The following is a 217,819-nucleotide window of genomic DNA, read 5'->3' on the forward strand; positions in this document are numbered from 1 at the left end:
CGTCTCTCAAAGGTAGTCCATGGACCAGCAGCTTCTCCCGGGAGCTTGTTAGAAATGCAGACCCCGACCGAGTTCTACTGAGTCAGTCTGTAGTTTACGGAACACCCAGGTAAGGCTATGCTCCTTCAATGTGAGGGGCATTGGCCTAAGTCTCTGTGCCCTCTGGTTTATCTATGTGGGCTGGGGGGTGGGGTAGGGTGGGGGTGATGCCCCCTGGAATGCAAGCTGGAGAGGGCAGGGGCTTTGTCTGATTTTGTTCTGGGGCAGATCTGCCGGCATCAGCCTACCCTGGCCAGGCAGTGTTTGGCTGTAGGAGCCCTGACTTGCTGCCATTTGAGTGTCGGTCCCCGAGGGCCCCCTCTTTCCTTTCTCTTCGTGGTCTCCAGAGGTGGCAGGTAGATACCACCCCCCCTGGGCCCCCTCCCAGAGGGATAGTGGCTTGAAGCTTCTTGGTGCCCTGGGGGTGCCCACTTTGAGCTTCTCCTGGAAATGAATTAGTTAGAGGCCATTTCAGCCCTCACTTACCCAATCCATGCTGTCTGGAGTGAGAGGCGGGGAAGGGCCTGGAAGGGTGGAGGAGGTGAGGGAGGGCCGCTGCCTGCCCCCAGCCCACCCCAACTGCCTGGGAAGGGGCCGGAGTTTCTCCCTCAGCCCGTGTCCCAGGCCGGCTCAGGCAGGGGAGATGTCTGGGATGGTGGGAGAATGCCCCAGAGAAATCACTGGGGCCAAGGAGAGAACTGCCCTGTGAGGAGGGGCGCTCCCCATCCCGAGGACGGCACCCTGTTCAGACGCTCAGGGCTCCTCCCACCCCTCTGTTTTCTCCAGGTGAGGTCTCCCTTGGTTCTTCAGCTGACCAGGTCCCCCCACCCCACCCCATTGTCACCAGCACCTCTTTCTCCAATTCTCAAGCCCCCCAGCATCCTCCCCAGTCCTTTTCTCTCATCAGGGAAGACACCTGTTCCGGGAGCCAGGGGTAAACATTATTCCAATTCCTACCTTCCCTGTGAGACGGATCAGTTCGAGCCTTGACACTCAGCTCAGGGCCTCTCTCCACCAGGCATTGGGACTGCAGCCAGCTCTGAGGCTGGGCTGAGAGTGCCATGTGTGTGGGTCTAGGACCCCCTGTCCTGAGGTCAAAGATAGCTAGGGTGACTGTGTCCTCCAGGGAAAAGCCCTCTGTTCTGGGCATCATGTGTCCCCCTGAATCCTCCAGGGGCCCCACTGCTCAGCTGTTATCCCATTTTACAGATGAAGCCACTGAGGCTCAGAGTTACGCGACCACTCAAGATCATACTGATGATCAGTGAGGGTTTATCTGAGCCCAAAGTCCTGCTCATTGTACCACTAAGCCAAGCTAGTAAAGGGGGACTGATGGGGTCTCGATTTCTAGATTGGAACTGGGTTCTGAGGCACAACCACCATCCTGCCGTGCTGGTGACCCAGTTCTAGCGTGTGGCTCGGTGAAGGCTGAACAGCCAGAAGAGGCCCTCTCTGCGGAGCCCACCTGAGTCATGGCCTCCATCAGGTAAAACCCGCAGGTGGAGGTGCCCCATCCGACATCTGGATGCTGGCACTGAGCAGCCCTCTGGCCCCTCTCCTGCTTGGTACCATGTGGCAGGAACACTTGTGGATTCATCTGCTGGGTTTGGGATCAGAAACCAGTCAACCTGGAAAGGGCTCAGGTGGTCTCCTTAGGCCCTGCACCCTGGAGCTGGGCCATCTGTGGGCCGGTCAGGGGTGGTAAGTGTGCAGGCAGCTTTGTGTGGGGCCGAACCATCCACCTGAGAAAGGTTACTGCAAAGACTGAAGCAGCAGGTCCTGGAGTCTTGGGGGCAGCTGTCATCTGCAGAAGGAACAGAACAGCTCAGCAGAAGGAAAGAAATGCAGCCGTATTTTCATTAAGGAATTTATTTCTCTTTAAAAAAACAACAGTGGTTCGATCTAGATACAGCAGCACTGTGACATATTTGACAAAATATACAAAGATTCAGAGCAGCAGGGAAACAAAAGCCGTTATCTTCAGGAATGCCCTCCAAAGTGGAGCTATGTTTATTCATCAATGTTAAAATCTCCCTGAAAAACAAATGGAAACCTTTGGATACTAGAAGGATCATTATTTCAACACTACCAACAGCCACTAAGCTCTTCTAATTGAGAACAATCGCTTTTGATCTATTACGAAAATGACTTATTGATGGACTGGCAAAAGACATCTAGATTCTTCTTTTGGAAAATGTCTTTCCCTCTGGAGGAAAGCTAGCCTCTCAAATGTTTTAACCGCTGTCCACAACACAAGCCTTTAAAGTTAGATCAGACGAGGTGCTCGTGCCTGAGCAGGGTCTGACCCGCACACACTGGATCTTCAGAAGCTGGGCTGGTTGGTTGATTAAGCAGGTACAGGAGGTGCCTCGGTGGATGAGGTGTCACCATCGTTGTCTGTTGTGATCAGAAAGAAGGGAGCTCTCTGCCATTCATGACTCTGTCACTTGGAAATGCACAAGGATTCAAACACTTTCGATACAAAGGCTAAAAAGTTAGGAGATCCTGTCTCAGAGAGTGGAGCTATGAGACAGGAGACAATCAGAGGGGTTGCTCCGGGATGTGCGAGCACACAGCAGCCCAAGAGGAGAGCCGGGCATCACCTCAGTTGGCGTTTACTCTTCATCTCGGTAGACTTCCGGTGGTCCATGAGGCCGCTGCTCCCTCTGGCAAGGCCTGGGATGCCAGGATCAAGGAGGCTGCAGTGCCCTCTCTGTACTGAGGTCTGGGTCAGCAGCTCACATGAGAAAGTTGGTGGGAGACCTTTGGGGAAAGGACAGGGGTGTGGAAGAATAAGGGGGTACTTCCATGGTGGGCTGCGCTCCTCCGAGCCGCATGGAGACCCCCAGCTTCTCGGAGGGCAGGGCCTCAGCACCATCAGGGCTTGTGAGGGTCAAGGGCAGGTGGCCTCATCTTACTTGTGCTTTCAATGCCAAGGCCACGTCCAAATAATGTGTCTCCAGAACTTGCTGCCATCTCCCCAGCAGGCTGCCTGAGAAGCGTGCCTCCACCAGGCCACACTGCTTCCACGCAGCACGGCCTCTGAGACCGAGTGCTCCACTTGGCTAAGAGCAGTGTATCTCGGGAAACAAGCCCTCCAGGGGCTGCTCAAGACAGAGCAACACTTGGCTACCGTGCAAGTGAGTCGCTTTCACAAGAAGCCTCATGGTTTAAAAAGTGATGTTCCTGGCCTAGAAAGATAAGAGGTTGAGTTGATGTGGGAGGTGGTGTCATCCTCCAGGAAGGTGGGGTTGGGTCTTTGTGATCTTATGGATGATATCATGGGGGCCCCCACCGGGGACAGCGGCTTGTCTCCAGAAAAGTGGAAGCAGAGATACTGCTGCAAGACCCTGCATCTCACCTCAAAGGCACAAAGTCGGCGAAGGTCCAGCGAGAAAAAACATCACACTTGGAGGAAGAAAGCTCTTCTGCCAAGAGCTCAAATGCAGTAAAAAAAAATATTTAAATCCACTCACTGTCCAAACACACCTCATCCTGACAAGTGGATGGTGGGAAGGTGTTTTTTTTTTCAATTAAAAAATCTTTTTAAAAATGCAGCTATAGAAAACAGGCTGGAGTAGACGTGGAGGGGAGGGGTGGTCCAGGGACAGGAACTGTGGTGACCGGGGACCTGATGGGGAGGGGGCTGACTTTGAGACACTCCTAAATGAAGATGTCCCTCTGTACAAAGCAACGGGCCAAAAGGAAGAGGACCGCAAAGGCCAGTGACTCGACTTCGCGTCCTCTGGGCAATCATGGGGCAGGTGGCGAATGCGAAGGAAGATCGCCGTTATTCTAAGGGCCACGCAGAGCTCTGTGCCTTAGCGTCTGTGGTCTCATGACGCAGAAACACTGAGCAGATGCGTGTTTTTTTCTTGCTCCTTGAGGATTCTCTGCTGCAAGTGGACAGTGTGTTGGCTTTGAGGAGCCAAGAGACAGGCTTCTTCGTACCAGTGCACCTGGACAGGGTTGGGTGGCCGTGAGCTGGGCAAAATGAATGAAACTTCTGGACCAGAGGGTGGGACGGTCCCAGGAAGATGATTGTCCTTCTTTTCCTTAAGAAAGGAGGGTCAGTAAGAGTTGGGGATCTTAAAATACTGGCCAAAGAGCTTTCTACTTCCTCAACAAAAGTTGAATATGGCTGTTTGTATTCGTCTTGTATTCAGCCCAAGAAGGGTCGGGGAAGCAGCCCCAGAGATAAGAGCTGGTCTCCAAGAAAATAACACTGCATATTAAAGGGGTCTGAGGGAGGCCCAGCTGTTTCTTTTCTCCCCTTTGTTTGTCAAATGACCTCAAGACAGTCAGTTGCAAAGGTCAGGCCCCTTTCTCGCAGTGTGCCCCGGGGCCCAACGGCACACTCTGCGGAAGGAGCATGGAAATCGGGACACAAGGCTGACCTACTGGCTTCTCTCCTCCCTAGAAGCTCAGGCTCCACAGCTGCCCGGTCACCTGGAGAAATAAGCATGGGAGGGTCGCATCTGAAGCCCCACCAACGGCCTGAAGTAGTGATTCGCACACTCCAGGGTGCAGCAGAATGACCTGGCGAGGTTTTTACGGATACAGATCCCTGGGCCCTACTCCCAGAGAATCCCAGTCTGTAGGTTTGGGGGGAAGCCCAGAATTTGTATTTAAGTTGGAGATGCTGCTGCAGGAAGTGCAGCGCCCACAGCGGGAGAACCCAGGTCTGACTGAGGTGGACTCAGCAGGCAGGGAAGCTCGGGGAGGCAACCACTCACCCCGCCCCGGAGAGGAGGCAAAGGAGGGTTTGCTCCTTGTCGCCTTGTAGAGGCAGCAGGGAGAGGCCGGCGGCTCCCTGGGGCTGGACAGCCATGCTCAGAGGGCCCCGGGACTGCCTTCCGAGGCCCTGGTCTGGCAATGCTGAGTCCTCCTGGGGCTACTTGTGCCTGGAGCTTTGAGATGCCTGATTAGCACTCACCTCTGCCCCCACTGCTCCCACAAGTGACAGTGAGTTTGTCTTGAGCTTCTGTGGTGGCCTGGCCTCTCCTTGGGCATCTCATTTGCTTGTAGGGCCAACTCCACCCATCCATGCCACCCGGGCCAGTGAATCTGTGGGGCTCTGTGAAGCTCTCAAGACCCCATGACCCCGTAAACACTCAGGGGACGTGCCCAGAAATCCTGGGTGAGCCTCTCCCCTCTCATTTAGGATGACCCCATGAGCCCTGCTCCCTGGTGCTTCTGTGGGCTGGAAGGGTCTGGGACTCCTGGGCCCCTAGCTGCTCCTTATCATTGCTATGCCTCTCTTAACAATAGAATAAAACAATCCCCAAATGCAAACCTCTTGGAGACATACTGGCTTTAGCAGTCAGAACCTGTTCAGAAAGAAAGAGGCACAGACACCACTGTGCTGAAGACCCTCAGCTCCGTGTACCGGCTGCCTTCCAGAAGGAAGAGGAGGCTGAGGCCAAAGGAACAATGGCGCTGTGCACCCCAAATGGAAAAGTGCACATCTTGGCAGAGCTGGCCCCAGGCAACTCCGTGGACCCCAACGGAAGACATTCTGGCTGGGGGTGAAGTCCCAATGTGTCTTTGAGCATTTAATTCAGATCGTTACAAGCCAACAGAAAGGTGATACCAAAGCAAGGGAAGGGTTATAGAGATGGATACAACCAATCCTTTAAAAGTGAAATGTGAATTCTTTTCTACATTTAATAAAAACATTTTCTCATTTGAGGCTCTGGAAGTCTTGAGTCACATTTTTTCTTTCATTTTTTTTTTTTTTTTTTGGTAAATCCCCACTCCCACCCCTCAAATGTCTTAAAACACATGGCTTAACAGTGGCTACACAGAAAATATACAACCTCAAAGTCTGACTTTCATTTAAATACAAATATACAAAATGTAAACTGAGACAACAGAGAAATTTACAAAACTTTTCTTTAAAAATAACGAAGACAAAATTCAGTTCTAGTTATGACGCTATTAAAATACGTGCAAGTTGTCGTATCCAATTGGATTTCTATTGCAATGTTCGACCGAGACACATCTGATCCACCTCGGCCTGCGGGCCGCCTTCGAACACAGACCTGAGTGGAAATCTCTTTGAGGAACCTGAAGGCTCCACATCGAGGAGGTGGATGGCCTCCTTCCCTGGCTCCGGGAGGGCTCCCCTGTCTGTCCCGCCAGTGCGGAAGCTCCACTGGGCACAAGTCCACTTCCAAGGAGAAGAAGGGTCTAGGCTGGTCCCACCATGGACTTCAAGGCCAGAGCAGCAACTAGCTGCTTCCGGTGGAGTTTGAGCTGACATGGTTTGAATTTATGTGGTGGTTAAAACTGGTCTTGGAATTGGGCGAACTCTTGGAATTGTTCTGATGCTGGGAGGGAGTTGAACAGGGAGGAGAGAGAGATGGAGAGAAGTTAGTCATGGTAGAGTCGAGCCCTGGGCCCCTCACATCACAGGTACCTCTAGATCTGAAAACGAAGACGGGGCTCGGGACCCCCGACCAGCTCCTCTCTTGCTTCCTGCTGCCTCCTGTTCTCCCCCTGCAGACCCTGTCCAGAGGCCACGCCTAGGGGCAGAGGGCGTTATCCGGTGCCTGGGAAGAGCTATGCAATTAATAACCCAAGGCAGGCAGGAGGTGGCCTCTCTGACAATGTTTAGGTGGTTAGGCCTGCAGGCCCAGAGTCAGGCTGTCAGTTCGAATTCGAAATCTACCCCTTCTTAGCTGAGGGACTTTGGGCAAGTTACTGACTCCCTCCATTGTCTTGCCTGCAACGTGGGTTAGGAGCCGCTTCTGCCCAGAGCTGGAGAAGGAAACAAGACCGTGTGTGCCCTGGGCTCTATCTAGCAGGTGCACGGCCTGGGAACCACAAGCTGCTTGTCCTCAGTACTCTGGGCACCCTCTGGGCACCCCCATGGGTGCGAGCGCCTCACGTCACAGGAGAAGAGAGACTGGAGAGTCCCACTGGTGGTTGTGCTGGGCACCATGCGAGGCCACCGTCCTCCACCTCACTCAGTCCTCTTCCTAACCCTGGGCAGCGAGCATTTCCATCCTGATTTTTCAGGTGGGCAAATGGAGGCTGGGGGAGGTTCAATAAGCTGCCACTCAACCAAGAAGGGTCAGGGCCTCCACAGAGAGTGCTTATCCCAGGACCTGGGGCCGTCCTGGGGGGCTTGGCCACATTGGGGGATGAGACAGGTCATTCCTTTCTGGAACTTCAGTTTCACTTGGAAGCATTTGGAAATTGTATTTTTAAAGTAGATGGATATGAGTGTATTATGGAATAGGATGTGAGACTCACATGATATTCTTAGAGAAAACCGCAAACTTGGGCCTCAGTCTGCATTTTCTCTCCGTGTGCCTAATCTGGGGTCCCGGCTCCGTTATCCTAGATCGTCCCCAGGGGCTCACCAGCTGAGTGACCTTGGACAAGGTCCTTATCTCAGTTTCCTCATCTGTGAAATGGGGTAATGGTAGCGCATCCTGGGCTCACACTTCACTTCAAGATGTGCCAAAGGAGGAATGTGATTTTGCTTGCTGATGTATCTCAAGTCCTCAGGGAACAGCCTAGCACACAGTAGATACTCACTACGTATTGGTGGAATGAATAGACAGTTGAATGAAGGCCTGGGGTTTTGGGGAGATTATATAAGAGACGCCTTCAAAAAACACCCAGCACACGGCCTGGTCCATGGTGGAGCTCCACAAACAGCCACCTCTTCCCTGTTATCTAAATGGGAGGGAGCCGGGAGTCCCGGGACCAGGGGACAGAGCTGCACCTCCCCCCACCTTTTCATCCTCCTGGGGTGAGGGGCTGCTCCCTTGCAGGGAGGAGGACAGTAAGGAACCAGGGGCCTCCAGGCTCCGGGATGGGAACACTGGGGCCAAGCCTTCTCGTAGGGCCAGGCCAGGAGGGGGCGCTATTGTGGCCATTTCTTGGTGGCAGGGCTGAGGTCTGCCGGTCCTCTCCCACACTAGAAGGCCTGCCGGGTCCTTCCTGGGACATTTCTTCCATTTGTCTCACACCAACCCTTGATCCAGGGACAGGTTCTGAGGGAAGACACCTTTTCCTAAGGGACATTCACCTCTGACTGCCGGCTGGAGGGCACAGCATCAAACTAGGAGGGACCCTCCTCAGGAGCCATGGGCTTCTGAGGTCTCACCTCTCCAACATCTGTACCCCCTGTTCTTTGTTATGTCAAATCTTGATCTACATAACCTGTGTCTGCCTTTACAATGGCTCTCAGCCAGGAGCGTTTTGTACCCCGGACATTGGACAAGGTCTGGAGAGTTTTGATGGACACACGGGAGTGGGTGCTACTGCCATCTGCTGGGTGGAGGCCAGGGATGCTGCTAAATACCTTCCAATGCACAGGATGGTCCCCACGACAAAGAATTAACCCAAAGCATCGATGGGGCTGAGGAACCCTGAGGAAGGGTTAACTTTGGGCTGGTCCTGCCCCTTCTGCTCTGGGGACCCCATTGCTAGTGGGTTTCAGGGCACTTCAGACAGGCTGCCTGTCCTTTCCAGGCGGCTGCTGCCCCCAGTCTCCCGAGCCCCACAAGTTGCTCTCAACGGCATGGAAGGGCCAGGCCCGGGGCAGGGGTCTCACCTGACGCTTGAAGAGCCTCTGGAGCAGCCCTTTCTTCGGCGGTTCCGGAGGGCGGCTTCTGTTCAGGTCTGGTGAGAGGGTACCATTGGGTCCAAACACATTCAGCTCCTTAAAGCACTCTGTTTCTATCATCTGGAGAAGCAGTCAGAACATGGGCGGCGAGAAGGGCTGCATCAGTCATCTCGGGTGGAAAGGAATCCCAGCAGCCCAGCCTGGGGCGACACCACCCGAGCCTGGTCCTGCCAGGTCCTCCACCTGCCTTCTGTCTCACCGGGTTGAGACCCAGACAGCTCCCCGCCTGCCCACTGCCTCTCCCCTGACAGCCGGCCACAGGGGAAGTGGAAGGGGGCAGTATTCATCTTCCAGCCCGTCAACCGCCCCCCCCCCGCTCCCCCTCCACCCCAATGCTCCAGTCCCCCCTATTTTCAAGGCTGCAGGACCCCTGCCCCATCTTTTCCATCCCCTCAGGCCTCCCAATGCTGCCCCATTTCTCATCCCTCCCAGTCAGACTCCTAAAGAGAGTTATCCAGCCAGGCCGTGTCTGCCTCGCCTCCTATTCCCATCCAGCCAGCTTCTGAGCCAGCACCACAACACGCCCTGGTCCGGCCACAGGGATGCCCACCCAGCCGTCCCTCTTCTGCCCTCGTTGCACCTCCACCCTGGGCGAAGCCGGCAACCCTGCCGTACTCACCTCGCTTTGCCACGGGATGGGCACAGAGCCCGTGGAGAACTTGGAGTAGAAATCATCGTCCGTGTGGTCCAGGTTGACGCCCTTCACGGTGGAGAACTGCTCGATGTCCAGCACATCCTTGCAGTACACGGCCCGGGGCTAGGAGGGGCAGAGCGTCGTCACCTGGAGCTCTGTTCATGGCTCTGGCGCCCCCCAGCCAAACCTGGGGGTTCTGATAGGGAGTCACCCCCACCCTGGGAACCTGGGCTGCCCTCGCTCAGAGACATCAAGGGTCTCCCAGCTGGGGTGATGAGAACTCAGGGCCCCTTCCTGCCACCACTGCCTCACACAGGCTGCTGATGGGGGTGTCCCAGGAGGACCACCTGGCCCTTCTCACATCAGAGGCCAGTGAGGGGAGCTGGATCAGCACGCAGGCTCTGCAGCCACACAGACCTGGGCTGGGGTCCCGCTGTGGTGCTTAGACACTGTGGGAAAGTCACATGTCCCCTGTAGGCCTCAGTTTCCTTGCTGGCAAAGTGGGAATAACAGCAGCATCTGGCCACGGGGCTGTCCTAAGGACTGCTATGGGCCTGGTATCCTAACCATGATGATGTTTTATATCTTACTTGCCCACCAAACATACTCTTGAGCTGTTGTGGGGGGATTCACAGAGACAAACCCAGGCCCAGCCCTCTGGGAGTTCAAGGTCAGTTGAGGAGGCCTCTCACAGCACCTGGGAGTCTGGGATTCTGGAGATGAGGACCTCATAGCGGTGACGGCTCCAGGTTGGGTGGAGAGAGACCCCCTAGACTGGGCGATGTCTTGCTACTGGAGGACGAGGGCTGCCCGCTGCCCAAGGGGCTCATCCCCAGCACGAATGTTTAGCTAAGTCAAAGGTCGTAAATCAGCGCACAGACTCAGTCCAGGCTGGGGAGGCTACTCACATCTGGAATAAAGGGAGGGTCCAACATCCCAGCTTCTAAGCGCTTGAAATTCATGTTCCTGAAGAAGGGGTGTCTCTTGACCTCCGCGGCCCCTTCCTCCTGGCAGCCCAGCCTCTGTTTTGCATCTTTAGTAAGCAGCTGCGACAAGAGAGCCCCATGAGGACGTGCCTGGGGGCCTTTCCTCCTGCCTAGAGTTCTGAGGGGCAGAGGGGCTCCGGAGAACCTGTGGTCACCTCCTTTTCACATGTGTGTCCCTGAGCCCTCCTGGATGTCCCTCCTCTTGCTTGCACAGAGCCCGCCCCACCCCAGGTACCCAGTAGACAGCACCCAGCTCAGGGTGGCTGCCTGAGCCATGGCGTGCTTTGTGGCCCCCCATTCCCAGTGTGCTTAGATGCCTGGAGCCCCCAGGAGAGCAGGAATCCTCTTTCTCCCCACGACTGTCTGCCCAGTCCCTGGCACACACCTGGCACCCACTAATGTTTGTTGAATTGGTGTTACCTCTTCTGCTCCAGATAAACTACACAGGGCAAGCGCTGGTCTGGAGGTTCTCTCGCTCATTTACTGAACTGACAAGTCCATCGTAGACTTGTACCCAGTAGGTGCCCGGGACAGAGGACCCTCAGCAAAATCACTTTCTGAGGGCCCATCAAGGCAATAGAGATATGGCACCATGGTGGCAGAGGTGCAAGAACTGGCTGCCAGCTAGAGCGTCGGGAGGCCTCCTGGGGAAGGGGCGTTTGAGACAGGCTTTCAAAGGTGGGAGAAGGCATCGGTGGGGGGACCCATGTCACCACAAGCAGGTTAGTAGGGACACACAGGGTGTGTTTGGGGGACACCCATCGTTGAGTTTGAGTGAAGGATAAGGTGAGGGGGATGGGTCAGGGTGGAAATGGTTAGGGAAAGTGATGGAGGGTTCTGAAGGCCAGATCCAGAGGTGAGATTTTCATCTGGAGGTAGTAGGGAGCCAAGGATGGTTAGAGTAGAGGAGTGTCCTCAACTGAACCAAAAGGCAGGACGGTTAACAGGAGAGGAAGGCAGCCAAGCCAGATGGGAGGAAGGTGTGATGGGGTGGGGGTTGGGGGAAGCAGGCCTCCCCTGACGATGGGGCAGGGCCACCAGATGACTACAGGGCATCAGCCCCTCCCCGCAGTCCCAGTGTCCCTGCCCTGTGCTTCTCTCTCCTCCCTGTTCCACTGAGCACACCATGTATGCAGTTGGAATCTACTCAGTGTCTGCTTTGAGACTAAAATCAAAGCCTGCACCTCGGAGGGAGTCTTGTTTCATCAATACCCTGGCGCCCTCTGCACGTGCTCATGCCTGAGAGCCAGCAGGCAGGGGGCCTCCTGGGGCTCACGGTCTGGAGGGGAGCCTTGCTGGCGCTGTCCTCCCACAAACTAAGGAATGAAAGGTGGCAGCGAGCAAGCACCAGGTCACAGCCTTGAAGGGACTAAGCCATGACGTAGCCGCTCACAGTGTCACCCTTTGGTCCATTGACCACCCAGGCATGTTTTGCACATGGGGCCAGGGCCTCAGATGCTCTTCTTCAGGGCTTTGTTCAGAGAAATCCCAAGAGGCTGCAGACCTGAGAGTCTGCAGGGGCTGGTCAGATGACACAAAGGAGGGCAACAGAGGTGAGGGGTGGGCCGGGTGGGCTGTGCCAGGCTGCCCATCAGCTCCAGCCCAGCATAAATGTTGGCCTGTGTCCAGGGCTTCTGCTTTTTACAAGAGAAGCCAGAAAATCCAGGTTTTTATGTGCACTCACCCCATTTAAAAATCTTGATCTACCAGTCACCTCTTTCTAAGACACTGCAGTCTGAAATAAATACTCACCTATATGCTGCAACCCTGGACATCAGGTAAAAAGTTCGCAAATACAGTATCGGGTATAAACCAGAAGAAGCAAGAGGAAGAGATTGTGGGAGCTGGGGTTGGTGGGGCAGGCAAATGGGCCTTCCTGGAAGAGGAGGACTAGAGATGGGCTGGGGGATGGGTGAGACTCAGATGGCTACAGAGCCAGTGGCAAAGGACTCAGTAGGGGCCTAAGGAAGGTGGGCTGAGGTCTGGGTCTAGGAACTGGACCCATGGGACAGTGCAGTGAGATGCATTTCTGGACACACCAGGGGCAGTGGAGGAGGTATTGTGGCTGCTAAGATGTTATGGGCAATAGAATCCGGAGGCCAGGGACTAGCTTCCTTGCCATCTGCCTTCTTCAGCAGGTGGGGCTGGAGCTATCTGGGGCCCCCATGGTCTCAGAGTCAGGCCCTGCTGTGTCCCAAGTGGGCATCCCACGGTGGTGACAGAGCAAGCCTGGCTGCCAGACCAGACGGGCTGTGGTTAAGGGCGCAGAAGCCCAAGACCCCAGGGTCATTTTTTAGAAGATGGAGCAAGGCCAGAGGCCTTTAAAGGTTCTTCCAGCTGAGAAAGACGAGGGGACCTTGGTTTGGGACTTCCACCTTCAGGCCCGGGTCCACCTGGAAACCCAGGCTCAGCCACTGCCTTTCCTTCAGTGGCCACCAGGAGGCAGCAGAGGACCAGCAGTGCCCCTGGTCCTGGCCCCAAAGCTGATGACTGTGGGCAGGGAGGGGGCCCTCTGTGCCTCTTTGTCCTCTCAGCATGCCCCCTGCCCCTGTTGGGGTCTCTCAAGACCTGCTTCCCTGAATCCTCGACCCTGACCTTGGACATTTGGTGGTGCTCTGACCTCCCTCTTCCATCCCTCGCCCAGTTAGGTCCCACTGGATGGACACCTTGTTACAACATAACTAAGTATTGTTGGCATGTCCCCCCAGCCTGTGGTTTTCAAACATCCTTAGGACCCCCTATTTCCATGTACCTGCCTTTTTCTGCCTCGCTCCTCTGGCCCTGCCACCCCAGCTCTGGCTGCTGTGACCGCCTGTTTTCTTAGAGGCCCCAGACACACAGGCAAGCGCCCAGCTGTCGGCTGGCCCCCAGGCCATGTGGTCGGGGCAGGTGTTTGTCTGTGTACACGCCACCCCTCCCTCAGTGTCTCTCACACATGCAAATGACAGATCTATGGTTCCTCTTCCTTTGGAAGTGGGCAGATGGCAGACCTAGCCCAAACCCTACTTTCCGTGCCTCTGTGACGTCAGACTGAGGCTGGTAAGAGGAAGTGGTCAGATGGCTCCAGGGGGGTGGCTTCTGGGGGCAGGAGCTATGCCAGGTGGGTCCTGGGCCCCTGGCAGTGCAGCCCAGGGTTTTCTACAAGCAGAAACTTCGCTCCTTTTAATCAGCTCCCCAGGCCTGCCCTTCCCTGCACTCCAGCCTGGTTGTTTACACACAGGATTTGGACAGGTGGGAGGGAGGGCAGCCCCACCCTGAGGGCCAGCTGGCCTGTCTGGAGCCAGATGCTCAGGCCCTTTCCATCCCCATGTGGCTGGCACTAGAGGGCAACTGCCTGCAGTGGGGCTGCCAGCACAGCTGGACAGGCACCAGAAGGAGGAGGGCCCCAGGGGCACAGGGGGACTTGGGAGTCTGGGAGCCAGGCGGAGAAGGAAGTGGGTCCACCTGGGCCCGGGGGGACGGGCCGCAGTCCAGGGGCGGGCTCTCCCAGCTCCACTTTTGATGGCTCCCATCATTCCTTCCTCCGTCTGGCTTCCAGCCCCCCACCCCCAACCCCATCTTGGCTCCACCCACCCAGCTGTCTAGTGGTCACTCTCCGAATGAGCCTGGCCTGTGGCCAGGTCAAATTTCACTATCCAGAGATGCTGACACACAGGACCCCAGCAAGTGTGACCAATGTTCCATTGAGTGGATGGAAAATTTGATAATAAGATGCTCAAAGACTGAAATTATCATCATCTACTCCTGCAGACCCCGGCCTCAAGCCAGCGCCCAGGGACCCAGAGCGGGAGGAGCAGGCCTAAGGTCAAGGGTCAGGGCTTCCCCAAGATTCCTTTGTATCTTGGAGACCAGCTGGGATCATCCCTTTCCCCCCCAGAGCTGGAAGTCAGGGTGTCTCATTTCAGCCCACCTCCCCTGTCACAGGGCTGCCCCGCCTCCACCCCAGGCTCCTGCCTGGAAGCCTTGGCTACCCACCCCAGGTCACAGCCAGGAGTGCCCGCTCCTCGGGCCTGGTGGCTTCATGGCCCCACCCAAGTGTGCCCCGATCCTTTGACCTTCAGCCTGTTTGCTGTTCTGTGCTGGCGGCGGGGAGGGCAGCCAGCACCAGACCCCCAGTCCAAGGAGAGTGTCTGGCTCACTGGGAGCTCACCATTTTGCAGATGGACTTGGCCTCCTCAGAGAACTTGTGCGAGTACACCTCCTCGGTCTCCAGGACCCGGCGGTCCACCTCCTCCCTCTTCACCTTCTCCTTGCGGCCACGGAAGGGCGACTGGCCCTCAATCATCTCGTAGATGAGGCAGCCCAGACCCCAGTAGTCGGGGCTCAGGCTGTACCTCTGGTTGTTCAGGACCTCCGGAGCTGGGAGCAGAGCAGGGGAGCGAGAAGAGGTGAGAGGCAGCTGGTGGCAGGACAGAGCCTGGGCACACGTGACTCATGCCAACTGGGCCTCAGGGCATCCTGCACCCAGGAGTGACGGTGCTGCTCACAGAAGGCTGGAGCTTCATGGCTGGGACCTCCTCCCCCTGCTGACTCCTACCCACCAACTGCTACAAATACCACCTCTTCCAGGGAGCCTGTCCTGGTTGCTTTCCTCTGTGCTCCCAAAAGACTCTGACTGTGGCTTCAGAAGCCTGACCACACTGGATGAAAGCAATCTATTCCCTTGATGTCTCCCCCATTAGAATGTCAGCCACCTTATTCCCTGCTGTGCCCCGTAGCAGGTATGACACCTGGCACACAGAAGGTGCTGCACACATTTTCAATGAACGAAGGTGTATCTACCCAAAGTAAAGATGATTTTAAATTTATCTGGAGTTCAAACAGCTTCGCACTATGGCTTCTCTAACATTTTGATAAAATGAATGATAGATTCAACAGAGACATGCAAAAAAGATAGTTTCAGGTCATCAGGCAGGCCACATACATCCAGGGAGGCAAATGCATCCACACAAATGCAGACAGGAGAGGCTGTGCAGATGGACACCTGCAACACTCTGTGCAGGAGGACATAATGCACACATGCAGCAGATACTCACAAAGGTGCACGGATGAATCTATCAGCCGTCATCTATCCATCATCCAGCTACCCAGCCAGCCATCTATCCACCCATTTGTCCATCCATCCATCCATCCATCTATCCACCTATTTATTAATCCATCCATTCATCTGTCTGTCATCTATTATCTGTCCATCTATCAGCATTCACATGGATACACACACCTCTGACATACACACAGAAACACACCCCCCCACAGGTTCCTAAGTGTCGTGCAATCTGAAAAGGAGCCTCCAGCACCAGAGACAAAGTCCAGAACCCTGAGCATGTGCTGCTGGCACAAGCCTGGTAGAGGACAACAATGTCGCCAGCACCCAGAGCTTTCTGGAGTCCCCTACTTCCTGCGGTACGTGGGCATGTGTGTGTGAGGTGTGCAGGAGGAGGCCCAGGGAATGTCCCTAATTGGAAGGAGCATTCCAGGGGACTGGCGTTGCTCCAGGGTTCTTGCCTGCAGCCCCCAGGATGATAGTCTTGGAGAAGGCTTGAGAATGCAGGGCAGGGAGGCCGAGGCTGGTATCGACTTAGACTTGTACTTTGTGACACTTTCTGGGCTCCTCCTAATGACTCCCTTTCTTCTCAGGGTTTCCCTGAAAGGCTGTCTGCCAACTCACCGGATCCCTACTCCACCTCCCCCAAGGCAGCGCCGCCTGCCAGCTCTGCCCCTGCCCCTGGCAGTGGCTTGGCTTTGAGACAGAGGTGGGGCTGGCGGTGGGGGCTGCAAAGAGCTCAGTGTAGTCCAGTCGCACCTTGGGGCCCCAGCGCTCCCCCAACCCAGGCTAAGACCTCCCACTCCCCACCGTGACCGCTTCCGCTGCAAGTTGCACAAAGAGCCCAGCGGCTCCGAGGGGTGGGCTCTGGGAGGGGCCGCACCCACACTCACCCATGTAGCCGACGGTGCCCACCCGGCCACGGATCAGGTCTCCCTCAGGGATCTTCACGGCCAGGCCCAGGTCCGAGATCCTAATGTGGCCTGAGGGGACACAGCAGAGTCAGCGGGTCCCTGGGACGGTTGTGTGGGAATCTGGTCCATGCTGGGCAGAGCCCCAGACTTGCCACTGGCCCCTGGCATTTCATCTGTCCCAGGAAGAGTGGTACCCAATCTGCCATTTCAGGGTGACTACAGACCCTTGGGAGAGTAGGTGTCAGAGGTCAGGGGTAAATTATTACTTTTTAGGAGAAAAACATAAAGATGCAAAAGGACGCCTGGACACGCGTGGCCAATGGCCAGCCTGCCTCATAAAATGACCTAATGGGCTTCTTGGAAGGCTGAAGTCACAAAGTTTAAAATGCCTTGGCCCGATTCTGGGATTGCTTCATGGGAAAATGTGAGATTCTTCTGACATCTTGCAACAACTTGCTTAAGGGGAAAAATCGTAAGGCAGTTTGGGAAGCAACTCCCTATTCTGCCTTGTTGGTCTTTGGAGGTGGTTTGTTTTCTCCCTTTGGGGAAACAAGAAGGGAAGATGCCCGGGCCCAGCAGAGACGGGGAGGTGGCTCTGGAGCTCCAGGTCCAGGACTGACTTCCAAAGGCCGAGACGACGTGACACTGAGAGCCCACTCTGGCACTGTCTCTCCCAGCCGCCCACCCACCAGGGTCATGGCCTTATCTGTTCCTGCAGGAAGGAACACTGCCCTGCATCCCAGCCTGGACTTCAGCAAGGCCCAATGCCAGGCACCACCACCAAGCAGGAGCTGCGTGGATTCTCCCAGCTCAGCAGCCCCTGACAAAGGCAGGGATCGGGGAGAGAGCACGCAGGTTCCAGCCATCGGGTGACAGACCAGTGGTGGGCACCAGCAGGGAACAAGAACCCCTTGGGCCCTGAGCCCTCTGCCTGCTCTTGCACACGGAGCATCATACTCAAACCTCTCTCCAGGTCACCAGCGACCTGCCTCCCTTCCTCCCCTCTGCCTGGGGCTTCCTGGTGTCCGGGGCATGCTAGGCGGGAGACCTGGTTTCTGGTCTCCCTACTGATATTGCTGCATGACCTTGGTGGGTTGGCTCCTCTGAGTCTCAGTCTTGTCATCTGTAAAATGGGCACAGAGATGCCGGCCCTGCCTCCTCTGTAGAGACGGGAAGATCTAGTCAGATGTGCAGGGCTAAACTGTTGTGAGGGGTCACTGTCGTTGCTCCTGTATCCATGTGTGCACACACTCGCAAACACACACACAAGAAAATAACAACTGTGAGGTATAAGTCATGATGCCTGACACTTAGAGCTGGCTAGAGTGATAAAACAATTTCTCCTCTTATCAGAACCTCACCACCACCCTCCACCCTCACAAGAAGGCAGGGCAGGACCCACTGTTCCCATTTCACAGACAGGGAAGACGAGGTGCAGGGAAGCTCGTGGGAGTTAAGAGTCTCTGGAATTCTGGGCCCCTCCTTCAGTGCTCTCTGTCTCTGTCTCCCTGTCCCCGTCTCCGTGCGGAGTCACACTGCTTCTTCACCAAGTAGCAGCTTTTCCCGTGCCCTCTGCCCTCCCGTGGGCCCAGGGTCAGTGTCCCCGAGTCTCTGCTGGGAGGGCCTCTGCTCCCTATGGGTTGCGACGCTCACCTCTGCTCCAGAGCAGGGAGAGGCCCCATGGGTGGCCGCCCAACTTACCGTAATCGTCTAACAGGATATTTTCCGGTTTCAAATCTCTGAAAGGGAAAGATCACCAGCATGTGAATGTGGGGGTTCCGGGCAGCAGGGGCGCACCAGCGTCTGGGTGGACCCCTCGGGCAAGCCAGGCCTGAGGGTTTCCTCCCCACCTCTGGGCTCAGGAGGTCTGGCCTCTCTCTGGGTCAAGACAATGTGGGGCTAACTTCTCTCCCTCCAGCAATTTAAAACAAATGCTGCTGTTTGATACAGGTATCTCTCCAGCCCCGGAGGGTGACGGAAAAGGAGGTGGGGCAGAGGCCAGTCTTGGCACCTGTCCACACTGAAAGCCCCGGGGCGGAGAATCCTGGCTGATGTGGTGACAGATGTCCCCCACCCACCCCAGGGCTGGGAACGTCCAGGACGCCCTGAAGGCAGAGCAGGGCCTGGGAATGAAGGAAGAGAAGTTATTGAGGACAAAGCACCAGCTGCAGAATTGGGGCAGAGGATTCTAAGGGAGAGAATGACAGACCCCAAGACAAAGACCCCCTTTAGGGTGGGGCCCCCAGCAGCCTGGCACATTTCCCAACTCCAGCTGAGCTCCAGCCTGGGAGAAAGCACAGCCAGAGGCGCAGCTGTAGCCGCACCCGCCTCCTCCTGTCACTAATGTCTCTCTTTTCTCTGACCACAGGCTTATGCTCAGGAGAAAGGGAGCCTCTCCACCCCCAGGAGCGGGGAGAGGCAGCAGAAGTGTCCCGTTTTACTAGTAAACGGGCTTCTCCATGGGTTCAAGGACAACCAGTGGAATCACGTATGCAGCTCAGTTCAGCCATTGTGCAGATGATACATGGCATCTGGATGGAGAAGCCGGGTCTCAACCAACCAGCTTTGTTCATTAAACTGAGGGCAGCTGTCATCGTGGGGAGTGGTTCACGTGCCCAAAGCCAGTGGTGCAACCTCACCAAGTAATACCTGGTGTTTGCATGTAGTTACTTATTACAAAATACTTCTGTTGCTGTTGTTACTCATTTGCATGCTTCTGATGTGTTAACCATTCCAAATAAGACCAAAAGCCATCATTTCAATTAACCGGACACCACCGGGTGGGAAAGACAGCTGGCTGGTGGGCACAGAACCCAAACCCACAGAGAGGCCACGGCAAGTGGTCAGGGCCAGGGAGGCACCGTGGTCCTCTTCTTCCTTAAAAGGGCCAGAACTTGGAGGGATGCCTTTTTTTTTGCTTTTTCTTTTTAAAGAGATAAGCAATCAAGCAGAGGATTCTTATTTCAACCCGTAGGGAGATTTTTCTGACTCTCTTCTCACTTGAATGAAAACAAAACAAAGGCATAAATTCGGAGACGGTGTGGCGAGAAGGGCATTTCATCAAGACCACTCCTTCTTGTTTTCAAATCCTTCTTGGGCTCCCAAGATAATCGTTGCCGAGAGCTCCATGACCAAGCTCTTCCAACTGGCATGTGTGTGCTTGGGGGTCCCCATGTAAATATGCATTTCTAGGTCCTCAACTTCATAATGCCATGTCCTGTCATCCTTTATGGTCTCCCCTCCACATGCCCTTCCTCAGTAGCTCTTCCCTCGATTGACACAAGAAGAACAGGTTCCTCCTCACTCCTAAAGGTTACTCTGGTGCCCGGCTCCAGGGGGTAAAACCTCCAGGGTCCCGATTAGAAGCAGGATCTACTAATAATTTTTCTAAGGGCAACTCAACCGAAGAAATTACTTTAACACTTAGAGCCTTATGGTCAAAATAAATTAAAAAAAAAATCTTACACATATCCATGTATTTCAGAGTGGAATGCTCATCAATGACTTTTATGCAAAAAAATATATTATATTACAATAACATTCTGTAGGGGCAGGGGGGAGTGAAGAAGAAAATGATAGAAAATGCCTCACCATTAAAGTTTTCATGCATTTTTTTAGATGGATGATGGTGGAAATCAATTTTCTACTGCAATTAGATTCCACTAGATATCTTTAGAAATGTGATGTCACTTTAGTTCAATTTCAAAATATCCAACAGTAGCCATTATTTTAACATCTGATAGTCTATCTCAGATGTCTACTTAAAAACTATGAGGGCACACAGATTTTCAAAATTCTCCGAGGAGGGTTGGGAGCAGAATTTGAAGACCACTGCTCACAGAATCTGGACGCCTGGTCCTATAAAGCTGGGCAGTGTGGGAGGGACGGGGGTCTGTTCTGATGCCTGCTTGTGGTGGTGATTCTACGAAAGTCCTTCTTTTGGTTGACTTTGGTTGGTCCCAGATCAGGTCACCAGGCTTCCCTGAGCTTCCCCGGGTGCTGGTGGGAAGGGACTGGTGGCCCAATCTCATCAACTCTGAGGGAACATCACTTCACACACCTGGGACCCCTAGGGGGCCCCACTCCCTTACTTGCTTCCAGGCTGGGAGTCTCTGCCTCAAGGGGCAATGACAGAGCCTCGACTCCGGGGAAGGCGGGGAGGGCACGGAAGGGTGCTCCCCCAGCCCCAGACCCAGACTGGGACCCAGCCAAGCCCACTCACCTGTAGACGATGTTCTCTCGGTGGAGATCTTCCAAGCCGCACAGGATCTCAGCTGCGTAGAACAGGGCGCGCTCCTCTTCAAAGCCAGGGTTCCCCATGTTGTAGATGTGGAACTTGAGGTCCCCCCCGTTCATGATGGTCAGGACCAAGCACAGCGCGTCCTTGGTCTCATAGGCGTAGGCCAGGTTGACCTAGAGCACAAGACAGCCCTGCAGTGAGGACCCGGGGACCATCCCCAACCACGTCCGCTCCTCCTCCTCCTCCTTGGGGTCCTGATGCTGGGGCGAGGGTTAAGGTGGGGGAGCTGCAACAACTTCACGTCACCCCCTGCGCCTCGGTGGCCTCAGGGTGCCCCTGCTGCTGCCCCCACACCTTCCATCCGATACGGTGGGTCACGGCGAGGCGGCAAAGCCGGGAGGGGCAGGCCAGCACCTGCCCTTTCAGGGGTTCTACAGGACGGCGTCTGCGCTTTTATGTCACAACAGCATGTGCATGCGTCAGGTGGTTAAAACTTCTGCCCCCTCTGAGTGTCACCTTATAAAACCCGCCTGGCTCCAGGGAATGACCCAGCACCAGGTCGAGGGCATCGCTCACCCTCATGCGCGGCTAGTGGGAGTGTAACTGGGGAAAAGTCACACACCCTCTGACGCAGCAATTCCTCTGCCAGGAACCCAACCTGCAGATACCGTCCTAGAAATACGCCAAAGGGATGTTCAAGGATGGACACGGCAGCCTTGTTTGTTGTGGTGGCTTAAAAACCAGAGATGATTTCTATCCGTGGGGACTGGCCGCACAGGTGATGGCCTGTCTCTTCCCTGGGCATCAGGGGAGCGGTGCACAGCTTTAAAAAAGATGCACAGCTGTAGGTCTGGTTACAGAAAAAGATCTACAAGTTAAAGGGAAAAACATTGCAGCCTAAGATTTGTAATAAGATCCCACTGGCTGCAAATAATGAAGCCTGTACATGAATCAATCATGTCAGGAATGGTTACTCAAACGGAGGCTTTTATGTTTATTCCGCACCTGTCTGTGCTGTTTGACTTTTTACCTGTGCATACATTATTTATCATCATAACAAGTGGTGGAGACATGGATGGCTGACCAAATACCCACATCCTCCTCCACGTTTCCCAGCCTCCCCTACAGTTGGCTGGTCGCCAGCCGAGAACTGTGGGTGGAAGTGAGGGGTGTCACTGCGGCCGAGGCAGTGCAAATCCCCCAACACTCACTGCCCACATCCCGGGGGATGGGTAGCTGGAAGATGGAGGAGGGTGGTCTGATCAGATGGGCTTTTGTTTGAGAGACAGAACAGCCTCTGTTGTCTGGGTTAATTTGTTACTGCAGCAGAGCCTAGCCTGGACGGAGTGACACATGAATATAAACAGATGGGACCCTGACACTGAGGTCTCCACTGTGATGAAACCAGCCTACAGGGGTCTGTGGAAACAAAGCTCCTTGGCTGGGCCCACGTGGGCTTCTTTTGTCCACTGAGGAGTTAACAGAAGCCTCAGTCTCACGCCCAGAGGGACGCCAGGCTAGCTCCAGGGACAGGGCAGTCAGACAGCTGACCCCCGGGTGCCTAGTGATGGAGGAAGCGGTGGGCAGCACCTTTCTGCAGCACCTCCTCTCACTGCATCCCTCGCCCCGGGGGATGAGGACCTGTCACCCTGGAGGACCACTTCCTTCCCAAGGGATGGAAGTCCCGGTCACCAGGAGGGGGCGACCCTGGGCCCTGGACACTCACCACAAACTGACTGTTGACCTTCTCCAGGATCTGCTTCTCGTTCAGAGCCATGGACTCCCCTTTCCTCTTTTTGATCCTCTTCTTCTCCAAGCGCTTGCAGGCGTACATTTTACCCGTGGCCCGAACCTGGCAGGCACAGACCTGAGGCGCAAGAAAGAAGCCAAGGGATGGGGCACATGAAATGAGGCCAGCCTGAAGAGCCCTCAAGGCCAGCGTGCTGTGTCTCAGGGGCTGGGAATTGATGGGGCCAGAGCGGGCCATGCCCCGGCCTGTGGGGGCTCCCAGCCCCAGCACCCGATGATGCCCGGGGGTGCACTCACTGCTCCCAGGGCCCTGCCCTTCAGACCTGGCTTCGGTGCTGCCTTATCAAATCCTAGCCCTTGAAGGTGCAGAATCAGCCATGTACACCAATGTTTAGATGGCTGGCCGAGGCCTAAAGGATTGTCCCTCTCTCAGAGACAACTAGGTTTTCTCTGTCCCAAGCTTCCAACCAGATGTCGCCACTGATAACTGGGGACTTCCAAGCACCAGCTGCTGGCTTGGGGGGCAGTGATGGGAGGCCCCTGGGAACCCTGACAGGAATGGGAACAAGGGCATTTGAGTCTGGTCTTAGTTCTGCCCTATTTACCTGTGTGATCTTGCCTGGGTCACCTAACCGTTCCGAACGTCAGCTTTCCCCATCTCTAAAATGGGAATGACAAGGCTTGCCTCACGTATTGGGAAGATGAGATTAAGTACAACAGTGCATATTAACAGCTGGGTCGGGCCAGGTTGCTTAAGCCCCTCATGCCCTCTTTCCTCCCTCCAGACACAACCAGCAGTGCCCATTTCTCCTCTCCAGACTTGAACCCTGCCTGAGGCTGGCTCCAAGACCACCTCCTTCTAATATCCACCTTGCCAGGACACCCTTCTTTCCCACATAATACACGTGGGACCTTCCCAAAGGCCCTGAACCTCCCCCTCCCTCTCCACCAGGGGGCGCATGCCTGACCCATTTGCTTGGAAGCCCTGCTTAGAACACTTTAGGCCAATCCAGAAGGGACAGAAAAGGTGACAAGAGCACAGGAACTTTCCATGAATATGTGAATGTTCACTCACCTCCCCAAAACCCCCTTTTCCTAGTACTCGGTATTGCCTGAAAGTGTTTTTGGTTATCGGTTGCCTGCAAAAAAGCAAAAATCCAACATGGGTCTCATAGTAGAATCCAGAAGAAATAAACAGTATTGAGAGCAGCCAGGGTGAGGCACAATTCCATGTCTTCCAAACCAGGCCCTGGGGAACCCCTGCAATCATCGCTGCAGACAGGACCCTCAAGGACTTGCTTTGAGACTGGGGGTTCAAATCGCAGGCCACCGCCCCTGGGCCTTGCACTGGGAGGTGAGCAGTCCTTGCTTGCTGGGAGGCAAGGGCAGGAGGCTCAACAAATGTGGAATGTGAGCCGAGGCCGCTGCACCGCACTTTCCCTGTGGTTCCCCTCTCTCTCCCAAATGCAAATCATGTGGGTAAACTCAGAAGGAAGCTGTGTCCTCTGTGCAGGGGGAGGGAAGGGGCCAGGAGCCAGAGAGGTTCGGTGTCCCACGGAGGCCATGAAGGAGACCGCAGCCCTCCCACACCTGCCCAGCAGGATGGCTGCACCTCCTGTCCCCAGGAGCCTGGGGCTAGTCCTTCCTGCAGATGTGCTCCCATAGCACCAGGCTGATCCCCGGGAAGACCTGGCCTCCTCAGGGCAGAGGCTGCTGGTTTCCACGTCTAGTCTGGGTACTTCTTCACCATCAGTTCCCAGCCTTTCCATCACCAAGGGGGCCATATTATATTCTCCCTTTAGCCCCAAGAACACTAGAAGATCTTGTCTGCCAAAAGCAGTATTCACGGCTAATCACTTTGTCTCCCGACTCCCCATTTTAATTAGCTAAAATCATTTACAGCGTCAAATGAGACAGAACCTCTGATCATCAGGCTGGGATGGGACTCTTGGAATAAATAAATAAATGGAATTTAGTTGCAGCCAAGGACCCAGTGTTGCAGATAGCTTGTGCTTTTTCATCGCTGGCCTGTTTGGCTAAGAAAAATCAGGTTTCCCCCCCTTTCATTCAGCTTTAGTGAGGTGTAATTGACAAAGAGTGTACAACTTCATGTTTTTATATATGTAGACATTGTGAAATGATCCCCCAATCAAGCTAATTAACATTTTAACCTACAATGAAAAAGAGTATGGAAAGGAATACATGTATGTGTATATATGACTGAAACATTATGCTGTACACCAGAAATTGACACAACATTGTAAACTGACTATACTTCAGTAAAAATATATACACACAAAAAAGTTCTACCACCTCACAAAATTACCATTCCCTCCTTCCTTTCCTTTTTTCCTTTCTTCCTTTCTTTCAAGAACACTTAAGATCTACCTTCTTAGCAAAGCTCAAGAAAATAATACAGTAAACTGTAGTCACCATACTGTACTTTAGATCCCCAAAATTTATTCTTCCTGCATAACTGAAACATTGTACCCATGACCAACATCTCCCATTTCTTCATTCCCCCCCTCTACCCTAGCAACCACCACTCTGCTCTCTGCTTCTGAGTCTGACTATTTTAGATTCCATATTTAAGTGAGGTCATTCAGTATTTGTCTTTCTGTGTCTGGCTTATTTCACTTAGCATAATTTCCCTCCAGGTTCATCCACATTGTCAAAAATGGAAGAATTGCCTTATTTTTGAAGGCCGAGTAATATTCCACTGTATAAACACTATCATATTTTCACTGCCATGTTCTTTGCAGCCAAGATATGGAAACAACCTAAATGCCCATCAGTCAATTAATAAGTAAGAACAAGCAGCTTTGACGATGTTAAAACTGGCTCTTGGATCTCTAGGACTATTTTTGAGCATCCCCCAACCCCACCCCAAGAGTCTTGACGAGGGAGGGGACTGGAGCAAGACTGAAGTGGGCCAAAGAACTGGGTCAGCTCGAGAGAGAACCTTTGGTCACCCAGCCACTCTTGAATGAATCTCCCGTGGAAACTCTCTCGCTGCTGGGTCATTTAGAAGGTTTGGGTTTCACCGGAAATCACAGCTTTGGCAACACACTGTTCTCCTAGGACAGCCCTGAAAACTCCTGGGCACTCCCTGGCACACCTGTCTTGGATTCATGCGCTGTGACTCACTCTCTCTTCTCTGGTGTTTCTTCGGGAAGCGGGGCCCCGGCTGCCCCTCTGCAGGACTCCCCCTTACTCCATATCTCAATACCAGCAGCCCGGCCGAGAGCAGACCTGCCATGCGCCTGCCTCCACCATGCGGCCCTGGGAAGCGTTTCCTCCAGCTGCCCTCGAAACCACATGAAGGCGTCAGGGCCTAATAGTTTACGATACATGGAGAACAAACAGTCGGTCGACATTACCGCAAAGCTCCTCTGCTGGGGGAAATGAGTGTAATACAATTTCCGAGGAATTTCTTGGTTAACCTTGGGAGGGAAAAAAATCCCTTTAATATTTCAACAGTACAGCACCAACAGGCCATGATCTTGTTAGCAAGGAAAGAAGGAAGAGGGGGGCAGGCGGGGTGCTGTCAGTCATTTACGGCATTTCTAGGCCAGGGTTCTGTCCTACTGGCTGCCACAGCTTAATGCTCCCAAAAGGGCTTAACTCTGCAGTCAGCACACAGATTTGAAAAGTCCACTTCTCCATTTCATGCGTTTGGTACTGACAAGCCAAGTGAAAGCCAGTGGCCACAGCTGAAGGATTCCATTGGAACAGGAGTATTGGGTGGACTAAGGGTGAAGGATTTGAGTGAGGATCTGGGGTTCAGGTTCCAGTCTGGCCAGGCCCTTGCTGTGTGACCCAGGGCTAACCCATCAACCTCTCTGAGCCTTACATCTTCAGGAAAATGGAGATATTGAAAAGGTATATGTATTCAAAGACTCCTTGCAAGCTGCCGAGTGTCACCTGTCATTATAAGAACTCTGGGATACAGGGTGGGGAAGGTATAGTTCAATGGTAGAGTGGATGTTTAGCATGCATGAGGTCCTGGGTTCAACCCCCAGTACCTCTATTTAAATAAATAAGTAAATAAATAATAAACAAATAAATAAACGTAATTACCTCCCCACTAAGAAAAACCCAGAAAAATAATAGAACTCTAGGGATAAAGGACCCGGCCCCTGCTGGGGGGTCTCTGTGGTAACAATCCTCACTGCTCAAAGCAACTTGCACACGGACTCGTGTAATCCTCACACCAGCCTCCGGACGTGAGACTATGACTGTCCTCATTCTGCGGATGAGAATGCTTAGGCTTCAGGAGGTGAAACGAGATGCCCGAGGTCACGGCCGGTCAGTAGTCCAGGCCGCCTGCTGCAGAGCCCACGACCAGCGTCCTGAGCCCACGCTGCCACCCTGGGAAGGGGGGTGCGTTACACGGCCCAGGGCCCCAGGGTGGCAGGTGGGGCAGGATGAATCCCTCCCCAGCAGGCTGTCGGCCACCCCCTTCAGCACCAGCCGTGGAGCTCATCACAGGCTGCGGTGATGCCGACGAGCTCGGTGACGACTCGTCACGTCCACTGCACTCAGCAGTTCACCTTCCAGGGCCTAAAGGCTGACTTCATTCAGGTGTGTGCAGGGCTACCTCATCTCATCCCCACCCCACGACACAGATGGGGAAACCACGGTGTGGAGAGGGGAGCCCCCTCCCCAGGCCCCCCAGGAAAAGGGAGAGCCAGGACTCGGGCCCAGGCGGTGGGCTCCATGTGGCTGATGCTTGGCTTCTCTGTCTCCTGGGGCCATGATGTGCCCAGGCAAGGTGGCCAGTGGCAGGCATGTGCCAAAAGAGAAGGCCACCCACTGCTTGCTCTGTCACCCCTGTCGGTCAGAGTAGAAAGGAAAGTCCCCCATTGGCTGCAGGGCAGGGTGTGTTCTCAGGGAGGGGCCATGAAGTTCGCGTCCTGCAGGTTCATTTCCTAAGCGTCTGCAGGGGACTCGCCAACACAGGTGCAGATACACGTGCGGGAGCAGGAAGGCTCCTGGCTGTCTGACCACGGCGTGCCCAGGTGGCTGTGAGTGCCAGGCCTCCGGGGCACAGGAACCCTGGGCGGCAGGAGGGGATGTGCCCACCTCACCAGCTTAGCAAGCATAGATTTAATGCAGGCATTGCCCTGTCCTGCAAATCCTGGGATGCTGTGGTGGGCAGAACACTGCTCTGGGCCCGGGGCCAGGGTCCCTCCTTGGCTGCACTAATGCCTGCGGGGTGACCCGGCAATCCATGTGCTCTCTGTCTCTCCTCATCAGTCACAGGGAGGCCACCTCTGCCCCGCCACGTCCCCGCCATGCGCGTGAGAGCACTTTGCAGAGAATAAGGTGGCAAATAAAACAAATGAAAAGACACCCGGTCTCACTTATGATGAGAGATGAAAAGATAAACAAGAAGGAAACCTGGCTCTCACACACCAAGAACAGTGTTGATGAAGCTGAGGAGAAGCAGGCGCGCTGGCGCTGGCAGGACTGGGAATGCGGGCAGCTGTTTGGGAGGGCAATCTGGCAGTCCCTGCCAGTTTAGAACCCGTGCCCCTGACATTCCTCTGCTAGGAATTTCTATGTTTGTATCTGCAAAAGTACATAAAGGTATGTGTACAGAGTTGTTCATTACTTAGGGAAGGTTGCACACAAAATTGAGAGCAACCTCCATGTCCATCATTAGGGGCTGGGTTACACGGGAGATGCGCAAATCTTTCTAAGAACGTGGCCATTCCTTATTTGCTGGCAGAGAAAGAATTTCCAAAGACAGTGAGCCAGAAAAGTAAGAACCAGATGCTGAGTGTGTGTGTGCATGAGTGTGTGTGTGTGTGTGTGTGTGTGTGTGCATGAGTGTGTGTGTGTGTGTGAGCGTTAATAAGCATACAGCATTTCTAAAGAAGAATAAGAACTTAATTAAAAGAGGGAGAATGCTTAATTTTATTTGAACCATGGCCCATGGGAGGCGACTGATTTCTATATGACTTCTCAGGTGAAAAACTTACACCCGCCCCGCCAACACACATTGGCACACACTTGTGAGTGGGGTGTGCTGGGGAGCACTCACCTTTCCAACCACTTCCACTGCAGAAAGCGATCAAAATACATGCTGTCCAGGTACTTGTGGAAGGGTTCTCCCCTCAGGTAGTCGTGGACAGATCTGGCTCAGAGGGAACAAACACACGAACATTTTACAGTCCTGATCTTGAAGCAGACGGGCAGAACCATATTCAGCAGGTTACAGCCCGGCCTCATCCATTTCCAGTCTTTGGAAATGCAAACACACAGGGGCCTCCAATGGAAGCAGCAGGGGTGGCCAGAGGTCACATCATTCTACAAAGGCTGTTTGAGATTGACTGATCCGGCAAAGATTTAGTGAGCACCTGCCATGGGCATTGCTCTAGGCTCTGGGATACAGCGGGGAGCATGTTGGCGCTGGGATGGGGGACACGGAAGGTAAATAACAACCAAACAAACGACCCCAGGAACATGTTATCACGAATTAGGGGTAAGTGAGGTCCCAGGGTTGGGGGTCAGGGAGATCTCTCCAAAGAAGGAACAGGAGCTGAGATGAAAACAGAGGAATATTTAATTATGTGCAGGGAGGATTGGGACTCTGAGAGGGTAGTGTCTTGAGAAGGGGCAGAGGGGTGCAGGCTCCAGATCTGATCAGAGACCAGTGAGGTTTTCATCCCTGCGGCAGAATTCATTGGCCACCTGCTGCGGGCCAGGCCCTGGAGGGTTCTGAAATTGGCTGTAGGCAGGGATGGACTTCTCCCCTTTAAAGAGTGGACATGCTGACCCATCTAGCCCTGGCATTTGGGACCTGGGGAAGGGACGGGACACACAGAGTGGAGGCATGTCCTGCCAAACCTGAGAACAGGGGCTGGCGTGGGGGCCAGGAGGGCCCCTCCCTCAGGGTCAGGGGGACAGCCCAGGGACCTCACCCACTGTCAGAGGTGACCCTCGGCCACCTCCAAGAGGGCAGCAACCAGGTTTGTTTCTGCTCACAGTGGTCTCTCTTCTGCACCTGTCATAGGGCTGGGCCCCAAGTTGGCCATCCCTGAACGTCCCAGCTATTCTCACCATGCACGGGAGGTGGCGCTAAGCCATGAAAGCAGGACTGGGTTCTTGCTCACAAGGCATCCCCCACACAGCAGAGTGTCAAGCACTCAGCAGGCGCTCAATTAATGTCTATGGTGCAAAGTTGGAACAAGGGTGCACAAAGAGCCCCCAGACTCAAGCCAGCTGCCATCTCGGTGCGTATGGATGTGTGTGCGCGCGCATGGCAGCTCACGAGGAGGGTACAAGTGGGTGCAGGAGCGTGTGTGAGCCTAGTTACGCCTTTGTGGCGTGTGCATGCGGGGTGACGGGGCTTCGTTGGTGCTTGGCTGGCACCGCCCCCATGAACTGGTCTCTCGTCCCATTAGGGTCTCTGTACAGCCCGCAGTGAGGTGGTGGGAGGTGATGGGTGTGGTGGGAGGTGGTGGGGTGTGACCCAGGAGGGATTTTTGCACATTCCTCTGTCTCAACAGCCTGGAAAGGCACTGGCTTTCAACACCATCTGAAGCAGATGCTCTCTCTGGACACGGCACCCTGGCAGCTTGTCTCTTCATAAGTAGACAAGCAGCAGGGTGCCTTGGCTGGAGCCCCCAGGCACTGAAGACATGCCCCAGGTGCCCAGATCTCCAGTGGCGGCGAGAGGCAGCCCCTTTTCAGGTGACTGAGTGGCGGCCTGAGAGGAGGCTGAGGGGCCTGACACCCCGGAGAGGGAAGGACAGTGGGGAGGCCGGGCGGCCGGAGCACTTACTGCACACAGGCAGCGAAGAGTTCTTTGCAGGGCTTCTGAAGGAGCTTCTCCTCTGTCTGGGAGACCAGGTCCTGACCAACTTGGGCGATGAAAACCGGGGACTGGAGGGAGGAAGAGAAGAGGAGGCGTCAGTGACGGAGGGGCAGGCGGCTGGGTGGACGCGGGTGTCCCGCCCGTCCACACCTGGTCCTGGGCCCGGGCACCGTGGTGGGTGGTGCAGGCAGGGGGCCGGGCTGGAAGGTGGTGAACCAGCCTGGACTTAGGATCAGATTTCTGGCTCTGCCACTGACAGCGTGTGTGACCTCATCAGGTCACATGGCTCCTCTGAGCCCTGCTGTCCTCATCTGCAGAACACGGATCACGACATCAGATCCGAGTGAGGTGTGTGAGTGCTCACCGTGTAAGGAGCCCCTCTGGGCGGCCGCAGTCCCTTAGCCACGGCGGCGGGGAGGGGGGCGGATGTGAGATGGACCCCGCCCTGCTGCGAGGTCATGAGTGAAAGGATCTGGATGGTTAAAGGGGCAGCTTGGGGAGGGCACAGCAGCGAGGGGAGGGTTGCGAGGTGGGCAGAACCTCGGCAGATCTGGGTTCCAATCCCACATCTGCAGCTTGGAGCTGGGGGGCCCCGGTTGTGGCACAGCCTCACGGCTGTCAGGAGGATGATCTTGAATCAGTTTCTCCGGGAACGAACCAAAGAAAACTTCAGGTCAAGCGTTCAGCCCAGATCCTGGCACGTGGCAGAAAGTGTACAGTAAATGTCACCACGATCACTTTGTCCTCCTTCCAGTTAAGCAGCCTGGCCTGAGAACTTCAAGTCTGAAGGGACAATTCCAAGAGTGTCTGGTCCTACCCAGGAGCAGCAGTCCCCTCTGGGAAGCCAGAGGAGCCCTCCCACCCATTCCCCTCCCCTTCCACATTCGCCCTCCGCCAGCTGTTTACTCACCAGCTGGGCTTTGAGGTGGGTTTCTAATAAATTACAGGGATAATTGAGAAAATTGCTGGGAGTGGGCTCTGAAAGACGGGATGTAGACACATCTTTTCCCCCCAAAGATGCTGAAATCTGAAAGGCTGGCTTTCTCCAGCTACTGAAACATGACAATGGGTTCTCTGCTAAGACCACTGGGTAGTGTCTGTGGGGGTTCAGTTCTGGGGGTGGAGGGGGCGCCCACAGCAACCTGGCATGGCCCTGGTGAATGAAATCTCCCCACCGTTCTGAATGTCCACATCCCTGAGTTCCTTCCTTCTTTGTTTCTCTTCCAGGCCCGCTCCTGTCCTCTCTGCAGGCTTTCCTCTGCCCTCAGGGCCTCCCTCCCGAGTAGGGCCTGATGAGCCCCTTGACCCTGTGTGGGGGAGCCCTCAGGTGTGTGTTGGGGCAGGGGCAGCTGCTGTACCAGCAAATGCCGCCCGCTCCCCCAAGTGCAGGCAAAGCCCATTACACGACACCGCAGACTCAGAGCATGTCCCCCCAGGTCTGCTGTTGCCAGTCCTGGGTGGCAGCAGCTCCATCCCACCTTCCATCCTACACTGCCCTGGACTGTCCCTCCCTCTCCACACTACAGACTTGAGAAATGAGACAGCAGAAGTGCAACCAGCAGACCGTAGGCTTCTGGAGCAACGGTTGCTCCTTTTGCAGAAAAGATGCTCACTGTTGTGGAAGAGGCCCCAAGCTCCAGTCCGACCTCTGCCTTGGGCCATTTCTTGGGAATCAGAGTGTGTTGATCCTTCCCCTCCAGTTCAGAGAAGTTGATTCCAAAAGAGACCCATGGAGAAGGCTCTCCCCAGCCCACATGCAAGGTCCGACGTGTCACGTAAGAAAAAGGGCCCTCAGACACTTGGAAAGCGCTGGGGTCCCAGTAACCACAGTCCATCCTCTGCGGCTTGAAGGCAGGAAGATTCCACACAGTCTCAGATCTCTTTCCAGGAAGTTAATCCCTCTGGTCCCAGGAGGCCTGTGAGGCAGGCTGGGCAAGGGAGGGGTGTACCCCACAGGCCAGGTGGGCTCTGGACAGGAATGCCACCCTCAATGCACCGCAGGCTCAGGAATGCCAGGGAGCTATGGCTGGCAGTGCCCTGGCCCTTTCCAACAGGGACTGTCCTTCTGGGATGAAGCTGAGGGTCAGGATGGGGAGGAAGGACTGGGGTCATTTTCCTCCACATCAAAGACTTCGTCCTAATTTCTGACCAAACAGAAAAGAGCTCAAGGCCCTGAGATATTTACAGGGCTGAAAGCAGCCAGGAGAAGGGGTGTTGGTGGGGGTCACTGGTAAAATTCCCCTTGGGGCCTGGGACGCCCTCAAGCCAGCTGTGGTTTGAAGAGATGCTTGATTTCTTTGGTCACCAGATGGTCTCAAGTAGCTCTAGCCCGCAGGCCCTAACTTTAACACAACAACATGGATTTAGGCACCAAGGTTCCTTGGAAATGTGTGGTGGGCAGTGTGGATTTGGAGGACTGGAGGAAGGACTGCAGACACGGTGTCTCTGCTGGAGGCCCCGCAATGAATGCTTGGCCTCCTGATGGTCTTCGGCAGCTGAAACCAGCGGGCTGGCCAACTCGATGTGACCAGTCTCCCGGGCCCTGCCAGGAAGTTCACTCTGATGACAGTCAGGATGAGCCTCAGCTGCCCTTAAGGAGGGCCCCATGGCCAACTCCAGGACAGCTTAAAACAGCAAGACATGCCTCGGGGACACAGCCTGAGCACAGGGCTCACTCCCCTCTGGCCTGATGAGAAAGGACTTGGATCCCTGAGGAGCTGTAGGCCTCAAGGCCACCTGTCCTGCCCTGAAGTCCCAAGTGGAGCAAGAGAATGCACTTCCCTCTCCTCTTTGGCTAAGACTCCTCCCCATTTCTTCCCCCTCGAGGTTGGCGGGGGCGAGGCAGGTGGACAGAGGTGGAATTAAAAGCTCGGGGTGCTTTATCCACTCTCTGTGGGTCTGTGCCTCTGGATAAAAGCCCCCTCCACCTCTTCCTATGGAACGTGAAACTGACCTTGAATCTGGTACCAGAAGACCTTGGGGCTGCACTTGGATGGGGCCAGGCAGCCAGCAAGCCCAGAGAGGGTGGGCGCAGCATGGGCACACTGGGCTGGACCCCCTCGGCATCCCTCTCAGAGTACTTGCTCCTTTGTACCTCCAACCCCGCTAAGGCCAGACTCTCTCTCCGCTGTCCCCGATGCTTACGCCACAGGTTCTGGGCATCCTGCTGTGTGTTAACCAGAATGTACCTCTCAGGCAGCAAGATGTGAAGGCTGCTTGGGTGTTTTTCTGGGCACCACAGTGCACTGAGAAGAGCCCTTCATGTTGCTTTGGACGTGAGTGGGGCAGGCCAGTGAAATGGATGTAGGGACCCAGTGGGCTTCATAATTTCACACCTCTGAGCCCCTCTCCTCCCTTTTGTCCCCGTCTGCCTGTGAAGTTCTCAGTGCCCTCGTGCTGCCCCACTGCCTGTGACCCTAAACTTCAACGTGCTGCCTAGCCTGGACCATCCTCTGCTCCGTCAACGTGGAAACCTGCAACAGTCGGGCATGGAAGGCACTGATGACCAGTACTGACTCAGTGCACTGGCGGTTGTGGGATTTCCAAAGAAAAGGCAGCTGGGGGTTGGCAGGGGTCATGGGTGGGTCTGGTTGGTTAGAAGAGCTAGGGACTTGTCCTGAAGCTGCATTTGTAGAGCAATGAATTAAGAGGGAGCGTGTGCTGGGTTTGGAGTGATTTGTGGGCTAACAGAAATTGCCTGGGGCATTCCAGGCTAGAGAGGGAGGGACGTCGGTGGGGGCAGGCATGGGCTTGGCCTGGGCTTGCCACCTCCCCTCCCCGTAGGTGCTTAACTGAGCACTCAATCCAGGAAGCCAGTGCTGACTGATCACCCACCACACCCAAGGCTCTGCCTCCCTCAGGGACTTCCAGTGGGAGGGTGGAAGCCCCAACCCCAGCTCCGCCTCTGTGGGCCAGGTCGCTCAGCCTCCGCCAGGCCAGCCCCCAGTCCACAAGGTGGCACTATTGAGCCCCTTGCTGCGGGGCTTTGCTTGCAGACACCCTAAGGAGACCAGCCGCTGGGACTCAAGAGTAGGGAAGCCAGGTGGCACACCTGAAATAATTACCTAGTGATTCATCCCAGACCTGAGGAGGGCGACCTCTGCAATAACAGTCGAGGGGGAAAAAATGAGAGATCGGTTTGGGAGGGAGCCTGGGAGAGGAAAGACAGGAGCTGGACCTTGAAAGAGGGGGGGAGGGGGACCGCGCAGGCAAAGGCCTGGAGGCTGGAGCAGGCCGGGAGCAGGTGGGGGTGCTGCTCAGAGTGAGGAGGGCTCGCCCAGATAATGTTAAATAAGTGGGGACAGCTGACACGATCCTGTCTCGTGAGGCTGGTTCTCACTGACTGCTGTTCATCCTCCCTGAGAGTGGCATCACGGGGACCGCTGGCGTCAGTTGCCCCGGGCACCGCTCCTGCTCCCCTGGGCACTGCTGCCTCCCTCTGCACCATGGTGACCAGCAGGAGGAAGGAACTTCATTTCCCGCATCAGAGAGAAACTCTGCATGTCTGAGGACCATGTTCCCGGAGCATCTCCTGGCTTCCAAGTCCCTTGTGTCCAGATGTCAGAGTAGAGATGGGACCCACTGTATGTGTCTGGTGTCCTTTTAAGTGCCCGGGGATGGAAGCACGGTTGGGACATGAAAGGCTCTCGGAATCACCTCCCACACCTCCTCATAGCTGCCAACACTCCTGAAGTGAGCGCCTCTGCTGTCACCCTCAGAGCCTCCTGGAAACATGCCCTATGATTGTTCAGAGAGTCGAGACCTGAGAAGGAGCATGAGGAGGAAAAGAAGACAGGAGGCTCCCATGGGAAGACCCTCAGAACCAACCGATTCCACCCACTTGTGGCACAGATGGGGAGCAGAGAGAAGAGACGCCAGAGTTTGGGGCATGGATCTAAGCTGCACAGGCTCTGAACCAGGTGTCCTAAGCCAGATCTGGGGGAAGGACATGGCCTTGGCCTCATCGGCCCCACTCCAAACCAGCTTGTCAGATGGGAACAGGCGCCCACAACAGGCACAACCTCAGCCCTGGTATCTCACCCACCCAAGCCCTCCTCTCCATCCCTGCTGCCCTGGTCTGGAGAATTCTCCTCTCTCACCTGAACTAACCAGTAGGCCCCTCACAGCTACCACTTGTTCTTAAGTTGACATGATGGCCCCCTGGGGAGTTTTTCCACACCACACAGCTCTACTGCAAAAGGACCGAGTCCGGTGCCTTCTCGGCCCTGGCCCCAAATGTCCTTCTCAACCTGCTTCCGCAACATGCCGTCCGCTCACTGGTGCTCTGGCCTCACACTGGCTGCGTCCCGGCTGAGCTCCGGCTTTCCAGCTGCTGGGCCTTTGCTATCCCCTTGGAAGGAGCTCCTCCTGCCCTCTCATGGTACGTCCAAATCCTACCTAGTCTTCAGGGCCTGTTTCCAATACAACTGCATCCAAGATGAGCAGGCAGGACCTTCCACCCCATGCGACGTCCCAGGGACAATTGTCATCACCATTGCTTCTTGAGCACCTAATACATATTAAGTCCTAGGAACTTTACATGGGGCTTTTTCAATCCTCTCAAAGTAGGTGTTATTACTATTATCTCCATCTTACAGATGCCGAAATTGGCTCAGAGAAGTTAAGTAACTTGCCTAAGATCACACAGCTAGCATGGGAGCAGGGACAGGATTCAAATCCAGGCAATCCGGTCAGAGTCTTATCCCTAAGCAGTATCAGATCCTCCAAGGATGCCACAGTCTCTCTCGAATAGTGTGAGGAGGATGTGACTTTGGCCTTGAAGAGCAAGCCCTCTGTGGAGGCCTGTGGGGACTGGACAACGAGGTGCAGTGGACTCTGCACATTTTGGCAAGGGCCACTTGCATAGCCCTGTCGTACGCACCACACACACACACCCCCCCGCACACACAGGCTAATGGCCAACATATGCTTCGCTTCAATATATGAAAACATCCCTCCAAGGAGCTCCGCACTCATTAGCAGCAGTTTCATCAGTGAACAAAAGGTCAGCCCAGGAGACTGTCCGCTCTATCTCCAGACGCAAGCACTTAGGGCTTAATGATGTGTATATTTTCATATGTGGGCAGCTGACATTCCCCATGTAAACCATTTGCAATTTCTCAATGTGGACAGACTCGGCTTTCAGGAAAAGCTGAGCAGGAAAGAGGCAAGAGACTCTAGAAGAAAGGGGTTCCAGGGGGTCCCCTTCCTTCCAAACAAGGGGCTACCTGCAGGGTTGCCGGTCCTGCCCATAGGGTGGAGGCAGCTGTTTCCTGGGGGTCCACCCCATTTCTCCTCCAGGACAGGAATGGGGAGGGGCACTCCCACAGCCGTACCCTGGCTGCCCCTTGACACTTCCCAAGGGGATCTGCGTCAGCTGTGGGAAGCTCTGCACCCTGAGCCACCAGGCCTGGCTGTGGGCAGGGGCAGGGGTGGGAACCAGGCCTCCAGTAGGAGCCAGGGCCAGAGGCATTGCGGGCGCTTGGGAGGGGACCAGCTGACAATCACTGGTCCCTTGACTAGTTTTCCCACCAATTCACACTTCTGTTGCTCCCCAGAACGATGCCATACGTGGGGCACAGATATGGACACTGAGCCCTGGGGAGCTCTTTGAGGGGCAGGAATGTTGTTCATTCCTGTCTCATGGGAATCCAGCACAGTGCTTGGTGAGCAGCTGGTACTCTGTGCATGCTCGTAGACAGAATAGTGAGTAAACAGATTCAAACCCAGGCCTGCCTGGCTCCAAAACCTGTAATCTCTCTACTCCGCTTTGCTAAAGTGAACTGGCGATGTTCCAGGCACACAGTAGGTGCTCAACATATTTGTTGAACAAATGTATGTGCACAAGCGCTTTCACAGCAGGGGAAAGGGTGGTGGAGAAAGGGGGAGGGTCTTCCCATCAGAAGTACCTTCGTGAGGTCTTCAGGACAGCTGGGCCGATCAGCGTTCTTTGGGATCTTCTTAGTTACAACAAGTTGGAGTGCCCGTCTCAGGCAGAAGCTGTGGGCTGGAGGCTTGGGGTAGAATCTGGAGCTGCCTTGGGAGAAGCATCCTGGTGCCAGGGGTTCCTCAGCCCATGAACAGCCGTGTCTCTCTCACGGTTTCATTCCATCATTTCCCCCACCCTTCCGATAAATTCCTCCTTTGTTTGGGCAACTGGGAATTAAGTACCTGCCACTTGCCGCCAAGAATCCAGACGAATTCGCCATCTGTAAAATCAGGAGTTGGGCCAGGGAGGGAGGAGGACCCTCCACAGGCTTCCCCGCCCCTTGCTTTCCTCTCCCTGAACTCAAGTTGGCTGATTCCGAGTTCTGTAAACTAACTCAGCCCAGCCCGCCTGACCCTGGGGGCAGGAACTGGGTGAAGAAAGCAGGATGGGCAAGAGGAGGGCAACGGGGGGCTCATTCCAACCCCAAATCCTGACTGGAAATTAAGCCTGCTTGTTCAGTCACAGCCAGCAGACAAAGGAGAGCGTTTACTGAACGGCAGCCTTGGACAGCGCTTCCTCACTCCGAGGTTGATTTAAGGTCTGGCTGACAGGAAGGAAAAGCACCACTCTTCCACCTTTTTAATCAAAACCTTCAGTGCCATGTGGAAAAGCCACAACCACGCAGTTTGGGTCCATCTGGAGTGGCTCCTCTTCCAGGCAGCAGGCACAATCCACGAGCCCCAGACAAGGACAGAACCAAAAGGAAAAGCGGGGTTTTGTTATCTTGGTCATTGGGGAAAAGTGAATCACTCCAGCCAAGCGCTCGTGAGCAAAGGGCGGTGAGGCCATGGCTCCTTCTACTCTGGGCCTGATGGCTACATCCTGTGGCTCTTGGCCAAAACACCAAGTCCTCTCTGAGGGTCCACGTGGCCAGCATGGGACCATGTGCCCTGAGCACCATGCCAGATGCAGCCCCACTGGGCAGAGACCCATGCTGGACAGGCAGCTGGTGGCAAGAGGTCCTTGGGGGTAGAAGCTGGGAAAATGACAATTCTCATGGTGCCTCTCAAGTTCTGGGGGAAGGGGTGCCCACCTTTCCCATCAGGGCCTCCAGTCAGAAGCATTTCACCCTGAAGCAGAGGAAGCCCAAGTTTTGGGGCCCTTTACTTGCAGTCTCGGGAGCTACAGAGTGTTCTAGGTGGGAGAGGAAGCACTCACACATAAGCACCTCTGGTAGATGGAGAACTCAGATGAACAGGACCGAATCTCCAAGGCTCCAGGGATGGGTTGTGATTTCTTTTCATTCTCAGGAAGCAGTCACTCTTGTACCTCATGTTCTGTTCTTTCCCATGTTATTTAAGCTGCAGCCCACACAGAACCTGGATCTCCCCTTGTCTCTGACAGACGGCACTCAGTCTGGAAGGGGCCTTCTCCAGAGGGACTCCCAGCACTCCACCTCCTGCCTGACTGCCACCAAGCCCCCAGGAAGATGGCCTGAGCTGCACCTTTATCTCTCTGCAATGAACAGCAAAGACCCTGAGTCCAAGGGGCTCACCAGGCTCTCTGGGGCTTCCCGTGGTTGGAGAAGGCGAGGAAGGCCAACTCCCTGACACCGTGCTGGGAAGCAGCCCGGCAACCTGTGTACGGCCCCCAGTTCCATACGACACAGACCCACACAACCACCCCGGCAATCTCCTTAGGCGTTTGGGCAACCATCTCTTACACCAATTTGGGGGCAACCCTGGGGATAGCTGGTTACTCCGTCAGGCCAGGATGGCATGGCAGGGGATGGGAGTGGTCTTTGCAAGCCAAGCTAGAGATGGTGCTATTGCTGAGACCAGTCAGAAAGCAAGGAGCCCTCTGCTTCTTAGCTGGGGTCCAAGCTGATGCAGCCCATCAGCTCCAGCAGGCTCCTTGAGTGTCCGTTCTGTGCCAGGTGTTGAGCTCCACCTCAAGGACCTCATAAACTGATTCACTTGGCCAACGGCAGGAGTTCGAGACAGGTGGGGACTGAGGGTGGACGAGTGCAGTGCAGCCTCTCAGCCCCTAGGAGGGAAAGTTCAAAGAGGTGGCCTCATGGCTGAGGTCAGGTCTGATCAAGGCACAAAGGATGAAGGAGGTCTGGCCAGGCAATGAGGAGCACTCTTCCTCCCTTCCTCTCCTGGTATCTGTACCAGGGGAAGTATTCTGAGAAGACCAGGGCTTGAAAAGCATCATTTTTTCCCTGTGGCTAAATTGACGCTTTTCTGGGTAAATTTAAGATGGTGGGACTGCCTCTGAGGACTCTAAACAGACAGCAGGCTTATGAAGACCACCAGCTGGGAGAGGGGCCTTGTGGCCAGGAAGTGCTCTGGGCAAGCCTGCCACTGCAGCAGGATTCAGCCCCTTCCAACAGTGCCCCTGCTGACCTGGCCACCCCAGGTCACAAAGTGCCACATTCCCTGGGTCGGCAAAGTGAAGAAACACAGCCCTTGAGAAACAGCCACAAACCTCCAAGAAGGGAAAAGCAGATTGGGACTTAAAAGGTCTTGTCCCTTATTTCCTTTGCTGTTCAAGTGGCTTCGCAGAAATCAGGATGAAGGATTTTTAGGGGTCAGGAAGTGAGAGAGGACATTTTTAAACACAGGCAGAATTTAGCCAGAGGCCCTGAGAGCTGGGCAACTCTAATGAGAAAGAAAGGAACATACACAAGTGGCCCTGACCCAGACCTTGACTTTTTACGTCAAAAGCGAAAAAGGGTAATTAACAAAACGAAACGTGCCTGGATGTGGAGTGAGAGGCCAGCCGGGCTCTGTCAATTCGATAATCCCCGGTCAAGACCTGTGGGCCCAGAGTGTGAGATGGGAGATGACTCGCCGTTTACACAGGCTGAGATCTGCTCTCAGGATCCAGAGAAGTGGGATTTTTTCCTGGTGAGTGGTTTGAATCTGGCCAGCTCTGCTCTGGGTCAGGGCCAAGTGAAGGTAACTCACAAGTAGAGCTCCAGTCCAAAGGGGCTGGGGTGCAGGACGCTCACACCCGGGAACATCTCACTCCTTGTGTGTGAGAGGCGAGGGCAAGGAAAGCCAACTTTCCATCTTCCAGAACACCCTCCCTCCAGACCGGCTTCAGTTTGCAACTGTGTTAGAAATATCTTGGCCCTGAAAGCTTTTTCTCCAGTGAAGATTTCATTCCATGTGGCTCGGGAGTAAAGGAAGGGCAGAAATTTCCTAAGATCGAGGGAATTCAATTGAAATTCCCCACACGATGTCATTTCTCTGCCCAAGGCCCATGGACAGGGAGGGCCTGTCAGGCCACATGGAGAGCAGCGTCACTGCCCATCCAGGGCAATGCTGGGGGCAGGGCAGATTGTCCTCAGGAAGCCTGTGGCTGATTTCTGTGTCTCCAGCCACTCTAAAAAGAGGAATTCTGGGCAGGAAATACGATACACCACAAAGGATTAAGGGTCCAAGGCAAAGCAGGCTCCAGTGGTATCAAGGGAACATCCAACTTTCTGACCTGGAAGGTCACAAGAAAGGAAGAGGGACCAGGCAGGCATGCTCTGGCCTGCTGGGAGGAGCCCCGGCTGGCACACCAGCCGCAAGGAGTCAAGAGGAACCCAAAGGCATCAGGCTGCAGGCAAAGAGGATGTGTTTTGCAGGTAAGGTTGGGGGAGAGAAATAAATGTGTCTACCTGAAGGACAATCACACACCCATTAAAAATGCTGTGCGGGAAGACTGTGACATGAGAAAATGTTAACACCGTGTAAAGTGGAAGGAGGTGCCCAGATTCAGGGCCAGCAGCTGCAGCTGGACAGGGCTTGGGAGGGACCAGCCAGGGTGCACAGCCTACAGCCCACCTGCCCTCCCAGACTCGCTTGTTTGTGCAGCAGCTGGGAAGCTGATGCAGGAGGAGTTTTGTCTTTGGTCAACTTTTGAGACGACAACACAGCGGAAGAGAAAGATCACAGTTACAGAGTCAGACAGACTGGGGTTATATCTCACCATCACCCTTTTTTGTTGTCCTTTCTCTTTGTTTTATTGTGGTAAAAACAGACCACGAACAGGAAAACTGCCATTTTAACCATTTGCCAGTGGACAGCTCAGCAGCATTAATTGCATTCATAATCTCAACTATCACATCTTTTTCCAAAATTTTTTCATCATCCCAAATAGAAACTCTATACCCATTAAGCAATAACTCCCCATCACTCCCTCCCACGGGGCCCTGGTAAGCTCTAATTTACTTTCTGTAGTGATGAATTTGCCTGCTCTAGACATTTCATGTAAGAATCACACAGTATGTGGCTTCTTATGCCTGGCTTCTTTCGCTTAGCATAAACTTCTCAAGCTGTAGCATGTATCAGAACGTCATTTTTATTTATGGCTGAATAATATTTCATTGTGTGGATATGCCACAATTTTATTCATCCATTGAGGGACACTTGGGTTGTTCCCCCTTTTTGGCTATTGTGAATAATGCTGCTGTGGATATTTGTATCCAAGTAACTGTGTCAGTCCCTGCTTTCAGTTCTCCCAGCTTTCCCTCTTACCCAAGATAAAACGGGACAATTGTGTCTACTACACAGGACTGTCATGGAGACACAAGGAGAGAAAGGTGTAAAGCACACAGCACGCTGAAACAGTGTCGCTGGCCCCGCCTCCCCCAGTAACACTCACCCTTAATAAAGGAGTATCAGAGGGTCAGCAAGTCAATGGTGCCCCTGGCAAGGACCTCTCCGTTTAAAAAGCATGGATACTTGAATGGCCGCACCAGTGGCCTCCTCTGCTTCGTTCGCACACTACAAACGTTTCAGCATTTAGACAACTGGCCCCAAGAATAAGAGCCTCAGAGGAGTTCAATCTCAGCTCGAGGCCGACCACGGTGGGAGGAGGAAAACAAAGTTAGGAAGCAACGCTTTACAGGCCTTTGCTCTCCACTTCTAGCACAGGGTTGAGGGAAGCCCGGTGCGGAATGTTCCAGTCTCCTCTTCCAGACGTATGACCCTCAGGGGTCCAGCCCCTCCTTGGGCCTCCGTTCCCTCATCTAGGAAATGAGGAGTTTGGCTTAGCCCAGTAGTTTAATTTAATTTTTTTTTTAGAAGAGAAGGGGAATTCTTAGAATATGGACAGCATTTTAAGAAGTTTTGGAGAAGTGAGAAAAAAATATGGGAAAAAGTGACGTCCAGGGTTTTAAGGGGGTAAGGAAAAGAGCGGCAGCACAGCACCTCGGTTGTCTCTGTGGTGAACCAGGCAGCTGCAAAAAGTGTGAAGAGACAGAGGGCACCTGCTTCCGGAGGCCGGTCCTTCTGCCAAGCTACAGACCACCTTCACTTTCCAGCTGTAAGTCTAGCGATGGAAGGCAGACACTTGGAAGGCGAGTTTAAGAAGAAACAGGATCACTTACACCCTATTTCTTAAACTTCAGCTTTATTCCTGGAGGGGGCACACGTGCCTGGCGGTCCTGCAACACCAGGTTGATGTGTGGAGCGGATGGAGCAAGCCCCTATTCCAAATCCCTGCTCCAAAAATCCATTTAATATATTGTCATTGGATACAGGACAGGATACATCAAATACTAAACTGAGAAGAGCAGATACTACCCTCGATCTTAGCCAAAAGGCTGAGAAGCAATTAGCCCAGCAGTTTTACAACTGGGTTCCAAGGAGCCATCCGTGTTCTTCTCAAAGCCAGGGCCCAGCACGGGGAAGGGAGCAACAGGGGTCTAGCCCCAGGCTGGTCAACCACCGCAGATCTGGAAATCTGTCTTCGCATCGGGAAATCTACAGCTAAAACTGCAGGCAAGGCCCTGGACTGGGAGGCCCCAGAGATCTCCTGGGTGCTGCAGCCCCCACCCCCCAGGTGGTGTCCTCTCTCCCCTAGGGAGGGAACTGGACGAATGGTCCCTGAGGATGAGGGTCATCTCCCAGCGTACCAGGATTGCTGGAGGCCCAGACATCCATTCAGAGCGTGGCTCAAGCAGCAGGGGCCTTCCATGGGGAGCAATGTATCGCTGGGTCCTGGGGCAACCTGGAAATGACCCAGGAGCCCTGCTGCTCTCCAAACAGTACCCTAGCTCTCTAGTCATTAACAGTCCTTCAGTCAAGAAGAGATGTGAATGGGGGGAGGGTATAGCTCAAGTGGTGGAACACATGCTTAGCATGCACGAGGTCCCGGGTTCAATCTCCAGTACCTCCTCCAAATATAGACAAATAAATAAACCGAATTACCTCCTCCCTCATAAAACAAACAACCAAACAAAAAAGAAAGAAAGAAAAAAAAAGAGATGTGCTTGGAGTCCAAGGCAGGGAGCCAGGCTGGGTTCTATTAGGACAGCAGGATGGGGAAGGGTCAAGAGCAGAGACTCTGAAGTCTCTGCTTCCTCCATTCCAGCTGTGTGGCCTTGAGCAAGTTACTTAACCTCTCTGTGTCTTCAACACCTCATCTTTAAAGTGGAGATGATCTATGTGGTAGATGTGAGGATTAAGTAAGTTGTTTAAAGCCCTAAGGACAGTGTTGGGCACACAGTTAAGAGCTGTTCCCAGGAAGTTCCTTTCTTAAGTTTTCAATCTACTTCTACCCTTGGGACTTTTTTGCAGTGCTGTGGCAGGAAGTGGGAAAAGCAAGGGTACATGCTCCATTGACCCAGCTGCCCTTCCAATCCAGCTGGCCACCCAGCCAGACCCTGCCCAGGAGGGGCTCAAGCAAAGGTGGACTTTGAGTTCATCAGATTCATTGACAACAGGATGGAGATGCTATTCTGGGCACTGGGAGACAGAGGAGGGCCAAGGGATCTTAGCAGAGATGAAAAGCTGGCTCCAGGGCCAATGACAGGGAGCTCAAATCCCTGGAGGATGGGCAGGCACTTAGAAGCGAGGCACTGGCCCAAGCCACCCATATTCCATGTCCTTGGTTGCCCTGGAGATCGAAGGTTGCCTAGATGGCTAGGCAGATTCTAAGCCAGCTCCCCAAGGCTCCAGACCCCAGGGAGGGGGATCCAGCAGTCAGCCTCACTCCTAGTCCAGTGCCCTTTGCTCTAGGTCACTCTGTCTCTTTCAACAACAAGCCAGCATTTATAAAATGCATCATAGCTGGGAAATAGACAGTTAGCTTAGCAGTTTCCAAAGATGACGAAGTGGTCTTAGCCTCAAGGCACAAGGACACAATTAAATAATATTGAATCACTCAATGAAAAAAGAATTCCTTTTCCAATTTTCCTTCAAGACTCGCATCATCAAGAAGAAAGTCTCAGTGTGGCGTGACCGTCTTGCTAACATGTCTCTAATACTTGCGAATCTCACCTCAAAACAAAGAGAAAGGAGGCTCTGAGCCTTAAGTAAGCAAAAGAGTGTCCAGCTAGGATTTAATGCCAACTTCTCCAGTTATCCTTATGTACATGAAATCAATACCAGTTTCCCAGGCATTTCCTGATACAAAGTTTCCTTTTGAAACTCATTTAAGTTAAAAGATGAGTTGATTTGAAGAAAAATGTTACATTAATCATCATAAGGGTGGTATGCAGATACAGGAAAACCTGTGAAGGTGATCTGAGATTGACTGATGTCTGTGAGTCCATTTGAGCACCACTGTTATCATCCCCATATTCAGATGGTGAAACTGAGGCTCCAGGGATGCCCAGATGAAAAATGGCAGAACTGAGTTTCATGTGTTCTTGGGGACAAAGATTGAAGCCTCTGACTGCTCCAGAGGCTGAGGAGCTGTCCCCTGCCAGGAAGCCAGCATGTTTGGGCCAGCTCAGATCCTAGGCTGCTGCTCAGATCCTAAGGTGTGGTTGGGGGAGGTGCCAGTGAAGTGTGGCTGTGAGCTGGGCTGGGGGCGCTACAGAAAGAGGAACTTGGAATCATTATTATTTCCTCTCATTCAAGCTCCTTACTTTTTAAAAGGTGCATGTTTTCCGGAGAGCCAAACAAGCACTAGGAATAGATTTCTTTTGTGCAGAAACTCAAGCTGATGGGTCATTTCCCCCTTAACAAGAACAAACTTCCTGGCCTCAGCCTATTATTGTTTATGGAAACAAAGAGGCATGCATCTACGCAGGGCCCAGAGAACCATATCCTGCCAGCGGACCTCCTGCAAGCAATGGCCTCCAGGAGCTATCTGCCCTGGGGCACTTCCAGCATCCCACAGATGATGCCAAGCTGATCCATGTCAGAAGCCTGCCCCAACCCACCTGTTCCCATCATTGTCGTTAGAAATCCATGCAGGCCCTTTCAACAGGACCCTCCTCCAGGTCTGAGTTTTCCCTGGAATCCACTGATACTTCCTTGCAAAAACCACATTGAAACTGAGTGCCACCTGGCGGGGGAGGGTATAGCTCAAGTGGTAGAGCCCATGCTTAGCATGTATGAGGTCCTGGGTTCAATCTCCAGTAACTCCTCCAAGAATAAATAAATAAACCTAATTACCTCCCCCTAGCAAAAAACAAAACAAAACTGACTGCCACCTGCCGGGCCTTAGTGACAGGGGTTCGGGGGGCAGGTGGAGACCTGGCACAGTTGCTCATGGGCCCAACTGAAATGAACTCCAGCAAGATATCCTACAAATGACACTGCTGGATACTAATGGGCTCCTTTATAGCCCTGTCTCCACTATTCTAAATCAGCCTCTTCCCTTCCCAAATCTTAGGTGCCTGATCTGTAAAATGGATACACTAATAATAGCCACTTAGGGAGTTTCTAGAAAGATCCAGGAGCAAGTCATTGCAGAGCTGGACCCAGAGGGCCTAAAGAATATCATCATGTCAACCAGGAGAAGGGCTGGAATATTCGTGAAGGAACAGGCCTGGCCCCACTCTTCTAATAGGCAATGGGGCTCTGGTTCTCCAGAGGAAGAGAAATTCATGGGCCTAATGTGTCTCCATATACACCCAGTTCCTCAAACAACTAAGGCCTTCTTACAAGGGCAGACAAGACAAAGTGAAAAGAAGGCATTGAAAAACAAGTAACAAAAATGAATCCAAATGTCATCAAAATGAAAAATCTTTGTGCTTCAAAGGACACCCTCAAAAAAGTAAAAAAACAATCCACAGAATGGGAGAAAATATTTGCAAATACACATATCTGATAAAGGACATGTATCTAGAACATAAAAAGAACTCTTAGGATTCAACATCAGTAAGATAAGCAACCCAATTTAAAAATGGACAAAGGACTTGAATAGAATTTTCTCCAAAGAAGATATACAAATGGCCAATAAGCACATGAAAAGGTGATCAGCAGCATTAGTCATTAGGGAAATGCAAGTCAAAACCACCATGAGATACCACTTCACGCCTACCAGGATGAATAAAATAAAAGACAGAAAGTGCCAAGTGTCCGAGAAGATGTGGCGAGATGGGAACCTTCACCCGCCGCTAGTGGGAATGTCAAATAGTGCGACCATTTTGACATTCCTCAACTGATTAAACATCAAGTTACCACACGACCCAGTAATTCCACTCCTAAATATATACCCAAGAGAAATGAAAACATATGTCTGTGCAAAGACTTGTACGTGGATGTTCACAGTGGCATTATTCACAACAGTCCAACAGTGGAAACAACCCAAGTGTCTATCAGTTGATGAGAAGATAGATAAAATGTGGTTTATCCATTAAATGGCATATTATCCAACCCTAAAAAGGAATGAAATACTCATACAAGCTACAACATGGAAGAACCTTGAAAACATGCTAAGTGAAAAAAATCAGGCACAAAAGTCCACATATTGTACGATTCTATTCACAGTAAATGTCCAGAATAGGTAAATCCATAGAGACAGAAAGCAGATTAGTGGTTGCCTGGGGCGGGAAGAAAGGGAATAGGGAGTATGGGGTTTCTATTTGGGGTGATAAAATGCCCTGGAACCAGACAGTGGTAAGAGTTGCACAATTCTGAATATTTTAAAAACCATTGAACTGTGCAATTGAAAAGGGTGAATTTCATGGTATATGTGAATTATATCTCCATAAAGCTAGTGTTTTAAAAATGAAGTCTGTAGTGGTGAATGGTATATAATACTGTTAGCAGGATCATCTAGTATTATTATTATTATAATTCCTGGCCCACCCAGTTCAGAGCAACCTTGCCCCCCAAACACCTGCCACCTGTATCACTTTTGATCTGGAGGCACCTGGAAGGTGAGCTGCCCAGATCTCTACAGAGCCTGGCACACATGTGTGACTCCAGTTTCCGGGCAGCTTCTTCAAGCTGACAAGCCTAAGAACATGCCATAGGCTGTCTCACCAGCACTAGAGATTAGCCAGCCATACAGACAATGTTTCCAGCCTGGGGGCTGGGGCAACGTAGGGAGGAAACAATATTCCATATGCTCCCCTGAATCCCCTAGCCTTCTTTGCTGGCCAATGGACTGGGAGAGAAAGTCATGTGTCACATCAGGGCCAAGGCAGTTACAGCTCGTCTGCCTCCTTCACTCCTCTCTTCCCTTTGGTGGTGGAGACACAAAAGCAGCCAGAACCCCTGGTCTTTACGCAGAAGAGACCCAGTCAGATGGTGCATGAGAAAGACAGAAACGTCTGGTGTGTGAAGCCCCTGAGACTTGGGGTTTGTTTGTTGTGGCAGCTAGCATTAATCATCCTGACTAATGCATTGCCTTTTAATGAGTCCAGCCTCTCTGGCCAGCCCTCTGAGGCTGGGGGCCCTCCTGACCCTCCTTGGCCTCTCACAACTCCACAGCTGGAGTTCATGTCTGGATGATTTCCTCATTCAATGGCCTGATTTTGGAAGCACAGACACAGGACGGGAAAGTCAGATGAGAGCCACTGCCAGGGGACTGTCTCATGTGTACCAGCTCCTGGGCTCTGTTCTTGTGGTATTTATGACTCTCACCACTACCCAACCCACTTGACAGAAGAGCAGCCGGAGGTACTGGGAGTACTTAAGTCACTTTCCTAAGGCCACTCAGCTAAAAGAGGCCAAGTCTGGCTTCCAATCCAGGTCTACCTGGTTCTAAAACTCACCTTCTCACAGCTGCCTTTGTATTAGATCTCTGCAGCTTTCAGCCCATTCCAAAGCTCACCCTGGGCTGGGGTCCTCTCACCACCCCCAGAGCAAAGCTGGCCGTGTATGGGCAACTGACACAGGATTCTGGGCAGCATCCAATACGCGGACTCTGCCTCTTGAGATGGATGCCTTCAAGTCAGGGTTTGAAGAGCATCTTCCTACAGGAAGTGAGAATTTGGCTCCGGGCATAAGCTTTGACTTTGAGCAGGGACTTTTCAGCCAGACTCCCAGCAAACACACTCTGTCAGACATCAGGGGACACAAGCCAACCCAGTATCAGCTCCCCAGAAAGAGACCTGAGGTGACAGATGGGAGAGGCCCACACAGGGAAGATTCCCGGAGCTCCCTCACTGTCAAGCCAAACTCGCAATGAATGAGAGCCACGTGTCCAGCACTGCGCGGGGGCAGGGGACACAGAGAGAGGTCAGATGCCATCATCTCTGCCCAGTGAGCTGATAACCCAGCCACCCACAGCCACGGCCCTCATCCTATGCACTGCCTTCCTTGGGGACACCTGCACCCACTCAGTAACTCAAGATAGACACAGGGAGTCACTTGGGTTCCCCTTGCCCCCTCTCTCCACACCCCACACTTGCCACTCCCTGAAAGCAACTTCCTCCTAACCTTTCCCAAGGCCCGAGGGCCTCCCCAGCCCCACGGCTGCTGCTGAGCCCCACGGATGGTCTTCTGCCTCCAGCCCACCCCTCTCCCCTTTCTCCTCTACGTGGCAGGAAAGACCATCCTAACCTGGGAATGGCATTCAGAGGCCTAGGGGGGCCCCCTGCCCTTAGGACGGTGTCAAACTCCCCACCATGGTTTTCCAGGCCCTGATGCTCAGAGAGCCCCTGTCCCCCTACCTTTTCACTCCTGTTGACACTGACCTCCCTCCCCATCCCCTTTCCCACCTCTGCACCAAAGTCTCTCACCCTCAGCACTATTAGCACTTCAGGACAGATAATTCTTTGCTGTGGGGGCCGTCCTGTGCATTGTAGGTGGATCCACAGCATCCCTGCTCCATATCCATTAGATGCCAATAACACATCCCCCCAGTTCTGACAACCAAAGATATTTCAAGACATTACCAAATGTTCCCTGGTGGTGCAAAATGTCCCCAGGTGAGAACCACTGCCCTATGCCTTTGCACACGAAAGGCCTTTCTCCTTTCCTTTCATTGGTACCTGGCTTCTCCATCACCATCATGTTAAAATTTGATTCAGCTGCATCCACTCCCAGAAGTCTCCCTGGCTCAGCCAGGCTGGATTGAGACAGCTTCTCTGGACCCCTCTCACCTCCCTGTGCACAGTCCCCCACTGCTCCTGTCACACTGCCCTCGACCCATCTGTTGACGTGCTGTCACCCACCTCTGTAAGGCGGGCTCCTCAGAACACCCCATGGGGCATGGAAGCACTGACCCCGTGGACCTGCAGAGGATAACAGAGCAGCGTGCTCAGAGACCACCCAGGTAGGAGTGATGGCTTCTGACCAGAGGCAGAAGAGGCTCTATGCAGCTGGAACAGAGACATAGAGGGAGAAAGACAGAGTAGGGGCAGCGCCTTCCAGGTGAGAGGCCTTGCAGGGAACAGCCTGGACAAAGGTGATGAGGTGTGGACGTCAAGATGAGACTGGGAAATGGCGTGGCTGGAGCCCAGAGAGGGCTGTGGGGAAAGGATGTTGGAGCAGAACGAGGCCAGGTCGTGAAGACACTTGGATGTGTTCTGCAGACCAAGATGTATTCAGCAGGAGGTGAAATTTAAAAAAAAAAAGTTTGGGAAATGCCTTGTTAGCAATTAAACAGGTTTCCTTTTTTTTTTTTTTAAATACCTTTATTGTGGTACAATTCCTGTACAGTAAACTACACATATTTCAGGTGCATAATTTGATGAATTTTGATAGATGCATACACCAATGAAACCACCACCACAAGGTAAACAGGTTTCTTTATTGCAGGACTTCTCAGAGCCTTTAATATGCTCACAAAGTGGGTGAATCTTTATAAAGGAGAGATGTGGCGAGCAGTGTTGCCCACAAGTAATTGGCTACAGACGGGTTGTTCTCACAGAGATTGTCAAATGATCAGTGTCCCACAGTCCACCGTTCGGGAAATGCTGCTTGGAACCAAGACACATGAGCTGGACTTTGAGGAGGGGTGCGAGGTAAAGACTATCTGGCTTTGGGGACAGTCGCTCTGAGTTGTCCAAAGGCTTCAGAGCCAGTGCTGGGGCCTCGGCCACTCGGCGCCGCTCCCAGCCCCTCACTCCCCAGCACCTGCGGCATCTGCAGCACTGAGAAGTCAAACCAGCTCCTGAGAGAGTGACTGCAGGAAGGACTGGGGAGGCAGCACAGAATTTATTGTAGGAAAACAGTCGGCCCACGGGACCACTTCGGCCACCTCCCCCAGGCCCCTGGGCCATAACATATGGTGTGGTTTAGATTTTAAAAATTGAGGAGTACTTAAGGAAAAAATGTTGGCAGGCTGTGAGGCACTTGTAAAACCATCTGAGCTGATGGGGAGGCTGGGCCCCATCCCTCCAGGAGATGGAGGCAGAGCTGAGCAGGGGTGGGGAGGTCTGGAGGGCCCAGACTGGGGTCTGCGAACAGAGGCTTCTGGTCGAGGTTGGCTAGTAGGGGAGAGAGGGAAGCAGCCCCCTTCAGCAGCCCTCGGATAGGCCGAAAGAGCCAGCAAGGCCGGGCAAAGAAGCCACCTCGTCCTCACACTGCAGAAGCCAGGCCAGCGCCAAGGCCAGGGCAGCAGGAGGGCAGTCGGGGGACGGGCGGGGTGGGAAACAGTGCACCACATGGGAGAGGCCAAGGGCTCCGGGATCACCCCGACCTAGGCTCAACTCCCGCCTGTGTGACCTGGGACAGCGACAGCCCCTCCTGAGCCTCCCCGTCCTCATATGTAAGTTGGAGCCAATAGAATCACATCACACAGTGACAGCAAGACTAAGTGAGATGGTGCCTGGACACAGTGGGTCCTCAGCACGTGTTAGCCGCCATTGTTTGAAGGGAACCCAAGCAGGTGGGCAGCCGGAAAGGGGGCACGAATGAGCGCTACACGGACAAAGCCGAGCCACTGCAGGAACCGCCCTCGCCAAGGGCAGCGGAATCGTCTCTTAGCTGCGTGGCCGTGGCAGGTCACTCCCTGCTCTGGGTCCCAGCAGCTGCCCGTAAACAGGCTGGGACCCCACATCTCACAGAGGCTGGGACCATCACAGATAACGTCTAGCTGGTGTCTGGCTGGCTGCAGGCACTCAGCGGTGAGCTGCTCTCATCCCCCAGAGGATTTACACCCTCAGGCCTGCTATGCCCAGGGAGCTTGCCCTGTGTCAAGAGGTGGCCAAGAGACCAAAAATATCCACTTGCAGCCTCATCGTTGCATCAGGGGCTGCGTCTGTGGGTGATCAGGGACCCTGCTCAGACATGTCTCCTCCTTGACCATTTTCAGCCTTTCACCGACGCCAACAAGCCCACATCTGGAACAAAGCGAGGCCATGCTGCCTGGCGACCCTGCAGACGGAGCGAGCAGCTGGGTCCACACCTCATACAGAGCCCTGTCCAGCGTCTGGAGGCATTTATCGACATGAATCCTCTCGCTTCTGAAAAGTGCAAAGGCACTGGGAGCGCGAGCCACTCCATTAAGAGACAGGTATGACTACCAGGGAAGCGGAAGGAGAGGAAACAGCAACGAGAGTGAGAGAATGACAGCTGGGGTGGGGCTCAGCAGGAGAAGGAGGAAGTGACGCAGGAGGCACCTCTGGGGTGAGGCTGGGCTGGTCCCCATGGAGATGGCCACTGGCCGCCCGCAGGTGCTGGAGGCGAGCACACCTGCTCCAGGCAAGGACTCAGTGTGGCCCGAGCCGCCCTCCTCACGTGCTCAGGCCCCTGGGACCTCCCAACCATCCAAGGGGGCAGCGAGGGTGTGAGGTGGGACCAGAGCTGCCAAGGACCCCCGCAACCCTTGCTGAGAAGGATGAGAAGGTGCGGCTTACCCGTTTCAAGGGACTTCCATGTCGTGGGAATAAAATGTATAAAACTACAAAGAGACTGTCCATACGTGCAGGGGAGAGGAGGAGGCCTGGTTGTAAACTTAGAAGGAGCTACTGTGGGTTTGAGGTCCTCAGGTCACCCCGGATGCCTTCACCGGAGGGTGGCAGGCTGTCAGCAGCCCACCTGCTGCTGGAGGAGCTGCTGTAAGGGCCCTGGATTCCTTCTGTCCATAGTCCTACCTCATCTCTTGAGTGGAAGTCAATCTATAGCATCCACGTTTACCTGCGTTAGGCGTCAGTACTGTCATGCGTGGACACAGCCACGGGGGTGCCCCTGAGGTGGGCTCAGGGTAGCCCTTGCCCTTCAGCACACTCAGAACACCTCAGAATACTCTGCATTCTGTTCTATGCCCAACTCACATGGCCTCTGCCAACACAGCTTCAGCCAGCCCCATCCCTTCCTGATTCCCCGGACCCTCCCCTCACAGCAGCCTCTCCGACCCACCCCTGCTGTGCTCTTCTGGGCACCCCGACCCCTGCCACTGCAGGGCCTCCAGCTATCCTGTCGCCAATGCTTGGGTGTGAGCAGGGGGCAGCACAGGGCCCTTGGAGGGGCTGCATCCCTAAGAAGCAGGCCTCCCACCCTTGGCCTGGCCTTGGCCTGGCCCACCTGCCTCAGCCCTGCCAGGCTTGGGTGCCCTCTGGGGGAGGAGGAGAATTCTGGATCTGGTGACCAATGGCAGCCGTCGGCCAGGTGCTCCCCACACGGCCTGGCACAGATCTGGGTCCATATTCCTGGGTAAGTCCTCCCATTCCTCCTGCTGTGGGGTTTGGGGGCCTCTTACCTTTGGGGTGAGGTACTTGGTCATAATTTCCTTCCCTTTTTTCCCCAGCTTTTCATCTGGAGTAACTTCATATTCTGCCTAAAACAGAAGGAAAAGAACAATAATAGGTTTGCTGACGAGCTTCTTATAGTCAGAGAACCTTAGAGGCCCCTGGAGAGGACTCCCTGGAGGTCACCTGACCAATGCCCTCCTTCTGCAGGGCAGGAAGCTGAGGCCCAGAGAGGGGAGGAGACCTGATGCCCAGTCCAGCCTGCCCTGCCCCATCCTGGACTCTGGCTTAGAACAGCACGTCTTCTCTTGGGCAGTGCGTTGGAATCACTGGGGAGAAAATGCTGTGCTCTGGCCCCACCCTACACCAGCGGGGTCAGACCCTCTGGCGATGGGGGCTGAGCACCCAGGCAGCTGGGGTTGAGAATCACCAACTTAGATAAAGCAAAGGACTCCACTGGAAAACAGAGCCACCAAACGAGAAGGCCCCGGAGAGGCTGCCTGAGGTCACTCAGACCTTACAAACTGCGGGACCTTGGACAGTTTCCACTGTCCATATACAATGCAGATGGAAAAAGCACCTACATGGAAGGCAACTGTGCAGTGAGAATGTGATAAAGCCAGGCACATGGTAACTACTCAATTAACAGTGGCCATAATTATCACCATTGTTACTACTGCGCTGTCCAAGAGAAGACAATTATACGGATGCTGTATCTTTTACAGCTTTTCAGCTTATAAAGTGAACATATGGAGATTTTTCAGATGCTCATCTGAACCTCAAAAAGAGCCCAGGTAGTGATGTGAGAGAGCAGGAGCTGCTGGCATAACCCTTCATCACATATGGAGAGTGGGAGGTTCAGTAAGTTGCCCAGGGTCATTCAGGGGGAGGTGGCAGGGCTGGGACTTGGACCTCTAAGCCTGAAGCTCTTTCTCAACAACACCAAGGAATTTAGGATCCAGATCGCTGGCCAAGCCAGTGGGATCCAGGGGCTAAAGAAGTGAAACCTTGTAAGACAAGACCGTTGTATTTTCCTTGAGCCAAGAGGGGCTCCCTCACTCACATCTGATCCACTTGCCAAGTGGATAAAAGGCCTCAAGGTAAGGAAAAGCCTGGGTGAGCCTGCCTTTCTCATTTAAACAAGGGAACTAATTGCAAATTGTTTATAACCATTTCAAAATCCACCACCCAAGGATTTGTCAGCCTCGGTCCAAAAGTACAGCTATTTCAAAAGAGGAAATGACATCAGCACAAACGGACTGGAACTCCCTCCCAAGCCCTCTCACTGTGGAGTCAGACCCCCCAGCCCTCCTGGTCTGGCTCAAGGCAACCTCTCAACCCAGAGTCTAGGGTCCAATTTCTCCCCAGATCAGCCCGGAAGACCCTCCCAGGCTGGGGCTGCATCACTAAAGGGCCTGGGGGTTCTAGGACACAACTGCCCACCCGTTTTCCAGGGTGAGGAGAGAAGCTCCCGGTGTCCAGCTGCCCTGGAAACCCCGCCTGGTGATCTGGCACCACGGGAAGGTACCCAGACTGTTTTGCAGGGCCCAGGCCACAGGCAAATGGCCGACCACCTTTTGGGGTAACTCAGTCCCATGCAGAACCCTGGATTCGCACTGTCCCAAAATACATCTGTAAAGGCGGCTCTATTTAACCAACTGGAGGCCTGAGGCTCACTGATCAGCCTCAGTAACCAGCTGAAAATATTATTGCTCTGGGTACTAAAACCCACGTTAAAAAAAAATAACATCACTTTCAGGTCAGCTGCCTCCCAGCAGAGGCCGGGCTGGGCAGCTGGGCGCCACAGTTCCACAGGGAGGCAGCCGGGAGCACGCGGGGACAGGCATCCCCAGCCCGGGATCAAAAGGCCTTTCTTTGAGAGTCCATGTCAGGTCACCACCACTTGAAGAGCATTTGTGTTGGGAGGCAGAAAACCAACAGAAGGCTTCCAGCTGGGCTTTCCACACTGATTAAGTCACCTGGAGTGACAGGCCATGTCTCCACGGTGACCCCCGCGAGGGGCTCATGGGGTACCCGTCCTGAGAGGCCACCTACAGAGAGAAGGCACAAGGGTGGCTCGGCTGTGCGGGCAGAGCTCAGGCAGATCACACGACCCAAGGCGGGGGGACCACCCGGGAACCCACTGCTATGGGAACACCCTTGCCCAGGTAGCGGGCAAAAGCTGCTGAAATCAGCTTAAACCAGAAAACATAAGCAGCAAATAAGAGGTTGCATTGGGCCAACAGCCGAGAATTTTACAATTAGGGTTGGCTCTGGAAATGGCAGCTAGACAACGATTTCAATGAACAGAGAGGTAAACCACATGCAGGGGTGCCCCCACGATCTACCCCCCATAAGAGCTCCCCACAACCAGAGAGGGTGGTGGGCTTGGCCCCTCCGCCAACAGAGGGGCACACACTGCCCTCCCTGCTGTACTGCCCATTTGAAACCTCCTCGTGCCCAGAGCTCAACCCCAATAGCCAGCGCCAACGAGCTCCTATGCCAATCCACTCAGAGGGTATTTCTCTTCCCCAGATAGATCCACAGTGCCACCCGGGGGAGGCATTTAACGAGCCTTCTCTTTACACTGTGACTTATGCCAAACACAGGAAAGGCCTCTGGGGAGGAGATGCTGTAACACAAAGAGCAAAACACTACATTGGGTTTAAGGGAAAAAGAATGATTTCTGTATCTGTGCCTGCCGATGAGTATAAGCATCTGTGTACATCCTAGTTTATAAACCTACTATTTCATTCTCTTGGCCTGATCTGATTGCATCATCCATCTCAGAAAATGCTAATGAAAATATGTCCCTGCTATTAAAACATACTTGCCTCAGATGATTTTTTAAAATGTGAAGATTGGAAACCAGCGCAAGGGGACTTGCCACGTTTTCAAAGAAGCCGGCACTGGTTCAAAGAGCAGAGTCTGAGCTGAATTCCTCTCGGCCTCTGACTAACTTTAGATGTCACCTCCTCCTCCCGGGAGCCCTTCTCCTGCCCCAACAGGAAGATGAAGTCAGAGTGGCTCTGAGGTCTTGCCACCTCCGGCTTCTGTAATTACCCATGTGGTCAGCTTTTCCAGAGTCCTCGTGGCGGGGACAAGTGACGCGCCTGGCTGGCAGCTGCTCACCGCGGCCCTTTCTGGAGGAACACCCAGCTCCACCCACGTTGGCCTCGGCATCTTGCTTGTGCCAACCATGAGGACGGGGGTCTCCGTCTGCCCCTCCGGAGCCACTCTCCTTCTGCAGGGCAGGCGAGTGACGGTGGGGAGTTACCTGCTGGCTCCCTCCCTGCCTGGGCACCGTGGGTTCCTGGACACCCCTCCTGCAGGCTCCCACCCATTCCTATATCAGTCCCCTTCCTTGTCCCTGCAGAGCTAGAGGTGGTGAAGGTTCAGACGTAGCACATGGGCCAGTACTGATTTCCCTCCCTTGCCCGGCTCTCTGTCACCAGCCCTTCATATGTGAGTGAGCCATCCTTCTCTGGCCAGGACCCTCACTGATACCCTGAACAATCCCTCAGAGGGCTGGCACTGCCTGCCCTCTCCCAAACCCCCAGCTAGAATGAAGCAGCACTGCAGATGGGTGCATCCCCAGGACCCCCAGGGTCAGCCCCACAGCCTGTGCCCACCTGGACAGGCGGAGTGTTCTCTCATCTCTGTTTGCCATATGAGGAGCCCTCTTGGGCCTGGGTCAGGAAGGGATTCCATGGCCCAGATTCAATGGAGAGAAAGAAGGGAGGGAGGAGAGGACCCCTGGCCACGTGGAGTACACACTGAGAGTGGCAGGAGTGACCCCAAGGCGGTGGCACCACAGCTACCAGCTTGAGAGACACATCCTGGGGTGGGTGAATTCAGAAAAGAAGTTAGGAGGGGAGGGTGCTGACCCTCTCCCCAGGGTGGGAGGTGACAGATTTACCAGCTGCTGCCAGAGTCCCACGGTGGGGGAGCTGTGCTCTCCCCTCCTGTCCACTAATCATTCTTCTCCCCAGAGCCTCAGCCCTGGGTGGTTCTCCACCCCCGCCCCCCCACCCCGGACCTGCTCCTCCTCCTCTCCCAGCTTCCAGAATACTTCTCTGTCCTCACTCCCCACCAGGGCTTATAAGGTCACATGCAGAGGCCTTTGTCTCTTCCTGTTATTCTTTTGGTTCTAAGTGAAAAGAATCCCAGCCTAGCCTGATTCAGTCAAAACTGCCATCTCTGGGCTCCTGGAATCCAAGGATGGGTTGAACAACCAAACTGTAGGGAAAGGGGAAATGCAGCCTGGCCCAGAGCACCAGGAACCAGGGACATGAGCACTTCTGGAACCCACTCTCGTCTCTGTGTGTGCAGCATGTGTGTTGGCCTCATTTTCCTTCAGTGCTGCCTGGCTTGCTCCAGTGGTAGGAAACATTCAGTCAACGGCCATGTTTTATTCTAAAGCCTCCTCTACCGGAGAATGACTTCCCTTTAAGTCTATAAATCCCAGAGAAAGAATTCATTGGCCTGCATTGGCTGACAGGCTCATCCCTGCTCCAATCAGCTGTGGTTTGCAGGTCAATCATGAAGAACATGGCAGCTTCTAGGAGAGTCAAGTTGTTTGGGAGTATAGATGGGGCACCCAGGAGCCTGGACAATCCCATAGATGTCCACTATATGAACTTATATTAAGTGGTACTTTTTCAAGATAACCCTGCTCCCAGGGTCTGGCTCTACTAACTCTACTGCAGGTCTCTATGTCCATGTAAAGAATGATTACCCTCTACCCTCCTTCTTTTGGGAGATCACAGCAGTGACAGAAAGACAAAAACAGATACTAGGCATGATTCAAAAATACGAGAAACAGAATACTTAGTTCCCCTGGTGAGGCACCTCAAATCATTTTACAATAAAATTTCAGGATAACCAGGCATGTCTAAACCAGGTGATAGCCCACTAGTTTCAAGTGATTTTCCATAGTCTGGGCTAGTGAATGGCTTGGAGTGCTTTTCAGTATTTCCTGATATGAAATTCCATTTGTTGTAACCTCGTATGTGTAGTCACCAGTCTCCAAGATGGACCCCTTAATAATCCTCGCCTTCTGGTACTCATGCTCTTGAGAACGCTCCTTCCATACCGAACAGAGCTAACCTATGTAACCACTGCAATATTAGGGATATGGCAGGATGGAGCCTCCGAGACCAGGTTATAAAAGACACTGCAGCTTCTACCATGCTTCTTGATCACTCACTCTGGGGAAACCCAGCCATGTTCTGAGGACACTCAAGCAATCCATGGAGAGGCTCACATGGAAGACAACTGAGTCCTCCAGCCAATAGCCAACACCATCCTGCCAGCCGTGTGCATAAGCTTGGAAACAGATCAAGCCTTCAGATGATTGCAGCCCCAGCCAACATCTTTTTTTCCCCCTCATTTTATTTTATTTTTATTGAGGTACAGTCAGTTATAATGTGTCAATTTCTGGTGTACAGCACAATGTCCCAGTCATGCATATATGTACATATATTCGGTTTCATATTCCCAGCCAACATCTTGATATAACTTTTAGAGAGACCTTGAGCCAGTAGCACCCCGGTTAACCATTCCCAAAACCTTGACCCACAGAAACTGTGAGATAATATTTATTATTGTTCCAAGCTGCTACGTTTTAAGGGAATTTCTTACCCAGCAATAGATAATGAATACTTGACAGCTACCTGAAGTCATAGCTAATGTCGCATGTCATTAAAAAATGTTCTTTCTTTTGTTTTTGACATTTTGTTTAATCAGAAAGTAAGTTCCATGAGGGCAGAAACTTCTCTTGCTCACTCTGTAGTTTCCAACTGCTAGAACAGTGTGACATACTGGAGACAGCTCATAGATGTGTGCTGAGTAAATCTGGTTGAGTATCTGCCAACCTGCCAAACTTTCCCCAAAGAGAAGAGACCTGAAGACTTTAAGTTACACCCAAGCTTGGGGACGGCAGGGTTTCAAATGAGCTGGAATGCCATCAAGGCTCCCAGAAAACGATTTAGAGAAGAAGTACGTCACTCTTTAAGAGGTCCATGGCAAAACCCTATTGGCCTGTGGAGGCTGACCTGAGCCTGGAACCCCTTCTGATCCTCTGACCAGCTGGGCAAGTCTTCTTTACCCTCCAGAAGCCAAATCTACCTGAAGTCTTGACTCAGGTCACTGACTCCATTTCTCTGTGGGAGGGCAATGGGGGGGTCTTTCTTGGGCTCCCAGAAGCAGCTCGACCATCACGACTAAGGGCCGAATTACCCCTGCAGTCTGATGAATGGTGCACAAACGGTTCTGCTGCGCCCGAAATCACTGAGGCCCCATCTTAAAGCAGCCAGCGTCTCCTGTTTGACTTGAGAATCTCAGACGTTAGGTCTGTGCAGCGGAGCAGCCTTCCCTGGGGGCTACGTCAGAGCCCGACAAGGACAGGCTATTTTTTAAATAAACTCCACTTGGTAGAAATTCAACACAGAGGTGGGAACAGTGTGGACGGCACTGGCTGAGCCAGAGGGCACTGGAGCGTGGGCACCAAGGGCACCGCCAGCTCCCCCTCCTCAGAGTTCCAGTCAGGACAGAAGAAAAAAACGTATTTCAGACGAGCATCGCGCCAGCTCTGGAAAACTTAATAAAGTCTTCGTGCGTAAAAGAGGTGTTCCAAAGGCTGGTCATTTGACGTCAGGATGGGCGGTGAAAGGCCTTGCTAATTCCCAAAGATGCAGACAAAAAACGCGAGGGGGCGGGGGGGGGGGGCCTCTCGTGAGTGGCGGCTTCGTTAAGGCGTGTGTAAAGAGCGTTCGTCGCGGTAACACAGGCAGCCAGACTCCCTTTTCCTTTCCAAAAGAAAGCTCTTGGTGCAGGCCCAGCAAAAGAGAACGTCTGCACAACCAGAATGAAAATAGGCATCCATTGGATTTTTTTCTTCTTCTTCTCAAACCGACTGTAAGTGTCTAAAAAGACACGTGGCTGGAAAATTCCACTGGCTCCTGGGTTTAGCCTTGCCCTGCTCTGCCTCATCCACTCTCCAGACAGGTCCTAGAGCTGCCGATGCCTCATCTCTTCCAGATGGGGAGGAGCCTAGGTCGAGGGCTCAGACTCTGGTCCTCACCTCCTTCCTCCATCAGGTTCATCGCCTTGGTGAGCTCATCCAGCCCGTGGCTCTAAATACCAGCTCTATGTTGACAACTCCCAATTTGCTATTTCCAGCCCAGACCTTTTTCACAAACTCCAGATTTCAACACCCACCTCCCCTCGAACATCTCCACCGGGATGCCAGTTAGACATCTGAAGCTGCGTGTGCCCAAAATGAAGTTCCAGACCTTCCCCTAAATGAGCCTCCTACAGCCTCACCCTCACTCCATCCTCCCACTTGTGCGGGTCAACACTCTGAAGTCATCCCCAATTCTTCTTTCTCACCCCCAGGGCATCAGAAAACACTGTTAACTCTGCCTTCAGAACAGGCCCCAAATCCTACCACCTGTCACTGTGGCTGGCTGCTTCCATGCTGGCTTGAGTGACCACCAGCTCAAGCTCGCCACTCCCCACCTTGCCCCCCATACCCTGCTCCCAACACAGGAGCCAGAGGGAGCCTTTAAAAACCTAAATCCGGGGGGAGGTATAGCTCAGTGGTAGAGTGCACGCCTAGCACGCACAAGGTCCTGGGTTCAAGCCCCAGTAACTCTATTAAAGATAAATAAATAAAAACCTAATTACCTCTTCCCTCCACAAAAAAAAAATTTTAAAAATAAAATAAAATAAAAATAAAAACCTAAATCAGACCATGCCACTGCTCTGCTCTGAACCCTCTAGTGGCTCCCCTACCTCACTCAACATCAAAGTTCTTTAATGGTACAAGGTCTTGCATGGTCAACTCCTAGATCCCCTCTGCCCTGGCTCCCTTCGCTCCCTTCTGGCCATGGACACCCTGCCTGCGGGCCTTTGCACTGTTCCCCAGCCCACGTGCTCCGCCACCATATCCTCACCTGCCAACTTCCTCAACACCTTCTCACCTTCTGTCAAGTGTCACCTTTCCAAAGGTCTTTCTGCTGACCACCCTGCTTAACACTACAAGCAGTCCCCCATTTGCCCACTTGCACCCCTTAACCTGCCCTAGTTCTTCCTTTTCCTGTCCCATGCATCACCTCCTAACATTCCACATCATTGACGCATTTTGCTTGTTGTTGGTGACCCACCTCTCCCTGAATAGAATGTAAACACCACGAGGACAGAGATCTTGGTCCATTTTATTCACCGATTTATTCCAGGGGCCTAGAACAGTGCCTGGCAGACAGTACTTTTGTTAAATGAAGGAAAGACCAAAAGAATGGTTGGGAACATGAGACTGGGGCTTCTCTTCCTGCCCCAAGTGACAGCCTTGCCAGGGTCATAGTTCTGTGACCCCATGGAGAAAGGAAACGAAGACCCAGGGCCTGCTAAGGGCTCCTCAAGCCACCTGGCATTGTGAACCCTCCAGGAGCCTGTGAGGTGGGCTTTGGAGGCATTCTTGGCAAGTAGCCCCCAAGTCTGATGGCCACAAAGACCCTTATAAAGGTGGGTCCCCCAGGGTGTGTAATGGGCCTAAACCTGCCTGTTCACACACAAAACAGACACCCTAACCCTCCAGCCTGGCTACTGAAGTGGGATTGAGACAGAATCATGGAGGCTTGGCTTTCCATACTTCTGGGTCTTGCTTTGAGAAAATCCAATCTGGGAGAAATAGCGTGTCACTGCACAGGTTCCTGGGGAGACTGATGGGTCACTTTGCAGAAGGATTCATGGTAGGTCTGCTTCAAACAACGAGCCTACCCCACCGCAGATGCTGGGAAGCCGGGCCCAATTTGTCACCGCAGAGGCAGCACGACGTGAAGCAAAGAGATAGGACTAGGGGCTGGGAGAGCTGGTTCAGGCCACACTCTGCCACTCACTCTCAGTGTGACTCTGGGCACGTCACCAGCCCCCAGTGGCCCCGAGTCCTGAGCATCAACCACCTGTCAGGTGCAGCATTGTGAGGACTCAGAGGTGATGAGCTACGTCTGTCCTGCCAAGAGACTTCCAGTTAGTGGAAGAGGCAGGCACACAAACGAAGCTGTGCTGGCGACATCTGGACCGTGCGGGACACTGCCCTGAGCAGTGTGAGCTCCGTCTCCCCTCAACACCTCCACCACTACCGGGTACAACTATGTCCCCGCTTAGAGGTGAAGGCGTGCGGCACAGAGGCTGAGCGCCTGCCCACGGTTTCAGTGGCAGCTGGGATGGCGCCAGCACTGCCCCGCGGTCTGTCTCGGGAGCCTGCACTTTCCCAACCCACCATTCTGCCGGCATCGTGCAGTAACGAGGCTCAGGTGCGTTCACCACGAGCACCTGGAGCACGGAGCACAGGGGGAGAGAGGGCGGACCAGGAAGGCTTCTGAGAGCAGAGTGCGGGGGTGACGAGCAGGCAGGCGCTCACCAGGCAGAGGGGGCCTGGGAAGCATTTCAGGCAGCGAGAGGTGGGGAGTAAGGGCCGAGAGGTTTTAATCAGCCTGGCAAGTCAGAGCCACCACAAGCAGGTGGGGGGCCAGGAATGCAGGGCTCAAGAAAGACCTGGAGAAGGCCAGGGATGAAAGGGCGGGCAGGGGCCCGTGGGTGGAAGGTCTGGTAAGTCAGCCGCAGAACTTGGACTTCATCCTGAATGTCAGTGTTTCCGAACCCTGGACACACACACAGTACAGTCCTGGGAGATTTAAAAACTGCCAATGCCAGCCCCCAACAATGGCCAATCCAGCGGTAATGAGCACCCCTAGTGCTAAACTGTAGTCTCCACGTACAATTTCCCAGGAAAAGGAAGCAGAGATCCTTGGAGCAATGATGAACTCTAAGTGCCGGGCAGGAAACATACAAGACGAGCCCAAAACATCACATCACACCAGATAGCAAGGAGGCTGCCAGTGTCTACTGGGGTCCTCCCAAGGGTTCAGAAGCCAACCTGAAGGGCTCCCACAGGCCAAAGATGAGACCACGGGGCACCAATGCATCCAAATGCCCCCATGTTAATATCCACGCACTTAAAACTCCAACTGGTTACTAGCATTGGAAGATGCCGGCGAGCCAATTTGGTCCTTTGAAAACATAAACATAGGGAAAGAATCAAGCATCTCCTGTATGAACTTTACCACTGGGTAACCAAACAGTAATTGAAAGGAAGTGTTTCCCAGTTAGCAAATGAAGGAGGAATGACAGACTTTAGAATGCCCCTTGTTACGACCTCTAATTAATCAACACATTTAGGTCCTGAATATCAACAGTTGCTGCTGTCGCAGAAAGACAGACAACCAGATACTGCAAGTCCCCGAGCAAGAGAGCATGAAATGACTTATGAAGTCAGTCCCACCACTGCCAAGGTGAAACCGAATCTGACCAAGTTTCTAGATTCAAAGAGCAATTTACAAGAAATACAGAGGAACCTATTAAATGACACATGGGGGGTGAGAACACAACATTCACACTCTGGGACGCCCTTGGAAATAGTTATAAACCGTGAAAACATGCATTCACAAAAAGTATGAGAAAATCAGAAATCTGAACACTGACTAATTTGATGATGATAAAGAATTATTATTATTATTATCATTATTATTATTATTATTATTATTATTATAGCTGTGATAATGGTATTATGGGGTTTTTTGGTTAAAGAGACCTCATCGCTTAGCAATACATCCTGAAATGTTCACAGATGAAATGACGTAAGTGAGATCAGCTGCAAAATGCTACAGAGGAGAGGATGTGGGCGAAAAAAGATTGGCCTGGAGTTCGTAGCTGTTGAGGCGGGGTGAAGGGTGCATGGGGGTTCATTATGCTATTCCGTAGACTTTCACTTTTTATAGTTCGAAATTTTCCATAATAAAAAGTTATGAAAATACTAGGCTCCATCCCCAGAGATTCAAATTAATGGGTCTGGGCTTCAGCTCAGGCATTGGTGTTTTTTAAGACTCCCAGGTGTTTCTACTGCTCAGCCCAGGCTGAGAACTGTCGTCATCCCTTGTACGAGACCCGCGAGAGCCTATTTACACGGAGACTAAGACGGAGGCCAGAGGGGATGGAACAGGGTCGGGTGAGGTCAAGGATCCAGGCACATGGTCCTAGATCGGGTTAGGTAAGGAATGACGGAAAGGGAGGGGTCAAGGATAACACAAAGCTTTCAGGCTTGGGTGACGGTGGGGTGTTGGTCACTGGGACAGGGGCCTTGTCAGGGCTGGTAGCTGTGGTGGCCTGGGCGGGGGAAGGTGCTGAGTTTGCTTAGGATGTGTTGACTTTGAGGGGCCCATGTGACGTCCAGTGGAGACATTCAGTGGACAGTTTGGCCAGTGGGTCTAGAGATCCACATTGAGACCCTGAAGCAGACACAGAAACTGGGGCTCCACAGGGCTATCCCCCAAACCAAGACAGAGGTCAGGATGGCTGCAGCCAATGATGGCATTAGGGCCTCTAGGAAGCAACAGCATCATGACCCCCTGCCTTGGAAAGGGGGGCCTGGATGCTCCCAATCCTTTCATGATTGACCCCATCCTTCACTTTCCCACTTCCTTGGATAGACACCCAAAAAGGAAGCATGCCAGGCTGAGGCGCCCTGCCCTCCTGACCAAGTGCTGAAGAACTCAGGCATGTTTCTACGTCCTGTTCTAAAAGCCCACGCAGATCAATCAGCATGTGTTAAACAAATGAATGACCAGTACATCTGGAGGAAGTCAGCCTGGAGTCAGTCATGGCCACGTGGGCCAGCAGCAAATGCAGCCAGCAGCTGTCAGATTGGCTCGAAATGACCGACATGTATTCCTCCTGCAAACATTTACTGGATGCCTGTATGTGCTGGGCAAATGCTAGGCAGGAAGCCCAGGGTCCTGGCCTCAGGGAGCTTGCATTCTCATGGGTAAGCAGACGGTAAACAAGTTTACAAACAAACACAAGCTTTGGAACTTTAGAAAACGGGTTCCTAGTTGGAAGAAGGGACCATGGATTCCAAGAGCTACTTTGGGGTGTTGGGAAAATCACCCAACTTCCTAGACACTATCGCATAATAACCCAGGCTCCCCAAATCAGAGGACAGACAGAACCTCATGTAAAAGCAGCAGCAGCCGAGGCCCAGAGCAGGAGGTGGCCCCCCACGGCCACACAGCAGGTGATGACCTGGAGACAAGTCTGCATTCTCAAAGTATGCACTGGCAATGTTTTAAGCAACAAGTTTATTCTTCATCCATCTAAGCCATGTGGTCTATTTTCCTTTGGACAAAGTTGATTACTGATCGAAGGTCAAAGTGCTCCCCACTTTCCCCCACCCTCAGGAGCAGGGACTTACCACTGAGTCCAGGAACTGAATGTAAGATTCCAGCCCAGGTCTGGTTTCACAGAACTGCCGGAAAAGCAGCCTCCCAATTGGCTGCTTGTCACATAAACTGCAGTAATCTCTGTCTGGAGACAAGAAAAGAAGAATGTGGTGAGACCCGGAGAGGGCCAGGCAGGGCCATCCACCCACACCTGGATCCTCGCCCCAGATGGACGGAGCAAGGTGACCGGCAAACTCTCAGGACCCCTTATCTATCTCCAGGCTCTGTAGACTCAAAAGGGTCATGGTTAGCATAGAAAAAGGCACCAGTTATGACCTAGCCTCTACGCCCCAGCCCACTCCCTTTCTGACGCCCTGAATTTGGTATGGGGATGCCAACAGTTCTACGGACTATGACTCTGCCCCTGGCTGGCTGATCAGCACATCACATTCCACTGGCTAAGGGTGGCGGGCGTGTAACCCAAGCCAGTAAAATGAGAGTGAACCACAGACTTTGTCTGGGCATGCTAAGCCAAGGTGCTTTCTTTTCTTCTGGTGCTGGGGTGCATGGGTGTGAGGCCAGAGTCTGTTGCAGTGTTCTTGATACTGCAAAAAAAAAAAAAAAAAAAAAATGCTGCTGTGATGATGAGGCTGACATACAGAGGAGGTCAGAGCTGGGAAAATTATGAGTAGTTGCTCTGGTGAAGACATGAATCTCTGGATCAAACCACGCCTGCAGCCCAAACCACATCTGAAAATCTTATTTATGAACAGTATTTAGGGCAATTTGAAAAAATTTAAAAAGGACTTGTAATTCAAAACATCCTAATAAATACAGTAAAAGAAAATTCATATTTTCCCAATTGGAGCAAAGCCCAGTCTTAAAATGCTTCAAATGATGAAAACCCTGCATTTTCCAGCTGAGGATAGAGGCACAGGGACAGGAAGTGACCGGTCTCAGTCACTTGGTAGCCAAGAGAGTTCTGAAGACGAAATACAATGCAAGACTCGAAGCCCAGGGGCCTAGAGACCAGAGTTCTGGCCAATGACTTCCTGTGTGACTTCAAGCAACTCATTTGCTTCCTCTGGGCCTCAGTCTTCCTCTGAAAAATGAAGGGGCATGTTGGAGGTAAGATGGGAGGGTCCCCTGTGGCTCTTCCTGCGATGACTCTGCAAGAGGCTTTCTCTGGCTAGAAAGATGCTCAAAGATCTGGCTGAGACACGTTGCCTTGGACCCTCTCAAGCACTGAAAATTAGCCCCTTGATTCTGCAGCTGCACTGGGAACAGTTAGGTGACTTTGTGGGGAAACCAGGAAGAGGGTGAGGTAGACCTCAGTTCAGAGAGCTACCTGGAGGTAAGGAAGGACTACATCCTTGCCTGGTGTAGAGGAGGAGCCAGGACAATCAATCATCCCCTTAGAGGGCGGTTCCTTGGAGACCCAGAACACAACAAGGAGATAGGGACAGAACCATCACGCCCTCTCACTTTCACACCCAAACAGTTTATCCACGGGAGGTGCAGCCATCACTCATATGGAAATCCCAGCCTCAGCATTCAGTGCCTGTGTGCCTCAGGGCAACTGACCTGACATTTTATCCTTCAGTTTCCTCATCTGCAAACTGAGAATGTACCTATGTCCCAGGATCAGCATGAGGATTCAATAAGACAATGCAGAGAAAGGCCTCAGACCAGAGCTTGGTACATAGCAATTGCTTAATAAACACCGGGTATTGTCATTGTGGAAGTGGGGTTTTTGGTCTGTTTCATCTCCCCTCCTTTGGGGAACCTCCTCTCCCTGAGTCTGTAAAATTCCAACCTACAGTTCTAAGGGAGCAAGCCCTCCTAAGCCTCAGGGATGGGCACGTGACTCAGTCCTGGCCAATCAGACCTGTCTCACGGCCACAATGGTAGGCTGAAGGCACGCGATGGGGGGCCTTGGAGTCCTTCCAGGGTTTTTGCTAGAACTCCCAGAAAAAAGACACTTGTTCCCCTCTGGGATGACAAGGCCTTAGGATTGGTGAGCCAAGAGCTGACATAACTGTCTTTCCCACCAGACAGTGAGAGCCCACAGAGAATGACGGCAGCACAGGGGAGAGACAGCTGAGTGGGGAAGACAGAAGCCTGATGCTGCGAATATCCAGTATCACCGGAGCCCCAGCAGGCAGCCAGCTGCGGCCCTCCCGGCTCCTGCACGTTTGTCCACCTGTCTCTGCTTAAGCCAGTGGTGTTGGGGTTTTGTCTTTTTTTTTTTTTAATGGAGGTACTGGGGATTGAACCCAGGACCTCGTGCATGCTAGGCACGTGCTCTAGTGCTGAGCAATATCCACCCCCAGGCTTTTTGTCTCTTGCAACTGAAAGAGCAAGTGACTAGGGCTGCAGAGTTTTACAGCCCACTTCCTTCGGGTAAACTGCCTGAGGGCAAGGCCTGTTTTTGCAGGAATCTGTCAGTTCTAAGTACACTGTGTATCAGAAGGCACTCACAAACTTCTCATTCTGTCTTGATCGGATACTTGGATGAGAGTGGATGAGCCATCTTGCAAGTCTCCCCTTGGCCCCCTACTCAAGGGGTCTGGGGGCTGAAACTAGCCTTGAACCGTTGTCTTAACTCAGCCTACCTTTCCATGCACAGATGGTTCGGGAATAGCCACTCCAGCAAACATTTAACCCACCTGACTTGTGCCAGGATCAGTGGCGGTCGGGGGTTGGGGGGGAATGGAATGTGGTCCTAGCCCTCAGGGATCTTGGATTCTGTTGGAAAGGGGGTGGGTGTGTGAGTGAGCAGACAAGATCCCAAGTGACAGTGACAGAATGTCAAGTGAGATGAGTGTTATCATCACCCACTGTAGGGAGTCTGGGGAGGAGGGAGCCCGGAGGGTGACAGGTCTGTAGCCCGCACCTGTTAGCACAGACACCGCCTGCGTTCTCGCTGCACCCACTCAACCTGACCCCCCAAGGTGAGGAAAACAAACTTCCCCGTCCTCTCCCAATCAGCTGAGCCTCCCCAGCACAAACACAGAACAAAGTCAATTACCTCGTGTCAAACCCCAGTTTTATTCAATTACGGCAGAGAGCGCCACACTGCTGATGTGATTTGAACAAGGGGCCCTCCCCAACTTCCAAAAGCAATTATGAGATTTCACGTCCCATACTGTGATTCCTCAAGGGTTCATCTGATGGTATTTTTTCTCTCCATATGGCGTGTGCTGTCAGTATGGAAACAAGGCCGTTATAAACTCACAGCACAGTAAACACCATGTGATTCCAACACAAGCTGTCAGCACCTCAGTTCCATGCCTCTCCCAGCTGTACAGAAAATCCCAGGCAAGAAAGCCACACACTGGAAGCCCAGGATGAAATAAAAGGACCAGTAATCATGTATTCGGATTCTTTTCTCAGCTTTAAATAAAGATAAATGGGCCTCTCTTCTGAGGAAGCACCACCACCAGAATCCAAGCGCAAAGCCTGCAGTTCCTTTAGAAATGGAGAATGAGGCCACAGAAAGACAAATACTAACTTGGGGATTGATCAAACTGACAGGAGAAGGTGCAGGTCAAAGATCCTGACGCGTCAAGTCCTAGGGGCAGGTCGCTTCTGGAAAGTTAGACGACACTGAAATTGGAAGCATAAGAACTCTGTAACATCTTCAGAGTGGACCCTTTCTGACCAGTGTCTACAGAAGCCAGCCACGTGGTTGAAATCCAGCTCAGAGGGGCCCTGCCCGCAGCCCTTCTCCCAAAGGTGTCCTCTTGGGGCTGGTGGGAAGGAGGACCCAGGACAGAGGGGCAGAGTCCTTTCTCTCTGCTCTGAATCTCTCTCTCTCAGGGTAGGAGGACCCCGGGATGCCGTGCACACCTGCACAGTCCACACACACATACACACCAGCTCTTCTGAACATGAAAATCCTGCTTTTGGCCACATGCCTCATTGGTCTTTCCCTCCAAGCCAGGAAGAGCCTGTCACTATGTAAGGTATTAGAGCATCAGGCTCCCTGCTCCCAAAGTATTCACCAATCATCTAATCATTCCAGCCTCATTCCTTTGGGTCCTTCATTCATTCATTCAACAAACTCTCTTCCAAGGTCTTCTGCTTTTTGATACTAGAAATTTCCTTCAATTTTCAGATTCTCGTATTGAATTCAACACCTGAAGAGGGTGCGGATGAGTGGGCGGGCGGAGACATACCTATACCCACTGGCAAGGTAAGGATCCAGGAACAGGCTTGGAGTGAATAGCTGGCCGTCAGCTGAGACCAAGAATAGGGTGTGGTCTTTGTGATGTGACATCTAACCTCGGCCACAGTAATATCGGTCTGGTGGACAGGGCAAACTACAGCATATCCTGAGGAAGGTGATGGAAAAGGGGGTCCAGAAAGCTCATTACAAGCTCTGAACTTATAGTGCCCTTGATCAAAGGGCAGACTGCCCCAGGAGAGTGGGGGGAGATGTGCTGGAAAGGCAGGCTGGGCTCAGACAGGAAAGGGCTGGACTCTAAGGCCAAGGAGACTGGAATGGACTCACCGTCCCACCCGGGCATCAATGATGTCGGAGCACAAGTGATTTGAGTGCAGCCCGTGGACAGGTGGACAAAAACGGGGTAGGAACAGGGTGCCCGAGGCATTTATGGAGGAGGTCACTGGTGTGGGAGCCATTCCTGCCCTGTGGTTCAAGCCCCAGCCTTTGGGCAGAGAGGGCACAGCCCCTGCGGTTGCGATCCTGCTTTGGTGGGAAGCCAAACTGAATCGGCCTTAAGAAAACCACATGTGTTGTTTGTTTCTTCAAGGGCTTGACACCTCCCAAACATGTCCACAGCTGGCCCAGGAAGACAGGACTGCCACTCCTTCCTGCAGCACACCGAACTCCAGTCGTGCCTCAGACAGAGCCGCCTCTCCCCACAGCAAGTTCACAGACACTGGCTGAGCCCTTTCTGGGCACTGTATTCCGAACCCTGTTGGGTGCAACCCTTACAGAAGACAGGTTCCACAGGCTTCGTCTTTTTCTTCGTCAGAGCAGTTTACTTACTAGCCCAGGCAGGAGGGAGGCACATTCACAGACAGGGCTGGGCAGGGCAGCATCGAACAAAGCTGAATATGCAAGACGCCTGGGAATGTCTAGGGAGGTGTCTGGGCTGAGGGCACACACACTGCTCTCGTGAGGTTGGGTTAGTTTCAGGGCTGTTGCCCTTGGGAGGGCTCACTGGAGCGTGGGAACAGGAGTGACAGGGTCCCCCAAGGCAATGCCAACTGCCGGCAGGGGAGAGGCTGAGTGCTGGGGAAGAAGAAGGTCAAAGCCAGAGAAACAGGGCCAGAGGCTGAAGAGAGGGGCTGGGAGAAGTCACAGTGGGGATTAATCCCCAGGTGAGAAACCAAGAGGGCTTAGCGAAGCAGGGACAAGTGTGTTAGGGCGAGGATTCAGGGCTAGGTCTGTGGCCACTACAGGGAGACTTTAAGAACAGCTTAAAGTGTATGGAGGTTCCTCAAAAAATTACTACGATCCAGCCATCCCACTGCTGGGTATTTATCCAAAACAATTATAATCAGTATTTCACAGAGGAACTTGCACTCCCATGTTCATTGCTGCACTATTCATAACAGATGTGGAAACCACCTAAATGTTCATCGACCGATGAATGGATTTTTTAAATGTGGTATATACATACAGTGGAATATTATTCAGTCTTAAAAAGGAAGGGAATCCTGCCACATGTGACAACACGGATGAGTCTTGATGACATTATGCTAAGTGAAATGAGCCCGTCACAAAAGGACAAATACCACATAACGCCACTTGTATGCGGTATCTAAAATAGTCAAACTCATAGAAACAGACAGTAAAATGGTTGCCAGGGACTGGGGGAGGGGGCAATGGGGAGCCGCTGCTTCATGGGTACAGAGTTTCAGTTGCGCAAGATGATTAAGTTCTACAGAGCTGCTGTCCAGCACTGTGCCTAAAGTTCACAATACCGTGTTGTGCACCCAAAGTTTTATTAAGAGGGTAGATCTCATGTTAAATGTTCCTACCATAATAATTTTCTAAAAAGAGAATGGCTTCTTAAAAAAAAGATGGAAACATTGCTATTTGCAGCAACATGGATGGACCTAGAGATTATTATACTTAGTAAAGTAAATCAAAGCCAAATACTATGTGATATCACTTATATGTGGAATCTAAAATATACAAATGGATGTCTATACAAAACTGAAACAGACTCACAGACAAACTTATGGTTACTAAAGAGGAGAGGGAGGGAAGGACAGACAAATTAGGAGGATGGGATTAACAGATGCAAACTACTATACATAAAATAGATAAGCAGGGGGAAGGCGTATTATAGCTCAGTGGTAGAGCACATGCTTAGCACGCACGAGGTCCTAAGTGCAGTCCCCAGCACCTCCACTGAAAAAAATTAAATAAATAAATAAACTGAATTAAACCCCACCCCGCCCCAAAATAGACAAGCAACAAGGATTTACTATATAGCACAGGGAGGTATATTCAATATCTTATAATAACCTATAATGGAATATAATCTGAAAAAATATATATAACTGAATCACTTTGCTGTACACCTGAAACTTACACAATATTGTAAACAAATACACTTCAATTTAAAAAAGAGCTAATGGCTGAAATAAAACAGATGGAAAGTGATAGGTTGCTTGTGGGTGGGAGGTGAGGCACAAAGGGACAGGAATCGGAGCAGAGGGTTAACTGAGGGGGTCAGCAAGTAAATTTACTTGGTAATGAAGGTAACTTCCTGAGAGTACCCGTGCAAGCATGCTGGCACACACACACAAGTATGCAACATGCATGTTCTGAAGTCTCTATGCAAAGCCAAGTCTACCTCAAAAGTCGAACATGACACCAAGTTGTTGAGCAACAGAGAGTGCACTAAGACAAGGGGCCCCTTGTGATGTCTGGGTGTTGGCTGAGCGCCTCCTCTGTCTCCCAGCCTGTTTTCATAATACGCCATTGACAGTACCCATACCACAGGCCCACTGGGAAGGCCCCTGCTATAGATTAAACGTCTGTGTCCTCCCCTCCAAATTCATATGTAGAAAGCTAATGCCCAATGTGACAGTACTAGGAGATGAGGCCTGTGAGGTGGTTAAGTCATGAGGGTGGGGCCTCTAAAAATGGGATTAGTGCCCTTATAACAAACATCCCCTGAAAGCTCCCTCACCCTTGCTGCCAGGGAGAAGACGGTCGTTTATGAACCAGTACCTGGACTTCCCAGCCTCCAGAACTGAGAAATAAATTTCTATTGTTTATAATCCACCCCGTCTGTGGCATTCTGTTGTAGCTCAAATGGACTAACATGCTACCTAGCCTTGGGCATATCCCTTAACCTGAGGCCCAGCTCCTCACGCATCACACAGATCAGAGTGAGCCGGTGGCCGCAAGGATCTGCAACCACCTGAGCGCCCAGCCCAGGCTTAGCCCAGAGCAGGTCCTACGCAAACAGTAGCCATTCAGACATCATACCTCCCCTGCAAGGTTCAAGAAATGGTGATTTTTACTTCTCTGAAGACTCAGAAAGGAACTGGGAAGTAGCCAGTGAAAGGGAGTCAGCTCCTCATCAGCACCAAAGACAGCAAAGCAAAAGCCGCCTCTCCCGGCATGAGCCATTGACTCCAAGCTCCGGGAGGGCAGGGGCCAGGGCTCTGCGGCCCTTCTCTCCCTGGCTCCGAGCCTCCCTCTCGGAGAGAAGCCACGTGTGTCCCCACAGCACATGGCCAGGGTTAAAATCTCACAACCCACAGTCAATTCCTTCAAGACTCATAACTCCCAGTGGACTTAGAAACAGGAACGATATTGATATTGAAGATAAATAAATGCTGTCACTGTTTTCATTCTTTTCGAGTGACATGAAATGGGAACATACTTTCTTAATTAAGAGTCTGTGGTATGTGGAGGCTTTGGAGGGTAACCAGATTTTCCCAACTGAAGGCCAGAACCCAAGCAGCAAGGACAGCACGGCTCCCCTCAGATGGCTACAAACCCAAGCAAGGGAGGCTGCCACCCCACCCGATTTGGCAATTTGGCGATTTGGCGTCAATCCCCAGTGGAAGAGGAGCAAGGAGAAGTCACTGCTGGCAGGGAGGGGGTGTCGGCGACCAGAACCTGCTTGGGACTATTTTCATTGTTGCCCCAGGCACTCCTTGAACTTGGGCCAATGAAAATGCACGTTCCATTTCAGAAGTAAGAGCAAGAAAGGCAGCTTCCTGAGGAAATGAAAACGCTCACACCGGAGCGCTTGGAAATGAAACCACATGTTTATTGTGCAGGAGGGGGTGGGAGGTGCCCCAAAGTGATTCCTGATTCCTGGAGCCATCTCTCTACCAACTAAAGGTTTCTTTTGTTCTGTTTGTTTCATTTTATTTTATTTAACATCATTTTACCAAAGTACCAGGTTTTGGTTTTTTGTTTTTTCTTGGCGTGTAGGGGGATGGGGGGGGGAGGTCCTGATAGGTCCTGAAGCAATTTAGGGAAACTGATTCCACTCGAGGAGACTGGATTAGACAGAGGCCATGAGCCGCTCACTTTGCCACACTCCAGGTCTAAAACTATAAACCGAAAAGTGACTTGAGCACAGCTTTCTCTTAAAAATTCCTGCCAAAGCTGGAAAAAACAATCAGGCATTTGCTCTGAGGAAAAGGCTCTCTGACGTTTGAAAGGCAAGATAGCATCACGGGTAACAGCAATTCTTCACAGCCCGCCTCTTGGAAGGAGCAGGAGAGGAAAACGGAAACATTTGGTATTTGGTTAGCAACAGCTGAGTGGGTTCATATTGCTTCAAGAAAGATGTTTTCATGTGAATAAAAATGACATATGGCAATTACACAAACACACCCAAACCAAGCCCCATCTTCCTGTGCCTTTTGTCGCCCTCATTCTGGTCTCGAGTTTTACTGAATGTCTTGTACTTGTCACATGTCTTTGTAGGCTCAAAACTATTAAGTCCGGGTCTTACAAAGGGTGGAGATACCTAGACAAGTCACATGTGAAAACCACTAAGTTGTAGGGCGTTTGGGCCTGGGCTGCCAGGTCAGGGAAGGGAGGGAAGATGGGGTGCAGAGTGGGGAGGGAGGGTCTGGTCTGTGAATTTGTGAGAGGAAGCAGGGAGGTGGGTTGAAGTGTGCTTGTTGGGGGCCCAGTGCAGCAGCCCCTTCCAGCCCACCTGTTTGCAAGGGTTCAGTTCTCTGACCTGAATTTACTGGGTGCAGTCAAAGCCCAGGAGGGACCTGGAGTCTGGGAAAGGGCGGAGGGCTGAGCTGGGCTGGATGCCAAGCCTATGCTGTCACCACGGGGCCCTCTGGACAATGATGCCCAGAGTCAGGTTTGACTTCTCCCTTAACCTCATGGCCAAGAATAGCTACAAATTTTGATACTCCCTTGCAGGGAGAATGGCATGAGGATTGAGTGGGTAAATGCAGGGGTGGGCCCGGGGAACGGCCAGGGAGACACGGACACTGTGCCTCAGTGGCTGGCCTGGCATGTTGGAGTGCTGGGGACAGAACTGGGCCCTGGATTCCAGGCCTGGCTCTTTTACTGGTCATCTCTAAATGAGAGGTCTGAACCACCGGGCTCTAACCACCAGCACCCTCTCCTGTGCTGAAAGCCGGTCACTCTGACGACATGCCGGCCTTCCGTGCTAACACAGAGAGAGCGTGACAACCACGAGGCGCCAGCAGGAAAGACACCTGCCTCATCAGCAGTGGAGGCTCTTGAAGATGTCCGGCAAAAAGGAGACAACTGATGTATGTGAGCTGTGGCTGGGTCTACTTCCTCTAGATTTTCAGTATTTTCGCAAATGAGGGGGAAACAACTATTTTAAACTTGCACCTACAAAATCACTGAGATTAGGAAGGCCCTGGTAAGCAAAAGAGCTCTGACCACCAGACATGTCCCCCTTGGGGTGCAGGGCCCGGGTAACATGCAGTCACTAAGAACCCAGTGTTTCACCTGCCGGGCCTGCAGCGGAAACTTCTGGGAGCTGCGACCAGGCCCGCTGTGGTGCTGGCACCTGGGACAGCCCAGTGACACTGAATGCTGCTCCCTTCCTGCTGACCTGGGGCCTTCCCTCACTCGTACTCTCTCACCCCCAGCCTCTCAGAGCCACATCCTTTCTACGAGCTTTTCTCTTTCCTAGAAAAGAAGTTTCCATATAGATACAGGCAACTTTAGAAGCTAAAATACACAGGCCACACCCAGGCCAACCGTATCAAGTCCCTGGGATGGCATCAGTAGTTTTTAAAGCTCCCCATGAGATTCCAAGGTCTAGTTCACCCATGTTATCCCCAGGACCTGGAGTGGTGGTGCCTGGCCGGAGCAAGAGAGCAGGTGTATATGCAAAACGAACAGAAAACAAAACAAATGAACAAACCAATGTGAAGTGGAAGCCATAAGCTTCCCCGCTGGGGAGTAGAAATCTCAGGCCCACACTCCCTCGACACCATCCCCCTTCGGTGGCTAATCTGTCAGAAATGAAGTTGCCTCTGCCTGAAACAACTGGATAAGAAAGAGTTGTTCCCAGCAAGGCTTCCATCTGAGGTTAACAAAAGAACCCGTGAGGCTCTGGGTGCCTGGGCTGAGGCAAGGCTGTCTGCTGCACTCAGAGCTGCTGCTGTGGTGGGCCCAGAGACCCCAGAAGCAAGGCGGGCCTGAACGCGGGCCCTGCCTGACTTAACCGCCATCTGGATTGCTCAGCCAGGGCCCCTGAGCTGGGGCGAGGGGGCTGGACTTGGCCCCCTGCTTCTCCTCCGACTCCCGTGTGACCTCAGACCTGTCATCCTCCTCTCAGGACCTTGGTTTTCCCTTTTACAAAATGAAGCTAATGAATTAGGGGAGCGTCAATGTCCTTGCCTCCCAGTTTGGTAAGTCCGTAGGCAGGAGCCTGGTGGGGATGGAGACAGCAGAGAGCACAGCCTTTCTCCAGCATCAGATCCCCAAGTGGAGTTCACGATCCGGTGAGGTTTTTTTAAACCCACCCAGCTGCCTCCCCTCCCGCACCTGCACTGGGGCCAGAATGAGCATGAACTTAAGGACAGCATTTCCTGGAGGCCGGGACCGGCTGCCGTCGCAGCCCTGCTGGTTTGCTGCCGGGATCATGACGCCGCCTCTCCATGCCCCAGTCTTTTCTCGAGTGCTTTTCCGGTTTAACCTTGGCGACAGTGCCTGACGCACCCTGACTGCGGGCTGCCCTGGCCTACTGGGGAGAAGAGCAGGGAGGCTCTAAAGCCTCGGAGGCCTGGCCCACCTTGCCGTCCAGGGCCCCGAGGGCTGGCTTCACCTGGAGCTATGAGCTAATGAAGCAAAAGCCACAGGAGGGCAGGGCCAGGAAGTGGCTGAGCCAGCAGGGGCCAAGGCAAACAGCAGCCTCCATGCAGACGCGGCCCCGCTTCTCCCTGGGCTGGCGGCCAGGGCCTAGCGAGGCTCACAGCTGTGCTGGCCGAAAGCAGTTTGAGAAGTGCATGCTTGGGAAGGCGGAGGCAATTGATGGTGTCCCCAAAGTCCTGATGTCTCAGGGTCCAAAGACCCCACCACCACCCTCCCATCCTCTCGACATGATCCCCATCAGGGGCTTAGCCAACCTGGGGACACGAAGCACTTCACCTACAAAGTGTCCAGTAGTCTTTACCAACCAACACTGTGTGAAAAGGCATTCTAATTTGGAGACCAAGCCTGTCTTTCTGTAATACCTGCCCCTTAATCCCTATCCTTGGGATAGCGAGGGCAAATTCTGTGCTCCTGGAGTCCTCTCTGATAAACATCAAGTTCCCCCAGCTGCCCCATCACGGCTCCTACAAAATGGGCCACGTGGCACACTGCAACTCTGCCTCCTCGAGGAACAGGGCTTGGCCCACTGGCACAGGCTCTAGGTCTTTGTAATTTAATGTGATTCAACTCCTACCTTCAAGCCACATTTGCTTAGCTCAGCCCCACACCCAAGGGGGCTACACTTGGGAAGAGATGTCATAGTCACAGGCACACAGGGTTCCCCCAGTGCCCACGTTTCAGATGAGAAATGGGAGAGGCATGTTGCTTCCGCAGAAACTAACGGAGAAAGGTGGAGTCTCCATTCAGACTTCGCTGAGCTGAGTTACAGCCTAGGGGTGGTGGGATTTTAGACATGAATCTTCAGAGCTCAGCAAAGCTAGTTTTCAGAAAGAGATGACTTTGGGGCCAGTGACCTTCCCACTTTGCCACCTGATGTGCCATAATAATAACTGAATGACAGCAGCTGACACGAAGGGGGCACCTGCTGTATACCAGGCCCCACGCAGGGCACTGCACTTGCTTGTCTCTTGTGATCCTAACAGCCCTACCAAAGAGGTGCTATGATCAGCCTCTTTTTCAGGTGCCAAAAAAATGAGGCATTGAGAAGGCATTAGCACAAGGGCCCAGAGCTAGCAAGAGGTAGACATGGGATTGGAACTCAGCCCTTCCTGAAAACAGAACAACCATTTGCATCGTTTAGCTTCTTGGGATCCACAGCAGGCAAGGACCCGGAACCCTGAGGGGTGGATGGAGTCCCACCAGTGGCACCATTCAGCAGGCTCCAGGGCCCACAGGGGAGCGGGGCACCCTGGTAACCCGGCGTACCCATGACCTATTGGTCCCTTTCCATGGAGGGGCCCAGGGCTGCTCTGCATACCGAGTCTGGAGCTCCAGCCTCTAGAAACTAAGGCCTGGGAAAGCCGTGGCAGCTCAGGAGCTGGCCATCAGCTGGGTGGCCACACTCCTCGGGCCAGGCCAGCACAGAGTGCTGCGGAGAACCCCCTCCCCAGAGCACCTTCAGCCCCTCAGCCTGCACCACACCTGTGACCCAGTAACACATGTGCTCTCATTCCCTCCGCTGCTGCCCTCAGAGTCGGCCTTCGCACCCTCCCCTCCTCCATCCCCAGCCGAGCTGTAAATTCTGTGTGTCCCCGGCAGAGCCTGGGACAGTCTGGACACTTATGAGATCACTGATAAATATACAAGTGATTAAAGCAGGAGCAGCCATGAGAAATATTATTCACCAGGATCCTGTTTACACTTCCTTTGTCAAAACAAATCCCTTGCTCCTTGAAGGCAGAAATCTTAAAGTCCTGGGTGTCCAGAAGTAAATGCTTGGCTTTTCATAGGCTGTTGGAATTGAACTTCACAGTACATTCCTATGCTTGGATCTACACGGAGGCAAGTCCTTAAGCCAACAGGACGGGAGTCCAAACAGGGCTGGGCCCATCCTGGAGCAGGCAGGGCCCAGCTGCCTTGCCCCCTGCACGCCCCAGCACCCTGCACAGAGCCTGGCGCACAGTCCTACTTGATGAGCAAATGCATGAACGAGGGGATGGATGACCTGTCTCATCAATCTGCTAGCTGTTGGCTATATTCTAATTTCTCCTTGTGCTGGGTCAGGTTAACACATGGATCTGCCACACAGGGAGGAGCCCCTTCCTAACACTGACACCCTCATTCTTCACGAGCAATCACGTCAGAACAGAAGGGCCTGTTGGAAATAGCAGGGAGGCAGATCCCGCAGAAAACCAGAAGGAAAGCCAGGGTGATGCCCTCATCTCTCAGATGGGGAAACTGAGGCCCAGGTAGGGGAGGGTCTGGTCTTATTCATCACGGCAGGGCTTCCTTAGCCACTCAGCTGCTCTAAAGCCCTGGCTCAGTGTGAACAGGGAGGGGAAGGCCTTTATTAAAATTCAAAGACCCTCACCCTAGGGTCCCGTTGAGGTCTGGCACAGAGACTCCCAGCCAAGCCTTTCACACTTTCCTCGCAGGACCTGGCATTTTGAACACCGTGTAGTGTAGCGGCTTCTGTCAGCCTGGAGGCCAGTGATCGATGTCATACAGGTGTCTCATATAAATCTTCAAGGGCTGTCTCTGCATGGAGCCAAGTAGATGCTTTTAATCATCAAGAGAGGAGAAAAGCAAAATGCCTCATGCATTTTCATTTTTATCGGAGTGGACGAGCACAATCAATTTGTCAGCATGCAGCACCACTTCTTGCCAAATACCACTTACTTTAAACTAAAGCTTTTTCAGCTACACAAATACAGAATAGAAGCGCACAGAACCCAAAACACATGTTTTTCTTTCTTCCCTTCTTTCTTTTTTAAGAGTCTCACATATCTCATAACTGTCTAGACCTCGTAAGCTCTGTCTCAGCCTGGAGCGCTGCTCTCTGTGAACAGTCTTTCCCTTCCCTCTGACAGCCAGGCTCAAAACAGACATTTTGACAGGTAATTAACTGATGCCGAGCCTAACAGGTATCCTCCTCAGTTGCTCAGCACAAGATAGATAACTGGGAAAAAGACCAAAAAGCGACTCAGATGGATGATCAAAGAATACCACGATGGTGAAACCTCTGTTTCTAACTGGTCTAAAAACGTAACCCATAATGGCTGTTTGTTTTCAGTTATTCCTTGCCAAGAACAATGTTCAGATGATTAAAAAATTCCACACTGGAACCTCCAATGCTTACTTATTTTCCCTCCTGAGCACCTGCCCAGGAAGAAGCTCCGCTCAGAAAATGCAACGATTAACAGGGACCAGCGAACTCCCCGCTCCTCACAGTCAGCATGTTGCCTCGGAAAGCCCTCCGAGGACTTCTTAACGGGGTATGGTTCTGAAAGGGCAGCCTGTGACTGCACGTGGTTCTAGATGAGTCAGGGCCAGTTCAACTAGGCGGCTGGAGCACGGGGTGGGAGGCTGAGACCCTTCCTCGCAGATCAGGGCCAGCAGCAGACAAACCCGAATCTACGTGGAGCTGGAACTGAACTGGGAATGGCCACGGCACAGCCCAAGAGACTGCTACCAGGAAAGAAGACGCTCAGAGCAGCCAGTTCCTCCCAGAGGGGGCATGGAATCGAATTTCCATTCTGGAAACACGACTCATAGATGTCTTCAGAGTTGGGGCTAAGCCAGGGAAGCCAACAGGATACCCTGAACCTCTGATTCCAACCAAAGCAGCTGGGGGCTCCACCCTGCAGGGGAATCTTTCTAGACCTGGCAACTTTCTGGCAGTTGGTCACATTTCCAGCCCTCTTATAATTTATCACATCCAGATCTGCTCAACATACTTGGCTAGGATTGGATCTGGTAGGTTAAGTGCTTCTCTACTGCCCTCCCTTTAATTTTTTTAAATTAATTAATTTTTTTTTTGTGGTGGGAGGTAATTAGGTCTATTTATTTATTTATTTTTAGAGGAGGTACCAGGGATTGAACCCAGGACCTCTACCAGTAGAGCTATCCCTTCCCACTACTGCCTCCCCTTTAAGATTGATTTACTGAGCATCTGCTTATTGCCCTGTGCTGTGCTGACCCAGAGGACCAAGTGATCAGCAGAAACACCCACCACCGTAAGCACCCAAGGAGCTTACAGTCCAGGTCTGAGCGTTTTTCCTTGGAACTGACCTAGAACTCCTCAGAGATGAGACGTGGTGGACGGGTAGGGGGCGTGAACTTCGTACACCATCTAGACTCATCCCAGTCACTCAGTGTTTATTCATCATGTTTCCTGATCTCCCACTTTGAGCTGGGCACATGGCCACCCAAAAGAAAGACTAGCTCCCAACCACCTTTGCAGCTAGGTGTAGCTATGTGACCAAGTTTTAGCCAATAGAATGTGAGCAGAAATAATGGGTTCAATTGATCTGAGTTATGCCCTGAAGGGGAAGGGCATGTTCCACTTCCTTCCCCATCCCCTTTCCCAGAGACTAGAATGCAGGCACGTGGGGCACCATCTTGGACCATGTAGTTGAAGGCAATATCCTAAGGACAGAGGAGACTGGGAACTAAATGGCCACATAGACAGAACTTCCACAGCACTGTTCCATGAGAGAACAATAAGCTTCTACCTTGCTTAAACCAGTGTTGATCCGAGTTTTTGTTACAGCAGCTGAACTCACACTCTGCTTAATCCAACTACATATTAGCTGTATGAGCTCTTCTGAAATTCACTTTCTTGGACCTAAAACAGAGACAATAATAATATGACCTGCCTCATCGGTACGGATCCATTGAGGTGCTTATCGGAGCAGGGCCTGGCATGTGGTAGACCCTCAGCAAGTACTATCTACCCATCATTATGAGGAGCAGCCACTGGATATTTCTGCCCAATTCCTCAAACCCATCCATTTCACTACCCAAGCAGGGGAGAGCGTGAGCACACACAGCCATGAGGGGTCACTTGTGGAATTGATATTCACCCACCTGAACCTCATCTACTAAATCAGGCAGAGTTTCAGATGCTCCTTTGCCATGGAGAGGGAGGCCGAGGTGTTGCTTCAAACACAGCGTAACCACCTGACCTCCCTTGGCAAGGCCTACGGTGCTGTAAGAAGGCTTCAAGGGTCCCATGGTCCTCCAGCAGCCCTTGGATGTAAGCAAATACAGGAATGTCTCCCTGGTAGAATGAAGATACCTAAATCTTAAAAAAGCATGTGTTCAGTTCTAAAACTGGTGACCTGAAATGGAGAACATTTTCCCTCCCTGTCAAACACAATTTAGCTTTCCTTTCCTGAGATACCCCGGGTAATCCACATTTTATCCACTGGATAAAAAACCCAGTCTTTTTATAAGTTACAGTTTGGAAGCTGGAAGTATCTGAAGTCAATAGAACTGTTTTTGCTGTATATTACATAAAATAAACACTCTGGTTCCAGGAACTCAAGGCAGCACACTGAGAACCACATTTGTTTTCCCAAGATGCAGGAGTTGTGCAAACTGCCTCATCCTGGCCACACCAGACTCGAGTGTCTTTGGGGTTCCTGAAGGGTATGGGCAAGGAGCAATCCCCAGGTGGCCACGCCAGCACCTGGGATGGCACTGCCTCACAAGGGCTGGGAAGGTGGGCGATGTGCGTGCACTCAAGGGGCGCAGACATCCAGCTGGTCTCTGACCCCGGGCTCTGGGTAAGTGGTTAAACACAAGATTGTATACAGGGCTACTAAGGTCTTCCTAAGAACTGATGTTTCTTTTTTTAAATATTGACTTCCACCTTGCAGTATCATTGCCTCTGGTGGTCACAGAGCCCAGAGTAAGGACAGCCTGCAGCTGGTGCTCACACTTCTTAAAGGCAAGGGCTGCCTTTCAATTCTGAATCCCCTCGGGCCTCACCCAGTGCTGGGCCACTGGTACGGACACCTATCACCTCTCCTCCGAGGCACTCAACACAGGTGACCTTTAAAATCTACTTCGGTGATTGCTTGGCTTATGTCCTTCCCCACCTTCAGCCTGGAAGCAGAGTGCCAGTCCTGGTCTGTCTTTCTCCTGGCCGTGTTCACCAGTGCCCAGAGCTAGGCCTGGGACAGGGCAGGTCTCAGAAATGGGAGAATGAACAAATGAATGAATGGTGAATGAAGGGGGGCTGGGGCTTGCTGAATAGGGGGATGGTTTTAATCATGACAACGAAGATGAGGCCTCCCCACCCAGGCAGTGAGAGAGCAGCCAAAGCCAGAGTAATAAACGTGTGGACATCTGTGCACGCTTACCTGTCCGGGCACCGGAACACGCGCACACCTGTAATTCAGCACCTCCAAGGAGCCCCGTGATTTAAGCCTCCACCCCCATGCTCTGTGGGATGGAGGGTTCTATCCCCGCTGCTGAACAGAACCACAGCCTAAGGGACTTGCCAAGGTTTCCAGTGGCAGTGGAGACACTGGGGTCTGAGTCCAGGTCTTTTTGGTTCCAAAGCCCCTGGTGCTCCCAGCAAGCACTGGGAAGGAGGCTTCCCAGGAGGCCTCTCTGCTGTCCCAGAGAGACTTGCCCTTGGCAACCTGAGGATGGGACGACAGCAACTTGCTCCTCCCCCAAGAGGAAGCTACCATTTCCCACCAGAGAAGCAACGGGGCTGCAGGCTCAGAAACACACAAGGGCCTCCCTCAGGGAGGAAGGGAGCCACAGGGCCTGGGAAGAGAGCGTGACCCAGAGCAAAGGGCCCTGGGCCAGGTGCAGAGGAAGGGGACAGAGGATGGGAGCTGGGGCGGGGTGGGGAGCACACACTCCATCTCCTCTTAATCAAAGGGGTTGCAAGAGCTTCAAGCACTTTAACATGGAGCTGCGAGAGGGGTGTCTTCCCTCTCAGACAGGCTGTGTCCTAAACTCTGAGAAGCAACTGACGAACACCTTCCGAGTCCAGAAGGGGCCCAGGTGGGCTAAGCCGAGGGATAGACATAAGAGAAAACAAAGACAACCAAACACGGACAGGCTTCAGGCAGGGCTGGCACTGTGGTCTTTACAGAGAAAATGTCAGAAACAGGAAGTTCCCCTGAAAGAGCAGGCTCCCTCAGCCTCCCCCAGCCTCCCTCAGCCTCCCCAGTCTCCCTCAGCCTCCCTCAGCCTCCCCCAGCCTCCCCCAGCCTCTCTCAGCCTCCCTCAGCCTCCCCCAGCCTCCCCCAGCCTCCTCAGTCTCCTCCAGCCTCCCCAGCCTCCCCAGTCTCCCCCAGCCTCCCTCAGCCTCCCCCAGCCTCCCCAGTCTCCCTCAGACTCCCTCAGCCTCCCCCAGCCTCCCCCAGCCTCCCCAGTCTCTCTCAGCCTCCCTCAGACTCCCCCAGCCTCCCCAGTCTCTCTCAGCCTCCCTCAGCCTCCCCAGTCTCTCTCAGCCTCCCTCAGCCTCCCCAGTCTCTCTCAGCCTCCCTCAGCCTCCCCAGTCTCTCTCAGCCTCCCTCAGCCTCCCCCAGCCTCCCTCAGCCTCCCCAGTCTCTCTCAGCCTCCCTCAGCCTCCCCCAGCCTCCCCAGTCTCCCCCAGCCTCCCTCAGCCTCCCCCAGCCTCCCCAGTCTCTCTCAGCCTCCCTCAGCCTCCCCCAGCCTCCCCAGTCTCTCTCAGCCTCCCTCAGCCTCCCCAGTCTCTCTCAGCCTCCCTCAGCCTCCCCCAGCCTCCCCAGTCTCCCCCAGCCTCCCTCAGCCTCCCCCAGCCTCCCCAGTCTCTCTCAGCCTCCCTCAGACTCCCCCAGCCTCCCCAGTCTCTCTCACCCTCCCTCAGCCTCCCTCAGCCTCCCCAGTCTCTCTCAGCCTCCCTCAGCCTCCCCAGTCTCTCTCAGCCTCCCTCAGCCTCCCCCAGCCTCCCCAGTCTCCCTCAGCCTCCCCAGTCTCCCTCAGCCTCCCCCAGCCTCCCCAGTCTCTCTCAGCCTCCCTCAGCCTCCCCCAGCCTCCCCAGTCTCCCTCAGCCTCCCTCAGCCTCCCCCAGCCTCCCCAGTCTCTCTCAGCCTCCCTCAGCCTCCCCCAGCCTCCCCAGTCTCTCTCAGCCTCCCTCAGCCTCCCCCAGCCTCCCCAGTCTCTCTCAGCCTCCCTCAGACTCCCCAGGCTCCCTCAGCACACTTTCCAGCCTCCTGGCTGGGTACCTACTACAACCCCACACAGAACCTGTATCTGCTCCGGGCTCCACACAGGAGTTGGTGCATGAACCCAAACCTCTGCCCTGGGAATGTCGCCCTCATTCCAGAAACACAGGCACTGCAGAAATTTAAAGTTTCTAAACCTGGCAGTGAGGATTCCCTTCACCAGCCACATCTGGTGTGTGAGTCTAAGAAAAGGGGGGACAGACACTGGGTGAGGAAGGCAAGAGAATTTATAGCAGGGGCTCCCGCATGTGATGATGTCCTAACTCAGCTCCTCTTTACAGAAAGATCACACTCTAGCAGCAGGGGCCGCACAGCGGGGCTGGCTGCCACATGCGCAGCCCTCTGCAGATGTCACTGTCTGCTGAAGGAGGATGCCCTGGGTTCTTAGCTCAACTTCTGCCCTCCTTTGTCCATCTCTGCTCACCTGGAATTCCATTCCCTTTCACATGAAAGACCTGGAAATGCTACCTGATGGGCTACATCAAGCTACAGCTGCCTTGCCGGGCCAAGCAAGGACCAGACAGTCCAGTCCCCTCTTGCCACACTCATGGAGAGAAAGTGGCTCCTGGAAAAGAGCCACAGCTCATCTGAATCACTAGGGGGACTACATGTGGGGTTGCCCTGAATTGAGCCAGACTGCCAAATGGGCCAGCTACCCAAGCCCAATGTACATGCACACAAATATACCGCCAGGGACACATACACCTCCTCCAGGAAGCTTTCTTAGATTGCCCCAGTCCTGTCCCTGGGCTCCTGCACAACAACCCCAAGTGATTCGTTTGATGTGCATTAGTAGCCGTTTCCTGGTGTGATCTGGGGGCTTCCAAAGAGTGGAAGGGGCTAAGGGTATGTTACAGATTGAATTGTGCCCACTCACCACCCCCGAATTCATATGCTGGAGCCCTAACCTTCAGTGTGACCTAATTGGAAATAGGGCCTTTAGGGAGATAATTAAGGTTAAATGCAATCATAAGGGTGTGGCCTTCATCCAAGGACTGGTGTCCTTAGAAGAATATGAAGAGACACCAGAGGTTGCACGTTCTCTCTATGCAGAAAGGAAAGGCCACGTGAGGACACAGGGAGAAGGCAGCTGTCTACAAGCCAGCAAGAGAGCCCTCGCCGGAAATGAACCCCGTCAGTACCCTGACCTTGGACTTCTAGCCTCCAGAACTGTGGAAAATTACACTTCTGTCGTTTAAGCCACTCAGCCTTACTTTGTTACAGCACTCAGCGGTATTTTGTCAGGGCAGCCCGAGCAGACTTATACAGGGGGTATTGTCCAAAGAGCAAGGTCCGAATCTTAGTTCTGCCCATTCCAAGCTCAGTGATCTCTGATGAGTTACTTGGCCTCAGTTTCCTGGTCTGTAAAACAGGGTGCTGCCTCTCTGCCCTGCCTGCCTCACAGGAGAAGATGGCCAGGCGACAGGGGAGGAGGGCCTGGGCTGGGGCGGGAGACGGACATGAGTTCAATCTTGGCCCCACCCCTCACCACCTGCGTGACCCCAGACAAATCACGTGATCACAGCAGCTACTGTTAGCAGGGCAGCTGCTGCAGGCCAGGCACCATTCATGTTTTTCAGCTGAGCAGCGGGGACAAGAATCCTGCTGCTTGTGGGAGTGACAGCCAGAGGCTAACGTGGGCGCAGTGTCTGAGCCAGGGCCAGCCATGCCGCCGGGCAGCAACCCCAGAATGCTGCCTTCTAGCCCTCACCACACCCCTGGCCCAGTGACACTCACTGGTGCTCCAGGAACGGGGACAAGTTGGCTCCATCCTCCTCCTCTGCACGATGGGGAAGTCAGCTGGGGCCTTGGAAAGAAGAGGCCAAGCCATTCCAGGCCATCTGTGGCATCGTCCAAGGCTTACATACTTTCCACGCTGAGGCCTCTCCCCTTAGGGTGTGATGGATGCAGCCATGACTAGAGGACCGGAATCTGCTCAGCAGACAATGCCCACCCCGCTTGGGGCGGGTTGGGGGGGAGCTGCCTCAACACCTCGTCCAAAACCCAGTCCCTGTGGTCCCAAGGTGGCCGAGTTAAGAAGTATGCCCCCCCCCACCCATCACCCTCCTGATGGTATGGTTACTAACCACGGAGAGGGCCTGCTACACAAAGCAGTGCAAGGGTCACCACAGGGCCCTGGGGGCAGCAGCAAGGTGGGAGGTGGGGAGAGAATATGGAAAGAAACGCACGCAGAGCAGTGGATGGTGGCGGCCGGCAGGGGGTGCTGAGTCCACACTGGGCTTGCTATCGTCGAAGGAACATTGGTCAAAATTTCTCTGGCACATGGGGACACAGGTCTCTGGAGCATAGCCAAGCCAACATCAATCCATGCTCTGACACTCTCCCCTAAGGGGCAGGCATCAGGAGGTGCCAGTCAAGGTGTGCACCAGAGTGGACCATTGCCCGTTTGCAGCCATGGTCTTTCCAAACATCTCTCTGACCCCAGCACCAACTGGCAGGCTTCCGCGTGGCGCCGCAGCCTCTGTCTCCCAAGGGATGGATCTGCAGACTGAATGCAGGTCCCCCGGAAGGCACCTCTTTGTTGTGCTGAGATGCCCTCAGGCTGGGCTCCAGGGAATCTGCCCACAGGAAGCAGAAGGCCACAGCCCACCCTGTCTCCCATTTGTTGCTTTATCTTTGGCCCATCAACAACCACCACCTGCATTTATTGTCACAATGGTCAAATCACTATTCCCTACCCAGCCGCCCTCTGTCATTTAAAAGGAAAGAAAAATCACTATGGATCACTTTCTATCCCTTACAATGGTCAAGGCATCGCACATCACTCGGCTCCGCCAGGGCTCCGGGCTTTGTCAGGCCCCCTTCACACCTCATTGGTAATTAAGAATGTTTCCTCCCCTGCTGGCCTCACCCACACACTGTTCCTCATGGGATGCTTTGTTGCTCGTTTTTTTATGTTTGATAAATTTCTCTATTCTTGGCTCTTCTCTCTTGATAGTCCTGGAAATAAGCCTGGGGTCAAAGAAGAAAGAAGGAGCTCAAAGAGTCCAAAGGCTGTCTGGGGTTGGATAGAGGCAATGCTGGAAGCAGGAATCCAGGCCTGGATAAGGGGCTGATCTGCAGGGCACAAGGAAGGTAGGCAAACAGGACTCAAGCTAGCCAAACCTCAGAAATCAGACAGGGCCCCAGAAATCAAGAAGGCATGAGCCATGGACATGGTCTGAAATCCAGGGCTCAGAGCCTCAAACCTGGGGACTGACAGCAGTGGAAGGAAGAGGGCAGCAACCAGTGGAAGAGCTGGGGGTGGGCACCGGCATAGGCGGGATCCGAAGCTCTGCCTCCTGCCCTAATGTGGTTCCTGGAGGGCAGAAATCATCCTTCTCAGAGCCATTCTGGACCAGATATTGTCTAATTTGACAATGTTCCCTGGAGAACTTTTCTAAGAAACAAAAAATTCTGGGCCCAGAGACCCTGATTCTGTAAAGCCTTATAACTATTTCTTAAAAGCTCCAAGGTGATTCTGAGGTTAGTCTCTGTTCTAGGCTCCCCGATGACCGCTGATTGTCCATCTAATGGAGGAATAGAGTATGTAGGCAAAGGAATTGTCATTATGCCCTTTCTGAGTTGCCCTCTGCATCCTGAGAATTTCTGTTTTGTCTAAGACTATTATCATGTCATACCTTGCCTGATAGAATTTGCTCTTTTCTGTGTCCGGTTTAGTCTAAATAAATACAGCATTTACTCTTAGAGCTGGGATGGGATGTCCCCATTGTTCAGTAGGTGTCGCTGTAACACAGGATGAGCATGTCCCAGTTTTGAAATTCTTCCAGATCAAGGTTCTCAGGCCTCCAGAATATATTAGTACCTTACTTTATCAGTTCTCTAGATTTAAAAGTTTCTATCTTGAGTTATCTTAGAATGCAGGAAAACTATATAGCACCAATTGTTTTCAGGGCTGAGGAGATGCATTTCTCAAGGACTGTCTTTTAAGTCTCACTGTTTCTCTCAGCCTTTTTCTCCCCCTCTACTACAGTGGCTCTCAAACATAATAGACTCAGAACATTGTTACACCTCTAAAAATGACTGAGGACCCCAAACAGCTTTTGTTTATGTGGGGTATATCCATTAGTAGTTTCCACATTAGAAAATAAAACTGAGAAAAGTTTAAAACACAAGAATATACAAGCAGGGTAGGGAGGGTATAGCTCAAGTGGTAGAGCACTTAGCTTAGCATACGTAGGGTCCTGGATTCAATCCCCAGGACCTCCTTTAAAAAATAAATAAATAAATCTAATCCCCTACCCACCCCCCCAAAAAACCTACAAAAAATATAAATTTTTTTTTTAAAATATGCAAGCATACATTTCATTAACAGTCAGAGTCATGATAGGCTCTAGAAAATTCTACTGTACATTCCTGAGAGAATAAGAGTGAAAGGGAAACCAGTATTATCATGGATTATGCATCATTATGAAAACAGGTTTGACCCTGCTGAAAGGGTCTCATGGACTCCTAAAGGTCCCAGTCCACGTTTACAAACTGCTGCTTTACTGGTTTGGAAGTTGTACTGTCTGTTCTGAACAAATCTGAAGTTAATGAACAGCTAACTTTCCTTCTGAAAAAGATATGAGAGGCTTTGAAGGCCTCAGTTCTGATTATCCCCTCCTCGCTTACATGCTCTGGTTGTCCAGGATTTCAGTTCTACTTTTTTTCTTTAATCTCTCAATTGACATATTATTTTATTCAACCAACATTTGTTTGGCAAATAATATATAAATATAGCCAAATATTTGCCAGAATTTTTGCACATAATTCCATCTTGCACCTCAGACCTTCTATCTGGTATATTCTTTCGCCTGAAGTACATTTTTCAGAGTGTCCTATTATGACGTAAATTTGTAGGAAATTGTCCAAGCCTTGTTCTTCTGTCTCTGTCTTTTATCTCTATTTTTTGCTCTTATTCTTGAAAGAAACTTTCACTGCATATAGAATTAGAGGCTAACAGTTACTTTCCCTCAGCACATCGAAGATACTGTACCATTTTCTGGCTTCCATGACTGTTGCTGAGAAGTCATTGGGCAAACTCATCACTGTTCCTAGATGGGAGATCTTGCTCTTCTCTCGGCTGCTTTTAAAATCATCGCCTTGTCGTAGGTGAACCACAGGGTTACACGGATGTGTCGCAGAGGACATATTTCTATTTACCGTGCTTTATGTCTCCTGCTTGGGGTTCACTGAACTTCCTAGATCTGAGGTTTCGTATCTGTCAAAGACTGTGTAAAAGCCTTGGTCATTATCTCTTAAAATACCACCTCTTTCCCGTTTCCAGTATTATCCCCCTTAGGAAACCCAGCTGGCAGGTACTAGATCTCCACACCATCCTACGTACCTCTTAACCTCTCGTTTATTATTTCCGTCTCTGCATGTCTCTGGGCTGCATTCTAGTTTATTTATTTGAATATCTCTTTCACTTTTCTAATCTTTTTTTATCCACTAAGTCTAATCTGCTGTTTAACATGTCCCTTGAATTTTAACTTTCATTTATTAAATTTTCACTTTTAAAAGCTGTCTTTCTTTTTGTTTGGCCTTTGTTTTATAGCCTCTTCTTCCTCGCCCACATTTTCAAATCTCTCTTATACTTACTGAAATATACATTCATCCCATATGCTCTTCAGGCAATGTGACAGATGCCCCTCCCACAAACAGGTGGGGTCTATGTTCCTTCCTTTTAAATCCACATATGGGTTTGTTATTACCACAACCAATAGGACGTGGTGAAGCTGATGCTTTGTGACTTCAGGCGCTAGGTCACAAAGGGATGTGGCTTCTGCTCAGCTCTCCATCTCTGGGACGCTCACCCTTGGAATCAGCCTTGGAATCATGCTGTGAGGAAGCCCAGGCCACATGGCGAAGCCACATGGAAGGAACTGAGAATGCTTCAACAGCCAGCATGAACTGCCAGATGTGTGAGTAGGTTAGTCATCTGAACTCCAAGTCTTGCACTGAGGCCTCGAACAATCTGGAGCATCCCTGCTTTACCCTCTTTAAATCCCGGACCCACAGGATCTATAAGCGGAGTAAATAGTTGTTCTGTGTCACTACATCACTCAGCTGCGGTAAGTGGAACATTCCCCAGTGTATTTCCTGGTTTAGATCTGGCACACAGTGGGTGCTTAAATATTTGTTAGGTTTATAACCCACTATCTAAAATCTTCTTCTTCTAGAATCTACAGCCTACTCTTCAGAGAAGTCCCACGCCCCTCATTGGATATCTTTTGATCCCTGATTGGAACAAAGGCTCACTCTCCTGCTTGTCAGCTCCTGCCCTACCCAGTTCCTCAGAAAGCTAAGGGGTGTGGATCCCTGGCTCCACCCTCAAAGCAAAAAAGGCACTTATCCTCCCGTTTCCCAAATAAATATTTCTATTGCCCTTGGCTAAGTGGCTGCCATTTTGTTTTCCTCATCAACCAGGTACTTCCAGGACAAAAGCAAAGTGGGGAGAAAAAGACCTTTACAAACAGCACCTGCATCAACCAATCTAAAAATAAAAGCAGTAGAACTGGTTTCTGGAGTGAGAGATGCCCCTGCTAAAAACGCTTAGATGTATAATGACATTAGCAGGTAACTAGTCTAGGACCTGCAGGGCCCCAACCTCCACTGACTTGACATCTCTGAGGAGCTGCCTGCTTTCCGAAGTGCGTCAATTCCTCCAGCAACTCAACCCCACCCAGCCTTTATTTCGGGAAGCCAGGGCTGGACCTACTAAATCCAAGGAAAAGGGCTGGCTGAACCTAGGGAAAGCCTGGATTTAGAGCTTTCATTAAAAAGTAATATGGACTTTCTATTTCGAGAACAGAATGTCTAACAGTGTTGCCAAGGAGAAGCTCTCCAGGACTTGCTTAAACGGTAAATACAAAACTGTTGTAATTAGCATATTAATAGCGGTTTGATTTCTAACGCCCTGTGAAAGCATCTCTCCAGCCTCTTTACAATACTATTTGCTTGGCGGTAATTACAGAGCAAAGATGGAGCACCGGAGTGCAGAAGCTTGCTCTCCCCAGTTCTACCTCGCACCAGCTGCCGCAGTCTCCTGATCACGAAAATGGAAGCATGAGGGCTCATCTCACCTCTTGCGCTCAGGTTAGCGCTAACATTCTTGCCACTGTCCAACAAATAGCGACAACTTCCCCAAAAGTAAAAGGGAAGAATTTTGGACCTAAAAGAACCCAAATACCAGAAGAGGGGATTTCACCCGAACAAGGACTGACCTTCAGTGAATGAGTCCCCAGAGCAACTTCTGCAACTCAGAATAGCATCACTAATACTGAAGAACTCTCCAAATGTGACGTTCCCGGCAACCAGCCAGCATGCACCCCCACGAGCTGAGAAGAGTAAAGCAAACTCACACCCCCAAGACCCGGAGGCAGGGGAAGAAGGAGGATGGGGACCAGGCAGTGTGCCATTTTCCCGTGAGCTGTACAGAATCCTACACTCACCTTGGGGCTTGTGCACATCACACGGGGCTCTAAATGACAGCCCAGGGTTTGGTTCTGGGCTGCAGTGAAAAGCTGGCTCTGCGGCTCCTGCTTTGCACTGAAGGGTGGAAGGCTGGGAAGCCGTTTTGTTTTGCACTCAAGAGTACCTCTTGTCTTTTCAGAGAGGCTGATGGGATGGCGAGCAGGGGCTGCCTGGGGCAGCCTAATTGCTGCAACTCTACACTCCAATTAAACACCAAATAAATGTGCTGAACAATCCAAAACAGACTAAGCTTACTGGGGCCACTTCAGAAGCAGGTCCCAGTTCCGAGGAGGCTTTTTGAGGAAAAAGGTAACTGCTGCCCCCTCCACAGCCTCAACCAGAAGCAGCTCACTCCACTGGAAGCACCTTGAGGACAGGACTATTGTCCTCCGTGCAGACATGTCTAGCACACAGTAGGCAGCCTCTCCTATAACCAGGGCTGGTCAATGAGATCAGGATAAGTAGATTAGGCTCAGATTCCAGAAGAGTTCTTTAAAGGTGATGACTCATTGAGAGGAATGTACATTTACCCTTTTCCTTCCTTTCTTTTTCCTTCCACTTAGGACAAGAATGTGATGGCTGGAGCTGCATCAGCCATCTTGGACCATGAGCTATCTGGTTGAGCAGAGAGAAGGACCCTGGGTCCCTGATGGCACAGAAGAGCCAAACCATAGCCTAACCTTGAGACTTCATTTATACATGGAAAATATATGTTGTTCAAACCATCCAGCCAATAATCACGGGTAACTGCTCCATGGGATACTCTGCCTTACCACCCGAACCTCCCTTGTAAATCCTACCCCTCGGTCAAGGCCTCCTCCTCTAGGAAACTTTCTTGGATTATCCCCTAGGAAGGAAATAGCCACTTCTTTATTTGACCAACTGCAGTACTTTGTCATATAGCATAGTGGCTAAGAGTTCACGATCAGGAATCAGACAGACCAGGGTTCAAATTCAAGGTCTTACACTTACTAGTCATGTGACTGTGGGCAAATCATTTCCCCTTCTTTGAGCCTCTGTTTCATCAGCTGTCAGTTGGGATGGTAACACTGCCATCTCCTAGAGCTTCCTGATGTTTGGACGATAATACAAGTAGGGCCCCTGGCATTCCATCAGCAAGCATCAAACCTTCATGCACTTCACTTTTCCGGACATCAGCCCTTCACGAGCCACTGTCATGATATTTTTTTTTTTTACAATAATCTGTACCATAATCTACTGACTGTAATAGTTACCACTACTACAATATTTACTTTATAGTTTTCTTTAACTTGGGTTTTAATTGATGCTACCTCCTACCTTTTTTCAACCCTTTTTTTACCTAAGCAATAACATCTGGAAAATTACTGCTATAGTTACTGGGTTTTTTTTTAATGACATATGTTAGAATAAATGCATAAACACAGTTCATCTGTGTGTCATCTGAAATCATCTCACTAAGAGATTTGCCTGTTGCCCTTCCTAACGTGGTTCTGAAGTACTGAGGAATGGAATGCACCTGCATCTTGTAGTCCCTACCAACGAGGCGAGGCGCCTTGGGGATGGGGCCCAGGTGGCACTTATGTTTGATCAGCCCAGAATCTGGGACATAGAAGGAGCCCATTGAATATTTGCTTGATGAGCAGGCGAACATTCTCTCACAGCCATATCAGAGACCTGGACACAGAGCACAGCCAAATTCCATTCCAGCACATTCCAAGGGCCGGCCAAATTCTTCTGCTATGCTGGGGGCATGTTCTATCAAAAATTACACAAAAGGAGCGGGCTGTCAGCAGAGTCTGCAATTGTTTCCACAAACATTTCCATGAACCTTAAACAGCTTTGGCTGTAATAGGACTCGATCCATTGCATGGCGCTCTGGCCAGACCCATCCTGGCCGGTGAAACGTGGCAGGGACTCTACGGGAAGGGTGTTCTTCCCTGAGACAGACAAAGAAAACCTTCTGAAGGAGTTCTGTGCCACCTTGACAGTTAAAAACATTCTTGCAAAATATTTCCATGGGGGAGTTCGGTCCTTACGCAAAGCAAGAGGTGGTGACATCCTGAAAACACTGGATCCCAAATAAAATGTGAGCCGTGACAAGGACACAGCAGGACCCAGCTTCTGTGTCAGAGACACTTTTTGAACGATGGAAATGTTTTGATGGAAAATAGTACACTTGGCCTGTTAAGAAGTAACCAAGAAAAATTTTTTTTGGCATACATCAATGTTTTAGTTGGCAAATGTATGCCAGCTCAGACTGGAAGGTAACACTTCTCCCACCACCTCACCCTCCTGTGGCCAAATGGCATATTGAACAAACGAGACAGGTGTAGGAGGCGGGCTGCTTGGGACCAGAGAGCCAAGGCCCTAGATGTGCCAAAGGCGCTGGAGCTGGCGGGTCCCCATCAAAGAGGCAGCTGCTGCTGGACGGGAAGCTTACCTGGCAGCAATGGGCTTGACCCTCCAGCCCCCTCCACATGGTGTCCCACCCCATCCTGGGGCAGGCTCTGTGGCAGAACCGTGATGAAGCCCCAGAAGCAGCAGTGAGCAGCCATGGGCCAGGTCTCCCTGGGCCACGTAGCAACTTCTAGGAGCCTGGCCTGTAAAAGGAGAATGACAATAGCACTTGCCCGCAGGATTGCTGGGGGATGACATGAGCTCAGAGAGCGTGAAAAGCGCTTTGCAAGCTGCTTGGCGGCCCACAGCCTCCATGGGAGTGAGGACAGGAGCAACACCAACGGCCCGTGGCCTGAGTAACCCCAACGGTGGCAGTTTTGAGGATCGTAGGCATCCCTGGAACTCGGAGGGGCAGGAGGTGGTGGCAGCCGAATTGGTGCTGGACAGGAGAGCTGGCTTCCACCATTCAAGCCTAACTGGGGAAAGAACTTGGCTGCTGGCCAACGATCCCGGAAAGGCTGTCAGCAGGGCTTCAGAGAGACAGACCCACTGCCTACTCTCGATGACCATCTCAGGTCTTGGCGAGGATTATTCCACACCAGCACGTGCCAGGCCTGAGTGCGGGGGCCTCCCGTTTGTGTCTTGGTTGATGCTTGTGGAGATCCTGGGAGGCATTCTGTACTTAACCCACGGTCTGGGTGAGAGACTTGCACAAAGCCATCCAGTGAGTAAACAGAAGAGCAAAGAACTAACCCCTGTCTGGCTTTGAAGACACTGCTTTCCTTCCAGAACCAACGGAAATATAGTCTGACGTAGCATCACCTCGGCTCACCTTCCAAAAGCACGTGCTGCCTTGAGCTGCTGCATCCCTTCTGTCTGCATCTTTGTAACACCGGAGCCCAGTAAAGACCTGGATTGGCCCGCTGCTCCAGCCCCATCAGCTCCCTCCCTGCCTCCTTCCAGCACAGACACCATCACCCTCCATCCTCCCCTCTCCCCTCCCTCTGGTCCCAAGCCATCAGCTCTTCTCTGAACACGGCAAATGGACCATTTTTAACCTCTCCACCTAGAGCTCATTCTCCCCAGTTCTCCCTTACAATGGCCGGGGTACGGAGAGGAAGGAGGGCACAAGATGATGGTAGATTACTCAACTCTCATCTCTTGCCAACATCTCAAAATATGTCTCCCACTGGTGGTCAGGACCTCAAGAGCAGCCCTCCTGCAGTGGTTGAGGGAGTGAGCAGAGCAGTCTGCCATCTGCCCCCCACCCTAGCACTCCTATTTATAACCTCTCGATTGAGCTATCTCCTTTTTTGGACAATGTCACCGTCTTGGCTCACTGCAGCTGCCCCATCATCGTACCTCTTCACCAGGGACAGAGGAGTAAAGCAAAGCAACACACGTAGTTGGCCTGCCGCCGGTGCTATTACTCGGATGTCTAATTCTCCTCCGGGGCACTTTCTGATGGCCTGTCTAGCCAGGCTCTCAGTCAGTTTCTCCGAAATAGGAAGCTGGCCAGCTGCGCCCAGCCGGGCAAGCTCTAGCCCCCTCCAGACTGGTTGTTCCACTGCCAATCCCGCGGAGGTGCATGGCATCTTCCTGCCTGAGTGGCCCCATCTTCAAGAGCCCCAGGGCAGGCAGTGGCCTGGCACTGCCCAGCGCCTCGGCCTGTCAAAATACATTCTGCTCATATGTTCCTGGAAGTCAGCAGGTCAGGTGCGAATCGACCCTCTGTCCAGAGGAGGAACAGAGCTCAGACGCACCTGCTCCCCAGGTGGACAGGGGACCTTTCTCCTTTTCATTTTGAATGGACCGAGGTGTTTATTGCTTGCTTACTCCCAGAAAGGATCCACAGCACTTTCCAATAAAAGCACATGCTCAATTGTTCAATGAAAGACGAAGAACAGGAAATCATCGGCAAAGAGGGAGGGGAAAATAAAACAAGCTCCTTCCAGGCCCTCTGACAAAGGAGAGCTATGCTTTTGACACAGAACTTGGCTATGGGCTTCCCAGCAGTTTGAACAAAGAGGGACGCAGGTGAGTGTGTAGCGGCAGAGCAGAAACTAAAACCAGGTCTCAGGACTCCTTGTTAATCAGACACACAAGCACTACCGTGTGCAGGCACTGATCCACGCTGCGGGCACAGGGAACCAAGACACAGCCCCTGTCCGGGGCGGCAGGCAGACAGGGCTGGGTGCATGAGAGAAGAGCTCACCCGTGGGGTATCTCTCTGGCTCCTTTATGAAGAAGGGAAGAGTGGACACTGGAACAGAATGGGACAGGGATGGTGCCACCCGGCATTGCCTAACTATACCCATGGTTACAGGTGAGTCTGCCCTCTCTGCTTACCAAGCTGTCCCTGTCCTAGGGGAGGCTCAGGATCCTAGGAGAAAGCCTTTCCCTAATCTGGAGGCTGCTCTTGGGCGTGGCAGCCACCCTACCTGCCCGGCAAGTGGTGACTCAGCTCTAAGGCAAGATGCGAGGAAGCCAGGAACCAAAAACGGGTCCTGTGTTGCCACAGGCCCAGAACTACTCCTCCTTGGCTCCTACCTAACCCACCACACACAAGAGACCACTGCTGGGGACTTCTAAGCTCCTCAACTAAGGCACCTCCTGGGCCCACGGTGCCTGGCCACCAAGCCAGCAGACCCAGATCCCTTCTCGTTTCCTGCCATCCTTAGCCTCCAGCCTACCCTGCCTGTCCCCTGGTGGGGCCTCAGTTTCCCCACTTGCAGAGTGAGGGCTGGGTGGGGCTCACACGGTACTGATGCCTCCCAGCTCTGACCTTCCATGGGTATCTTGTGAGTGCAAAAACTGGACTAGAACTCTGACCTCCAGCTCCTGGCGCTGGCATCACACCTGGTCATCATTCAAAGCCTCACTGACCAAATAAAGGAGCCCCAGGATGGGCCGGTGAGTTTGGTGGCCTCTGGGAGGGACTGAGCTTTCCACCCTGCTGCAAATCAAGGTGGTGTAGATCAGAGATGCTCCTGGAGAGACTCTCCACCCTGCAAAGAGGGACTGACAACCAAGGAGTCCCCCTCAGCAGGGGGCAGAAGCAGTGGCACCTCATCCACCCCACCCCACCGCTCGTTCCTCCTTGGATCCCCACAGTTAAGTTTTCACACTCTGCAGCCAATGGCCCTGAGCAGGACCCTTGTCTCTGAGCCTCAGCGATGTCACCCATAAGATGGGGGTGAAGGGGACGCACCCAGCGCAGTAAGAACAAGGTGGGTGTCTATCCCCATTTGACAGGTGAGAAAACTGAGGCTTGGAGAGGGGCTCTCTGGGAACTCTCTGAACTTTGTGCTCAATTTTCCCACAAGATTGAAACTGCTCTAAAAAATAAAGTCCGTTCCTTGAAAACAAAACAAAGACTGAGAACTGGAGAGGTGGATGACTGGCTCAAGGCACAGAGCTGGTGAGTGGGAATCGAGCAGAATTTAGAACATCTAGCTCCTGGCCCAGAACACTCTCCACTGCCTTCCCTTGCTGGTGCTGTCTCCAGGTCAGAGTCACGTCACCTGAGATCTGTGGAGGGAGGAGGGACACACGACAGCCAGCAGCCTGCCTCCAGGGCACACAGTCTGGTGATGGACACACACACACTTGGGCACACGTGCCCAAGTGCCAGGCTGAGGACAATTCCCCCAACAGGAGGGACCCCCTGCAGACTCTTCTGGAAAGCTGGAGGGCAGCAGATAGCACAAGCCTGGTCTCCCTTCACATGAGCCAGGTGCCAGCTGTACCTCAGCCCTCAGGACTGAGCTGCCAACCAAAATGAAAAGGTTCCTGGTCACCATAACCGCACCTTGTGGCTCAGGTTGGGGAACGCGTCCAGCAGACAGCAAATCAGTCCAGTCTCCACGAGACTGCCTCCCTTCCATTCCCGGGAGAAAGATTCTAGCCAGTGCCCCCTGCTCAACCCTGAGAGGAGGCCCGGCCAGCGCTGTCCTCAAAGGAGACTGTTCTCGGGAGGGAAAAACAAGAAAGGCCGATGCATTCAGTTGAGCTTTCTGGTCAACTGGTTTCTCCAGTGCCTCAGCCAGGGCTTGGGGGTCAGGGGAGCAGGGAGGACCCCCAGTCCCTGTGAGGTTTCCCAGCAGGGCCCAGGAGCCAGCCAGCCCTCTCTGACGGCAGGCTGATGGTCAGCCAGGCAGCCTGTCAGTGGGTGGAGATGCCCCAGCCTTGTGGCTCCAGCCTGCACGTCCCAGAGAGACCTTAGGCCATTCCCAGGACAGAGGAGCTGGCACTGCCAGGACCCACAGACAGGCCTGAGGCTTGTCTGCAGTGTCCACAGGGGGGGAGCCAGCGCCAGGAGGACCGTGCTCATCCTCCGTAAACCTGGCCTCATGAGTCTCTTTCCTTCCTGTCCCAGGAAATGATAAATCTGACCCAGGAAATAACTGAAGCTAGTGCCAAAACCTTACAGACCACGGAGGGGTGAAAACGGGGCGGCCAGGTTGGTGGGTAACAACCCCAGGTCCAGGGAGGAACTGCCCGCAGCTGCACAGCATCTCCAGAGGACCTCTCCTTGGGTCCCTGGGCAACCACGCCCTCTCGCCATTCTCTCCTCCCTTGTTGATCCCCTTGCTAGCTCGCTGGTTTTGTGGACACCTTCTCAGCTCCCACAGGGACCCAGGCCCTGGAGAAGCGGCCAGACTTGCGAAGGCGCCGAAGGCATCATGCATCATCTAGGAAAACAGTCAGACACCCGAAGCCTAGTTCTGATCCTCCAGGGTGGAGGGGGAGGGTGGTTATTTTGGGCAGGGGTCCGCTGACATTGCAGGAAGCACCTGGCCAGGCAGAGAGGAGGACAGAGGATGTGGCCTGAGTAAAGGCCTAGAAACAGGAAAAAAACCCTGTTTACCGAGTTCCCCTGGGTGCTCAGCACCGGGCGGACTTCCAAATGTGCAGCCACATTAAATCCCCTGGCAACCCTCAAAAGTGTATGGTGTGGTCGCCACGTCTGTGGGTGAAGACCACCTCTCAGACAGGACTTGAGTCTAGCTCTGCCCCTTTCTGGTGTGTGATCTTGGGCAAGGGACTTCACTGCCACAAACCCCAGTTTCCTCATTCATCAAATGAGCTTGAAAATAATGCCTCCCTCATAGGGTTATGGGGTGTATGTAAAGCGGTAATGCAAAGTGTCAGGCACAGGACCTGGCACATAACAACCACCTGGTCAGTGAGACCTATCAGTATCATTATGATTTTTGTTCTGTCTCTGCAGCTCAGAGAGGTTAAGCAAATTGCTCAAAGACACACAGATCCTCAATAGAAGAGCAGGAATTTGACTTAAAAGGCCAAGTTGTTAACCATCAACCTGGTAGAGGTTTATCCAAGGGTATGAGAAGTCTGAAGGCTTCCAGGGATGGGGAGTTATGGTGAGAGGACCACGCTGGGTGGCTTCATATAGCAAATCAGAGACCAATTTTGGAGGCGCAGAAGACAGGCCAGAGGTAAGAGCCTCTGGGCTGTGTGGTTTGGACTTTGTCCCACAAGCAGCAGAAAACCCATTCACATCTGCTGGAAGTCTCAATTTTGATGTCTTCAGAAAAGTCACGAAGCTTCTGAGTGCTAAGAACAGCAAACAAGAAGGTCAGATTGGATGGGCAGGAAAAAGAAATGAGCCAGAAATAGAGGTCCACTGAAAAGGTGACTCACACTGGTCCAAGCAGGGTGATGCATGTCAAGGCAATGAGATGGAGAAGGGGGGCAGATCCAACCACCTGCGGACAGGAACTGGGAAGTTTCTCCCTGGCGAGGCTGGTAAAGCCCTTGCAGGAAACAGGAACCCGAGAGGCTGGGGGAAGGTTGGGAAGTTAACACAGCAGCAAGCAAGCCCAGCTGAGAACTATCCCTTTCATGTTAAAGCCAGCCAAGGACAGAAGGTGGCAAAAGACCCAAAAGAATGAGTCTCATGGCTGGCTGGAGGAGGTCAGGGGACTGTCGGAGTGGAGAGCTTCCTCTGCTTTCCACATCCACATTCTGACCCCCAGGCAGCTCTGGTCTGCGAACCCCACCTGGGACGTGCCTGAGGTCATGTCCCAGCCGGACCCTAGGCACATCACCGGCAAAGAGACGCCTACTGTGACATTCATGGCCATCTGCTGCCTTCTAAAAGGCCCTGCAGGTGATGAGGGAGGGAGGACAGACAGCAGGGGAGCGAGAAATCACCCCTGAAAAGAGGAGGGAGAGACAGGTGGGCAGCGGGAACAGCTGTTGGCTTGGAGACCTCACAGGTGATGTGACAGGCATCCCGTGACGCAGCGTCACAAAGAGAAACCAGCTCCCAGCCTGACACGGCAGGTGAGAGAAATTCGAGCCACTCCTGCCTCCTGTGGCGTTACCTGAGCCAGGGCATACCATCATCAGAAGTGGAGGCCATTTCTGACACATTCCAGGTCCTGGGCTGGGTACTTGAGAAACATTGTCTCATTTCTCCCTGGCACACAGTAGGTAAAGGATAAATATCTGGATGAATGAATCTCATATCGCCCAGAAAGCCCCGCCTGCTCCATCCACAGCCTCTCTTTGCTCCCCGCTCTCACCCTGAGAACGGCTGCAGGGCCTATCAGAGATGAACATTCAATGGCTCCTTACTTTCTGCAGGACAAAGACCTAACCTTTCAGGCTGGAGGCCTGGATGGTGTCTCTGGCCTGACTCAGCCTCTCTTAGACATTCTCCCTCATGATTTCTCTGCACAAACTCACCAAAGCAATGTCCCATGTTGTCCTACCTCCATGGGGAAACCACGTCCAACATGGTGGAAACCACAGCTGGTACGGCCTTGACTCAGGCCCAGTTTTGAAGCCAGGCTCTGCTTCTGTTCCAGAGCTCTGTAACTGAGCAATTTACTAATCTTTCTGAATCTCTGCATCTGCATCCATAAAGTAGAGGTGGGGAAAACGGCACCGGGACCACTGGGTTTTGTCATGCTTCGATGAGCGCGTATCTGTAAGGTAAGCAGCCTGGCCTGGTGCCTGGCCACGGTAAGTGCCCAGGAAATGCTTGCTGATTGGATATTGCTGATGATGCCAAACCTGTTGACCCCAAAAGTCTTCCTTTTCTTCTACCAACTCGGCTGGAAACTTCCCGTCCCACATAGATGTCTCTGCCCACCCCCCACCACCTCTGGGCACTTGGTACTGTGGGCATTGGACAGCTGTCCGCATTCACATGGCTGTTACCCAGCATCGTGTGTGTGCTTTCTGTCCCGACTCCCCAACTAGGGACAGATCCTTAAGGGACAGAGCGGACCTCACATCCCCCTGGGGACCCTCTGCTGAGCCTTGCCCAGAATGAAAGCTGGACACAGATTCATGGGTGGGATTGGCTATCACTCCATGTGTCTGAGTTGGTTGGGGCCCCTCCTGCCTGGAGGCAGAGGGATGGACGAGATGGCCTTTAAGGAGGGGCGTATTGGTGGGTAGCCATCCAGAAACTCTAAGTCTGCTGAGAGCTAGTAAACAGACATTCGAGGGCTAGGGAGAAAGGTTACAGGAAGGAAATGCATGGCCCAGCCCACGCTGCCAAGAGTCACTCCGGAAAACGGCTCCCCGGATCCCTGGCACAGAGTAAGGACTTAACAGATGAATGAACGAATGAACGAACAGATAAACTTAAAACCAGCAGGACCTGGCAACCACTGCCCAGGGAACCAAGAAACAAAGCTCTGAACGGAATGGGCCTGTTGACAACAATGATAATGAAGAGGAAGGTGACGAGGGAGCTGCCCATGAGCAACACACTGTGAGCCAGGCCCTGGACCGAGCCCTCCCCATGCATGTCTCCGTTTAATCCTTGCAACACTCCTATTCCCACTTTGCAGATAGACTGAGGATTAGGGAAGTTAAATCACTTGCCCCAAGCCACAGTCAGTAAGGAACTGAGAGTGGCTCAAACCCAGGTCCCTCAGATGCCAGAGCTCATGCTCTTCACTGTTGTCTCCACCCTAAATTGACAGAGCTGGTGAGCCCCTCAACAGCTTCGTTCCAGCTGACCTGCCTGAGGAACAAGCACAGTGCCTACAGCTGCTGGGCACTCCCAGGGTTGCTGACACCCAAGCCTGATGATGGAGTATTTTGGCAAAGCCATTCTCAGCACCTTGCTCTGCCCCAGGCTGGGCTCAGCCAAAGGTCTGGGGCAGCATTGCCTCCGTACCTATCTCTACCCACCAGTCATGCTCTGGCAGCCAGAGGGGCGTGGTATGACCGCCGTGCTGGCAGCACACACGCCTCTCTCGGACTCTCCCACGCTGCCCCTTGAGTCAGTAGAGGGCCCATAAGGGAGAGAAAAGTGAGGTCACCGCCCTTGGGGGGTACAATTGGACATCTCTGTCCTAAACCATTTCTGATCACAGCAGCTACTTAAGAACTAACAAGGTGAATGCTGCTCTCTATCCACATTTCCAGGGATTTTTAAAAGAACTCACAGAGAAAAATTAGACCTATCAAAAATCAATCCAGCATTTGGGAAGATTAAGGCAAAACTATCCAAGCAGGGAGGAGGTTATAGCTCAGTGGTAGAGTGCATGCTTTGCAAGCACAAGGTCCTGGGTTCAATCCCTACTACCTCCATTGACCAAAAAATAAAAATAAAAAAATTTTAAAAATAAAATCAAGATTCTCAAAGGGCCTGGTGTGGTGGCAGGCAGATCCAGGCTCTACCCTGTGGTTAAGCGGAGGAAGAGACAAGTCACCAGACCGCCACAAGAGTGAGGACCAAACCCAGACTTGGTGGGGTCACCAGGGAAAGCTTCCTGGAGGAAGTGACCTGCAAGGTAGAAGACTGAAGATGAGTCGATTACCAGGCAGAGTTAGGGAAGTGTGGCAGGCAAAGGCTTGGAGAAGGGGGGAAACAAAAATGAAAGGCTGAGTCTGGGATGAGTAAGTGGGAGTGAAACTGGAGCAGTAAGGAAGGGCAGGTAAGGCGGGGTCTGGTCGGCTTTGATAAGACCTTCTGGCTCCATCCTGACCACAGTGGAAAGCTATTGAAGCAGGGTGGGTCACATGGTCAGAAGAATGTTTTAGAAAGAGCCTCTTGGCAGCTACGTAGTGCTTGGTAGGAAACAAGTGAGCCTGCAGGGAGTCAGGAGCAATACCAGAGTTCAGGCAGGTGAAGGTAGCAGCCAGGATAAGAAGAACGGTGGGGATGGGGAGAGAGGGGCTGCCCCCAAGAAATATTATGGAGGCAGAGTTACCTGGAACTGGAGAGGGACTGGCTGTGTGCACTGGACAGGGGCGGGGGTGACAGGGCAGAGGGAAAGGGAGGCTCCCAGGTCTCTGGGCAGCCAGGTGGGGAATGGTGACTGTCCCCAAGATCAGACACACAGCGAGGTTTAGAAGAAAAGGTCACATGACCACGTTGAAAATGGCCAGCAACAATTTGTACAGCTCACTGTAAAGCATTTTCTACTAGTAACTCCACTGGCCACTTGGATTACTGGATTCCCATTTTAAAGATGGGCAAGTTGAGGTTAAGTGATTTTTCCCAAGGCCACAGATCCAAGGAGTAGCATAGCAACCTGGGTTCTTCAGCCTCTCAGTCTAGTGGGGATTCTACCACCATATATTTCAACTTAAAATGGCACCTGACTTCTGGTCAGGGAAACAAGATAGCTGGTACAATTCTCTCTCTTGAAGCAGAACAAACTATGAAAGGGCCACAGACCAAAATGTTAACAGTAGTTAATGGCAATTTTTATTTTCCTCTTTTGAGATATTTTTTGGAAATTTCATCGGTGGGTTTATGTTATTTTTTGTTTTGTTTTTGGAGGGGGAGATAATTAGGTTTATTTATTTATTTTAATTTTTTTTTCAGTGGAGTTACTGGGGATTGAACCCAGGACCTCATGCATGCTAAACATGGCCTCTACCACTGAGCTATACCCTCTCCCCCACACTATTTTTGTAAAGAGAAAAAGAACTGAAAGATAATTTTAAAAATAACTTTCAAAGACGATGCAAGGACAGCACAGCTGTGAAACAGAAAAAACAAACAAACAAAATGAACAAAAAGCAACACCTGATTGACGTGTTTCTCGACTTTGCATTTTCCTTTCTGACACTGGCTGGAAGGGCCCACAGCTGGAGTCAGCAGGCGCTCGTGCCCACAGCAGCTCTTTAGGGGATACATTTTTTTGTTGTTGTTCTTTTTTTTTTTTTTAATTTGAAAGTTTATATTGGCCCCAAATATTCCTCCGCCCACATTTTTTCATCTCACTCCCTCTTGGGTGCTAGCTCTGGGGTACTCGGAACAAGGGGTGTTTAATGCGCTGAGACAGACGCTCGGGCAATGCTGCCAAGGTGCTGCTGAACAGACGGAGCCCGGGAAATAAATTCCGTAAATAGAGTCTGGGCAGAGACCACGAGGAGTGTTGTCCCAGTGTCTCTTTATGGGGCAGAACTCTGTCATGCCCAGGCTGCTGCGGGTCGGCTGGCCCCTTGTGCTGGTTTGAGATCCCCATTGCTGCATAAACTAGCTTGTTTTTTCCCATTTTTCAGCAACAGGCCTTAAAGCAGACAGCAAAGCCCTTCTCAGGGCTGCGCCTGCAATGAACTGGGGCTGGCAAGCAGGGCCGAGGTGCTCACCAAACCTCGCTGGCTTTGTCCATCCACGGCACATTTCAGGCTAATGGCGTCTGCAGATGCAAGAATGAGCTGGGAATGGAACATTCCAGAGGAAGTAAAGGAGGCAGAGGCCACAGCACAGGCTGCAGGTTTAGCTGAATGTGTCTGCCTTCAAAAAGACAGTGTGGGCTTTCTCACCTCTGAGCCAGAGATCGCAATGTCACAATGAGATACAAAGATGTTCATCTGAATGCTAATTATAATGGCAAAAACCAGAGGACCAAAAACAAAACAAAACAAAACAAAACAAAACAAAACCCAAAGTACAACATATACATGGGATAGAGAGGAAGCCTTTAAAAATCAGGTTCATGCCAGGCTAAGGGGCGAGGGCTTATTTTCAAGATAACTTAAAGGAAGAATCCGCCCTCAGGAAATAAATAAGCAGTAGGTGGGGACAGACTAGGGGCCTGGACGGATGCTGGGAGGAAGGCAAGAGGCTAGTTCCCCATTGTCCACCGGAGTATGTATTCACCCCTCCGGACAGCCCATGGGAACGGGAATTTTGTGTTTTGTTCACTGATGTATCCCCAGTGCCTGACACTCAATAAATACGCATCAAATGGAAAAACATAAATCACTTTTATAGAGGATTTTAACGATGTGGGAAAATATTTTTGAAATTATATTAAGAAAAAAAGTTATGAAACGAAACCATAGTATGTGCAACACAACACTGTAAATCAACCATACTTCAATTTAAAAATAAAAAAGAAGAAAGGGGGGAAAAAAAACCCGTGGTATGTGCAGAGAGGAAAAAAAGCTAGAAGGAACTAGATGTATGTGTTAAGCGTGTCTATAGCTAACTGGTAAAATTGTGGGTGGCCTTTCATGAAAGTTTTCTTATGTTTTTTAGCAAAGCAATTTACCAATTACACTTACTTGAACAATAACAATAAAAAGAGGGAACAAAAAAGCACCATGCCACATGCTTTGGAAAGCAGTAAATCCTCCCCAGGACATTCCTGTGGCCTCTGGGGAAGAGGTCAGCCTGGGCCTGCAGGGGTTAACCTCGAGCAGGGTGGGGAAGGAGGGAAGGGTCCAGCCCCAGACCTGGTGGGAATCGGGATCCTCTGGCCCCTTGAACTTGAACTCCACACAGATCATGTGAGAAGGTGGATACTAGGGGTTGGATTGTGATTCCCCTCAAAAGATATGCTGGAGCTCCACTTAACCTCTAGGACCTCAGAATGTGATCTTATTTGAAAACAGGGTCTTGACAGGGGTAATCAAGTTAACGTGAGGTTATTAGGGTTAACTCAAATCCAATGAAAGACTCCTATAACTGGCGTCCTTACAAAAGGGGGAAATTCGGACACGCACAGACACATGCATGTGCATGTGCGCACGCGCACACACACACACACACGAGAATGCCATGTGAGGATGAAAACAAGGTTAGAGTGACGCTTCTACAAACCAAGGAATGCTGCAAATTGCCAGCAACCACGAGAAGCTAGGAGGAAGGCCTGGGGCAGATTCTCCCTCACAGTGTTCAGAAAGAAACAACACTGCAGACACCTTGATCTTGGACTTCCAGCCTCCAAAACTGGAAGCCTGTAAATTTCCGCTGTGTAAGCTCCCCAGTCTGTGGCATCTGGCTCCGGCAGCCTGAGCTGACTAAGACAGGGAGGGAAGGTGCCTGCCTTGGAGTCAGGCCACAGGGAGACCCTGGCAAGTCACTTGGCTCTCTGGGACATAGTTTACTTATCTGGAAAATGGGAGACCTGGCCTAGAGCAGTGGGTTTCAAACTCTGTTTTAATTCTGAAATAAAATCTTACACAGAAGACCAAATATAAAAGGTAAAAAGAAACCCTGCTCAGGTAGAAGCCTCCGCTGGATCGCTGCTGCTCCCTGCAGAGCAGCCTTTGAGAATCACAATTTCAGATCATCTGCAAAATCCTTACCAGTGCTCCATTCTAAGAATCTCCAAACATGAAACCCACCAACTGTGATCACCGAGCATCATCCTGCTTGTACCCAAGGTCAGGCTGGACACCAAGGATCCAGCCCTTGCCTTCAAGTGGCTGCTGATCTTGGTGGAGAGGTGAGACTAACACCCAGCAAACTGTGGGACTGACCAGGCCACCCTCTCCCTGCTGAGAGCTACAGCTGCAGACAGGTCACCTGATGTTCTAAATCTGCCACATCTAAATTTATCTTGCCCTCCAAGGACGAGCAGATGCTGTGCCTTATCGGAGTGTGGCAAGTGGCAGAACGACAGACGTGACGCGCCCTTATCACCCCAAGGACATGAATGACGTCTGCAGAAAGACTTGGTTTCCCTGACGATGAAATCAAGAGCTTGCGTGCCAGCCTGGCAGGCCTGAAGGGGACCAGGTCACACAGGCCCTTGGGTGGGGTTGGACCTGCCCCAGGAGCCCAGATTCCTTTCCAGGCCCTAACACGTGCCTGCCAATGCCAGGAAACCTGTAGAGCTTGAGTTGGGGGAAGCAGAAAGGGAGGCTGTTTGCAGCACGGGCCAGTCCCTGTCACATCTCTGGGAAAGGACCCAAGCTACCCACTCCACTCAGTGAACACCGACAATGTGCTGGCAGGAGACCACCGGGGGCTGGATGAGGGGACACTGCCAGTCAGAGCGCAAGGCTGAGCAGCCCAGGAGGAGACTGGAGACCCCAGGGAGGGGCTTCAGGGTCAGACTGAGTGGATCCAGGCCTAGGCTTCCCTCCAAACCCTTGCAGGACTGAAAGCCCTGAGACCCCACCTGCTGAAGGCTGCAGGATGGTCTCCTGCTGCCAGCATCCCAGAAGAACTGGGCAGAAGCCCCTCAGCTACAGTTCTGCAGGGTGTGTAAAGATGGTGAGACTCTGACCTTCCCGTTGGAGCCCACAGACTCATCAGGGGACACAAAATCAACCAGAAGAGAGGGAAATGGCATCACCATCCCCACAGCCCCACTGTGAAACCAGGCAGCAGATCCAGTCTCTCTTCACTCAACTTTTACTCACACGTATAACTTGCCAATTCATTCTCCTTTTTTAAAAAATCACCTTACAGATAAACCTAATGCCCTCTCTGACCTCCATGCCTTCCCCAGGGGTAACCATTGTTAGGACTCTGGGGTGCGATCTTCATTGGCAAATGTCCATACGTCCTTGCAAAGAAACCTACCAGGCCAGGGGTCTGGGCACAGTGTGACACCATCAGCTTCCCCAGGTGAGCTGTGGGGCCAAGAGGAGGAAGGAAGTCTAAGGACTGCAGGAATCAGGGTGGCCTCCAGGAAGGGGAGGCTAGAGGCAGGGGTTCAAGAATGGGTAGAATTCAAATGATCCCAAGGCAGGGGTCCCTGGGGCACTGGAGCTATGTGATGTCAGCACAGAAGCAGCCAGCCCCATTCATCATTTGTAGCCAATTCAGCTTCTTTGGGAAATTCCAAAGCCTGCCCCCCAAGGACCTTCAACCTTCACCCTACACCACTAGCACCGTGATGATGATGACGACAGTGGTGGCATGTGTGAGGCACTCTGCCAGCCCTCCCAGTGGTTCTACCAGGTTGGTATTAGCGTCTCCCATTTTATAGACAAAGAAACTGCAACCCAGAGAAATTAAGCAACTTGCCCAATGTCACACACCTGGGAGCAGCAGAACAACCGTTTCACTCATTGCCAATGACCAAAGTCCTTCCACAAGACTGCACGCTTCTGTGGCCAACGGTACGACTCCCGTGCCTGCAACAATGCTGAGCACATAGTAGGGGCTCAACAAGTATTTGCAGGCTGATTTCCTGTTTAAAGACCATGAGCAGTGCTGAGTGCAGAGTCAAGTACGAGGCTGGTTCAAGGCAGTCTTCACATTGTTACAGTATTTTAGTGTTTCTTCTTTGAGGTTAAAATTCTACATTTTCTTTTAGGAAATCCCCCAGAGCCTAGGGCTTCTGCTCCTGGAAAGAGTTAAGACTTAAGCAAGAGGCTCTCCCACAAGGCAAAGGAAATCTCTCCCGTCCAGTCTGTCCACAAGGATACAGGGCAGGGCAGCAACTACTTTCTGTGAACAGCCTCCTGGTAAACGTCAGCCCCGCCAGGGGGTGGGCAGGGGGCCTTGATTTATTATATAGCTTTTGGACAGTTCCTACAGAAATATTGCCAAATGGTGGAATAATCAACTCTTTCACTCAAACCCCCTCATGCCTTTTTTTTTAATGAAAGAATAAAGTACGCAATGAGCCTGAGCTAAATAAATAAAAATGCCACACTTTTTGCCCAACAGAACTTTCTGCGTCACTGAGAAATATTTGCAGACCTCAACAATCTTTTATCTTCACAATGATGTTCCAGCCTTCCAAATTTTGGATGTTCTGAGAACCTCTTTGATTTGGGCCCTCTAATTACCTTATGTGAACAATTAGCTCACTAACTAATGCCATTGTTGGGTGTTCCATCAAGCAGATATTAGAGAACACTTCTTCCTCCTATGGTCTGTCTGCTCTCCATCAAGACCGTGTCAAATCAGCTACTCATGTCTGGGGCCCACACTGGAAGTAGATGTACATGGCAAGGAAGCTCTGTCTTAATACTCATTGCTGCCAATCACAGTTATGGTTTCCAGGCAGGGGAGGAGGGCAGTATCCATTCAGCCACTTTATCCATCCATCATCCACCCATCCATCCACTCACTGTGCCAGCCAAGGAGACCCCCCAAGATGGAGAAGATGTGGTCCCTGCCCCCAGGGAGCTCACACAAAGAGATGCCCTGGGAGGCTCAGAGTGATGCCACTTCCTCCAGGGTACTTCCTGATCAGTGGAAGACCCTGGACACGGCTCTCTAGCTCAGCAAATTGTCCCTCCATCATGGTACTTTCTCAACTTATCACTCCCTTATTTCCACCAGTCTCCTGGGTGCAGCCATGAATAAGCTCCAGCAGGGGAGGTGGGCAGGAATCAAGTCTCTCTCCCCAGTGGGTGGCATATCATAAGTGCTCAATAGACACTTGTTGAATAAACAAATGAACATGCACCCACACTCAGGAGATAAAGGAAAGAAAGAGGCAGACAGAAATGTTTACTCCTCTGAGTGCCTAATGAGACTCCCTGCTTTGGGTGCTGGCTGGGGGCTGATGCCAAATACGTTTATGAGTCAACATGATGCTGGGGAGTGGAGAGCTGTCCACTCTCCAGGGGCCTGGACTATCCCAGGCAGGTCACTTCTCCTCTTGGAGACTAAAGGGCTCTGAAATTCAAATCTGAAGTGGGTGGTTGGATAGGAAGCTCCTTGAGCTGAGAATTCTGTAAACACCTAACATCACTGTGAGAATTACTCAAACTGCAGCCTCAGGACAGACTGGCCTGGGCCAGGAGCCACCAGCTAAGTGGACTTGAGACTGCGGCCCCAGTCTCGTAACAGCGCCAAGCTTCCTCATCTATCTAGTAAGGAGTGGGGGATGGGAGTGTTAAAGCAGATGCTTTCCGAGGTGCCTCCTAAATCCAAACTTTTATGACTTTAAGTATAAACCGTTGGCTAAGATTAAATTTGGCTATGGCAAGCACGTGTCACAAATTTTCTAAACAGAGCGCTAATTTCCAATATTTCACTTTATTCATTCCTTCATTCACTCACCAATATTTAAAGAACCCCTGTTGTGTGCCAGGCACTGTTCTAATGGAGAACCACACAAGACACAGTCACTACTGTCATGGGACATCCAGTCTAGGGAGGGAGAGAAAAAACACACAGGTCAATAACTAAACAAAAGATGACTGCAGATAGGGTTATGGGCAAAGAACATTAGTAAACAGCAGAACATGAAAGACAGCAATTAGAGGAGAGTATGTTTCCTTTCCAAAGGCTGGTTGGGAGGGTTTCTCTATGGAGGTGATATCTGAGCTGAGACCTAAAGGCCACCTGGGAAAAAGTGTGGGGAAGAGCATTCCAGGCAGAGGGAATAGCAGGTGCGAAGGTTCCAGGCTAGAGACAAGCTTGGGGTATTCAAACAAGAAGGCAACCAGCACAGCAAAGTGAATGGAGGAGGGAGGGACTGAGATGGAGGCGAGGACCAGCTCATGTGGAGCAGAGTAGGAAGGTCACTGCCAAGAGGTCCATGGATAGGATTTAGGGGGTCCATGAACTTGGATGGAGAAAAGTGTCATCTCTCTTTTCACCAGTCTCTAACTGGAAGTGATCACTACTTCCTTTCATCATGAATGTAGACAACAACGCACAATTATGTTAGCAGTGCCTGGGACTCGTCAACAACAGAAATCTCAGATGCATTCACATCACTCTGTTGCAGATATCTGGAAATACCACTTACGCTCGTCACTAACTCAAAATGACAGTAACTACTAGACCAGCTGCTGGAACTTATAAAAGTATAACAAAGAAGCACAGGTACTTCAGTATCATAAAGTTTAAAAGTATCTAATAACTATCTGAAAAGAACTGGTTTCCTTTGTAAACCCTACGTGTTTTATCGTATGTACGTAAAAGCATTATTCTGAGAAGTGATCCCTGGGCTTCACACAATGGCCAAAGTGCTCATGAGCCACGGTAAGAAGTTGCTGTTTTATTCCAGGTGGGAGGGAGGATGCTGCAGTGGTTTCAGTAGGGGATTCACAGGGTGCCGTTTTCATTTTTTAAAATCCCCGGGCTGCTGGGGGAGATGGCCTGTGGTTCTCAGTGCAGTGCTGAGGGGGAGGCGTCCCTGGGTCCCCAGGGGCTCCATCCTTCCCTCTGATCAAGAGCCTTCCCACGTGGCCCTGTGGGCCCAAAAGGGCCTTGACACCTTGGCCCAAAGCCTGCCCCGGGACATCCTCCCAAATAGCTTTAGAAAGTGAGCTCATGCATCCACAAGAAAAATAAATGCGGCATTTGCCACTGTTTGGTTTGTGTATTGGTCTAGAAAAGAAATGAGATTTTTATTTAAGAAAGCCTTCCAGCAGGACCCCAGCAGAGGCTGGGCAAACACCAGGGCGACGGACTGTAAACACACGGGAAGCCCGGAGCGCTGGGGCCCGTCGCCGCGAGCTGCAGCCCCCGGGTTTATGGCGGCCTTCCTGTTTTCCCCGGCCCCTCTGCACACTGCCCTCACACACAGAGTCTTTTCAATGCCCTCTAGAAGAACAGAAGAATTCATTTTCACACGCCAGCACGCACGTTTCTCACACCCTCCCAGGGGATTGGACCCTGCCAAGTGGCCCGTTTATGGACCTAGCTGGACAGAAGGGGATGGGGCCCATGGGGTGGGCGCCACAGATGGAGGAAAGCCCAGAGGCGAACGCTATGCTCCTGGGTCCCCCAGACCGGAAGTGAGCGGGTGAGGCCAGGCCAGCTGGAAGGGGAGGGGCATCTTCTGGGGCCATGCCTGGAGCCTCATGGGGAGCAGGGCTAGAGCAGGGGCCCTGAGAGTAGAGGGGCAGGGGAACGAAACCCCACAGGGCCCGCTCACCTCAAAGCATCAGAATCTGTGTGTCAAAGAGGAAGGGTGCACTGGGTCTCTAAATCTGGAACTAGGTTCAGTGAGAAGGCAGGCAGAAAGTGAGGCCTTCACACTGCTGGCATGAACTGTGTCAGAAGAGGGACAGTTCTGGAAGGGCCAGCTGCACCAACTGCCCAGGCCAGCTCAGCTGCCCCTTCCCCAGGCCTTTGGATAGGGGGACAACAGGCTTTTTTTTATTCCTTTCTTTTTGAGGAGGGGTCCTTTTTGTTTGTACCCCTTGGCATTTCTGGTGGCGAGTTTCTCCAGCGCGTGGTCGTGGTCCCTGGGATATAAGGGAGACAACAAAGAAAACCCAGGAGCTCAATGGCACATCATTCTTCCCAACCTCGAGTCTCGCTTCTCCCTCCACCTTCCATAATCTTCTTTTATGGGATTCGGTGGGGTGGCCTTTTTTTTGGGAAGGGAGAGGTAATTAGGTTTATTTATTTATTTATTTTTAACAGAGGTTCTGGAGGTTGAACCGAGGACCTTGTGCATGCTAAGTGTGTGCTCTACCACTGAGCTACATACCCTCCCCACCCAGTATCTTCTATTTGCTTTACACGCACGCGATGACCAGAGCTCTGGACCACCTTTGGCGGGAGGGATAGGGAACAACATATCTACTCCATCTTGTCTGGAACAGGAAGACCTATGTTTCGTGTTTGTGTTTTCTATTGCTAAGAAACACATGAATCACTACAGCAAAATATTAAATGTCTTTAATCCAGATGGCAGATACACAAATGTTCCTCGTATTACTCTCAGTACTATTCCATTTATTTAAAATGCTGTGTTCACTCAGTCACACGACTTCATTCATTCTTCCCTTCATTCATTCGTCCAACTACTGTGCACCTGCTGCAAGCAGACACCAGGCACAGAGATGGATTTAAAAGATCCTTCCTGAAGAGCCTCTCACACTTGAGGGGCAAACAGACATCCAATAATAGCTGGGCTTGGGGGAGGTGTTGCTCTGACAGAAGGGGACAGGATGCTTTAAAAGACCCTGGCCGGGAGCTAATTTAAATTCTCCTGCAGACCTGGCTGTGCCCACGGAGTACTCTGGCACCACCACCTGCAGGCAGTTAACCTGAAGGCCGAGAAGCAAACAGGCCCCACAGGCAGGGCCCCCCCAGGTGAGCCTGGCCCTCATGCAGTCACCCCGCCTCTCTGCACAGCTTTCCTCTCTGGCGGCTCCTGTCCTCCTACTTCAAGCTCTCTCTTCCAAATCAACACCTCAGCAGGCCTCTTGGATCAGCCCTTCAGCTCTGAGGTTGACTGGGAGCCATTCCCTGGGGCCCGCTGGGCTCAGTGTCCAGGAAAGGCATCTGGTAGCTGGTGAACTTGTCGCACGGGAGGAAGAGGATGGAGAAGGGGGCTTGACCCCCTCGGGGATAGCGAAGACCACAGCATCTGAGGCCACCCATTCCCACCCCTAGGCCCTACTCTCTCCACGCCTAAATTAGCATGAAGAACAAAACGACCCCAGGAAGGTAATGGCCAGAATCAGGGGGGGCTCTCCCTCCTCTATGCTCCCTGTAGGCCACTTGTGAGTTGTCAGTGGCCAAACCCTTCCCCACATTCTCCCAGCCCCAAGGATGAGCTCACCTTCTCTCCCATCCTTCCCATGTGCCTCCAGATCTTGGGGAGATGTGTATCGAACACCCAACACAGGAGGGGACCAGCAAAGTGAGAGCTGTTGTGCATTCCAGAAAGAAAGTCGAGTGCTAAGGGGAGTGGGTCCCTGGCTCCAGCAAAGCCCTTTATACACGTGGTCTCATATGACTGGGTTCATGATAACCATTTTCAGCTGAGGAAACTGAGGCTCACCAAGATTAAGGAGCTTGTCAGGTGGCTGGGAGAGAGGGTGGGATTTGAACCCAAGTCTCCCTGGACCCAGAGGCCCTGATCTCTTAGGCCAACTCTACTCTTGGCCCCAGGAACATCGTGGGAATTCCAACCTGAGGTTTTAAGGATGGAGGGTGGGTTTGAGGACATCCCCATCCCTGAGCACTCTACCACTTCCCTGCTTACATCTGCCTTCAAGGGGTGCACAGGGCTTCTTTTATTTCATAAACGCCAATTAAGGGAGCTCCTCCTCCATGCTGGGCACATGGGGCGCACAGAGCGAACAGTCATCATCTGTTGTCACAGCACAACAAAAGAATCTGGAGGGGGTGCCCCAGGGCGAGAACTGAGCAGGTCTGGTCCCGCATGTAGGTCCCGCCTGGCCTGGGAAACTGGCGGAGGCCAGGCCATGTGGAGAAGCCATTCAGAACAGCTAAATGGTTCTGAGAGGCCTCATGTTCCTTAGCAGGCACAGGGCATTTCACCCAAAGCCCCCGGCAGAAGCTGCAAGAACAGCTGGGCCTGCAGAGTTCTGGGTAACAGGGCCATCCTGTGTCCATGCTGCACAGATCTGAGTATAATAAAAAGAGCTTGGCCTGTCTATGACCTCCAGCAGTTAGAGCAGATAAGAGGACATCACACAACAAGGGGGCACGCTCCACCCCAGGGCACACAGGGGAGAAGGGCTGGGGCATCCACCCGCACAGAGGAGCCCTCATCCAGTGCCCCTAGCCTCCTCACCACCGCCGTGTCCTGAGTGGGGCCAGGAACAGACCGCCCCCGGTGTGTTTGGCTGCACCAGCCCCTGGGGAGAGAAGCCCCCTTTGCTACTGGAGGCGCCTGGCTGTGTGGGTGCTGGATGAAGAGGACGGGGCTGTGCTACTGAGCAAGGCAGCTCCTCGGAGAGAACCCACACCCCCGGGGAGAGTAAAGAGGAGCCCAGAGGCTCACCCTCATCCTCAGCTCCCAAAACCGGCGGCTGCTTCCCAAGGGCAGGACGCCTGGGCCCCAGTAAGGCAGGTAGAAAGCTACGGGTGGGGGCTCAGTGCCAGGCCTGGCCCACCTCCACCACCCGCCCAGAAGCTGTGCAACTCTGGGCCAGTTACAGAATCACTCGGTGCCTTGGTTTCCCCAGCTGACAAGCGGAGTAAAATGACAGCAGCTGCCTCAAAGGGTAACCGGGAGATAACGCTGCCTGGCACGCACCAGATACTCGACTACTGGCTGCATCTTCAAGTCAATTAGCAAAGGCATCAGCTTGAGCTCCTTCCTGGCATCAACCTCACTGCATTAATCGATTTGTGTTTGACTCACTGTACAGATGGTTCAGCAGTTAACAGGTTCCATGCTCCCCGCCTCCCAGCCCCTCCCCGCGCCCCCCCCCCCCCAGAGGCAGGACGGCTTACCTATAGTCCTTCGGAGGTCTTCGCACTGGCTAATGTGAGGGAACTTCAGGATTTCCTTCCACTTCTTGCTTTTCCCTTTGCGCTTTCCTCCGCCCCCTGCAGAGATGGGGGAGAAAGACGTGGAGCCGATGATGCTGGTGTCGTCTGAGACTCCAAAGCCTGTGTCCCATCCCAGTGAGCCTGTGCACCAGCTTCCCAGCTGGGAAACAGGGACACACCCCCTCCCCAGCCGGCCTCAAGCCTGGGTGTTCTTCCTGCAGGTTCACTCGGGCCTGGGATCCCCACGCCCAACAGCAGCAGCAGCAGAAGCAGACACTGTCCATCATCCAAGTCTGCACCCACACCAGGCGCCCTGTTCTTCCTCGGCATCACCCACGGCTGTGCAGCCCTGCCGGGTGCCCGGTATCAACCCCAGCCTAGACCACAATCTTCCAACGTCAGGGGCCAGGCTCGCTGACTGGGAAAATCCTGGTGAAATGGATTCACACGCGGGTGGACTGCAGCCCCCTCACTGCCTCATTGTGTCCTCTTGTTTCCTGCAGAGAGTCCCCATCCCCAGCTGGAGGCCAGATGTTGGGGACAAGGACTCCAATTTCCACTTGTCTTGGGTGGCCCCTCTTCTCCCTCCTCACAAACCTCAGAGTCTTAGAGGACACATTTCTCAAGGCTGGAAGGACTCTTGAAGGGCCCTGTCAGGCCTCTTGTCCTGCCCCAGTGTGCACACGCAATGAACACACACACACGGGATATGCACACACAATGGACACACATGCAGTGAACATGCACACATGACAAACATAAAAACAATGAACACACATGTAACAAACACACACCATGATCTTGCACATGCAATGAACACACAGAGCTGTGAGGTGCACACATGAGGTGTCCCCATCTTCCCTGCCACTTCCTATCCAGGTGACAGGGGACAGACGTCAGAATGCTCAGGTGTGCAAACAACGAGGGGGCACTGACTCTGGCCTACGCATCCCTGAGCCCACCACCATTAGGAACTTGGACCTAAAGGCACCTCTGTGTCCCCCAAGAACCTGAGATGCCATCATCTGCCCCCCCCCGCCCCACAGCCCTCACCCAAAGTAGCTCTTAGACCCCACTGGTCAGTGACTCACCAAAGGTCACATAGCCCTTTAGGCTCTTCAGCGTCTTGGAATTTTAAGGGCCTTTCATCCTTCTTTATCTGGTCAACACCCCAAGCACCTGTGAAGCCTGGGGCCTGATTAAGAGACATGGGATCTTGAGCAGGCCCATGGCACCCTGAGCCAGCTCTCTGATCTGTGTGGGTGTGCAGTCCCCCCGGTCTCTGACCCTCAGAGAGGGTCTGGGCAGGGCAAGGCACTCTTCTCCAGCCAGCACACCCAGGGACTTCCAGAGGAGCTCAGCTCTGGGCCCACCCGCGGCCCAGTGTGTGTTCCAGGGCAGGCACAGAGCCAGTCTCAATAAATGGGCATTCCTAACTCATCCAACTGCCCTGGAAAGGTGAGGCCATCTTCCTGAAGAGCAAGTGGGTGGGCTTCTGAGGATGGGACCAGGACCCCCATCCTGGGGGCCGATAAGGAGGCGAGGGAGCTGATGGTGAAGGGGCAGGACACAGTTCATTTCCCGGCTCTCTGCTTGTCCTGTCTTCAGCCTGATCAGCCAGCCCCAGCTCCTTCCGCTCAAATCTCCACTGAGGTCAAAGGCCTCAGACTCCAAGGGACAGAACGAATGTGTATTGGGCACCTACTGCGGCCAAGCACTGTTGAATATTATCTTATCTAATCCTCAGAATGACTCTTGGAGAAGGGAGTCACTAGACACATCCTAGACGGAGAAGCAGATGTCCAGTGTCGTGTAACCTACCAGCTGATGGCCTGTCCGACTCCTTGTCTGCTCTCTGCTCCAGCTGCAGCCGACACATGTCACACGCACGCACACACCGCAGAGCCCTTCCGCTGGCCCTGCCCCAGGCCAAGCCCCTCACCGGAGCTCCCTGAGTCCTCACCCTAACTCTCCCAGGCAGAGCTGTTACCATTCCCACTTGACAGATAAGGAAACTGAGGCAAGGGGAAGAAAGAAGCAAGTCTCCTAAGGCCCCACAGCTCACAAATGGCAGAGCCAAGACCCCAGCCTGAGCAGAATCCAGACCGTAGGCGCCGATGCCCATCCCTCTGTCTACAAGGCTCCCTTTTGGATGTGCTGAAAGCAAGGAAAAGCTGGCATCGGACCTCAGAAGTGACATGGCACTCGGTGAGAAAAGCCAGAACGCGGGCCTCTCTAGCTGAGGCCCAAGCCTCTGAGAAGAGCCACCACCCAGACCCAAGGCCCGAGGAGTTGTTCTGTTGAACCTACACATGACTTGTTTGTTTGCTTGCCTGTTCACTGAACCAGGTGTCAAGATTGAAACATTAGATTTTACATACGAATCCAGATTTGGGACTTGTCTCCCATAACCAGGCACCCCACATGGCAAGGATCAGCTGGAGCTAGGCAGCAGCTCCCCCTGTGGACAGGACGCACGGCCTCCATTCAGGGGCTGGCCTGGCCCCGATACAAGTTCGTATGTGCATCCCCCAGAGGAGAGCCACCCTCTTGAGAAATCAGCCAAGTCAGATGCTCCCATCCCAGTCAGCTCCAACTCTGAGGCCTGAAATGGCCATTAAAACTCATCTAGTCCGCACCTCCCCCCCATTCATTCCCACACAATTCATTCCCAGATCTGGCTGGGATTAAGCACTTTTGTGTGTGTGGTAAAATACACATAACGTAAAACTGACCATTTTAACCTTCGGTAGGTATACGATTCAGTGGCATTAAGCACATTCACACTCTTGTGTAACCATCACCACCATCCATCGCCAGAACCTTTTCATCTTCCCAAACTGAAACTCGGCACCAACTGGACACTAGCTCCCACTCCCCTCTACCCGCCGCAACCACCATTCCACTTTCTCTCTGAATTTGACTTCTCCAGGTACCTTGTATGAGTGAAATCATGCAACATGTGCTCTTCCGTGACTGCCTGATTTCACTTAGCATCATGTCTTCAAAGGTCATCCATGTTGTAGTGTGTGTCAGATTCCATCCTGTTTCTAAGGCTGAATAATACTCCATCGTGTGTACACACCACTTTTGTTTATCCATTTGTCTGACGATGGACACGTGGGTGGCCTCCACCTTTCAGCTATTGTGCATACTGCTGCTCTCAATATCTCAGTCCCTGCTGTCAGGAACTTTGGGTATATACCTAGGAGCAGAATTGCTGGGTCATATGATAATTCTAGGTCTACCTTTCTGAGGAACTAATGATGAAGCCTGCTTGACAATACAGACTCCCAGGCTGCATCCATTAGCCTGAGCCCTGACACACTGTAACTGGAGCCCAGGAATGTGACTTCTTAAAAGCTCTCCAGGCAATTCTTAGGTAGCCAGTCTAGGGAAACAGGAATCTATTTTGCGTGCACGTACACACACACACACGCACATGCTTTTTTATAGATTAATATATCCATTAAGAAAATTAACACAAATTCATTCATTCATTCAACCAATATGTGTTGAGGCTCTACTAAATGCCAAGCACTCTGCAGGTGCTGGGGACATAGTGACAGGCAAGACAAATGGGGTGTCACCTTCCGTGGCTCCCCCCTCTTGGGATGCCCAATCTAGTAAGGAAGACAAACATCAAAGGCTTGATTTCAGTGGTTCCCAACCCCTGAGCAGTTTGTCCTCCAGGGGACATATGGAAGTGTCTAGAGATATTTTGGGTTGTCACAACTGGGTGAGGGTGCTACGGGGATCTAGCAGGTCGAGGCCAGAGATGTGGTTAAACAAAGTACAATGCACAGGACAGCCCCCCCACAACACAGAACCAAGTGATCATGGTATATCACCAGTGTGGAAACGGAAAAACGCTGCTTTATTTAATGACTGTTATGACCAACACTCAGGAAAAGTGTGGGGCTTGGGGGAGACTTGCTAGTAATGGGGCAACAGTGGTGGTAGTAGGGGAGGTGGGAAGAGTGAGTCAAAGTCACCTGGAGGATGTGACGCAGAGGCTGGAGTTATGAAGGGTGGGTGGGTACCCCACACAGCTACCTGAGTGCTGCCCCAGGCCAAGGATGCAGACTTCTGGACCCCACCTGGGCTTTCTTCCTCCTCACCTCCTCAGCCCCCAGAACAGGGCAGGGACTGCCTGGGCAAAAGTGTTCCTTAATCCCTGGCACCTGTGAATACGCTAGGTTACGTGGCAAAGGGAATTAAGGCTGCAAACAGAATTAAGGATCATGATAGGGACATTATCCTGGATGATCTGGGTGGACCCGATGCAACTGCAGAGTCCTGAACTGTGGAAGCGGAGGTCGGAGAGTCAGCTCAGAGTGATGTGAAAAAGACCAGACCAGCCATCGCTGGCTTTGAAGGAAGGGGCCATGAGCCAAGGAATACAGGCGGCCTCTAGAAACTGGACAAGGCAAGGACTCAGATTCTCCCCTAGGGTCTCCAGAAAGAACAGAGCCCTGCCAACACCACAATTTTAACCCAGTGAGACCGAGGTCAGACTTCTGACCGCCAGAACTGACCCTTCTGCCTGCTGAAGCCCTGCTCCTTCTTCAATCCCCCACTCTAATGCCTCTTCCAGGGCTTCCCTTGAGAGGCAGACCCCTCTTCTGGCCCCTAACCTACTCCCAGCTCAGCCCAGACCTGCCACATGTCCTTCCAGAGGATGGGGCAGCTAACACAAGTGGCCCGGACAACTGCAAGCCTGTAAGTATACTGACTGACTAGATAAATGAATGTTTGAACTGATTGACTAAAAAATGACTGAACTGGGTGCTACACACTTGGTCCTCATTAAGATAGTACTAGTCCCATTTCACAGATGAGAAACTTGAGGCTCAGGGAGAGGAATTAACAGGGCCACTGAATGGACCACACACTCAAACAGGAACATGTATCTTCTCCTACCCACACTGACTTGCAGCCACTTCCTGTCTCGGGCATCCCTGGGCTTTATTTGCTTTACCGACCAGCCTCTGCTGCCCACAGTTCACCTTCCTGTACTGGAAACGAGATGGTCAAGAGGACCGAGTGCCTACCTTCGCAGACAACTGGCTCATCCCACGCTTCAAAGAGCAGAGCCGAGCAAGACTGTCGGGGTATGGCCTGGCAGATGGGGGGATGCCTGGAGGAAGGAAGCTCCTGCCAGGGCCGGGACGACAACAACAGAGGCCAGGAGCCAGACAGGAGGGCTCCTACCAGAGGTGGGAAGAAGCCATGATGACAGGTTCGGGGACACGGGCTGAACTCTGCCTGCTCACAGCTCTGGGAAAGGCACAAAAGGACCAGGGTGGCAGGTCCCTCTCCTGGAGTGAGCAAGAGTCCAAGCAAAACCTGGAGAAAGGCTGGCGACAGGAAGACGCAGTGTTCCTCTGATTCAGAGCCTTGGGCTCCAGCTGGCCCCTCAGGAGGGAGCAACCTCCAGGGAGGAAGTTGCTTATCGAATCACTTGTACTTTCTCCAGCCCCCAGGGTCCCCCCTCAGCTGCCAGCAATGACCTCCAGCAGGCGCACCCCAGGTGGGCTGAGGGGAGTGTGACAAGGGAGTGGCAGGGGCTGGAGGAGGGATAGTGGCCGGTGGAACTTGTCCTAGCAGGTGGGTGAAGGGAGTGAAGGAAGGTGGAGCACAGGACTTGGGGCAAAAAGCAAAGTAATAAATAGCTATGGTGTCTCAAGCACAGGCCAAGCACACCTAACACACCTAACGGGCGGGGTTACTGAGAAACTAACTGATGTTTCTTTTGATCCCATGGACGCCCCCAGGCAAGAACTGAAAGGATCATGCCAAAAAAACTGCCATGAGACAACTGTCATTGTGGGGGAAGAAACTGGCTGTTATTCCTGTTGTTTTTACTGTTTTCCAGGGAGGTGTTCATGCTTTGAAGGCTGAGAAGGAGAGGGAGAGCATGGTGGGGAGGTTCTGCTCTCCAGGAAGGCTCTGCCCCTGTGGCAGGGGGTGGGGTGGGGGGGCGGCCCAGTGACTCTGAGCAGCGAGGGACCCGGGACCAGCCTGGCACAGGGGAGTGCGGCTGCTGCACGGACCCCTCCTCCAAAGGACACTGATAAAATCAGCAACAGCGGTGACCCCAGTGGTCTGAAGTCTTATTTGCTGGACTCCTTTGAGCCTGAGGGCTTCTCACGCCATCCTTGGAAGATGGGATGGGTGGGACAGCCCTTTGCAAAACAACTGACCCTGAACTTCTAGGCAATCTTACAGTATATCTGATTTGGAAGTTAAAGAAGTGCGGCATTCCCATTCCAGGGTCAGGGAACAGTTTGCTAAGACGTCCTCTCATTTAATCCTCACAGCAACCACCCGAGGTAGGTCCTGTTATTGGACCCATTGTCAAGTGAGGAAACAGAGTCTCAGAAAGGCAAGAACCTTGCCTCAAGTCATTCAAAAGCAGTTTGTGTCACACCTGAACCAGAGCCCAGGGGTCCTGACTTCTAGTCTAATGTTCTCCTCCTCCCTGGCGACAATCGAGCAGTTGGTCAGAGAAAGGTCCCCTGGGGGAAGCTGAGGGAGACTATGCACCTGTTGGAAAGGCCTTCCTTCCTTCACGCCCTTGAACCAGTGGTTCCTAGTGGTCCCTGGACCGGCGGCACCAGCCTCACTGGGGAGTCTGTTAGAAATGCAAAATCCTGGGGCCCACCTTAGACCTACTGAGTCAGCAACTCTGTGAGGGGGCACAGTGGTCTGTTTTAACAAGCCTTCCAGTAATTCTGATGCACTCAAGTTTGAGAGAGTCCTTGAACGTCCTGTGGGAAACGGGACGATGGGACCACTCTTTACCGGAATTTCTCTTTCTCTGATTTGTTACTTCTGCCCTGCATACTTCTAGAAGGATTTGAAAATACACACAAGGTTTGGCCAAATTCGGTGATCCTGGGATCTGACTCTGACAGGAAGCCAGGTCCCCATCCCCCACCTGACTTGAGCATTCTTCTCACATGATGCCCACAGAGCCACTTCCCTGGCCACTCACCAGGGCAGGAGGGCAAACTGGATGAGGACCCAGCTGTTTCCAGAAAGCCACAGGGAGACGCTGGAGAAGAGCTCACCTGTGGCCTTGGGGAGTGCGGGTTAGTGAGATGGCCTCAGGGACCCGCCCCACCACTCCCAGCACCAAGCCCTGGGCTAGCTCCCTAGAGAGGAGGCAGGACTCACCTCTAACCCACCCGGATCATCAGTGCATCCACCTTATACTTCCTGGATGCCTCATCCCATTCTGCTGGCCTTTGGACCTTTATTCTATGGATTCCAGACGGAGAGAATCATCCCTGGAGATGGGCACACTGGCATCCGTAGAGGACCTGATGTGTTTTGTGGGCCCCGAGTAAGTGGAGGCTGTTTCCCCATGGACCATGCTCCTCCAAGACAGACTTCTCAGTTCAATTCAGAAAACTGTGTTGGTGAGTGTGGTTCTAGCCGAGGTTAGCAGGAAGAGAGACTTATTCAAGCTGACCCACAAAGAGGGAGGTTATTACCAGGATCACAGGGGCCTGTAAGAATCTAAGGAGAGGCAGTCAAGAGCAGCTGGGTTTGTGGGAACAGGAAGGCCGTGGAGACATGGCGAACCTAGGGTGCCTCTGCCTCTCATTTCTCCACTTGCTTCTCTGCAGACCATGACAGGCTTACTCTCCTTTTTGCATGGAGCCAATCAGCTGTTGTATAATGAAGAACTTGAGGGGGAAGGGTGTAGCTCAGTGGTAGCGTGTATGCCTAGCATGCACAAGGTCCTGGGTTCAATCCCTAACTACCTACCCCTCCATCAAAAATTTTTTTTTAAAAATGAACAACTTGACCTTGTCCCTGGTTCCTGGGAGGTGACCTCCAAGTCCTTGGAATTTCTTGAATGATGGGGGGTGTGGATTTTACTCATGATGGGCCCCAGAGCCATACCTGAGTTTAAGCTAATGAGATGACTCAGGCTGGGGCTGGCCATGCCAGAGTGACCACCCATGGGGCTAGAGGGTTGGGGCTTCCAGCCAAACGATGGTATCCAAACTCCAGGGAGGGGAAGGGTGCTGCGGATTGAGTTCAACCATGTGGCCAATGATTCAATCAATCGCTCCTGAGTGATAAAAGCCCAATGAAAATTCTGGGCACCAGGCTTGGGTGAACATCCTGGTTGGTGACCATATATTGGTGTGTGGGGAGGGTGACGCGTTCCTTGCAGACCGGGCCCTATGCATCTCCCCCTTTCACTGGTTCAGATTTGTATCCTTTTGCTCGAATAAGATTGGAAACAGCACTCTCCTGAGCTCTGTGAGTCCTCCTAGTGAATCATCAAAACTGATGGGGAGATAGGGGAGTCCCTCAAAATTTGTAGCCAGTTTTCAGAAGTGTGTGTGTCTGGGGACCCCCAAACTCGTGGCTCGGGTCTGAAGTGAGGACGGTCTTGTGGGGACTGTGCTCCGTCTGTGCAGTCTTGGCTCACTCCGGGATAGCCGGTATCAGAATTGTGTTGCAGTCATCAAGGCCCCAAGTCCTCTGGACCCCGCAGCCCCCTCCCTGCCCGTCTGCTGGACTCCTGACTCTACAGTCCCAAGGAGCAAATCTGATTGGCTTACTCATCTTTTCTCCCCAGGCCACATGTCGTGGGCCAGCCTAGACTCTGAAACAACCTTGTCAGTTAGTTCTGGCCCTTGCGGATGGGGCGGGACGGTGGGGCTGAGTGAAGTTTGCTTTCAGAGCGGAACCCCCAGGGAGTAGCAGGCATGGCCAGTGGGAGCACAAGCGAAACCACAGAAACGGCCACCCTTCCTTGCAAAACAGTTTAGGAAACTGCTGGTTAAAGGCAGAAGGACATGGGGTACAGGGGGCCTGGGCTAGAGGGGCCCCCGGCTGCCCAGCAGGGCCCCTTCCTTCCCATCTCAGAGCCCCTCCCAGGGAATGGCTCTGGGTCACCAGGGGCCATGATACTGGGAAAGGTCATGCTAATGCCAGGGACCAAATATGTTAGAAATTCAAATTGTGCTGCAAAGCAGGTCTTTAGAATACACATCTGGAGGGGGCGGTGGTTGGGAACCATGAATACTGGAGGAGCTGCTCTCAGCGCATTTGGATCAAGGTCTGGGACGTTCTTGAGTATCCTACTGACTGAACGTGGGAAGGACCGCTCTCTGTGTTCCCAGCCACAGAGGCTGATGACTCACGCACTCCAGCCGGTCAAGTGGAAGGTACTGTTACAAGTTCGCCTGTGACGTCTGTGGAGCTAAAGAGTCTGTTCAATTCCTTTCTTCCCAGGTGAGCTTTTAGGACTCAGTTTCCACAGCGCTGCCAGCAGGGCTGGCTTTCCAGAAAATATCACCACAGGGAAGCCGTGGGTGTTCTCAGAGGCCACAGGCAAAGCGGAGAAGGCCGGTTTTCCTGATGAGGGAGGCGACCCCTGTGTCTGCTTCTTCCACGCTTGCTCTCCCTGCCACCAATATTTCTGTCCCAGCCACCTGGGCCCTGCCACACTCGCCACCGCCAGAGTGGCATCCCCAGAGTGGTACCCACAGCTGAAGCTGAGAGGGAGGGCGTGTGGCATCCCTCTCGTTCAGTCTCTTTTTGTGCAGCCCCAAACAAGGCAAGATCCCAATTATAGGGCCAGTCAGAGCTGCGTCACTGAGTGACTCAAGCCTTTCCAAAAGGGATACATGTACTGGAGGTGACCTCAGCCTGCAGGGGACTTTCTCCAACCCAGCGCACGTGGCAACCACTGTCAAAGGGAGACGGGCCCACCCCTCTGGGCCTCGCTTCCTCAACCGGGATGAGAAGGGGTGGGGGGGGTGCCAGGTCAGGGCAGAAGAACCCTTTTCTCCAAAAGAATTCTTCTTTAAGATCTGGTAGGTACAGATAATAAGAGAGCTGATCAGATAGGTGGGGCGGCGGTGGGTGGAGCTTGCAAACACAGGGCTAGGGGCCTCATTCTGTTTTTATAGGTCTCACTTTCTGGAAATATCCAGTACTCGCAGGGTTTCTGCCTCAGGGCAGCCTCCTCTGTGAAGCTTCCTGGATGCCCCAGAATCAAGGTGACTCCTTCTCTTTCCTCCCCTGCCCTCTGCTCCTTGGTTACCCCACTGTCCCAGAGTGCTCGAGCTGGGAGGTCAGGATCTGGTGGCCCCAGGTGGGGACACCCCTATAACTACCCACTGATGGAAATGTTTAGAAGAAAACATAACACCAAAGGCATCACTGGTCCAGAAGCTTCTGAGATGGGAACTGTGCCGCTGATGCTGGGCAGCCGTGTCCAAGGTTCCTCGGGGCAGGAAGCATCAGGTAGCCCTAGTGTCTTCAACTGTGTCCAGAGCCTTCCGAGCTGGACATAGGACCCCAGGGGTGGGCAAGAGAGGGAGGAGGCAGGTCTGGGGTCACAGAGCCTCTCCCCACCCAAAAGTGCTTTCCCTGGCCTAACACCACCACCACCACCTTCACCACGAGGGGGCACTGACCCTCCTTACCACCGCAGAGACCAAGGGATGCGCTCAGAATGCAGGATGAAGCCCCCAGCTCTATTCAAAAGGCTGACACTCTGATGCAGATGCAGCCAGGCCACGAAGCACCCTGCCCAAGCTCAGGAGGAAGAGGAGTGGGGAGAGACTGAAAGTCTTTCCGGGCCCTGTTAACCCTGTGAGCTGAACTCGGCAGCTTAGCTGGGGCTTCCGTTGTTCACAGGGACCCCACCAGGAGGGTGGGCACAAACCGCGGTGGGCAGATCGGAGTGGTGCACTACCGCGCCCCAGGCCTCCGGGCCGGCCCCGCCCTGCCCTCTGTGGGACCAGACATGGGGAGGCAAAGACACACAGCTATCCTGACCACGGAACGTTACGTGGTGCCACAGCTGTCAGCGACAAGAACCTAAAACCTCCAGGATGTTCTTCAAAGGAAGTGCAGTGTTGAAGTGGTATGAGGCGTTGGGGGCGGCACGGGGCCTGTGCGGCCTGTGGCCTGCGGGCAGGTCCCGGCACCTCCAGGCCCCACCTCATGGCCACACCACACAGTCAGGTTTCCAGAGCAGAAAAACCTCAGCCACAACCAAAAGGATCCCACAACCTCAATTAGGAAAACCCAAACCAACACAAGGCCTGCTAGCTGGTCGCCATGGGGACGGGGTGGGAGGACATGGCCCCTCCCCACCACACTGAGAGAGAGGCTTCTGGTGTGGATTTGGGTGGTGGGGTGGTGGGACGGCAGTGAGGCCAAGGAACAGTCCCTCTCAGGAAACTGGTCCCTCTCAGGAAACCCTTCCTGCTGAGGGCAGGGCAGACTGGGTCACCACCACCAAAGGCTGCTGTCCTGGAGTGACGGTGTGCTTACCCGGGGTTCTCACGCCCACTGCCTCGAGGCCTCTTCACTGCAATATGATAAGTGGTGATCACAGCCTGTTATCCCAGCCCTGCCACACACTCACTGTGGAGCCTTTCCTAAATCACTCAGCGTTTTCTCCTGCAAATGAAGATGCTGCTACCCAATTTGTCTTGCTGTGTTAAGGACTAGAGCCAAGTGTGCAAGAGCCTAGCAGAGTAGGAGCTCACTAAGTGTAGCCAATATCATCACCACCATCATCCCACTTCCACCATCATTACCATCACCACCGTCACCCCACAACCACCATTACTATCACCACCATCCTTAGCATCACCACCATCAACATCACCACCATCACCACCATCATTCCACTACCACTACCACCATCACCATCACTTCTGTAAATGAGATGACAGGACACAGAGCTGGCAAGGGACAGGCAGCAGGTCTAAAGCTCAGGTCTTATGACTCCCAAGTTCAGCAACATCTCCACCCTACCACAGCGCCCCCACAATACACACACATGCACACATTTCCCCATCAGCATGATGTCAGCATCTGTCCTGACATTTGCCAGGGGTGCCACAGGGAAGCCATGCAGGAGAGCTACATGATTTGGCCCCATGGCCTCTCTGACCTCACCTGCTTCCCTCCTTCACTCACTCCAGCCTCACTCTCCTCACCTTCATCAGACACCCCGGCACCTTCCCACCTGAGGACCTTTGTTCTCACTCAGGAGTTCGCAACTTTTTCTGTAAAGAGCCAGATGAAGTCTCTGGGTCACAGACAGTATGTAAACAAATGAACATGGCTATATTCCAATAAAACTTTATTACAAAAACAGCAGGCTGTTGGCCCTGGGGATTTGGCCCCAGGGATCTGGCCCCGAGGTCATAGTTCACCTGAGTTCATCTGCTCTTGCTGTTCCCTCTGCCTGGAACACTCCTCCCTCTCCCTGGGAGAAAACATCCTCGGCACGAACACCTTCCCCTCCTTTAGGCTTCTGCACAAATATCACTTTTTCCATGAAACTGACCCTGACCACCTTTTTTCCCCCTAATATATAATGTATTGAAGTGAAATTCGTATAACATAAAATTAACTACTTTAAAGTGAACAGCTCAGTGGCACTTAGTACATTCACCATGCTGTGCTGCCACCACCTCTACCTAGCTCCACAGCATGTCCATCCTTCCAAAGGAGCACCTGCCGGTCACCCTTTCTAACCCTGCAGCCTGCACCACCACTGCCTGCCTCTCCTGATCTCTCTCTTCCTTTGCATTTTTAATTTCCTCTGTACCTTGTAACATTCTGTGTGGCTCATTGATTCTGTTTATCACTTAATTGCCTGTCTCCACCTCTCCTTCCGTTAGAATGCAGGTTTCACGAGGGCAGGGATCTTTGTTTTGTTCCCTGCTGTCTCCCGAGTACCCAGAACAGTGCTTGGCACATAAGAAATGCTCAATAAATCATTGATGAATAGATGGATAAACAGATCAAGAGGCAGGACCACAAGTGAAGAGGTGGTTTCCAAATGGACTTTATTTGCTTCATTGTACTATTTAATTATTTTATTTTGGTGGGAGGTAGGGAGAGGTAATCAGGTTTTTTTTATTTATTTTTGGAGGAGGTACCCGGGATTGAAATCAGGACCTTGTGCATGCTAAGCATGCGCTCCACCACTTGAGCTATACCCACCTCCCCGCAAATGGACTTTAAAACAATGAAACCACATCACACACTGGACTCTTTTCTGAACCTGCATTTTCCTCCCTGAAAATGGGAACACAACACCTTCCCTAGGAGAGGCAGGGCGCACACAACCTCCCCAGCCCTTCTCCTGCAGTGTGAATCCTCGCATCTCACTGTGTCAGTTACCCTGACCCTGAACCAAAAGCCCCGCTCCAAGAGCAACATAGAAAGAGCAGGGACTCTCATCAGACAGAAAGTGCTGGACTTCTGAGTCCTCTGTCCACCAGCTGAGTGACCACAGGACACCTCCCCAATCTCTCTGAGCCACGATTTCCTAACTGGTGTAATAAGCAAATGCCCTCTGTAAGGGTCCAACAGAGAGTGTGCTTAGCACAGCGCCAGGTACCCGATGGGCGCTAACATGATTTTAAGCCCTCTGGCTCCCCATCCTGGCTCCCCAAGCATCTCCTCCCTGTGCCTACCCCTCTTTCCCACTACTCCTCTGTGTCTTTAGTAGGAGTTTAGCGAACATCTCCTTCAAGAGAAAACAGACCCCGCCTGTCCTCTTGCAAACACTAATGACCTTAAAAATGTCCTTTCCAAGGAAAGTCATTTTCCAAATGTACTTTCGGGCTTACTATGCTTTTGCCCACATTGGTTTTCACAGTTGAGAAAGTTTGGCCACAAAAATTAACTTTTCACAGCAAAAGTAATCCCCTTCTTTCAGCAAAGCCCCAAATTGGTCACTTTTGTCTTCATTATGTTTTCTCTGGGTTAAAGAAGAAAAGAAAGGGTTAGGGAGTAGGAGGGAGGTGAGCTGACCCCCAAGAAAAGCCACTGGCATGGAAAGTTGGCCCCTGAAGCACAACTGTGGCTATTTTGTTAGAGAAATAAACAGGACTGCTTGCTCATAAAAAAATGCACCAATTTTTCATAGGATATTCATAAAAATATTTGCATTTCCCTGCGAGTAATAATTACTTCTGCTGTCCCCAGAATTTTTGCATCATCTACTTAAAAGAAGCTGAACAGACTCTTTAGAAATCCTTCCAATCAAATCCACCCAGCGACCTGGGTGTGTTATGATGTAGCTCTGACTGGGCCCACAGAAGGGCTGGGAAAACCTGAGGCGCAAAGCAGTCAGGGAGAGCCAGGCCCCAGCCTGAGTGCTGCAGCTCCATCATCTGAGTCTCACGATACCGCAACAAAGTGGATTTCTTTTACAGATGAGGAAACAAGCCCAGAGAGGCCAAGTATCTGGCCCAAGGACACACAGCCACTAAGTGGCTAAGCTGGAATTTGAACCTAAGAATTCCTGGTTCTTAACTCCTGGTCCATGAGGCTGACGTGGAGTGAGTTTGAGAGATAGATGAGAACTAAACCCTGAGAAAGTTTCCCCAAAGCCTGAGGCCAGGGAAGTGGTGCAGAGGTCAAGTCTTCCAAACTGGGGTCCTGATTCCCACCAATCTTCACCCAAACATGCTCACCTACCAATAAATGGCACCACCATTCACCCAGCCACTCAGGCCAAAAATCTAGGTATCATTCCTGATTCCATCCACCTCAAGGCCTCTGTGGTAAACAGCCTCCAAGATGGCCCAGTGAGTCTCACCTCCTGGCTTCCACAGCCTCTGCAGGCCCCTCCCACATTGAACCTGTGTAGCCAATGGGACGTGGAGGAAACGACAGACTATGACTCCAAGGCTAGCTCATGGAAGTCACTGTGCCTTCTGCCCCGTTCTCTCTTGGATCAGCCATTCTGAGGACACAGTAGCCCTACAGAGAGGCCCATGTGGGCAGGAGCCAAGCATTAACCCCCTACAAACAGCCAGCATTAATTTGCCAACCATGTGCATGAGCCACCTTGAAGGAGGGTCTTCTGGCTCCAGTCAAGCCTTCAGATGATGGCAGCTCCAGCCAATGCTGACTGCAGCCTCAGAGAGACCCTGAGCCAGAACCACCCAGCTAAGCCCGTCCCAAATTCCTGATCCATAAAAACCAGGAGATAACAAATGCTGATTGTTGTTCTCACTGCTAAGTTTTGAGTAATCTCTTACACAGCAACAACTAACAGTCTTCCACCTGCAACCATCCATCAAGTTCTACGGATTCTGTTTCCAAATGACACTTGACTCTGCCATCTCCCTGCCCCTCCACAGTGGGCCACTGCCCTGGTCCAGGCCACTGCCCTGCTCTGAGTAGATGCTGGAGGACACTGCAGCCAGAGGGTTGCACGGAGAGGGAGGGAAGTGCTCCACAGCAGAACATCTGCAGGAAGCACCTGCAGGTGCAGCGCCCGGGCCAGAATCTCACACCCGTGGTTCCCACCCCACCCAGCAGGCTCAGGGGCCAGAGTCAGACATGACACATCTTCCCCCAGGAGAGGTCAGCAGCACTAATCTTGGCTAGGGACATGGAGACCCACATTCAGGGCCAAGAGAATGCGCTCAAGCCAAGCCCCTTGCTTCCTTCCCTCTCTGCGTGACCTCAAAAAGACACCTCCCCTATTTGGGCCTCTGTTTCCACATCAGGAAAGTGAGGTCTTGGACCAGACTAGTGATCCTTAATCTACAGGCCATGCTTCCATGGGTTTCAGAGAGTTCTGGAAGAGCCGTCCATGCACACAATGTGGAAGCACATGCCTAGCTTGTTCGTCCGGATGTCGAAGTTCACCAGTGTGTGCAGTTCAGGCTGAACAGACCTGCTCGGAGGTGTCTGTGATTCACGAAATGGGGGAAAACAGTGACTCACCTCACACAGATGGCCTGGTGAGCAGGCAGAGTCCTCCACAAAGAGAGAGAAGACTCACCACAGGCCCTTGGAAGAAGCTCAACCAGGCTCTATTGCATCCAACCAAGGAGGGCTGACTCACCCCCAAGTTTTCCCCTCCCACAAATCTAGCTTAGGCAGGCATTGCCCTCAGTGGTCCAATTTCCCCCACCATCACTGTGTCCTCCAGCTGACACCCAGGACTGCTAGAAGGCCTTCTCAAGGGTCAAAAAAGGGCCTTTCCTATGGTCTCAGGGACAGCTGAGAGCAGACTTTTGAACAGAGAGATGCCCAAAGTAGGGTGGCCTCCAGAGCAAAATCAGGGCCTTCACTTGCTTCCTCACTGGGAAAGATTTCCTGCCTCAGGGCCTTTGCACATGCCATTCCTCCTGCTAGATACACACTTCCAGTATCTTTTTTCTTTAATAAAATATTTCAAGCTTAAAGAGAATAAAAATTTTAAAAACATATACCTACAGGTTTTAAGAAAATAATTCATTCATCCACTCTGTTAAGAGACATGTAGGTTATCTCTAAACTTTTACCATCACAAATAATGCTGCTCTGAGGACTCTGATATATTGCCCCCACTTCCCCCGACAAGTGTTCAGGTCTCAGCATGGAGTCACATCAATCCCTGAACCCCCTCTCCACCAATCCAAGAGGTATGTCTCCATGTTTCCCTCCCACTGTTTCACAGTCCTTCCTTCAAAGCACATATCGTCATCTGTGTCTTTATTAGGTTCCCATCCAAGAGGACAGAGACCATGTCCCTTTTGCTCATCAGCTCTCAGTGCCTAGGACACACTTCCAGGCTCATGGCAGACCTCAGTTAGTGTCTGTCAATGAGTGAATGAAGGAATGAATGGGTTAGCAGAGACATCACAGGCTGTGCTATGCGCCTTCCCACCCAGGACTGAGAGGTGACCGTGTACATCTTCTGCTTGCTCCTTGCTCTTCCCTCAAAGGGATAGAAGGCCAAGAACCTCCTGGGGAGGGGACCTTTGGTTCCTGGAAGCACCTGAGAGCCCTGAGCCTCAAAGTAGGGAGCCCTGGAGGCTGGAGGGTCAGAGGCTCTAGGCCAGGCCCTCACAGCCAAGCATAAGGTGAGGTTCAGTCTTCTCCAGACTTCTTCTGGGCTGTCCCAAGGCTCCCTGAAGCCAGGCACCTCATCCTGCACCACCAGAGCAGATTTGGGGAACACACTTCACATGGCCAAGCCCAGCTGTGAGGAGCAGCTGCCCTGGGAGCCCTGACAGCTGGGCCCAGGGCCGCACCCCTTACCTGGAATCTCTGGCATCCCTGCGTGGCTGAAACAGACCAGCCCCTACCTGTTGGCCACGCCTGACCTTGGGATGCACCTTCACTTGCTATCAATCATTTAGGGTTTCTGTTTCCAAAGCTTCAAGAGAAAGAGCTGGAAACAGAAGACCGGGTAACAGCAAAAGAAACAGTAACACCCATTAGCTGCTGTTACGGAGCAGCAATCTTCATAGGCCGGCCTCTCTCAGTCTTCCCCTCAACTCAACGAGGGAGGTCCAGCTGTGACATCTGAGGAAACTGAGGAATGCTGAGCCATTCTCTTCTTGCTCTGGGAGGAGCTGGGGCCTTAACCAAGCAGGCTCAGGGATCAACCGACGAAGCAGACTGGAGACAGAGGCACAGACAGACCAGCACACTACAAATGATAATATTCTAAAGACAAGTGGCACAGGCCTCCCCACCAATCCACCCCAGGCCCTCCAGCTGCAGATTTCCAGGCACTGTGTCAGAAGTCCGCCCTCAAGCACCCAGCGCAGACCCAGGTTCAACTCCTGGCCGCCCACCCCCTCTTTAGGTGTGTGGCCTTTGATGAGTTGCTTCTCTCCCCAGCCTGCAAACTCCCTGTGAAATGGGCTAATGCTCACTGGACTGGGAGGACCAGCTGGGGAAATTAATGGGACGCCATCAGAACTGAGTGAATCCTGGTAGATTCCCAGGTGGCCAAGGGGGCAGGGGCTGGGGGGCTCAGAAACTCCACCTGGTCCTGAACCTGCCCCACCCACTTCAAGGGCCGGGACACCAAATCCTGGAGATGGGGGTGAAATGAGTAACACACACACACACACACACACAGGTCTCGTTCTGAACTCAAGGGCTGTTGAAGGACAGCCATGCACCTTCTCAACACCAGCACCATGGAGAGCGAAGGCCATGACCCAGGTGGGTGGGGAGAGCCCCAGGGCCCTGGGGTGGGGGTGACAGACATGGCCTACCCCTGCTTCTGTGCCCCCCTTCCTGGGGCTTAGTGCTCCTGAGCAGAAGCCTGCCTGCCTTCGTTACTCCAACCTCCTGACACATCTGCTTCCTTGGGACACAGGGATTTTTTCTTTTATTTCGCTTTCCTCCAACTCATCATCATGGCCTGGACTCTGAGTCCCAGGAGCAGGGCTCAGTCATGGCCTGGCCCCAAACACCCAAATCAGAGCCTGCCTGAGCCAAGACACCCTGCCCCACCCCAACAAGTCGCAGCGGCCTCCTCGCACTAATTCTGACCAGTCCCTGAGGCTTCACTCGCCAGCCCCATTTCAAAGGTGAGGAAACTAAGGCTCAGAGCCCTGCTTTGGTAACACAGGCAGGAAGGGGAGACTTGGGGATCCAGCCCAGGTCTCTTGGCCTTTCAAAGACAAATACCTCAGTTGAGGCCAGCATTGTCTGAGAGGAACAGAATGTGAACCACACAGGCAAATACACTTAAAGTGCTGGGAGCCACATTGAAAGAGGAAAAAGAAATGAGCAAAATTAATTTTAATGACATTTCATATTTAAATCAACATCAAATATCCATTCAGCATGTAATCAGTATGAAAAATTATTAATGAGACATTTCACTGTCTTCGTCATACTAAGGCTTTGAAATCCAGCATAGATGATATATTTCAGGACACCTCAGTTCAGACTGGCCACACTTCAGCGGCTCTGTGGCCACCTGTAGCAAGTGGCTAGCAGCTTGGACTGCGCAGGTCTAGAGTGACAGAGGAGCATCAAAGACCAGGGGAAATTCATTCACTCACTCACTCAACCTACCAACCAATACTTACTAGGTGCTTACAATGGGCCGGGCAGGGGGCTGGGGTGGTGGGGGGACACGCAATTTGAATTGAGGAGGAAGCAAGCCTTACCCCCACGGGTTCCCACTGGGCAGCAGGGGGACATGGACAAGGTGGTAGTCAGGAAAACCATACCCCACTGGCTCAGTCCCAGAGTCCCAGGTATTGTCCTCATAAGCACACACACAGAAGGTCACCTGTCAGGCTAGGGCATCTGAACTGAGGTTTGGGTGTTGTTGGCACATCACATGCTCTTCTTCTGGACATCAGAATAACAATCTCCCCTCACTCTCTGCTACAGAAAAACTGGCACAATAACCTCCTGGGATGACTTTCATCCTCAGACCCTGAGGGATCCCTTTGGGTTTGTCTAAACCTGACGGAGGAGCTTTGCTCCCCACCCCTGGCAGGAACAGGCAGCGGCAGATCAAGTGGAAATTGGGCAGGTGTGTTCCTGCAGGTGCCAGGGCAGAGGAGGGTGGGGCCCAGGCAGCTGTGGCGGCTGCCCAAAAAGGGGGCTGGCACAGCTCCTGCCCAGCCCCAAAGGTCTCCTCTGCCTACAGCTCCCACCAGGCCTGAGCCCCGGCAGCAGGCCCTCTTGGGAAGGGAGGGAAGGAGAGAAGACTCTTTCTGCAAATTCCCTGAGATCCTCTTGTGCATGCTCAGAGGAGCAGGGGTTCTCCGGCCCCCAGCCCTAGATAGGGACCAGCACGGAGAAGGCCCTCAGCACAAGGCTGGTGAGGGGACAGCATTGGGTGCTGGTAAAGGACTTAATACTTGGAGTCAGAGGCCTGTAGGTTAGCTCAGCCACTCACTAGCTGGGTGACCTCAGACCAAACACTGAGCCCTGGTCTCTCTACATCCACCTGGCTGCTCAGGGTTGGGAGGAGCAACCGTGAAAATGCACGTACGGCTCTCGGCACAGTGCAGGGCAAGCACTCAATCAACTCAATCAAGGTACCATCACTGGGGACAACCACAGCTCCCTGGCCCCTCAGCCAGGGTTCAATCTCTCAGGCACTAAACCCCAAGTTTTCCAACATCCCTGGACTCTAGGTAACATTACACTGTCCTTCTGGACCCAGAAAGGCAGATGGAGTCAATCTCTCCAAGAAGGATAATGGATGCCCACAAGAGGCAGGCATCACACTGGCACTTTAAGGTAAGCAAGGGCTCCAGGTCCACCAGGGGAGGGACACCACCTGGGAGGTGAGTAGATCAGAGGAGCCCCACTGAGTCCCAAACCCAGAAGGCACCCCAGATTCTTTACTTTCCATCCCCTAGTTTATATTCCACACTGGGTCCATCCCCAGATCTGTGGTTTCTACAGCAAAACACACGCCTGTCCTCTCCCTGTCTCCACAGCTGCCACCTTGGACCAGGCTGGCATCCTCTCTTGTCACTCAACTAGACCAGCCTCCTCCCGGCTCTCCCACTTCTGTTCTCACCTGCTTCAAAACATCTCCCCCAGCAGCCAGAGCTGTCCAAACCCAAATCACATCAAGTCCTCCGAAGACTACCCCAAAAGCTTGGAATAATGTCCAAAAGCTTCGCACAACTAGCCCCTCCGCCTGCTTCTCACCTCAGCCCCCAGCTTCTCCCAGGCCCGCACTCCTCTCCAGGTGGCCTGACCTCATCCTGTTCCCACACAGACTTCCCAGTCCATTCTCACCTCCAAGGCTTTGCTCCAGCTGTGCCCCCTGCCTGCCTATCTCTTGTGGGCTCCTTTCTGACACGTCTGAGAACATGACCCCCTCACAGAGGCTCCCTGGCCCCTCTATAGTCACACTCCACCCACAGGGTCTGTCTCATTCTCTCATCTGGTCCTGCTTTATCTCACTGACTCCAGAGTTCTCATCACTATCGGGAATTAGTACTGTCTGAGTATTTATAGATTATTTATAACTGACATGATCTTGTTTGCTTCCTGGTTTACTGCCGGGCCACCACCTCAACAGGAGGGCAGGGATCCTACCTGCCTTGGTCACTACTGATCTTTGGAGTCCAGAACAATGCTGGACACACGGCCCGTCCATAAACCATGTGACTGTGTCCTCCTACTCACTGAGCAACCTCCGGAGAGCCAGAGGCCCCCTCTGTGAAATGCCACTGACTCTGAGGGGGTGTGGGTGTAGGGGGACCAGGGAAGGAGGAAAGGAGCAGATGCTGTTGCCACCAGAACAACCTTTGCCCAAGTGACAGCGCCTACAAGCAGTGATGGGGCAGGTGGGGCGTTGTCACCTGGTGACAATGGCTCCTCCAGAGGCTCCTGGCAAGGGCCCCAAGGAACCCCGGACTCTGTGCAGAAGGGGTTCGATAGGCCCTGCCCCCTCCTCAGGCTCCCAGCTCTCCGGCCTCTGCTCAAACACCTGGACAGAACTGCTTTCTGGCCCTAAGAAGTATTTACATTTTGATTAAGTCTGGTTTTAAACCACCAGGTAAGCTGGCCCGAGGCCGATACACCCCAGCCAGTCCAGCAATAACAAAGTGCACTGGGGAGCAGGTGACAAATGTGGGACCGGGGAGGACTCACCCATGTTCCCAGGAGCCCCCTAACCCAGCCCTCTGCCCTAAGCCTCCTGCTGGAAAAGGAGAACCACCAGCTCTGTGATCAGCAGTGGCGAGCACCTGGGGGAGCCCTGGAGTTCTGCCTGGGAAATAAACACATGGGATAAGGAGCAGGGGCGCCCAGACCAAACCTGGCCACGAGGAGGAGGATGGCCGTGAACCTCGGGCTGCCCCGCCCCCAGCAAGGGCCTCCCTCCTGCCAGGTGGTGTCTCACCCAGGAAGCAGGAAGTGAGTCTATTCCAAACTGGGGACTTGCACAAGTCACATTTTTATCCTGTTGGATGTATTCTGAGGACTCCACTAACAACCAGCCATTGTGAGACCTCAGGAGGCTGGGAGAGAGCCCAGTTATTTATTTACAAACTTCAAGTCTCCTTGAAAGTGTGATTCTGGAAGCAGCAAATGACACCAGCAGCAAAGGAATGTGGACTCCTGAATTCAAAATACCCACTGGGCAAGACAGGCCCCCCCGCACCCACTCCCTGCCACCCGACCTGCCTGAGAAAGTCCAGGCAACTAACGAGTACTTCAGAAAGGTGATTTCCTTCACTTCTGGCCCCTTTCATAGGAAATCAAACTTCCTCGGCAGAAAGCAGGATTGTTTGTACCACCTGGAGCTGCAACGGCAAAAAGATTTTAAGCCTGTGAGCTCCAAACAGACGGCAGGAGCTGCCTGGAGTTCTGGGACTCAAGACAGGGTTCAGGTTCAGCAGACAGGAGTGCTGTAATTGATTAGCAACATCTGACACTGGCACCAGCAGATGGAATAATACTATGCATGCTACGTGTTTGCTGTTTAGAGCTTAGCTAAAAAGCAAAATCAGCAGTGGGAATTCAGAAAGCCTGGATTCAACTAATAAGGGAACATGGTCAGAATAACTCAAAAGGAGAACCGGTAGCTTTTGGAGGACCAAAGAGAGAGCCAGTGGCAATTTCTAAGGCAAAGGGACAAATCACTCCCAGAAAGATCAAGTCACTTCCTTAGCAGCTGTCAGATGGGACATGTCCCAGAGTCACCCCCATCTGAGCTGTCAACCCACAATCCATTCCCAGCTCCTCAGAGAGACTCAGTTCCAGACTTCTCATGAGCCAGAAGGGTGTTTGACCTTTAGGGACCAGAAATAAATACTTAGGAGTTATGAACAGGGTTTGCTGCTGCAATGGGGAGGTTGGGAGGCAGCGGTCTCCCTGATGACAGACGCTCATTTAAAAACAAGGGGAAAGGAGAGGCTGGAGCACAGAATGCCCCGTCAGTAAGCCTGCATCAGACAGGGCTGTGCCGGAGTGGAGTTTACAACAGGAGAGGACAGGCCTGCCTAGCAGAGCACTGTGGACGTGTTTTCAGGACAAAGTAGACACCTCTCACTGTATGTTTCTACCTCAATAGGAGGCTGGAGGAAAAGGCTCCCAGCATGACTGCCTAAGGCAACCTCCCCAGGAGAGCCAAGCCCACTGGGGGTTTTCTAGCTGGGCTCAGGATTTGAGACTGATGGCTAACTAAGGAAGGGCACAGAGGTGAGCAACCCGGATAATTATAGGGTTGGGAGGAGGGTGAGGTCATGAAGGCTGCATCCCTCAGCCGGCCAACCAAGGGTGACCTCTAGGGAATGTGAGTTATTTCCCAGAGATGCAAAGGAGAGCGTCTGTTTCTACAGAACAAACAAAGATGTGGATATGAACTTGTGGTGCAGCACAGAGGATTTACGTGAAACTGGAGGGGAAAGTTCCAGAACACGTTACACTAAACATAAGGGGGAGGCTCAGTGCAGCATTGTGAGGTCTGGGGAGTGGAGCTCCAGGGGAGGCTTCTCTGGGGGACCCCTGCCGACCTCAGCTGACCTGCGTGACCTCGCAGGCCACTTCCCCACCCCAACTCTGGGCTTCCTGCCTCATCAGATAGGAGGAACAGTCCCCAACCCACGTATCTCATGGGGTTGCCGTGACCATCAAATGTGTATGGGAGACAACGGAAGACTGTGAGAAAGGGCCGACTGACTCCAAGTACCTGCAGCCACGAATCTCAAACGCAGGGATGAGTCAGAGACAGCGTGTGATTCCACTCTCCCAGAGTCCAAAGGCGGGCAAAACCAACCCCTGGTGTGAGGACCACCTTGGGGCAGGTGGGGACTGGAGGGGACTCCAGGAGGCTTCTGTGGCGCTGGCTCTGCAATGTGTGTGCTCTGCAAAATCCCATTTAGCAGTATGTTTATTGTTTCTGCCTTTTCTACACGGACAGTACACCTCAATAAGAAGCTTAACCCCAAAAAATTGTCTGGAATTCTTTTGTAAACATCTAGGTCATGATATTAATATAAGGGAGAATGTTCTAAAACATAAGTGTTATCAGTCTCCTAGAAATGAAAAGCAGGTCAAACAACTTCCCAAAGTCACAGCTCACCGAATGGTTGGGGGGAAACTGAGCAAATCGTGTTCTCTTTCCAGAGGACAACCTCTGCCCTTTGCCAATAGCACACTGGCGTCCTTCTCCAGATGGGGTTGCCCTCTTCCCTCCCTCTTCCCATCCCCACGATATACAGAACCCTGTGGCTCATCCTTTGGAAGGCAGCACACTAGTCTTCAAACAAACCAAATGTCAGTTTTGCACCCTACAAAAAAGAGTATATGCTCCTTTCTTGCAGTTCCCCTTCCTGTGTACCTCTTGATTTTAAAAACACAGTTGCCAATTCGTAGAAGCTTGTCGTGCAGTGGCACCTGGGCTCAGAGACAGGTCTACGCGTCTAGGCTGGAGGTGGAGAGTGATACAGTCAGGGTGGAACAAGGGACAGGGTGTTCAGAAGCATAGGCCCGGAGGTGCCCAGCTCTCTGCTGCTCTCTGCTACCCTGGTTGACTCCCACTAGGATGTAAGCTCCCGGAGGTAGGAGTTTCTCTGCCTTATTCGGCACCCAGACTGGTACCTGGTGCACAGGAGGAGCTCAGTAATCTTGATGAATGAGTGAGGGAACAAATGAGCAAACAGCACTGATCTCAGAGACCCGCGCTGTGAGGACCAAACAAGACATTACAGGTGCAGTGCCGAGCAGAGCATGTGCACCCAGCAGGTGCTCAATAAATGTTAGCTGGGTTGGGACTTGGGTCTTTGGCGCGTTCTCCCCCCACCCCACAGGTATCTCACTCAGATCCACGTGCCCTTTTCTCCCCTCAGCAAGTGTCAGGAGCAAGTACAAATGCGTCTTCTTAAACCAGGACACCTGAGCCTCCCGTGTGCTGCTGCTTCTGGGCCCACCGCCCTGCAAAGTGGCGGGGGGTGCGGCTCCCAGATCTCAGGGGATTAGCAGGTGACTGTCAAACATCTGAAAAGACAGAGTGCCCTTGTCATTACTAAACCCTAATAGACGCATCTCACCCCCTCCAACCAAAGGTGTATGTTTCAGGTTTAACAAAACAATATAGTATTGTTCCCACTCCTGACTTGGGTATCACCCTGCAGAGACGTTTAAGTGAGGGATGGAGCACCTGCACCACTCCCTCCTCGCACTGACCCCTGCCAGAGCTTCTAGGCACCATCCACTGCACCACCAGGGGCAGCGAGGAGCCAGTATAGCAGAAAGCAGCAGCCACCTCATGCCACTGCGCAGGTTGACATCAACTGATCTGCTGCACCCATTGTCAGGAGTCACCGGAGGGACAGCCCCAGTGCTCTGGGAGGGCGAGGGCTGGATAAGAACGACAGTCACTTAATACACAGGGCACGTGCTGCATCTCCTGCCACTGCTCCAATGAAGGCGAACCCTGCATCCAAGGCTTTACGACTACCCCACGGGACAGCAGCATCTGTCAGCTGATATACAGCAGCCTGGCCAGAGGGAAGTGCACTGGATCACATGTCAGGAGCCTGGGTTCAGGTTGGATGTGCCTCTGTATGACTCTCCGGGCCTCGATTTTCTCATCTGTTAAATGAGATGGTTCACAAGATCGTGGAAAAGTCAAAGAAGAACGTAAATGAGTCCCATACTGGGCCTCTTGACCTTAAACTACAAATGATAAATAACTTTTCTAGGCCTTAGTTTTTTTATCTATAAAACGAGATAATTCTTGCCCATAAGGCTGCCGGAAAGATGACATGGGCTGATACCCCTAGGAGCTGAGTGCAGGGTCTGACCCACAGCTAGTGCTCAGTGTCACTGGGATTAAGTTATAAAAGGCACTTTGTAAACCATTAAGTCAATATGATTGGAGAGCCCCACCCTGTCCCGGCTGGCAAAGGCATCCTCAAGTTTGTGTGCCACTTCAAATGTCCTTATTCCCTAAGAATAAGAAGTAAGTTTGGAGCTTATTTATTTTTTTAGAATTCTCTGAAAGACCCCCAAAATAGCCACCCGCCCCAGGCAGCAACCCAAAAACAATGAGCGGATGAGCCGAAGCCAAGGCACCAGGCGACCGCGAAGGCCGGCCGAGGAGGAGGTCTGAGGACGCAGTTCCTTCCTGGCTCCGGGAAGCAGCTCTGCACCCACCAGCGCCCGCGGCAACTGATGCTGCTGGTGGGACCCACCCACCCATCCATGGCCCAAATAAATGACCCCAAAAGGAGCCTGTGTCCAGATGCCAGGCTGAACCCTCTACTGTGGCATGTAGCTAAGAGGGCAGCACAGTTTTCACCAAGTTTCCTGATGAATTGCGTTACTCTGAAAACCCAAGAAACTCTCTTGCCACTGATGTCAGCTTGCAGAAAGTGGAAGAGATCAAGCCACAGGAAACTTGAACATCATGGAGAAAGATTCCCCGTTGGATCTTCCCCACTCCCACCCCAACCCCTAGCGTCACCCACCTGCTGCCACCTGCCCACCGCCAGCTCCAGGGGCCTCTAACACGTCGTCCCCACTGCATAAGACCCTCCATCCTAAATCCAACCCCCCAACCTAATGTCTGCTCACCCCTCAAGGGCCAACTCAAGGCTCACCCCTCTGCAAAGCTTCTACCACCTCTCTTACCCTCTTGCTTTTCCGTGATCCTCTCCCCTCTGTCCTGGGTGTATTTGCTGAATAAGCACACTCCCATCTTTGACTTGTGCTGCGCTGGGCTTGATGCTGGGAATAGAGGCACGAAAGCCCCCTCCTTGGGGGAGCCCAGTCTGGAAGACAAGACAGGCAAGGAAGCAGATGACTATGCCCAACCTAGGAGGCTGCAGGCCCCCTGTGAACAGAAGGCCACAGGAGACAGAAAGGGAAAACGAAGCCCAAGGAATCTAGAAGGCTCCCCGAAGGAGGGATGTCTCATCACAACCTGGAAGGACAAGTAGGTGTCCTCCGAGCGGAGGAGGGTGAGAGGGCATTCCCAGGCAGAGCGGCTTCAGAGGCTTGGGTCACTGGGTGCCTGGGAAGGGACACGAGTCTGGGGGGAGAGGTTGGAACCAGCCGGTGGGAGGAAAGCCTCGATCAGATGCGAGTTTTAGAGTCCTCATGATGTTGGCAAAACCAGGAGGTATTCCAGGGGCTATTGCAAGAGCCCAGGCAAGAGAAGGAATGAAACTCTGAACCAGGACAGAGGCAGCAGAGGTGAGTGCAAAGGGCAGAGGTGATGAGAAGGGGGCAGAGGTATCCTCCAGAAGCAGCTCTGGACTTGGGGGTTCATTTCATTCAACCTCCCCTGCCAAGCAAGGGCTCTGCATGAGCAGCGACCAGCTTTTCTACTTTTCTTGAGCACAAAGCAGCCTCCCAATTGATACATACTTGTTGAATTAAAGTTTTTAATTCTAGAAGGATCCCTGAAATGTAGGTGTTTGACTTGTCTGACCCTGATCAGAGCTGAACAAAGAGCAGGGTTGTACAAACTGGAAACAAGAGAACCACGCTGAGGCTAAAGACAGTTCAGCTGGAGCTGAAAGAAAAGTACCTCCAGGAGGCCCATCAACAAACCGCTGCTGGGTCCTGGGGAGACCCGGGAATGGGGGGGCATTGGCACAAAGACCAAGATACAGAGAAATCACTCTCTGCCAGGCCTTCACTCATCACCATCCAGGGGCTGTGTGACTGTGGTCAAGTCACCAACCCTATCTGGGCCCCAGATCCTACATCCACCAGATGAGAATTCTGGGGCTACAGATAAGCCCGCAGCTGCCACCATCCTTGTCCCCACAGTGGGAGAGAGCCACGAGCAGGGCAGGCCCGCCTCCCATCCTGCCCCACACTCTGCCCAGAATACCAGCTCCCAAGAGCAAAGACATTAAACACTTCCTGCTGTGAAGGGAGATGCTTGTTTACAGCACTCAGCCGATTTAGTCCTAGGTCTTCAGAAGGAGAGGAAAAGGTGCCCAGAAATCCTTGACCACAACAATGACCAAAACAGCTGCAGGCCCTGTTTGCAGAATCCTCTCAGAACCTTCGAGCGGGGGCCACATACACGGGGCTCCAGGCAGAAAATAGCTCTAAGTAGCCCCTACAGCACCAAAAAAAACCCCACCTGACTCCCCCCATCCCACAAACCTTTTTTCCTTAATTAAAAATCTCTTTTAATATGACAGTTGTGAAAAGAAAATATGCTCCCTTACCGTATTTTCTCATGAAGTTAAAAATATGAGTATCGCAGAGAAAAAAAAGTTTTAAGGTCAGAGGGGAGGGGAAAAAGCATGTTTTTTGAAATCTTGGAAAATAAACAGACTCAGCCCTCATCAGCAGGCTCTCTGGGAATGTGACCTGAAGTGCTGCTGGGGGTCGGAGAGCTGTTTAAAGGAAAAGTTCAAGGGCCCGCCCGAGGCTGGGGATTAGTGGCTCGGACACTGTGTCCCCCTCTCCCGATGACCAGCCTTTTAGCCACTTGGGACACGAGTGTCCAGGAGACAGGAAGCCGAGGGAGCAGATGAGACGTCAGGGAAACAACACTGGGGGCGGCAAGCGCCCCACAGGCAGTCCCTACTGAGGGACGCTTATCTGACCCAGCCAGGCTGCAGGGACACACTCCAGGCAGGCAGGAGCAGTGACACCAGTGAGGGGTGGCAGAGCTGCTGTCCAATCAGGGGACAGGGCACACTGGGTGGCCCTTCGGCCTGGCCCACCCACTCTCGGTAGTAACTCAAGAACCCACAACCAAGCCAGCTCTGGGGAAGGTCAGGAAGCAGGGCTTGGAGGTGACACATGCATTTGATAGGTATTTATTAAGCACCTACTATGTGCTTAGACCGAGCAACAGAAACTGCAGGTACAACTAGCAAGATAGACAAGGCCCCCGTCTGCATGGAGTTTACATTCAGGTGCTCAGAGGTCCTGTATGCTCTCCGCCCCCTTTCCCTACTCTGGTAAACCTCCTGCCAACCTGGAGGTTGGCACTGATGTGTACCAAGCCCCCACCCTCCACAAGGACCAGAGTGGGCCATGCCCCTGTTCCCCGGGCTCATAAATTCCTGGGGGTCTCTGCAGGCAGGGGTGAGGAGGGGAACAGACCCCACACACAGGGTGCTGTGTGGCCAGTCAGTGAGATGTGCCCCTGTTGGAGCTGCACACCCCAGCTCTGCACTAGCCCTGGGAGCAGGGGACACAGGGTCCATTCCTATCCATGAGGGCCGCCCACCCCAGAGATGGGGAATCAAAAGCCAGGGATTCAGACCTCCCCCAACCCTGGGAGCAGCAGGGAGCAGCTAGCAGGGCTCCAAGCAGGGCTCTGGAATCAGATGAGGCTCAGTTCTGATCTAAGGCCCACCATTCACTAGCTGTGTCTAGCTGGGTAAGTCACTTCACCTCTCTGAGCCCATGTCCTCTGTGGTGATGTGGAAGTGACAGTGCCAACCTTGGGGGTGCCTGCCCAGTGACCAGCTTGCCCCTGGCACTCGACAAAGCAGAGACTGACCATCCTCCTGTCTGGGCTTTACAGAGGGGGGAACGGTGGTGTGGGAGACAACAGAGGCGGCCATGGATTTTGCCAGAGAAAGTCTAAAACATTTCAAAAGATGAAATCTCATCTGAGCTAAGCCTGAGATTGGAATACAATTTCTACAAAAAGAAAAAATAGAGAAAGTATTCCCAGCCTAGAGGAAACACATTTTTTTTCCCCTTGAGGGCCTTCTAATGATATTTCTTTGTCCTGAATGAAAGATTTGTGAAGAATTATTAATAATAGATGGACAAATGTAACTTTTCCTTCCCTCCCTCCTCCCATCCTCTCTCCCTCCCCTCTAGTCTTCACCATAAATATAAGCACTTACTGAGCACTATGTGCCACACACTGTTCCAGGCACAAGGAACAGATCAGGTTGCTAGACAGACATGATGCCTCCTGGAGCTGATATCTGACCCTCACAACCACCCAGAGTACGTGTGACTGAGTTAAGAGGCTTGAATTACACACAGTAGCTTTGGGCAGAAATAGACCAAAGGAAGTCCAATCAGCCTTCACCCCTGACTCCCTTCTCCCCACCTTGTCTCCTGAAGTCGCAGCACCCAGGCAAGGGAATGGGTGACCATCCCCCAAAGTGAGCACGTCCAGGGGGCGCCCACATGGCCAGCTGAAATGAGCAGACAACAGACTCCCCCACTCCCTCAAAACTCCTGCCAGCCACGCCCAAGTGTCTCCTGTAAATAATCCTTTAGACTCCAGAACAACCTTTTCCTTTCAAATGGCAGCAAGTTGAAAAGCAGAGTCCACAGAGGCCCACAGACTCCTGAGGGAACTGATCCTGCCCTCGTGGCTGAAGGCAGGGTGAAGGGGCCACAGAGCCCCCACCCCGACCCCGACCCCGACCCCGACCCCATGTGATTCCACACCGCCCACTGTAGGGTCAGACACTGCTGGGAAGCCCATCACGGACTAAGACAGGCATTTCGGTCCAAATCACCTAACACACAGACACGCTCTTTTTCCCAAGATCAGGGGCAGATTTTACTTCAGAGGGCTTACAGCACTTTGAGAATTCAATTAATGGCAGAAATTATTAAGTGAGAAAAAAAAAGGAAATTATTAAGTGAACTTAAAATCGCCGGATGAAATATTAAGAACTGTTGAAGCGGGCTGAAGGGCACAGGGGCCTCAGTCCTCTCTGCATCTGAGTAAGTCTAAAATTTTTCAAAATGAAAAACTTTTAAAAATCCGGATGAAACAACAACATAATATCTTTAGGCTGTAGAATGAATAAAAATAAAATATTCGCAGTAGGGTTAATAAAAATAATAAGCTCTGGATAAACAACAAGGTCCTACTATATAGCATACGAAACCATATTTAATAGTTTGTAACAGCCCATAATGAAGAAGAATATGAAAAGGAATATATATGTATAACTGAATTACTATGCTGTACACTAGCAATTAACACAGCATTGTAAATCAACTATACTTCAATTTTTTTAAAAAGCACCATTCAAACACTTCCCCCCAAAATAATAACCCCTGGATTTCTGGGGTGCTTTGCTCTACAAAGTGCTTCTTCACATATAGCCTCTAATTTGAACTGTCAAGGAAAGTAGGGGCTACTAGTCCCATTTTGCAGACAGGGAAGTTGAGGCAGGCTTGCCTGAGACCTTTCCACCAGGAAGCCTGCTGTTGAGGACTTGAACTTGGCCACAGGGCCTAGTAAATGGCCTTCATCCCTGGCTCTGGCCCAGCCCCAGCAACTCCCTGCTCCTCCACTCCTGCCTCAAGGGATGTGGCCTTATCAACTAACTGTTTTTTCTTGTTAATGATAAAATATTTTGCCTGCCACCACTCCTTTTCCCAGGCCACCTATTCCCATTCCCGCATCACAGTGCAGGATGTTAAGAATTGTGCCGTGGCCCCCATGCTGGTCTGACTATTCGGTCACTCACCAGGGCTTCTCAGCCCAGTGTCCACCTTCCCTGATGGATCTTTTGACCAAAGTCTTATTTGGCTAGTGGACAGTCCTCATTATAAAGTGTTTCCGGGACATAAATCAAGTCATCGTAATGGAACACTTCCCCAGCCAGACTTAACTGTTCCAACCCCAATGCACCTTTTCAGAAACCTTGTCTAGTGGGAGACTAGCCACAGATTCCTCTGATCTCTGCCCTGGAGCCAGGGATGGGGGAGCTTGGCCCAGGGAGCCCTCTTCTCACCACCCACCCTCCTCTCACTGCACCTTAGGACCCCTCCAGAAAATGTTTTAAGTGACCATCTTAACCTTTTTCATTCAAGACTGACTTGAGAAAACGCTAATGCGTTACTGGCCCCCTCTTCCATTTACACACCCCTCCCCCCAGGTCTGTAATGTCTAGTCTCCCCTGCTCCAGGCCGCCCAGAAGCCCAAGGTGCCCTACATGCGTCAGCCAACGCTGACCCCATGATGTATGGGTCTGATGACTTCACTTATGACACCAGCCCGGAGACGTCCTCTATTTGTACACTCAAAACCTCTGTTATGTCTGAAACCTCGTAACCTTTTCCGAAGAACATATCGTACCTGTTCTGAGCTCCAGGAGTTTTGCAACTGCCTTTGGCCAAAAGCAACACGGCTCAGAGCCAGATCCCCACGCAGACTAGCAAGGCCTCCCCGCAGCTCAGCACTGGAAGCACGGGGTGTCTGTGCTCTGCTCAGCCCTGCCCAGGCCCCATCCCATAGAGCGGGCGAGATGCTCCATCCTCAGGGGCAGTCCCTACTGGGACATCCCTTTGAGAGGTGGCAGCTTTTGCCTGGCACTCACACCTGAGGAGAGACCCAGCGAGTGCTTTCCAGAACCCAATACACATGCTCGAGCCTGCCGTAACCTCTCTATCTGTAACTCCCTTTGACCACTTCCTCGTGCTTCCTCAGCTCCAAATGGCAACGACTCCCAGTATTCATTCATTGACTTAGCAGAGTGTCCAGAGCTGCAATGTCCAGCACAGAAACCACCAGACACAGGTAGCTCCTGAGCACTCCAGATGTGGCTACTCCAAATTGAGACATTAAAATACACACTTGGATTTTGAACACTTAGAGTGAAAAAGACTGCAAAAGTATCTTATCAATAATGTTTCTATAAATAACATATTAAAATTGTAATGTTTTGCATATAGTGGATTCAATAAAACACATTAGTAATACAATTTTGGGTATTTCTCTTTTGCTTTTTTTTAATGGGACGACTACACATTTTTTATTTCACAGGAGGCTCACATAAATTTTCTATTGGACAGCACTGGTCTAGGCAGTGGCTTTGATCCACTACCTGGGTCCAAACCTCAGCTCCATTTACTGCAGGTCTCTTTCCCATCCACACTCCAGCTTCCCCACCTGCACACGGGATAAAAGTGCCTACTGCCCTGAGCTGGGGGAGGATTCACAGAAATCACATATTTGCAGTTACCACAGTTCCTGGCATTCAATAAATGCTGGCTGCTACTATTCACCCAACAATGATTTACTGATCCCCTTCTGACAAGCAGGCTCCACGCTAAGCCCTAGGGACACAAAGGTGAACCTGGAAACATTCTCTCGCTGGAGGTGTTCCCCCTCCCAACCCCGAGCCCCAACACAGGTCTTAAAGAAGTAGGTTCACCTCTCAGCTTTGCTACTAGCTGTGTGACCTTGAGCAAGTCATGTTTCGAGGAGGGGGACTCAGGGTCCCATCTGCAGACAGACACTTGGTGACTCAAATCTCACAGAAACCATCAGCACAGTCAGGCCACCACAGAGCAGGCATAGTCCCAGAGCGCAGGCATCAGAGCTCACTGGGCCCCAGGAAGAAGGCTCCCCAGGGAACAGCATCGTCCCATTAGCACTTGGCCAGGGAGCCCAGGGACCCAGCATTCCGGAAACCTGGCAACTCCCAGCCCCAGGAATGTGTGTGAGTCGCTCTGTCCCCCAGGGCCCACCCACCCCGTGTTCTCATTCCCCAGCCTTGGAGACTGCAGGGCCTGGAGGTGGGAGTGGGGAGGTGGGGATGGAGATGGGAGGGGGAACTTGGCCTCACTTTCATTGAAGCCTCAAGATCAAATATTTTATAACATCGTCAAATAAGACTACACGCAGCCCCAGGTATAAGGGGGGACACTTCTGTTTGATCCCAGCTCCATCCCGCCTGTGGTGCACTATGAATCAATATTTCTTATACATCCTGTCATTACCTTGTACCTAGAGTTGCTATGCAGTTTTTGTTTAAAAAGCACCACCTTAATAAAAGCAAATCATTTTAAATACCACAATGTTTTGTAACCTTCTTGTGGAATTTTAAAAAAACTTTAATGAACTCATAGCCTCAGAACGAAACAAAAATTCGGAAGCAGACCAGGCCTCTTGGCACCTTTGAGAGGTCCCGAGATGTGTCCACCTTTGCAGAATGACCAGTCTCCGTGGGCACTTGTGACTATCCAGGCTCAGAGGAGGGACTGGATCAGACTCTGCCAGCTGGAAGTTCCTCCTAACCCCACAGACCTGCCTTCTTACAAGAACTTGCCTTTAAGGTTAGACACAATCTTGCTCACTTAAGAGGCAGCAGCTCAAATGCTTCTAGAAAGCCTCCTCAAAGCTCCTCAAAGCCCCCGGGCCTCCACCAACCCTGGACCCTACTGACAACGCCCGGGGAACTTGTCTCTACTCCTCTCAGCTCTGGGCCCAGCTGCGGAATGTCCCAGACCCCAGCACCAACCTTTCACACTGCGGGTGAGAAACCTGGACCCCCACAGGGCCTCACTCCATCCACACAGGGATCCCTCCAACCCCACAGCCCACGTTTCTCCAGCAGCCACCATGCCCGGGCCCTGGTCCAAGGAGCTGGGGCCTCGGTGGTATGAGACGTGGCTGGGGTGGCGAGGGAGACAGGCCAGGACAACAGACCATGATAAGGCAGTCTAGCGAGCACAGGCTGCGGGGGGAAGTGGGTGCACAGGTCACGGGGATGATGGAACTGGGGTGAGAGAAGGCTCTCCCGGGGAGCAACGTCAGGGAACTGGCCTGGTAAAGGGCTGGGAGAACAGGAGAACATTCTAGGCCCAGGGAACCACACATGTGAAACAACACAGTGAGAGGGAGAGCCTGGTGCACACCCAGGGAACTAAAGTATTGCAGGGGCTGGAGATCCGTGCAGGGAGTGGCTGTTAGCGAACCACTGGTGGACAGGTCAGATTTGAACTCTAGGAAGGCTGTGCTGCTTAGTCGGATTTAGTGGATGACAAACCAACAGTAGAGGAACCACATAGGCAGCCACAACAATTGTATAAGGCAGAGACGTGGACAGATATTTCCAAGGGAGAATCCCCAGTGTTAATGAGAAGTAGGACGGGCTTGAGAGATGACGCCGGGTCCCTGGCTTGGGTGACAGGCCACTCGGGCTGTTTTCTGTGCAACCAGACAGCCCCTAGGAAGTGAGAGGCTCCATGTCCACCAGACCCACCCACCAAGCCCTGTCAGTGGCTGCTTGCTTCTCCGACACTAGTTTAGTCGTAGTATTCAGCCAGGCTTCTCAGCCCCCTCCGGGGATTGGATGACCTGATGGCCTGGTTCAGGGATGGCAGTGCTTGAGGGCACGCTTCCAAATGGGCAGAGGCCCAAGAGGGGAGGCAGCCAGGCAGCACCCCGGGAACCTGGGGCAGCCTGCCAGCATGGAAAGCTCAGCACACTCATGCCAGGGGCCAGCCAGATCCCTCCCTGTGAAGAGGATGCCACGTGGGGGCTGATTGCAGAGCAGCAGCTCGCCCACAGGCTGGCAGGCACAGGCTGGACATACGAGCGTGGGCCGAGCCTCAGCGAACAGTCCTTGGCTGTCTTCGGTGTGCTGGACATCTAACTTCCCCAGCTGAAGAGCAAGGGAAACGGAGCAGAGATTACCAACCCAAGTTAGTTTGCAAACTGGGACCTGAATCACTGAATCAGACCCACAAGAACTGCCTTGAGAGCAGCAGAGAGGAGCAAATGTTTTCCAAAGGAGATGATGAAGACAGGATTTGCACTAAGTCTGAGAGGGAGGTGAAAGGAATAACCCACCCCAGGCATGAAGTCAGGACATGGTGGCAAATCAGTCTGGTTGGAGCAGATCCTTGTACTGGGCCAATGAGAAAAGTCCTGAGCGCAAGGGGCCAGCATTGGGCTTTATCCTGCAGGCAATGGGAAATCATCGCCTCCAATGCATTCTTCAAGGAAAATAGTTAAGCAGCTCCTCAAAACATTTAACACAGAATTTCGTTATCATCCAGCTACTCCACTTCTAGGTGTATACCCCGAAGAATTGAAAACGGGGACTAAAACAGCTGCAGTATTCACAAAAGCCAAAAGGTGGAAACAACCCAAGTGTCCATCAATAGATAAATGGGTAAACAAAATACGGTATATGCATACAATGGGATATTATTTAGCCACAAAAAGGAATGAAATACTGATACATGCTACAACAGGGATGAACCTTGAAAAGATTACGCTAAGTAAAATTAGCCAGACACTAAAGGACAGATACTATATGATTCCACTAATATGAAGCACCTAGAATAGGCAAATCCATAGGCAGCAAGCAGAACAGAGGCTACCAGGAGTTAAGGGGAAGGAGGAATAGAAAGTTCTTGTTTAATGAGTACAGAGTTTCTGTTTGGGATGATGAAAACATTCTGAAAATGGATCATAGTAACAGTCGCACAACACGGTGAGTGTAACCAATACCACTCAGTTGTACACCTAAAAATGGTTAAAATGGTAAATTCTATGTTTTGTGTTTGTCCAGCACCTGGAGAGAACTGGTTCACTTCCCAGGCAAGCAAGGCAGAGCTGAACACAACACGTTTATTTCCTCTCCCTCCTGAGACCCCCTAAAATAACAAGGGAAAAAAGGGGGTATCAACTTACAAAGCAGAGGGAAGTGGAGAGCAGATGACAGCAGACCAGAGCTGTTAGAACCACTTTTGAAGGATGACAGAGGGATGGATGAGGGTACTGGCTTGGCAGACCAGAGACAGAGCGGACGTTGACGTCCCTGCAGGAAGCGAAGCCAACGAGAAAAACCCCCTTTGTAAGCTGGAGGCAACGAGCATGCTGGCCCACAGGCTTGCCGTATTGATTTTGTGTCTGTCCTAGCACGAAATGTTACCATCACTCAGACAAAGCATGCTTGGGATAATTCATTACCAAACATAACTTATCACCACGCCAAAATTTTTAAATCGCTCGTCTTCACCTTAACTGTAGTTTTTCTGCACGGATAGGGAAAGGCCTCCAACCCCCTGGGCACAGCACAGGGACTCCCCACCGCCCACAGAGGAAGCCCCAACACCGGTGCCTCTTGTATTCAGGGCTCTCCCCTTCTGGGCCCAGTGCAGTTCAAGCACTGGATCTGTGGGGTCAGGACAGCAGGAATCCAAGTGAAATAGGAGGCCACAGGATCAAAACAGTCTGGGCAGCCAGGTGGTGGGATTCGTGCCCCCTCCACACCACCAGGACAAGGTGTGTACAAACCAACCAAAAGCTTCTCCAGGAACAGAACCAAGACTTCACACTTTCCTGAGGTTGCTCTATTTTTCACATGCTTTTCTTCCACTTCACTGCCCCCTGGAAAATGGTGTGAATGTCTGCTGCGCCACCAAGCAGCTATGACGTGCGTGTGCCTCGGCCCTGGCCCTCGGCCTGGGACACTCTGGCCTCCTTCTTACCCCTCAGGGCTCCACACAGCCTTAGCCATAGAATGCCAGGGGCTGCGGGCCACCACCACTCAATCCTCAGGAGCCCTCCAGAGTCCTCTGTGCTGTGAAAGGCATGCATGGAGAGGGACAAGAGGTCCTTGCTGCTGCCACTGGACTCAACTCTGGCTTAACTATGCCCCTCCTTCCCCACCATGCCCCTCCAGGGGCATCGAGCCTGCCCCTTCCCAGGCCTGCTTTCATTAGAAAATCTACTCCTCCTACCCTTTCTCCTGGATGCTAAGTCCACCAGGGACAGAACTACCCTGTTCACCTTTCTATGACGAACACCTGGCGCAGGGCGTGGCCCCTTAGGGAGCTAATAAATGCTGGGTGGTGGGTAGGAAGGCTGGGAGGAGGCAGGGAGGAGCTCTGACTCCTCGCTCAGGCATGTCAGATTCCAGACTGACTCTTCAGTGGACTCACGTCAATCTGGGGGGTCAGCTGAAAAGTGACCTCCAGGGCATCCAAGTATTCAAGTGGGGTCTGAGGGGGCCCACAGGAGTGTCCACCTCTTTAAGGCCACTGTGTGGGACCCTGTAGCATTGGATAAGGCAGTTTCTTGCCACATGACCTGTTGACACTAGAGAAAGTCAGCGCACCTGCCGTGGCGTGGGCAGGTGGGAGGCACATTCACACAGAAAGAATCTGGGCTGCCCCCTCAGGTCCCCTGGGGCAGCATGCAGGGAAGTGCCAAGGCCAAACTGGCCCTCAGAGAACAAGTAGAGGAGACTGGCTCTCGAGATCTGACACTTAGGGCCAAGCACTCGGCCATTAGGTGATTGCAGGAAGAAAAAGGCTATGGGAGAATTATTTTAGAATACAGATTCCTAGTACAGTGGTATCATAACTGTAGAAACTGACAAACTGTCAATTTCTAGAAAAGTTAAACCTATACCTACCGTATGATCCAGCCATGCCACGCCAGGTATTTACTTCTCAGTATTTACCCAAGAGAAAAGAAAAAATATATGACGTGTACAGTGTTCCCAGCCACTTTATTTGTAACAGCAAAAATACTAGAAACAATCCAAACGTCCAAACAGGTGAACAGATAAAGAAGGAGTTATTGATAATGCACGAGAGTGTGGGTGAATCTCAAAATACTCATACTGAGTGAAAGAAGCCAGACAAACAAGAGTACTAATTATGTGGTTCCATTTATAGAAATCTCTAAAAAATGTCAACTCATCCATAGTGACAGAAAGCAGCATGAGTGGTCGCTGGGGGCTGAGGGTGAGTCAGGGAGGGATGAGAGGGAGGGGTTATAAAGGGAAATCTGGAAACTTGCAGGGGGGACAGACAGACTCACTAACCTATCTGTGGTGGAGGTCTCACAGGTGTGTAGGTCTGCCCAAACTTTTCAAATCGTATACACGTATGTATAGAAATACGTATAGTTTACTGTTCGTCAGTTACACCTCAATAAAGTGGCTTTAAGAGAATACAGATTCCTAGGTGCCAGTATGGAGAGTGGAGGCCAGCTGTGTCATGGTGGGCGTGTTACAGAGAAGAGTGAAGGGGGTGGGTGCAGAGTGATGCAGACCAGCCACAGGGACCCCAGGCTGCTGTCTTCCACTTGCCACTTCTGTCCGTTTACAGGATACGCACAGGGACCATGTCTCAACATCATCAGTTATCCCTCCAGGGAAAGTGTGCAGGCATCATTATTTCTCTCCTGACATCTGCATTCCTTCATGTCCTCCAGCACTTGCATGGAGAACCACTGGGAAGGGAACAGTCAGCCAGTCGTATGGTCTCTACGCCCGGCGTGGTGGTCTGTGAGCTCTTTCGTGGGTCTGGCTGAACAGATCCAGGTGCCAGTAACCAATGCTTAGTGTCTAGCAAGAGGATTCCAAACAAGACACTTTGTGGACCCATCACCATCTAATTATTCACTTAAGAACATTTAGGTTAAAAATTTATTAACCCAGGTGAGGCTAAAACCTGGTCATGTCATCCAGAGGTTTGGCCAAGGAATCATACATTTTTTCAAGTCATGAGGACAAGGGATGGAACTATGGCCATCAGGGGACTCCAACTCAATTTCTAATCAAGGTCAGGTTAAATAAATCTGACATTATTACAGTTCTTTCTTCTTGTATATTTATTTTGTGGGTCTTTCTTTTTCTTTCTCTCCTCACTTACATGCTCAGGCACAAATGAAGACAGGAAAGAAACATGCCAAAACTTTAATGGTTGGTAGACTTCATTCCTTGGAGAAATTTTTCTGTAGTGTGGTTACATCACTTTCTTTTTTAAAAGAATACATTGTAAAATATAAACTCCATCTGCCAAAGTAAACTGGTATATAAGTGACAAATAGCATAATTACAATTGATCATTATACAAGACTCATGAATTGCAATAAGCCATAGGCCATCACAGAAGAGCCATACTTACAATGCTCAGACATCTCCCTAAACAAATGCTGCATTTTTACTCCAATGAGTAGTATCTGAATACTTTCCAAAGGCACCCATCTAATTTATTGGCATCTCAATCAGATCATCAGCCAGAAAGAGCAGCAGCCAAAAGCACAGCATATCATGACTTTAAAACCACACAGCAAAAAAAAAAAAAATCTGCCTTGGAGATTTTAGACTTGACCCCACTTTCAAAGGTCATCATTTATCACAGGAAATAAAGGGTTCACCGTATGTTTTTCTTCCTCTATATCAAGTCTCCATCACAGGAAAGTTTATATAAATGAAACACAGAATTGAAAGGACTGGCTGTCTCCAGGAAGTGGTAACACGATCAGTGGTCACAGATCCAGTCTTGCCCAGTGTAAAGGAAGCTCTCTCAGGTTGCCCTCAACTGTTTCTAAGAGGTCAAGTGCAGGTCACAATCACACAACTGGTCCAGGTCACTGCTTGGAGAAAAGAAATCGAAGATGCTGATCAACCATATGCCCTCATCATTTCACTCTGGTTGCTTATCTGGGCTGTAACCCCAGCAACAGTCAGGAAACTTGCTCCCCACCCTGAGTGATGGTTACATCCGTGATTGTGGTGATATGAAGCCCTAGCTGCCACCTGCCAAGTCTCACCAATGTGCCAGTGATCACACTCCGGTGTCTATCTCATTTCATCTTCAAACGCAGCAAGGTAGGGATCATCATTAGCCCATTTTACAGATGAGGAAACTGAGAGCCGTAGGAACTTATCATGTGGCTGAACTATAATTCAAATCCCAGGTTCTCAACCACTTCGCCATACTGCTCACGCTGAGAAATTTTACATTAAAAGGGTCTTTTGCGTTTTCACAGCAACTTCCTTCTAACAGTAGAACCTGCTGCCCACAGAAACCGGGAGATTTGCCCAAGGCCATGAACGAGACCTGGAGCCGAGACAGGAGCCCTGGGTGCTGACTCCCCTGGCAGCGTCCTTGGGGCTGCAGCCCGGGCCTCAGAGCCCACCCAGAGGGCCTTAGCTCTGTTAAAGGACATGAGGGACCATCAGCCAAGAGGATGGAGAAACCTAAAACTGTAACCTTCTTGCAACAGGCAAAGATGCACCCCATCATCTCCAGCTGCAGGCAGCAGTCTGGAGAGGAACATACCAAGCCTGTGCTTTGGGAGGCAAAACAGAGTCACCAAAGGAAACAGAATCACCAAGAACAGCCATGTAGAGAGACCTGTGTGGAGTCTCCCAGGTTTCCAATGACCCAGGGACCACTTACACTGCTGGTGGGAATACAAAATGGTACAGCCACTTTGGCAGACAGTTTGGCAGCTTCTTATAAAACTAAACATACTCTTACATAGGATCCAGCAATCGTACTCCTTGATATTTACCCAAAGGAGTTGAAAACTTATGTCCACACAGAAACCTGCACACAGATATTTATAGCAGCTTTATTCATAATTGCCAAAACTTGGAAGCAACCAAGATCTCCTTCAGTAGGTGAAGAGATAAATAAACTGCGGTACCTCCAGACAATGGTATATTAGTGCTAAAAAAGAAATGAGCTTTCAAGCCATGAAAAGACACGGAGGAAACTTTAAGGTATATTACTAAGTTAAAAAGTCAATCTGAGAAGGCTACATACTGTATGAGTCCAACTGTGTGACATTCTAGAAAAAGCAAAACAGTGGAGACAGTAAAAAAGATCAGTGGTTGCCAGTGGGTGGGGGTAGGGAGAGACAAACAGGCAGAGCACAGAGGATTTTTAAGGGCAATGAAACTATTCTGTATGACACTATTACGGTGGATACATCTGTCCAAAGCCATAATGTACACCACCAAGAGTGAACCCTAGTGTAAACTATGGACTTTGTGTCATTTTGATGTATCATGTAGGTTCATCAATTATAACAAAGTTACCACTCTGGTGGAGGATGTTAATCATGGAGGAAGCTGTGCACATTTAGGGGCAGGGGATATATGGGAACTCTCTGTAGCTTCCTCTTAATTTTGTTGTGAAGCTAAAACTGTTATGAAAGAATAAAATGTTAAAAAAAAAACAAAAACAAAAACTAAGTACATGGCACAGCAACTTTCCCATCATCAAACAACCCCAAAATCAGAGTCAAAAAGCTGATGGCAAATGGGAACAAAGCCTGGGGAAATAAGTCCCGCCATGCGGGTGAGAGCAGTAGTCCACCAGCACCTGCGGTCTGAGGCACCAATGCCTAGGGTACCCTGGATGGGCCTGAGAAAGCCTGGGGCTGCAGCGTTGAGACTGGCACTGCGCCCTCAACATCCAGTAACAACCACTGTAAATTGTTTGTGGAGAAATTTACTTAAAGTTCTCTTTAAATGGTCATGTGGAGTCTGCACTCGTGAAGTCACCCACTCCTGATCTTTACAACCTGCTGTACCAAGACAGACAGCAGAATCCCACAATGGAGCTCTCTTTGGGAGAGACTGCACCAAAGTTCCCTTTGTGCCCCCGGCGTCCATCATGGCCTCCAACACCACTGGCCTCAGAGCAGGTGCCAGTGGATGCATCTCAAAAATCACTTCCTTTGAGCTTAGGGTGGAGCTGCCAAGGCCCCCTTCCGGAAATCCACAGTCTACCCATGACCCAGTGTAATCTCTCTGACTGGGCCTTTAAAACCGGTGAAAGGTACCCCATTAATCAATTAGTTGCCCCATCTTCTGAGGCAGGGGGACTGGCATGTGCATAGTATTGAAGGGGAGGATTCTTTCTGATTCTGTACAAGAATTCTAGAATGTCCAGGGTGGAAAGGCCTTGAAGACTACTAAGATAGACTGCCACATCCCTGTCCCTCCCCACAGCCGGCCAGCTTCTGCCTGAAGCCCTCTTGGAACAGGAATCCACTCTCCAGGACAGCTTAGGTCCCTCTGCAATGGTCTTGCCTCCTCTCTCTCCAGTTCTATGAGCTGGACCACAAACAACCTAGACAATCTGATGGGGTCAGGTCTTGTGAAGTTTAAAGGCTATGATCACCTCCTCTGCCCCCCACACCCCCACCACTTCAGTTTCTTCAAGATTCTCTTGTATTTCCAATGCCCTTTCCAAGGATATGGAACGCTGGCCTTTTCAGGTGCAGCTCATCAGTCAGGGCAAAACCCCCATCCACTGTGTGCTGGCTCTGTGCCAGGCCCCACCTAAGCACCTTACAAACAGGCACAGTTAATGCTCATGGCCACCTATGAAAGAGGGAGTTCCTACGCTCAATTTCACAGATGAGAATGCTCAGAGGAGATAAGCAGCACGTCCAAGTTCACGTGGCTGGTAAGAGCCGGCGCCAGGGTGCCACCCAGGTCTTTTCCCATTTAGCATCCATGCATCCTGTATAAGGCAGATGGTCAGAACCTTCTGAACCATTTCTAATGAACAGGCCATCACCACTACATCCAGGAGGATAACATCAACCCACAGTGATGAACACCTTGATTCGACTTCTGGGTCAACTGGGTCCACTGGAAAGACTTTCCCAATAGGATCTCCGAAGAGAGCCCAGAAAACAGAGCCCAACAGACAAGTAACAAGAGCGGCTAGCCCGTGTCAGCACCAGGCTCCGTACCGGACGGTTTCTAAATACTAACTCCTTTCAGCCTCCCACCAAGGTAGGCACCGTTTTTACAGATGAAGAAATACACACAGATCAGGTAAACAGCTTCTCCAAAGTCACACAGCTGCTAAAAGTGCTGGAGCTGGGACCGAACCTCAACTAACCCAGTTCTCAAATATGGGTTTCCTCCTGACCAGTCAGAGGCCCGACCTGGCCCTCCATCACCACAGTCAGCAACTGAACCTCTGCGCATGGGCCAGCGTTGACAGCATGAGTCATTTACGAGTTCTGGACCAGCCAAGGTCTTCAGACTCCAGGAGCGGGTGACTCAGTGTAGCCACCCGGTCCTGGGCTCCAGATTTCTCTTTGTCAAGTGCACAGATCTGTATATGCTAAATGTCTGTTTATTAGAGCAAAACAAAGAAGTCAATGCAGGCAAATAAAATCTGTAGGAAACACATGGTTTCAGCAAGTCACTGGGGCAGCAAACAATAGAAGGGAATGGTCAGGCAAAATCTCTGCAAAGAGAAATTGCCTTGTGGGTCCCAAACCTGCAGACCCCCTACTTGGGCCAGCAGCTTGGGTTGGGAGGAGGGGCTGGAAGACCCTTTAAAGGGGCCAGGCCAGTGTTTGGGAGACCACAGGCCTCCAGGGCGCCTCTCTGAATGACCAGAGCCCCAAAGGGCGTGGAGGATGTGGCGGAACACATGTGCCCAGGGTGGGGCTTCCGGCTGAACGCGCCACCCCTCCCAGCAGTGTTAACAGAGTCGGCGCCTCCCCAGGGCCCACAGTTCCGTCTGACCCGTGAGTTTAGGAAAGCGCCTGTCTGCTATTATTCAGCAACTTCTAGGCGGGCCCTGTTGTTATTATTATTAACAAAGATAAGATTACAACTAATAATAACACGCATGATATTTACATGCGTTTCGTCCTATCGCTTCAGCCTTGCTCTCTGAGGGAGGGTAGAGTTCAAATTCCACACTTGAATTGCTCCAGAGGCCTCACGTGCCAATTCACCCAAAGGCAGATGAAATTTCCAGAGCCTTTTTAAGAACTAAGTGATTTTTTTTTTCTTTGAACGAGTATACCAGGTACTCTGCAGTTTGAGCTGCTGGGAGGAAAATGCCTATTGTCTTACATAAAAATTCCATACTTAACTCTCTACTCCACATCTCTCAGAAGGAACCTCTGAAACCTAGAGACACCCGCCCCCTCAACACACACATTGTGAAATCTGCACATTTCACCCAGCGGATTTGTGAGGGTGTCTGAGCCAGGCCTGGTGCTGCAGACCCAGCCGCGGGCAGTGTGAACCAGACCCGCACCAACCAGCTTATGGTCCAACTGGGGAGGACTTGACTTTGCACAAGAAAACCAGCCAATGTACAATTACAGATTTTGGTGAACACTGGAAAAGGAAGACATGAACAGGAAGAGGTTGTGATGAAGATAACGGGGCTGGCAGCGGCCCACAAAGGAAACCAGCTACTTGGGACAGCACGTGAAGGCTGCCCCGAGAAGATGAGGTTTGTGCCAAACTCTGAAGGTCAGTGAGGAACCGAATGGGTGAAGGGCAGGGAGAGGGTGGAAGGGGGTCCAGGTAGCAGGACCAGAATGTAGGAAGACACAGAAGGAACTCACAGGAGGCCAAACGGCAGGAGTGGGTGAGGCAGGGAAACTGGTGCAAGGTGCTGCTGGCAGAGCGGGTGGGCAAGGGCAAGCTGCCCCCCGCCCCAGAGGTCACCATCCCCCGCCTGGAGCTGGCAGGTCTCTTCTGAGATGGGTCTGGGGAAGAGGTCTGAACAGAATTTGGCAATGCCCGTCAGTCCTGATCACCTTCTCTGGATCAATTCATTAAAGCATGTGAAGTCTCAGAACAGGGCTTGCCCATGGGGACCCTCAATAATGTGAGCCCTCACTGCTCTTGTTGCAGGGCCAACACATTAAGGGGCTGTGGGACACTCTCAGGAAATCCCTTCTTTGGGGACTGGGCCTCTGGACACCCACCTGTGCCCATTCTTCCTCCTCACAGGAAGCAGGCCATGACCATTGTCTATTGTTCCCAAGCAAGTCATACCACGGGAGAGCAAGCAAGTAGGTGTCAGGTCTACAAATTTCCTGTGAAAAGTCCCTCTTTGTTTAGAAATGATGCCTGCTCGGGTCTACGTTTCCATTAGAGACCAAACAGAAACTTGCCCAGGAGAGTGTAGAATAAGGTACAGTTATGATCTGCCCATGACTAAGGCCCCAGCTCTACCCTGAGAAGGGGCCAGAACACACCTCGCCTCTGGAAAGGGGCCTCTGGGCCCACAGGGACTCAGCTACCAGTGAGGGCTCCCCCTTTGTGTCCACTCCCAAATCACCCAGGAGTGAGGCCAGCTGGGGCTCAGGCCTCGGCAGACAATGAACCCCACCTTCAGGTCCACATCTTGAGATGGGTCCAGGACACATCCTGTAGGGCCTAAAGAGACAGTACACCCATCCATCACCCATCTCTCCTCCATGTCCTGAGATGATGAGGATGACGATGACCAAGATGACAGGGACAACACCAGTTGGCATTTATCATGTGCCATGTGTCAAAGACTTAAATCTCAACAACCCTGTTATTATGCCCATTGTACAGATGAAAAGATAGAGGCTCAAGGAAATTATATGAGACCCTAATTGGTAGAAGAGCTAAGATTCAAGCCTAGGCCACTTAGACTTCCAACCTCAAACTCTCGCCCCCTCTGTGCAATGCACGTCACCGAGGGGGTCAAGCTCACTGATGGCGCTGCACTAACTGAGGTAGGTCCTCAGACATCAGGACCAACTGCAGACACCCACACGTGCGGTCTACCAGAAGCTAAGTTGGGACTTCTACAGCAAATTCGCTTCTTTGTACAGAAAAACAGCACATCCGAAAACCAGAAATATGCTATGTTGGATTTTGTTTTTAAATAATCCAATTATTTCTACTTAATGAACACAAAGGTTGTCTGAAAACGGACTTTGCTAATTCAGTTTTCCCATCTGCTGCTTCAGAAGCAGGTGAGAAGAGAAATGACAAATACAAAGAAACATCTCCATCTGGGAGAGCACATGGGGGTGTGGGCGATGCCCAGGTGCAGAACACGGGTTGGGGTGGCACCAGTCGTCTCTACCTTATCCTATGCCACCCGGTGACACACCCTGCAGGTACCAAGCCTGGGTGGGCTTCAGAGAAGACACTCATCTGGGCATCAGCATAAACGAGGGCACCCTGTCCTGCTCTTCTTCGTGTCGGCAGAACTCCATTGGCTTTATTCCCAGCCTCAGAGGACCCTGTTTCCTGTGAGGCTGCATCTTGGGGTTCGGGACCCAGCTGGGCAGACGCCTTAGCAGCCTCCCCAGTCCCACATCACCACTTGTGTGGCTGAGTTGGGACCAGGCTCTATCAGAACCACAGTTTTGGAAATTCTCCTAGAGTCCATTTAATCTGACCCCTTAATTTCACGGAGCACAAAACTCAGGCTCACAGCAGTTGTAGGACCCATTAGCTACAGGATCCAAGACTGGTAAAGGGCTTTTTTCCCCATATCACAAGCACTGTTTAAGAGCAGCAGGATGAGTTCCTGTTGGTGCTGCCAAACAGCTGAAAGACCATGAGCACCTCTCCTGAGTAGGTGAGGGCCTACACCAGTCCCTCCCCTTACCCTCACCTCCACTCCCCCCATCTTGGTTTGTCAGTGAGAAGTGCCAACCATGGGCCTGCCTGGACAGGGACAGACGTCTGACCCAAGACTCCCATCCCTTGACTCGCTGGTTCCTGCACCCTGGAGAGGGTAGATGAGCTCTCTGTCCCAGGAACCCCAATAGCTCGGGGAATTCAGCTGTGGGGACATGAGAGCCACAGGATCACACAGCCTGGGGATGGGGCTTCCTTGTTGGGTCAGGTGCTAAGTCAGCAAGAAACTCCTGAAATAATGAAAGAGCAGCCTTTGTTCCTTATTTTCTGGCCCATTTTGAGCCCTCACAGGCCTGTCTTGAGATGCTTGTTGTATCTGTACAATAAACTCCCTTTATTGGAATTGGTTCTTATGGGGCTTCCTTCCTTGAGACCAAACCAGCCTAAATGGAACTCACTTATTACACACTGGTGCATAAAAACCAATGGGTAAGTGCCAGGTGGTGAGCAGAACAAGAGAGTTAAGAACAGAAAAGAGCACACAGTCCCTGCAGGCCAGAGTCACATCCCAAGTACTGCTCATTTGAAGTAATCACCAACAAGAGGGTCTGGAGTACTTACATGGGACCTGGGCCTGGACTAGAAAGGGAATGAAAAGTTTGAGAAATGCCAGAATCAGAGCAATATGCTACAAAAAGGAAGAAAAAGGATGTCTCATGGTTTGCAGGGTCCAACCCCTTGTAGCTCATGAAAATTACCTGGGTCCACAGGGTCAGCTTTCTAAATGGCTAGCTGCTCCTGCATTAAAACCTTCTATGGCTCCCTAGTGCTAAAGCCTAGCTCTTCACTGAGGCACTTGGCAGTCCCCCTGCCAGCAGCTGGAAGATCCCTGAACAGCTTTGCTGTTTCACACCACAGCTACCAAGAGAAGGCAAAAGGCCACCCATACGTGACCTGGTCTAAAAGTTTACCTCAGTTTACCACCATCCTCAATCCCTAAATCAGAGCCCAGTCAGCTCAGCCTCCAGCACCTTGCCAGCCTAGGAATCCCTTAACTGGCCAAGGTGAGAATGCCTGCAGCCCAGTGCCCAGCTTACTGGGCAGTTATGGACCCAGCCCCCAGACTGATAAGCTGGCACAGGGACCCATCTAAAACCAGCACCAGAAAATAAAACACATCTTCCCACCCCTACCCCAACCCCACCAAACTGGCTAAATCCTGGCCCCATAGGAAAGCAGCAGAAAAGGTCTTCTGGTTTCTCAGCCAACTACCCAATAAGAAAACGCATCTAAGCCTCATTGGCTCCATGTAGAACCCACTTCCCCTGCTTCCCATCCCAGCCACAAGGATTAGATAGCGTGTTTCCTTGGCTGACCCTACAGCTTTACCATTTAGACTTCCTCATCTTTAAAAGCACACAAGTCATAAAAGGGAAAGAAAAGCTCATTGGATGGAGGCTTAGTATTTAGGAAGGACTCTCCTTGGTTAAAAACAACCAGCATTGTTTCTAAAAGTGGGTTAAGAATTCAGACTGCTCAGGCCCACAGCAGCCTCAAATAAACCTCCCCAAGACAATGGACACCACTGTTTTCCACCTTGGGACATCCTCCTAGGAGAAGCCAGGGATGTCCCCTGACTCCAGGTGGCCCCAGGCTCAGCTAAGGACTCGAATTTAAAGGCCCCACTCTCAGGGCTCCTTTTAAATCTAATCACCTCCCAAAGGCTCACCTCCTAAATACCATCCCACTGGAAGTTAAGGCTTCAACATCTGGATTCTGGGGGACACAAACATTCAGCCCACAACCCTAACTTTGGAATGAAAATCCTTGCTCTTCCTCTCCCCTGCCCAGGAGCCTCAGCAAAGGCCTGCTCTACCCTGAGCCTCAGTCTCCTCATCTGTAAAACAAGGCTGGTGATACCTCACTCATAGGGGAGCTAAGAAGACGAAGGAAAGTAAGGAACAGAAAGAAAACAGGGGGACAGATCCTGACATATGTACAGAGCCCCAAAAATTATGGGCAGGAGGGGAGTACTTTGAGACCAGGCACACGTGCTTGATTCACAGAGGGAAGGCTCCTGGGTTCCCAGCAGGGAGGGTAAGATGGGGAAAGGCTGCTGCTGTACAGAGGCTGCTGCGAGCCCCCACTTGCCAGCATCGGGGCAGCACAAAAAGATGGAAGGCATCTTGGAACCTGCCTTGCCAGCTAGACTCTGAAGGATTTGTACTTTCCTCTTTGGAACCTCAGAACCTATACAAATTATAATTTGTGGTCAGTAATAATAACAATCAATGTTTCAATGCTTGGTAGGGGTTAGGCCCTGTGCTAAATGTATCCTGTGCATCATCTCAAGGGAGCCTCAACATTCTTCCCACTTTGCAGAAGAGGAAATTGAGTACAGAGTAGTTACGGGAATTATTCAAGGTCAGACAGCTAAGCGGTGGGTGGAGATTCAAACTCAGGTCATCTGGCTCCTCATTTGACCCCAGCCTCCACCCTTGACCTCCACTCAACCGCCTGCTGAATGCATTCGGTTCTTCTTTAATTTCTCCCTTTTTGGTCTTGCTCTATCTTTCCCCCTCAACAGCCCAAGCTACGAATCTGATAACCTCTGCCAGGCTTCCAGGCTTCCTGGTGGACCTCACACTGTGCTGTGCTGGCACCGGCTTACACAGGCACATGTCAGTTGCAAACATCTTTTCCCATCTCCCTGTTGAGTGACGTCAGGTTGATAGCTTGAAGCCAGCTAAGGAGGGAATATTTACACCACGAAAATCGGCAGATACTACAAATCAGGACATTCTTATACCCAGAGAGCCGGTTATTAAATATTTACCAGCACACCTCTGGCCTCACAGCTACAAAGGTGGTCGAGCTCTATCTGGCCTCTTGCTCAAGAGGCCTCTGTTGAAGTTGCAGACTCAAACCTAAAATTACTCTGTCTGATCAAGTTTTGAATTCCAAAATACAATTGCGAAAACTGAAAATCAAAGGGACACATCATACCGTGACTGCTCCAGGGCACCCCAAGCCACCAGGAAAAGGAAGTGGGCATTGATAGTGGATAACTGTTGTTTGAGTCCACCCAGGGCCCCTCTTGCTGCTGAAGAACTGTCCTGCCCCTACTTACTATGTTATGCTGCCAATCAGTGGCCTGCCACCTGCATATGTCTCATAGAACCCCAACCCCTGTTCACAAGTGTGGACGCAAAACCCAAGCAAGGGGGAGATTATAGCTCAGTGGTAGAGTGCATGCCTAGCACACACAAGGTCCTGGGATCAATTCCCAGTATCTCCATTAAAACAAACAAACAAATAATTACCACTCCTCCCCCCCCAAAAAAACAAGCAAGACCAATCAGTATGCTCTAATGATGTTTGGTCTACTGGGGCTGGCACAGGAATTCTTTCTTTCTGGGGATGGCAAATCTTAAAGACACAGCCATCTTTCCCATCACGGGGAAAGAGATGAGCTGTGTCAGTAAAGAAAGAAGCCAACACTCTGAGAGAAGCAGAACCAAGAGCTCTAGAAGAGGGGGGAGACAGGAAACAGAGAAGGACAATTAGTAGAAGACATCATTTGAGCCCCGCCCAGGATTAAGCCAAACTAAACTAAATGCCCTGGGGTTGATTCCTCTGTCATTTGTTTTGCTTAAGCTAGTTGGAGTTGACCTTCTGTCACTTGAAATGGAAAGAGATTTAACCTAATCACAGTTACCTTGCTGAAATTCAGAAGAACCAGTCGGCAAAATGACACAGGAACCAGTTGAAAACGCCAGTGAGCGGCACCCGAAGCAGCAGGTAAGCAGCACATTTTGGTAACGAACACAGAGCCTCTTGGGGCAAGTGGCATCTGAGAAAAGCATCACCATGAGTCTCTCCAATGTGCGTCCCACCAGCTCTCTCAGAATGTGTGTTATGGAAAAAGAGGAGTCCCACAGTTAGTAATCAACCAGATTATGATACAGGGGACAAACGGGAAGGAGTAAAGATTGAGAAGGAAAAGCCAAGAGCATGATGGAAAAGAGACTCGATTTCCTGTTTACCCACGTGCTCAGACCTTTACGCTAGAAAGGTTTAAAAATCACCTATTCCTGTTTCCCACACTGATGGGGTCTATAGAACAGTATTCTAGGAAATGCCAAGAGATGGTCCAAAAAAGAAAAGAAAAAACAGTGGGATTCCATACCCAAATAATTTTGAAAAATCTGATTTATAAAGTGAAAAAGAATATTTTACTCCCCTGCAGACTTCTTGGAGCCTTTGATATAAGAATGTGCATTGGGAATATCCAAGAAGATGTAGTAAGCAGTATTTTCCCAAATATTTGACCATTGAACGCTTTTTCTCGGATATACCTATTAACATTTTCTGCCATGGTGTTTGATGAACGTTTGTAAAATGCAGGTCTAATCAAAACTCCATATTTACAGATGAAGAAAACAATGGTCAGACAAGTGCTAAAGGCCACAAGGCAACAGATCGGTGGCATAGCTTGAATAAGAAACCTGGTTCCTGACTCCCTGTCCAATGCTCCTTGAAGCTCCATTGTAATGACACCGAAAGAATTTTTGTCAGGTGTCTGTTGGTCATTTCCTGAAGTCAAGGCAAAGAAATACTAACACAAAAGTTTAAGACATTCATATATAATCTTGAGGTGGTACAGAACCAAGTTAGGTTCTGACTTTAGACATGCACACTTGGGTTGCTGTCAGGAACGCAACTTGCACTTCCAAATTCCAAGGGATGACTTTAGCCCGACTACCTGGTGGGCCCCGATCAGCTGCCAAGTGTCTCCACGTGCGAGGGGGGAAATCAAGAACTCACATACATACATCTGACAACACAAAACAGGCAGAGTACAAACATCAGAGTGAGTTACAAAATGAAAGTCAGCTTCTGAGAATAAAATGCAAATATGTCAAAGAAGGCTCATAGCAGAATTAGACCAAAAAATCACTGGGTCAATTTAAACTTCATTGCCTAAAGTGACGGTATTTCCAACTCTTGAAGCGGATGGGGGAAAAAAGAGTTCAATTCAGAGTCAGAATCACAAAGATTCTGGAACAGGTATTAATTAGCTTTCTAAAACACTGACCTCTAGAAAATGTTCTGTCACATCACATTGCATGCTAGACAAAAGAGGCCAAGACCACTTCTAGGCCCATGGTCTAGAACTGTGCTATCCAATACAGTAGCCACTAGCCACTATGTGAATTTAAGTATTATTTAATTAAAATTAAACTAAATTAATTAATTCGGAGGAAGAAGGTATAGCTCAGTGATAGAACACGTGCTTAGCATGCACGAGGTCCTGGGTTTAATCCCCACTACCTCCACTAAAACAATAAATAAACCTAATTACCTCCCCTCTAAAAATTAAAAAAAAAATTAAACTAAGTAAAAAATTCAGTTCCTTAGTACCAGCCACAATTCTAAGTGCTCAGTTGTCACATGTGGCTAGAGACTACCACACTGGACAGCATAGATAAAGGCCACTTCTGTCACCACAGAAGGTTCTATTAGACAGCAAGGCTCCAGACTCTCTCACTCACCTCCCTGGTCACAGCTGATTGGCCCAGGCCAGGCCACCTAAACCAAGGGCAGCCAGCGGACAGCCAGAAGGTTTACAGGGTGATCTACATTGAAGGCTCAGCCCAATAGAGAGGCAGTGACTAACTTACCAACCAATTTCTCTTTTGGGGGACTGAACTCGACAGAGTGGGTCAGTTAGTAGTGGGGACATAAGAAGAGACGCAACAGCAGAAATCATGAAGTAGGGAGGGAAGCCACCAGTGGAGAGAGCCGTATTGAAAGAGGGCCCATGGGGAACAGCTGGAAGGAACCGTCTATTACCTGAAGAAAGCACACCTTGACTGTCACATGTTGGCCTGACTTCCAAAAGCCCTCCGCCTGTGACTGTCTGCCAGAGCCAGCTGCCCCTGAACACAGGGCAGCTGTGAGGGCCATGAACAGAACCCTGGCAGCAGTCCTCAGCTAGTGACTGATGGGGGATGGCTTACAGAACCCAGCTGCCTGGCCCCTTGGGTGGGAGAGACCTCAGGCTTGTGTTCTGTACTGGTTTTCAGAGTTCCCATGGGGACAGAGCATGTGCCGCCCTAACTGGTAAACTGCTTGACAGCACACTTTTTTTTTTTTTTTTTTTTGGCTTCCTTCCTTTTCCTCTCACTTCTCCACTCCCCTCCTGGTGTTTCCTGGGACCACCCCCCAGATAAACCACTTACACTACACTCACTGCTTCAGAGGCTACTTCTGGTGGAATCTGAACTAAAACAGGTAAGGTAAACAGAGTAGGTCTTTGTACCTTGCAAATAAAAAAGCCAAACATATATATTGGCTCTGATCAATCTGAGGGACTAGAATGTAATAAAAGACAACGAACGCTCACACATCACTGGTGGGAACGCAAAATGCTACAGCTCCTTGGGAAACAGCTTGGAAGTTTCTTATAAAGTTAAACATACACTTACCATTTGACCCACTCCTATATATTTACCCAAGGGAAACGAAAACTTATGTTCACACAAAAAGCTGTTCATGAATGTTTACAGTGGCTTTATTCATAATTGCCCAAAATTGGAAACAACCCAAATGTCCTTCAACTGCGGAGCAGATAAACAAACAATGGAATACTACTCAGAAATAAAAGGGAGCTGATACACGTGGTAATACGGACGAATCAAACAGCATTATGTTTAGTGAAAGAAGCCAGACTCCAAAGACTATATTCTGTGTGATTCTGTTTATACGACATTCTTGTAAAGATAAGACATAGGGACAGAAAGCAAATCCATGGTTGCCAGAAGCTGGGGGTTGGGGGAAGTGGTGACTATAAAGGACTCTGGAGGAACTTCAGAGGGTGATAAAAATGTTCTTGATTGTGGTAGTAGTTACATGACTGTATATATTTGTTAAAATGTGCAGAACTGTGCACTTTAAAAAGGTGAATTTTTTTATCCTAATGAAACAAATGAGGAAAATTTTAAACCTACAGCATCCCTTCATCAGTGGGCTCAGCCACTTTGCTCCAGCTCTCTAGGGACAAGACATACTCACACCTACAACACTTCCCCCAGGGCAGTCATATCAGATTTGGGGAGCTGGGGGAGATTAAAAATCTAACTCAAAAATCACTGCTTTAGCTCCCCCTTAGGCCAGTGTAGGCAGCTCGCCAGGCAGAGAATGTTGACCAAAGTTTCCACGAGACAGATTAGAAAAAACTTCCAAACACTCACCAGAAAATTCAAGGAGACATCAGGGGGCTGTGATTGGAGTTAAAATGAAAGGGGCATCAATGGATAAACAAAGTGTGGTACCACCACACAATGGAATAGCACTCAGCCACCAACAGGAACGCAGCATGACGTCTGCTCCAACGTGGATGAACTTTGAAAATATTATGCCAAGTGAAAGAAGGCCCCACAAAAGGCCACATTTTCTATGATCGATTTATGTGAAATGTCCAGCAAAAGAGAACACAGATTGGAGGCTGCCCGGAGGCACCACAAATGGGGAGTGACTGCTCACAGGTACAGGGCTTCTTCTGAGGGTGACAGAAGTGTTTTAGAATTAGGTAGTAGTGATGGTTGCACCATATGGTAAATGCACTAAAAAAAATCACTGAAATGTACACTTTTAAATGGTGAATTTTATGGTATGTGAATTATCTCAATTTTTTTTTAAAGGAAAGAAGAGAAAGGTGCTCAAAGGCCAAACCCTCAGTACCAGAAACTTACAGCCATGACCTCAGAGTCCAAGGAAAGTGGCTCAGAAGGTGAGGGAATGGGTGGAGGTGGGAGTGGGGAGGAGTGGGGGGTGCTGCGGCCCAGGACCACCTCCCCAGACACACAGGCCTCAACCCCGAAGCCAACATCAGCCAAGTTCCCTAAATTCTCTGAATCCTCAGAGCCTTTCTGAAAAGAATAGAGGAGACGGGGCTGGGGGGTGACCAGTGACTCCTGGGGCGGGGGCTCCGATTCTGCCCACATCCCAGCATAGTTTCTTGATCACAGCTGTTTCCCTATCAGACCTTGAGCCCCCAGAGCACAAGGGCCAGGTCTGCCTTGCTCACCACTACGTCCCCAGACCCCAGAGCATATGTGACACTCAGAGTGACTGAACGAATGAGACCAGAGTGGAAAATAAAATACTGCCTAAAATGTAGCACAATATACTCTCTGAAGACTAAAAGAGCGCAGAATAGACAAAACCTTTTTCTGGGCATGAAGAGACAGGATTCAAGTTCAAGTTGTGCCACCCTGAGTGGGCCGTGGGTCTTCTCTGGCCGTCAGTTTTCTCTTCCTTTAAAAAGGGGTGTTTGGCCAAGATAACCTTTCAGCACTTCCTCCCAGACTGAAGCACTGTATGATTCTGAAAGTATTTTTCCAAAATGATTAGAATTAAGACAGTGCCATTGCAGGGGGGACAGTCACCAGCTCAGAAGGCCCAATGTGTGACTTATCCTCTCTGGCTGGGGTTTGGTTTAGTCTAAAGGCAAGAGTCAGAGAAGACACATCAGCCTTGTTGACTAAAGCATATTTTCCATCAGGTGTCACAGAATTCTGTTCTTTCTCCTTTTCCCCAAGGGACTCCCCCAAAACAGTCCACACAAGCATGTGAAAATAAATGTGTCCTGTGGAAAAGCATGCACACATACACACACACACACACACCCCTGGAGCAAAGAACCGCCAGGCTCCCCCTCCCCTAGGCCAAGCTCCAGAAGCCAGATCTGGGAGATATTGCATTTTTGTGAAATTGTGTCATTATTCACAAAGAAGTTCACTCTCAGGCCTCACATCCACTCGAGAGCTGGGTTGGGCTGCCCAGAGCCACAGTGAAGAAAGAGCTGGCCACTTGCACCATTTTTATGGTGAGCTATGACATCCAAACAAGCTTGGGTGTGTGCAAGGGACGGAGCTGGGCTGCTGGTCCAGCCTTGGAGAAGCTGTGCATCACACACCAGGGACCAGGCTCATGTAGAGCTTGGACTCAGTCAATGAGGCACGTAAAACACAGCAACTGCATCGAGGACTCCAGGCTTCTGGTTGAAGGGTCGGGGGAGGCTTGTTCCTCTCCTCCATAAACCTCCCACGGGCAGGGTCCAGGGGGCTGCGGAGACCACCACGACAGGAGAAACAGACATCAGTGACCTAATGTGAAAAGTTTTCTGATGCAACCCTGAACCCGAGACAGTTCATGTCTGCCCCAATCCCCCATACCTTTCCTTGGAATCTGGGGATTCCACCACTGGCCAATGTAATCGACAACGGAGCTCTACCACTGAGCGCTGAGGGGCTGTGGGTGGTGCGGACACCAATGCATCATCCCTGGGCTGTCACTGCTGAACCGTCTGCAGGCTCAGAAGGACATGGCAACGGCACCCTCACCAACAGGTTAGGACAGCCAGGGTCTGAAACCAGCCCAGAGCAATGAGACCGTCAGTGAAAGCCAGGCCAGCATCCCCTACCAGGCGTGGGACAGGGCCTTTGCAGTCCACACTGACAATGACCCTCACCCTCCAGTGTCTGTCAATTCCCCTGAGGAACTCCTGGCCTTTCAGACACTTGGTTTACTGGCCCCAGGGGAAGAGGAAGACTTAAGTAAATCTGGGCACATTCCAAAGTTCAAACCTTCAACCATGGCCTCATCTCTCATCTTCAGGGAAGAGAAATGTTATTTATTGGGGTCTTCACTAAGACCCCATAAACATAAGGCAAAAACAAATGAATGCCCCTAAGCCCCTCACTGACCCCCCACTAGTCAGGAACTCACAACTAAAAGCAAATTCAGGAAGGCCACAATTCCACCTCTTAACAGTCTCACCTTTGCCTGTAAGTCAGGAGATAAGCAGAAGTATAGAATGTTCTACAGGAACATGGGACGGTGGCTTTAATGGGGAACACAAGGACCAGAAGGAACGCTTTGCCTAAGGTCACGCTGATACTCAGGGTAGAACTGAAACCAAACTCAGGTCTTATGACTCCTGGTCCAGTGCCCTTCCCCCCAGCGCCCCAGTGTCACCGGTGCACCCAGTAGTCGGGGCTCTGGGGGCCAGTGGAGCCACACATCCCAGGGAAAGACTCATAGAGCCTCCCACTCCTTGGCACTGGGAAAGGGCTACACTCCGTTCCCTGGGATTCAGCTGAGCCTCTCCTGGGAACTTCATCATCTCTGCCCTCAGGTTCCAAAAAGGGAAACAACAGGGCACTCTCTGCCCATCACAGGCCAGGGCTGCCGGGCTCAGAGCCCAGTGATCCGCCAGCTGCCCATGCCACCAGGACCAGAGGCTGGGGCTGGCAGTCAGGTGTTTTCCCTTCCACACACCTGTCTCCAAGACAGTCCTGCTACTTGCACTCCTGCTCAAGCAGCACCAGCATGCCGTGCAGACCAGCAGTCACAGGGACCCGCCAGGGAGAGGGCTCACTGCAGCCCTCCAAGCCACATGCCTTATGCCATGTCCCTGGACCCAGGTTGAGCTTGGCACACTTGTCCAGATGTAGCAACATCTCAAGGCATAAGGGTAGGATGAAAAAAAGAAAACACGCCTCCCATTCATGGGAGAGCAGCAAGTGGGAGATGCGCAGGGCAAGGGAGGAGGGTGCAAGTTCAAGACCACCAGGATCGAGGCCAGTGCCTCTCAACACCGGGACATCTGCGGTGTCTGGAGATATTTACTGTTGTCAAAACTACGGGGGTGCTCTGGGCATCTATGGATGCTGTTAAACACAGGACAGCACACAGGACAGCCCCACCCCCTCAACAAAGGATTATCTGGCCCCCAAATGTCAACAGTGTCAAGGCTGACAAGCCCTGCTTTAGATACTTACCTGTGGGAAGAAGGTTTTTTTCTTTTCCTTTCTTTCCCCCAGGTCCCTTTCATCTCCGCTGTATAAGATAGCAAGCAAATTAACATGGGAGTAGACAATTACAACTTCAGATAAACATTCACAGCCTGTCAGAATGGAAGTTTTGGCTTTTCATCCATTGCAACGACTATCAGTCACTCGGGTGCAGGAAGGAAGGCCAACCTTTGGGAGAATAACTCGGAGTAGAGACAGCCTTTAAGAGGAAGTTCTCAGTATGTTCTTAAAAAGTTTAAGCATCTCAAAAAGGCCTTCGTGATGCCACAAACATCCAACGTGTGCTGCCTTTTTCACTGGATCGAATAAGCAGCACTCTGGCAGGGGCTCTGGATACAGCCTGCTTTTTGTTTTAACGTGGTTTTAATCAGGGAATGGGGGGTCTTCGTTCCTCCAGGAAATTCTGTCAAATGTTTCACATTCCTCGTAGAGAACAACTAAACCGTGGGGTGAGCAGCATTTTGTTGTTTCTTAACGTCAGTGTGAGAGGGGAGAAAAAAAGTGAGGAAGGAAAAAATGCAGATGTTCGTCATTGAAAACACACTCAAAACCAGAAACATTCTTCCCCTCATGCGCAAGGTCAAGAATATCTGGGTAATTTGCTTCGTGTTTTGCAGACATGCTAATGGAACATGAGAAATGCTGTTGCAAAGGCCCTTGACAGGCGCGCCGGGAGACGCCTAAAAATAGGCATTTCACCCCAAGGAGAGTTATCTGTTAGAACTGCATCATTCTCAGCATGGCTGAGCAGCACAGACTGTGACACCGGGGCATGAAAAATATAGTAACGGGCGCTATGACAAATTCTCTGTACTTAGAACAAGAGGAGATAAACTGGGCTGTGACTAAGCCACTCGCTTTGAAGCTCACTTCCAATTTTCCACGTAGCTCCTACCCAGCTATCAAGATGCTGATTTGGGAAAGTGAGGGGAGAGGATGGGGCATGTCTGACATCACCTTATCCCTTCCTGGAAGTAAAGGAGTGGCGTAGAAAGTTTATAGACCTCCAGCAAGTTACGAAATTTCTCCGAGCCCCTCAGTTTTCGTTTGGAAAATAGAGGTGGTTGTGAAAACTAAAACTGAGAATGTATGAGCCCCGGGCTCAGCCCGGAGGAGGCCCTCACTCAACAACTGTGAGCATGTGCTGATTTGAGGAGACAGCTTTCCAGGCAAGGTCGACCCAGAGTGCTCGAGGGGAAATTCTGCCTCTCAAGAGCCTGTCAGGACTCAAATCTCCTCAGACTCAGTTATTTTATCCATTCTGTGAGTCCCTATCCAGCCTGGTCATGAATGTGGGACAGCAGGGACTTCTGGGGGCAAAAATTAGTGAAGTCCTTTTGCAAAGCGATTTGGTAGCACTTAATCCACATCCCTCCACCACCAAGTCCACCTCCAGGCATCTGCAATCTCCACTTCTGGGGGTCTGCAGTGTCCTCCCAGGAGTCTACAATCTCCACTTCTGGGGGTCTGCAGTGTCCTCCCGGGGGACTGCAATCTCCACTTTCGGGGGTCTGCAGTGTCCTCCCGGGGGTCTGCACAAAAAGGTACGATAATGATGCTGGAACAATGATGCTGCAAGAGTTGCTAATCTTAATGGAGCATTTAAAAAGTTCTAAAGCCTTTATGTGTAACTTAAACACATACACTTGACACATTATAATCTGGTATATTCTACATGTGGTATTTATTTGATATACATTAAATAATTGAACCTTACAAAGTAGGTTTTATGATTATTTTACAGAAAAGAAAGTGGAGACATGGAGAGATGAGTAATTTGCCCTAGGTCAGGGGTCAGCAAATGTTTTCAGGAAGAGGCCAGATGGTAAATATTTTAGGTGGGCCAGATGGTTGCTGTCACAACCACTCAGCTCTGCTGTTATAGCATGACAGAAGCCCCTGACAACAGGTAAACAAAAGAGCATGGCTGTTCCAACAAACCTTTATTTATGGACCCTGACTTCTGGATCTCATATGACTTTCATATATCAGGAAATATCATTTATCTTTTGATTTTTTTTCCCCCAACAACTTAAAAAGAAGAAAATCATTCTTGCCTCGCAGGCCATACAAAAACATGAGCAGGGTGGATTTGGCCTGAGGGCTGTAGTTCACCAACACTGCCCTGGGTAACACACACACACACACACACACACACAGACACTGCCCCTCAGTGAAGTCCTGTTCAAAGCCAAGCAATCTAGTTCCAGAAGGCAGTCATGATCTCATGCTTTCTTTACTTCATTTAATAGCAAAAAGAAGGAAGAAAAAAATGGCTCAATAATTACGCATGCATATTATGGGATGTGCCGCAGCATTAAAAAGTCATGCACACACGGATCGAACAGAAGCAGCTCTGGACGTGTTAAGTGAAAAAAGCAAGTTGTGCATCAATACATACATCATGGCCCTATACGTGTATTAAAAATAAAACTAATTGTGTGTATTGTGTATATGTATATACACACTTGTTTGCAGACATATCAATAGTGAACATAAAGAAAGAGGTCTAGAAAGAAGAGGAAGCCTTCATGGCCAGGGAGGGCAGTGGGTTGATGGAGGGGAAGGGAATTTTGAACTCTGTTGTGTATGTATGCTGCTTTATAATTTGAACCTTTTACATCCCAAATGCATCCTTCTATTCCTTGTATAATAAGAGAAAAAAAATGGAGGTCCTAGTGACAAGGCACTACTACTAACATACTTTGAGCTCTCTGAGCAATTTCCACGTACCAAAAAAAAGCTGGTTATAATTAATTACTGTGGACATTCTTTCCAGAAGGGAAAACAAGCAACAAAGGTGACATAAACTATAAGTGAACACAGCTGTGTCTCTCCCTGTCTACCAATGGTGATTTTTTTAATTGCATATATGCATAACGTAACCTTCTCTCGACAACATCAACCCTCAAACCAAGGATGTCAGTTGCAAACAAAGCCAACAAGGTTTGCATCTGGTGTGTGATATTCCAGGCCTAGCTTTCTTGCCTGCATGAACTTTAATTTATGAAGTTATTTTGGTTTGCTCAACTGGCATGAGCACAGCCAAAGGGGGAGTCATCAACCGGGGAAATGAGATTTCCCTCAGTGCCAATTTTTAAATCCAGCCTCCAGGTCATCTTATTTTTTTGGATGCTTCCCACAGTCACATTTTTTGTTTGTTTTATATGAAAGAGCACATTCCCTTTCCCTAAGCCAGCTTTACCATTTTCCAGGGCTCTTATTAAACGCATCTTATTCAGATGGAATGTTCTCAGAGTTTCCGCCTTTCTCTGGCCTGGGTAGGAGGCCTGGAGTAGATGACAGTCATGCAGACCCCGCATTCTAGGCCGCCTCTGTGCGCCCCACAATCACATCTGCAGAACAAGAAGGTCCAAGATCCCACTCTGACCCCAGGATCCCAGACTCTGCTCAGATCTGTAGCAGACCCCAGTGGAGCCCTCAGCCAGTCTCTCTGTGTCCATTAAAACAGCAGCTGCCACAGCAGAATGTGGAGGTGCTAAAATGCAAATCTGGGAGGAGACAGGTCTTCTCAGGTGACGTTCCCATCAGAGTTGTGAGGGCCTTCTGTTGACCCCAAAATGAATGTTTTCAATACCAAGCAGCATCTGATTTGGAGGGTCCAGGAGGGAGCTTTAAATCTCAACTGGGCACGCCACACTAGTCCCAGATTCATGACATAACTGTATGCATTGCCAAAACTGGCAAAAACACAGCTATCCTGGCCAGTGTTTGAACCCATCCAGCTGTCTTGTGGCCTTCAGATGCCATGTCTTCCATGTGGCCATTTCCTAGTTGATTGATTTATGGTGGAACATTACTTGCCCCTTCGGATAGGGCAATTATAATTTCTTGCTTTTGTGATGGGGTCAATTTTATGTTTTCCAAATGCTCCCCCACTACACTGGGAACAGAAAATAAACTGTTACACTATTTATTTGAGATATATTGCATCCAAAACAATAAAATACTTAGGAATAAATCTGACCAAGGAAGTGAAAGACTTATACATGGAGAACTACAAAACACTGATTAAGAAAATTAAAAATAACTTAAAGAAATGGAAAGGTATTGCAGTCTCTTGGGTTGGAAGAATCAATATTGTTTAAATGGCCATACTGCCCAAGGCAATCTACAGATTTAACGTGATCCCTATCAAATTACCTAGGGCATTTTTTACAGAAATAGAACAAATAATCTTCAAATTTATATGGAATCATAAAAGACACAGAATTGCCAAAACAATACTGAAGAGAAAGAACGAAGCTGCTCACAGTGAAAAAAAAAATATGACAATGAATATATGCATGTTCATGTATAACTGAAAAATTGTGCTCTACACTGGAATTTGACACAACATTGTAAAATGACTATAACTAAATTAAAAAAATGTTAAAAAAAAAAAGAACGAAGCTGGAGGAATAACCCTCCCAGACTTCAAACAATACTACAGAGCTACAGTAATCAAAACAGGATGGTATTGGCACAAAAACAGACCTATGGATCACTGGAACAGAACAGAGAGCCCAGAAATAAACCCACAGACATACAGTCAATGAATCTTCGACAAAGGAGGCAAGAATATACAATGAAGAAAAGACAATCTCTTCAGCAAGTGGTGTTGGGAAAACTGAACAGCAGCATGTAAATCAGTGAAGTCACAACAATCCCTCACACCACACACAAAAATAAACTCAAAATGGCTTAAAGACTTAAATATAAGACAAGACATGATAAACCTCCTAGGAGAAAACATAGGCAAAATGTTCTCTGACATAAATCTTAGGAATGTTCTCCTAGGGCAGTCTACCCAGGCAATAGAAATAAAAGCAAAAATTAAAAAATGGGACCTACTTTAGATACAGAAATAGATATAGTTTTTTTTAAATGGCATCCACCTTCTTAACACACTTTTAAGTACACAATACAGTATTGTTAACTACAGGTTCAATGTGTACAGTAGATCTCTAGAATTTACTCACCTTGCATAACTGGAACTTTCCCCCTGTTAAACAGCAACTTCCCACTGCCCTCCTCCCTCCAGCACCTGGTTACCTCTATTCTACTTTCTGCTTCTATCGATGTGACTATTTTAGATATCTCATATAAGTGGAATCATTCAGTGTTTGTCCTTCTGTAACAGGCTTATTTTACTCAGCATAATGTTCTCAAGATTCATCTATGTTGCTGCATGTGGCAGGATTTCCTTCTTTTTCGAGGCAATATAATAGTCCGTTGTATGTATATACCACATCTTCTTAATCCAGGTATCTGTCAAAGGACTTTTAGGTTGTTTCCATCTCTTGGCTATTGTGAATAATGCCTCGATGAACATAGGTGTACAGCCATCTCTTTGAGATCCTAATTTCAATTCTTTTTGATAAATACCCAGAAGCGGACTTGCTGGATCATATGGTAGTTCTATTTTTAATTTTCTGAGGACGCTCCATACTGTCTTCCACAGCAGCTGCTCCATTTTACATTCCCACCAACAGTGAACAAGGGTTCTGATTTCTCCACATCCTTGTCAACACTTGTTATTTTTGGTTTCTTGATAATGACCATTCTAGCAGGTGTGAGCTGTTATCTCACTGTGGCTCAGATTTGCATTTCCCTGATGACTAGGGATGCTGTGTAACTTTTCATACACCTGTCAGCCATTTGTGTGTCTTCTTTGGAGAAATATCTAACTCCTTTGCCCATTTTCAATTGATTTATTTTGTTTTTTGCTATTGAGTTATAGGAGTTCCTTATATATTTTGGATATTAATCCCTTGTCAGATATGCGGTTTGCAAATACACAGTTTACTTTAGAGCAGTGTAATATGGCTTATTTAAATATAAGATTTTCAGACTTCTATATCAGGGGTTGGCAAGACAATGCCTGTGGGCCAAGTCTGGCCCAATACTTGTTAAAAATAAATTTTTATTGACACACAGCCATGTCCATTTGTGTAGGTGTAGGCTATGGCTGCTTTCAAGCTGCCATGGTAGAGTTCAGTAGTTGCAGCAGAAACCACATAGCCCACAAGCCTAAAATATTTACTATCTGCCCTTTTCAGAAAAAAAGTTTGCTAAACGCTGGTACATAGGATCAAGGCTTAAAAGTGTATGTCTATTTTGGTCCCAATCATGTGACAGAAAGGACTATTCTGGGTCAGACTATTCTATTTAAACACTGACTTTTGTGACTGAAAACGACTTTAAATCCAAGCTCTTCCCATGCAAGCATGTACGTTACTGATGAGTCTCTGGTGCTACTAGGAGGTGCCTATTCTTACACAGCTGGTGGACAGTCATGGTTTTCACTCATTGGCACTCCTTCCTCCCCTTCTGTAACAGCCATGCCACCTGACCGCCTCCATCCTTCCCTTCCTCCAACTCCAGCCACAGGGCAGGCAAGTGATTTTGTGCTACCAAAAAGTGTATTTTCTGGGACTTTCCAGCTGGTTTTCAAAAAAGATGCTCTCTTTGCACTGGAGTTGCTAAGAGAGCTGCTCTGGGAACCCCTGAGCAGCCAAGAATTGAGTGGAGGAGAGACCAGCAGAACTGACAGTGAGGGACAGAAAGAAACCCCAGGGACACCGTTAGAATCCTGGATCCAGAAATCCAGCAATACCCTAGATTCCCAGACACATGAGGCCATAAATTGTCATTTTTGTTTAAGCTGGTTAATTTATGTTCCTGTCACTTGCTACCCAAGGATTTCTGAGTCCTGCAGTTGTGGTCTTTTCATGTTCTATTCCTTGTATATAAGGAGTATATTAGTTTCCATGTTTCTACGTTATCTTAATAATTTTCACCTTAAAAAATTAATTAATTAAAAAAAAATTTTTCACCTTTAGTGGGTACAGAACCCATTAGATGAGACAAACCTGACCTGGCTACCCAGCCTGCTGATACAATGCAGACCTCTCTGGCTGCCATAAGCCTACCTCGGCAAATCTTGCATGCAGCAGACAACCAGCCAGGCACCACGATGCCATGGGCAGCCCTTGTCATGCAGGAGCCAATCAGGTGCCCACCTAATCAACAAGCCCAGGTACTGCCAGCCTGGCACCAAGGCACAGTGAGACTGTCTTCCCACTGTCAATGAGGCATTTAGCTATGAAGCCCTACTCCATTCCTTTCCCTGCTGGACCTCACACCTCAGAGCTAAGGATTCCCTACTTAGCAGTAAACTTACCCACTCAGTGCTCAATATTCGGCCTCTTGGTCTTTATTTTTTCCTTTAACATAGTGTAAGTTAGTTGTGTTCTTTGCAAGCTTTTCCCTCAAGGAGGCAAGTTCCAGATCAAGATAGATAAGGTGTCTGCCCGGCCACACCAACTGCCGCAGTGCCTGGGACCAGAGCAGGGCTCTGTGCCTGTTTGTTAGGAGGGTAAATAAATAAATGAATATGTCCTAAGTGCCCACACTACACCATTTTCCACAATCATATATAACACTGCCTCTTTCTACAGCCACGCCAGCTTCATTCTGAAGTTCCCAGAGCTGTTTGTGGTCAGCAGTGCGGGCCAGAATCTGCAGAAAGACCCATGTTAGGACAAGCTTCTTGAACATTTTGGCGAAGCCTCATTGGACCTGCCAGCTGCTGAGAGGGCTGGGAAAAGAGAGCGCTGAAGGCCATCTGTCACATGTCCCCGACATGAAATTGCTCCAGGGTTACTACCTCCCTTTGCCCACAGGACGCAGCCCTCCTGTGACCACATGGGGGCCACGGGCCAACCCCTCACATCAGCATGGCCCACCCTAGCTCACTGATGCCCTTTGCCCTTCTCCATTTGTTCTCACTGAAGCCCTGGAATTAGGCGGCAGTACCATCCCCAGTTTACAGATGAGGAAACCCAGGCTGAAGAGAACCATTTGCTCTAGGTCACTCCGCCTAGGAAGTGTTACATTAATGAAGGAGGGAGGCCTGAGTAAGCAAACTGTAAGCCAGGAAATACCCCAAGGTTATGAAATTCAAACCCTAAGTCAGAAACAGCCAACTAGGCTTTAAGTGACAGTCAGTCAAATAATCTCCATTCTTTGCTCCCTCACTTTCTCTACCTATGTCTTTCCCCAGCTGCTGTCACAGGAACACTTATAACACTTATAACTTCTGGTTTGGCACTGCCCAGTTGGAATTGATTTTTTCTCCAATAAACTCCTAAATGTTTAATCTCAGTTTATCCTTTAGCATCAGTGACTAGAGCCCAGATTTTGTTTAAAAAATTTTTGCAGGGGGTGAAGTAATTAGGTGAATTTATTTATTTATCTTGTTTAATGGAAGTACTGGGGATTGAACCCAGGACCTTGTGCGTGCTAAGCAGGCACTCTACCACTGAGCTATAACCTCAGAGCCCAGATTTTTTCAACCATTAATCCCTACATTTGCAATCAACCATGGTCAAGTGGCCCCAGCAAAGGACCAAGAGTCTGGCATGAGCCTATTCCCTCTGACCGCAGGGTGCTCTGGCCTGGGCATGTGCATTCCTGGATGTTCCAGTGAAGCAGCATCAAGTCATGGACCTCTCTGCATCCTCTTTCCTTTCAAAACCCTGCTTAGGGGCCTGCCCACGTGGACAGAAGGCCGCTCCAAGCCCTCCTTCAGCCCCCACTTCCCCTACAGGGTTCAGGCCTCCGACTAGGAAGCTTTTACTTCATTCTACTTGTTTTTTTGTTTTGTTTGAATGAGCTTTCTCAAAAATAAAACTTACTTCCTCTCTTTCCAACAAGAAGTCAGATTCTGAAGGTTGTCATTTAGATTACAAAAAAGAATCATATATATTTAAACAGAAAATCATGTTTTTCAAATGCCTTGGTTTCAACACTGCCTTCCCAAACAAAGTTTTCTTCCGAGTCTTTTCCTGCTCTTTCATGGTAGAGTGACCATGTAATTTATTGTCCAAACAGGAGTCCTTTTAAGAATGAAAGGGGACACTATTAATCCTGACATGGCCATATGATCACCCTTCTTTGTAGGGGGAAGGGTTGTCACCATTTCTCGACAGGGCCCAGGAGAATGCGGTGCACCACTTCCAGACAGCAAATTGCATTCAGGTACATTAACGTTGGGCCGTGGAAGAGTCAACAGCCACAGAGTCCACTTTTAAATAAAGAATAGTATTCTGTTCACTCCACTCTCTGACCCTGGAGCTTGAGTATCTGACAGAAGAGAGATGTCTTCCCGCTTGTTGCCCAAGAAGGCAAAGAATCTGGCTTTAAGGATCTTTATTTTCTAGCAGTAATTCTAATGTACTGAGACTAAACCTTTCCAGTCCTCGAATTTTCTCAGGCAGTGAAGGGTGGTGTCTAGTCTCAGAACAAAGAGGGCTGGAGAGATCACAGGGACCATCCTAGCTGCTGGGCAGGGCCACACCCATCATTCCAGATGGAATCGAATCTCTGCCCTTTATTTTAAACCTTCAGAGGAAATCGTGCCACCTCCTGGAGTGAGTCAGTCCAAAGTTTAACTGAGATATTCAGGGCTTGGCACCCCTCCTTCCGGTCCACCCTCCACCCAGGAAGCCTCCTACACTGTACAGGGTGCCTTCTCCACAGCAGATCAGAAAGCCCTCTTTGGGCCCAGAAAATATTCAGGACATGAAACACACACACACACAACACACACACACACACACACACACACACACACAACACAACACAACACAACACACACACACACACACCCTCTCTCTCTCTCTCTCTCACTCCTGAGCTCAGCATGCTCCCCTCCTGGCCTTTTAATCCCCAGGCAGACTGTAAATGGAAAGGCAGGAAATGCAAGATGCGAGGCCTGAGCCATTTCCATCTTAACTCCAGCCCTCCCCCACCCCAGCCTCTCTTCCCTTGACAGACAGACAATCCATTAAGCGCTCGCCCATAATAGTCTTTCCTGTAAGAACTTGTAAACAGCATCCTTGGAGCTTCAACTTGGGTATTTCCCAGCTCAGTTGCTTCCATTTCCTTTGTCGTGGAATGTTCTCATGGGGAGTGGGGGAAGCTGATGGGAGGGTCTCTCCCCTTCCACCCCCTCCACCTAACCTCCCTGGCTGTCTCCGTCCTTCAGTCTCCCTGAAGTTTAAGGGTCTTCCCCTTCAATACTGCTTCTATCACTTAGCTTTGTGTGTTACTTTTTGTTTCTTTGAAGGAAGCCCTTCCATTGAGTATGCTGGAGGCTCCAGATAATGCCGACCATCTCCCTTCATTCCCACACATTTCTAGTGCTAAGTATTCCTACAGGGTTCTCACCAGTTCTCGGCATTAAGTGAACAAAATATGTGCCTTTTAAGTAAGCCCTGTGACTGCAAAACTTTTTTTTTTTAAGGAGAACTTGTTTTTATCATATAACTTAAAGTTTGCAAGGCAAATACACTATGGAAAAGGACAGAGGCCCCCAAACCTAGCGATTGGTCAGGTGACATAATTGAGTAAAGGGAACTTGGGATGGGGCAAGAGGGAATGGGGGGGGGGGGGTCTGTGGTGAAATGCAGAGCCTGGAAACTTGCACCCAAATAGACAACCAATATTCAACTCTAGACAAATGCTGCTATGCAAAAATCTTTAATTCATATTGTCAGAAGTTCCACTTTTCTAAGAGAAGTCTTAAGTCAGGAATGTTATGTGAAATTTCCTGATTTTTAAAATAGGGTGTGCAACAAGGACCTACTGTATAGCACAGGGAACTATATTCAATTTCTTGTAATAAGCTACAATGGAAAAGAATCTGAAAATGTACATATATGAATCACTCTGCTGTACACCTGAAACTAACATTGTAAATCAACTCTACATCAATAAAAAATAATTTTTTTTAAAATAATCAACCAATCAATCACTCAATTAATTAAACAGTGTGTAAATCAAACAGTTTGTAACCCCTAGACTAACTGATTAATAGCCCCTGCTGTAACCAGGGCTCCAGCACGACTGGGCACTGTTACCATCTGCACAAAAGAACACAATACTGGGAGCAGCACCTGTGACCTACAGGGTTGGGGACAGCCACGCAAGGGGATGGGCATGTGGCCAAAGGCAGATCTCAAACCCCCGCTCCTCAAAGCCCAGGTCCTCTGGAGGTTGTGGCTTCTGGGACACTTTCTGGGAACGATCTTATATTTTAGGAAGGAAACAATCAGGAAATAGGATTCACACTAGTGTAATTCACTTTATTCAAATTCACTTTATAGCCAGTAGTGCTGAAACAGATCCGTGTGAGAGATGATGGGCGGTGGCCCTTTCCGCATAAAAATATACAAGATACACTGAGCGTAAAGCCCTTAGCTAGCTCACCGGCCCCTGTGATTGAGCAGAAACCAGAAACTCAAATAAACAATCCAACAAAACAAAGCCCTATACCTTCCTCCCCAAACTCGAAGCAGGGGAATGGGCCCTAGACCCAGCAGGGAAGAAAAGTGAGTTTAAGAGTCATAATCCCACCCAAGGACTCAACTAATAAAATTACAACCACTTTAAAAAAAAAAAAAAGTCACTTTCCCTTGTTTGGTTTAAACAAATGAGAAGACACATGATGCCGGGTGAGTTACTTATCCTCTTCAAGCCTCAGTTTTCTCACCTGTGCAAGGGAGGTATGCTAGCACAGTCCTAACAGGATCCCTGGAAGGACTGAGACAAAGCATTCCTGGCTGTAGAACGGTGGTGGAAGCTGCCATGTTTGTGTAACAGAAAGGGAAGCAGTGAAACAGAAATCCTAAGGGAAAAACCTGTAAGAACGGACTTAGTATTTAGTACAGTGCCACAGCATGCTTGAAGTAGCCAGCAAAAAGTTGGCTCTTAATTAAGACAGCCCCCCATGTTTGAGGCTGGAGATGACCTAGAGGTCCTGAGGGTAGAAGCTGGGTCTCCCCTGACAGGTCACCACAGTGCCCATCCCCACACGCCCTGGGAACAGCCAAACTCAGAGCCACTATCTGGCTGAGGCATAAGCCAGGCCCTGAGGCCTCCTGAATCTTCTGCCTCTGTTCCCCAGGCTCCACCTCCTCCTGTCCTGGTGGAGAGAGACTTTCAGCTTTTCTGGCAGGGTGATGAGAGGGGAGATTGGGGCTGAGCCTGAGAAGGAAGAAGGCCCTTGTGCCCCCAGGCTAGGCCATCCAGTCTAGCAGACCAGAGCCCCCACTTCGGGCCCACAAACCAGCTGGAACTTTACCGAAAGCATCCATCAGCCCCATCAGCCTTTAGCCAACTGCCAACCTCAGGAACTTCCTGGGTGCTTCTGGGTTCATAATTCTTTCTAAAAGTATTTTATTGAGCACCTACTGTATTCAGACACAAAGAGAAATAAATAGGCACAGGCCCTGACCTCCCCAAATCCGTTTTATTTCTAACAGTAAATCCTGATCCCAAATATAACACATTTTCGAAAAGAAAAAAAAAAGCATCAGAAATTACTCAAGCAGATGTCCCTGCACCTCCTTATTAAAATGATTCACACTTTTTGTTATTGAACCAATTCATGAGTTTGGGGGAGTTTAAACAGCCCAAGTGTGTCTTGTAATGGGCCCTCAATGAAAAAAAAAATTGTCACATACGCCCACTCCACAGCATTTGTAACACGTCCAGCCAGCCCACAAACTCGAGTACATTGGGTTTTTCTTCACCGAGGAACTAACTTTCGTAGACTAAATGGTGTGATTTTGTTTTTAAATCTTACTCTTTGGCTTTAACATTTTCCAATCATTCACACATTAGCGAATCCCAGGATATGGTTTTCCAACGATAACAGACAAATCAAGTTGCTATTCTTCTCTGTCCACAATGCTCGTTCTCCTGATTTGTCTCTTTAATATACATCTGCACATGAAGAACACCACAATCGATGGAAGTCAGATTTAGGAATTACCTATCACCCACCCTGGGCTTCCAAATTAAATTTAAGGCACACCAGCATTTCAACTCCATCTCAAAACCACTTCAAAATATATTTCTGCCTCCTACTGACTGTGGACTTGGGTAGGATTCCTGAACCCTCTGTGCTTCAGTTTCCTCATTCGTTCAAAAAAAAAAAAAAATAGGACTAACCAGTTGTACCTATGTCATACATAGGTTTGTGGTAGGGACTCATGGAAATAAGACATGCCAAGTAAGTATTAGCTACTTTTATTAGTATGCTTTAAATACCAACGCGAGATGGTGGAACACGGCGATTGAAAGAGAACAGATTCTGGGGCCAGGGTAAAATCCCAACTTCTCCATTAATAATTATGACCTTGAGCAAGTTAAGGAATCTCTTTGAGCCTCCATTTTTTCACCTGTGGAACTGGGATAAAAACAGTATCCATCTCAAAAGGCAGCTGTGAGGAGAGCCCTGCCATGCGTAAGTACAGTATTAAGTTTATAGCTCCTTTAATGATGATAAAATGAAAGCTTGTCGGAGGCATTACCCTCTCAGGGGGAGCTGGCTGTATAATGAGTTTGTGGACCTGTCCAGGCTCCCACAAGGACACAGATTTGGGATCAGACCAATGTCTGTGCAGACACAACTACTTCTGGACTCACACACAGCTATTGTTCCTGACACCTTGGGTTCACATTTCCATGGAGACCAGCATGTTTGTTTACTTGTTTCCTGATTTTTTTAAATTTTTATTTATTGATTGATTGATTGATTGATTGATTGCTACAACTGGAGCCCCACAGGGCAGCCAGGTTAGAGACTGCATTGTTTGTGACAAACATCAAATGCACCTGCCCCTATGCTTGGGCAAAGCCTGGGATAAATGTTCACCCAGCCTTCCTTGACTCAGGGGATCCTTCTGATCCATGCCCCACCCCTCTGGGAATGCCTTCTTGGGCCCTTTAAAGCAGGTATCCCAAAAAGACATGGCTTCTAACCCTTTCTGACTCAGGACCATTTGACTATTAGTGTCAAGTCAGATCTCCTAATCGGAAGCCCAGGGGTATACATCTGGCACCCAGGATGTACCAGCATCAAACAGATGGGATGAAGAATCAGCCTCTCTCCCTCTCTCTCTGTCTTTATTCCCAAGCAGCTTCAGGCTTCCCTTCCACCAGCCTGGCAGCAGAAGAGCAGCCATTTCTGGTCCATGAATCTCATCCTTATCTCTGGTCAAAGAGAGAAGCACTGCTCTGATTGGCCAGAGCTGGGTCAAATGCTCACCAACAGAGCCAATGAGAAGTCACCCCACCAACCTCAAGTATTGAATATGGGGGAGGAGCAGTCTGCCAAGAAAAATGGAGGTGCTCTCACCAGAAGAAATGGGTGCTGGCCAGGGAAAAACAGCAGAGCCATCTGCTCCCATGTTTCTTCAAGCTGCTGTCTGCCGGCTCCAGCCCGGAGCTCCCTCCGAGTGTCTGTGCTGGCCATCCCTCCACTCAGTGAGACCCAAACCACGCCTGCCTACATCTTTTCCCAGAACCAAACATCCTCCCAGCTGCTCAGCAATGTCACCTGGGTTCAAACTTAATAGTTTTGTCCTTCTACACACATTCCATCAGGTGCCAAGTTCCATAGACTCAGCCTCCCCAAGGCCACTCCTACCCAGCTGTCCCCAGGACCCTGGTCAGCCCCCACATACTTCTCAGAACTACTAGGTATTTGGCCTCATAGCCTCTGCTGCCAGATCCAGAGTCTTCCAGCTCTGCCGGTATCAGCCTCCTCTGTTCAAAAACTCAGTGACTCCATTTTACCTAAAAAATTGAACTCCCGACCTCTCAGCCTGGCATTCAGAGACCTCCCCAGTCCCCATATGCTTGTCCACTTTCCCAGCCTTCCTGCTCCCTACTGCTCTGCAACTACTCCAGGAGCCAGGCAAACCACCTGGTGCTCTTCCCCCCCAGTCGCTACCATTTGGCTCTGCCCTCCCCACTGCCAGGAACCTCTGTCTCCACCACACTCCACCCTGCAACCTCATGAGGTGGAATTATTCCCACAGCACTGCCTTTAGGGTCAGATCCAAGCTCCAGTGCTCACCTGCTGCACAACTTTGGACAAGTACATTAGCCCCCTATGTTGGATTCATCATGTGCAAATGACAATGACACCTAACTCATCAGATCGAAGTGAAAAACACATCTCTATAAAAACCCCCTTCACAGCCTGGAACCTGGAGGGTTGCTCTGTGAATGGTGGCTTCACACTATCAGCTATTAGCCTGCACGGTCCAGCCCAAATGCCACTTCTCTGTGAAACCCTCAATGAACCCCCTACCAAGAACCCCTCTGTACTCGTATTCCACCTTGTAATGGAGTTGGCCAGGTACCGGCCCTTCCTTACTTCTAATGGAACAGCCTGCAGGGGAGGAGCAGGCTCTTTCATCTTTACATTCCTAAAGCACCTTGCCCGCCTTACACACCTGGGAGGTGCCTGAATCATACTAGTGAGACTGGCTCGGATTTTGTGCATCCCAGCATATTCCTGCTCACTACCCAGTCTAAGACTATGCAGAAATGGTCTGCTTACTGGTGAGACTGAGCGTATTTTCGTGTACAGTGGGATCCCTACATATACTGCCTGTCCATCCATGACTCTTTTTTTCCCATAGAAACTAACTCTCTACTTACAACCCCATCCTCTCTAGAGCCACCAGGTTCTTACAACTTCACCCCATGGCCTGCTATCTAAGATTCTAAGAATGGTTGCCTGTGATCTATGTTAACTGTTCCAGAGAGAGCCACTGGCACAAGGCCAATGGGAGTCATTCCTTAGGATTATCTGAATCAGAACTGGGGAGGGAAATACTAGTCTTGCTGCACTGGTGCAAGATGTAAGATGTCAAATTAGGACATGTTTCCCCGGCATAGGGAGAAAGTTGGGAGAAAATAGGAGGCTGGGAGATGGAGAAGAACATGAGAGAGACGAAGAAATACAGGGATGTTCAAGCTCCAGGCTACAGGGATTCTGAGGCCATTCTGGTCCCTGAACTTCCCATGCTCCTGTTGAGGTGCAAGGTGCCCCAGTATCCTCCCAGATGAGTTCCCATCTGCACAAAACTAGTTCAGATTGAATTTCTGTCACTTGCAACCAAGACACCTGCCTAATTAATGTATCTTCTTTAGAGCTATTTCTTCTTTTGTGAATTTCTTCTTCATGTTCTTTGCCTATTTCTCTACTGGATATTTGCTCTTTCTGAATGATTTTTTATCAGAGTATCTTATATAGTAAGGCTATTTTCCCAGATGGTCACTTGGCTTTTAGCTTCTGTTATGATCTCTTTTGTTAGAGAACTTTTTTTCATCAGGTCTCTTTTTTTGGGGTGGCGGGGAGTAATTGTTTTTTTGTTTTTTATCAGTTAACAGAGGTACTGAGGATTGAAACCAGGACCTCATGCATGCTAAGCATGCACTCTACCACTGAGCCCTCCCCACCGAGAACTTATTTTTATTTTGCACTGTCAAATATGTGAATCTTTTTTTTTCTAGCTATACACCAAATGTATAAGAAATGTTCACCTATATTTTCTTCTGGGATGTTTATAGTTTCTTTTTTTAATTATAAATCTTCAATGCATCTTTAATTATTTTAGTTAGGGGCACCAAGTGGAAGGAGTTGGATTTTAAAAGAAATTATTTTAGTTAGTGTAAGGCAGGAATCTAACCTGTCTTCCCCAACAACTAGTTAGCCAGTTACCAAAACACCATTTCCTGAGTAAGCTGATCTTTCCCCATTGATCTGAGTGCTTCCTTTATTACATACTAAATTTCTGCATACACTTGGGTCTCTATCTGAACTCTGTATTTTATTTGTATTCCTTATTTGGTCTCTGTAATCATTAGGGCATTATCTCCTGGTGATGACAAAGATACAGAGAAGCTAGCCTTGTGACCTCAGACAAATCAGCAACGAAGCAAGGACAGAACCCAAATCACTCATCCCCACTTTGTACCATGTTCAGTTGTAGAAAACTGACACAGAAGAAAAACCACCAGTCCTCCCAGCATTGCCCTAGTCTGTGAAATCTGTGTCACCAGTCAAGATAAAGCAGACATCTAGACAGTACATTGTAGGCGAATGAAGAAGTGGGTCAGGATTTGCCGGGAGCCCACAAGAGCGCTTGGCCGTGCCATCCCCATCTCTAAGCTCTTTCCCTGTGGGTGACAACACCATCCCTAACCACAAGCCTTGAAAGGTAGGTAATTCCTATCAACATCTAACTCCCTGTGGGATGTCACCAAGTCCACACGACAGTGTTTCCATCGCTCATGTCTAGATGGAAAATTCTTACGTTTTCTCAACACTATTTACTTATTGATTTTTTTTCTTTTTTTTTGGCCAGACAGAACACTGTGTATTTTTAAAGTTTCCAGGAAGACTCTTTATTAAGATAATACTGTTCAGAACAATCAGATTGTTTGTTTTTTACTTTTGATTTAATTTTCCTTCCTATAATCCACTAAAGAAAATACTAGAATCATGCAATTGCCTTTCTTAGATTGCAGGCTTCAATTAAATTACCAGCAATGGGTTTCTTTTCCTGTTTGTTTTTACTACACATGTAACCCCTCCCAGCTCCAATTCTTTCCTTGGTGTAAGTTTCATTTTAATGTGTAATGCCTGCTCTTCAAATTAACAGTTGACTCTTATTGTGAAGTAGCCCCAGATGAGTTACTATTGGTGGAATACGCATCAGCAAATTCTGAAGATCTGAAGGGTGAGAAGAGCTCCTGAGATCACCTGGGCCGAGGTGCGAATTTATACAGCTAAGGAAAAGTTTGGCTCAGAGAGGTCAAGCAATGTGCCTAAGCTCACACAGCATGTCAGTGGCACATTCTGCCTCCCCTTCAATCTTTTCAATAGAGGTTTCAATTGCACTTTCAATGGAAACTGAACATCTTGACTTGGTGTACTTGACAACAAGAGAAGATGCCATATTTCCTAGAAAAGCAGAGAAGTGGGTGTCTTGACCCCACCTCTAGGAATTTATTAAATGGCTATGTCCTTGAGCTGTGCCAGATGTGAGGGAGTAACACATTCCCATCTGCTAGCAGAATGTGTCTGTTACTCAAATGTGATGCGCAACGGAAGCACAGACCTGGGAATCCAGAGACCAGGGCTCTGGTGCCAGTTCTACAGTGGGCATCACAGCTGTCTTCTAGCATTAGGAGCCCCCTCAGCAAAGGGTGGTGCATCTGTTCCGGACACCTCCAAAAATCAGAACCGGGACCTGGTGGATTAGCCCTGAACCACGCACACCTGGGCTTGACCGCAGACTTGGGTTTACCATTAGCATTCAGTGAGGCCCAGGGAGATACAAGCAAAGAAAAAACCCTAGACCCAGCCCCGAGGGAGTTTGCCATTTATTGGGCGAAGCAAAAAGCCTAACTAATACAGACATTTTTTTAATCCCACAGTTCAAAATGGAATGGGGGCTTGACAGAGGATGTGAGTTCACCAACACTGGAAAGATTTGAGCAGAGGGCAGAAGCCAACTGCAGGGCAGCTGCAGGGAGTCCTACTTGGGGAACCAGGCTGGAGTCGAGTTTCCAAGTCATCTCAGAAGAGTCAGGAAATCTTCAGAGCAGTGGTCCCCACACCTGGCTGATACTGGGGAGTTTTTAAAATACAGATTCTCAAGTGCTACCTGTGAGCTTCTGATTCAGAACATCATGGGTAAGGCTTCGTATTATGGGTTGAACTGTGTCCCCCCCGAATAAGATACGTTGGAGCCATAATCCTCAGAATGTGACCTGTTTGGAAACAGGGTCTTTACAGACATGATTAAGTTAAAATAAGGGTGGGCCCCCATCCAGTATGACTGATGTCCTTATAGAAAGGGGAAATTTGGACCCAGAGACAGACAGGTACAGAGGGAAGACCCTGTGAAGAGAAAAATAAAGAGAAGACAGCCGTCTACAAGCCAAGGAATGCCTGAGGCTACCGGAAGCTAGGAGAGAGGTCTGGAAAGGATCCTTCGCCAGCACCTTCAGAGGGAGCGTGGCCTGCCCACAACTTGATTTTGGCCTCCAGAACTGTGAGACAATAAACTTCCATGGTTCTAAGCTGCCCATTTTGTGGTTCTTTGTAGCACTAGGTGGCCCTAGGGAATGAGTGCGGCCTAGGAAGCAGTATTCAGAGCTGGGGGCTGGCCCTACTTTGGAGACTGGTTCTGCTCCGGCGCTGTACTCTGCCGCCCATGTGGGCATCCTTCCATCCTGAGACCCTTCCTCTGGGGAGGAAGGAGCTGCCTCTGGTTGGTGGACCTCCTTCCTGCACTCTGAGATGACAGGGAGCCCACAGCCACGCGCGTCATCATCCAATTAAGGGGCAGCCTTCCTCCTTTCTCTGCAGCTTCCAGGCACAGTGAGCCCCCAGCGTGCAAGCCAACACATCCACAAACCCTTCCAGGAAGAAAATGCCACTCTCTCCTGCAACTGTTACAAAAATATTGAAGACCCAGGGCCTTGGACTATGCCCTCAAGCCTGGCTTATCTCAGAGGGAGATAGAGTGAGGAGGCAGGGCCAGGGACTTGCTTTGTATTGTACTGTTTTATTTGAGTTTTGATTCTCACAGAGCTCTCACCTAGGTAAATCACACGCAAATCTGCAGTCAAAGCAGTTACTGACAGAAGAACCCACAGACTCCCACAGAGGAGAACGCTGTACCAGATGAGACAGGAGGCAAAGGACAGCGTGTGGAACCAACAGTAGCACATGTAGCACCCGTGAAAGAGCCAGGATAGGGGGCCCCTTCCCCAAAATACGTTTATGAATCCATTACCTCTGAACGATGAACACTAAACTCCAGATTCAGATGCCTCCCTAGAGTTAAGCAACATATAAACAGGAAAGTCTTAGAGATGGGAAAAGATGCAGTGAGTTAGCACCAGAAGAGGGGGGTCCTTGCTGTGTGACCTTGGAAAATCATGTCACCTCTCTGAGCTTGATTTTTTTTCCTTTCTCAAATTGGAAAAATAACAATAATAATAATAGCTGCCAAGTCTGGCTTGAGGTGATAATCAAGAGAGAGAAATACAGGACCACCTTTACAAAGCTATGGGCTGAGCCTGCGCTACCTGCCCAATTGACATATGCAAAACTCAGGGGCAATTACAAAGTCATTGCCAAGTAAAGTCTTTGACTGCACTTGATTTCCCTAATCCAAGCTTTGAATATCATTGAAAAGATGATGGAACACTCAGAGGTGGGAGGTGTTAAATCCCAAAGGTTTCAAAATTGTCACATCACATGTCCTCATGTATACCACATGTCTTTCTCGTAAGAAAATGTACTTTGTACCTTCCTAGGGTCACTTAATTCCATTTCAGAAGTTATCACTATTCTTCCCAAAGTAGGGGTGAGGGGTGGGGTTGGGGGGAGATGCTATTAGGCAGTCACCACCAAGTGGGGGCAAAAAACTAAGTCTTTAAATAAATGTATAAAGATGTTATACAATGGGCAGAATATTCCCACACTGTTTACAATCTATTTAAAAATCGGAAAACCTAAATGGCCCACTACAGGGGCTTGGTTAAATACACTATTGACTACTCCAAAACAGTCAAAGACACAGACCCCTTTAGAACTGGATAGCCCCTAAGGGTCTGCTAGAAAACACCCAGCATTCCACTGAAATGACACTCGGTTTCCAAAGTCTTTCACAATTTTTCCTAACACCCCTCCGTTTCATGGGAAACTGTAAACACAGATACGGGAAAGGCACTACGACTTATTGTTGACTGAAAACAGCTGCAGAACCACGTGTACACAAGGGTCTCACTTCTGTACAATGTATCCGTACGTTCATACATGCGTACACTTAAAGATCTGGAAACATGTCCCCCTAAATGCTGACAGTAGTGACCTCCGAGGGGTGGACCTGGCAGCAGGAGCACCTGGGACGAGAGATTGTGATTTGCTTACGGATGTTTTCGCACGGCTGTTTAAATTTTCTTTAGCAAATAAGTATGGTCTGTGCAAATGGGTTTAAACTAAAACTAGATAGAATGACTCCTCTTTAATTGTGAGTCATTGCAGCACACTTGATTCTTTTTCAAATGTCTCATCTATGTTAGTATCTCTGTCCCCGTTGGCTGGAAGGATGACTGAGGGCAGCAGCCGTGATGGAGCAGAAAGACTGCCAGAGGAGAGACTGGGCTTGGTGCTGGGTCCCGGCTGTGGGATGAGCAGGTAAGTCATTTACCTTTCTGAGCCTCTGATTCTTCAGCCATAAAAGGGGGAAGAAGAAAACACACCTCACAGGACTGTAGTGATGGAATGAAACAATGGGTGCAAAGGCCACTACAATTCCTAAATAACCCTGTTAGAAAGGAGAGAAACTCCATGGCTTCCTGTCCTCCTTTCAGAGCTTCGCATGGGACCCAGGACTGACACAGTTCTGACTGTGTCCTGGGTTTACAACACTAGGGAAGAGGCAGAAGCCAATCAGGGGCCATGCCACGCCCCTCCGAATTTTGCTTGCCTGGATCCCCCAAGTTCTTTATTTAAGGCAGGTTCTTAGATCTCCGAGGCCCACCGTGGGAGAATGAAATTATAAGCAGACGTAGGTCCATTTCTCTGAAGAGGTCTCTCAGATCCTCGACTCCCTCACAGTCATTCCCGAAATGTCTGTAAGCTGCCAAAAAAGACTAGCGAGAGTACCAGGCACCAGGACATAAAACAGTTAGCCATGCAATCGTCACCAAAACATAAGCTCAGAAGAGTCCTGGACAGGAACTCAAAGACTACCCCTCACCTTGGTCACCCACTGAACTGTCAAGGAAATCAGGTTGGCCTCTCTTTAACTTATGTTCTGCTATATGTTATAAGAGAATTAAGCTTTAATTTTAAAAAGCCCTCTAATTGGATAGTACTGATGGGGAAGACATCTGGGGCAAATATCTAGGCCTGGTGCATTCCATCGCAAGCAATGGTTAGTGGTTTGGGGAATGAGTGTGCGGCAGAATAACCGGTGGTTACTAATTATTATATAGCACAGGGTTTGGCATCATCCATAAAGCCCCGTCCCGTCGGCCCCTTCCTCTTCAGAGAGGATTACAGGATTGACTGTTTAGTAATTTCTTTCTCCAAGTTAACAGACGTTTTCCTTGTCTTAATTGGATCCAGCCTCTTTGCCCATGAGCAAAGAAGGCAATTTTTCTATAAGGATTCTATGCTTCAAATGCCAGGTCATCAGCCATTCTTGGGTCTGGAAGGATCATTGTTTGGCTTCCTAGTTTCTTTCCATTTGCTCAGCCTCATTCCAGCAGTGATACAAAAAGCATGTGAAGACTGTGTCCTAAGCTACCTTCAATTTAGCCAAAAAAAGGTATGCGTGTTATCAGCGTGAAACATCTCCGACGCACAGAGCCTCAGAATTGGGGAGAACTGTTTGCCCCAAATGTTTGGATGAATGCAAATATTTATTTCTTCCAAAACAAGTAAAACAAACCACTTACAATTGGGGGGTGGGGGTGGGGAAGTCTGCCAGACGTTTTTCACAGTTAAGACAAACATTCAGAAAACATTTTCCAATGTGCCCTATACCCTTAGTTAATCTCTCTCAGCCATGTTGAATCATCTCCTAATTTATCACTGACTGCGACACCCAGGCCACTTCTTGGGAATTTTACTTTCCCAGCTCTTCCCCTCTCCTCCACGTCACTCAGATAGAACATGAGTCATTCCCAAGTCAGCACTGGTTGAACACCTACTATGTTCCAGGCACACACTCATCTGATGGACAGCCTCCCTTGTCTGTGATTGTAGGCTTAGTGGCATCAACCCACAACAGCATCCGGCTTGAGAAAAGTTGGATCTTGAGACATCTTTCCCATTCAAGTTTGCAGCCCAATTCTTTGTCTGTCCCCCCCCCCCATTCTTCCTAGAGCCTGGGGGTTCCTTCTCAGGGGATGTTATCTAAGCATCCTAACCAGTCCTGAGTGCCTGAGCAGAGCGAGGTCCTGCACCAGCCATCAGAAGGCTGTTTTTCCTGGCCATGTGTTCATCCTCCTCAGCTTGTTTCCATTTCACAAGTGGTGCTAAGACCCGAGCCAAGATGGAATTCCATTTTCAAATGAGGTTTCATAAGACCTTTTATCAGATAGGCAGAACAATTGCCCTGGCTGGGTTCTCTCTACCCTGTAGCTGGGTCATTCTAATCTTCATCCCCCTTCCCTTCCTGAAGGAGTTAAGTTCAGAGCTTTACCTTCTCTGCAGGAGCAGATCAAAGCCTTGATTTCCTTCCCCTCATTACCTGGCAGGGGCAGGCCAGGCTGGTGACACCATGCTGCCTCCTCTCTCCAGCATGATATCTCAAGTTTGACAGCAACCCCCAAGGAAGAGACTCTCGGCTCACAAAGATCTTGAAAAGCAAAGTTGCTAAGTTAATGCAAAACACACACACACACACACACACACACACACACACACACACACACACACACACGCCAGGTCTGGTTTCTAAATGCAAATACCCATAAGGTTACCTCTGAAACATGGAAAGGGTTAACTCTGAGAGTGCTTTTCTGGGGAAAAAGGCTGCTTCATACATTCTCTCTGGGAGGGAGAGGAGGGTGGAGAAATCACTCTGGTAGGTTCCTCCACCTTCCCCCTACTTTTTTTTTTAGTAAAGAACTCTGCAGAGACATGAGCATACACCTAAGATGCCACCATCAGGCAGAGGTGCTTGGGGGCAAGGATCTCCCAAGGGGTAGCAGGCACCCAAGGAAGAGAGGCTTGGGGCAGATGTGACCTGCACATAGTAAGCCAACATCAGCAGGAACTGGTCTGCCCAGTGTCCTCGTCTTGGCTCTGCCAAGGAGAGGCTCTGCCACTGACGTTTCCCCACCACTACCCACCTCGTTTAATCCCCTGTCCCTCAGGGGCAATTCTTTGGCTACTCAAGATTCTCCCCAAGCCTTGCCAAGAGGAAGAAGAATACCAAGAGGCTGACCTTGCTCTTTGGGTGTGTTGGTATGTGTGAGGGAGGGGGGAATGCAGGTAGAGGAAGAATGTGGCCCCAGAAACGATCACAGCTACGTGTGCAGGCACGCACAGGTGCAGGCACGTATGTATATGCCCCTCCCCCTCATCAATCACAGATTCATCTGAGTTGATAAACACCTCTACTTTTAAAATGGAAACACTGAGGACTCAACTTTTGGTAGTCATTCACAACCTAGTAGGAATTACTTTATCCAACTGCTCTCAAATTGGCATTTAGCTGATATCAGGGTCCAGGAGGGCAATCAGATTCCCATTTTGCCCCTTTCCCCAGGAAATCTGATAGAGACCCTCTTTCTCTTTCACATTTGCGATCTCGTGGCATTTACATTTAGAAGCCATACTGCCCTGAGAAGTGGGTTTGGTGTTTTGGGGGTTTGTTGGCGGATTTGGCTTATATTATTATTACAGGGGAGGGGACAGATTTCTTTCGGAACATTCAAGGATTTCAGAGGGTTGCTCCAGAAAAGTTCACAATTCAAGTAACTCTGGCTGAGACTCCCGTTCATTCATCTTGCTTTCCCCATCAGATAAGCAGGGGTGACCTTTAGGAGAACAGATCAGTATTTGGAGAAGCCTTAGGGCAGCCCAGTGCCTTGATGCCCTGTGGGCCTCTGCCACTTTCCAAAACAGGAATGTTCTTATCTGTTTATCTCAGTTTCTTTTGCTTTCTGCACAAGCCCTGGAAGTTGTATTTTGACGTTTATTTCATCATTGCCTTTTAAAAAAAATATTGATATTACTAGAGACAAAACAGGCCAGATGGAAATTAGCCTAATTTATTACTGACTTCTGTCAGAAGGAGGTTACCAGTTGACTCTTGGGCATAACTTCAAATAGAGGTCTTTGCTTCAGACACCAAAGAACAGCAACTAAACTGTTTCATTGTTTCAAATACTTAAGTTGCTTTCTAAACCTGTTCTAACTGGGTGATCGTTAGAATGTTTCAAATCTCACAGGAAACAGTTTTTAAGGAGAAATCATTTTAAAGAGGGTAAAAGTACAGTGTATTTTTGACATCTTTCTTCCTGATCTTCTTTCAATCTGTCCTGTTCAAAAGAAATGGAAACTCTTAAAATTGTTTTATCTATTTCCTCGCTCATTTAAGAGCACTTTTTGAAGTCTACAGAAAGAGGGTTTTTTTTTCTTCTTTCTGAAGATTTACTGTACACACAACTTTTTTTTTCTTAGTAAAACGATGGTTTCAAAATATCCTTGCCTCAGGAGTTTCAAGAAGGAACGTGGGACTCTGTGTGGCTCTATAACATGCACTTAATTTGAATCAGGACAGTCAGTTGCTCAATCTAGGCAAATTTCCCAAGATATGAAAAAAAAAAAAAGGGAAATATGGGTGGCTCACCACCATCTACAACTGTCCTTGAACTACACTCTTCTCTGAAATGACCCAGTTTTAATCCCCAATCCCCCAGCCCTCTTTCTGTCTCTACTCCTCTCTTGCCTCCCTCTCTCCTTCTCTTCCTGCCCCATTTCTCTCCCCTCCTCTCCCTTACTCTCCCCCAGTTCTCATGTCAGAAGTTACAGGCTTAGCACACTCTTACTTAATTCAATGTGTGGAACTAGAGAGATGCTCTGTCCAAGTGAACTTTCTGCAGTGCTGCAAATGCTCTGCATCTGCACCATCCAACATGGTAGCCACCAGCCACAAGTGACTGCTGAGCACTTGAAATGTGGTTTGCACGCTTAAGGAATGGCATATGTAACCGTAATTAATTTAAATGTAAGCAGCCACATGCAGCTAGGAGCCACCACGTTGGACAGCACATCTTTAGAGGACTAGACAGACACCTTTAATACTTTCAGGCCATTCCAGATGACGAGCTACACCAAAGGACATGCTCAAACCAACCCCAACAAAAAGCCAAATAGGACAGCAGCCTCCACCATCTTTCTGCCAGAATTGCAGCCCATCAACCCCGCCCTGGCTGCTGCCCTAGAAAGGTCACCATGGTTCCACCTGGAAGTCCCTTCTGCACACCAGTTTCCTCTTGGGTCTTCTCATTCCTCCACCAAAGGGTCCTCTTGCTATTGTTTTCAGTGGTTTCCATTGAGAGGAACTGATCTTCATAAAAACACAGCGTCTTGCAAAATTAGCAGTTGTCTTCCAGAGTCGGGCCTGTCCCTCAAGTAGGACATTTGAATTATCCTTAAACCAGGTTTTGGTCCTGCAGCCTCTTGCGCAAATTCTAGGCACACCCAGCAGAGTCAATAGAGGGTTCCCAGCTAAGCAGGTCACACCACAGTCAGCTTCAGCTCTTTGGGGGAAAAAAATCTGGTTCTACTCATGTCTGATTTACACGTTTAAAAGCTTAAAATCGCGATGCCCAATTCCCTCTCTTCACCTACCTCTAACTCCAAGGCTGAGCATCCAAACTGTCACCTCCCACAGGGGTCCTTCAGTAACAAAAGGTTGAATGAATGAATGAACGATTTTTACCCTTCTAAGAATTTTGGAAGACAATTTAAGAATGGCTTTCTCCAAATGAGAAAATGGGGGAGGGGGCAAGGTCTAGTCAGGACATAACTGCTTTCTCTTTAAAAGGTAACATAATTCACATCAAATGGGGTGCTTTCTCCAGTGTCCATATGGTACTAAATGCAGCAATATTATCTTTACCCCAGAAGATAAAATTTTAAGAAGCTTCATTTATAGATTAAAATCTTTTCAATATTTAGGATATTTTTAAATAAAAATTTTCACTGAAATGTAACAGGATTGTTTTTAAAGTAGAAATTGCTCCTGTCATTTAATCCATGTTAATCATTTAAAAATCACATCTTAAAGCCCTTTATGTTCACTATTCTATTTTGAAATGAAGTGTGGGGGTGCTGAGGGGAATAAGACTGTAGAAATTCCTGATTTCCTTTTCTGTGTCTTCTGGTTTTAGTCACTTCTTATTGTTTTCTCAAGTTTCACCTCTGAGTTGCATGATGTACTGCAGTGAGATCTTTTTGCAACCATATGAATTTTGGATTTCAAAAATGTCTAGCTATTATAATGCTTTACCTTGAGCCACAAATATCTTGGCAAAAAAAAAAAAAATCTAACTTTAAAATTGTCCACAGTCCTGGAACCATTTCATTAGAGCACTGTAAGTTTCCAGGTCTGGGTTGAAGGGCCCTTAGGTGAATTTGGTCCTATATTGAGCTCTTTGCTGAAATTCACTTGGATGCTATTGAAGTCTTCGGCCCAGACCCGAAGGGTATCATTAACAAGCCACTACAAGAGTTATGGCTGCTGAAGACATAATTTAAACAAGGATTAGTTTGGGCACTGGAAGAATCAAGCTTTTCGGAGTTTAGAATCTGACAGGAAGCAGCTAAGCTATTAGAAGATGAGAGTCTTGTGGGCATTTATCTGACGGTTTTAAAAACAGACAGCTAGATTAATTAAAATCATCACTTGGAATCTTTCTGTAAGAAAGCAAGGCCTCTGAAAACATCTGCTTTGGGTTTCTCCACCTCCAAGTTGTCAGAACTGAAAAGAAACTTAGAAAAAGTAAAAAGTGGTTTCATTTAACGACGGCATTGTACTTAATAGACCAAGCGGCTTTCACACACGCTGAGCTGAGCTGCCTCTGCACCAGGATGAAAACTGCCGCTTTTCTGTGCGGTAAGACTGAAGGGAGAAGCCACAGTGTGGAACAAGTTTGCCTGCAGTAAGAGGGCTGTGGGCTTCAGAGACATCCACTGTTCTAATAACAGAACACACCGATGTTTCGGTTTTGTCATCATGAACTAGGGGTGCAAGGGAAAGACAGAAGAGGGACCCCTGCTGTGAAATGCTGAGTCTGTCCAGACAGAGCCTGCTTCTCACTGGTTGGATGCAGCCCTCCCCAGCCTCCACTAGCCCCTAGTGTCACCTTTTCCCAGGTCCCTAATCTTGATCACCAGGAATATCCAGGCCAGCAAGTCACAGAGATAGCTGCAAAAAGGTTCTTGCATACTCTGGTTTTCGGCATCACAACCAAGGGCAAGGTCATCGGGTTTCTGACTTCTTAGCTTCTGCACTTGTGCCTGCTAGCATCACGCTCAGGAAAATGTGATCAATACTCCCTCTGTCGTCTCCATTGAATCAAATATGGCTACTGCTGGCCCGAGAAGAAAGGAAAGGTGGGCTCTTAAAAAATTTCTTCTCCCTACTGTTCACTCCAGAGTAAGGCAACAGGTCTAGAACATGAGAAAAACACAAAAACCTCTAACTGCAAAAATAAAAGCAAAAAGAAACACACAAAAGGTACTCTGCAGACACTCTTTCTCACTGCTATTATTTCAGCACTAGCTCACTTGCCAATTTTGTGAGATTCTGAAATGTAAATAGAGTTAGCTTGAGTTTCTTCATTAAATGCTTAATAATTTAGCTCATTTCCACAAATTGGCACGAATTCAGTCTCAGCTTCTTTCTTTTTTTCCCTACCCACCCACTTTTTAGGAGAGAGATCTAAAGTTCCTAAGAGTGATCAACTTGATGTTTTCTCCTGAGACCAGAACAAATAAACAATCCACAGAATACATTGGGTGGTTTAAAATTTTGAATCCAGATCTCTATCTTTTCTTATTTCAAAACAACTGTCACAAAGTGCTTCCTATGTTTTCTAATTACTAACAATGAATCATTTTCACTCGAACCTACTTATAGATTTTCTGTTTTATTGCTATATTCATGTTTTCCACTTTGTACATGTATTATTATGGTAAGAATTTGAACTTACAATGAATTTAGCAGGCATCTGCCTTTAAGAATTCATAACAATAACAAAAGATAGGCCCCCAAATTACCCACCAACATGGACAACTACAAATTCCTTCATAGCATTTGCAGAGTGTGTCTGTCTTTCTTCAAAGCCTGTTTCTCAATTGTTTGGGACAAATGTGACTTTTACTTGAAAGCCACATTTTAAATGGTTTACAATGTATTTTAAGTGAACTAAATTAAGTTTCCCATTCACCAATTATATTTCTCATCTGTAACCATTCACAAGAATCTTTAAGTAAGAAGTGCTTTTAAGTATTCTAAACAACTCAGATTTTTACAGATACTATAACTCTTATATTATTAGATCTTTCACTAAACTGACTGGAAGTTCATTTCTGAATATTTGGATAATATGATTATTAGAAGAATTACTGAATTGAAAAGAATGACTTCAAGTATATGAGAACTGAGAAGGCAAAAATAAATTGCTTTTATTTCTAAAAGCTTCCACACTAATAGAATATATGTGCTCTAATCTTTTAATAAAGACCCAGCAAGGAGAAACTGGAAGCAGTTAAATCTGGATTCTCTTTAGACGTAAGAGAGAAAGAAAGAGGGGGAGAAATGTAAATTTCAAAATAAAGTTTCCATGTGAGTATTAATTTTTCTCATTCATGTGTCAGTTTCTCTGTGTCCTTAGAGGTAAGGCCCTCTGCATTTCAAAGGCACCGTCAAGAGTTATTTTCTCACCATGAAATGACTACCAAGGTCTCAAAGAGAAATTGAAAAGACTTTAAAAGGAAAAGGAAATGAAAGGCACATTCTTGAGAACTTTTAATCACTGTAATTTAGTCATTCCATATAAGCCTCCAGACTGTAGCTCTCCTCCTTATGGTTCTGAAAAAACCAATTTGTTAACCTGACAAACAAAAATATCAGGTGGTGAATTCACTTCAGTGAAAAAAAACAAAACAAAGCAAAAAACTGGGGAGACCAAACTGGGGGAGAAAATTGGTAACACTTTGCCCACTCCAAGCAAAACATTTTGAAAGAAGCAACCAAATGCTGAGAGAAGAAAAAAGCAGGCTCCAGGCAAACGACCGTGTAGAGAAGCAAATCTAGGTAGCAGAATTCTCCGGAAACAAGAGAAACCAGTGAAACTTGCAAAACCTCCAGTACCATCATATCCAGCGATTTCCCAGGAAAAAATTTCAGAATGGAGGGAGGGTGAAAACGTTCCCAGCCCGCGAGCCCCGAGATGTACAACTACATCCCACCACTAGGTGGCGGCGGCAAAGGCTGCGAGCGGGGGGCAAGGGGTGGGGGCCTGTTTTCCCCGCTTCTTCCCCTCCAGGACACACTACCCAGTTCAAGAGAGATCCCACCAGCCCCCACCTTGCTAAAATGTCAGGTTAGGGAAAAAACAAAACAAAACAAAACTCAGGCATTAGAACGTGAAATCGCCAAGTAACAGCCTCTCCTAAAAGTCTGTTCACACCAAAGCTGAGCAATGTGGGGACGGACCTGCATATTTTCAACTCTGCTGGAGTTTTCAAAGCAAACCTTCCAGGCTGCTGCTTGAGAGACAAATGACGCCCAGATTACGACGCGAAAGCTGGGCTGAGCTGCTGAGCTGTGCATCACCTACCCACATACCGTGTGTACAGAGCCACAAGGTGATGGAACCGGCTGGATAAACATGAATCGTTACACTGTTGGCCAGAAAGCCTTCCTTCATTCATCAAAGTGGGTGAATGAAAATATTAAGAAGTAGGTAAGGGATTTTCGTGGGCTGCTCCCCGAATATCCTTCTGAAGTCAAGACCCTACTTAGGCTGCCTTCTACCTTGGGTGTCAAATAAAGCCTCCTCCCATGAAAGGGAAAACCACTTCCCCTTTCATAAAAAGGCTGCACCCAGAGCTCAAATCCTGGCAAAAGAGATGTTACATAAATTCCAGGTGTTCCTACATCTGTATGTTTATACACACAATCATTTTAGGAAGCATCTAAGTTTCTGGGCCACTTTCTCTCTTTTTTTCTTTTCTTTTTTCTTTTTTTCCCATCTCAAGGAAGAGTCAAAAAGTGTGTTTATAGTCTTGACTTGGGACTCACTCCACTTAGACGATATTTCCTGTCAGCTAAATGCAGAAAATCTAATGGTTTGCATTCAAAATATACTTAAGCACCGGCACACCTACCTTTCTTTTCTTAACTGAGCCAAAAAAAAAAAAAAAAAAAAAAAGCCCAAAATTCTCTTATCTCTCCCCCTCCCCGAAGGGAGAAAAAAAAAAACCCACCCCTGAAATCCTGAATTATTTTCTAGATGATCTGTACAGCCATCCTCTCGTCACTCTATGAACAAGCTAATTCCTCAACATCTTACTTTGCCTTTAAAAGGCTTCCTTCCACACGACGGGATTTCCCTAAGAAACATTCCCAGCGGATGGTTTCCAGCAATAGCCTATATCAACTCAGCCTGCGCAAGCAAAGACTTGGCTTATGCTAATTCCACACCACCACCACCCCCAACACACACACCAATTCACTCACAAAACCAACCCGGGCCGACTCGAAAAAGCTATTTTATTTGCATGTTTGCTCATCTCTTCCTGAATGAACGTTTTTCCAGCTGACCTTTCAACAGCTGCCGAGATAGCACGATCTATAAGGTCAGAGCTGGAAACTAGGGAATATTTTAGCATCCTAATCCCTGCAACTTCGACGTTTCTCCTTCTCTGCCCAAGTCCAGATTCCCTGAGCACAAGGGCAGAAACCCTGAAACGTTTGCAGAGCAGCTCTCCGAGGTGTCCTGCTCGCGACCAACTCACTGCGGGCATCCTGCACACGCACAGCCCCAGCCCACACGCCGCCCGACACCCGCACCCTGGCCCGCGGCGAATGCGCCAGGCACTCACCAGTCCTGCCTCTTACCTTCCCTGGCTTTCAGCAAGACCGTGTTGGCCACGATGTTTTCCAGCTCCATTGACAGTCGGCGGTCAGCGAGGGAGCCGGCCGGCGAGGCTGTCAGCGCCTGAAGGTGCTGCCGCTGCTGCTGCCGCTGCTCGGGCTGCCGCCGCTGCTGCCAGAGCTGGGAGCGAGCAGCCCGCCTTGCCTACCGCATTATTCCTGCTCTTAACCCTCGGAGTTTTCCCCCTCAGCAAAGAGGAGCCGCCGCCGCCGCTTCTTCCTCCCTCTGTATCCCCCCTCCCCCCCTCCCTCAACAGTCTCCCCCCCACCCCCCACCCTCCGCGTTTCTCTGTCACTCCATTCTCCTCCCCTCCGGCTCCCTCGGATGCTTTAATGCCTCGGATGCTTCTGCCTCCCCTCCGTCCCTCCCGGGGGTGTGGTACTAGCAGGCTCCGGCGGCCTCACTGCGCAAGCGCCAGACCGAGCCGCGCCTCCCGCCTCGGCACTCGCGGCGCTGGACCTGCTGGGACTTGTAGTCCTCCCAGGGCGCTGCGCTGGGGCCCTCCTGGCGCGCGGCTCCCGGAGTCCAGGAGCCGCCCCGGGACCTGCTCTCAGAGTGACCTGCACCCGGGCTGCGAGGGGAGACGGGCGAATCAAAGGCGGCCCGGCCGAGCTGGAGCCCTAGGTCCTAGGGCCCAGACTCGCATGTCCTTGCCCGGGGCTCCCGCTCGCCCACTTCCCGCCCTGCGGGGAACCCAGAAAGCGAAGTCCCCGGCCGCGGCGGCGGCGGCGGGCGAAACGCCGCGAACTGGCAGGAGCCGGTGCGGGTCCTCGCCGCCCCTAGGGGCGTGCTCGGGGTGGGTGGAAGGTCACGCTCGCCGGACCGCGGGCGGCACCCGGCTTCCTCCAGGGCACGCCCGGCCCACGCGGGGGCTGCAGCCCAGAAGCGGCGAGGCGCGCCCACGGGCCCCGCACTCGGCGGCGGGCCACTGTGCGCCGTCTCACATGCACACGCGCTCTTTCGCTGACAAAGGTGTACTTTGTTTCCTCCCAGGGCGCGAAGGGGTCTACGAGTTGGCGGCGATTCGGCACGGGCAGCCCCGTTGGTCGCCGTGCAGCCCGAGCGCCCCCCGGCGGCCGCGGGGTGGAGGCTCAGCGGCGGATCCAGGCCGATGACGCCCCCCTACCCCACTCCCTCTGCTTCGGGGACCGCCCGCACCCGCTCTGCCTTGACTCGGGGGATCCGGGCGTGGGAAGAGGCTGGTTCGGCTCATAACCTGCCTTCCAGAACGCGGGGCCCGCAAATCAACGATCCTCATTACAACCAAACTCTTTCAGATTAGTAAAAACGCAGACGGATTGCAGACGGAGTCGGGAGCCTTGATAAGTAACAGCACCGAGCCGGTATTGGAAATTCGTTTTCAAATTCCAGGCTTATTTATCTTGAGGCTCTTAGCACCTTTCCCGTGTATGCTAACAACATCAGACCCCAGAGATGCTCTCAGCCTCGCTTCCTTGCTTCCTCTGAAGGCCCCACTCCTGGGAAATGGGCGCTGGGACACCCGGGTCTGTGATGAGTGTCCTCCCATCTTGGAGAAGGGCGGGCTGGCCCCAAAGAACAATAAAGCCTTTGCCTCATCTGCATCCTGCGAGCCGGATATCGGTTCAGAAGCCGGCTCTGGGCCTTCTATGTCCAAAAGGGCTGCCAGGAAGTAGCGGGGAGGTGCCGAAAGAAACTGAGAACAATTATGATGCTATTGGTGAACGTAAAGAAATGAATAGACTTCCCAGACCTTGGAAACCTGAATGGTCGCTGATGCTAACAGCACAGAATTGTCTTGTTTCCTGATGGAGTATACCCACTACCACTATTCCCTAGTGTCCAGATTTGGGTCAGTGGGTCTCGGTCAGTGGGCCTCACTTATCTTGTCTGCAAACTGTGGACAATAACAGTTCACTTGTCAGAAGGCAGGGAGCTGAGCAGATGACTTCTTAGGCAGCTTCTACTCCAGGAATTATTCTAAGCAACCCAGGCTTGGTCTGGGCTATATATCCACTTGCCCAGAGCCCTAATTTATAATGAAAGAGTCTCTCAGAGAATCAGCTGGCAGGATCAGAGAGCTCATCAACTACAATGGGCACTTGCCACTTGCTGGCAGCCCAAAGTTTACTTATTTGACTGATAAAAACAAAAACAACTAAAACTGATGCCTTTAGATGGCTTGTGTTCCACAACCATTGTCTCAAACTTTTACGTGCATACAGATCTCCTTAGGGAGATCTTGTTAAAATGCAGATTCTGTTTCACTTGGTCTGAGCTAAACCCTGAGAATCAGCTTCTAACAAATTCCAAGCTTCTGTCAATCCTGCTGGTCAGTGGACCACACTTTGAGTAGTAAAGCTCTGCAGTTAACCATAATCCCCACCAGTCTCTATTGTCTTATACCCAGGCCAAGTCACAATGATGTTACCTGTCTGGCCTCTGTCTGTTGAGTTTGCAACCTTGGAGGAATATCAGCCTCCCCCCCCCCCCATTTTACAGATGCAAAACAGACCCTTAGAAAATAAGTGGGTTCAGCATGGGCATTCAGTGAGTGAGAGTCTTATCTACTTCTCTCTCTGCTACAAGGTAATACATCCTGCCTACAAAATAAATAGTTGCACTTCAAGTATCTGTGCCTCTATGAGGAAATTAGAATATTCCAATGCAAGAATGGAAAGCTAGTGGCTAGATTAACTGGACACCAACTGTGGCCCAGGTCCCGTGCTAAGTGCTTCCCATGAATAATTTCACTGAACACAACATTCAGGTGAGGTAGAGAACATGGCTCCATTTTATAGATAAAGTCACCAGGTTAGGGAAGATTTTATAAATTGCCTAGGCTCACACAACTAACAAGCAGAAGACCTAGGATTTGAACCAAGAAGTCTGACTTAGAGTTTGTGCACTTAATTTCTGGCTAGCAGGCTGGCTGGCAGAACTTGATTGCAATTGTTCTGTTTGGCTGACATAATGAACTTAAATTGTATTGTAAGAAGGCAAAGCAGGCAGTTGGCTAAATGATTAAGACTTAGGAAGGGGCTCCATTCCAGTCCGTAACACCACCATTATAGCTTCATTCCTTTCCATTAACTGCATTAAGGGCTCAGAGTCCTCTTGAAAAATGGCTTTGATTCAGAAAGAGAAATCTATTAAATATCAATAGGTAAATAGAGAATCTTGCTGGCTGAGCCCAAGAATGGAAATCCAAATGGAGGGTGGGTGAGTTTGAGAGTGATGGGAATATGCCAAAGACAAATACTGACTTCCAAATCCACTCAGGTCAGCTGAGCCAGAAACACAAGAGAAAGAGGGAATCTTCTCATCCTCTCCCCAGCTCTATCACAGGGGTAAAGCTGCTTGGTCAGAGTTCTTGCAAATAGAAATCAACTCTTCTGGAAAGTCATAAACCTATCTTTGTCCTAAAATATGGATTGCTTTTGCTTGAATAATCAAACAGCCTTTCCGAACAGTGCTGGAGCTGGACTTTTCATCCCTTTCCTTGGCTTACAGTTTTCTAATCATCAGGAAACAGCTGGAGAGACAGTGCTTTATTCGCCCATGTATTGTCTCATTCTTCGAAGTTTACCTTTATGGGCCAAGCATAGTAGGGAACACCAAGGTGATTTCCCAGGAGAGCTCACCACTAGGAAGGCAAGCAAACTGGGAGGCAAACCACTGAAATAAAATGGAACAAGGGCCAGGATGGACACAGACAAAAATGAAGTGGAAACAGAAAGGAAGTGATTTCAGGCACCGAGGAAGATTCGAAGAGAGGAGAAGTGCAAGCTGACAGTGGGATTGGAGTCATGAGGTTCCCAATTATGTATCCACCTGCTTCCCCTAAGAAATCTTTTCATCGATGGACCCAGTGGTGACCAAATCTGACATTAAAATTTTTGCAATGCTGTAAGCCACCTACTGTTCTTCTCTTTATTTAATATTTTTCTTTAAAGTCAAGTTGCTTTAAAAAAAATCTTGTATTTATCCTAACCAAAAAAAAAAAAAAAAAAAAGAAAGAAAGAAAGAAATGGGAGTAGCAGTAGAAATATTACACTTTGGAAAAAACTGACCTCCAAGCAACACATGGGACCACAGCAGCTTTTGGTTTCAAGATAAACTGGCTGATCATGATAAATCTGTTGGGAGACTTCACCCTGGTGTTACCAGATAATTAAGACCTACAGTCATCTAAGCATGCAGCTTGGCAACAGGACTTTACAGGGTCATCTGTTGGGGTCTTAACTGCAAATTCAGAAAAAAAGATTCCAGCCACTTGATGCCTCCGTGCTCCTGACACTACACAAGCAGTTTAACTTGGTCTTCTCTAGTGAGAAGGAAAGGCCTCCTTCCTGGTGCTGTGCTCTGTAGGAGGGTCCCCACCGTAGACTTACTTGGGCCTTAAACTGTTACAAAGTCATTGCCTCCACTGTATATAAAGGAATCTAGGAGACCTGGGAGAATTAGGTCTGTTGCCCAAAGTCAACTGGTAAGCGGGTGGTGAGGCTAGCTATTTAGGTAAGTATCTGCCTTCCCTACTGGGAGGCCTGAAATCTGCCTTTTTTGTCTTTTGATTACATTCTCTATAGAACCTAGTAAGCACTTTATACATAGTGAACATTTGGCAATATTTGCTGACTCAGAGCAAACATGCCATGACTCAGCCCCAACCTAGCCCTCTGGAGTGCTGTTTATTCTGTACTAGTTAACTCTCAAAATTCCTACATCACTGCCAGATTAGAGATTAAAAGGGAAAAGTAGAAGAGACTGGTCTCCTGGTGTCAGAGGTCAAAATCACAGAAAGCCACAGACAGTCTAAGTCCGTGGAACTCCCAGCTGCACCTCCATTCTCAAATCCGGCTGTCTCCTGCAATCAGCGCAGTAGGTAAACCAATCACACAATTTTAAAGAAAACTAAGCAGACCAATTTCAATTCACTTTTCAGACTTGAATGAAATACAAGTTATTTACCCCAAAAATGGTGCACGGGAAGCTGGGCATTTTTTGTTTGGTTCAGTTCTGAGCAATCAGAACTAGATGCTGGAAAAAAAATGCTCAAACTGGTAAGGAAATTACACAGCAAACGCCTAAAAATTAATTCAGAGTGGGAGAAGGAAAAACAGACTCTTTCTTAGTAATCTACTTAAAAGCCAATGATTTTCTGTTAATATGGATAAGGAAAGAAGCCAAACCATCACTGATGGCCTTTTTATGACTAGCATCTGTCAGGCAATGACATGACCAAAGCCAGGTTCGTTTGTCTGAGCATGGTGGCCTACAATGGAAATGTGGATAAAGGCTTGACAACAAAGATAGAATGGCTTCTTAAAGAGAAAGAGGTAAGATGAATTAAACGCAATGTTAGGAGCCCTTAAAACCAGATGACTCACAGGTGAGATGGGCTCCAGCAGTTTCAACCTTAATGCTGTAATAACATGAACTTTCTCTTGCTTCAGAGACTCCGGGCCTAATTATCTCTGAGACTTTAATATGAAGCTTTTACTGTCCGAAGATAGGACACTGCGGTTATGTCAATATTTAATTGATCCAATAAAAGGAGAGCATACTTGCTGCCTCCTAGAAGTCTTCTCTAGCCAGTTTTAAGCTAAATGGAATCTAACAAATGTTCGGAGTTTTAAAAATGTAATGCTTTGCACAGATTGCCTTTTTGACAATTACACAAAATAGAATATAGTATCTAATTTGGAGCAGCCTGATTCCCTCCTGTAGAAGCAAAGGCGTGGGTTATGGAGCAGTAGAAATGAGCTCCGGCAGGAACGGGCAGATCGGGGCACTCCTTCTGTGCAGCTGTCACGGTCTCCTCCGTAGAGAGAGGATGCCATCTAGCACGAACTCTGGAGAGCTGCAGCCAACCCCCAGATGGCAAAAGCAAGCCTCAGGTTCCACATCTGTGGTCTAAAACGAGCCCGTGTGTGTGCTACGCCACTCGATACAACACAAACAGTCCCCTCCTGCTACAAAGGGAATTCTGCCCATGAAGTGCTTACTGGGTCATAGACTGTTTCTGTTACTTAACGTCTCAAGCTCCACAGTCCTCATGTGCTCCGGGATCCAAGTGGGATCCAAATGGGATCCAAAGAACCCCCTCCTCTCCAGGCTGAATCTGGCCTCTCTGTGTTTCAGGGAAGGTGGGGGGGAGATTAGCTTGTTTTTATTAAGGACACAGGGTACTCATTCCATTAAGTGGCTGGACAATGATGCCTTTATGTGGTCATCCACTGATGAACATTTTTTATTATTACCAATATTTTGCCATAGCAATAAGATGATGATTTTTTAAAGAACTGATGATTATTTTTTTCCTTTTTGTCATCTACCATTTAAATTTACACATAATAAAATAAAAGTCATTTTTTGTTGGTGTTTAGCTCTGAGAATTTTAGGTAAACACATATACTTGTGTAATACCAACACAGCCAAAATATACAAGAGTTCCATCACTCTTGGCTTGCTAACATACTTTTTTTTTTCTTTCCTTGAAAAAAATATGTTTCCATCCTACTGCAAGATTTTCTAGAACAATAGGAAAGTTGCAGCATGTTTACCAAGTGCACCGATCTTGCAGGAAAGAATACAGAATGGCAGGAGGCCTAGAGTCCAGGGGAAGAGATGAATGGACAGAGGGAGCGGCAGAAGAGAGGAGGAAGAAATTAACAAATAGGGGACCTGAGCATTAGCATGCTGAACAACATCGTGAGGGTCAGGGTAGGGGGGCAATGAGAAGGCTGTCTTGTATGGGGTTGGGGTGGGGCCCCACTGAAAGAGGCCCTGAGCCATGATAAGCACTCCCTGTTGGGAAATTCCAGATTAGGAGATTTGCCACCTAGCCGACCTGGAGGGGCTGCTCCACAGCTGCCCTCCAGCACCCCTCTCATCCTCCCTCCCCTCTGAGATGTGTCAGTTTTCCATTTGGGAAGGACTAGAGACAAGACAAAAACAGAATATCATCTTTATTTTCAGCATGACCTCTTCTCCCTACTCTACTCAACCTCTCACCCTCTGGCCCCCAGCATCTCAAGCACTTGGGAAAAAGGAGAGCAGCTTCTCCTTGCACAAGACTTGGGGCCCCACCCCTAAGAAGCCTCAACAGAGCCCATAATAATGCTTTGAAAAGCGTGAGATCTCCTGTATACGTTACATGCTTTGTGATGAGGCACCAAGATGTCTGAAACGTTGATGACTAAAGGGAGTCATAGACTATTTTAGGCAAACAGGATTTTGTTGTGGTTGTGGTAGGGGTGGAGGAAAAACTCATCTGAAAGGGGACAAGGCTCTTTTATTTTGGGAAAACACTTTCGGGGGCTTTTAGTTATTTGAAAATCAAACCACTTCCTCCTCTGGGATGGGAATAAAGAGGAGCTGAATCGTGCTGCAAATACCCGAAAAGGAGAAAGGCTGATCACTGGAGAATCACTCTCTTTCTGGGAGAAGCCAAGGCGGAGGAGGATAGAGGAGGGCTGGGACGGGAAAGGGGGCAAGATTAAGGGTGCTCCATATGATGTCCTCCCAGGTGAGCGGATCCCTGCAGCATGGGGGAATGAGGGGTATTGCAAAGGAGAAAAAAACAGTCCCTAAGTGGTGGCCTGTGGAGCTGGCACGGTGACAAGAGTATATGAACAGGAAAACTCACACCCTGCTCTATGTTTGCCTTGTCTGCATTGTAATTCCCACCTGCTCTTGCCAAGCCTTCAGTTTAAAATGATCACTCATCTCTACTAGCACCCGGGAATTGGGAGAAAGGCATGTGACCATCCTGGGACCCAAAAGTATGGACAAGAAGACAGGCAGCAGCCCAGAGAAGCTTCAGGAGCAAGGGCAAGAGGGCAGCTGAGAAGCCAGAGCAGTTGTTGCAATGCTGATGCCTGAGGTGAAGAGCATTCCTGAGACCAGTATGGAGAAGACGTAAAGATGCTCTAGGGCTCCCAAGAGGTTCTGGGAATGGGTCTGGTAAAAGCTTGACCGCTTTCTAATCTAGGCTAGTAGGGACTCTGGTTGTTAGACTTTGGGATGCCAATGATAATGACATGTTTAGTAGCCCAACATGTCGCAGCAGAACTAACAGTCATGTAAGGTGTCATAACTGTCATTCGTTACTTCCTTCCTTTGATGTTTATCCAGTGACTGTTAAGTAAGAATCATAGTTGGGCACCATGGGATGCATAAGACCACAAAGATGAGTAAGACATGCCTGCCAGCCCTGCCTATAAACAGCTTCCAGGCTCTTAGGACCAACCAGTCACATACAAGAAACTGGAATAGAAGACAGAGCCATGTGAAATGTACAGACTGCCGAAAGAAGGTTTTAAACTGCTTGAATTCAGTGTTGGCAAAATCTCCTAGAAACTGTCACCTTCACTCATTGTGGAGCAGGTGTAAACTGGCACAGTCTTTCTGGAAGGCAATTTGGCAAAATGTAACAAAAATCATAAAGACACAACCCTAGAAATATACCTTAAAGAAATAGGTAAGAATGTGTTCAAAAATTTGGCTACAAGGATGTGCAAAGATCACAATATTAGTTATAACACCAAGAAAAATATGAAACAACACAAGTCTCCAACAATAGCAGATTGGTTAAGTAAATTATGGAACAACACGTCAGTGGTATTCCTGTATGTTTAATCTGAACTGAATGATGAAGAAATATCAAACAAGCGAACTGAGGGACATTCTACCAACAAGCTAAAAGTGTGAAGGTCAAGGAAGATCAAGAAAGACTGAGGAGCTATTCCAGGTTAAAGGAGATTAAAAGACAAGGCAAGTAAATCCGATGTGTGGTTTTGGATTGGATCATGCAGGGGTAACGGGGGTTGCATGGCCAGCTATAAAGAACATTGTTGGGACTATTGCTGATCTTTGAATATGGACAGTGGCTTAGATAATAGTGCGACGATGTTAACACCCCTGATTTTGATCATTGTAATATAGTTATTATATAAGAGAATGTCTTTCTTCTTAGAAAATACACCCTCAAGTATTCATGGGCTTTTTAAAAAAGTGAATTGGCCAGTTATTCAAGCTGCAAATCAGGATGGCCATCAGAAAAGATTAAGAAGCAAACGGTGACTCGAATAACAGTTTAAGGCAACTGTGGAAGGCTTGTCATAAAACACACTGGGTTGATCGCCAAGAGAATTCTGTTGATGATAACTACCAAAGGCATCTAGGAAAAGGAGATGTCAGCTGGGGCGGGGATGGGGGCAGCTGGTAATAAGTGGCTGCACATATGATGAATTTTTAGCTGGATCTTCAATCAGATTCATCTGAATTTGCTAGGAGTCTGCCATGTGCCAGGCATGGTGTTTGGTGTTTTGGAATGAACCAGATGGACATGGTTCTTTCCCTACTGGGGCCTTTACCCTGGGAAGGAGCCCAACAAATACCCAGTAAACAAAATAACTGTAATTTCCAATCGAAGGAAACAAACAAGGGCCAAGACAGAGAATAACAGCCAGGGTCATCAGGGAAGTCCTCTTGATGAGGATGACAGCTAAGCCCACTATCTAAATGAGGAGGAAGAGGTAGCCAGATGTGAGCGGAAGGCATTCCAGTCAAAGAGCCCAGCATGGGCCAAGGTGCGGCCTGGGTGCTGGGGGAGCAGGAGTAAACTAGGGGCCCTCCCAGTCCCCAGGCTGCCACCACCCCAGGGGCCAGTCCTACAGAGGCTGCAGGAAGCCGGGGCACAAATTGGGTGGGAGGGGCCCCAAATGAGTGGTCGGGCAGGGACACTGACTGTGTGGCCTTGTGTTGAACTGGAGTTTTACACTAATGAAACAGGAAGCCATTGAAGAGTTTTACAGAGATGAAATGACCCGGTTGGTGTTTGAAGAACAACCACAGTTTCTGCTGAGAATGAATTGGAAGGAGCAGAGTGAAAGCAGAGAGCCAGGTTAGGAAGCTGCAGGGCCCATCCCAGGCAGGGAGGGGAAGGAGGCAGACGAGGGGTGGGCCTTATGCTTGCAAAGTCTCTGAATAAAGTTCTAGGGACCCGACCGTTACAGAGAGAGGCCGACAGGACCGAAAAAGTTGGCATTCATCCTCTCTACCTTTCACCCTGGCTCCCATGACCAGCTCTCCCAGCATGGAGTGAATCACAAATAAATATTTCTCCCTAAATCCTGTAATCAGCTTATGGATAGCATTTTGTATCTCAGTTTTTTGTGGTGCTATGTCTTAATTTGGGTCCCCCTAAACCTTGAGACTAGGAGTCAATGGAAGGTGCTTATTTGGGAGGTGCCAGAAATACAGGTGAGGCAGGGGAAGTTATCCAGGAAAGCAGCTGGCAAAAGTGTGTTAAGTAACTTCCATGGATGACTGCAACTTAATCCGTGCCAAAACTCCAGAACACATCACAGCTTGTCCACCCAAGGGTGGGGCAGCTGGGGTATTTCTACACCAACTCTCTCCACCTGACCACTGTGAGGGCTGCTGGGCAGGGGTTAATTCTCTCAAATTTCTGCCCTTCTGCAGGGATGGGTGGGCCAGCCTTCCCCAGTTCTGAAAGGCCTCAGCACAGAGATGCCGGTACCAGCATTTGGGAATCTGTGGAGTCCAGAGAAGTAGCAGGATCTGAGGGACATCAGAGACATGTGACAGAATCACCTAGACTGTGTTGTATTTTCTTTCCCTTTTAAAAAAGACCTCACATCATGGAAGTGACCTAAGACTTTTTGACCGCCAAGAAGCCCTAAGAAGCTGTGAAAATCCCAGGGGAGAAAGATGATGACCTGGACTGAGGTGGTGGCTGTGGAGGTGGAGAGAAGACCATGCATCCTTTGGGTGCTGGTTGGTGGGTGGGGGTGCGAGTGGAGCTGTCAGGAGTAAGTCTGGGGAGAGAAAGCAAGAGTTTGGCTTGGGTTTATCAAGTTTGGAGTGCGTAAGAGATATTCGAGTAGAGATGTTGGCAGGCTGCACTGGAGACAACTCTAAAAAGGGGATAGGTGGCCAAGGGTTGGGGGGAGGAAGGGATGAACCGGGGAACACAGAGGATTTCTAGGGCAGGGGACTATTCTATATGATGCTATAGTAGTGGATACATGTCACACATTTGTCCAGACCACAGAAGGTACACTACCAGAGTGAACCCTAATGTAAACAAAGGGCGTTGGGTGATAATGATGTTATCAGTGCCGGTTCATGGATGGCAATACATGTACCACCCTGGTGTGGGATGTAGATGGCGGGGGAGGCTGTGGGGTCAGGGAGTAAACAGAACTCTCTGTACTTTCACTCAGTTTTGCTGTGAACCTAAAACTGCTCCAAAAAATCAGGGCCACTTCAAAAAAGGGTAGATGTGGGGAATAGGCTGGGGATAGGAGATAAAGATAGGAGGGGGAAGGCTCAGAAGAAAGCCAAGGTGTGCTGGGTGTGGGCAGAAGTGCCCAGTGAGGGAACACTGCGCGACCAAGGGTGGGGAGGTGGGGGCAGGCGCTCCCAATCCAGCTTTACAAAATGCCTGTGAGGTGAGTGTTCTTGGATGGAGACCCTCAAGCTCAGAAAGGTGAAAAAATCCACCGGGGTTTGAGCCCAGGACAAGACAACTCCACCCATGACTCCGATGTCTGCCTTTGCAGAGCTGGACCTGGAGCAGCGCAAGGCCATGCAGCAGGAATTGGGGGGGGGGGGTGAGGTTCTCAAGCGAGGCCTTTGCTAGGAGACAGGGCTCAGGGTTGAGGCCGCATCTTCCCTGAGCCCAGGAGAGAGTTGAATTCGGGGCCCTCATCAATGGGAAAAGAAAAAAAAAAAAAGCTTTTTGCCGTGGAAAGAAGGCGGCAAAACCCACAATCCTGTTTGCCATCTCTAATTGTAGCCCCAGCTACCAGAATGTTAACTTGTGGTTGCAGGGAGGTATTTTCCTAATCATCATAAAAAGTAGCATATATCTTTTCATTTGCCTTTCCCTAACTAGGTCCAAAAATTCTTCTTCTCCCAGACTCAAAAGGGAGAATTTCAGTTATTTTCTACTTTTTTGGTTATGAGGACAAGCTCAGTTTGTCTTTTTCTTTTGGGGGAACAATCTGTGTCCTTGTTGTGACAGCTAGAGAAAACTGAATAAAGAGATGTTTTTTTTTCCAGAATGAATGTGGAAAGAATGTTTTGGCCAGCATGCCAGTCTCTGCTTATTCATTCGACAAACTTTTTCTGAGTAGCTGCCCTGAGCCAGGCACTAGCCTAACCATGGGGACGACAGAGATGAGTAAGACATGAGTTCGACCCTCATGAAGTTGACAGTATGCTTAAGACTTAGACAAGGCCATAGAAAACCCCCAAAGTGATGTGACAAGAGTGATGAGAATGAGAAAAATGTGTGCACAAAGCTTTCTTAGGTACCTAGGAAGTTTCTCTAACCCATGGGGAGGTGGGCAGGAAGGGTTGGCAGAACAGTGCTCAAATACCAATCAAGGTTATCTTTTCTTGGAATGAACAAATGGAGGACTCTGTTTATCCTCCCAGGGGAAGTCTTTGGCTGTAGACTGAGATTAGCTGTAGGCTACGCACTTCACAATTCTGAACAGGCCATTGAAAGGCTCTAGCATGAAATTCCTTCTGGGACTCTGGGCCTGAGATTCTAGGGTATTTCATTCCTTTTAGGACAAGGGAGATAAGCTTTAGACAGAGATCAGCAGACCAGGAAACTGGGCTTCTCCAATGAGGAGTTCTCTATTCTAAATTGTCCCCCAGCCAATGAATCCCTGTGTGACTTAGGGAAAGCTGTTTAACCACAAGCAATTGCTTCAGCTTTCTGTTTGGGAAAGGAGTGATAAGCAGTGAAACTTCCTCTCCAAGGGCCAAAAGATCTGGGAATTTGGCTGCTGTGTTGGTCCTGTAAGCAGATAAGGTAGGGGGTGGTCTCTGGGGAAAGAGAATCAGGCATGCCTTTCTTGACATAAAATAAGCCATTTTTTGGCCTAAACCATTTTGTGATCTAAGCCTGGCCACAGTGCTTGCCCTTCAACAGGTCTCAGTAATTAATTATTTTAAGGGAACAAAAGAATACAGGAACAAATGACTGTTATCTGGCAAAAGAAGTAACTATAGCAAAGATAATGTATCAGCTGTAAAGACTCCCAGCTCTGTTTCGGTGGTAAAGATTGGC

General features: G+C 50.5%; 1 protein-coding gene, 1 long non-coding RNA gene and 1 other non-coding gene across 10 annotated transcripts; 1 reads left to right on the plus strand and 2 right to left on the minus strand.

Moving 5' to 3' along the window:
- Window positions 1-5,568: 5,568 nt before the first annotated feature.
- Window positions 5,569-204,975, minus strand: GRK5 (G protein-coupled receptor kinase 5). 5 transcript variants are annotated; one of them, XM_010969871.3, is made up of 16 exons: window positions 204,687-204,975; window positions 115,617-115,712; window positions 65,134-65,246; window positions 52,835-52,912; window positions 30,043-30,143; window positions 28,300-28,392; window positions 23,326-23,389; window positions 22,228-22,368; window positions 20,484-20,674; window positions 17,963-18,000; window positions 16,241-16,330; window positions 14,454-14,662; window positions 10,226-10,363; window positions 9,303-9,440; window positions 8,612-8,743; window positions 5,569-6,371 (listed from the first exon to the last, which is right to left on the minus strand). In XM_010969871.3, the coding sequence occupies exons 1-16, from the start codon at window positions 204,736-204,738 to the stop codon at window positions 6,273-6,275; spliced, it is 1,773 nt and encodes a 590-aa protein (XP_010968173.1). In that variant the 5' UTR covers window positions 204,739-204,975; the 3' UTR covers window positions 5,569-6,272. The 5 variants fall into 5 exon arrangements, with proteins under 5 accessions (XP_010968173.1, XP_045362514.1, XP_045362513.1 ...); XM_045506558.2 differs by lacking the exon at window positions 52,835-52,912 and adding an exon at window positions 142,035-142,174 and having other exon boundaries at window positions 204,687-204,701; XM_045506557.2 differs by lacking the exon at window positions 204,687-204,975 and adding an exon at window positions 142,035-142,174.
- LOC123612790 (U2 spliceosomal RNA) lies at window positions 42,423-42,617 on the minus strand. Its single transcript, XR_006720072.1, has one exon. It is a non-coding gene; the product is annotated as a U2 spliceosomal RNA (small nuclear RNA).
- LOC123612772 (uncharacterized) lies at window positions 159,818-182,184 on the plus strand. Of its 4 annotated transcripts, none has more exons than XR_012510113.1 (4): window positions 159,818-160,153; window positions 165,914-166,057; window positions 169,963-170,051; window positions 173,757-176,276. It is a non-coding gene; the product is annotated as an uncharacterized LOC123612772 (long non-coding RNA). The 4 variants fall into 4 exon arrangements; XR_006720046.2 differs by having other exon boundaries at window positions 175,392-176,276; XR_006720044.2 differs by lacking the exon at window positions 173,757-176,276 and adding an exon at window positions 180,603-182,184 and having other exon boundaries at window positions 159,863-160,153.
- Window positions 204,976-217,819: the final 12,844 nt, after the last annotated feature.

Source organism: Camelus bactrianus, chromosome 11, assembly GCF_048773025.1.
Source record: "Camelus bactrianus isolate YW-2024 breed Bactrian camel chromosome 11, ASM4877302v1, whole genome shotgun sequence".
In the NCBI taxonomy this organism is placed as follows: Eukaryota; Metazoa; Chordata; class Mammalia; order Artiodactyla; family Camelidae; genus Camelus; species Camelus bactrianus.

Excerpts from the sequence above, each read along its gene's own strand:
- GRK5 (XM_045506557.2), bottom strand. The coding sequence starts at position 142,101 with ATGGGAGTGTGCTTATTCAGCAAATACACCCAGGACAGAGGGGAGAGG. Across the intron at positions 28,393-30,042 it reads CTCTTCGCTGCCTGTGTGCA|ATCTGTCCACGACTACCTGA; the intron begins GTAAGTGCTCCG and ends CCTCTGAGCCAG. Across the intron at positions 23,390-28,299 it reads CAGTGGAAGTGGTTGGAAAG|GCAACCGATAACCAAAAACA; the intron begins GTGAGTGCTCCC and ends GCTTTTTTGCAG.